Source organism: Microcebus murinus, chromosome 16, assembly GCF_040939455.1.
Source record: "Microcebus murinus isolate Inina chromosome 16, M.murinus_Inina_mat1.0, whole genome shotgun sequence".
NCBI classification, from domain to species: Eukaryota; Metazoa; Chordata; class Mammalia; order Primates; family Cheirogaleidae; genus Microcebus; species Microcebus murinus.
The window spans coordinates 11,727,106-11,998,390 of NC_134119.1; the positions used below are offsets into that span (position 1 = coordinate 11,727,106).

At 41.7% G+C, this 271,285-nt stretch overlaps 4 protein-coding genes, 2 non-coding genes and 1 pseudogene across 16 annotated transcripts; 2 read left to right on the forward strand and 5 right to left on the reverse strand.

Moving 5' to 3' along the window:
- Positions 1-22,614: 22,614 nt before the first annotated feature.
- LOC142861424 (U4 spliceosomal RNA) lies at positions 22,615-22,756 on the reverse strand. Its single transcript, XR_012912659.1, has one exon. It is a non-coding gene; the product is annotated as a U4 spliceosomal RNA (small nuclear RNA).
- Positions 22,757-31,214: 8,458 nt separating this feature from the next.
- On the forward strand, positions 31,215-90,686 carry STAU1 (staufen double-stranded RNA binding protein 1). 7 transcript variants are annotated; one of them, XM_012760339.3, is made up of 14 exons: positions 31,215-31,471; positions 42,672-42,743; positions 52,139-52,427; positions 62,469-62,607; positions 64,276-64,441; positions 74,636-74,734; positions 80,280-80,510; positions 81,702-81,845; positions 84,678-84,824; positions 85,985-86,060; positions 86,299-86,618; positions 87,506-87,628; positions 88,402-88,487; positions 89,357-90,686. In XM_012760339.3, exons 3-14 carry the CDS (start codon positions 52,223-52,225, stop codon positions 89,370-89,372), a joined length of 1,752 nt encoding a protein of 583 aa, XP_012615793.1. In that variant the 5' UTR covers positions 31,215-31,471; positions 42,672-42,743; positions 52,139-52,222; the 3' UTR covers positions 89,373-90,686. The 7 variants fall into 7 exon arrangements, with proteins under 7 accessions (XP_012615793.1, XP_012615794.1, XP_012615795.1 ...); XM_012760340.3 differs by having other exon boundaries at positions 31,216-31,471; positions 80,298-80,510; XM_012760341.3 differs by lacking the exon at positions 52,139-52,427 and having other exon boundaries at positions 31,216-31,471.
- LOC142861435 (uncharacterized) lies at positions 40,163-40,258 on the reverse strand (annotated as a pseudogene).
- Positions 90,687-95,228: 4,542 nt separating the features above from the next.
- Positions 95,229-146,295, reverse strand: CSE1L (chromosome segregation 1 like). The gene is given in 26 exon segments (XM_012760336.3): positions 95,229-95,887; positions 95,890-95,962; positions 97,374-97,605; positions 98,456-98,602; positions 100,252-100,333; positions 100,775-100,860; positions 100,959-101,056; positions 101,801-102,009; positions 102,153-102,303; positions 103,397-103,494; positions 105,154-105,257; positions 106,365-106,501; positions 112,300-112,361; positions 113,305-113,389; positions 115,021-115,223; positions 115,605-115,670; positions 116,871-117,000; positions 117,108-117,275; positions 119,695-119,787; positions 121,553-121,660; positions 122,489-122,579; positions 122,938-123,083; positions 123,155-123,256; positions 126,236-126,378; positions 129,342-129,437; positions 145,967-146,295. Coding segments are annotated over 26 exon segments (3,267 nt in total). The 5' UTR covers positions 146,256-146,295; the 3' UTR covers positions 95,229-95,819.
- On the reverse strand, positions 134,213-139,731 carry LOC105868925 (high affinity copper uptake protein 1). Its single transcript, XM_012760338.3, has one exon. It carries the CDS (start codon positions 137,126-137,128, stop codon positions 136,607-136,609), a length of 522 nt encoding a protein of 173 aa, XP_012615792.1. The 5' UTR covers positions 137,129-139,731; the 3' UTR covers positions 134,213-136,606.
- A 4,284-nt stretch (positions 146,296-150,579) lies between the features above and the next one.
- ARFGEF2 (ARF guanine nucleotide exchange factor 2) lies at positions 150,580-242,052 on the reverse strand. 5 transcript variants are annotated; one of them, XM_076010887.1, is made up of 40 exons: positions 241,755-242,052; positions 225,345-225,375; positions 224,601-224,724; positions 216,254-216,400; positions 215,100-215,279; positions 214,175-214,409; positions 209,628-209,696; positions 208,004-208,155; positions 205,513-205,643; positions 204,033-204,267; positions 203,357-203,456; positions 202,489-202,628; positions 200,190-200,298; positions 199,307-199,490; positions 197,493-197,604; positions 196,745-196,950; positions 194,869-194,953; positions 194,596-194,767; positions 193,810-193,961; positions 192,625-192,753; positions 191,038-191,196; positions 187,985-188,132; positions 186,675-186,774; positions 184,513-184,553; positions 184,241-184,410; positions 179,639-179,790; positions 174,975-175,147; positions 173,347-173,507; positions 172,076-172,206; positions 171,822-171,951; positions 168,944-169,079; positions 167,383-167,521; positions 167,227-167,281; positions 165,608-165,722; positions 162,532-162,662; positions 158,279-158,447; positions 157,121-157,259; positions 155,182-155,299; positions 154,496-154,642; positions 150,580-150,638 (listed from the first exon to the last, which is right to left on the reverse strand). In XM_076010887.1, exons 1-40 carry the CDS (start codon positions 241,873-241,875, stop codon positions 150,615-150,617), a joined length of 5,352 nt encoding a protein of 1,783 aa, XP_075867002.1. In that variant the 5' UTR covers positions 241,876-242,052; the 3' UTR covers positions 150,580-150,614. The 5 variants fall into 5 exon arrangements, with proteins under 5 accessions (XP_075867002.1, XP_075867003.1, XP_020137410.1 ...); XM_076010888.1 differs by lacking the exon at positions 150,580-150,638 and adding an exon at positions 150,767-153,473 and having other exon boundaries at positions 216,254-216,295; XM_020281821.2 differs by lacking the exon at positions 150,580-150,638 and adding an exon at positions 150,767-153,473 and having other exon boundaries at positions 208,004-208,152.
- On the forward strand, positions 220,981-221,120 carry LOC142861425 (U4 spliceosomal RNA). Its single transcript, XR_012912660.1, has one exon. It is a non-coding gene; the product is annotated as a U4 spliceosomal RNA (small nuclear RNA).
- Positions 242,053-271,285: the final 29,233 nt, after the last annotated feature.

Consider the following 271,285-nt stretch of genomic DNA (forward strand, 5'->3'; position numbering starts at 1 on the left):
GGCCAACTAATATATATATATATAAAAATCAGCCGGGCATGGTGGCGAATGCCTGTAGTCCCAGCTACTCGGGAGGCTGAGGCAGGAGGATCGCTTGAGCCCAGGAGTTTGAGGTTGCTGTGAGCTAGGCTGACGCCACGGCACTCACTCTAGCCTAGGCAACAAAGCGAGACTCTGTCTCAAAAAAAAAAAAAAAAAACTTCATTATGGCTGAATATGTTGCATCACATGTATATGCAATATTTTGTTTATCCACTCACCTGTTGATGGCCCCTTGGGTTGTTTCTACCTTTTGACTATTGCGAATAATGCTGCAATGAACATTGTCTTACAAAAATATATTTGAGTCTCTGTTTTCAATTCATGTTGGTATATACCTAGGAGTGAAATTGCTGGATCGTGGGACAACACTGTTTAGCTTTTTGAGGAATCACCAAACTATTTTCCACAGTGGCTGCACCATTTTGCCATTAATGTATGAAGAGCCAGGCACAGTGGTACAAGCCTGTAGTCCCAGACTAAGGTGGGAGGATCACTCGAGCCAAGGAGTTCAAGACAGCAGTTCACCATGATTGCACCTGTGAATAGCCGTTGGATTCCAGCCTGGGCAACATAGTGAAACTCTGTAAAACAAACAAAATACCCAAGTGATATTGCCTTGGTCTCCTGCCTAAACACTACAAATGCTCTTAGAATAAAAGCCCAATTCCTTCCTATGGGCAAAATGATTAGTCCCTGCACCCCTCCTCCAGCTTCACTTCCTACTACTCTCCCCCTTGTACCCCACACTCCAGCCACATTGTCCTCCTTCCTATTACTCACCAGGCCAATCTCACTCCCACCTTGGGGCCTTTGTACTGGCTGTTCCCTCTGCCTGGAATGCTGTTCCCTCTGCTCAGTGCATGACTGGCTCTTTCCCATCCTCAGGATTCCATTCAAATGACACCTCCTTGGAGTCTCCTTTTGTGACCACCCCATAAGCCAGCAGCATCTGCCTTGTGGTCCCTGTCTATCCCATCCCTCTTTTATTTCCCTCATAGCATTTAGCACTCATTGAAATTGTCATATTTATTTATTTGGTGAATTTATTTATAGTCTGTCTGACCAGATGTGAGCTCCAGAGGGGTGGGGGCCTAGCGCTGTGCCCCCAGTGCTTAGTGCTGTCCTTGGCACAGCATAGGCATTCAGTAAATCCAGATGAGTTCATGAATGTCCCTATGTGTTTTTGAATCATTTTCAGAAGTATGTCAAGCCTGTGTGTCAATGTTTGCTCCGCTCAAATAGACTTTACTTACTTATTTATTTTTTTTTTTAGAGACAGGGTCTCACTCTGTGACCCAGGCTCGAGTGCAGTGGCATGATCATAACTCACTGCAGCCTTAGACTCCTGGACTCCAGTCCTCCTGCCTCAGCCTCCCAAGTAGCTGGGACTACAGGTATGTGCCATCACACCTGGCTTGGGGACCTGCTCTTGCTCAGGCTGGTCGAGAACTCCTGGCCTCAAGCAGTCCTCCCACCTTGGCCTTCCAAAGTGCAAGGATTACAGGTGTGAGCCACTGCACCCAGCCTGAATATGTGTTATTGAACATACAGATACCTCCTCACCATCCCCACTGCCTCATTTCTCTCCCAATGGGGTGGTAACTGCATTGTGTGTCTTCCAGTCTTTTCCCCTCTCTACTTTCTTCTCCTTGTGGCAGCAGGGCAAATTTTTAAAAATATGAATCAGATCCAGCCACTCCTGCATTTAAACCCTGGTTTAAGAATCACAAAATCAAGGCCTGATGCTGAATCAGAGACATCATGACAATGTTACTTCCTGTAAATCAGGAATTTCTCCATCTTGACAATTTGGGACTGGTTGGGGCTGTCCTGTGCACTGTAGGATGTTTGGCAGCATCCCTGGCCTCTATGAACTAGATGCCAGTGGCACCCCCTCACCCATGATGACAGTGAAAATTGTCTCTGGACCTGCTGCATTAACTGGAGTCTGCACTCTCCAGCTATTCTAGGTCCTTCCATACTCTGGGACTTGCCATGTGCTTCGTACACATGAAGCACATGCTGCCTGCTGGCCCCGGAAGCATTTTAGTTTGTACATTAGGTTGTGTCGGTGGCTTCAACAAAAGAAATTTATTCTCTCCCAGTTCTGGAGACTGGACGTCTGAGATCAAGGTCTTGATCTCAAGGTTGGATCCTTCTGAGGCCTCCCCCTTGACTTGCAGATGGCGCCTTCTCCACGTGGCCTTCTCTCTGTGTGTGTCTGAGCCCCAGTGTCCTCTTCCCATCAGGACATCAGTCACATTGAATTAGGGCCACTCTGATCTCATTTAAGTTCACTTACCTCTTCAAAGGCTCTATCTCCAAATATGGTTCCATTCAGAGGTACTTGTAGTTGGGACTTCAACATATGACTTTTGGGGAGAAATGATTTAATCCGTGACAGTTTGCTACTCCTGCTCCCTTCCAATGCATCACCCTCACCACATACAAATAGAAGCTATACTGGGGTATAATTCACATACACTTCACCCATTTAAAGTGTACAATATAATGGATTTTGGTGTATTCACAGTTGTGCAACCATCACCACAATATATTTTAAAAACGTTCTCATCAACCCATAAAGAAACCCTGTGCCAATCAGTAATCACCGCTCCATTCCCCCCACTTCTGCTAAGCCCTGGGCAATCTTTTTTTTTTTTTCTTTTTTTTTTTGAGACAGTCTCACTCTGTTGCCTGGGCTAGAGTGTCGTGGCATCAGCCTGGCTCACAGCAACCTCAAACTTCTGGGTTTAAGCGATCCTTCTGCCTCAGCCTCCTAAGTAGCTGGGACTACAGGCATGCGCCACCATGCCCAGCTAAGTTTTTCTATATATTTTTAGTTGGCCAATTAATTTCTTTCTATTTTTAGTAGAGATGGGTCTCACTCTTGCTCAGGCTGTTTTTGAACTCCTGACCTTGAGCAATCAGCTGGCATTGGCCTCCCAGAGTGCTAGGATTACAGGCCTAAAAGCTTTACTTCTTAAGACATTAATCTTAATATGCAATGTAAATGAAAGTATGGAAAAATGGGTTCTTTCTTACCATTGTGGTGGGAATGTAAACTGGTAAAACATTTCTTAGGGGCAATTCAGCAAAATATAATAAAAATGTTAACATGGGCATGCTCTTTGACCCAGCAATTTTACTCCTAGGAATGCATACTTTTAAAAAATTGCGGGTCCAGTGAACACTATTTCTGGTGACAGGTACACCAAGAGCCCTGACTTAAGCATTATACAAACTATCTATGTAACAAAAACAGTTGTACCTCCTTAATTAATAATTTTTTTAAAATTATTAATTTTTTTTTTTTTTTTTTTTTTGAGACAGAGTCTCGCTTTGTTGTCCAGGCTAGAGTGAGTGCCATGGCGTCAGCCTAGCTCACAGCAACCTCAAACTCCTGGGCTCCAGCGATCCTTCTGCCTCAGCCTCCGGAGTAGCTGGGACTACAGGCATGCGCCACCATGCCCGGCTAATTTTTTATATATATATATCAGTTGGCCAATTAATTTCTTTCTATTTATAGTAGAGACGGGGTCTCGCTCTTGCTCAGGCTGGTTTTGAACTCCTGACCTTGAGCAATCCGCCCGCCTCGGCCTCCCAAGAGCTAGGATTACAGGCGTGAGCCACCGCGCCCGGCCTAAAATTATTAATTTTAACTAAAATTTTTTTAAATCAAAAATCAGATGGAAATAAAAGATTCCATTTGAGACAAATTCTTACACTCAGTCACAGAGAACATATTGCATGGAAACACTGTTTGAAATAATGAAAATTTATAAAACACTTAGAACAGTTCCTAGGACATTGTAAGAGCTATAAAAAAAACTTTGTTAAATAAATAAACCTAATGTCCATTAATAGGAGAATAAATAAATAAAATATGGTAAGTCTTAATCTGAATGCTTTTTAAAATGTTTTTATTTTAATTATTATGGGTACATAATAGTTATATATCTTTACAGGGTACATATGATGTTTTGATATAGGCATACAATGTGAATTAATCAAATCCGGGTAATTGGGGTATCCATCACCTCAGGCATTTATCATTTCTTTGTGTTAGGAACATTCCAATACCACTCTTTTAGTTATTTTAAAGTCTACTCTAACTTATTGTTGAGTACAATCACCTTGCTGTGCTATCAAATATTGTTCATTCTAACTCTCTACCTATATTCTTGCACCTATTATCCATCCCCACTTTATACCCTCCTCCTCCCACTACCCTTCCCAACTGTCATTCTGCTCTCTGTATCCATGAGATCAATTGTTTTTAATACTCAGCTCCTACATATGAGTGAGAACATGCGAGATTTGTCATTCTGTGCTTGGCTTATTTCACTTAACGTTCTCCACTTCCGTCCATCTTGCAAATAGCAGGATTTCATTCTTTTTTGTAATGTTAATAGCAGTTTAAATGATAGAACTAAAACTACAGATATGAACATGGATAGATCTCAAAAACATGATTATGAGTGGAAAAGAAGTTGCAGAAAGATATGTAAATAAGGGATATGGTCATGCATGTAGGCACTGTAGCATAATGGTTAAAAGGATGGGCTTTGGAGCTGGGCAGCCTTGGTTCAAATCCCACTTCTGCCCCTCACTGTGTGCCTTTGGGTAAGCTGGGAAAGCTTCTCTGTGCCAGTTTGCTCATTTATAAAATAAGGACACTGTCAGGAAGGATGTGCAACACTTTATTAGTAAGAGGGAAAACCTATGGGTAGGAAGGATACAAAATGGTATTGAGGAACATAAGTTTTGTTCTTTGATTCTTTCTGTAGTTTCATCTGATATTTTTCAAATTAATAAACTGTGCCAGTTATTAAGCTACTGTAAGCTTCACACTAACCCTTCCATATACCTCGCTTCCGGTGCGTGGGGCAGGACTGCAAACCCTGCTCGCTCTTTGCCATCGGCCTCCTTGTTAGGGTCTGCCAGCGGGGGGCGCGCGTGAGGAATGGGAGCTGGAGGACGGTCGCCCCCGTTCTGCTTCCGGTTCCTGTGTCACTCGAGCGCACTTCTTCCTGGAAGTGGCAATTCATTCCAGTTTGCAGGGTGTTTTGTTGGGTTTTGTTTGTTTGTTTGTTTGTTTTTGTTTTTCCTTTTAACATTCACAGAACTGGCATTTCTGTACCAGCAACAGCCGAGCAGCGCCTCCTCCTCAGAGGTTTGGGTCCCAGCCCCGGAGACCCCTCTGGGGCACCCACAGACGGCAGCGCTAGTTGGTTGGCGCCTCGTCGGAGGCCTGAGCTTCTGCGGCATCGGACCCCATCTCTAAACTTCTTAGTTTTAATAATTGCAGCCTCTTCCTTTTGTTCGCCGACCTCTTAGGCTGCTTCTTTCAATCGTTACTTCCGTAATACTGTCTATTTTGTCTTTTAACTTTTCAACACCAATTACAGTCGTTATAAATGAATTCCACAGGCCGGGCGCGGTGGCTCCCGCCTGTAATCCTAGCACTCTGGGAGGCGGAGGCGGGAGGATTGCTCGAGGTCAGGAGTTCAAAACCAGCCTGAGCAAGAGCGAGACCCCTTCTCTACTATAAATAGAAAGAAATTAATTGGCCAACTAATATATATAGAAAAAAATTAGCTGGGCATGGCGGCGCATGCCTGTAGTCCCAGCTACTCGGGAGGCTGAGGCAGGAGGATCGCTTGAACCCAGGAGTTTGAGGTTGCTGTGAGCTAGGCTGACGCCACGGCACTCACTCTAGCCTGGGCAACAAAGCGAGACTCTGTCTCAAAAAAAAAAAAGAATTCCACAGATTCTTTGATTTCTTCCCTTTATGAGGTAAAGCTTAACTCCTCTCTTGAGCAGAAGCTGTACTTAGTGACTGGCTTCTAAAGAATAGGACGGAGTTTGACTTCTGAGGGTAGATCATAAAAAGCTGGCCTTGCATTACTCTTTTTCTTGACTCACACGCTCTGGGAAAAGTTAGCTGTCATGTCTTGAGCACATTGGAACAACCTATGTGAAGTCCCGTGTGATGAGGAGTTGAGACTCTTCTGGACAACCAGTAGGAAACTGAGGCCTCTGCCAACAGCCATGTGAGGAGACACCTTGAAATGAGATGCCCCAGCCCCAGTCAAGCCTTCAGATGATGGCAGCCTCTGCTGACATATTCCCTGCAACCTCACCAGAGACCTTAAGCAGAACCTTGCATGCAGCTCCACCATTTCTAAATTCCTCACCCACTGAAACTAAGACAATAAATGTTGATTTTAAGCCTCTAAGCTTGGGGTAATTTGTTACATAGAAATAAATAGGGCCAGCTGGTCACAATGGCTAATACTTGTAATCCTAGCACTTTGGGAAGCTGAAGCAGGAGGATTGTTTGAGGCCAGGAGTTCATGACCAGCCTAAGCAAGAGCAAGACCCCATCTCTACAAAAAATAGAAAAATTAGCTGGGTGTGGTGGCATACACCTGTAGTCCCAGCTACGTGGGAGGCTGAGACGAGTATCGCTTCAGCTCAGGAGTTTGAGGTTGCAGTGAGCTTTGATGAGCTCACTGCACTCTATACCAGGTGACCGAGCAAGACACTGTCTTAAAAAGAGAGAGAAAGAAAGAAATAGAGGTAATTCGTCTGGTTAACAATTCTTCACACTATAAAAGCATTGTCACTCCAATTTGAGGGGGAAAATACAATATGAATAAAAGACATGGTAAAAAGATGTACCAAGAGCTAAGGCAATGTTTCAGCCTGGCCTGGTGGCTCATGCCTGTAATCCTAGCACTCCGGGAGGCCTAGTTGGGTGGATTGTTCGAGGTCAGGAGTTCGAAACCACCCTGAGCAAGAGTGAGACCCCGTCTCTACTAAAAAATAGAAAGAAAATTAATTGGCCAACTAAAATATATTGAAAAAATTAGCCGGGCATGGTGGCACATGCCTGTAGTCCCAGCTACTTGGTAGACTGAGGCAGGAGGATTGCTTGAGCCCAGGAGTTTGAGGTTGCTGTGAGCTAGGCTGACGCCACGGCACTCTAGCCCGGGCAACAGAGTGAGACTCTGTCTCATAAAAAAAAAAAGGAGCTAAGGCAATGTTTTAAGAAACATATCTTCTCTCAAGAGGGTCTTGTGCAATCCTCCTAAGGAAATAAAACTTCCCTGGAAATGTTGCTTCCTTTAGCAATCCTATCGTGGCTCTCCACCTACAGATAAGATCTCATCCTCCCCCTCATTGCCACGATGAACCGTTTGTACTTGTTATGACACAAGGCATGTTTTGCATTGATTTCTGTGTACTTGGCTCAATCCTGGGGCCACCAGGCTGTCTTCCAAGAGGACTGTGCTGCTCCTTGCACCACCCATGGTGCCCCGTGGGCTGCAGCCTCATTATCTATTTATTAGATGGATCAAATCCAGGGTATCTTCACATCTTAATTCCCCAAAATGATTTTCAATGAATAAGATTTGGGTAGATGTGAAAATATTGAAAGCCTTGCCCTGAAATGAGCAAGTTCCTCTGTGATCCTTGGAGGTCAAAGGTGTTGGGAGTTTCAGAGATTTGCTTCACTTGCCTATAAAATCCATCTTAACTCTCACTCCAGCCTACCTTCTTACCACCCCCATATGATTCTTTTTATTTTATTTTATTTTTTTTTTTTTTTAAGACTAGTCAAGTGCAGTAGTGAGGAGGGGGGAAAGTAGTATTTTATTTTTTTTTAAAAATATTTTAAACATTCAATTTTTCCTTTTTTCTTTTTCTTCTTCTTTTTTTTTTTGACAAACTTTAGATTTACTTTAAAGGTAAATCGTGTGTGAATCATATGATTTTTTTTATCTCCTCTCCAAGCCAAAGTCTAAATGAACAGATAGGGGAAAAAACAAGAAAAATTTTTTTCTTATTTTTCTCTTTGGGAGTTTGACATCAATCTCAGAACTTTCTTTATGTTTAGGAGAACTTTCTTCTCAATTCATTTTTTAATACTGAATTTTTTTTTTTTTTTGAGACAGAGTCTCACTTTGTTGCCTGGGCTAGAGTGCCATGGCATCAGCCTAGCTCACAGCAACCTCAAACTCCTGGGTTCAAGCGATCCTCCTGCCTCAGCCTCCCGAATAGCTGGGACTACAGGCATGCACCACCATGCCCGGCTAATTTTTTCTATATATATATTAGTTGGCCAATTAATTTCTTTCTATTTATAGTAGAGACGGGGTCTCACTGTTGCTCAGGCTGGTTTCAAACTCCTGACCTTGAGCAATCCACCCTCCTCGGCCTCCCAGAGTGCTAGGATTACAGGTGTGAGCCACCGCACCCAGCCTTAATTTTGAATATTTTTTAGAAATGAAGTCTCACTATGTTGCTCAGGCTAGCCTTGAACCCCCGGGCTCAAGAGATCCTCTCTCCTCAGCTTCCTGAATAGCTAGGGCTATAGGTACGCACCACTGCATCCACTTAAGTTCAAAATGGAGTTTTCAACTGATTTTACTCTCAGAGAGTCAAGGTGGATGTTACTCAATAATTAATGTTGAAGAATATTCTATTGAGTAGTGGCATCATGTCAAGATCAGTTTATTAACCTAATATTTTCATTGATTTCATGAATATTATTGAGATCGTACTTTGTTCCAAGCTCTCTTGTGGACACTGTGGATATCCCATCTCGTTTTCCCCTCTCCCCCTTCCAAGAGTCAATCATTCTCATGATCCGAAGTGTAGCGCAACTACAGGTGCTATTATATCCTCATTTTACAGGTGAAGAAACTGAGGCACAAGGAGATGAAAGAACTTGACCAGGGTCACACAGTTGGTGGGTCTCAGAACCAGAACAGACAGGTGATAAGTGAGATGAACAGAAGACAGATTGACAAGAGGGGTCTGCAGCATGTGGTCCTGGAAACCCTCTCTGAGAAGGTGACCATGTTCCAAAGCTGAGACCTGAAGGCAGAGAAAGAGGCAGCAGATGAAGATTTGTAGGAAAAGAGAACAGCATGTGCAAAAGCTCCAAAGTGGGAACAAACTTGGATGGAAAGGCCATTGTGCTAGCTGCCATCAGACCAGGAGATTCAGGCTTATTATAGAAGGAGCCTGCATCTCTAAGGTCTTTATGGAGCATCCACACAAGCCTTGGACTGCCGATCTTAGACTTCCTCAGATTTCATTTATGAGAAGCCAAATTATCTTCTATGTAGTTAAAACCACTGTTGTCGGCCAGGCGCGGTGGCTCACGCCTGTAATCCTAGCTCTCTGGGAGGCCGAGGTGGGCGGATTGCTCAAGGTCAGGAGTTCAAAACCAGCCTGAGGAAGAGCGAGACCCCGTCTCTACTATAAATAGAAAAAAATTAATTGGCCAACTGATATATATATATAAAATTAGCCGGGCATGGTGGCGCATGCCTGTAGTCCCAGCTACTCGGGAGGCTGAGGCAGGAGGATCGCTTGAGCCCAGGAGTTTGAGGTTGCTGTGAGCTAGGCTGACGCCATGGCACTCACTCTAGCCTGGACAACAAAGCGAGACTGTCTCAAAAAAAAAAACAAAAAAAAAAAAACACTGTTGTTTTGTCTTCTTGTCACATCCAACTGAATCTAATCCTAATTGATCCATTGTCCCTTGTGTTATGGACTGAATGTTTGTGCCTCTCTCAAAATTCACGTATTGAAATCTTAACCCCAATGTGATGTGTTAGGAGGTAGAGCCTTTGGGAGGTGATTGGGTCGTGAGACTGAACTTGATTAACAAATGTAGAGTCAGAGGAAAAGCAAGAGAACCGAGTTCATTCTCGGTACTGCATGGCATGATGTTGCTTATTCCTCATAACTCTCTGAGTTACCCCATTTGACAGAGGAGAGACCCAAAGCTTAGACAGTGTGTAGCTTACCTTTCTAACCACTAAAGGGGGTGGCAGGCATTTGACTCTAGGACTGCATGACCCTGAACATTCTCTCCGAGGCATGGCCACAAATCTTCTGATTCAAGCCTGAGGACAATTGATTATCAACTTGGACATTTTCTGTGTTCATTGGGCAAGCCTGTTCTGTCTTGGTTTTCAGTTTCTCATCCCCATTTTATTTCATCGTGTATACCTCACCTTTTGAAAACAGACTTCGTTGATATTTTTATATACTTTGGCTGTTGGGAGGATTAAATAAAATGGCATAGTGAGGCTGAATTTATTTCCTCGAACCCATTTACCTGCTTCCTGAACCAGAATCGTAGTTCGTCTTAACTACCCTTTAAATTTTCCAATGGAAGTTAATTAATGGGGTAAGTAGGCACGTTTTAAAATACAAGAGTATTCTTTGCAGCATTGATTATAATCACCTCCAATTAAAAGCAAATGAGGCCTGGCGCGGTGGCTCACGCCTGTAATCCTAGCACTCTAGGAGGCCGAGGTGGGTGGATTGCTCCAGGTCAGGAGTTTGAAACCAGCCTGAGCAAGAGCAAGACCCCGTCTCTACTATAAATAGAAAGAAATTAATTGGCCAACTAAAAATATATACCAAAAATAGCCAGGCATGGTGGTGCATGCCTGTAGTCCCAGCTACTCGGGAGGCTGAGGCAGTAGGATCACTTGAGCCCAGGAGTTTCAGGTTGCTATGAGCTAGGCTGATGCCAAAGCACTCACTCTAGCCTGGGCAACAAATTGAGACTCTGTCTCAAAAAAAAAAGCAGCAAATGAAACACTCAATGATAAAAGACTGGATACAATAAAATACTGTACATACCTTCAGCGACTGTGAGTGGCATTGTTAAAGTGTATTTATTGACTTGTAAATATGTTCTCAACATATTGTTAGATGAAAACAAAGCTACAGAACAATAAGTGTGGCATAGTGCCATTTTTCTCCAGCAATAAAATACTCATATAAAAGTCTGTTTGGATATGCCGTATAATGTTGACAGAACTTATGTCTGGTTATGGCATTAGAGGTAATATTTTTTTTCTTTAGTGCTACTTCTTAGTTTCTAATTTTGTTCTAATAAACACTCATTATTTGTGTAACAAAAATTTTCAAATAAAAGGAAAATTTATTTTCCCTTTTATATTTATCTACATTTTCTATATTTTTCCATAAGGAATAGGGCTTTCTCAGTTAAGAAAAGTTTAATATTGGCCAGGCACAGTGGTAACAAAGTTTGGTAACAAATTTTTTCATGGTAACCCCAGTACCTTAAATAATATACATGGTGGGTTCACAGTAAATATTTGCTTACCCACCACTAAAAAAAAAAAAAAAGATCTTTTTGCTGCAAAGGACATTATTAGACAAATTGGTGATACTTAAAAGGAATCTGAGGACTAGATGGGAGTAATGTATCATATTGATTTTTTTATTCTGATGGCTGTATCATGGAGAAGAATGTCCTTGTAGGAAATGCCCCCTGAAGTATTTGTAGGTGATGAGGTGTCAAGTCAACATTTACTCTCAACTGGTACAGAACAAAAAAATTATCTGAATCACACAACTTTTCTGTAAGTTTGGGATTTTTTTTTTTTTTTTTTTTTTTGAGACAGAGTCTCACTTTGTTGCCCAGGCTAGAATGAGTGCCATGGCATCAGCCTAGCTCACAGCAACCTCAAACTCCTGGGCTCAGGCGAACCTCCTGTCTCAGCCTCCCAAGTAGCTGGGACTACAGGCATGTGCCACCATGCCCGGCTAATTTTTTGTATATATATATATTTTAGTTGTCCAATTAATTTCTTTCTATTTTTTTAGTAGAGACGGGGTCTTGCTCAGGCTGGTTTCGAACTCCTGACCTCGAGCAATCCACCCGCCTCAGCCTTCCAGAGTGTTAGGATTGCAGGCGTGAGCCACCGCGCCTGGCCTGGGATTGTTTTAAAAAAAAATTCAGGCCGGGCATGGTGGCTCATGCCTGTAATCCTAGCACTCTGGGAGGCTGAGGCGGGCAGATCGCTCAAGATCAGGAGTTCGAAACCAGCCTGAGCAAGAGCGAGACCCCGTTTCTACTATAAATAGAAAGAAATTAACTGGCCAACTAAAAATATATACAAAAAAATTAGTCAGGCGTGGTGGCAGATGCCTGTAGTCCCAGCTTCTCAGGAGGCTGAGGCAGAAGGATCGCTTGAGCCCAGGAGTTTGAGGTTGCTGTGAGCTAGGCTGACGCCATGGCACTCTAGCCCAGGCAACAGAGTGAGACTCTGTCTCAAACAAAAAAAACAAATTCACACACTAATTTCCAATAAGATTTCATCCTTTCTCAATTAACTTACTTTAACATTAATCTTTTCTTCACTTTATAGTCTTCCTTATATCTCATTGAAGATGAATAATAGCTACCATTTATTTGGCACTAAATTATTTATACATGTGTGACAATAGATGTAAAGAATTCTGTAAGTTATTGCATCACTTAGGGTTCTTTGCAAAGAATTCAAGAATGAAAAGGAACTTGCTAGAAGGATATGAGATATAGCAGGCTCTGTTGGAGACAGCAACTCCACTTAATAAATGTATGATGATTCTGAGCAATGACATTACTCTGTGCCTCGGTTTTGGCATCTATAAAATGGAGAAAATTATAGTACATACCTCATAGGATTGTTGTGAAGTTTTGTTTTATTTATTTATTTATTTAGTCTTTTGAGATAAAGTCTCATTCTGTTGCCTACTCTGTTGCCCGGGCTAGAGTGCTGTGGCATTAGCCTACTTCAGAGCAACCTCAAAGTCCTGGGCTTAAGTGATCCTCCAGCCTCAGCCTCCGAAGTAGCTGAGACTACACGTGTGTACCACCACGCCCAGCTAATTTTTCTATTTTTAGTTGCTCAGCTAATTTTTGTCCTATTTTTAGTAGAGACGGGGTCTTGCTCTTGCTCAGGCTGATCTTGAACTCCTGAGCTCAAGCAATCTTCTGCCTTGGCCTCCCAGAGTGCTAGGATTACAGGCATGAGCCACTGTGCCTGGCCTGTTGTGAAATTTAAATTAATTAATGCATGCAAAGCACTTAAAATAGTGCTTTCTGCTCTTACTCTTAAAAAAATATGCCTGACACATAGTTAGTGCTCTATATGTGTTATTTATTTATTATCATTTGAAATTATCCAGAGAACCCAATCAGTGGCCAATGCAGGATTTGAACCCAAGTTCATCTGAAACCAAAACCTGAGCTCCTCACCATGACAACAACCCTTTATCACAACATTAACTGAGCCAGGATTCTCCCTCTTTTCTCCTAAGTGCTGACGAAAACTGAGGGATGTTCCTTCTCCCACCCACCAGCACTTACTTCCCTTTGTGTTCTCCTAGGGCTTATAAAACAAAAACTTGTCAAGCCAGCTGGTCCCTTTCAGAAGCCCAGTTCATGCCTACATCCTCCAAAAGCTTTTGCTTCACTGGTATACTTTGTTTGCTTTGGGTAATGCTATTCTTTTAAGTACAGAGGACATTTAATCTAAGTAATTTCGTCCCTGGTCTTTGATCTAGCCATGCAACAGCTGCGGCTGTGACGTAACATACTCGCTCCATACAACGTCTGTCTGCCTTGTCTGTGAGCATTAGTTTTCTTTCTGATATCTGATGGAAAATATGAGGTCAATATCTGAAAGAGTAATGCAATTCCCTGGAAGGTGTTGTATTAATCATGTTTTTTAAAAAAATTGTATTTTATGTTTTGACACCTTAAAAAGCTTGTTGGTCTAGGAGAGACTACTCTTTTCAGGGCTAGCCAATCCTTAGAGATGGCAGAGGGTCCAGCTGTCAAGTCTTTCATATGCAAACCAATCAATCCCAAGTCTGTAGCCCCAACTGCTCCCTTCCCTAGCTCTCACACACCAGACCCATATTTCCTCCGCCCTAAATCCTCCCAGGACCAGGTACCAGGCAACTGGAGGCCACCTCTATAGCAGGAAGCCCTCTAGAATTATGCAAACTACCAAACCTAAACTGTTGGCTTTGCCCTGCCTTGCCTTTCTCCATGTAACCCCAATAAAGAGTCTAGCTCAGGCTTTGCCCCTAACTCCTGTCTTTTGCTGTGTGACCCAAACCTGGTGCTTCCTTCGGGCATGCAGTGATCCCCTCTCTGGGACCTGTGAGTGTAATAAACTTCCTCCTGCCAAGTCTTGTTCTCATTTCCTCTTGTAGCTGCACCAACTTTTCCATACCATATCCAAACTTAGCACTCTCAGAACAGGTGTTATGAATTGATATATTTCTAAAAAATTGTTTCAGATATTTATTGGTTTTTTTTGTTTTGTTTTTTGTCTTGTTTTTGAGACAGAATCTCGCTTTGTTGCCCAGGCTAGAGTGAGTGCCATGGCGGCAGCCTAGCTCACAGCAACCTCAAACTTCTGGGCTCAAGCCATCCTCCTGCTTCAGCCTCCTAAGTAGCTGGGACTACAGGCATGCGTCACCATGCCCGGCTAATTTTTCCTACATATATTAGTTGGCCAATTAATTTCTTTCTATGTATAGTAGAGACAGGGTCTCACTCTTGCTCAGGCTGGTTTTGAACTCCTGACCCCAAGCAATCCGCCCACCTCATCTTCCCAGAGTGCTAGGATTACAGATATGAGCCACCGTGCCAGGCCAATTTCTTTCTATTTATAGTAGAGACAGGGTCTTGCTCTTGCTCAGGCTGGTTTCGAACTCCTGACCTGGAGCAATCCGGCCTCCCAGAGTGCTAGGATTACCGCCACCGCGCCCAGCCATCACATATTTATTGTTAAAATACCATTAACATATGTTGATTATACTTAAATAAAAATTCATAGTATAAAAAACACTGTTATAAGATTAAAGAGGAGGGGCATAGTGGCTCATGCCTGTAATCCTAGCACTCTGGGAGGCTGAGGCGAGTGGATTGCTCAAGATCAGGAGTTCGAGACTAGCCTTAGCAAGAGCAAGACCCCGTCTCTACTAAAAATAGAAAGAAATTAATTGGCTAACTAAAAATACATATAGAAAAAAAAATTAGCTGGGCATGGTGGCACATGCCTGTAGTCCCAGCTACTCGGGAGGCTGAGGCAGGAGGATTGCTTGAGCCCAGGAGTTTGAGGTTGCTGTGAGCTAGGCCAACGCCATGGCACTCTAGCCTGGGCAACAGAGTAAGACTCTGACTCAAAAAAAAAGATTAAAGAAATGTTGAGAAAGACAAAACATAACACCTATATCCTACCATTTCAACAAAACCATCACTTTCATTTTCTAGTTTTTCTTGTAACATTGTTCTGTATACATTCCTCTCTTTGTATAATTAAGAAGGACAAAAGATGTGGTGACTCCTGCCTGTAGTCTCAGCTATTTCAGAGGCTGAGGTAGGAGGATCACTTGAGCCCAGAAGTTCAAGAGTAATCTGGGCAACATAGCAAGACTCTGTTTCTAAAAAATATTTTTTAAATGGGAAAAGAACTTGAATAAACATTTCTCCAAAAGATAGTAACTATGTGTGGTGATGGACATGTTAATTAATTTGATTGTGGCAATAATTTTATAATGTGTACATATATTAGATCATAACATTGTATACCTTAAATATAATCAATTTTTATTTGTCAATTATACCTCAATAATGCTGGAAAAACAAACAAACAAAATTTCACCAAAGAAGATACATAAATGGCCAAAAAACACATAAAGAGATGCTCAACATCATTAGGCATTAGAGAAATACAAATCAAAACTATGAGCTACCACTTCACACCTGCTAGGGTAATTGTAATAAAAAAACAAAAATAACAATTGTTGGCAAAGATGTGAAAAACTGAAACCCTCTCGTACATTACCAGTGGGAATGTAAAATGGTTCAGCTATTATGAAAAATGATCTGGTAGTTCCTCAAAAAGGTAAACATAGAATTACCATATGAGCCAGTAATTCCACTCCTAGGTATAACCCAAAAGAACTCAGGCAACTCCCTATACATTAATGTTCACAGCAGCACTACTCACAATAGCCCAAAGGTGGAAACAACCCAAATGACCATTAATAGATGAATGGATAAACAAATTATAGAATATCCATGCAATTAAATATTCAGCCATAGAAAGGAATGAAGTACAGATACATGCTACAATGTGTATGAAACTCAAAAACATTGTGTTAAATGAAACAAGCTAGACACAGAAGGTTACATATTGACTGGTCCCATTCATATGAAATATTCAGAATAGATAAATCCATAGTAACAGAAAGGAGATTGGTGGTTGCCAGAGATTTGGGGTGGCGGGAATGAGCGGTAACTGCTTAATGGGTGCCAGGTTTCTTTTTGGAGTGATTAAAATGTTGTGGAACTAGATAGACATCATGGTCGGATAACATTGTGAATATACTAAATGTCACTGAACTGTTCACTGCAAAATGTTAATTTTATGTTATGTGAATTCACCTCAATAAATAAAAAGAAGAAAAAATTAAGGAGATGAGTTGCAGTATTAGGGATGATAGAAAATTCATTTTACCATTTTTTCAAGAAACAAGCCAATGTTTTTTGACCAAGCAAAGCAACATGTGACATACAAGCGTGTTCTCGCTGTTAACAATAATTCAAACACAATACAAAGTGTAAGTGCTAGGCCATGTGCATTGGCTCATGCCTATAATCCTAGCACTCTGGGAGACCGAGGTGTGAGGATCCCTTGAGCTCAGGAGTTCGAGACCAGCCTGAGCAAGACCTGTGTTTCTACTAAAAATAGAAAAAATTAGCTGGGCATGGTGGTTTACATCGGTAGTCCCAGCTACTCGAGAGGCTGAGGCAGGAGGATTGCTTGTGCCCAGGAGTTTGTGGTTGCTGTGAGCTAGGCTGATGCCACGGCACTCTAGCCCAGGCAACAGAGTGAGACTCTGTCTCAGGGGAAAAAAGAGTCTAAGTCCCAAATCCCTTTTCTGCCATGTAAATAAAAACCTATGTTAGGAAAACAGTTGTGTGCTTTTTGATAATTCTAGATTTTGAAAACCTAGGATGTAGAATGTTCCCTACCACTACCAAAAAGAAAGAGGAAGAGGCGGAGAAGGGGGAGAGAGAGAAGGGGAGGAAGAGAAAAGTATAAATATCCTTTAGCTAAGTATAATGTAGCTGAGAAACACATTCTCTTTGATATGAGAAAGACTCTGTTTCCGAAGGGCAATGATTTCTCACCTAGCATTCTATACCCAGCCAAATAATCCATGAAGTAAGTGGGAGGATAGAATAAAGACATCTCCAGATATGTAAGGTATCAATTTTTTCTCTTCTATGCCCCTTTCTCAGGAAGTGAGTGGAGCATGAGCGAGAAAACCATATAAAAGGAACTTGTGGAATCCAGAAAACAGGAGATCCAGCCCAGAAAAGAGGCAAAAGCAAGAGCCGGTGCCACAGCTGCCCAGCAGGTCTAGAGAGCAACCAACCCAATCAGAGCAGGAAAGCAGAGAAATCACAGGGTCGGGGATGTCTCCAAGAGAAAAAAGAGAAATGTGCAAGTTTCCTGATAGTTTTGAATCTATTGAGAGACTTCTATTTCTGTCAGAGATTTTATGGATCAACTGGTGATAAGTACATAGAAAACTAAGTGTAGCCAATTGGTTGAACAGATGGGACCCAAGAGGTGTAGGCAGAAAACAAGTTTATTCTTGGATGCAAAGTTTACTCTTTGCATGTTCAATTTGTCTCTTTGAAGCCAGTTCTTCCCCCACAGCCTGAATGAAGTCTAGGGCAAGTCTCATGGCTCCTTCAGTCATTCTCAGGTAATAAAATTCTCTCCGTCACTTAAAACAACTAAACGGTTCAGTAATTTAGAAGTCCACTCCCAGGCATTAAAATGAACCATGTGAAATTGCCATTTTTGTGAAACATCAATGATTGAATATTGGCAATTTCATTTGATTCACTCTAATAGGAGTCCAAACTTCTAAATTCATTTAAAGTAAAATTATCTCCCCTTCTGCCACTTAGGGCTGGGTTGGATTGGCCACATGATGTAAGAAAGGGAGGTCCGGTGGGCTTCTCTGTTTCCTCTCCACTCTTGAGTCTGGCTCCTCCGAGACTGAAGGGGGCGGTGGAGGCAGGGTGGGCAGTCTCAGACTCAGGCAGGTGCTTACAGGGGCTGTTCCACTCCCAGGGTGCTTTTGGCTTTCGTGAACTCTTCAGAGACACTCCTCCCCCAACCCTACTCTGCTTCTTAGGTGGCACCTTGTTTGACCAGAAGGCCCTTTGATTTGATGTGTCTTAGAACTTTTCATCTGACATCCCATCTTGATGTGATGGCCACTTACAATCCCATCTTCAGCCTCTTTGGACGGAGGTCACCTCTCACCTGTGGGCAAATATTTTAGACAAGATCCAAGCTGGCATTTCTCCAGAATGGCCCGATGTGGGCCTCAGCACATTGTCATGTACCCTTTTTTGAGACAGAGTCTCGCTTTGTTGCCCGGGCTAGAGCGAGTGCCATGGCGTCAGCCTAGCTCACAGCAACCTCAAACTCCTGGGCTCAAGCGATTCTGCTGCCTCAGCCTCCCGAGTAGCTGGGACTACAGGCATGCGCCACCATGCCTGGCTTATTTTTTTCTACATATGTTAGTTGGCCAATTAATTTCTTTCTATTTTTAGTAGAGATGGGGTCTCACTCAGGCTGGTTTCGAACTCCTGACCTTGAGTGATCCGCCCGCCTCGGCCTCCCAGAGTGCTAGAATTACAGGTGTGTGTCATGTACTCTTGAATACCGTTTGCCCTTCTTCTGCCACCACCAGAGTAGCTAGCCAGCCACAGTCCCTTTCCTTTATACCTCTCAGGCGTGAGTCAGACACCACTCATCTATGTCCCTAAGCTTTGGGAGACACATCTCAAGCTCTTCATAAGGTCTCACTGAAGTGCTTTTCCTTAGGCTTGAGGTGAAGGAAAAACATCCCTCTCCTCCCTTTTCCTTCAAGGGTCAGTGGGTGTAGTCACAGCTCATCAACAGCACTCTCCAAACATTGTCTTTAACCTCTGAAATTTCAATCTCAACCCTTTTGTGCTCTTGAATGGGTGAGGGACTGAGGGTAACAAACCCAGTTTGTTTTTTTTATAAATTTGTTTTTGTTTTTTATTTTTCAGAGAAAGGATCTCACTCTGTTGTCCAGGCTAGAGTGCAGGGGAATCATCATAGCTCCCTGCAACCTCTGATCCTCCTGCCTTGGCCTCCCAAAGTGAGGATTATAGGCGTGAGCCACTGCACCTGGCTGAAACTCAGTTTTTTAAAAAAAGTCTAATAGACTTTATTTCTTAGAGCAGTTTTAGATTCACAACAAAATTGAGAGGAAGGCACAGAGATTTCCTATATACCCCCTTCTCCCATTGCCAACATCCCTCACCAGAGTGATCCGTTTGTTACAATTGATGAATCTACACTGACATATCATTACCACCCAAAATCCATAGCTTCCTTTAGGGTTCACTCTTAGTGTTTCACATTTTATGGGTTTGAGCAAATGTACAACAACATTATACACCCTCTTAGTATTGCATGGGGTCATTTTACTGCCTTAAAAATCCTCTGAGCTCCGTTTATTCATCCCTTCCTCCCTCCTATCTCCTGGCACCCACTGATCTTTTAACTGCCTCAGTAGATTTGACTTTTCCAGAGTGTCATATAGTTGCAACATACAGTAATATGCGTTTAAGGTTCTTCCATGTCTTTTCATGGCTTGATAGCTCGGCTCTTTTTAACACTGAATAATATCGTCTGGGTGTACCAGGGCTCATTCATTCACTTACTCTAGGACATCTTAGTTGCTTCCAAGTTTTGGCAATTATGACTGCTATAACCAGTTTTTAATCACCGCTTTTACAAGTCTGACTAGATGATCTTTCTTTGGAATGGAGAAACATAAGTTGAAACTGAGACAGTTCCCTGTTAACATCCTGTTACACATCCAAGGCAATTAATAACTTTAGGCCAAGGGTTGGGGAATTATACAAGAAATGAAATGGGCCGGGCGTGGTGGCTCACACCTGTAATCCTAGTACTCTGGGAGGCCGAGGCGGCCAGATTACTCAAGGTCAGAAGTTCAAAACCAGCCTGAGCAAGAGTGAGACCCCGTCTCTACTATAAATAGAAAGAAATTAATTGGCCAACTAATATATATAGAAAAAATTAGCCAGGCATGGTGGTGCATGCCTGTAGTCCCAGCTACTTGGGAGGCTGAGGCAGCAGGATTGCTTGAGCCCAGGAGTTTGAGGTTGCTGTGAGCTAGGCTGATGCCACAGTACTCACTCTAGCCTGGGCAACAAAGTGAGACTCTGTCTCAAAAAAAAAAACCAAAAGAAATGAAATGCAACCATAATATTTAACATGGCTAAGAGGTGAATTCTACTTATATAGTCTTATATAAGTCTTAGACTATTTACATAGTCTACATATATATATATATATAGAATAATGTAAATATTCAATATCATTTGAACTAATGATTATGATATAAAGATATTGGAAGGGGCTGGGTGCGATGGCTCACATCTGTAATCCTAGCATTTTGGAAGGCCAAGGTGGGAGGATCACTTCAGGCCAGGAGTTCAAAATACATTGGCCAACATAGCAAGACCCTGTCTCTACAAAAAATAAAACTAAAAAAGTTAGCTGGGCGTCATGGCACACACCTGTAGTCCCAGCTACTCAGGAGGCTGAGGTAGGGAGGATTGCTTAAGCCCAAAAGTTTGCTGTTGCAATGAGCTATAATGATGTCTTTACAGGCAACAGAATAAGACCCTGTCTTAAGAAAGTAAAAAATAAAATAAAGACATTGGAAGGCTGGGATAAAGGATGTTTTGTGGTGTAGACGGTGGGAACAGGACTAGGAGAACTAAATTCTCATATTTCAAAGGAGGCAATCAACAGAAGAGATCACAAATGGAAATGGAAAAATCCAGAAACGTCTGTATAGGCATGTCACCTAGAAACATGAAGGAAGATGCTAGAAGGAAAAGTTGAAAGAAGGTGGGTGTTTTTTTTTTCTTTTTTTTTTGAGACGGAGTTTCACTGTGTTGCCCAGGCTAGAGTGCTGTAGAGTCAGCCTAGCTCACAGCAACCTCAAACTCCTGGGCTCAAGCAGTCCTCCTGCCTCAGCCTCCTGAGTTGCTGGGATTATAGGCACGTGCCACCATGCTTGGCTAACTTTTTTTCTATTTTTAGTTGTTTGGCTAATTTCTTTCTATTTATAGTAGAGACGGGGGTCTCACTCTTGCTCAGGCTGGTCTCGAACTCCTGAGCTCAAGCAATCCTCCTGCCTCGGGCTCCCAGAGTGCTAGGCTTACAGGCGTGAGCCACCGTGCCCAGCCGGTAGGTGTTGTTTTTCATGACAAACTTCTTTAAATTATTTGACTCCTTCAACTATGGACACATATTACTTTGATTAAGAAATTTAATTTTGAAAATTTTGTAATAAAACATAGAAATTATCTAGAGACCAGGTACTATTTGAATATGAAAAGAGCACTTGTGTTCATAATGAGAGACAATTTGCATGAAGCCAAAAGCTGTTTTGCATGACCAAAAAGGTTTCCTTCATTGTGGGGAGAATGACACCCTTTGGCCTTCTGCCTCTAGTATAATATGAAAATACACCCTCCTGTTTCCAAATGACCTTGAGATAAGTGATAGATTCTCCTACAGGATCATTTTAAATTTATGTCATGAGGGATTTGTTTTTCCCATTGGGTTACTGGGTATTAAATTTGTGAAATAACCAGGTCAGCTAAGCCAACAGGGGCTACCTTGTTGACCTAGAACTAACTCATACTCACTACTTCTCACCTCAATTACCCTGGAGCCCATAATATCCCTGTATAAAATCCTGTCAAGACTTTTTTATAGGACAGTGGGCAAGAGAAAAAGACCAGGAGAGAAAAAGAGAGAGAGGCCATTCATGTAACTTCCATAAAGGCAGGGGTTTCTTTATCTCATTCACCCCAGTATTCTTTGTGCCTGACACATAGTTAATGCTCAGTAATATCTAACTATCTACTGAGTGAATAAATGAAGGAGTGACAGTGACTCCCCACTTTCCCAAGGTCTATAAGCATTAGTATAAAGTTATTATAAATTGTATTGTATAATTCATAGATCTATGAAAAATCAACAGGTAAGATAGACCTTAGAAAAAGGTACCTCAGGGATACCTTGGGAAACAGCCAATTAATATGGACAATGTAAAATCTGGCTGGGCTGGGCGTGGTGGCTCACGCCTGTAATCCCAGCACTCTGGGATGCTGAGACTGAGGATCACTTGAGGCCAGGAGTTTGAGACCAGCCTGAGTCCTGAGCAAGAGGGAGACCTGTCTCTACTAAAAATAGAAAAAATTAGCTGGGTGTGGTAGCCAGCATCTGTAGTCTCAGCTACTTGGGAGGCTGAGGCAGGAGGATATCTTGAGCCCAGGAGTCAGACGTTGCAGTGAGCTGTGATTGTACCACTGCACTCAAGCCTGGGTGATGGAGCTAGACCCTGTCTGAAAACAAACAAAAAAGATTCATCCATGAACACAGGTCTTTATTATTGCTGACTAGCATTCCATTGCATGAATGTACCATAGTTTATTTATCCATTCATCTGTCGAAGGACACTTTGGCTGTCTCCAGGTTTTGGCTGTTATGAATAAAGCTACAATCAACATTAGTGTAAGGTTTTAGTGTGAATGTAATTTTTTTTTTAATTCAGTCTCTGTAGAGATTGTCAAAAATTGCCAATGTCCACTATATTTCAAGTCATCATGATGGGGTACTGGGAAAAGTTTTCAATTAGCAATAATCGCGCCTTGGATAAACCTCACTGGCTACGATATTGCCCACTGCGCAAAGCTGATGTAAGGTTTTAATTCACTTGTATCAATACCTAGGACTGAGCTTGCTGTGTTGTACGGCAAGTCTTTGTTTAACTTTTTACGAAACTGCCAAACTGTCTTACCGAGTGGCTGGACCACTTTGCATTCCCATTAGCAACAAGAGTGATGTTGTCAGTTTATTTTTATTTTTTATTTTAGCTATTCTAGTAAGTATGTAGTGGTATCTTAATGTGGGTGTATTTATGGGTGTGTGTTTTCTTAATTTTAATTTTTTTTGAAAAGTTAAAAATTCCTTAATTTTTTATTCCTGGTACCACTACCACAATTTACAGGGTAATATACCTGATGTGATGAAAAGAAAAAGACAAAGCTACAACAGATAAAAGACCTCAGAAATGTACATCTAATTAATACTACATTGCATTAATCAATAGATGCACTTTTTTGCAAACTGTGGCTATTACAGTCCTGAACAAGAAGGGTTCTCTGTTTAAGCTGCAGTAACTTTTCTGACTATGGGTCATTGTTCCTTCTATGGCAGGTTATTACAGTTTCCTCTAATGCATTTGGGACGACTGTCTCAAAGTAACCTGCAGCTTTCCTGACAACTCCTTGCTCTCTCTTCTGCTAAGAACTGTAGCCCTTTTCTGCTGTTTTTAGAGCCTTCTGCTACCATATCCACCACTTCCACCACCAGATCCATAAGCACCAGCATATATGGACTACCTGAGCTTCTTCCACCAAAACTGCCCCCTTTCATGGGTCCATGATTTTTGGTTGCTGTTGTGCACTGTAATTTCCAAAATCATTATAGTTCGCCCCTATCATAGTTACCACCTCCAAAATTTCCTCCTTCATTGTAACCGTCATATGCTCCTCCACTACCACCATATCCACCACTTTGGTTCCCATATCCTGCTCCCCCGCCACCATAGCCCCCTCTACTAAAATAACCAGGACCGCCACCATAGTTGCCACCATCACCTCCTCCACAGCTACCTCTGCAGCCACCCCCCCACCACAGCCTCCTCTTCCACCAAAGTTTCCACCACGGCCAAAATGACCTCCACCACCTCCAAAGTTTCCTCCAAGACCCATAAAGTTGCCAGATCCACCTCCGAGACCTCTTTGCGATCCAGCAGACTGCGTCTCTTGTTTAGAAAGGGGCCTTTTTCACTTCACAATTATGCCCATTAATAGCGGGTATTTCTTTTTTTTTCGTTTTGTTTTCTTTCTTTTTTTTTTCCCTCTTATTTAGCTCTCTTTTTATTTTTTGGAAAACCTATTTGAGGGAATAGTGTGGTATTTTCGAACAACAATTTTATCAACAGCATCATGATCATCAAAAGTTACAAAAGCAAATCCTCTCTTTTTCCCACTCTGCCCGTCCTCCATAACTTTTATGGTTTCAATCTTGCCCTACTGTTCAAAGTAGTCTCTCAAATTACATTCTTTGGTATCTTCTTTAATAGCACCAACAGAAATGTTCTTCACTGTTAGATGGGCACCCAGCTTTACAGAATCCCCGCTAGTAACAGCTCTTCGGTTCCACAACAGGCCCAGCCACCCTGTGTGGTCGAGTGCACGTTGCTGCATTCACCTCTTCCACACAGGAGTAAGTCACAGAACCAAAGCCCCTAGCCAGGGGTCCTCAAACTTTTTAAACAGGGGGCCAGTTCACTGTCGCTCAGACCGTTGGAGGGCCGCTGGAGAGTGCAACGCACATTCCACACATGCGCACTGTGGGCCCGGACAAGTCGGCTGCTAAGCAGGGCAGGCAGTGCAGCAAAACCACCTGGTGGCCGGATAAATGTCCTAGGCAGGCCGCATGTGGCCCGTGGGCCATAGTTTGAGGACGCCTGCGCCTAGACGTTTTGTTTGGGGGTCTGTCATTCCCACACAATCTGTGAGTGTGCCCCATTTTTCAAAATGTTTTCTTAAACTATCATCTGTAGTTTCAAAGCTCAGACAGCAAATAAACAGTTTTCTCAACTGCTCTGATTCCTTTGGATCATGGCCCTCCTTCCCACTGTGGCAGTGGTGGCTGCCAGCTAGGGGCGACCGGGTGGTGGTTTTACCCCCATTTTGAGACCGGATTCACCTCTTCCAACTTGAGTTCAATATGGCACCCAGAGGAAGAGTGGGTGTGTGTTTTATTTGCATTTCCCTAATGACATCTTTTTTTTTTTTTAGTGGTGGGGGCAGAGGGGGTCTTGGGGGGTGGGTCTCGCTATTGCTCAGGCTGGTCTCGAACTCCTGAGCTCAAATGATCTGACCGCCTTGGCCTTCCAGAGTGCTAGAATCATAGGCATGAGCCACCATGCCCAGCCAACATCTTTTCACATGCTTATTTGCCACCCTTATATCTTTATAAACTTCTTTGGTGAAGTGTCTTTTCAGATCTTTTGCCCATTTGATTTTCTTAGATTGTTTTCTTATTAAGTTTTAATTATTTTCTGTAATCTTAGCACTCTGGGAGGCCAAGGTGGGAGGATTGCTTGAGGTCAGGAATTTGAAACCAGCCTGAGCAACAGCGAGACTGTCTCTACTAAAAATAGAAAAAAAAATAGCCAGTTAACTAAAAACAGAAACAAAAAATTAGTGGGGAGTCGTGGCTCACGTCTGTAGTCTCAGTTACTTGGGAGGCTGAGGCAAGAGGATCGCTTGAGCCCAGGAGTTTGAGGTTGCTGTGAGCTAGGCTGACGCCATAGCACTCACTCTAGTCTGGGCAACAAAGCAAGACTCTGTCTCAAAAAAAAAAAAAGGTTTAAGTATTCTTGATATATTCCAGATACAAATCCTTTATCACATATGTGATTTGCACATCTATTTTCCAAGTCTGAGGCTTTTTCGTTTTTGTTTTGTTTTGTTTTGTTTTGTTTTTTTTGAGACAAAGTCTCACTCTGTTGCCCAGGCTAGAGTGCCATGGCGTCAGCCTAGCTCACAGCAACCTCAAGCTCCTGGGCTCAAGCAATCCTCCTGCCTCAGCCTCCTAAGTAGCTGGGACTACAGGCATGCATCACCATGCCCAGCTAATTTTTTCTATATATTTTTAGTTGGCCAATTAATTTCTATTTTTAGTAGAGACAGGGTCTCGTTCTTACTCAGGTTGGTTTTGAATTCCTGACCTTGAGTGATCCACCTGCCTCAGCCTTCCAGAGTGCTAGGATAACAAGTGTGAGCCACTGCACCCTGCCCTCCTAAAATTTTTAAACAGCCCTAGGGGAGCAGTATACCTCAAAGAAGCTTGAGAATCACTTATTTAGACCAGCAAGTATTCCCTGTGCAACACATGTCACAGGTAACCTTGATATACACCAATCAATCCTACAGGTGTTCCCTGTTTTTCAGGGATTCTAGCAGAAATCAGTGAGGCTGCTGTTTTTCAGCAGTCAGTGGAAATGTATCTTGTACTCACTGTATACCCACCACTGTGTTAGGGGCCAGGGACACCGTGGTGACGAGGAGAGTTTGAGTCCTTTCTCTCATGGAAGTTGACCGCTTAGTTTTAGTCAAACAGAGATACTCAGCAAATAATTGAGTAATTACAAGGGTGCAAAGTTCTGCTGAGAGGCTACAAGAGCAAAGCAGAGATAATTCCTCAGGTGTTAACATCCATTAACGTCCATAGCCAAGGCTTCAATTACTTCTCAAATGCTACTGACTCACATATTTGTGTCTCTAGCCCTGACTTTCCTCTGAGCTCCAGACCTGCCTCCTTGAAATTTCTACTTAAAAGTCTACAAGGCATGCCAGACTCAAAGTGTCTGGAAAAAAAGTCCTTATCTTCTAGAAATCTAGCAGTCATTCTTGCTACTTCTCTTACACTTCCCCCCTGCTGCCATCCAGGTCCATATCCTGTATGTTCTCCTAAGTAACCCTTAAATCCATTCATTTCTCTCGCACGTCCACCGTCACCCAAATCCAGGCCACTGTCCTCTCCCACCTGGACCACGCAGCAGGCACTTCACTGAGCCCCACTTGGACATCCCCTCACACCTAACAGGTACAATTTATCTTCTTCACAGAAGCCAGTCCTTTCTCCCCAGACTAGCTAGAGAATCTTTGCAAAACTTAAATCTGGCCATGTCACTTCCTGTTTAAAACTCTCCAGTGGCATCTCATTGCCCTTACAACAGAGACAGAACTCCTTAACAAGGTCTGTGAGCAAGGTGTTGCCTGGCCTTTGCTGATCTCCAGCTTAATCGTGAATCATGCTCCCATCTGCTGAGTGGCAGCCACGATGGCCTTTTCAGTTCTCTAACATGGGCTGTGGTGACTGTGTTTTCCAGAGATCACTTAACAGTGTCTACTCTCTTACATGCTGTTCTTGATCTTTGCCACTCCTCCATCAGGAGGTAGAGCTAATCCCCCTGCCCTTGGATCTGGACAAACCTGTGCCTTATTTGTAGCCAGTAATGTATAGTGGATGTGGTTCTATGTGACATCTAAGGCTAGGTCACATAAGGTGATGCAACTCTGTCTTGTTGGCTGGAATCTTAACTCTTGAAGCCTTTGGCTGCCATGTAAACAATTCGACAGCTCTGAGGCCACTATACTGCAGGAAGCTCAAGTTAGCCCAAGCCAAGAGACCACAGGGATGGGCCTCAGGCCACATAAAGAGAGAGATGCCCAGTTAGCCCCCTGATGCTCTGTCCCCCAGCGGCCCAGCTCCGTATTACAGACTCCAAGTTAAAGCCTATCAGGCAAACCCTTCCCCAATTCCTGACCCAGAGAATCCATGAGAGATAATAAAATGCTGTTCTTTTAAATCACTGGGAGTGATTTCTTTTGTAACAATGGTAACTGGAACCTGAGCCATGTGCTGTCCCACGTGCTGTCCCATAGGACTTTGTACTCCTTCTCCTTTGCCGGGAACACTTGCTGTATCCTTTCTGCCTAGTTTCCACCTTTGTAGTGGTCAGATCTTTGCTGAAGCTATAATGCTTCAAGATGTCCCTTCCCTCAACCCTGAAGCTAGGGTTTCACAATGCCATCTACCTTTCCTTCGTGTGCTTATCACTGTTGCAGTTGGAGGTTATTTGACCAGGGCCTGTCTTTCCCACGATTCATCATGCCCACATTTACACTGTGCATTTACATAGTAGGGCAGGCATTGCAAGCTCAAATGTCAACAGGAAGAGGAAAGTAACATAAATGAGGGGGGGGACAGGGTGGGGACTGTGGTGAAATGAAAAGAACATGCCCCACCTATAGGGTGCAACTGCTACCCAGCAGGCTGTGTGTAGCCAAATCTGCCTCCTTTTTAAAGGGATGATACAAAGCCAGATTATTATGTTAAATGTTAGAATGATAGTAACTACTGTAATTAAAATTAAAACAAAGAAGGAAAAAGGGAAAAAACAAACAATCACAACCTGAAGATTTAACATTCCTCATTTTGAGAACTACTCTGAACTTTCACTTTGTGTAACCAAGGACTCATATTTAACCAAGGCATAAGTTAGCCATGGGGCTGCCTGGGGTTCAGCAGTGGGTCACTTAGATTTGTTTTTCTCTATTTGTACGTAGAGACTGTCAGTCAAGTTCTCTTCCAAGGTCCTAAAGACCTATTTATTTTATTTTATTTTATTTCAGAGTATTACGGGGGTACAAAAGTTTTGGGTTACATAAATTGCTTTTGTACAGTTTGAGTCAAAGTTATAAGTGTGACCATCACCCAGATAGTGTACATTGGACCTGTTAGGTGTCAATTTACTCATCCTCTCCTCCCCCTCCCACCTGCTTGATTTCCAATGAGTTTTATTTCCATATGTGCACATAAGTGCTGTTTGGTTAGTTCCAATTTAATAGGGAGTACATGTGGTGTTTGTTTTTCCATTCTTGTGACACTTCACTTAAAATAATGGTCTCCACTTCCATACAGGCTAATACAAGAGGTTCACCATTTTTTTTATGACTGAGTGGTACTCCATGGTATACAGATGCCACATTTTATTAATCCATTCATGTATTGATGGGCACTTGGGTTGTTTCCACATCTTTGCAATTGTGAATTGTGCTGCTATAAATATTCAGGAGCTGGTGTCTTTTTTTTTTTTTTTTTTTTGGAGACAGACTCTCGCTTTGTTGCCCAGGCTAGATTGAATGCCATGGTGTCAGCCTAGCTCACAGCAACCTCAAACTCCTGGGCTCAAGCACTCCTTCTGCCTCAGCCTCCCAAGTAGCTGGGACTACAGGCATGTGCCACCATGCCCAGCTAATTTTTTTCTATATATATTAGTTGTCCAATTAATTTCTTTCTATTTATAGTAGAGATGGGGTCTCACTCTTGCTCCAGCTGGTTTTGAACTCCTGACCTTGAGCAATCTGCCCACCTCGGCCTCCCAGAGTGCTAGAATTACAGGTGTGAACCACCACTCCTGGCCTTGGTGTCTTTTTTATAAAACGTCATTTTTTCCTTTGGGTAAATACCCAGTAGTGGAATTGCTGGATCAAATGGTAGATCTACTTTTAGTTCTTTGAAGTATCTCCATACTACTTTCCATAGAGGCTGTACTACTTTGCAGTTCTACCAACAGTGTGGAAGTGTTCCTATCTCTCCACATTCATGGCAGCATTTGTTGTTTGGGGACTTTTTGATGAAAGATTCTCACTGGAGTTAGGTGATATCTCTTTGTGGTTTTGATTTGCATTTCTCTGATGATTAGAGATGTTGAGCATTTTTTCATGTTTGTTGACCGTTAGTCTATCTTCTTTTGAAAAGTTTCTGTTCATGTCTTTTGCGTACTTTTTAATGGGGTTGATTTTTTTCTTGCTGATTTGCTTTAGTTCTTTGTAGATTCTGGTTATTAGCCCTTTATTGGAGGTATGGCATGAATTATTTTCTCCCATTCTGTAGGTTGTCTATTCACTCTAATGATTGTTTCCTTGGTTGTCTGAAGGCCTCTTGACTCTTGCCAAGTAATTATGGAATTATTTTTCTTTCCACACATGGAAGCAAGAAACTGTGACCATTAAGCATGTTACAATAAATTCTGTGTTCCTCCTCAAAAGATAAATTATATGTATTTGTACTAAGGCATGGGAACATGCAAAGCTCATCAAAACCCTGTGAGAAGTTGATTTTTATCTAAAAATTCTTTCTTGTTAATGTTTCTACTAAAAAATAGAGAGGTTGCCTTCTCAATGTAGAAAGGAGAGGAGAAAAGTAGAGACTGGAAGTTAGAGGCCCACCACTTGGATCCCCAGGTAATACCAAAACCACCTTTTAAGAGATTGTCTGATTGTGCCCATGAACTGGCTTTGGATTTAGGGAAACTCCTCTGTGCCTGCTCCTCTATCGGAGTGGGCTATGGGATCCATCCACACTGCTCCAAAATTAGAAAGAAAACAAAATCACTTTCAGGAGAGGTTGGAGAGTATCTGAATGTTTCTTAGTACTGTCTTGTATAGGCACTAAAGGGATGGTGAAAGTCCTTTGTTTTCGGTGTCCTGAAATTGTCTTACTGCATTTTGCAAGAAGTAAAGCAAAGAGGCCTGGTCCGGAGAAAAGTGTCCTCTAAGGCTTGCACAAGGCTCCAAAGCATTGTTTGGAGGGGCCCCTTTAGCCACAGCATGTCATATTATGAGCTTATACAAAGTTTAACTATATTTCCTTGGCAAGAAAGATTGAGCAATCGTTAGATCAAGAGATACTGAAAGAGAGAGCGTGCATGGAACAGAGAAGAAATTATATCTAAATAGTGGGGAAGCCGTCCCAGAGTGAGCAAGAGAGAGGAGCCTTTTGTACCTGCAGTTACTGCACTCACTCTCAGTTTCTTGGTTCTCTCACAATGCGTGTACGATTTTTGCTGAGTATGGTTTTAGAGTTTCCACTCATTACTCTCTCCTCCCGCCAACCTCCCATATAACACAGCTACTAAAACCACCCAGTTTATCTTGAGCTGGGTGAAAGAAATAGCAATCTGGCACTTCTTGCCTTTCATCTCACTATAAAAGTTACCGATTTTATTTATTGTGTGTTTTACCCCCAGTAGAATGTAAGCTCCACAAGGGCAAAGATTTCTGTCTGTTCACCACTACATTCTTAGCTCTTCGAACAATACTTTGCACACAGTAGGCGTTTAATAAACATTTACAGAATGTTTATTTACTGAAGGAGGAAGGAACAATTGCGGGAAACAAAGAAAGGGCAGACAGGCGGGACAAGAAGGACATAGAGAAAGAAGGAAGAAGGAAGTGGGGTTGGAAAGAAGGCAGGCCGGCTCTCTCAGCCCCGCTTGGTCTAGCCGGCAGCGAGCAACTCCCAGCCGAACTACAACTCCCAGCAGGCTCGGGGGTTCAGGGCAGGCCGCGGCGGCTCAGGGGAAACCGGGCCCCCGCCCGCCAGGCTCCCGGCGTGCTTTGCGAGAGCAGGCTTCGCGGCCGCAGCGGCCGCCGGGACTTGTGGTCCGGGCTGCGGCTGGGGGGTGGGGCCGGGCATGGAGGCGGGCGGGGGCCGGGGGCGGGCGCCGGCCCCTCCCCCGTCACTTCCTGCCGGGCTGCGGGCGCCGGAGCGGCTCTTCAGCGTTTGCGCCGCCCGCCGCCGCGTCTCTCTCAGCTCCCCCTTCCTTTGAACCCCCGGCCCGGCGGCGCCCGCCTCTTCTGCGGCCACTCCGCCTCTTCCCTTCTTCTCTCCCTTCCTCCTCTCCCTTCTTCCTTCCTCCTTCCCCTCCTCGTCGCCGCCGCCCAGGACCGCCGGCCGGGGGACGAGCTCGGGGCAGCAGCCAGGTGAGGCGGCCGGGCCAGGCCGGGCCTGGCGGAGTCCTCGCGGGCGCCGCGGCGGTGGAGAGGTGGGCGGCGGGTGGGGCCTAGGCCTCGGCGGGCCCGCGCGCCCGGCCACCTTCCCCCGGGCCTCTCTCCCGCCCGCGGGGCCTTCCCGGAGGAGGTGGGTCCTTCTGCGCCCCCAGCCTCGGAGCGCCCTCCAGCTTGGACCCCGGGAGCTCCCATTTCCTCCACCCTTGCTGGGACCAGAAACAGGTGCCACGGCCGCTTTTCCTCACGCGTCGCGCGCGGGGATGCCGAAGTTATTCCCAGGGCTGGGGGGGCGGGTGTCCCCACTTCAAGTCCCCGAGATCCGGAACATCTAAATCTCGTCAGCTCGGGTCTGTAGCATAGTGGTTGCAAGCAGGTGTCCAACGCGGGTGCAAATCCCGGGTCTGCCCCTCTAGGCAAGTCACTTAAAACTCTTTGTGTCTCGGTTGGAAAAAGGGGCTAATACCCTCGCTGCCTGTTAAGGTTGTTAAGGTAAAGTGAAATGGGGCGTGTAAAGCGCTTATCGGAATGCCAGACCTACAGCGTGTCCCAATAAACCGCCTGCATAATTTATTAGCGTGATATGAAGGTATAATTTAATGGGTAGAGTGGACAGAAGTTGACCTACCTACCCGTTTGGGTTTCCTTAAAGGCAGAAATGTTCAGCGTGCCCGTCGCCAGCGCCAGAGCGTTGTTTTGGGTTAACCTCTGAAAGGGGCGTACGCTTATTTGGGACACTCCGTAGTAGGCAGTTTTTAAAAGATAGATGCTATTTCTTTCCATCTCCTCCGCTTATCATCTGCAGGGTATTCACCAGCTCCTGCAGTATGAGCAACCTGTCCGTTTTTTCTGCCATCATCCAACTTTTTGTTGTCATTCCATTTCTGGTAAAGTTGCTGGCAGACGCTTCCCTTGAGTTGAGCAAACCTTTCTGGAGCGCTTGCTGTGTGTGTGTGGCTCTGGAGGAGGGTGTATGAAGATGGAAAAATTTGTCCTTTCTTGCTCTATATCTCTAACTTCTAACTTTTTTTTCACTGCAGTTTTGCTTTTATTCCCTCCGTGTCTGTAGGCAGACTTTCCTTTTAAGCCCTTGCCCCACCTCTGGGTTGCAGTGTTGTTTGTGTTGAAGTTTTCTTCTGTTCTGGGGAAGAGGTGTGCTTCAATCTGTTCTGCCAGCGTTCTCTAACTGTGGGGACGTTTTTAAGGTCGCACTTCCCTTCTACTTGTAGCTTTAATTGTTTAGAGGATGGTGGAAAGACAGTTAAATCAGGTTTTTGGTTGATTTTGGCCTTCTAGGAATCATTGCTTACCAAATGTAAATTACATTGCTACTTGTTGAAGTAAAAACCAAAAATACAGTTGGAATGTAGAGGGAGCAGTTTCCATCATACCGGTGACAGGTGGGATTTTATTCAAGCATACTGAGTTTCTTTTTATTTTGTACTTAGTTGTATAGGTGTATTCTTCATTAAGGAAATGCAACTCATGGACGTTCAGATTTACAAGAGTAAGGAATGTGTGCTTGCTCTACTGGAATGAGCCTCCTGTGCCATAGGATTGTTTTAGGCAGTGAACTAAAAATATTTTGATTTACACCTATCTCTCAGTAACACATGATGCAAAGTGGCCTTCTTGTTTTTGACATTTTCCTAGAGTTTTATGGCAGAGTCTTACTGCCATTTCTAATTTAAAAATCTTTGTTTAAATGGCTTTTTAAAAACACCTAAACAAGCAACTATTCAAGCAATACAAAGCATGTCTTCTACTGCCATAACACAAATTGTAGTAGTGCTAGAGAAATGGTATTTTAATATTGTGATAAATAACCTAAATGTTATTTTTAAACTTTTTATTCTGGAAAATATACAAAAATTGAATAGTATAGAAAATCCCATTTATTGGTCACTCAACCTTGGCAATTATTAACTCATAGCAAAGGTCAGTCTTGTTTAAGGTTTATCCCCTCCCCAAACTGGATTATTTTGAAATAAATCCTAAACATCCTTATCACAATATTAGCAATTTTTACTTTTACCAAATTGCTGTTAATCTGTCACAAAATTTACTTGGAGTAGAATCATAGTTCTCATTTCTTTGGGCTTCTCATCTCTGTTTGTATGAGATAACTGTTAAGCAGAAAAAAAAAAATCAGCCGAATTAGCTGTTGATTCAGTGCTTTCTCCTCGTCAAAGTCCAATCAAAATACAAGTAGTCCCAGCTATTGAGGAGGCTGAGGCAGGAGGATGGCTTGAGTGCAGGAGTTCTAGTCCAGCCTGGAGTAATGTAGCCAGACCGCCCCCGCCCCTAAAAAAAATAAATTCACCCTTGCTTCTTTGAGTACAAAAGCAACAGTTCTTGAGCTATTGATGACTATAGTTGAAAAGCAATCAGAACTACAGTTTTCCCTAATCCTGTTTCAGTGGAGACCTACCTACCTATTAAGCTACTTCTAATACAGAATAGCTTTATGTCAAAGTTAAACTAGTTAGTAATTTGTAATAAAACTTTCAAAGTTTATTTACTGTAGTGTGAATATACTATTATCTTATGTTAAGAATTAAGCAAAGAAATAGAATTTTAAATCTGTAGCATTGTTTTTCTAAATATCCTCCATTTGCTTTATTTACAAATAAATTTAAGTATGAATGAAACCTTAATTTTTGTGAATAGTATGAAATCACAGCATAGGTATTTATATTTTTCTTGTCCAAAGAGAGAGCTCTACTAGAATGGAAGTTGACAGGAATATTATAAATGTTTGTCATTGTTACTTAATTTTCAAATTTCTGGTCATGAACAGTTTCTAGCTTTTAGACCTGTAACATTGTTATTTCAATTCTGTAGTTTTACTTTTGAGCGTGATCAGATAGAGTGGAAATGTTTTATGTTTTAGTTTTTACAACTTGGGAGATGGGGAAGGATATATCTCTTAAGCTTAATTTAGGAAAACCCCAGTTTAGTATCTAGGGAAGGATACAATATATATTTTAAAATGCTTACTGCTTCCCAGTAAGCTTAAAGTTAAACTTTTAAGCATTTGGAATTGTTACCATAAATATAGTTTCCTTAGAATAAGTTATATACCGTTTCTTTATAACGTTGATGAGAAAAAAGTCGCTTCCTTGCCAGGGCCACTGCCTGTGTGGAGTTTGCACATTTTTTTTTCCCCATGCGTGCGTGCGTTTTCTTTGGGTACTCTGGTTTCCTCCCACATCCCAAAGACGTGCATGTTAGGTTCATTGGCATGTCTAAATATCCCTGACTTTTTGAGTATAGGTGTGCGTGTGAGTGTGCCCTGGAATGGGATGGAGTCCTGTCCAGGGTAGGGTTCCCACTTTGTGCCCTGAGCTGCCCACATACGCTCTGGCCACTCCCGACCCCAAACTGGAATAAGTGGATAAATAGTTTTCTTATTTGTTTTTATTAATCTTTCTTAAATGTACATATACTTCAGGGTTTAATATTAGAAGTATTTTGTTCTTTAATGAGAAATTGGTGATGTTTTTCTGACCAGAAATACGGTATAGGAACTTAACTCTTGTTTATACGTCAATTAGCCTAGGGTAAAATTGCTTTCATTGTATGTCATTTCATCTAAAGTTGAAGTTGTATGTCATTTTACTTAAAGTCGAAGTTTCCAAGAAGCTATTGATGATGTTAAGTAAGGATTTACTGTATTTTGAGTTTAGAAATGAACATGACTCATGGAACTTTCCCTCTCAATTCTGAAGTCAAACCGTTAATATTCTGGGTGTTACCATTAAACACTGAGGCTACACTGTGCTGCTTCTTCCTGAGTGTCTCCCTGCTAACACAAGGTAGATAATTGAACATAGGAGGCACAAAGTGAGTCTCAATTTGTAATGCAACTTTGAGCTCTTTTAGCGGATGGAGTAAGAGTGAAATTCACAAGCATACAGAGGAAACTTTCATGAAAAAGTTATCTTTTTGTGGAATGCAAAAGTCAATTCAGAGTATGTTGCCTGGATTGGTCTTGAACTCCTGGGTTCAAGTGATCCTCCTTCCTCAGCCTCCCAAGTAGCTGGGACTACAGGCAGAGGCCTGTTGTTTTTATGAGCCTACAAACTGGATAATTTTATTTGATGTTATGCTTAGTGACACAGAATTAACTCAATTTGGGGAAATGTAAATTCCTACCCCTCTAATGAGAGCTTTTGGAGTTGCTTTCTTTTCTCTCAGAATGGGATTTTAGAGGCTTCAAAAATGTTTAAAGAATTTTATGACAGATTTGATTCACACTAGACCTACAACAGGTTGTTTTTTTTGTTTTTTGTTTTTTTTTTTTTTTTTTGAGACAGAGTCTCGCTTTGTTGCCCAGGCTAGAGTGAGTGCCTTGGCGTCAGCCTAGCTCACAGCAACCTCAACTCCTGGGCTCAAGTGATCCTCCTGCCTCAGCCTCCCGAGTAGCTGGGACTACAGGCATGCGCCACCATGCCTCGCTAATTTTTTCTATATATATTAGTTGGCCAATTAATTTCTTTCTATTTATAGTAGAGATGGGGTCTTACTCTTGCTCAGGCTGGTTTCAAACTCCTGACCTCGAGCTATCCACCCACCTCGGCCTCCCAGAGCGCTAGGATTACAGGCTTGAGCCACCACGCCCGGCCTGATGTAATTTTCTACATGAACATTTCTTTAAAACTTCATCAGAATCAAGGCTATAGGATTTATGCTGTTCCAAAAAATATAAATTGCAAGTTAGAGATTGAACTATAAGAGGACATGTTAGTTGCTGTGGTTTTTTCCCTCCAACATTTTATTATGAAAAATTTCAACCATGTAACAAAGTTTAGGAAATTCTGGTGTGTACCTTTATAAATACCACCTACTTTCTACCGTTAACATTTTACTATACAGTACTATGAAGCTTGAATAATGTTGACCAAATCTCTTGTTCTCACCTACTTAGGAGATAATAGGATTATAAATATATAGCTATGTTGATCTTATCAAATGCCACCGGATGGATGGCTTGGAATGTTTGTCTTGTTGACAACTTAATGCTCTGAACTAAAAAACCTTACTGCAAAGAAAATTATTTAATATTTTGAAAATAGTAAAATGTAAAATTATTGCATATAGCTTAATTTATTTTTAAGTATTTCCATTTTCATGCTAGTAAGTAAGATTGATGAAAAAATGATTTATGTGACCAGAGAAGTGGAAGTAGAAACAAACCTCTGTAGACTGTTAATTACTGTATATTTTCTGGGACCATGTATGTTCATTTGTTTGTTACAGGAGTATATTCAGAGGGCTCCCTCAGTATATTTACTGAAAGCAAAAGGGGAAAAAAATCTCTTCAAAAAAATATTTGCTTTCGATTAAAAAGTAGTCTTCTAAATATTAAATCTGTAACCCATCTGGCTTCTGTTTAATCTGGAATCTAATTTGGGAAAGACGTGTGATGGTTTTGTGGGTTTATAATAGTAATGGAAGCAAAACTGGCCATTTTGTTATGATAGGAGTTTCGTGTCATGTCTCCCAGACTACAAAGGCTAAGAAAATCTATTTAAGTTCCTTGGTCTTTTCTTCCTAAATGAAAATGATTGCTGAGGGCTGAACCTTCATTAGGTTGCCTCTATACTTGATGTAGCTAAAGAATTGATTGCCCAGTGAGTGGCTTGATTTTAGTCAGCGTGTTCTCTGATCCCATTTAAAATTTTTTACAAGAGGTGTGTGGCTATAATTTTATATTTATAGATGTTTATTTGGGGACAGGATTAGTGAATTTGTTGGATAATGTTTGCTACTATTTTTTGAACTCTTACTATGTTCCAGGTTAGAATTACAAGATGAGAGTTATTTGATGCAGAAACAGAATTTAAAAGGTCAGGTTGAATTTATCTAATAGTATAAAAGGTGCAGTTCATTGAGCTCTTTCTTTGTACCAAAGATTGAAGTAGACCCTTTATGTTGTATTTCTTTTTTTTTTTTTTTTTTTTTTTGAGACAGAGTCTCACTTTTTGCCGGGGCTAGAGTGCTGTGGCATCAGCCTAGCTCACAGCAACCTCAAACTCCTGGACTCAAACAATCCTGCTTCAGCCTTCGGAGTAGCTGGGACTACAGGCATGTGCCACCATGCCCGGCTAATTTTTTCTATATATTTTTATTTGGCCAATTGAACTCCTGACCTTGAGCGTATGTTGTATTTCTAATATTTGCAAACATCTTTGCAGAGGTAAGGGTCACAGTAGCTGAGGATACTGAGGCCCTTTGAGAGGCCAGATAACTGGCTCAGGGTCCTGAGCCACTTAGTAACATCGCTGGAGCATAGGCTGGTTTGCTCCCAAGTCAGTGCTCTTTCCATTGAACGGCACTTCTCTAATTATGCTTGGGTGCTTTTTGTTTAGGATAATTGATTCTGCTTGTCACCAGTGGCCTTCCTCCCTTCCCCCCTGCAGCTGGGATAAATTTTGCTCATTAGAACTTTAGCTCAATTTGAAAGAAAGTCTGGTTAAGTAATAGTCTTTTAGTTGGGCTTTTGAAATAGTTTGAGGATTTTCAGTTTACATTTGTTCCTTGTGGCAAATTAAGCTAAAACTTTTAAGCTGATTTGCAGGTTTGTGTGTAAGGTGGGGCTTAGAGGTAAATGGGGAGGGGGATGTTTTATTTACCTTTCTGTTGTATGAGGCTGCCACCTAAATTATTGTTGTAATCTGTCATGAATTTGTTTAAGATGGTATTAACTATAGTCAAAGTTGTTGCTAAGGAAATTAGTTTCTTTCAATTATAATGTTCTGCTTTATTGGAAATGAGTTAACTAAACTTTTAAATAACTTTATAGGGTAGGTGGTGATTACCCTCTTTGTTGCTTCCGAGCCATTTCTAACTAATGTTCCTGACTAACAGTGTTCGGAGTATTTTATTATTTTTTAGTTTTTTTAATTAAAAAAAATTTTTTTTGAGACAGGGACTCTTTGGCTGAAGTTTAGTGGCACTGTCATAGTTCACTGCAGCCTCTAACTCCTGGCTCAAGCAATCCTCCTAGTTCAGCTTCCCAAGTAGTTGCTATACTACACAGGCACATGCCACCACACCCGGCTAAGTTTTCTATTTTTAGTAGAGACAGGGTCTCGCCCTTGCTCAGGCTGGTCTCGAACTCCTGAGCTCAAGTGATCCTCTTGCCTTGGCTTCCCAGAGTGCTAGGATTACAGGTGTGAACCACCTTGCCCAGCGGTTTTTCATTTTCTTTGAACCCCAGGGATCTTCTTAATCAGAAGCTGCTTTGGTTTTCCACCAGGTAGTTGTCTCAAAGGCTAGTCTTAAAAGGCTGGACCAATAAAATTAAATCTGCCTTTGGATTTGTGGTTTTAGTGAGATGGTATATGAAGTTCTATTTTATATTTAACCTCAACTGAGGTGACCTTGTAGTCTGTACTGACATAGTGTGTCTTATTAATCATCAATATGTGTTGGAAATGTGTCTTTTTTGGGGATGAAATGAGCATAATGCTGCTTAAATTGTTAATATATTGGCTTCCCTCCGAAAATGAGCTTTATGATTTAACTAGATCTTGTCTGATTCTCTCTTGTCTTTGCTTTTTTGAAGTCCATGCCTTCTATAGATTAAAATTAAGTGAGGCATGAATTTTCTACCCTTGCAGATTCCACCCTGATACAAATAGGACCATTGTCTGTTGATGCCATTGTGATTTTATGCAGAATGCTAGGCAGTCCTTTCCTCTGTTAGAGAATAATTTATATGTAATTATAAGTCTAATTATGTTTGGAAGCCCATGTTCTTTGTTGCTCAGTTTAGTTGACCTGCTCTTTGAGGCTCCATGACCCTTTACTTAGATGGTAGTCAAATATAGTTAGGTAAATAAGTTTCCTTGTGGCTTGTAGTAATGATTAGGGTATGGCTACATCTAGATAGTAATTTCCCTGTTAGTCGAGAATTTATTTAAGCACTAAACTTAAAAAAAGGGGGCAGGTGGGGTGGTTTATACCTATAATCCTAGCACTGTGGGAGGCTGAGGCAGAAAGATCTCTTGAGCAAGAGCCAGACCCTATCTCTACTGAAAAATAGAAAAATTAGCCAGGTGTGGCTTGTGCCTATAATCCTAGCTACTTGGGAGGCTGAGGCAGGAGGATTGCTTGAGGCCAGGAGTTTGAGGTTACAGAGTGAGCTATGACGACACCACTGTGAGACACTGTCTCAAAAAAAAATGAAAAAAATTTAATAAAAAAATAAAGTAAAATCTCTCTCTCTCTTTTTTTTTTTTTTTTCATTAGGTCCTTTTCTCTCCCCTCACCCCCAACAGGGTCTTGCTGTGTTACCTGGGCTAGAATGCAGTGTGTCATCATAGTTCGTCGCAGCCTTGAATGCCTGGGCTCAGGCAATTAATCTTCTTGACTCAGCCTCCCAAGTAGCTGGGACTTGTAGGCCCAGGCCACCATGCCTGGCTAATTTTTTTTTTTGTAGAAGGGTCTAGATCTTGCTCAGACTGGCTTCCCTGGCCTCAAGCAATCTTCCTCCCTCCACCTCCCAAAGTGCTAGGATTATAGGTGTGAGCCACCTCACCTGGCCCCTTTTCTTTATTTCTTTTTTTTTTTATTAGCCCTGCCAAAACAAGGCCTCAAAAAAGTAGTTGAAAAACTCATTTTGACAAACCCAGAGCAGTATTACAAAAAAAAAAAAAAGAAAAAGAAAAAAGAAAAACTCAGAGCTGTTCCTTTCCACAGAAATCTTTAATAAAATGTGAAATATTTATGTGACCTGGAGAGAAACCAGAGTATGCATGAGGTCCTTTCTAAAATTTGCTACTTTTTTCCTTCTTAATAATAAAATAGTGTGTTTTGAATTTGTTTTATTAATGTCAGTTTATAATATCAGTTATGGTGTACTCTAATAATGTTTAACAGCTAACTTTGGTATGAAATTTAATAGTTTACAAGCCTTTCACCTACATTATTGGTTAATCTCCTAAGAATCATGTGATTACTGTTTTATCAATCATATGAAGTTGGTGGCCACCCCATTTTATATATTAAAAGGCTGAAACCTACACAAGAAACTTTCTCAAGGTTATTCAGCTAAGTGACAGAGTTGGAACCCAAACTCAGATTGCCAGTCAATGTTTTTTCCATCATACCTTAACAGCTGTGTGCTAGCTGGTTTGCCTTTATCCTAAATCAACAGTTCACAGCCAATGGGTCTTTTAGGTTTTTGTGTGTCTTTTTCAGTTATGAGGTGATATGTGTTATAAATGATTTATTACTAATTAAAATGCCACTGTGAATTATTTAAAGAATTTGTATTGGATATACAAATGTGAATTCCATGAGGACAGGGACTACGTCTCATTTGTGCACACCTCTCTCCCTAGTGTCTAGAATAGTGCCTGCTAATAGTAAGTGTTGAATAATTATTTATTGTGTGAATAAAGCAGTGAATTTAATTCACTCTCATTCTATTAATGCCTTCTTGAGTGGGGGAAAAAGGGAGTTTGGGTTAACCTACAGTCTTTATATCTGCCAATGCTTAATGTAAGTAAGTGCTATTAATATATAGATATACTGGTAATAATTGTGATGGCTTTTGGTTCTCATTTGAAATTGATCAGGGGATATCAAAAAACAGATTTGCTTATAGAAGTGTGTGGCTGTGTGTATGAATCTCAGCTGTCAATTGTGTAAAGGTATTTGAGATCAAAATAGTTGCAGATGTTTGTATTTCTCCTCTCTGGCTCTCCCTCTCTTTGCTAAGTGATTGGTGGCAGTTGTTTTTTACTATTGTCATGTCTGACTCACAGCTCCTTTTTCCATTTTAATTTTTTACTTCTGCTTTGGGCTAGAAAACTGGACACCCAAATTTAGAATAATTGTTTGACATAGATGAACTTGATTGAGCGAGGCCCCCATTGGTATTTTACCAAAGGGCATGGACTGTGTGTGAGATGGTTGTAAGACATTTGTTTGGGCTACTGAGAGGCCTTTTTCAGTTCTGATTCATGGTGAGGTATTGAAACAACTGGGTATCCAGATTGGAAAGTTGTTGGTATAGTATATACTATTTACAAAAACCTGAGCTGTTAAAATACTAGAGAACAAATTAGAGCTCATGATTTATTTCTGAGCACTGAGAAACTGAAATAAGCAAAAACACTTTATGTTGTACACATGTAAAAAGCATCTCAAGGTAAGGAATTCTGTTTGTTATTACTGACTACTGCCATTTAAAGGTGGGGGAGAACTCAAGATAAATCAGACTTGAGAGATTGGAAACTCAAAATGTGCCACCTAAAATTCAGTTTTAAAAAATAATTGTGATTTAGACTTACTAGAGATAATGTGCTTTTTCTCATATTTTGCAATTTAGTGTAACACGATGTACATAGAGTACTTTTTGGTAAAATTTTTTCTTTCTTTCTTTCTTTTTTTTTTTTGAGACAGAGTCTCGCTTTGTTGCCCAGGCTAGAGTGAGTGCTGTGGCATCAGCCTAGCTCACAGCAACCTCAAACTCCTGGGTTCAAGCAATCCTTCTGCCTCAGCCTCCCGAGTAGCTGGGACTACAGGCATGTGCCACCATGCCCGGCTAATTTTTTCTGTATATATTAGTTGGCCAATTAATTTCTTTCTATTTATAGTAGAGACAGGTCTCGCTCTTGCTCTGCTGGTTTTGAACTCCTGACCTCGAGCAATCCGCCCGCCTCAGCCTCCCAGAGTGCTAGGATTACAAGAGTGAGCCACCTCGCCTGGCCAAATTTTCCATGCAATTGCATTTACATCGTCAAGCCATGTAGTAAGGACATTTACGAATAAAATATTTAGCCAGAAGTTGTAGGCGGAAAGAAAAAACCCACAAGTTTGAAAATTAGGTTTGTGTGATTGGACAGTATATGATATCCAGTTCCTTTTATAAATTAATTAATTACGAGGTAGTCAACAGTTCTCTTACCAGGAAATAATTGAGACTGAAAAAGGAAAATTCTTCTGTCTCTTATAGATGTGTCTCTGCAAAGTATTCTTTATCCACTTCCCAGCCAATTGTGTCTTTTGTAGACTCTACAGTGTGCTGCATCAAGCCATGACATCATGCTTTTAGAAACTTTCCTACTTGTAAATTTTAGGTTTCCCTAAAACTTGAGCAATATGTCTTCATTTTCAGAAAAAAGGCCTACCCGAATTATTATTGTTTCTTATTTTCCAGGAGTTTCTTAACCACATAACCTCTCAGAATTGAACGAAAACAACATTGTTCCTGGAACGCCCTCTTTTTAAGGTACACTAAATTTTTGGCTTTATAATTTCAGGCTTGTTCATAATCAGAGACACTTTTGAATTGTTTAGTGACTTGTGTGGAAAATGATTTTTACTTTTGGCTGTAATATTAGAGAAACAGAAGAAATTGTATGCAGTTTGAATTTCTTTTTTACTCTTGATTTAATTTGAAAGAAAATGCAGGAGAAATTGTTGCCAATAATATAAAACCCTTTAGTTAGCATCACTATGTACTTTAAATGTAAAGACACGAAAACTACTGAAGTTGTCATTAAACATGTTCAATAAACATCATGGTCATAGAAACTTTTATGGTTTGCTTTCTTTCAAAAAAGCCTTTGATTTCTCAGATTGTTTATGTTAAATATGGTTTTCAAACTTATGGAACTAATTCAGCATTGTTTTTGTTATGAGATAAGGTTATGAATCAAGTTCCATTTACCACTGGTAGCTTGTGATCATCCAGATAGTTTTCTAAAGGTGTTCAGAATTTTGCAGTCCTTTCTTTGTTAGGCACTGCAGAATACACTACATGCGTTAGCACTGCTTTGTGTTTTTTAACAGGTTTCCTCTAACAGTGAAAGCATATTACCATACCATATGTCTAAAGTAATAATTTATTTTATTTATTTTAATTTTTTTTGAGACAGAATCTCGCTTTGTTGACCAGGCTAAGAGTGAGTGCCGTGGTGTCAGCCTAGCTCACGGCAACCTCAAACTCCTGGGCTCAAGAGATCCTGCTGTCTCAGCTTCCCAAGTAGCTGGGACTACAGGCATGCACCACCATGCCCCGCTAATTTTTTCTATATATATTAGTTCGCCAATTAATTTCTTTGTATTTATAGTAGAGACGGGGGTCTTGTTCTTGCTCAGGCTGGTTTCGAACTCCTGACCTCGAGCACTCTGCCCGCCTTGGCCTCCCAGAGTGCTAGGATTACAGGTGTGAGCCACCAAGCCCGGCCTGAAGTAATAATTGGTAGACAAGTTAACTTAATAATTTTGGAATGAGGAAACTGAAACATAAGGAAATTAGAGAAGTTGTACAAAGTTCAGTAATACACTTATTTGGATTTGTATAATGCTTTTTTCCCCCAAAGAGTTATATTATTATGCCTTAGGATTCCTTTAATGGTTTAACTGTGATTGCTACAGCTGAGGCTTGCTTAAATATCCTATTATGAAGTGCTTTGGGGAAACTGAGGCACAAGAGTGGATTGCCAAGAGTTGGACATATAATTATTACCTGATTTGAGAGTGGAATTGAAAGCCACAACTCAGAAATTTGATCTGATTTAACATTTTTGTTACTTGGCAGCATGGATGGTTTCTTAGAAACTGAGTCTTGGCACTGGTCTCTTTTGCATGAAGATGATGGTAAAGGCAGTCGTGTTTCTAAGTAAATGGCACATGGTTACAGATTTCAGTTTCCCTTTTCTGAAAGGAAAAGCCCGTTAACCATTATGTTGAACCAAGCCCCTTCTAAGTTAAGAATATGTTACACATTTCAGTCCAGAAATAGTACGCAAAGAAAAAAATACAAAAATAAAAAAAATGAATAAAATTAAAAAAAAAAAGAATATGTTACACAGTCCTACTCTTTTTTTTTTTTTTTTGAGACAGGGTCTCGCTTTGTTGCCCAGGCTAGAGTGAGTACCATGGCATCAGCCTAGCTAATAGCAACCTCAAACTCCTGGGCTCAAGCAGTCTTCCTGCCTCAGCCTCCGAGTAGCTGGGACTACAGGCATGCGCCACAATGCCTGGCTAATTTTTTCTATATATTTTTAGTCGGCTAATTAATTTCTTTCTATTTTTATAGTAGAGACAGGGTCTTGCTCTTGCTCAGGCTAGTTTTGAACCCTTGACCTCGAGCAATCCGCCTGCCTTGGCCTCCCACAGTGCTAGGGATTATAGGCGGTGAGCCACCGCACCCAGCCCATAGTCCTACTCTTAAAAGACTCTAGCAGATCATGAATATGTATTCATTATGATTGAGTTTTTTTGTTTTGTTTTGAGACAGAGTCTTGCTCTGTCACCCTTGGTAGAGTACAGTGGCATCATCATAGCTCACTGCAACCTCAAACTTCTGGACTCAAGTGATCCTCTTGCCTCAGCTTCCAGAGTAGCTGGGAATACAGTGAGGCACAATGCCCGGCTAATTTTTCTATTTTTAGTAGAGATGGGGTCTCGCTCTTGCTCAGACTGGTCTGAAACTCCAGAGCTCCAGCGATCTTCTCACCTTGGCCTCCCAGAGTGCTAGGATTACAGGCATGAGCCACTGTGCCCAGCCCCTCATTTTGGTTGGTTTAAAAACATTTTTATATATTTTTATAAGTTTAGATTAAAAAAAATGTTTTTATAAAAGTAGTATGTGTTTGAACTTATTTTTAAGAATTTCTCCTAGAGAAAGGGAGATAGGTTGATAAAGTTTTACAGCTAGAAAAGAAAATAACATTTGTTAGGCTGCAGAGGTAAATTTTTTTTCACTTTAGTGGGGTATGCTGGTTTTTCTAGGATGAACAATTAATAATGAGTTCTCTTTTAGAAAGTGTTTTTTAAATGGACCACCCAGTGGTTACTTTTGTGTAGAAAGAAAATTCTCTGTTGTCTATGGCATTACGCCAAGTGTGAGACAGGGCTACATTTAGTCACTAGTATTGGATGCAAAGATCTTGAACAGCTTGGATTGTTTCCAGGCATACTTTTGGTTAGTTTTACTGTCTTGCAAGTTAATGTGCCTCATCAGGGTTAATTCTCCTGTGTCTTTATCTTGAGCACAAAGTACATAGTGGTCTTTGAGGAGTATGGTCATATTTCCTTTATTTTTTATTTTATTTTTTAGAGACAGGGTCTTGCTCTGTTACCTAGGCTGGAGTGTAGTGGCACCATCAACACTGCAGCCTAGAACTCTTGGGTTCAAGAGATCCTCCTGCCTCTGCTTCACCCTTCATAGTAGGTAGGACTGTAGGCATGGGCACCACCAGGCCTGACTATTTTTTTCCCCCCAGACATGGGGTCTCTGTGTGTTGCTCAGGCTGGTCTGAAAATCCTGGACTCAAGTGATCCTCCCACCTTGGCCTCCCAAAATGCTGGGATTGCAGGTGTGACCTGTGCCCAGACATATTTTTTATTAAAGAAGCTTTTATTATTGTGTGATTTAGTCTAAATGGACCTGCTGTTGAACATTATTTGCTTGGTATTGACCTTAAAGCAGTTGCTTTGGAAATGATTGTGTTGGGTGATAGTGATTGATGTGCTTCTGTACTTGGGGCTGTCCTGCCCACAGGTGTTTGGATGTTTGGAGTCAATGGATTTCTGTTTTGGGGGGTTGTGAGGGGAAAACAATGGTGGGGTGTGAGTTTACTTACAGAAAACATACAACCACATTGCTACTAGAAAGATCTGTCAGGAAAGGATCTTGGATTTAAGGAATGATGTGGGTGTTTTAGGTAGTTCAAGGCTATTAAAAAGGACTACTTGGGCTAGGCGCGTTGGCTCATGCCTGTAATCCTAGCACTCTGGGAGGCCGAGGGTGGGGGCGGGGGGATTGCTCCAGGTCAGGAGTTCAAAACCAGCCTGAGCAAGAGCAAGACCCCGTCTCTATTAAAAATAGAAAGAAATTAATTGGCCAACTAAAAAAACATAGAAAAAATTAGCCGGGCATGGTGGCACATGCCTGTAGTCCAGCCACTTGGGAGGCTGAGGCAGTAGGATTGCTTGAGCCCAGGGGTTTGAGGTTGCTGTGAGCTAGGCTGACACCACGGCACTCACTCTAGCCTGGGCAACAAAGTGAGACTCTGTCTCAAAAAAAAAAGGACTACTTGGGAGGGTAAGGCAGGAGGATTGCTTGAGTGCAGGAGTTTGAGGTTGCTATGAGGTTTTTTTTTTTGTTTGTTTTTTTGTTTTTGAGACAGAGTCTCACTTCTGTTGCCTGTGCTAGAGTGCTGTGGCATCAGCTTAGCTCACAGCAACTTCAAACTCCTGGGCTCAAGCAATCCTTCTGCCTCAGCCTCCCAAGTAGCTGGGACTACAGGCATGTGCCACCATGCCCGGCTAATTTTTTCATATATATATTTTTAGTTGGCCAATTAATTTCTTTCTATTTATAGTAGAGACGATGTCTTGCTCTTGCTCAGGCTGGTTTCAAACTCCTGACCTTGAGCGATCCTTTTACCTGGGCCTCCCAGAGTACTAGGATTACAGGCGGGAGCCACCGTGCCCAGCCTGCTATGAGCTCTTATCGCAGAACTGTACTCCAGGCTGGGTGACAGAGTAAGAACCTGTCTCTTGAAAAAACAAAAGGACTTTGTTACAGGAAACATGGTTTATTCCTTAACTTTTTAAACTTTGTTATTGTTGACCAAATTTCTCTGGGAGTAGAGCCTCTCAAAAACTAGAGACCAAATTAATAAATTTGCAGTTGATTGCTTAAATATCTTGTCTTGTTTCTTTGAGGAAGAGTTTAACATATAGACTGTTTCCAGAATTTGACTTAAATCTACCATTAAATGGTAGATTTACCATTTATGGATTTACATGTAGTAGATACTTAGTAGATCTTAGTAGATACTTAGTAGACACATTTTTGTTGAATATTGAATGAATATATTCTAAAATTGGTATTGGTATTACTATTGCTTTATCATGGCAGGGAACTTGAGTATTTCTTTGTATCTGTGTATCCATGTTACATCAGATTTACTGAAGGACTTGCGAGGGGAGATAGTGAAAGTTTATGGCTGTCTTAAAAGGAAGCTTGTCCAGAATTGGGATGACTTCTTTCTTTTAATTTCTGTTTTTCCAAACACATATTATTTGGAAATATCACTTATTACAAAGGAGAATGATGTGTTGATTACACAAAAGTTTAGGTCATGTGTCAATCCACTTAAAAAATTGGTTATTAAAAGTGTTTCTATAACCGCTTAAGTAGTTATTTGATACTACTTAGTGGAAAGTGAGTAAGACTAAGCACTATTGTAGAGATTTTTGTAAACCATTTCTAGAAGGATCTGCCTTCTTGTATATTAAAGAAATTACTTAGACTCTGTGCTCAGTATAGTATAGTTTTGGTAGGTTTGCAGATGAGTAAGGAATATACACATTGTGCCTGACCACTTGTTAGCACTTCATGTATAATTTTTAAAAAAATGCTTTTGTAGAGTTCATGTGCCTAGATTCCTCATCCCCACAACCCATAAAAAGTACTTGACACTTGTAAAATGGTAGCTGCCAGTCAAGGTGAGATTCTTTTTCTTTTTTGAGATGGGGTCTTCCTTTATCACCCAGGCTGGTCTTGAATTCCTGGGCTCAAGCTATCTTTCCACCTCAGCCTCCCAAATAGCTGAGATTATGGCCACGAGCCACTACACCTGGTGACTATTTTTATGAAAACATTTTTGTGTTACCTTGCCAGTATTAGGACCTGGGGTGACTTGGAATTAAGGAAACTTTTTTTTTGAATTAAGGAAACTTTTAAAAGAAATGCCTATAACACCATCATTTTACCCCTCTTAGTGTTATAATGCCTATATATGCTCCATAAATTTAGGGCTTTAGAGTAAGATGAGTATGCTTTCTTGAGGTGATGTGTAACGCCCTCCAAGTAGGGAAAAAACCAGATTAAAGGCCTTATTTGTGTGGGAGGCAGGAAGTAAGGAGCCAGGGAAATGACAGCACAACCAGGCTTCATAGGCAAAGGGGTTTCCAGTGCCAGCAAGATCTAAAAAATATTTGTTTCAAACTCTTCAACTTAATTTTGCTGTGTATAAAATATTTTTTGTCTTTAAGAAGACTCTAATGAAGCATTTTTTGACCTCCTGAATTCTTAGTTTGCCTGGTGGAAAACAAGGACAAGTTTAAAGGAAAGGACTTAAGTTTGCATTTAGGATTTGATCTTTAGGACAGTACTGTTGAGCAACAGGTTCAAAATTAATACAGAAGTAGTTTTTCCAAAATTCCATTATTCCCCTGAAGGCTGCTGTGAACTATATAAGTATCAGTAGTGAAAAGTTTTGTTTTGAATTATGTGGGTAAACAGTGTATATATCCCCCCCCCCCCCCCACACACATACCGTTTACAACAGGCATGTGCCACCATGCCCAGCTAATTTTTTTCTATTCTTAGTTGTTTGGCTAATTTCTTTCTACTTATAGTAGAGACAGGGTCTCACTCTAGCTCAGGCTGGTCTTGAACTCCTGAGCTCAAGCAGTCCTCCCGCCTTGGCCTCCCAGAGTGCTAGGATTACAGGCGTGAGCCACCACACCCGGCCTAACTTCTATTTTTTGTAGAGATGGGGTCCCATCAATTTTTTTTAGAGCCTTTTGAGATAGAAAGGGGATTTTCTTTTCCTGTTTAAGCATATAAACTGCTGGGGTAAAAACAAACAAACAAAAAGAACATAAGCTACTTACTACATTAGTAAGATTTTATTTGGTGGATTAATATATGTATACTTGAAACAATGTTCCTGGTCTCTCTACCCATTAGATACCAGTAGGTTTCCCCCACACCCCAGCCCACTAGTTGTGGCAACCAAAAAACCTTTCCAGACCTTGGCATATGTCCCTTGGGGAAACAGAATTGCCCCTTGTTGAGAACCACTGCTTTAGATGCTTTGTTCAGGCTTAAAGAAGAGACATTAAAGTGTTAAATTAGCAAGTAACTAAAAATTTATGAGCAAATTCATACTGTTTTTCAAATTTTAATATGACATGTTGGAAATTTAAAGTTTATGAAGTACACAGTCTTATTTTGGAGAGTTTAAACATTTTTTTATTTGTAGTTTTGAACTGCTTTTTTCAACCAATTGTTAGAAAGACACAACTCCTTCAGGTGAACTTGAGGTTAACATGTTTGGGGGCAGTTCCTTTCTCAGTCTCTAGAAAACCTATGTATTTATGACTGTGACTGGAATTGCTGGCAGTGGGCCTGCTTTAGACAGCATTAACTAAAAAATATCCCTTTGAACCTCACCCTTTCTAAATTTAGGCGTTCATTCAGAGTCTCAGATTCTCAGAGCTGCCTAGGGGAGTTGGGGGTGTTTCTGGGATGGGGCTAGACTCCAGAACAGATGCTTTGCTTTTGGCTTATTTTTTTGCCTTGTGACCTATGGTTGATGTGAAGTTGTAAGTACACTATAAGTGATTTTTTGTTGTTGTAAAAAATACTCTCAAGATAGTTTTTTGAAAAAGCAGGGAAGGGAAAAGGAGTAAGTAAGCAAGGGGGAGAGAGAGAAGTATTTCTATTTTGGCAGCTGAAGGGAAAAAATAAAAAACCAGTGAAACAAGGTCATAGCTGACTTCTAAACTTGTGGTCTTGTTTCTTGACAGTGGCAAATTGTCTGCTAAGATCATTATTTAGATCTTCTATGGACCTCTTTTGTTATTTTGTTCTGATTCTGAAAGTAAATGCAGAACAACTGCATTCTTGGGGCAATTCGTTGAATAAGGTAATGCTTATGCCTCTGTTATCCAAAGTCATATTTCAGCTGAGTTTCTTGTGAGTTTTGCAGTCCTTTTTGTTTGCAGCAAGAGCGGATGTGCTGGGATTTTGCAAGTATCTTAATTGCTCTAGTCATTCCTCTCTTTCTAGAGGTCCAGCTTTAAAAATCATTTTGAGACTTTTTAAAAAATTAAAGCAACAAACAGTTCGTCTGCAAGAGAACTATTAATTAGTTGGTTTGCTGGTTTCTGCTTTGGTTGGCTATTTCCTGACCTGTCATTTCTGTTCTTTGTTATTGCTGGTTATTTTTAAGTACTTTTGACTCGTTTAAAACATTTTCAGCTTTTTCAAGGTTGGTCATGAAAATGAACATAACTTTCCTTATTTTTGACTTGTAAAGAGATTTAAGTGTATTTAGGAATAATCCCTTTGCTATCCTCTTAACTTAAAGGAGGAAATAAACAGTCTCCTGTGCTCCCCACCCCCAGCCACACCAGTAAAATTTCCAGTCTAATCTATTCCTCTCTCCTTCATCTTCTCCACTCTTTCAATAGTAAAAATACTATTGAATGGTCTTTGTTATTCAGATCACTTCTCAGGATCTGGGGGCCTTGATGTGGGTGTAACAAGTTTTCTTGTTTGGGATTTGTAATTAAATCAGAACATCTGAAACCTCTTAGGAAAACAAATACATCTCTTATAGTCATAGGGAAAAAGAAACAGCAGAAGTAAGAACCTTCTTCTTTCCTTCAGTCAACTTAAAAGCCCTAAAGCTGTCAGTCTTAAAGCCTTGGCCTCTAAGTGGGAGCAGTGTCACATTCACCTGTTAATGGTGTTAAGAACCTAGTTTGCTTTTAATTTCTCATAATTTTGAGATCAGGAGCCATTATCATATCTCATATACCATGAAAACCTTTCTAAACTTTTAAATTTGCATTGTTTTTTTTTTTTTTTTGAGACAGAGTCTCACTGTGTTGCCCAGGCTAGAGTGCCGTGGCGTCAGCCTCGCTCACAGCAACCTCAAATTCCTGGGCTCAAGCGTCCTCCTGCCTCAGCCTCCCAAGTAGCTGGGACTATATGCATGTGCCACCATGCCCGGCTAATTTTTTCTCTATATATTTTTAGTTGGCCAATTGATTTCTTTCTATTTTTAGTAGAGACGGAGTCTTGCTCTTGCTCAGGCTGGTTTCAAACTCCTGACCTTGAGCGATCCTCCGCCTTGGCCTCCCAGAGTGCTAGGATTACAGGAGTGAGCTACCACGCCTGGCCTAAATTTACATTCTTCAATGTAAGCTGTAGGTTATAATTCTTTTTTTTTTTTTTTTTTTTTTTTTTGAGACAGAGTCTCGCTTTGTTGCCTAGGCTAGAGTGAGTGCCGTGGCGTCAGCCTAGCTCACAGCAACCTCAAACTCCTGGGCTCAAGCAATCCTGCTGCCTCAGCCTCCCAAGTAGCTGGGACTACAGGCATGTGCCACCATGCTCGGCTAATATTTTTCTATATATATTAGTTGGCCAATTAGTTTCTTTCTATTTATAGTAGAGACGGGGTCTCGCTCTTGCTCAGGCTGGTTTTGAACTCCTGACCTCGAGCAATCCGCCCGCCTCGGCCTCCCAGAGAGCTAGGATTACAGGCGTGAGCCACCGCGCCCGGCCTATAATTCTTAATATTCAACAATAAATACTGTTATGCCATACTGATGCTCTGTAAAATGAACATGCAGAACATATAGGTATTGTATTAATAAGATCATTTTAAAAACACTGGGGGAAAGTCACAAGGCCAGGAAACTTACTATATACCAAAGAGAAACATTTCTAATAAATCAGCATAGCTATATGCTGAACTGGGCTATTTTCATAACTGAGTAGGTGACACCAGTTTTGACTGAACACTGGCAATTACATATCTCCTCTATAATTTACCTTTTTTATTTTCTTTCCCTTACAACTTTTAGGTAGAACTTTAGACTTCATAGCACTGAATTAACCTGCACTGAAAGCTGTTTACCTGCAGTTATTCACTTTTGTTGAAAGTGACCATGTCTCAAGTTCAAGTGCAAGTTCAGAACCCATCTGCTGCTCTCTCAGGGAGCCAAATACTGAACAAGAACCAGTCTCTTCTCTCACAGCCTTTGATGAGTATTCCTTCTACTACTAGCTCTCTGCCCTCTGAACATGCAGGTAGACCTATTCAAAACTCTGCTTTACCCTCTGCATCTATTACATCCACCAGTGCAGCTGCAGGTAAGCATGCAAATCCAAGTGTCTTCTGTTTCAAATGTTTTCTTAGCCTGTTTTCTGATCTGATAAGTAGGTTGCAGTTGTAGGGAGCTCTCACATTTATCTTCAAGAAGCAGAAGAAAGTACTACCATCCACACTTCTTTATCTCAGATGTAGAACACTGGTTATGTATGGGATTGACAGAGGCCTCAGTTGACAGACCATTTTAAGCTGTAAGAAAGAATTAAAAACTATTCAAACTGTAAAGCCTGGTCTATTGTAGAGTGGTGGCTGGCAGAAAGAATTGAACCATAAATATCACTTTGGTGAATATTCATTGTTGTATGGGAAAATTCTGCATTTAAAATTATTTCCCAGAACTGACAAAAGAGCTCTTGTATGTGCATAAGCCCCCTTTTTGTATGTCTGTAAGATTTTATCCCAAGCAGGGGAACAGCCAGATTTACTAGAAAGCAAAAGAGTGTATTGGCATTTATTAATTTTTATTTTGAACAAGTAATTTTAAGTCTGGGAGTTCCAGAGGTAGCTTAGAAATCATAGCGAGGACCAATTAGAAATTGAATAAAGAAGCAGAGATTTTTAAAAAGGAGATATGTTTAGAAGCATTCAAATTGGATTATTAAGAAAATGAAAACGAACTAAAGGTACTCACTGTTAGAAAAGACTTGAAACACTTGGAGGAACAAAACCTAAAAACAATCTTCTGCTTCCCATCCCCCTTCCCCCACTAAAGTGTCAAGACCAAATAAATAAGTGGGGTGCAGTATGGGTGTCTCCATACCAACATCAGCTTATAACAAAATCTTTTCAACTCCTTACTTAGGCCTGGCAATTTCCCTTACATTTCCTTCTTTGCCCTCTCATTTCCTTTGCTTAGTAAATCTCTTCTTGCAGTGTTTGCCTCTCCCATTCTCATCTGTGTAGCATCTTCCATGCTACTTCTGGAATTGCTTGCACTGGTTCACCAGGTAGCATTCTAGAGATCCACTTTCTCCCAAATTTGCCATGTGAAACTGTCTTAAAAGGATAAGACACAGGCTATTTAAGGGATTTATTGATTTTCTTTTAATATGTTCTTATATCCAAATCCTATTGACTATGTAAAACTCCCTTCCACTAAGGCTACTTTATTTTACTTATAGAACTGTCAGAAATAGTTAAAGTGTGAAGATGGCAGCCTCTGGAGAAAAGAATAGGGGATGCCCCACTATTGAGAAATTTGCTCTGTGGAGAATGACATTGTTTGAGAGATGGTATTGGCCTGTTGAATTTGGTAAAATAATGAACAGAGCACAGCTGGCAACTGTACTCTTTTGGGAACCAGCTTCTCTCAGCTTAGAAGACCTCCTTGTTATTCCCTTAGTTAGTTTTGATAGCAGTACTTTGTCTGAGTTCAGTTGTTGCTTGCCTGTTGTGGTGTAGTTATCCCCCTCACTTCTGTTCTTTCTCTCTCTCCTTTTTTATGAGACAGTCTCACTCTGTTGCCTGGGCTAGAGTGTCGTGGCATCAGCCTAGCTCACAGCAACCTCAAACTCCTGGGTTCAAGCAATCCTTCTGCCTCAGCCTCCTGAGTACCTGGGACTACAGGCATGTGCCACCATGCCTGGCTAATTTTTTCTATATATATTTTTAGTTGGCCAATTAATTTTTTCCTATATATAGTCGAGACTGGGGTCTCTTGCTCAGGCTGGTTTCAAACTCCTGACCTTGAGCAATCTGCCTGCCTCAGCCTCCCAGAATGCTAGGATTACAGGTGTGAGCCACTGCGCCCAGCCCAGGCTAATTTTTTAATATATATATTTTTAGTTGGCCAATTAATTTCTTTCTATTTTTATTTTATTTTATTTTAATTAATTAATTAATTAATTTTGAGACAGAGTCTTGCTTTGTTGACCAGGCTAGAGTGAGTGCCGTGGCGTCAGCCTAGCTCATAGCAACCTCAAACTCCTGGGCTCAAGCAATCCTGCTGTCTCAGCCTCCGGAGTAGCTGGGACTACAGGCATGCACCACCACCATGCCCGGCTAAGTTTTCCTATATATATATTAGTTGGCCAGTTAATTTCTTTGTATTTATAGTAGAGACGGGGGTCTTGCTCTTGCTCAGGCTGGTTTCGAACTCCTGACCTGGAGCAGTCCGCCTGCCTCAGCCTCCCACAGTGCTAGGATTATAGGCATGAGCCACCACACCTGCCCATAGTTTCTTTCTATTTTTAGTAGAGACAGTGTCTCGCTCTTGATCACTTGGTCAAGTTTGGAACTCCTGACCTTGAGTAATTCTCGTACCTAGGCCTCCCAGAGTGCTAGGATTACAGGCGTGAGCCACCATGCCTGGCTTGTTTTTCGGAGACAGAGTCTTGCTCTGTTCCTGGGGCTAGAATGCCGTGGTGTCAGCCTAGCTCACAGCAACCTCAAATTCCTGGGCTCAAGCAATCCTTTTGCCTCAGCCTCCCGAGTAGCTGGGACCACAGGCATGTGCCACTATGCCCAGCTAATTTTTTCTCTATATATATTATTAGTTCGTTAATTTCTATTTTTTTTTTTTTTTTTTAGATTTTTTAGAGACGGGGTCTGACTGTGCTCAGGCAGTGTTCAGGCTGGTGTCGAACCCCTGAAGCAGCAGCTATCCACCCGTCTCGGCCTCCCAGAAAGCTAGGATGACAGGCGTGAGCCACCGCGCCCGGCCTAATTTCTATTTTTTAAGTAGAGATGGGATCTCGCTCTTGCTAAGGCTGGTTTCGACCTCCTGACCTTGAGCAATCACCCGCCTCGGCCTCCCAGAGTGCTAGGATTACACCGTGCCTGGCCAGTTCTCTCTCCTTTGAAGACATACCCTCTCCTAGGTTACCTGGCCTCAACTGGTTCAGAAAAGACCTCAGTTGTATCTTCTTTAGATGTGTGGTTTGCAGTTTTGCATTACTGCTGTCTAAATCTTTTAGTTGGTTTTTCCTCTATTTTCATATCCCTGGGAGAATAGCAGTCTTATATACTGCTGGTTGACTTCAGTGGTCTTATGTTATTTTTCAGTTTCTTCTAACATGGCAGACCCCAAAGAGAAAACCTCACTGTGTCTTGTGAATGAGTTAGGCCATTTCAACAAGATTCAGCCTCAGTGTAAGTTTTTGTGTGAGTGAGATCCAGCTCATCATAAGGTAAATATTGTCCATACTGCTTGTGCATTTATAACCCACCAGGAATGTTTTGTATCATTTTATACTCTTGAAAATGGTGTTGTGATTCAAAGAATGTATTTTCAAACTACTGAGGTCATCCGAAAGAGTCGCAAAAGTATAGATTTTTGAAGAGTTGCTGCTTTTTTCATCTTTGCAGAATAGGTCAAAGAAAAGATATGGTTCTGTTTGGAATATTTGGCTTCTAAAATTTATAACTGTATGGTTGTTTGGGATTCTGGATAGAGACAGTTCTCCAGCCCCTTGATTGATTTCCCATGAATATTCCAGGGTCTGGGTCTCCTGCTGTCTGTAACCTACCTCTGGCTCCTTTCCTGCTTGTTTGCACATGGACCTTAGACTGGGTAGGAAGAGGAGGTGATGGGAAATCAGTTTTGTCCTTTGTTAGTAATCTAGGCAAAAGGTATGAAGATGCCAGGTAGAAATTAGTTTCAAAGTGGGTATTTTGCATTGTCTGTGATTTAATTTATCCTTAGTGTTCCTCTTAGAGAATGAAGGACTGACTATAACTTGACATTTTGCTGATTGTTATTCAAGAATTTAGTCTTTGAAGCTTGTTTGGTATCTGTAATAATGTACATCTTGGGACTTAATTCTTGCTTACCTAGTGTTATCTTTTGCAGCTGAAGTATAAGGGGATACAGAATGAGTAATAAGGACTTGGGCCTCCTGTTTAGAATCCTAGTCTTGCAGCAGCAATAATAGTATTAAGAATGAGTTATTTATCTCACTATGCCTCATTTTTCTTCACATGCAAACTTTAAGCCTTAGTGAATCAAGTTTCTCTTCATTTGACTAAAAATAACCTTAAGCACAGTCACGAATAGGGACCATAGCACAGCATGGTTAGGTGAGTGGTCTTTGGAGTCAGACAGGTCTGGGTTTGAATCTCAGCTTCTTACTTGCTTTGTGTAAGTAGTAACTTACAAGTTACTACTTTTTTTGAACCTCAGCATCCTCATCTGTAAAATGGAGACGAGCTGAATAAGTTCATTGTGAGAATTAAACGAAAGACTATATGGTTAAGTGTGGAGTGAGATGCCTGGCACTTAGTAAATGCTTAAGAAGTGCCAGCTGTTATTAAGCCATTATGCATTTAAAAAAAACAAATTTCGCACGCACATGAAACTAGTTTAAAAGTGTTAAAGCATAATTACATTTGAAAAGTTTTCTTTTTTTTTGGTTTTTTTTTGGGGGGGGGGAGACAGTCTCGCTCTGTTGCTGTGGCGTCAGCCTAGCTCACAGCAACCTCAAACTCATGGGCTCAAGCGATCCTCCTACCTCACCCTCCCGAGTAGCTGGGACTACAGGCATGCACCACCATGCCCGGCTAATTTTTTCTATATATTTTTAGTTGTCCAATTAATTTCTTTCTATTTTTAGTAGAGACAGGGTTTCGCTCTTGCTCAGGCTGGTTTCGAACTCCTGACCTTAAGCGATCCATTCGCCTCAGCCTCCCAGAGAGCTAGGATTTTTTTTTTGCAGACCTTAACTTTGGGATTCCCTTTATTAACTGTTTTTATTACATTTTGGCATATGTACTGTCACTTGAACTTTTAGTACTTTAGGTGGTTTGGCTGTGTGTTCATCTATAATCACATTTTCTTCCCCCCACAAGTTGATCAAGAACAGAATTTGTTCCCTCCTGGGTGACTTTTTAAAAATTAGAGGTGTGGTATACTTTTATTTCTATCAAAACCAAGATTCTGACTTTGCTACCAACAGAATGCATCAGAGTGGCAAACAGTGTCAGATGGGAAAAGCCCTGGAAAAAGGCAAGACCGTAGATAAGAGTGACTCTGTTTTGCTTTTTTCATATGTTCCCCTTCAGCATCTTTCCACGAAACAGTCACCAAAATGACCAAGGATTATACCGCATTGTGGGCTTCTGTGGTTTGACTTCCCTGCTCGCCTGAGTTTTGAGTTCATGCTGTCGGTACTTAAATGAATAACCTTGTGAACTGCAGAACTTACATGGAAGATCCCTGATGTTTCAAGGGGGATCAAGGATTCTTTAAAATTTCCCTTTTAGGCCGGGCGGGGTGGCTCACGCCTGTAATCCTAGCACTCTGGGAGGCCAAGGTGGGCGGATTGCTCAAGGTCAGGATTTCGAAACCAGCCTGAGCAAGAGCGAGACCCTGTCTCTACTATAAATAGAAAGAAATTAATTGGCCAACTAATATAGAAAAAAAAATTAGCTGGGCATGGTGGCGCATGCTTGTAGTCCCAGCTACTCAGGAGGCTGAGGCAGTAGGATTGCTTGAGCCCAGGAGTTTGAGGTCGCTGTGAGTGAGGCTGAAGCCATGGCACTCACGCTAGCCTGGACAACAAAGTGAGACTCTGTCTCAAAAAAAAAAAAAAAAAGAATGGAGATGTACACTGGGTTACCTTAAAAAGGAGGAAAGAAGCTGTTTGGATGCCTCCTTTGAGTTGAGTTCAGAAACACTTTGAGATCTTTGCTTGCTGTGGATCTGATTTTTCATCTGAATGTGGAGGCAATGTCTGAACAACATTTTAGAACCAAGCCGACATTCCCAAACTTGTCCTAAGGAGGTAATGTTTTTATTTTTATTTTTTTTGAAACAGAGTCTCACTTTGTTGCCCAGAATACAGTGAGTGCTGTGACGTCAGCCTTGCTTACACCAATCTCAAACTCCTGGGCTTAAGCAATCCTACTGCCTCAGCCTCCGGAGTAGCTGGGACTACAGGCACACACCACCATGCCCGGCTGATTTTTTTCTATATATATTAGTTGGCCAATTAATTTCTTTCTATTTATAGTAGAGACGGGGGCTTGCTCTTGCTCAGGCTGGTCTCGAACTCCTGAACTCAAACGATCCACCCACCTCGGCCTCCCAGAAGAGGAGGTTATGTTTTTAGACAAGAGTCTGTAAACACATAACAGCATCCAAACAAACATTGTCTTAATGTGTCTAAAATCAAGTTTGCAAAATATCTTTCATGAGAAGTAATTGGAAGAGTTTCCAGTGTTTGTCACTGGATACATAATCTTTTTTTTTTGTTTGTTTATAAAAACAACAAAGTAAAAAGGGGTGACAAGATAAATTACAAGATAGTGACTAGGCCTCTTAGGCCATGACTTTAAAAAGTGTTCAAGGTCCAATTGACTTACTACAATTGACATCAGGTTCCATGAATTGAGAGCTCACACATTGGATTTGTAGGTATTTACCGTACAGCTAACACTTGGAAATCTGCACTGGTAAATCAAATGAATTAGTATTTAAAAAGTTCGAGGCTGCAGTGAGCTATGATCACACCATTGCACTCTAGACTGGACAACCGAGCAAGACCTTATCTCAAAATAGCAAGAAAAAAAAAAGGTTAACATAAAGCTGTTGCCAAAGCTTTGGAAGAAACACAATCTCCTAAGCCCATAGCTCTCCCTTTTCGTAACAAGGGAAGGAATCCATGGATTATGCATGGGCCAAGATAGGTTCTTTTTTTTTTTTTTTTTGAGACAGAGTCTCACTTTGTTGCCCAGGCTAGAGTGAGTGCCGTGGCGTCAGCCTGGCTCACAGCAACCTCAAACTCCTGGGCTCAAGCGATCCTGCTGCCTCAGCCTCCCGAGTAGCTGGGACTACAGGCATGCGCCACCATGCCCGGCTAATTTTTTCTATATATATTAGTTGGCCAATTAATTTCTTTCTATTTATAGTAGAGACGGGGTCTTGCTCTTGCTCAGGTTAGTTTCGAACTCCTGAGCTCAAAGGATCCGCCCGCCTCAGCCTCCCAGAGAGCTAGGATTACAGGCGTGAGCCACCGCGCCCGGCTAAGATAGGTTCTTTTCAAAAGTGTGTCTAGGGGTATACATTCAGAATTTATATGAATAATTTCTTAACTGATGTCAAAAGCATAGGTTGTACACTATCAGTGGCAGATGTTTATCTTTTGTGAACCTTAATTTCACTCTGAAGCAGTGGTTCCCAGTCTACTGTCCCTCAACTCCTGGCAATCTGGAAAAGTGGTCATAGGAAGGGTGGGGTGTTACCAAATGTTTTCTAAGATTTCAGAAAGGCTTAATTGAAGTACATCTTTTTCCTTGATAAAGTTGTAGAGATTATCAGGAATATAAGTTTTAGGTGGAATCATGTCAAGTCAGTGTGGGTAATGTTGATTATACTTTGTTGGTTAGAAGTGCTGATTTTCAGTTATATGTCTCCTGATCATTAAAAAGAATGATGAAATGTAAATATTAATTACTGAAATATAAAAGTAGGTAATATCACTTCAAACAGAAGACCAAGGAAGGAGAATACTAATTAAGCAATGTGTCTGGTGAAGGGTTGGGGACTACGGACCTGAAGGCTATGTCAGGAGTGGCTGTTTTAGCAGGGGTCCCCCCGTCAGGTGCCTGAAGTCATTCCAGGCCTTGGTATGCAGAGTGAATCTGGAAAGGTCTTGGTCACACCTTTCTTTTTGCTTTTGAATTCTTTGTTGTATACTTCATATTTGTTGTCTACTGTAGACAAATTCTGTGGGTCAGAGGTTCTCTTAAAATGACTCAGGCTGGCTGAGTGTGGCTCACGCCTATAATCCTAGCACTTTGGGAGACTGAGGTGGGAAGATAGCTTCAGGCCAGGAGTTTGAGACCAGCCTGGGTGATAGCAAGACAAAAAAATTAAAAAAAATTAGCCAAGTGTGGTGCATACCTGTAGTTCCAGCTACGGTAGGCTGAGGCATGAGGATTGCTTGAGCCCAGGAGTTTGAGGTTGCAGTGAGCTGTGATCAATCATGCCACTGCACTCTACCCCAGGCAACAGAACCAGACCCTGTCTCAAAAAAACAAAGAACTAAAATTTCAGACTGTATTTAAAATGCAATTATGTGAATTATGCAAAAAATATAATTTTAATGCGAGCAAGAGAGAGACTGGTAACTCATGTGGCCCTCCGATTGTACAAACCCTAAAGATATTCTTATAAATTTGATTCATGCACTAAATTTAGTTGAACCAATTATAGTAACTCTGAACCAAGTTATTTTTATTTCTTTCTACATACATCGTAACAGGGCATTTTAAAGTGGATTTTTGTGTGCATTTAAGTTGAATTTTGCCATTGCTAGTATTGTTCTGTGTTTGATATCAAAGTGTTGTTGTTTTTTTTTTTTTTTTTTTTTTTTTTTTTTTTTTTTTAGAGATAGGGTTTTAATGTGTTGCCCAGGCTAGAGTGCAGTGGCAAAGTCATAGCTCACTGCAGCCTTGAACTCCTGGACTCAAGCAATACTGCTGCAGCCTCTTGAGTCGCTGGGACTACAGGCATGCGCCACTACACCTGGCTAATTAAAACATTTTTTTCTTTTTTGAGATAGAGTCTCACTCTGTTGCCACGGATAGAGTGCCATGGCATCAGCCTAGCTCACAGCAACCTCAAAATCCTGGGCTCAAGCAATCCTTCTGCCTCAGCCTCCTGAGTAGCTGGGACTACAGGCACGCACCACTGTGCCCGGCTCATTTTTTCTATTTTTTTAGCTTGGCTAATTTCTTTCTGTTTTTAGTAGACACGGGGTCTTGCTCTTGCTCAGGCTGGTTTTGAACTCCTGACCTTGATCGATCCTCCCGCCTTGGCCTCCCAGAGTGCTAGGATTACAGGGTTAGCCACCATGCCTGGCCCTAAATTTTTTTTTTTTTTAGATACAGGGTCCCGCTATGTTGCCCAGGCTGGTTTTGAACTCCTGGCGTCAAGTGATCCTCCTGCCTCAGCCTCTGAAAATATTTTTAAACATGATTGTGCACTGAAACTAATCTTTTGAGGCTAATTATCTTTTGCTTTTTTTTTCCCCTCCTAAATGAAATATCTCAGGAGAGGCTGATTTTTTGAAAGTCATTTGTAAAGATTTATAAATTAGATGAACCAAAAGAAAAAAAAATTGGAAAATGAATAGTGTGTATTTTCTAAAGTTGTTAAGCTGAGATAACCTCTTGCATATGAAAATGGAACTTATTTTCATAACAAGTATTACCACAGGCCAAATCTCATTATAAATGTCAAGAATGAAAATATCTGAATATTTTGTGTGCCTTATCTGATTTCTCCAAATAGAATTTGCATGCCTCTTCAGTGATTTTTACACCTTTCCTTATGTTACACATCCCATTGTATTATAATTCTTTGTGTTCTGTGTTCTTTGAAATTCTCTCAGGCAGGAATTGTGTCCCTCAAGCTCAGCACAATGTTTTGTATCCAGTTAGCACTGAATAAATGCATTGTGCAATAAGTGGTGTGTACCATATACTTCTGAGTGTAAGACAATAACCTAGGAAATAGGTTATATTGTTTAAGTATTCTCAAACAATTTGGGCCATCACATGGGATTTTTTAACTGTGAAAAATTTGATGTACATTGGAACTTATTTCCGACAACCGTTCTGAATGGCTTTCACTGGTAATATCTTAGGTTAAATTGTTGCTCCCTCTAATAGTCCTTACGGTAGATTTTGTGCTGTTGACTGTGTTTTAATATCGAGAAATCCGCGCCACAGCAGATTCTTGGATTTCCTGATCTGATGCCTAGCAGTGACGTACTCAGGTCCTTTTAATGTACTGCATCACAAGTTCAATTAACAGAAATCTTTTTATTTATTTATTTATTTATTTATTTATTTATTTATTTATTTATTTATTTATTTATTTATTTTTTAAGACTAGTCAAGTGCAGTTGTGAGGAGGGGGGAAAGTAGTAGAACAAGGAGTTCAATCTGTAACTGACTGTGAACAATCACGTGAGATAACTCACTACCTTCGGACCAGCCAACAGAAATCTTTTTGATTTTAGAGATCATCTTTCTCATATCAGAAAAAAGTAGTTCTTTATGTTGATTCTTTCTTGCAGAAAGCATAACCCCTACCGTAGAGCTAAATGCACTGTGCATGAAACTTGGAAAAAAACCAATGTATAAGCCTGTTGACCCCTACTCTCGGATGCAGTCCACCTATAACTACAACATGAGAGGAGGTGCTTATCCCCCGAGGTACGTGTGAGTTTTGGTTTTTTGTACAATAAAGATGAAAATATAGCTGATCTTTTATATAGAATAATACCTGTTGGTTGTGGAGCGAGTAATGATTTGGTCTTAATTGTGCTTGTGCCTTTGGAACTGTGTCTTGGTGCTCTTAACTACTGTCGCAATGTGTTTGAGCATATTCCTCACTTAGTAGTGTGGCTCGTGTTCCCAGGCAGCCTGATTAAAGATCACCCTTGTAACTGCTTTGTGCAACTGAATTGTATTTGAACATGACTCCTCAACATCATGATTCTCAGCATATGTAGATTTCCTGATTATTGTTTATTGGGTACTTTTTTTTTTTTTGAGACAGAGTCTCGATTTGTTGCCCAGGCTAGAGTGAGTGCCATGGCGTCAGCCTAGCTCACAGCAATCTCAAACTCCTGGGCTCAAGCGATCCTCCTGCCTCAGCCTCCCAAGTAGCTGGGATTACAGACATGCACCACCGTGCCCAGCTGATTTTTTGTATATATTTTTGGTTGGCCAGTTAATTTCTTTCTATTTATAGTAGAGGCGGGGTCTCGCTCTTGCTCAGGCTGGTTTCGAACTCCTGAACTCGAGCAATTCGCACGCCTCGGCCTCCCAGAGAGCTAGGACTACAGGTGTGAGCCACCGCGCCCGGCCTATTGGGTACTTTTTGACTTTTGAACTTGTGCTTTATAAATAGTCTTGGGTATAGTAAAATATTAATTTAAACCTGAAAATGCCATATGTTGACAACCTCCTGCTGGCGATAATAAGCCATTCATTCGTGGATAGATTGATGATTAAAATGGAAGTCTTCATTTCTCTGCTCTCCTTACGGGGGCCAGAGCCATTTTTAAAATATAAACACTGGGCCAGGTGCGGTGGCTCCTAGCACTCTGGGAGGCCAAGGAGGGCAGATCATTTGAGCTCAGGAGTTCGAGACCAGCCTGAGCAAGAGCGAGACCCTGCCTCTACTAAAAATAGAAAGAAATTAGCTGGACAACTAAAAATACGTAGAAGATATTAGCTGGGCATGGCGGCACATGCCTGTAGTCCCAGCTACTTGGGAGGCTGAGGCAGGAGGATCACTTGAGCCTAGGGATTTGAGGTTGCTGTGAGCAAGGCTGACGCCACGGCACTCTAGCCTGGGCAACAGAGCGAGACTGTCTCAAAAAAAGAAAAAAAAATATAAAAACTCTGAAATGTAAGAAACTGGGCTCTGCTAGGTTATATAGGTTGTTGGGATTTCTAGAAATGAGGGTCCTTTCGAAAAGACTTACGCTTTAAAATTCCCAGCCTCTTATTGGAGACATGCAAATACAAATCTAAGGTTTCAGAAGGTAGCAAATCAAGTTTCTGTCTCAGCCAAAGCCTGATCTGTTTTAGGTTTTGTCAGTATAGGTTAGCATTATAAATTGAACTCATAATTTATAAGCCACTGTATTTTGTGCAATATAAATTTGAATTGCTAAATACTATTTGCTTATACTGTGTAGCAATTCTAATCCAGTTTAAACTTTTATGAAATCTTTAGATATATTGATGAGTTGTTACTAGCAAGCAAACCCTAATGTGATTAGGACCATGATGAAGGAAATGCCTGGATTGCCAGGAAATGTATGGGTAACTTACCAGCCTATAATTTTCCTAACACCTTTTTCTTTTTAGGTACTTTTACCCATTTCCAGTTCCACCTTTACTTTATCAAGTCGAACTTTCTGTGGGAGGACAGCAATTTAATGGGAAAGGAAAGACAAGACAGGCTGCGAAACATGATGCTGCTGCTAAAGCGTTGAGGATCCTGCAGAATGAGCCCCCGCCTGAGAGGCTGGAGGTAAGGAGAGAACAGAGCTGAGGCTTCATGGCACTTCCAGTAGGGTGGGAGGAAGGACATCACCTCAAGTTATGTTTTCTAGAAAGGTGCATTGACAGTTGTCCGTAATTGCTATTATTTGATAGCCTACACAGGATTTTGTACTCTGTAACTACCTTGCTTTTCTCCCCTTTTTCCTTTTTAAATTTCTTAGCAAGAAAGTCAGATGCCTTCTTTTTCACTCTGTGGCATAGTTTTGAATGACATAATATGGTGTGAACATGTTAGAAAGGTTGTGATTCAGTTGAGCTGTGAAGAACATGTGTGGATGAATTCTTTAGTGCTAAAGGTTATGCTTATCAGAGTCTGCTGTGATTTATGGTACCAGGTCAGAGAATTTTCTGAAGCTGTTTTCTATGCTTGTTATCTATTGCTAGTTATCAAATGCTTGTTATCTATTGCTACATAACAAACCATCGCAAAACTTAGTGATGATTTAAACATCTTCAGTCATCTGTTTTGTTCCCGAATCTGCAATTAAGGCAGGGTTTGGCAGGTGTAGCTTATCTTCGTTTCACATGGCTTTGGCTGAGATGGCTCTGCGGGGGGCTGGAGGATCTCCTTTAAAGGTGGCTCACTCATGTGGCTGACATGTTGGTGTTGGCTGGCAGCTGAGAGCTCAGCTGGGGCTCTGGCCCAGGGACCTCCGTTCCTCTCTTGGTGGACCTATGTGAGGACTGCTTATACATGGTATGGTGGCTGGGTTCGAAGAGTGAGTGTTCTGGAAGATAGGAAATGGAAGAGGCTGCCAGTTTCTTCCTTTCTTCCTCCTTTCCTCCCTTACCCCCTTCCTTTTTATTTTATTATTATTTTTTGAGATGGGATCTTGCTTCATTGCCCAGGCTGGAGTGCAGTGGCACAGTCATAGCTCATTGAAACCTCAAACTCCTGGGCTCAGGGGATTCTCCTGCCTCAACCTCCCAAGTAGCTGAGACTACTAGTATGCACCATTACGCCTGGCTAATTTTTAAATTTTTTTGTAGAGACAGGGTCTTGCTGTGGTGCTCACGCTGGTCTTGAACTCCAGGACTCAAGCACTCCTCCCTTGGCCTCTCAAAATGCTAGGATTATAGGCATGAGCTGCTACGTCCGGCAGCTGCTGGTTTCTTAAGGCTTAGGCCCAGAAATCACAGCATTGCTTCTGTCATATTCTGTAGATGAAGCAGGAGCAGAGCCTAGATTCAAAGGAAAGATATATAGAACCCCATTATTTATTTATTTTATAAAATTGAGGTAAAAATTGCATAACGTAAATTCACCATTTTAACCATTTTAGGTGTACAATTCAGTGCCTTTTAGTACATTTCCAGTGTGGAGAACCCCACTTCTGGATCAGAGGAATGTGAAAGAATTTGGGGACATGTTTTTTTTATTTTTTACATTTTTCTTTTTTTTAATTTTGTTTCTTATTGGGACATGTTTTAAAAAACCACTGTGATAGGAAAAGGATTTTCATATTGTGTGACTAAATGGGAATATATCAATAATTCTTAGGAAATCAGTGACTCCATGCCATTGAGGGGGCCAAAGCATTAGTGAATCTCTTTGGTATGGAAGAGTCTTATCACAAATGTAGTCACCAAAGATCCAGAAAGAACCCATTGAAAACATTGAGATTTCATGATTCTGTTTAATCACAGTAAGAAATGCCACCTGAACGTATCCCTGGATAGCTTTGGCTATTCCTCCCAGGAAACAGTTTCACAGAGAACAAGATCTTGCACAGTGGGGGCGACGTGTGTGATGAGATGTGTGAACCTGAGTGGACCCTGGGTAGGGTGTTTGCTAAGGTCCGTTGTAACCAGCTGCCATCCAGGGCGACTCAGCTCTGGAGGGTATGCTGTGGCTTCATGACTGGCCGCACAGGAGGGATTTGTTTTTCTTTTGTTACGCTGTGTTTCCATTTTCTGGTGTAATCACATATTCTAACAAAGATGATCTGTTTCCAGAGCTCACTGAAAACCAAATAAAAGAGACTGGGTTGTAACTTAAAGTGGTGAGAGTTATTAAAACACAAAAGGTAGTATAATCTGAGTTATTTTGGAGTCTTTTTTTTTTAAACTTGATTTTGGCACTAATCTTATTGGAGTCACATGGTGTGTGGGTATTTCTCAGTTCCTTCTAGCCAGCAGTTGATAAATGATTGCTGAACACAGGTTTGTGGATTGTTTGCATCACAGTCACTTGAGAAGTTTTTTTAAAAAAAATTCCTAGGCCCAACCCATGTGATTCTAATGCAGTAGGTCTAGGGTAAGACCCAGCAATTTGGCTTTTGCTTTTGTTGTTATGGTTTTTTGTTTTTAATTTTTTTTAGAGACAGAGTCTCACTTTGTTGCCCAGGCTAGAGTGAGTGCCATGGCGTCAGCCTAGCTCACAGTAACCTCAGTCTCCTGGGCTCAAGTGATCCTACTGCCCTTAGCTTCCCGAGTAGCTGGGACTATAGGCATGCGCCACCATGCCCAGCTAATTTTTTGTATGTGTTTTTTTTTCTTTTTTTTTTTTTGTGAGACAGAGTCTCACTTTGTTGCCCAGGCTAGAGTGCCATGGCATCAGCCTCGCTCACAGCAACCTCAATCTCCTGGGCTTAAGCAATTCTGCTGCCTCAGCCTCCCAAGCAGCTGGGACTACAGGCATGCACCACCATGCCCGGCTAATTTTATATATGTATATTAGTTGGCCAATTAATTTCTTTTTTTTTTTTAATTTCTTTCTATTTATAGTAGAGATGGGGTCTCGCTCTTGATAAGGCTGGTTTCGAACTCATGGCCTTGAGCAATCCACCCGCCTCGGCCTCCCAGAGAGCTAGGATTACAGGCGTGAGCCACTGTGCCCGTCCTGTATGTATATTTTTAGTTGGCCAATTAATTTCTTTCTATTTTTAGTAGAGACAGGGTCTCGCTCTTGCTCAGGCTGGTTTCGAACTCCTGACCTCGAGCAATCCGCCTGCGTTGGCCTCCCAGAGTGCTAGGATTACAGGCGTGAGCCACCATGCCTGGCCTGGTGTTATTGTTCATGTGCTCTTGGAGTGATTGGTCACAGTTTAGGAACCACATATCTAAGTATTGTCAGTGCATGTGATTGTACCTTGGATTGATTCATCTCTAGAAGATAGCCAGTAAAGCTAGTACTTTCTGCATGCAGGGCAGGGATGGTCTGGTTCCTTCATGGCAGCCATTGTGCTGAGTCCCGAGGTAAAAACAGCCAGCACTGTCACTTCCCCGGCAGTCAGATGGAAGTCAGATGGAGGTGACAGACATTAATATTAATGTCATCAAATAGTGTAGTGAGCTGCTGGGATGGAAAAGTGGCAAGGGTTAGGAGGACATAAAATATCTAGGTTGGAGTAATAGTGGTGAGTTTAGAGAAGTCCTCCCGGAGAAGAGTCATTTTCGCTGAGACTAAGGGTGAGCAAAGAGCATGAACAGTGCATGCATTCCCAGAGAGAGGGAGGGCAGGTGCAAAGGCCCTGAGTGTGGAAAGGATATGGAATTTTTTTGGTTTTGTTTTTAAATCTAAGGGTTGTGCTAATAAAGGATGACTTTTATTCAGTGTCTCAGCTATTAGAAGCAAGACGGTCATAGCTGTAGTTAACTGTAATGGAGGAAACTAGGAGATAGCTTAAATGTCCATCACTAGGGAAATGGTTAAAAAAAAATGGATACACTTACCCGAGGGAGTATCGTACTGTGTGCATCTGTGTACCAGGGCATGAGAGGGGCCTTGATCTATTGAGCGGGGGATCAGGATGCAGAGCTGTTACTGTGTGCGTAGTGTGATCTTGTGGTGTTTACATAAACAGGAGAGCCAACTGTGTGTGGACGTATGTCTGTGTATGTGTTTGGCTGTACATAGTTTATATTTTGAAGGTTATATCAAACTTTAAAACCAGTTTTCTCCTAGTGGTAGTAGTAGAAGCCTATTATTCTATTTGAATTTTTTTTAATACCTTTTGTTACTTTTGTAAAGATAATACAACTCTTTCTGGTCTTGAGTTCTTATCTTCACTTGGGAGAGGTATGTATTTAAGTAGTACTAAAACTAAAATTGGAGACCCTAACCCTTATTGTACTCTCAGTATCAGTTGGACCCAGTTTTCTTTCTTTCTTTCTTTCTTTCTTTCTTTCTTTCTTTCTTTCTTTCTTTCTTTCTTTCTTTCTTTCTTTCTTTCTTTCTTTCTTTCTTTCTTTCTTTCTTTCTTTTCTTTCTGTCTGTCTGTCTGTCTGTCTGTCTTGTCTTTCTTGTCTTTCTGTCTGTCTGTCTTTCTTTCTTTCAGTCTCTCTGTCTCTCTGTCTCTCTCTCTGTCTCTCTGTCTGTCTCTCTGTCTGTCTCTCTCTCTGTCTGTCTGTCTCTCTCTCTCTCTCTCTGTCTCTGTCACTCACTCACTCACTCACTCACTCACTCACTCACTCACTCACTCACTCACTCACAGCCTTGCTTTGTTGCCCAGGCTAGAATGAGTGCCATGGCATCAGCCTAGCTCACAGCAACCTCAAACTCTGGGCTCAAGTGATCCTTCTGCCTCAGCCTACCGAGTAGCTGGGACTACAGGCATGCACCACCATGCCTGGCTAATTTTTTCTATATATTTTTAGTTGGCCAATTAATTTCTTTCTGTTTTTAGTAGAGACGAGGTCTCGCTCTTGCTCAGGCTAGTCTCGAACTCCTGAGCTCAAGCAATCCTCCTGCTTCGGGCTTCCAGAGTGTTAGGATTACAGGCATGAACCACCTTACCTGGCCCCTTTACCATTCTTACTGTCTTGTTCAGTGTATTGCATTGTCTTTCAAGAGGTTATAAAAGAAGACTGGAGGCCGGGCGCTGTGGCTCACGCCTGTAATCCTAGCTCTTGGGAGGCCGAGGCGGGCGGATTGCTCAAGGTCAGGAGTTCAAAACCAGCCTGAGCAAGAGTGAGACCCCGTCTCTACTATAAATAGAAAGAAATTAATTGGCCAACTGATATATATATAAAAAAATTAGCCGGGCATGGTGGCGCATGCCTGTAGTCCCAGCTACTCGGGAGGCTGAGGCAGGAGGATCGCTTGAGCCCAGGAGTTTGAGGTTGCTGTGAGCTAGGCTGACGCCACGGCACTCACTCTAACCTGGACAACAAAGTGAGACTCTGTCTCAAAAAAAAAAAAAAAAAAAAAAAAAAGAAGACTGGAGACACCATCTTTTGAGTCTTCTTTTTGCTTTCATTGAACCCAGAATTTTTCTTTTTTCCATTTGTAATGGCAAAGAGAAGAAAATTGACAGAGGAAGACATTTCCGATAATTAGACAAATCAGAGGATGAATGCAAAGATTCACACAGATGGCAGCATTCCAGACTATAACGATGATGGTGAGATTGAGTGTCTCAGTGAAATTTCAGACTGTGAGCTTTCAGGTGATAGCTTAGATGAATTTTCCCAAACTCAGGAATCAGCAAGTGAGCAATGTATCTTTATGGTGTATACAAAGGAAATGTGGTATTCTCATCTAGTCAGTCATTCAACAGAAAGGACTTTGTGGTACGACATTTTTTGACAGGAATCTGGACCATCCTGTTTGGATTTAAAAAAAAATGTATGTGTGAAACATTATTTCATATTTTATGTTTGGCCATCAACATTTATTTCTTACTACTTACTGTTCACAAATTAAATGGGCATATGCAAAAGAAGGTGTATATACAAAAGTGATTAGAAGGAAATAGATGATATAAAAATGAAAAAATCGGGCTGGGCGCGGTGGCTCACACCTGTGATTCTAGCACTCTGGCAGGCTAAGGCAGGCGGATCGCTCAAGGTTAGGATGTTCGAAACCAGCCTGAGCAAGAGCAAGACCCCATCTCTACTAAAAATAGAAAGAAATTAATTGGCTAACTAATATATATGGAAAAAAAAAATGAGCCGGGCATGGTGGCACATGCCTGTAGTCCCAGCTACTCGGGAGGCTGAGGCAGTAGGATCGCTTGAGCCCAGGAGTTTGAGGTTGCTGTGAGCGAGGCTGACGCCATGGCACTCTTGCCCGGGGAACAGAGTGAGAATTTGTCTCAAAAAATAAAAATAATTTAAAATATAGAGAAAAAATTAGCCAGGTATGGTGGCACATGCCTGTAGTCCCAGCTACTCGGGAGGCTGAGGCAGTAGGATTGCTTGAGCCCAGGAGATTGAGGTTGCTGTGAGCTAGGCTGACACCACGGCACTCACTCTAGCCTGGGCAACAAAGCGAGACAATGTCTCAAAAAAAAAAAAAAAATAGAAAAAATTAGTCAGGCATGGTGGTGTATGCCTGTAATTCCAGCTACTGGGGAGGGTGAGACAGAAGAATTGCTTGAGCCCAGGAGTTTGAGGTTGCTGTGAGCTAGGGTGACACCATGGCACTATAGCCCGGGCAACAGAGTGATACTCTGTCTCAATCAATGAATGAATGAATGAGAAAAAAGCATCAGATTGATCCTTCTATTGGTGTTTATAAATCTAAAAATGAAAGCATTTTGCCATTATGGAGCAAAGAAGATGGTTGTCTTCAACAAAATTTAGTCCATTTTAAAAGAAGCGTGTTTTGACAATAGCAGTATAAGAAGAATCAGAAGTCCTGATGAGCTAGATCCTGTTGTAGATGTCTTTGAAATCTGACATCACTGTATGTGTTCTGTACCCCAGGTTCAGGCAAATCAGGTGATAAGCAGTTAGTTGCATGTAGGGGACTGTGCCCATTTTGGGTATATGTGCCTTCCAAACTAGAAACGTGGAATAAAAATTTGGGTTTGCTATTTTAAAATTCTTATTAAAGTATAAAATGGCGTCGTCATCCTTTTATTCTGTAAATTATTCGTAAAATACCTTTAAATATAGAAAAATAAAAGGGTCTATTAGAGCCAGATGATAAATGGTGATGACTATTTTTCCTGGCATACTTGAGGGTTAAGCATGGTTCACAGCATTTTCTCTTTCTTTAATGTTGCCTAGATTTTATTGCCAAACTATTCACTGTGGGGATTGACTGGTTAACATTAACAGTAATTCACATTTTGAGAAAGTAACACTAAGGGCTTATAACATGTTTCAGAATTTTATTCCTTTTTAAGGCTGAATATTTTTTATTTTTTTATTATTAGTTTTATTTATTTATTTATTTATTTTTGAGACAGAGTCTCACTGTGTTTCCCAGCCTAGAGTGCCATGGCATCAACCTGGCCTACAGCAACCTCAAACTCCTGGGCTCAAGCGATCCTCCTGCCTCAGCCTCTCAAATAGCTGGGACTACAGGCATGCGCCCATGCCCAGCTAATTTTTTCTATATATTTTTAGTTGGCCAATTAATTTCTTTCTATTTTTAGTAGAGATGGGGTCTTGCTCTTGCTCAGGCTGGTTTCAAACTCCTGACCTTGAGAGATCCAACTGCCTCGGCCTCCCAGGGAGCTTGGATTACAGACGTGAGCCACTGTGCCCGGCCTGAATATTTTATTATATGAGTATTTCACATTTTGTTTGTCCATTCATCTGTTGGTGGACATTTTGTGTTGTTTTTACCTTTTGGCTATCGTGAATAATGGTACTGTGAACATTGGTGTGCAAATATCTGTTTGAGTCAGGTCTTAGAGTATATATGTAGAAGTGGAATTGCTGAATCATACACTAGTTCTATGTGTAACTTTTTGAGGAACTACCAACCTTTTCCACAGCAGCTGTAATATTACATTTTCATCTGCAACACAAGGCCTCGAATTTCCCAACATCCTCACTAACACTAATTTTCTGTTCGTTTGATAATGGCCATCCTTATGGATGTATAGTGGTATCTTATTATGGTTTTGATTTGCATTTCTCTACTGATTAATGATGTTGAACCACTTTCATGTGTTTGTTGGCTGTTTGTATATCTTTGGAGAAATGCTTATTTAAGTTCTTTGCTCCTTTTTGAATTGGGTTTTATTGTTGAGTTGAAGTTCTTTACATAGCCTAGGTATTATTCCCCTATGGATGATTTGTAGATCCCATTCTGTGGGTTGTCTTACTCTCTTGATAGTATCTTTTTATGTACAAAAGTTAAATTTTGATGAAGTACAATTATTTCTTTTGTTGCCTGTGCTTTTGGTGTCATTTCTAGGACATCATTGCCAAATATATTATCATGAAGCTTTTCCCCTGTGTTTTCTTCTGAGAGCTTTATACTTTTAGTGCTTACATTTAAGTCTTTGATCCATTTTTTAGTTAATTTTTGAATATGGTATGAAGTAAAGGTCCTACTTTATTATTTTGCATGTGGATATCTGGTTTTCTCAGCATCACTGTTTTTTTTTTTTTAATTTTAATTCTTTACTTTTTCATTTTCTTCTTCTTCTTCTTTTTTTTTTTTTTTGAGACAGAGTCTCACTTTGTTGCCTAGGCTAGAGTGAATGCCATGGCATCAGCCTAGCTCACAGCATCCTCAAACTCCTGGGCTCAAATGATCCTCCTGCCTTAGCCTCCCGAGTAGCTGGGACTACAGGCACGTACCACCCTGCCCAGCTAATTTTTTGTATGTATATTTTTAGTTGGTCAATTAATTTCTTTCTATTTTTAGTAGAGATGGGGTCTTGCTCTTGCTCAGGCTGGTTTCAAACTCCTGACCTTGAGCAGTCCGCCAGCCTTGGCCTCCCAGAGTGCTAGGATTACAGGCGTGAGCCACTGCACCAGCCTCAGCATCACTGTTGAGCAAACTTCTAAAAATACAGGGTTTTGTTTTTTTTTAGTTTACAATCTATTTAAAGAAGTTTCAAACCAAACCTCTGTGGAACCCCTGCCTTATAAGGCACCTTACTTGAAGATTTCTGGTTTTGTGGATTCACTCATAAAAAAAGTAGGTCCTTTTTCTCCTTAGGATTTAAAAAACAGCAATGCAAGTATGTTTAGGTTAATAAACCATCAGAAATGCTATGCAAATAGTTTCGACTCTGCTGATAGTAAAGTGTAACCAGTCTGGAAAGAAAACATAGGAGAGAAGGAATTACAAATAGCATCTGGAATAAAATGTCTTTGTCCAGGATTATACCTTTGATCATATTAATGTTTTTTAAACCTAGAGTTTTATTTTAATTACAGCTTATAATATTAGGCCATCGTAGGTGGGATATACCTGATATACCTAAGGAAATGCACAAGAGATAAAATCTTGGATAGTCCTGCACTTTGCCTGTTTAGCAGTTTCAGCCATGAGTTCTAATCTTGGAAACAGGACTTTACAAATTCTTTGGCAAAAGGGAAGCAATTATGTGAAGAAAAACACAGGAGTCTTGCTATGTCTTGGGAACTTTGCTATTACTGAGCTTATCTAGTTTCTCATAAGAGCACTACAACACTATATAAAATCCATGTTAGCACGCAGAGAGAAGATCCCTGCCTCTCTTTAATCCCATCCCTGATTGGAAGACTGTAAATGAACTTTGTTACATAGATAAAATCTCTGCCTTTGTTCAGGAGACTTTATTAGTTTGCATGTTGAATGTTTGCCAGTAGCAATAAGTAATTCATGGCAGTTTTGTAATTTCTGTTTCATCACATCTTTTTTATTTTTATTTTTTTTTAAGAGACAGGGTCTCACTTTGTTGCCCAGGCTAGAGTGCAGTGGCATGATCATAGCTCATTGCAGCCTCGAACTCCTAGGCTTGAGGGATCCTCCTACTTCAGCCTCCCATGTAGCTGGAAGTACAGGTGTGCTCCATTGCCCCCAGTTGTTGTATCCTTTTTAAAAGTGCTTTCCAGGGACTTTATGTCCAAATAAGAAACCTATATATTTCAGTTGGAGAGACTTATATTTGAACTTGCCATGTCCCACACAGATCTTGTCTGTATTTTGACTCTTCCAAAACATGGCTTATTAATACTGAGGAGTACTTTGGAAGTGACTGTTTCTAAGCAGCAGTGGCATCTTGCTGCACCACAACTAGGCGCATTCATACCCAAAAGTCTGTTAGGTTTGCATTGTTTATAGTGCATTATTGAGGCATAATCTGACTCAGGTTTGACCAGGATACTTGTTTTTAACTTTCAAATTCAATGCCATATGATATGCATGTGGCCTTGGTTAAATCCATAAAGCCAAGTGTCAGAGCTTTTAAGGTTTATCCCATTACAGCTAGGATGTTGATGATTTTGATAAGTGTTAACTACTAAACAGTTATTTTTCTTTTAGGTAAATGGAAGAGAATCAGAAGAAGAAAATCTCAATAAATCTGAAGTAAGTCAAGTGTTTGAGATTGCACTTAAACGGAACTTGCCTGTGAATTTTGAGGTAAGCTTATTTTTTTCCCCATTTACTTTTTGTCTGTATTTGTGGGGTACAAGTACAGTTTTGCTACATTGATATATTGCGTTGTGGTGAAGTCAGGGCCTTCTGTGCATACATCACTAAAGGAATGCACATTGTACCCAGCAAGCAACCTGTCATCATTCACCCCTTCGCATCTCCTCCACTCCTCCAAATCTCCATTGTTCCACATGCTGCTTCCATATGTATGCGTTGTGTTTTACTCCCACTTATATGTGAGAACATATGGTGTTTGTCTTTCTGCATCTGAGTTGTTTCACTTAAGATAATGGCCTTCAGTTCCATCCAGGGTGCTGCAAAGACATGATTTCATTCTTTTTTATACCCGAATGGTATTCCATTATGTGTATATACATTTTCTTTATCCATTTCTCCGCTGATGGACACTTAGGTTGACTGCATGTCTTTGCTATTGTCAATAGTACTGCAGGTAAGCGTATTTTAAATGTAGGACTTTGTTATTATGAAATCCTGTTAACATTCATCATAGGAATGATTTTTTTTCCCCCTAAGCAACATTGGAACACTTCATATAATATAAACTTCCAGATTTAAAACGCAAACTTTATATTTAGCAAAGCAGTATTTATTCTGCTCTTCTAGGAGTCCGTAGGGGCGTCCATGGATCTCTAGATAAGTCCAAGGATGGCCTGAGTTGGGCTATAAACCTCCTGAACTGGTCTAAAGAACGTGATATTTCTTATTTATTTATTTTTTTTTTGAGAGAGGCTTACTCTGTTATCCGGCTAGAGTGCCGTGGCGTCAGCCTAGCTCACAGCAACCTCAATCTCCTGGGCTCAAGCAATCCTCCTGCCTCAGCCTCCTGAGTAGCTGGGACTACAGGCATGTGCCACCATACCTGGCTAATTTTTTCTCTATATTTTTAATTATTTTTATTTTTTTGAGATAGATTCTCACTCTGTTCCCTGGGCAAGAGTGCCATGGCGTCAGCCTCGCTCACAGCAACCTCAAACTCCTGGGCTCAAGCAATCCTTTGTTTTGTTGTTTTTTTTGAGACAGAATCTTGCTTTGTTGCCCAGGCTAGAGTAAGTGTCATGGCGTCAGCCTAGCTCACAGCAACCTCAATCTCCTGGGCTCAAGCAATCCTTCTGCCTCAGCCTCCCAAGTAGCTGGGACTACAGGCATGTGCCACCATGGCTGGCAATTTTTTCTATATATATTAGTTGGCCAGTTAATTTATTTCTACAGTAGAGACGAGGTCTCGCTTTTGCTCAGGCTGGTTTCGAACTCCTGACCTTCAGCAATCCGCCCGTCTCAGACTTCCAGAGTGCTAGAATTACAGGTGTGAGCCACATGCCTGGCTGTCGCGCCCGCCTCGCCAGCAAGGAAGACGTGGCAACAGGAGTTCTTCTGACAGTGCTTTAATGGGGTTCCCTTTAGACTTACATGATGCGGAAGACCCAGCCCGGCAGCGTGCAGGCCGCTATATACCCCAGAAGTACAACCCCTAAGCTGCGATAGGCCGCTCAACTGTCGAGCCACCAAAGCATTAGTCCATATCAGGACCCTTTGTTTGCATTCTCGCGCCACAGGGCAACCGACAATTGTGCGTGCGCTGAACTTGTTAGCTGCTCTAGGCAAAGCTGGAAACAGGCGCCAACTTGTAAATGGCGTTGACACCGCGCCCCACACCTGGCCTTTTCTATATATTTTTAGCTGGACAATTAATTTATTTTTAGTAGAGACATGGACTCACTCTTGCTCCGGCGGGTTTCAAATTCCTGACCTCGAGCGATCCGCCTGCCTCGGCCTCCCAGAGTGCTGGGATTACAGGCGTCAGCCACCTCGCCCAGCCAGAATATGTTAATGTCCACATGTGTATTCTTCTGGAGCAGAGGAGTCCATCACTTTCATCTATCTCAAAAGCATCTTTTTTTTTTGAGACAGAGTCTCACTTTGTTGCCCAGGCTAGAGTGAGTGCCATGGCGGCAGCCTAGCTCACAGCAACCTCAAACTCCTGGGCTCAAGCAATCCTGCTGCCTCAGCCTCCCGAGTAGCTGGGACTACAGGCATGCGCCACCGTGCCCGGCTAATTTTTTCTATATGTATTAGTTGGCCAATTAATTTCTTTGTATTTATAGTAGAGATGAGGTCTCACTCTTGCTCAGGCTGGTTTCCAACTCCTGACCTCGAGCAATCCACCCGCCTCGGCCTCCCAGAGTGCTAGGATTACAGGCGTGAGCCACCACGCCCGACCTCAAAAGCATCTTTACCATCAAAATATTAAGACTCTCTTTAAATGGTCCCTATAAGCCTTGTCAGAATAATTTTGAAAAGGATAGAGGTTTTGTCATTGTCTAGCATCTGCCCCCCAGTTTACCTGTTTTATAAGTTCATGTGTTGTTGGAGATCGTGTGGTCTAAAAACAAAGTTAACGAGTTGTTAGTCAGAATGGAAAATAAGGTTGATTCGCTGTGGTGCTCAGGCAGGTCTTGAACTCACTGGCTTAAGTGATCCTCCCCTCTGGCCTTCCAAAGTGCTAGGATTACAGGCGTGAGCCACTACGCCCAGCCTGCCTATTTCTTTTTTTTAAAAAAGCCTATCTGAAGTTTATTATCCTGTAAAGTACTTTAATTTTGTAGCACTTTTTACAGTTATAGGTGACCCTCAAATTTTATGCCTGACTATCATAAAATAATATACCTTCTGGAACCTCCTATGTGCTAGCACCCTAAACTTACCCCACATCCAGTCCTTCATCCATCAGCTGAGTGATGATGATTTTTCACCTTCAACCTGTTGGTGCTTCCCTGCCTGCCATGGGTCAGAGGTAGGACGGGGGTTACCCATTGTTGATGGGGCTTGACTGTATGCAAGGATTGTCCCTTCATCCTCCAACACCCATCTCAATCCCTGAGACCCCGGGCAGGTAAGACCAGGTTTATATTGCTCCCTATGTGGAGAATAGAGCCCCCAGATGGATCTAGGACTACTCTCTTCTCACCTGGCCCTACATTCTTCCCTGCCTTTCCGTGTTGGTGGAGGCAGGGTGTGGTTGGGGAGACACGAATGGCACTGTGGGCTAGTTGTTGGGTGGGAAATAGATGGCAGCTGCATCCCAGAAGTCCTGAGATCTTCCTCAACACCTATTTCAGGAAAGGGAAGAAATACTCCTTTTCTCCCTTGCTGAGGTCTTAGTGTGGTGTGAACATGGAATTTTAAAGATCAAAGGAAGGTGTGCCAAGACTGTGGGATGGGAAATGCCTGGCTTTCCAGGTCACCTCAGGGTTCCAGAGGTAATTGCTTGGGCCAGAGCCCTGAAACTTGTCACCTGTTCACCCTAGTTGCTGCCCCGAGAGTCACAGAGCTTTCTAGAAATAGCGAGCTTTCAGAGATTGCTATTTTATGCTTTTTCTCTGGGATGTGGGGGCCAGACTGCTTGCTTCCCACCGTCACTCTTGTTAAGGTTTCAGTTTTGGCTTTCAAACCTGTGCTCAGGCATATGTAATATATAATAGGGAATTGTCAAGTAGTCACTTAAAAAACTGGAGGAGCACCCTCTGGTGGTAAGTATCTTTTAAAGTAATAATTTAAAACTGCAGTCCCTAACTCCTGGGCTGTGAACTGAGACTGGGACTGGGCCCCAGACCGCAGAGGTCTGCTGTGTCCATGTGCCCTCCCCCTGTGGAAAAATTGTCTTCCATGAAACTTAGGAATGGGGGACGCGCAGCAGGAGGTGAGCACTCGCCATCACTCACATCACTGCCTGAGCTTATCCTGCCCCCCCTACTGCCTCAGCCCCTGTGCCCCATCCATGGAAAAATTGTCTCCCATGAATCCAGTTCCTGGTGCCAAAAAGGTTGGCACCTTTTTAAAAAAGGTGCTGATTTAAAACATTAGTTTTTAGGTTGTGGCAGTGAGTTTGTTAATATGATTACTTTTATTCATATACCACAAAGTTCATATTAGCCTTTATTACTAGGTTGAGCAAGGGCTTTCTTTTCTGCTGCACTAGAAAGATTGCCTGCCATGTATTGGATACTCAGAAAATGTGTAAATGAACAGGATAGTTAGTTTTTGGTAGTAGCATCTGTCAAATTGTAAGCTGTGTTAGGTGTTTTAATAGAAGACAGCAATTTGTACAGTTTTTCAGAAAAAATGTATACAGCTTGACTTTTAATAAAACACAGTTTTAGTTAGAAAATGTGATGGTGCTGATTGATACAGCCTTGAGGAGGCAGTTGTGACATGATCAGACCAAGTGCAATCTAGGTCAGACTCTAGGTTTAGTTCGTGGAGTCCTGATGTGGGTAGACAGTGAAAATTGTTGGGGAGGTACCAAGGTGGGGCTGTGAATTTGAGGTGAGCCATCAGGGTGGCTGCCCTGTCCTTCCCAAGTCTAACCTAAGAATGTGGACAGCACTGTTCTGAGGAGAAGTATCTAGAATCTAGGCCATTGATATGTGGGGAAGGGGCTGGGTAAGTTCTTGAAAAGCAGTCTGCAGGGGCCTGTGCAGGCTGGGTCCTCCCTGCTGTAGGGCGGTCCAGGAGTTGTGCTGCGACATCTTGCCCACTCCCCAGCAATGCCAGCTGCCGCTTGGGTTTATTTATCTGGCCATTTTTTCAACTTATTATTTTCAGTAATTTCAAACCTGTGTAAAAGTTGTAAGAATAGGACAATGAATATAACGCTCACTTAGATTCACCAGAGTTTAACATTTTACCATATGTGCCTTTTCTTTCTCTGTAAATATACATATTATTTTCTGTTTTTCACTTTTGCTACATCATTCTATAGTAAGTGGCAGATATTATACCCTTTGGCTCCTCCTAATAGAAGTTGTTTTCCCATCTAGTGTCCAACACAGCACCACCTTGCACTCAGTTGATTGGTCTCTTCAGTCTCCTTTAATCTGTAACAGTTCCTCCACCTTTCTTGTGTTTCATGACATTGGCATGTTTAAAGACCAGTTATTTTGTGAAATGACCTTTTATTTCACTATGTCTGGCTGTTTACTCATGATTAAGTTCTGGTTACGCATTTGTTTGTGGCAGGATCACCATGGCAGTGATGTTGATCCTTCTCAGAGCATTACATCCTGTCACTTTATCTCAGTGTTGGTCTATACGAGACATGCTCCGCTGTAGGGAGGCTTCTTTTCCTTTGTAATTAACTCATAACCTGTGGGGAGATGTTTGAAGGTTGGGCCCTCACAGATTTCCCTAGTGGTTCCAGCAGTCACTGATGATTCTTGCTGGATCAGTTATCTTTATGGTGGATGTCTAAATGGTGATTTTCTGTATTTTCAAGTTGGCATTATACTGTAAAGAAAATCTTTCGTTTATCCCTTTATATTACAACAATTTGTATCAGGATAGAGGCATTGCCTTTTTTATTCAAGTGTTAATCCATTTAAAGAAATGTTGGTATGGAACAGTCAGGTTTCTTTCTTTTTTTTTTTAAACAGGGTTTCGTTCTGTCTCGTGTGATGTGTGCCAGCCACTGTGCCCCACAGCTCTTACTAAGTGTCTGTCCGCTTTCACTCAGTCTTTCCCTCTGACACAGGTGGCCCGGGAGAGCGGCCCACCCCACATGAAGAACTTTGTGACCAAGGTTTCAGTTGGGGAGTTCGTGGGGGAAGGTGAAGGGAAGAGCAAGAAGATTTCAAAGAAAAATGCAGCAATAGCTGTTCTTGAGGAGTTGAAGAAGTTGCCCCCTCTGCCCTCAGTTGAGCGAGTGAAACCTAGAATCAAAAAGAAAACAAAACCCACAGCCAAGGTGAGGTCTGTTCTGAACAAAGAGAGGGTATTTTTATTGCCTTTGATGGTTGGGGGTTTTAGATCGTTGGCTGCTATCCCCAGGGTGAAAGGGGATGGAACCAGTATGCCTATGTGCCAGGCCTTGCAGATCCTTTCCAGGTGCTACGAGAGCCACAGGTTAGGTGCTGTTAAGGACACGCATCAGTTCAGCAGAAGTGCCTGCAGACGCACGCACCTCTGTGTGAGGGGCGCTCATTGAAGCCCCATCACTGCAGGGTGGAGTGGGGTGAACCGAGAGGCCCATCTTTAGGGCACGTGGGTATATCACGGTGCTACCATCTCAATGGCTACCATGCTGTCCTGAAGGTGGAAGAAACCTGTGCCCCGGCCAGGGGCCCCCTGGGCGCAGGTGGGAGTGAGATGTTTTATCTGTGCCTTCTTTGGATTTTTGAGCTGCCCTAATGGACCTATCAAAACATAGATCGACCCCTTCCTCATCCCCAGAAGGGGGACAGGATTCCATTTGGGGACATTTATGAATTCGAGGATTTTTCTGTTTTGATTTTCAGTATACATAGTTTCATGCTATATCAAGATCCAAATTTTTCTTACATAAAAGTGAATAGACTATATACTCTTTTGTAGTTTCCTTTTTTCACTTAACGTAGCCTGGAAATCATTCCTGATCAGTGGACTGGGTGAGAATTCCTTGGCACAGAAGGTGGCCACCAGGAAGTAACCGTGGGATTCTTAGCTTTTTCCACGTGGTGTCACCTTGAGATTTTTTATTTATTTTTTAATGGCTTTTGGATTTTGAGTCATTGTTAAGAAAGTTGGGAACCCATCATCATAAAACAGACTTTTGGAGAATTTTAGGAATAGTGTTTTATATTTTTTCTGCCTATTTATTGTCGTATGTTAAAATTTGTTAAAAAGCAGGTGTTGCAACAATGCTTGCCTAGTCATAGTGAAATATTGATGGCTTGCTAAAACCTTAAAATCACCTCAGAACAATCATAGAAAATCGTAAAGCATATTTTAATTTTAAAAGGTTAAGTTAAAAAAAAGGTCTGATTCATTCTGAGCCATTAGATGAACATAAAGTCTGTCATCTCTTTCTGTTATCTCCTATCATATTCTGACCTCTGAATTGGTCAGGTCCTTTCTGTGAATAATGTGCAAAACAGTTTCTGCATTCTTTGTCCCTCAGCCGCAGACAAGCCCAGAATGTGGCCAAGGGATAAATCCAATTAGCAAACTGGCCCAGATCCAGCAGGCAAAAAAGGAGAAGGAGCCGGAGTACATGCTCCTCACAGAGCGAGGCCTCCCGCGCCGCAGGGAGTTCGTGATGCAGGTGGGTTTGCTTAGGATGTGGGTGGCCCTTCCTCTGACCACGTCTGGTCTTGGGAGCTGATCATGGTCTGAGGGCTGGCCGCCTTGTCAGCAAACATTATCATTATCAGGACCAGGTTGCTTGCACTAATCTGACAACTTAAAAACATGCACTTGTCAGTATACCATAGGGACTGCTGTGTGCCCAGGTGGAAATGTGGTAACAAAATTTTCAAGAGTGTTGGGGTGGTGTGGGATTATGGGTGAATTTCTTCATTACATTTTGGAGGTTTATGGTATTTTTATCTTTAAAAGATAAATTTTGGCTGGGGGCGTTGGCTCACACCTGTAATCCTAGCACTCTGGGAGGCCGAGGTGGACAGATCACTCAAGGTGAGGAGTTCAAAACCAGCCTGAGCAAGAGCAAAGACCCCATCTCTACTAAATATAGAAAGAAAGTATCTGGCCAACTAAAAATATGTAGAAAAAATTAGCCAGGCATGGTTGCGCATGCCTGTAGTCCCAGCTACTCAGCAGGCTGAGGCAGGATTGCTTGAGCCCAGGAGTTTGAGGTTGCTGTGAGCTAGGCTGACGCCACAACACTCTAGCCTGGGCAACAGAGTAAGACTCTGTCTCAGAAAAAACGCAAAAGATAAATTTTGGCTGAGTGCAGTGGCTCACATCTGTAATCCTTAGCACTCTGGGAGGCAAAGACTACAATATTGCTTGAGCTCAGGAGTTTGAGACCACCTGAGCAAGTCCCTGTTTCTACAAAAAAATAGAAAAATTAGCTGAGTGTGGCTCCGATAGTCCCAGCTACTTGGTAGGCTGAGGCAGGAGGGTCACCTAAGCCCAGGAGTCTGAGGTTGCAGTGAGCTACAATGATTCCATTGCACTCTAACTGGGGTGACAGAGCAAGACTGTCTTAAAAAAAAAAAAAAAATATATATATATATATATTTACATTCGCAAGTAATATCAAAGGATCTATTCCTACTTCTCCTAATACTTTTGTAGCATCTGGAATCAAGGATTGGTTTTTCTTAGATTGTGGTGACACTTCAGATTAGTATGGAGTGTTTTCCCTTGTACTTAGCTTATTAAATGAGCATTTCACATGGGCAGCTTGATTTAATTGTGACTTGAATTTGATAGTGTTTTCCAATGAAAAACAGAATATTAAACACTGCGTAGCAGTTTATAACCTATAAAGAATTGTCATTGGGCTGGGCGTGGTGGCTCACGCCTGTATTCCTAGCACTCTGGAAGACCGAGGCGGGTGGATCACTCAGGAATTCTAGACCAGTCTGAGCAAGAGTGAGACTCCGTCTCTACTAAGAATAGAAAGAAATTAATTGGCCAACTAAAAATACATAGAAAAAAGTTAGCTGGGCATGGTGGTGCATGCCTGTAGTCCCAGCTACTCGGAAGGCTGAGGCAAAATTGCTTGAGCCAAGGAATTCGAGGTTGCTGTGAGCTAGGCTGACACCACAGCACTCTAGCCCGGGCAACACAGTGAGACTCTGTCTCAAAAAAACAAACAAAAAAGAATTGTCATTTAACCTGGTGTGTTTCAACTACCCAGTCAGAAGGTAGGAAAAGTAATGATCCTTCCATTCTTCAAGAGGAAATTGTAGTTTGCTGAGAGAATCAATAATTTGCCTAAGATGAAATGCCTGGTAGGTGGCCAGGTTTGAATTCAGTCCCAACCTACTGTTGCAGGCCAGGGAAGGGTTTTCTTGACTCTCTCAGTCTTGTGACGTGGGGCTTTGGTTTTAGCAGCTTGGGACCTGTGATCAGAACCAGCTTAGGGGTTGGAAACAGTGGTGTGCTGAAATGTTTGACAGCCAGCTCTCAGTTGGAGGGTGGTGTGGTAGGAGAGATGTGCATGTGTATAGACCTAGATACAGACGCACGTACATACATACATATGCAAATGTTATTTTATTTCTAGGAGGGATATGAAGCACAAGTTACAAATATATAGTACTTTTTATCATAAATTTAATAGATCAGTGTGACAATCACCAAGTGTTATGAAGTCATACAACACATGCTTTATTACTATCTAGTTCAGCAAAGATGTTGCTAATGTCATTGTCGGATGCATAGTTTAGATTTGGGATTCAGTTCCAGTTTGAATGTTGATAATTTTGTTTATATTAACAAGTAAGATGAAAGAACAATGAAGACATATATAACTTCATTTGTAAACGATGAGAATGTCTACTCTGCTGAATTGGGCAATAATTTTCAAAGACTGGAAGAATGTTTCAGTGTTTTGTACTAGTTATTATCAAATGTAATGGCTGTATACTTCACATGCTTTTAAGCTTAATCTGCATTATTAACCTTTTATCCATCATTGCAATGGATTTATAGTTAGAAATTGATAAATAACTTGATCTTTGATATGCAGCATTTACAGATTTCTGTGGTGTAAGTACTCTTACCATGACTGATTTCAGTCAGAGCAACAGTCTGCACACGGGGTGGGAAGAGATGTGCAGTAGCACACCATCATGTCGTCCAGTAGAAATACAACAGATGTGCAGAACCGCCAGACCACAGATTATAAAATATAGTCAAACCATTACCTCTCTGTTAAAATAAGTTAATTATAAGCTTATATAATTTAATGTTTAGCAGTGGCTATGTTTAACAGCCAGCTCTCCGAATTCCTTAATATTTAATAATCAGCTCTCGCAGACTGGGGTGGGCCAACTCTAGGGCACTACTGTCGGGCCATCTAGCTTCTGACAATTCTGAATTCTATTGCTGACACATCAGTTCCTGCTTGGCCTTTACTCAGATGGGTTAAAGCACTGGTGTGTGTGTTGACTTCTTTATGCAGGTGAAGGTTGGGAACCATACCGCAGAAGGCGCGGGCACCAATAAGAAGGTGGCCAAACGCAACGCAGCCGAGAACATGCTGGAGATCCTTGGTTTCAAAGTCCCGCAGGCACAGCCCACCAAACCAGCACTCAAGTCAGAGGAGAAGGTGACTGCTTGGGGCTCTCATTGCAAGATGGATGGTCTTCTCCCTTCACCTGAGGGAGCTTTGGCACCTCCAGGGGCAAGCTTCAGGGCAGGGCTTCATCCTCCTGGCAGTAAAGTAGCCATGCCAACCAGTGTCTTACCCATTTGGACCATTATAGTGTGCTCAGAGGGGACTTGCATGTCCAGTGGCTTTAGGCATGGCTTTAGATTAAGTTATTATTGTTATAGTATATTTGTAGTCTGGGGATGTTTTGTTGATGGCGGCTTGCTCCATTTGTAGGATGATGGATAATTGGGCTTGAAATTGATGTGTGTGTTTCTGTCATTTGCACTCTTGAAATGATGCCTGCAGGAAAGATTCACAAGCCTTAGGCTTTATTAATTGTGGAGCAGGTTTTGGTTTTTCTGGGACGTATGAGATAGTGTGATACTAGAGTCAGGTAAATCCATAGTTAGGTTTGGCATTTTCCTTATGTGACATGAACACCTGATGAAAACAATCCTGTTGAAAAATTCACTTACGCACCGAGTGAAAATGGGACTTCAGCAAAATCTGTGGATGACTTTCTTGTCACTTGAGTGGTCCTGTTGGCATAAACTTGACACTGATTCATTCATGTCTGCCGGTTGTGCTGATAGTGAGAAACAACATCAGCCCTGGCATCAGCATGGATCCTCGACTTGGCTTTGGGTTCTTCATTCCAAAATCTTGTGGAGGATTCATCAGCATCACATTGTTACTTCTCAGAAAGGAGACCTTGTGCTTGACAAAATTCTTATCTGGTAACATTTTCCCTGTGTTACGTTGGAAATATTCTTGATTTATATGTTTAGCTTCAGTCTAAAAGCTTCTTCCCCATGTTGGTGGCTTTAGGAATCTAGCATGTCTGCTCCTCCTTGTTCAGCAGAGCACAGGCTCGTCATGCACAGGTTAACGCACTGTCAGATGCTTTTCATGCACAGGCTGGTGTGGGCGAAGGGCACACTGGGAGAAAGAGGCATGCGGTGCCAGGATGGTATACACACACCAGTGGTCACGTTTTCTGCTGATTGCTTCAATTGATGCTGGTTGGAGTTTATGTAGTTTTAGTTAACAGGAACTAATTTTTTAATGATTTGGTTTATGCTCATGGTATTTTTTTTTTCTTTTTCTTTTTTCAGACACCAGTAAAGAAACCAGGGGATGGAAGAAAAGTAACCTTTTTTGAACCTGGCTCTGGGGATGAAAATGGAACTAGTAAGTGTGATCTTAACATTGTCTTAATCTGCATGTGACTGGGATTTGCATGGTTCCCGATAACAGTAGGACTCAGTCATTGAATCCCAGCATGCAGAGTGTTTGCATCTGCGTCACTGTCCATGTTGCTGCTGCCACACATGCCCAAAAGAGGGCCAGTGGGTGGTTGGCACAAAGTTATGTCGTCTTTCCAGGCAGTGGACGTGGCTTCATGTTTATCTGCATGTGCCCTCCCCAGGTAATAAAGAGGATGAGTTCAGGATGCCTTATCTCAGCCATCAGCAGCTGCCTGCTGGAATTCTTCCCATGGTGCCTGAGGTCGCCCAGGCTGTAGGAGTCAGTCAAGGACATCACACCAAAGATTTCGCCAGGGTAGCACCAAATCCTGCCAAGGCCACGGTAACTGCCATGATAGCCCGAGAATTGTTGTATGGGGGCACCTCGCCCACAGCTGAGACCATTTTAAAGAATAACATCTCTTCAGGCCACGTACCCCATGGACCTCTCACAAGACCCTCTGAGCAACTGGACTACCTTTCCAGAGTCCAGGGATTCCAGGTAACTATTGGGCCTGAGCTGTGAGGGCTGTACATCAGTATAGTCATACCTGGGCTCCTCGCAGAAAGTGAGCTTTGGACCTTGTTTTTCAAATTCTTTGAATAGGGGGATGGGTGGGGGAATGGTGGTGGAAGGGTGGCCTTGGTGAGAGAAGGGAAGCATAGAAAGTATCACAAGCATAGATAGTAAGAGAAAATCCTTGTCCTTTGGTAATGAAATTTTTTTTTTTTTGAGACAGAGTCTCACTTTGTTGTCCAGGCTAGATTGAGTGCCGTGGTGTCAGCCTAGCTCACAGCAACCTCAAACTCCTGGGCTTGAGCGATCCTTCTGCCTCGGCCTCCCAAGTAGCTGGGACTACAGGCATGCGCCACCATGCCCGGCTAATTTTTTATATATATATATATCAGTTGGCCAATTAATTTATTTCTATTTATAGTAGAGACGAGGTCTCGCTCTTGTTCAGGCTGGTTTTGAACTCCTGACCTTGAGCAATCCGCCCGCCTCGGCCTCCCAGAGACCTAGGATTACAGGCGTGAGCCACTGCGCCCGGCCTGGTAATGAAATTTTAAAATCCAAGACAACTCTAAAATCAAAGCCTCTAACCACTAGTAGTGGTTGTAAATTTAGATTTCAAAGAGAACAGATGTTGACACTTCCTGCCTAGTAGAAGGACATGGCTGTTTCCAGCCCAGGGGTTCTGAGTAGACATCTAGGTTCCTGGAAGATTCTGGGCTGGGGTGCCTCAGCAGCAGTCCCCTCTGGCAGGGCAAGTTATGGGCCCGGCGTGTTCTCCTTGCTTTCCTGGCCTGGAGCTGCAGCCCTCCACCCTCAACCCTGCTTATGGTCACGTGCCCCTGCCCTGGCTTCAGTTCTTTTTTCCTCCTTAGGTTGAATACAAAGACTTCCCCAAAAACAACAAGAACGAATTTGTATCTCTTATCAATTGCTCCTCTCAGCCGCCTCTGATCAGCCATGGTATCGGCAAGGATGTGGAGTCCTGCCACGATATGGTAAGTACTCCCTCAGGCTGAGGGGTCAGTTAGTTGTGTGGTTATGTGGACTCTTCCCTTGTTCAGCTTGTTACTGGCCTTGTAGGAGGATTCCCCCATAGACCTTGAGAACTGTTGATTGATAGTCTATATTCCTAAAGATTTTTTCTTAGTTGATTGGATCAGTCTCTCACTTTGTTGATAGGAACTCATCAGCCTTAGTCCACCTTGCCTGTCCGTTTCCCATGCTGGCCTGAGGGGTGACTGGGATCCACCCAGAGGCTGTATTCACTTCATTTCCTATCAGAATAAGGAATTGCAGGTCCACATTCTGGCAGCTGTAGAAAGCCCCTTTCTTTGGTATTCTGTTCAGGATGAAATTATTATTGTGAGAAAACTGAGAAAAGGAATTGATAAAATTAATCTAAGTGATTAGTGATATTCACTTGATGGAATATAATGTATCCATCAAATTAATGTCTCTGCAGATGATGCAAAAGAAGGAAAATATGACAGTTTTTTTGTTTGAAAGTGGGATATAAAATTTGTATAGTCTGGTTACCACAAGGTTAAAAATACTAGAAGGAAATATAAGTGATTCATTCAATGGATTAAGTTATTTTTTTAAATTTGTATATTAAATTAAAAATTTAACCATTTTATTAAGTGGGACCAGAGTTTAAAAAGTTGCCACCTGTTTATTGGGCAATAGGAACTCTTCCCTGCCTGTCTAGTGTATCATGCTGTGGTCCAAGCAGTGCCTGTCGTTTGACTTTTCTTTCTTTCCCCACTAGGCTGCTCTGAACATTTTAAAGTTGCTGTCTGACTTGGACCAAGCAAATACAGAGATGCCAAGAACAGGAAACGGACCAGCGTCTGTGTGAGTGCGCTGCTGTGGCTTCTCCGTGCTAAATTCTGTCTGCTGACTCTGGGGGGCAACAATTGCCTGAGTCACTTTCTGGCCCTTTTCCCTGAAAGGTTTCTGCGTTCTCTAGGCAGAGAGCTCCACTTTTTTTAAAAATTTAATTTGAATAGGTCATACATTCACATGGTTCAAAACTCTGAATTAGGCCGGGCACGCCTGTAATCCTAGCTCTGTGAGAGGCCGAAGCGGGCGGATTGCTCAAGGCCAGGAGTTCGAAACCAGCCTGAGCAAGATCGAGACCCCGTTTCTACTATAAATAGAAAGAAATTAACTGGTCAACTAATATATATGCAAAAAATTAGCCGGGCATGGTGGCGCATGCCTGTAGTTCCAGCTACTCGGGAGGCTGAGGCAGTAGGATTGCTTGAGTCCAGGAGTTTGAGGTTGCTGTGAGGTAGGTTGACACCATGGCACTCACTCTAGGCTGGGCAACAAAGTGAGATTCTGTCTCAAAAAACAAACAAAAAACTCTGAATTATTTTACAAGGTGCACAGTGACAAATCTTGCCCTCACACAGTCCCCAGCCCCCTCCCATTTTTATTAGTTTCTTGTATATCTTTTCTGTATGTATTTTTAGTGCAAATATAGACATATATCTTTCCTTCCTTTCTTCCTTCTTGCCCCCCTCAAGATAACATGAACCATCTTTCTTGCTTTTTTCACTTAATACTGTATTCTGGGCAAATCTTACTTTAATCCAGTTATCATAAACTAGAGCCTGTACTGCTGGACTTGGTGTTTGCTAATTTCATTATATTTATAACATTAGCTTAATTTTCTCACATTTCAAAACTGTCGTCATTTTCATTTTTCTTCCCTAAAGGTGTGGGAGGTGCTGAACCTTTTCTGGCCAGGAACCATTATAAAATCCCAACATATATACTGAAAATACTGAAACTGCTTTGAAAATTTGGAATTTCTGATACCTCCAGTGGGCCGAGAGACACAGTGGGTAAAGAACGAGGGCAGCGGTGGTGAAGATGGAAAACACGTGGAGGCAGCCATGCTGGGCTGGACCGTGCTGGGGTTTATTGTGACGGCCACTCGGTGAGCAAGTGGTTCCACACAGGAGCAGCTGCACCAGGAAACCAGCACATCCATGCCCCAGGCACCTCAGTGCTTGGTCTTATCTTTTTATTTTGCTGTGTGAAAGAAGCAACAGAAAGCATGACCCGTTCTCAAACTGGCTCACTTATACTTTGGGACAAACCCTGGACAGCCACACCGGAGACAGGCCTTAGATTGGCCTCAGAGCTAAAAGCACCAGAGAAAATCAAATGCTTCTTACTTACTCAGTGTAACCTAACTTTTCTAGCGTGCTATGGTCCCACCACCTCCTGTAGTACCCACACCGAAACCACTGCTTTCTCTTCCAACAGTGATATGTATTCTTAGTTTCATTATTTTCTTTTGATTGATATGACACTATATAAAATTTTTCATTTGAGAGTTTCTCAATTGTATCTAGTTATATAGCACAGTTTGGAAACTTGTCTGAGACTGACTTTATCAGTAATCTAACCGGCAAAGATCATATCCATGTGTATGTGGTTATACATTTTTATTTTATTGGACTAACCCAGGACCATTTCAGTGATGCAAATTGTGTGCCCTCTGGTTTAGCTGAAACAGTCCTGGACTTCTCAGAACCTTGATGAAGTCTCCCATAGTTGTATAAATCGGATAATTTAGGAATTTTAAAATTTAGGTGGTCATTTGATTCCTTTTCTATTTTATTTTTGTTAATACAACAGGACTTAAATGAACTTTGATCTTTGTTTTAAAGATTATGAAAATTGTGTCTATACATATGGCTCTTGAGGACATAACTTTCACTACACTACAGGATATGATCTCCGTGTAGTCCATATAAACCTGCAGATTGATTTTCCTTGAGTGCTTGATACTGTTAATTACATCTCCATGTAGGGCTGAAAAGAATGACTTATGTTTCTCTATACAGCTGTGTTGCTTTGATGTTGTGTTGCTGTACACAGAAATGTGTGCACCGAGGTTCTGCATATGGTCCAGATGAAAAGCCTGGTAGCCTTGCGAGTTAAGTATGCTTCCATTCATTGTTTACGCTGGAATTTTGCTCCCCATGGAATGTAAGTAAAACTTAGTGTTTGTCACCAATAAATGATAATACTAAATTTTTTTGTTAATTTATTCTCAAATGCCACTACTGCTACATTGGTTCCTTCCCAACTTGGCCCCTACCCTTTTTTAAGAAAATTTGTAATGCTTGTGAGTCCATCTGGGCAAAAATCTAAAGATCTGAAATAACTTTATATCAAACTATTGATCAATAAACAACTACTAATGAAGTATTTGGTCCTGTTGAGCAGTAACTGAAAAAAATAAGGGAAGCCTGGCAAGCAGGTCAGCACAAGGAGCATTGCTGCCTGTGAGGGGAGTACGGGCACCTGAACCTGACATTGCTACCCAAAGAAGTGACCCTGAAGAGCCGAGAGACTGCGTATGCGTAATACTTCCCTTAGGGGCTCTAATGTCTTATGGAAACTGAGGAGGCTGTGTCTAGTCTGCCCAAAGGGCAGGCTGGTTGGTTTTTGTTTTTTAATTTGATAAGAACTGGAAGATCATGAAGGTGGTTTTTCACTATAAAGCTAGTCTACGGATTGGACTACCTGAATAACCAGAACTGATCAGAAAGTTATGGAAAATGCTAAAGGTGAAGGGGAATTCAACATTTCGAGGATGAAAGCAGGAAAAAAAGATGTCCTTGTGTCTTAAAGTAAATAAAAAGGGCTGGGCATGGTGGCTCATGCCTATAATACCAGCAGTTTGAAACCAGTCTGAGCTATGTAGCGAGACTTTGTCTCCACAAAAATTAGGAACATTAGTTGGGAGTTGGTGGCACATGCCTGTAAGTCCCAGGTACTTAGGCCCAGAAGTTTGAGGTTGCAGTGAGCTACAGTGACACCACTGCACTCTAGTCCTGGCAACACAGTGAAACTTGGTCTCAAAAATAAAGGGGAACCACAGATAAAGCACAGAAATCTGGTAATTCATGGAATAAAATGCCATCTACTTGGAGAGTGTGAAAGTGAAGACAGAACAGGGAACCAAAAATTTAGAGAGGTGGAGGGTAGGGAGAGACCTTCACCATCACTAGATTCTAGAGACAGTGACCATGATGATGAGGTAAGAGTTAAGATTTAGAGATAAAATGTAAAACGCTGTTACAGATGCTCCTCAACTTACAATGGGGTTATGTCCTGATTAACCCATAAGTTGAAAATATTTTAAGTCAAAAATGCATTTAATATACCTAATCTACTAAAACATTGCTTAGCCTGGCCTACTTACCTGTGCCCAGAATGCTTACATTAGTTTGCAGTTGGGCCAAATCATCTCATGTAATTAATTGAATAATACTATACTGAAAGTGAAAAATGGAATGGTTATACGGGACTTGAAGTTTGATTTCTACTGCATGAGTATCATTTTCACATCTTTGTAAAGTCAAGTAATTATAAGCCAAACCATTTTAAGCCTGAGAACCATACTTAGCAGGGAACAAGTTGTAGTGTAAGCTAGATCCTCATTTTTTTTATAGCAGGGAGTTAACAAGTGTCTTGATTACCCTGAAGACATCTGTTATCAAGAAAATGAATTTAATAGTGAAGAATTAAGGGAAACCCGTACAACAGAGGTTCCCAACCTTCTTGGCACCAGGGGCCAGTTTCATGGAAGATAATTTTTCCACAGACTGGGGGCATGGGGCTCAAGATAGTGATGTGCAGCCCATTTCCTAAGAGGCTAAGGACTGGTACTGGGCCCGCGGCCAGGGGGTTGAGAACCGCTGCCCTAGAAGAACTAAAGGTAGCACTAGTTGAAAGTGGTGCCCCCAACAATGAAAGTTGCCGTAGGGCAGACACTTATTGCAGTTATAAATCCAATTTACTATAAAAATTTCACCACATGCATGTGATAGTTTGATTAAATGTCTGATTATGCTTCACAAGTAAAGAAAAGAAATACCATTTTTTTTGCTGGGCACGGTAGCTCACACCTGTAATCCTAGCACTCTGGGAGACTGAGGCCGGAGAATTGCTTGCAGTCAGGAGTTCCAGACCAGCCTGAGCAAGAGTGAGACTCCCCCATCTCTACTAAAAATAGAAAAATAAGGTGGGCATGATGGCATACACCTGTAGTCCCAGCTACTTGGGAGGCTGAACTAGGATCGTTTTAGCCCAGGAGTTTGAAGTGGTTGTGAGCTGATGCCACAGCACTCTAACCTGGGCAACAGAGTGAGACTCATTTTCACCCATAAAAATGGCAAGAAAAGAAATAATGCCCAGTATGGGTAGAGGTGTCCTATAGAAAGGGACACAACCTTTGCACAAGATAATTGGTCCACTAGATTCCTTCAGGAAATAGAGATACAAAGGTTGACACACATATGTCCTCCCTAGAGTTGTCTACAAAATAAGAAAATGTGCAAGATGTCTAACAGTGTTTATATTCTGTATTATAATTTGGCAATGATATATCCAAAGGATAAGTCATACACATCTGCTGAAATTTACCGTAAATGCTATCTCAAAACCATAAAAGTGTATACACAGAATGATCTAAACTTTTAGGGGAAAAAAGAAAACTAACAAAAATGTTTAAAGTAGGTAAGAATATGAATGACTTTTAATTTTTAAATATTTTTCTGTACTTTCAAAGTTCCCCATAAAGAAAATACATTTAAAATAATAAATAAATTACGTTTAAAGACATGATCAAATACCATGGAAAGTCAGTGGACCCAATAAGAAGCTATTGAGAAACTTTGCAATGACATTCCGCCTGTTTGTAAAAATGCCCTGGGGTGTGGGATTTGCCTGGGCCAGGACTGTGACACACTGGGGCAGTGTTTGGCACTGCTCAATAACAAACACTGTCTCCCAGCCAGGCCCCCTCCCCCAACTTAAAGAAATAAACTTCCAGCAGCTTTTATTTATTTACTCTGTATGGGTTCTCTGCTTAAGTCTTCTACGTGTATTATCTCATTTCATCTTCAGGGCAGTTTTAAGAATATATTATGATACTCAATTTTCAGAAGAGGAAATAAAAGCAGAGAGGGTCAAGTCATTTGCAAATGGTCACAATCAGTGGCAGAGCCATAGCTGAAACCTGGCTCTTCATACTGGACAAAGAATGGACACTGAGCTAGTCACTACCACTCGTCAAAAGAAAAAAACCTAATTTCATCAACTTCAGTCTACCATGTCTTAACAAAATCTTCAAAAGCCAGCTATAAAAACTGTCTAGGATGATGGAATAAGAAGCTTTAATAGAAAGCATTTAAAAAAATTAACTTGAGAATATTGTCAACAAATTATGCCAGAGTAAAAGTGAAAGCACAGGTCTTCCTGTTCAGTAACTATTTTAAAAGGCACACGTGCTTGGCATTTACAAAGACAATCTACTAAATCTTTTGAACTGAAGGAGGAAAACATTCAGAATATGATTAGTCCTGATTGTGAGATGCGGAATCAAGCATCGTCTGGAACAGTATCTGCTGTGCATTACTTTAAATGTTCACCAGCGGCTTCACCAAGAGCAAAGCCAATACTTAAGCATGTTTAAACACCAAACATACAGAAACCATCAGCACCAATTCCCTGCTTTCCATTCCAGAATTTTCACCTACAAACTGTAGCTCTTAAAAACAGGTTCCGAGCCGGGCGCGGTGGCTCACGCCTGTAATCCTAGCACTCTGGGAGGCTGAGGTGGGCGGATTGCTCGAGGTCAGGAGTTCGAAACCAGCCTGAGCAAGAGCGAGACCCCGTCTCTACTATAAATAGAAATAAATTAATTGGCCAACTAATATATATACAAAAAATTAGCCGGGCATGGTGGCGCATGCCTGTAGTCCCAGCTACTCGGGAGGCTGAGGCAGGAGGATTGCTTGAGCCCAGGAGTTTGAGGTTGCTGTGAGCTAGGCTGACGCCACGGCACTCACTCTAGCCTGGGCAACAAGCGACACTCTGTCTCAAAAAAAAAAAACAGATTCCGAAAGTATCTCAATATCCTTCTGCCAAAGACCACTTACACCAAAGTAATAACGTAAAATTTAACATTTCTATTGTGTCAAAACCAACGAAAACAAAACTTAAAAGATTAGATGGTGTAAATACGCTTATTAATAGTGTTTTAACACAACAAAAACAAATGTAACAAAAAGCATTTGAGCTGTGTGCCTGAGATTTAAACAAAAAAGGACTTGAATAACTTCTGTGAGAAATCACTTAACCTGGGCAGGAAGAGATTCCAGTTTACACGACACAACAAACAATTCCAGCTTAAGTAAACTAATTCTTCATTTCCTAAAAACGAATGGTATAAAACTCCACAGGCCAGAAGGGAGCCAATGCAGCCTTTGGGGGGATACACCCACTGCTGTGGCTCCTCTTGGACCTCAAGGTTCTAAGGTGCCATGGTTTGGAAGGTTCCAAGTAACCTCTGATCTGCAGGGAAGAAAGACATTGTGAAAGAGCAAACATCCGTACTCTCAACAGTCCTGTGAAGCCAGGCAGAGCATTTCTCTCACAGAGGGAACCACTTATCCAAAACTGCCATCTAGGAACTGCTATAGAATGTTCTAGTAGATAAGCCCCAAATCTGTATGCATGTCCCCTTTTCCCTTGTAGAGAGAAAGAAAGACAGACTAATCTGAGTTTAAATGATTTAGAAATTAGGATTTTATGGAGTCCAGGAGGGGACAAGGGAGAAATTTAAAGCAATTCTTCATTTTAATAATAGTATATCAGAAGCACCGAAAACATGTCCTTCAGATTTTCTTAGATACATATTTTAGGGTTTTTATTGCTGATTACAGATTTAAAACTATGAAATATGCACTGCTTCGCAAATTACACAAGTAATTTTTTACTTATTCACATTTCCAATAAAAGCTTAAAGAAACAGACAAAAAATACAAAGGTCAAGAGAAGTATGAATGGCAACAGCTTTAAAACAGAAGGATTTAGTAACAGTAAGAAGTCTCCACAGCCAGTGACCATCAAAAATTTAAAATTATTCAAACCGTGCAAATGCTCGACTGAAATCAATGTCATACACTGAACTATTAATACTTGGCCCTTGAAGTTGCAAACCAGAAAAGTAACCCACTTATGTTTATGATCACACAAACCACCTAATTTGCTCAAGGTTCAGCTTAAAGCAACATTTAATATCCTTTATAAGATGGAATTTGTGAAAAGTTCAAAAGGAAAACTTGCTGTTTTAATCCAGCTGTTCTCAGAAGTCTACATGATTTCCTGGGAAACCATCCGGGCATAGCCAATTAGAGAAACGCAGTTCAAAGCAGTGTCACGCTGGCTGCCTGAAGGTACCCTTGGAGATACTGGAGCGCTTCTGCATTGAGGCTGGTGCTCACCATTGAGGGAACCTACAAGAAAAGGGAAACAGCTGGCTGTTGGAGATGCTAATGCAACAGCACAAACCCCATCTTCTATGGGACAGTTGCCACAACTCTGGGAGGAGCAGCCTCATCACTGTCCAAGGGATTCCCAAGAAACTTAACTGCCTTTATTACTTTTAAGTAGGTAGGTCTGGGTAGGGCTGGTGGCTCATGCCTGTAATCCTAACACTCTGGGAGGCCAAGGCGGGAGGACTGCTTGAGGCCAGGAGCGTTAGAGACCAGCCTGAGCAAAAGCAAGACCCTATCTCTATAAAAAAATAGAAAAACTAGCTGAGCACAGTAGCCCAAGTACACCTGTGGTCCCAGCTACTTGGGAGGCTGCGGTAGGAGAATGACTTGAGCTCAGGAGCTTTGATGATGCCACTGCACTCTATAGGGGGGCAATGAAGTGATAACCCGTCTCCCAAAAAAAGGGGGGGATCTAAAAATGTAGATCCATAAGGAATTATTGTTGTTAGTTGTGACAGTGGTATTATAGTTAGGTTAAAAAAAATCCTTATTGTTTAGCGATGGACAATGAAGTACTTATATGTGAAATGACATATGTAAGGGCTTACTCAGTACAAAGGATAAACAGGAGAAACAAATGAAACAAACCTGGCAAAATAGTGGTAATTATTGAAGCTGGGTACATGAGGGTTGATTATGCTGTTTCTATGTATGTTTGAAATTCTCCATAAAAAACAATGAAAAATATAAATTTTATCAGGTAATGTATGACTATGTAAAAGGTGCTGGCTAAATGCAACTATACAGCCATTTATTAGACTTACATACACCTTTTATATAATTATATATTTCAGAGTATGCTGCAGCTTAAAAAAAAAAAAATCCCAATAGGTTGGGCGTGGCAGCTCACAACTGTAATCCTAGCACTTTGGGAGCCAAGGTGGGAGGATTGCTTGAACCTAGAAGATTGAGACCAGCCTGTAGTACCAGTTATTTGAGAGGCTGAGAGGCAGAAGGATCACTTGAGTCCAGGAAGTTGAAGCTGTAATGAGCTGTGATTGCACCACTGCATCCCAGCCTAGACAATAGAGTGAGACCCTCTCTAAAACCAAACCAATAAAGGCTACCACATTTTAATAACAGAAGGATCATATCAATCTGGAAAATACGCTTATATTTGAAGTGATTTTCCCCTTATATCCTTACTCCCCAAATTCACTCACTTTAAAATATACTTCTAGTAAAAATAAAAGAAAAAAAAAGGGCTCACTGTTTTAATTAAAGAAAATAAATTATGTCTACAACTTAGCAGGAAGTAGTCTAATTATGCTGACCAATGAAAGAAAGCAGGCACCAGAACACCTACTGTCCTCCTGCCTTCCCAGTAAAGTCTCCATTGATCACAGAGGTCTTTGATAACGACACTTACCCTTCCTGGACAGGCAGTAGACAATTTGTGAAGTGACTGTGCCAGGTGAATTTTGGGGTTGTTCACCATTTGACCTACAGGATCATGCTCTTTTTTCCCAGCAAATGCCAACTGTGAGAAGGCAGTCTGGTACCCTGGTGTATCTTCTATGTCAATAAAATGCTCTTCATCAGGAATGGTATCATCTTCAGGTAACTCAAAAAGGCCAATAAGAGACTGTAATAAAGGAGTCCTGCATTGGAAGAAAGCAAGAGACATAAGATCAAGAAAATAGTTTCAGCTGGGCAGGGTGGCTGGCTCATGCATGTAGTCTCAGCTTCTCAGGAGACTGAGGTGGGAGAACTGCTTGACACCAGGAGTTCAAGACCAGCCTGGGCAACATTGTGAGACCCTGTCTGTAAAAAAATTTAAAAATTAGCCAGGCATGGTGGTGTGTACCTATAGTCCCAGCTAATCAGGAGGCTGAGGAAGGAGGACTACTTGAGGTCAGGAGGAGTTCGTGGTGATAGAATGAGACCCTGTCTCTTAACAAAAAAAAAAAAAAAAGAGAATACTTTGAAGATTTAAGCAAAAGCCCCAAATCCTCAGGGAAATAAAATTATAGACTCACAGTCTGAAGAGACCTTATGCCTATCCAGAAACTGCTCATCAATTCTTTTGGCTATAGCACCTTAAACTTGTCTTTCAGAAACTATTCTATCTCAAACTGGCTGTGTGACCCAAGACAAACCAAGGAGATTTAATACTAGGAATACTATCAGAAAATATAAGCCTCCAGTTGTCAGATCACTTTATGAAAGAGGCTGTCTGAGTGGAACCAAAATACGCCAGTTTAGTTGGGCTTCTGTCATAAAACAGAGATCACCTAGATCAGACTCTTAAAAGGATCTGTGAATCCCCCCTAAAAAGTTAAGAACCTGGAAATAAGATCTTTGTAAGCCTAGACAGATCCTGGACCTAACGGTTGCTAGTGGAGAAGCCAAGATCATTCTTTTGGCCCCCAGGAGAATAAGCTTAATTGGTTCTGCAGTTGTAAGGGAAGGAAGCTATAATTTCTAAAAACATTAGAATGGAATACTTACCATAGCTTGGTATACTCAGTATCCATCATTGGGGGACATTCTGTTAATAATTTGGTTATGCCAACTGCACAGATCTTTTTCTCTACATTTCCAGATACTTTCTGAATTTCAGGAATAATGATTTTTTCCAAAACCATTCCAAACATTCTATTAATCAAAGCAAGAGATCCAGTCAATATTAAATTACACTACCACTATAAACAGTGAAATATTTAAATGTTATTTATATTCATCGAGTCTTTAGGAATACAAAAATTTACTAAATAAAAAGATTGCTGTTGGCCAGGCATAGTGGCTCACTCCTATAATCCTAGAACTCTGGGAGGCCGAGGAGAAGAGATCCCTTGAACTCAGGAGCAAGACCTAGTCTCTATTAAAAATAGAAAAATTAGCCGGTCGTGGTGGTGCGCACCTGTAGTCCTAGCTACTCGGGAGGCTTAGGGTTAGGCAGGAGAATTCCTTGAGCCCAGTAGTTTGAGGTTGCTGTGAGCTAGGTTGATGCCATGGCACTCTAGCCTGGGTAACAGAGCAAGACTCTGTCTCAAAAACAAACAAACATTCCACAGACCCATTCAGTCTAAAAACAAACAAACAAACAAACAAACAAACAAACAAACAAACAAACAAAAGGCTGCTGTTTTTGGTCAGCCTAAGAGACCTAGAGATGAAAATGATTAAAAACCCCAACAAATCTCTACCGTGTGCCCAACTGCCATCATCTTTGGTGAATAAACACCTCTCATATTATTGTAAACCTATGCTGAAATAGAATGTTTTACAGCTTTTTTTGGTCTTGTATGCATTTTTAAAAAGTTACTCAAGAAATCCTTGAAAAATTAGAAATTAGGAAACAGAGATAAGCAAGAGCATGAAGGCAAAGAATCACTTATCATCCTACCATCCAGCAACAACTAGTTTTAAAACTTTTGGATAATAAACTTCCCAACTTCCTTTGCTTATGTATCTATAAGTATAAAGTAATGGCTGTTTAAAAAAATGATTTGGCCAATCATTTTGTGTTATTGCAAACATCCTAGAAGTCTTTCTCAATTAGAAATGATGCAAAATCCTCAGTTTGTATTTCAATAAATAAATTCTTTGAAGTGAAAACAGTAGATCAAAGACTATAGCTATTTTAATGCCCTGGATGGATAAAGAGTACCTATGTTTTGCTCTCTAGAAAGATAATGCCCCCACCTGCAATTTAGGCCCCCACCTGCAATGCATAAAACTGATTTCCTCACAATCCTGTATTGCCAGAAATCATATTTTTTGGTTTACTTTTCAGGTTAATTCATTTTTTAGTCAATCTACAATTTTTCAGAAATAATTCAGATACAGAGATCTAACTTTCCCAAAATAATCTTTTTGCCCTAGAGTTGTATTCTATCATTTCTTTATAATCCTTCCATTTCCTTGCAGATGGGAAATACCTACTAAATACACTCTTTGTATATATACATATCAGGTAAGCCAAAACAAATTTTTTGGTCCCAAACATTTATTTTAAAAATCATGCTGTTGGCTTTAATAAAGGCAGGCTCCTGGAGTTCCTCACCACCTAACATGACAAAGAACACTGGCTGTGGAGAGTGCCACACGGTGGAGTAACTTTGAGGATTAGGAAAATGATTACGGGATTTTTTTCTTTATGACCTAACACCTAAGAATATTTTCAAAATGATAGATACTATCCGTGCACCAAGAACCACAAAATTATAAGACACTGGTTTACACTAAAAAAGGCCAAATCATTTTCTTCATTTTAAAAATAAAATGTAATAATAAAAACTTACTTTGGTTGTATACCATCAAATATTTCTTGTAATGCTAGCGCACCGTATTTTATGCAATACAAATTAATAAAGACTAAGAAACCTGTGGAAAGAAGATGCAGAATGTTAATACAGAGGAGCCACTGCACTAAACTGATAATTTAGTGGCAGTCTGTCAAATATGACTTGTGCATAATCATTAAAACCTGATGACCAACTCTGGCATCAATACTTGCCTTCTAATACCACTTACCATATAAAATTTCTGTCTTTATAGTACAGACCTTTACATGCAGCCTGTTCTCTGATTTCTATTTCTTTATAGTATTTCTATTGAAAAATGTTTTGGTATCTAATATAAAGCAACCTTTGAAACACAATACAATTGAAACTAATTAAATGTTTGGAGAACATAAATAACTTAAAATATTGTCAATATAAAGTCTGAAACTGATAAAAGGTTTATCTGCAACCAGAAAGTATAATTGGTTTTAGCTAGTTTCCTTCATTATTTCTGTAGAACACTCAAATGATTTTTACTTACTCTTGATAAACTTTGTTGTTTTGGAATTCTGAAGTCTTTGGAATAGTAGAATGAAGATTTGTTTCCTATATTGGTCAACCGATTCACTAAAGAAGTGAATAAAAGCAACTATAAATTCAGCATTTTCCTGAGTACCCAACAAATTTTTTGATGAAATGCACAATGAGATTATAGTCATACTTACGGAGGCATATGCTCTATTATACTGTTGAGAAGATAAAAACCTTGGTGGTCATTTGCTTTAGATGCAATCAGCTTTTGAAAGACACCTAGCAACCCAGGCTATAACAAATTACATTAAATAATAAATTACATTAAATTACATTAAATAATAAGCAGTTAACACAGAGGACAGGATTAATTATTCTAGAAGTTAAACAGGAGATATATATCTTAAAAAGGAGTTCATGTTATAAGAATCTAATTATCTTTTTCTCGTAAGTTTTTACTTCTAAAACATAGGGGGAAAACCTCACCACAGTAAGTCATTAAAGTTCTCAAAATCAACTTGTTTGATCCCTTTAAAAAACATTTCCACTTAAAGGATATCTAATTTTTTTGAGAGAGTCTTGCTCTGTTGTCTGGGCTACAGTACAATGGCATCACCGTAGCTCACAGCAGCCTCAAACTCCTGGGGCTCAAGCGATCTTCCTGCCTCAGCCTCTAGAGTAGCTGGGACTACAGGCTCGTGCCAAGATGCCTGGCTAATTTTCTCTGTTTTTAGTAGAGATGGGCTCTCCCTCTTACTCAGGGTGGTCTAGAACTTCTGACCTCAAATGATCCTCCAGCCTGGGCCTCCGAGAGTGTTAGGATTACAGTGGAAGCTACCACACCTGGCCAAGATTACCTAATTCTAATAAAACATACCTTAAAATTTTCTAATTATTTCCCTTGTTATTAAATTAAGTATTTTTCCCTTTTTCTTCTCCCACCCCTTCTTGTAAATAAATTTTTTAAACCTGCCATCCCTAGTTTTTCCAAGCTACTTTAGCAAATTATAGTTATATCAAAAGAAATCTGACTCACAATTTTGTCAGCTGCAGCACTTGCTATTGTATTTGAACCGCGTTCTAAGAATGCCTGGAGAAGCCTCACTAGAGCAGGAATATTTCCTGTTCTTTCCCAAAGCACTGGCTGAAGGAGATGAGGAAATAAGGCCATATAGGAAGACGGGATATCATTTTTGTGTGTTTCCAGAAGCAAAGACATCACTTGAAAGACATATGGAATAAATTCTGTAGATAAAAATAAAAACAGAGCTGTCAGCTTCAGAAGGGAATGGCTCTGAGATGAAAGGCACATCTCTCTTAGGCAGGTTGCATTTTATAAGCACCTTAATTTCATCCCATTACAAATAAAATGATTTCCTCTAACCTACCTTGTACATCATTTTGTAAAATTTCAGTAAATGCCAAAAACAAAGCCTCCTCAAAATTTACAACAGCAGCAGGGTTAGCTTTGCAAGTTATTCTTATGGATAAACATATTGCTTCAAACATGTAGTGATTAAAATGAGGTTTGCTTGGGTTCTGGGGAAAAAAAAAACAAAACCCTAATTACTCAAACAATCCAAGTGACTATCATCTAAACCAAAACACATCTAACCTTTCTAAAACACCTTTAAAATAGATGCCACCTATTTTTAAAAAACATTAAGCAAAAAACACCAATTACACTAAACTAGTGCTTGTTTATTTGGATTTTCTTAAATGGCCAAAAGTCTTATAGCCCAATGTAGTCTAACACTGTTACTCAGAACTCAGGTGAAAAATGATCACTCTGTTCTCTAAAGTCCCTCCAATACTTCCTATGAATTTATCTTGTTTTCATAGATAGGAATAGCATCTAAAAAGGAATTCTGTCTGCCTTAAACTGATTTTCTAAGACTTATTTTGAAAAATGAAATGAAGAAAGAAGACACACAAAGGATTGTAATCATCATTTTTTAAGTCCAAATAGCCTCTTTTTTTTCTTTAAGAGACAGGGTCTTGCTCCATCACCCAGGCTGGAGTGCAGTGGCATGAACATAGCTCACTCACGACAACCTCCAACTTCCAGGCTCAAGTGATCCTCCTGCCTCAACCTCCAGAGTAGCCAGGACTACAGGCATGCATCACCATGCCCGTCTAATTTTGTGTGTGTGTGTGTGTGTGTGTGCAGACGTGGGGTCTCACTGTGTTTCCCAGGCTGGTCTTGAACTCCTGAGCTCAAATGACCCTCCTGCCTCGGCCTCCCAAGTGCTGGGATTAAAGGCATGAACCACTGTACTGGGCCCAAATAGCCTCTTTCATACTCATTTAGTGCAAAGCCTACTTTCCTTCATCTAAGATAATTCTGGATTATCTGTACTTTCTTAATTTTCTAACAATGAACATATGTTGCCTTTTGTAATAAGAATAAAAACACATTAAAGCTTCTGAGCCTACACTTAAAGGTGACTGCTGTTTTATATCTTCAATCTAACTTGAACCCATACTTTTACCAAAGAACATTAACTTAGGTTAATGGTCAGAAAGAATTCATCGACCTTCTCCAAAGCCTCACCCAGTGCCAGAGCTTGGAGGCCCAAACAGTTTGAAGCAAATTAAAAGGCAACCCCACTTTCAAAATTGGCTCTGTTACCTTACTGACAGCTAATAGTTTCTGTGTGAGCTGAGTGATTAGAGTAGCGATGTAGGGGATTATGGCTTCTTGTAGGAGGGAAAAACTTCTCATGATTGCTGTAAAATATAAAAAAGCAAAAGCAGAGTTCAGTTAAACTTCAGCAAAAAACAGTAATTGGGGGTAAAAACACCTAGTAATTCATCAACTAAAATTTTAAGACACTTAAGACAACCCTGATAGCTCTCTCCATTTAAAAATAATCTAAATTTCCTTTCATTTTAAAATTAGGACAGGAGTTAGCAACAAAGTTTAGCTTGGAAATATTATTTCTAGAAGGCCCAAAGCTTAAAAAACAAACAAACAAAAAAAAAAACAGTGAATAAAGAGGCAAACAAAGAGGAGGAATTAACAGTGAATTGACAGGAACAGAGCGGCCGTGTGTGAAACAGAATAGTTTAGGGTCTCTTTCACTTAGAAACCAGTGGCAGAAAATGGAAACATGATCTTAGCCTACGGGAAACTGAAATAGAAGGCCACCTACCCATCTCCTTCAAAAAGAGAGATTAGGAACCTAAGAAAATTCTAAATATACACATAAAGCCAGAGTCCATACTGCAAAAATACTGCTCGTTAATAGATGCCTAAAAATATATAGCATGGAAGACAAATATATTTGTAAGCTAAAATGTGTGATAGCTCTTTTCCCACAATATTTCTAAAATACATGTTCACTAAGCAGAGTATCTACCATATGCTAGGTATGATAGATAGAAAATTATCTACTCTTGCCTACTAAACTTTGCACATGTTTCTTTCACCTTAGCCAAAGACTAATTCACCCTTCAACAAACTGCTACCTATCTTTCACATCTCAGCTTAGACATCACTTCCTAGAGAAGGCCATTCCCTGCCCTGGGTTAAGAGGGTTAGAGGATGGATTAGCGCCCTTCGCATCTGAGCTGCCACAGAATCCTTTTGTTCACTCATACAACTGTATTTATCGACCAAGTATTATATACTGTGTACTCTTAAATATCCTAGGAACACATTAATGAAGACCACTGACCAGTCAGCTGCTCTTACAGAAATCAACATTAAGCAACAGTAAGTACATATCATTGTTGGGAGAATTAATATTGAAAACGTACACAAATACACATCTAGACACATACACACACACACACATATATCTCAGAATTCCTGACCCAGGTTGGAATGATCAGGGAGTTTATCTGAAAAGTATTTCTCATGACCTAGACACTGTGCTAGGCTTCTGGGATACAACAGTGGAAAAAGACTGAGATTGTCCCAAAGCTAGAGCCAGCACCAGGACACCCTCTAATGCAGCACCCAGCAGATGGTGGGTGGACAAGGACAGCTGCCTATGTCCTTGCTTGGCAGGATGTATAAAGACATGTTCTGTGTGGAGTCTACCATGTGTAGCCATGTTTCACCAAGACCTTCCTGAGCAGGTAGTCAATACAGTTGCATGGTCTGACCTCTGCCCTAAAGAAATTCAATCTCACAAAGGAAAAAGGGTTATTACTACGTTTTCTATAACAAGGGGTTCTATATCAAATTAAGGTAAAACCTTTCTGAAAACAGTTAATAGTAAACAAAATAATACTTTTCATTTTTAAAAATATCTAAACCTACCTATTTCTTGGCAAACATTAGCTGGTTCATAGACTACAAAACCTGAAGTATAACTCAGAATGCTTATCCTTGTAATCTGAATTAGACACTTAAGTCTGTATAGCAGGGAAACGGCCTACCTTTCATAATATATTCATTTTCTGAAGAGCCAGGAAGTGTGAGAGCTTTGAAAAGGTTTGTTAGCAGAATCTCAACAAACGGTGCGATTTCTGCAGCTGTAAAGCTATAGATGAAAAAACAGCTTTCAGTCACTACCAACTCTGGAGCTTAGTCACTGTGGACTCCCTTGGCAACTACTAAATCACACTTCTCAGCACAAAATTGAGCCATCTCCCACCACTAACAATTGATAGCTTAGGAAAACAATTTTGTACATATGCTCATGTTAAGCTCCTAAGAAGGCAAATCTGGGACCACACACAAGTGAACCAGAAAAAAATGCAGGTAAACTCAACATCTAAGGTTGCAACAGTCATACCTGGTTCATATCTATCACCATCAAGAACAGACCTTAGAGTCTCAAGGGTTCCAGTCATCTATTTTTCTTAGAGGTGTAGCAGATACAGAACTGCTCACTGCATGAATTCTGGGCCTGAAGACAGGTACTGCCTTGACTCACCTCAAAGGACGTCGTTTCAACCCTTAATTGGCCACTGAGAATATCTGTCTTTCAAGTTCTTGATGAAGTAAAGAACCTAGAACTGTTTTCCATCTCTTACCCAAAGCTCAGTTTCAAGAAATAACACTGTTGAAGAATGGCCTGAAAGACACGCAGACCGTCCATTCCTCTCCATCCTCGGATCAGGCCAGAGGAGCTACTTTCTTGGCCCCTAGAGAATTACTTTCACTAAGCTGTGTTATATCTCAGAACTAAGTGAGATTACAAAAACAGCCACATGAAAATAACTGTTACATGATTTTGCTGAGAACACTGCTACTACACACTATTCCCTTAATGAAGACTCACTGTTTTAATCTCATGGATATTGTGAAAATTCCCTAAGTCTCCCATTTGTCTAAGATTCTAGGAGATTCCAAATAAAATTTGAAGTTTAATATACAGGATCCTTTGACATACATTTCTATTTATTAAAAGTATGTCAGTTACTTTCCTTTGATCTAATTTATTCAATATTTAATTTTATTATCATAGTTTATCTATTTTGGTAAATCCTTTTGGAATGAGATGGTATATTTGAATAAAAAGTATATACTTGTTTTCCTAACAACTAATGAAATTATGAAAACACTCAGAGATATCTTTGATCCATATGGTACAGTCCCCACCCCTAGCTAAGAAAATATAAACTGCTCAGACTCAAATACTTACAGAGTGGCGTTGTTAGGCCCTCTCATAGTAAAGAGCCTTTCGAGAGCATGTGCTGCGTAAGTGTGAACAACAATACTTTCTGCTTGAAGATGATTAATCAAGAGAGGAATAGAGACTATAAGATGCTCTTTTGGTACCTGAAAAATATAATAATATACATGCTCTAAATCCAATAATGCCACATTGCAATAAAAGACAACTGTAAGAGAAAGGCTTGCTGATTTTAAAATGTTTGCTTTCTTCAGCTCTATTATAATGAACAAAGAGTGTCGTCAAAGAAAAACTTCTACTCCTACCTACCTTCTACCTTGAACCACATAATGGTTCAATTTTCATTCATTTTTCCAATTCTTTTTCTGAGCACAAAACTACGAGGGTAAAATCTTGCAGATAAAAGATCATACCATAAAGTAGTATCATGGAGTAGCAGATAAGATTTTATGACTCTTACAAGCTATCCTTTTTCACTAGCAGACATTTCTTATGATTTTCACTAAAAACGTCTAAAAGGCTAGGTGTGGTGTTCACGCCTGTAATCCCAACACTTTGGGAGCTGGAGGCAAGAAGATCATGTGAGGCCAGGAATTTGAGACCAGCTTAAGTAACACAGCAATACCCCATTCTATACAAAAAGAAAAATAATTAGGTGGGTGTGGTGGCACATATACATAGTCCTAACTACTTGAGAGGCTGAGTAGGGAGGACAGTTTAAGTCTAGGAGTTTGAGGTTGCAGTGAGCTATCATTGCACCACTGCACTCCAGCCTGGGTGCCAGAGCAAGACCCTGTCTCTAAAAAAAGAAAAAAAACACCCTCTAAATTTGGAACACCAATTAGTCTTTAAAATAGAAAAGCCTGACTGGGCTGCATAGTAACACTGGTAAATACCTGCCAAAGACATCAAAATTATAAATCAAGAAATTAAAGAATCATCCATAGGAAATAAACTGTGGCATATTCTTATAATGGAAAACTACACAGCTAATAAAAAATGAACTATAACTTCATCTAATAAAATAACTCTCAAAATGATGTTAAGCACAAAAAAAGCATGATATACATATTTATACCCATAGTATGATGGTACTTGTACAAACAGAAATTTAAAACCTACAGATTACTATAGAATTTTTGTAAAAACGTATGTATGTAATGAAAGCATAATAAAACACTTACATGAGTATAAAACACACTGAATTCATAATAGTAATAACTTCTTGGGAGAAAGGGAGTGGGCAGGAAGCACCAGGGTATCTCCAGTGTATATGTATGTATGTTTAAGTTAATATGGCTTGAAGTTAAGATTTGTGAGGTTTATTTTAGTATTCATTATATATTATTCTCTTTTCTTCTTCTTTTTTTGAGACAAGGTCTCACTATATTGCCCAGGCTTGTCAGAGACTCCTCAGTTTGGGCAATCCTCCTGCCTCAACCTCCCCCACAGCTGGGAGTATAAGAACATGCCAACATGCCCAGCTGATTTTTATTTTTCATTTTGTGAAAGAAGGGGGTGTTTTCTTGCTTGTGTGTTTAAAACATTTGGTAAGATGGCAGCACTGTTATTGGGCAGAGGTGTCAAAGGAATAAGATCCATCAAAACTGAATGTGTTTACCCTTTAAGCTAGCAATTCTATTTTTGAGAATATATCCCAAGATTATAATGGCAAAAATGTGAAGTAACATATATAAGGCTATTAAAGGCAATATTATTTAAAACAGTGAAAGACAGAAAACACCCAAAGTTTCTATGAGGAACAGTTTGTCTAAACCACGCAATAGCCACATAATGGAATACTGTGTGGCTATAAAATAAAAATGAGGACAATCTGTACGTATCACTATAGAATTATATTGAAGATTTATTAAGTGAAAAAAGCAAGCTACAGTAAAGACAAACATATAGACCAATGACAGAATAGAGAGCCCAGAAATAAACCCTGGCATATATAGCCCAATGATTTTTGACAAGGGTGCCAAGACTATCCAGTAGGGAAAGGACAGTCCTTTAAACAAAGGATGCTGAGAAAACTGGATATGCAGAAGCAAATTAGGAGTTGGACCTCTTAGCTAACACCATATACAAAAATTAGCTCAAAATGAATCAAAGACTCAAAGGATAAGATCTAAAATTATAAAACTATAGGAAAAAACATGACAGAAGCTTTGCAATATTGGATTTAGTAATGACTTCTTGCCTAAGACATCAATTTTCTGTTGCATAGCCAACAAAAGAAAAAGACAAATTAAACTTCATGAAAATTAAAAAATTTTGTTTATCAATAAAAAGATAAGCCATAGAATGGAAGAAAACATTTATAAATCATATATCTGATAAGGTATTGATATCTAGAATATACACAGAAATTCTAAACTCAACACACAAAAAAATAACCAATTCAAAAATGGGCAAGACTTGAATAGACATTTCTCCAAAGAAAATACATAAATGCTCAATGAGCACATGCAAAGATGCTTAACATCACTAATCATCTGAAATATGCAAATCCAAACTATGAGACCTGACACCTACTAGGATGGCTACTGTGAGAAAAAAAAAAAGGCATTGGTGAGGATGTAGAGAGACCAGAACCCTTGTGCACCATTGGTGGTAAAGTAAAATGATATAGTTGCTGTGATAAACATTAATGGCAGCTCCTCAAAAAATGAAAAATAGAATGACCATATGATGCAACAATTCCACTTCTAAGTGTATACTCAAAAGAATTGAAAGCAGAGTCTCACAGAGATTTGCCGAGCCATATACACAGCATTATCACAATAGCTAAAATGTGGAAGCAAACCCAAATGTCTATCCAAAGATGAATGAATGGATAAGCAAAATGTGATAAAGACAAACAACGGACTGTTGTTCAGTACTAAAAAGGAAATTCTGACACATGCAACAATATGGATGAACCTTGAGGACAATATTCTTTGTGAAATAAGCCAGTCATAAAAAGATGAATACTATAGGATTCCACTTACAGGAGATACTCAGAGAATAATCAAAATCACAACAACACAAAGTTGAATGGTGGTTGCCAGGGGCTGGGCAGAAAAGGAGTAAGGAATTATTGTTTAATGAACATGTAGTTTCATTTTTACAAGATGAAAAGAGTTCTAGAGATGGTGGTGACGGATGGATGATGTTATGAATATATTTAACGCTAATGAGCACTACACTTTAAAATGCTTATGATGGTAAACTTTTTATGTATTTTACCATAATTTCTTTAGAATGGGGAAAAAAAAGCAAGGTTCAAAACTGTACAGTATGTTCTCTTCTGCACAGAAGAGGAAAATATAAATACAGATAGTTATTAGTTCTATGGACAAAAATAGTAATGAAAAATAAACCCAAACTCAATTAAAAATCCAGGGAGAGAGAGCAAGTAGGGAGGAAGGGATAGCAATGAAAACCAGACCTTTCTGGATGTACCTTGGCTTTCTTAGTGTCTGACTCTGGAGGCATGTAAAACAATTTCTCTTATGCAACCCCAAGCCAAAATCCCTACAAACAAATGAAGCTGTTTATCAAAGTAGGGGCAAAAATGCACAGAGAATAATTTCATGGTACTTTAAGCACGGTATTTTTGACTTCACGTACCTAGTTGTATAATATCCTAAGGATATAAACACCACAAAGAAATCAAACTGCTTTATTCTGAAGCTTGAGTAAAAAAAAAGGAAAAAAGAAATCAAACTACATTCAGTAGTCTTTAGTAAGAATATAAGCATTGTGGTTTTGAAACTATTTACATACATCTTAGGACAAAGCAAATAAGTAATTATAGATAACAATTATAACATAAAGAAATAAAATAAAACCCTTATAATATTAAATTTGAATTGGGAACTATTTTTATTTCCTTCTAAATCGTATGAAAGTCCTGGTTCTTCCTTATGCGAAAAAGCCTAAACCAACAAGAACTCATTAAGAACATCCCTAGTACCCAGATGATAGTCTTTAAATAACATTTCACACCTTTAAGAGGTCATCATTTCAGGTGTAAGACAGGAATTGTACAAGATGAACCTGGAACATCTTGTCAGGTGTAAGAGGAGGGAAGCTAAAGAGGCTACCAAGTTTATGTCACCAGGACACAGGAACCTACATAAAGAGCCTATTGTCCAAAGATGAACAACTAATTAGAACATCAAAAAAACTCTCATTTGTCCTCTGGAGGTTGCTAAGGCACTAACTCATTACTCTGAAAATTGACAAAGGTGGAAAACCCCCAACATATATTTCCCCTGCTTTTCCTGTATAAACTGGTAATAAATGATCTAGGAGATAGCAGTGTTGGTTGTACAACATAATGAATATACGAAAAAGCACCAAAGCACACACTTTAAAATGGTGAATTTTATGAGAAGTGTATCTTGATTTAAAAAACACCAATCATGGAAAGTTGTTGTTTTTTTTTTTTTGATACAGTCTCGCTATGTTGCCTTGGGGTAGAGTGCAATGGCGTGATCATAGCTCACTGTGACCTTAAACTCCTGGGCTCAAGCGCTCCTCCTGTCTCAGCCTCCAGAATAGCTGGGACTGCAGGTGTGCACCACCACATCTGGCTAATTTTTTCTACTTTTGGTAGAGACAGGGTGGGTCTCACTCTTGTTTGGGCTGGTCTCAAACTCCCAACCTCAAGTGATCCTCTCTGCCTCAGCCTCCCAGAGTGCTAGGCTTACAGGCGTGAGTCACGGTGCAGCCTGGAGAGTTCTTCTTAGTGATATTAAGAGTGACCAGTGGATTCGATTAAGCAGAACTCTCCACTAATCACTTTTTTTTTTTGAGACAGAGTCTCACTTTGTTGCCCAGGCTAGAGTGAGTGCCGTGGCGTCAGCCTAGCTTACAGCGACCTCAGTCTCCTGGGCTCAAGTGATCCTCTTGCCTCAGCCTTCCAAGTAGCTGGGAATACAGGCATGTGCCACCATGCCTGGCTAATTTTTTGTATATATATTTTTAGTCGGTCAATTAATTTCTTTCTATTTTTAGTAGAGATGGGGTCTCCCTCTTGGTCAGGCTGGTTTTGAACTCCTGCCCTCGAGCGATCCTCCCGCCTCAGCCTCCCAGAGTGCTAGGATTACAGGCGTGAACCACAGCGCCCAGCCTCCATTAATCACTCTTAATATCACTAAGAGTGGACAACCAGACATTGTGTATGTCTTGATGAAATGAAACAACTATGATGCTTTCCTGCCCTCCTCCAAACAATCTAAATCTAATCAAGCCTCCAGATCTACTAATACAGAAATACAGGGACAAGATAAATTACAAGTGATTCTTGAACAACATGGGTTTCCACTGCATGGGTCCACTTGTACATTTTTTCCCCAAACAAAATGGGAACAGAAAACAGTATTCATGGGATGTGAAATCTACAAATATGAAGGACTGACTTTTTGTCTATGTGGTTTCTGTAGGGCCCACTTTTGGGAAATGAGAATGCATGGATTTTGGTATATGCAGGCGTCCTCAAACCATCCCCTCATATAATGAGGGAAGATATACACCATGAGGATGCAATCAGGCTAAAGTAGAATGTGAGAAACTCTCCAAGAGAAATGACTGGTTTCTCTAACAGACAGAAGAAAGGGGACGGAGGACTCCTTGTTGTAAATTAAGAGACTTGAAACATAATCAATAATAAGCCTTATATGGACACTGCTTCGATTCCATTTTTTAATAATACTATTATAAAAAGAAACTTTTAAGACACCTGAGGAAAATTAAACATGGTCTAAAATCATAAGTTATTAAGGAGTTATTGTTAATTTTGTTAGATGTTGATGTCAAGTATGATTACACAGAAGGGAGAAGCTGTATATAATAAAACTCTTGAATATCCTTCCCTCCTAATAATAAAAACAAATAAAAAATAAAAAACAAAACAAGAGATTAAGTGGTATATAGTAAATAAAAACCCACTTACTTGATTCCTAAAAATCATAATATATTTGATACCATCAGCTTTAAGGACAGGAAATTCATTCACTATTAAAAAATAAAAAGTCATAGTTACTTAAAGGGTAAGGACTGTTACTCCAAAACTAATGATGTTATCAGAGTTTTAAAAAACGATAACCAAAATGTCAAGTAATGGAAGCCTAGTTAATTATGCAATGATATATTACGTAGCTATTAATTCCAACAGGATTATAAATAATTTTATTTTTTCCCTTGCCTTTAAGTTTCATGGTAAATGAACATGTATTACTTAGATAACTGAATAAAAATGATTTGGACCATGCATCAATGATCACATCATCTACACTTCTAGAACTGAAGCTGTTCTAAATTAAAAACATGTCTATGCTTTTAATTATTCTAGTGGTAGGCAAATAAGTTAGTGAAAGGGACAGAACATTGGCTAATTGTTAATTCTTTAAGCTGAATGATGGTCATATCCAATGTAAGCTCATTTGCAATATTCTCTATACCTCTGGGTATATATAAATTTCCTATACAAAAAGTTTTCTTAAAAAAGGGAATATATCTGAACTAGATCAATACACACAAAACATCAGAAACTATCCTTACTATTTATCAGTTTCACGTACTTGGAAATGTTCAATTTTTAAGAGCTCATTTTTCAAATAGGAAAGAAAGGGAAGCCAAAGTATAATCCCTATTCATACACTAGCATAATAAAGCTGAGTTACAAGTTCAGTTTTACTCATATTTTCCTTTTAAACAAGCAATATTTTTTTAATCAAAGCTAACTTCACATTAGAGAAGATCTGGGGAAGCCATTTGAGATTTTATTAAATAAAAGGAATAACTGTAACAAGAATAGGAACCAGTTTTTTGAGTATCATGGTGATGTAGAGTCCTTAGTATGACTTGACACATTACTTATTTCATAGTCTAACAATGTAAATAAAAATTACAGATATAGTGCCATAGGTTATATAAAAGAAAAAATTTCACAACTCACCATTAGCTGATTTTAAATCAGGAAGGATGTGATTCACAAAGAACTCAGTCAGGTTGACAAGTTCATTTGCTTGTGTAATTCCATGCTGAAAAGCAAATTTGTAACAGTAAATTAAATAACACAAAATACTTGTATATATCTATCATATTCAAAATTTAAACAATTTTTAAGACCACAGTAAAGATGGAGACAACACTTCAAAACACAAACTTCTTATACATAAAACAGGACTATCTTAATAAACAATAAAGAAACTTCCCTAAATCAAACAATAGCTAAATTTAAGTTTAGTACATTTTATACACTGGATCTCAGCGAAGGTAACAAACATGGCATCTGTCAATTTTTTAGTCCATAAGAAACTCAAGTGCTTAATATAGCAACATACATTCTAATCAGAACTAACAGTTTATCTGACACAGTAGGCTCTATTATCAGAGATGCATTTTTTCATTTTGACTTCTGTGGTTACCAATGCCTATTTTAGAAACAAAACCACATTAAAAAGATTTACCAGGCCGGGAGTGGTGGCTCACGCCTGTAATCCTAGCACTCTGGGAGGCTGAGGCAGGCGGATTGCTCGAGATCAGGAATTCAAAACCAGCCTGAGCAAGAGTGAGACCCCGTCTCTACTATAAGTAAAAAGAAATTAATTGGCCAACTAATATATATAGAAAAAATTAGGCTGGGGGCGGATTGCTCAAGGTCAGGAGTTCAAAACCAGCCTGAGCAAGAGGGAGACCCTATCTCTACTATAAATAGAAAGAAATTAATTGGCCAACTAATATATATAGAAAAAATTAGCCGGGCATGGTGGCGCATGCCTGTAGTCCCAGCTACTCGGGAGGCTGAGGCAGGAGGATCGCTTGAGCTCTGGAGTTGGAGGTTGCTGTGAGCGAGGCTGACGCCATGGCACTCACTCTAGCCTGGGCAACAAAGCGAGACTCTGTCAAAAAGAGGAGAGGAGAGGAGAGGAGAGGAGAGGAGAGGAGAGGGGAGGGGAGGGGAGGGGAGGGAGGGGAGAGAGGAGAGAGGGGAGGGGAGAGAGGAGAGAGGGGAGGAGAGGAGAGGAGAGGAGAGAGAAAAGAAAAGAAAAGAGAAAAGAAAAAACAAAAGAGCCGGGCGCAGTGGCTCACGCCTGTAATCCTAGCACTCTGGGAGGCTGAGGCGGGCGGATTGCTCGAGGTCAGGAGTTCGAAACCAGCCTGAGCAAGAGCAAGACCCCGTCTCTACTATAAATAGAAAGAAATTAATTGGCCAACTAATGTATATATATATAAAATTAGCCGGGCATGGTGGCGCATGCCTGTAGTCCCAGCTACTCGGGAGGCTGAGGCAGAAGGATTGCTTGAGCCCAGGAGTTTGAGGTTGCTGTGAGCTAGGCTGACGCCACGGCACTCACTCTAGCCTGGGCAACAAGTGAGACTCTGTCTCAAAAAAAAAAAAAAGAAAAAACAAAAGAAAAAAGAAAAGAGACGAGACAAGAGAAAAGAGAAGAGAAGAGAAAAGAAAAAAGAAGAAAAGAAAAAAATTAGCCGGGCATGGTGGCACATGCCTGTAGTCCCAGCTTCTTGGGAGGCTGAGGCAGCAGGATTGAGCCCAGGAGTCTGAGGTTGCTGTGAGCTAGGCTGATGCCATGGCACTCACTCTAGCCTGGGCAACAAAGCGAAACTCTGTCTCAAAAAAAAAAAAAAAAAAAAAAAAAAAAGGATTTACCTTCTGTGTTTGGGCTTTTGATGCCAAAGATGTCACTAGGTAAATGGCTGCATCTTTGTGTTTCCAGTTGACAGATGGATTTTTTGCATATTCCTGCAGCATGGAGTTAACGTAACCAGAGAAGATTCCTGTCACAGGTCCCTCAAAAAACTTGCATAATCCTCGTACAAGATCACAAGCAGCCCTGCGTCTAGTATCAATATCTATAAAATGAAAAGCAAATGTATCATGAGAGAAAGAAACCACAACTGATTGCCATGTGATAGCTCAGCAACATAAATAATGAAAAAAATGCATTTCCCCCCACAAGAAACATGAAATGAGAATGAAACTAAAGGTCACAGAATTATGATAAATATTAATAAGTATATAAGAAAGAGAAGACAAATGATTCGATTGATACTTTTATGTAGGTCATATAAGAGCTGCTTTTTAACATGTACGACTTAAGGAAAATGGTTTTCAATGAATGTCAGCAGAAATGACACATTTCTAACTCCCACTCTTCTCCATATTACTAGAAAGAGAACAATCTTAAAATAGGCTTGTTGGGAGACAAATAGGTAGAAAACCAAGATACATACCAGATCCTTCCAAATCTCTTCTTATGTACTCCTCAGAATTATCTTCAAATGCTTCTTCATCTGCAGCTATAAAGAGAATTGATATTTCAGATAATCCCACAGAAAGACAAATCTATATTGTACTTAACAGCTGAGTATGCAGAAAACTATATGGAACTGCCTTGTATATTGCAAAGGCCACCCTGAAAGACTAGGTATTACATAATTCACACAGCTGTAAGACAGGCTCATTTGTCCCCAGAAATGGATTTCTCCTCTAGCTTTCAAAAGTAAGTGTTGGGGATCAATTCTGGAATGCTAACCTTTTATTCTTCCAGAAAAGAACATTAAAAAAGCAAACAACCTAACTATAATCACCATCATTTCATAAAAGTCATTTCAACAACAAAACACCTAGGGAAGACAGTAACAGAATAAAGGTCTTATAAATTTGTTTTGATGAAATCACAAAAAGAAATAAAACCTTGCCCATAACAAGGTCCTTAACATTGTCCTAACCTCCTCATTTTGTTCCAGACATAATTTGAGAAACACTGAACTAATAACTGCTTTGATATAAAACACAATCTCTTCACCTTCACTCCTTGCTATTCATAATAGTAAGAAGAGGGACAGACATTTTACATATAAATACACTTAGGACAATTCTAACCTTTTTATTATTATTATTTTCTTTACTATTAGCCTACATCATGCTTTGTACTTTAACCTTAAGCACAACCTAAAAGTGGGCTTCAATCCTGTATTTAAAAGTTATCTTTCTACTCTCAAGTCAACTGTTTAAAAACAGCTATTTGCCTTGGTGAAATACTAAATCAAACAAAACCAAATTATTTCCCTAAACTGAGATGCTGGCTAGTTTTATTTTCTTCTCAATATAACAGGATTTAAAAAAATCTTATTTAGTATTTCTATGAGAAAACCCCCCAAAACACAACTAAGCTCATTATAGCAACACTTATTTCACAGATGCCACGTTTTCTCGTTTTACATATTTTAAAATTTTTTATCTTTTTCTTTCCGTTTCTTTATTGAGCAGGTAGACAGATGCCACAGTTTCTGTCTTGGTTTAGAAAATAGGTAATAAATGACCCCAAAATTTGGTAATAAAAGAATTAGATTAACTATGTTTTAAAAAAGCAACAGAATTATATGCATCCAATTTGTAAAAAATAAAGCAACAGAAGACATTAAATTTATACTAATATACTTTTAAGAAACAGAGTTTTTACTCCCATGAAAAAGCTTTCACTTTGCCATAATTACCTCTAAATTCCATGTTAGGCACAATAACCTTTTCACAGATACTTGTCAGCGTGTTCTGGTCCTCAAACAGATTCTTATAATGAGGTCTCTCACAAACTGAAGCCAGAAATTGAATTGCATTACTTACCAACTGGAACAAAACACAAAAACAGTAAGATTTTTAAAAGCAAAACCGAACAGTTTATTTCTTGGGGTAGATGGAGAATGTCTTTTAATTATTTGTCTCCACCATCTTACCAAATCATATTTAACCTCTTGACCTGTTGTAACTAGTAAATTCCAGATGGCTGTGACAAAACGAGGCAGGTACCGTTGAAATTCTTCATCATATTTCTGTGCATAGAGTGCAGCATTATCACAAATCTGCGATTTTAAGAGCTCCAATAAGCCTGCTTCCTCTTCATCCTTACATAAAAGAAAAGAGAAAACTCAAACATACAACTCTAATGCTACCATCAATCAGGGGAGTAGCTGAATTTCTGAATTAGACTCTTCAAAATTTAAATTCAATACAGTTTTTTTTTTTTTTTAAACAACACCTATGACACTATGAATCTATTCACCAAATCTTTCTCATGTATTAATCATTGAGAACAGGCTTCAAAAGTTTTCAAGTTGAATGAAGCCTTTTCTTCTGGTTGCTAAATTACAAAATATTTCCATACCTATTAGATTAAAAATAGTATATTCCTACACAAACCTGAATCATGATGATTCATGATCATGAATTGTCTTGTGCTGTATTGTCAAGCACTTACTTGACAATACAGTCAACTAGATCATCTTGCTGCCTTTCAAAAGGGTTAGCATCCCTTTAATATATTAAGATGGGAAATTCCCCCACCCCCACAAAAGGTAATATTATATGATTCTCACAAATAGTGTTTTGGTTATACAATATTAAAACACAAATTTGTATCAAGAGTCAGCACACTGTGGTCTGCAGGCCAAATCCAGCCTGTTGCCTGTTTTTGTAAATGAAGTTTTATTAAAACACAGCCCATTCGTTTTTCCCTCATACAATTCATTTATACTGTTTCTAGTACTGTCTGTGGCTGCTTTCATACTGCAACTGCTGAGTAACAGACTGTATGGCCTGCAAATTGAAAGTATTCACTACCTGACCCTTTACAGGAAAAGTCTACCAATGCCAATCTAAACCATGATAGTGATTTATGCAGCAATCTCTATTTTATCTATATTAATCTCTATTATAGCAAACCAGAAAATGCCAAACCCCTCGAATTTAGGAGAGATAAAAAGAACCCCCTCACAGCTGCTTCCTCAAGGCATAAATATTAAAGAATGTGAGATGACACAAGGTAGTACATGGTTAACTGGGCAAACAGCTTCTATAATAATTCAATCTGAAAAATTTCCTTTAGAGTTAAATGTGAAGAAAAGCTTTGTTTTCTTAAGGAATGGTTTTTATCCAACTGGATGAAATTATTATAAGGGAGCCAAATCCTTTAAAATTCCCTTTGACACAGTCAAACTCTGAGACAAAAATCTGTCATACAACCATATTAATGATTCCCTTTCTATACCCCACTCACAAAATCTGATTTGAATCATCAATTCTAATTTTTATTTTATCTGGTGCTGAAGTACTTTTCATATTTCATTTTATAGCTTTTGTTTCTTGGGAAAGATCATAAATATATTAATAAAGGAGCAACCAGCCTGAGCAAGACCGAGACCCCGTCTCCACTATAGATAGAAAGAGATTAATTGGCCAACTACAAAAAAAAAAAAAAAAAAAAAAAAAAAAAAATATATATATATATATATATATATATATATATATATATAAATAAATCAGCCAGGCATGGTGCACATGCCTGTAGTCCCAGCTACTCATGAGGCTGAGGCAGGATTGCTTGAGCCCAGGAGTTTGCTGTGAGCTAGGCTAACGCCATAGCACTCTAGCCTGGGCAACAGAGTGAGACTCTCACTCAAAAAAACCCCAAAACAAAAAAAAAAACTTAAAAAAATAAAAATAAAAAAGGAGCAAATGAGTAGCACAGAATAAGCATTGTATGTTTAAAAGAACATACTGGCCAGGCGCAGTGGCTCATGCCTGTAATCCTAGTACTCTGGGAGGCCAAGGTGGGTGGACTGCTCGAGGTCAGGAGTTCGAAACCAGCCTGAGCAAGAGCAAGACTCCGTCTCTATTATAAATACAAATAAATTAATTGGCCAACTAATATATATATAGAAAAAATTAGCCGGGCATGGTGCCACATGCCTGTAGTGCCAGCTACTCGGGAGGCTGAGGCAGCAGGATTGCTGGAGCCCAGGAGCTTGAGGTTGCTGTGAGCTAGGCTGATGCCACAGCACTCTAGCGCAGGCAACAGAGTGAGACTCTGTTTCAAAACAAACAAACAAAAAAACCCCAACATACTATAAAACCAGACCAGAAACCTTTACGAATTATAAATAAGCGTTACCATTTTCCCTCTTTTCCAAGCTGTGGATGACCTTTAAATAAAAGAGGCTACCACTACAGAGGTTTAAGTTTTGTTAGTATCTTCAATGACAATTTTATTTCATAAGATAGTCACAATGTGAATACTTTAAAGCCTTACTTTAATGTAATTAAATCACCTTATCTGTATAGTGCAACATAAGCGAGGCCCACAATACGAGTACTTCTGTTTTGTACACAATAACCAAATTATTGAACATCAAACAGAATTAAATATTCCTTGCATTCTTGGAATTTTATATATTAGCAATGCAAGAGTAAATAGGTTTTCAAAGGGTACCCAAATAATTTTTAATGAAAGAAAAAGTCTACTTAGGCAACATTTTAAATACTTACATCAGTTTGTAGAAGCTTATTATCCAATGTCAAAAGTGTATGAAAATTATCCATCCAAGTTTCCATATTATCTTCAAAAAATTCAGGAAGATCCTAAAGAATAAACACTTTTGACTAAAATAAGTTCGCTACTTGCCACACATTCTGCACACGCCTATAGGGTTAAGCCCAAACTCAGCCTGAGCATTACCTATTCTGACAAGAATGCTCTGCTGCAGCTAGGTCTGGCAGCTTAATAAATCATTCAGACTTCTGCCTCTATTTGTCTGCTTTCATCCTAAATGATGTCACCTCTAGTTCCTGTCCCAGTCTAAATCTTCCTTCAAGGTTCAGATAAGCCTTTCGTTACAAAGCTCAGTGCTTACCAATACATCTCCTTTCCTTTTTAACCACTTTATTTATTATAAGATGACCACCAACACAGAATCAAACTTATCGGCTTACATAGGTACTGATTTCCTGTGGCAGAGTACTGCCTTCTTAATGAGGTAACCCCCCATTCTGTCCCCAAGGGTAAAGATTATGCTTCCTTTCTCTGGTCTCCCTTGTTTTGCATGACAAGTTATCAAGAGCTTCATTTTACCTGACTTCTCAGAAGTAGAATTCAAAAAAGGTATAAGCAAAAACAGTAGTATTCATTTAACTCAGAATTTCTCAAACTGATGTCTAGCTGCCAATGTGGGACATGTTATTTTGGGTTGTTCATCTTCTCCTACTTTAAACTTAAGAGAACCCAATTTCCTTTTGGGGAACACTCTCCCTATCACTGTGAGTGCAGTCACATTGTGAAGATAAGTACAGGTCCTGGCTATAAACAATGAAAAGGCCAGTTCCCTCTTGCATCTCACGGTAGCAATCTGTACCAATTAATACCCCTTTCTCAGTCCTGGAACTCGGAATCTTAAACTACTGATTCAAGAACAGTGTGCCCGTAGTCTCAGCTACTCGGGAGGCTGAGGCAGAAGAATTGCTTGAGCCCGGGAGTGTGAGGTTGCTTTGAGCTAAGCTGACACCATGACACTCTAGCTTGGGCAACAGAGTGAGACTCTGTCTCAAAAAAAAAAAAAAAAAAAACCCACAAAAAAACCCAGAAGGAATGATTGGGGGCCACTATCTCTATAGTAATAAGGTGACTAGGCATTCCTTGCTATAACCCTGAGGCTGTGTTTCCTCTGAAATGCCACTGTTCTTACACCTTTCAAAGGCTGGTACTTAAGTCTTCTGTTTCCCCCATGTTTCCAATAAAAGTCCTTTAGTAGCCTTTTATCTGGTTTAAAAAAAAAAAAAAAAAAAAAAAAAGTCCTTTAGTATAAGCTAGCTAGGGACCCCTAAACAAAACATGGTTCCCCAATGTTAAGGGGGAATTTTTATGTAAGTGAACAAAAAAGGAAGACCTCAGAAATCTGGTTTCTCAGTGCCTTCAATAATACAGTGTATAGGGTGACTCTCCAAACCTGTGAGTTACCATGTGAGGTTTCCCTACTTCACTGGCTACAAGAGAATGCTTTTTATCCATGAAACACCCATTAGCATCTCTAGAAACTACTGTAAAATTGAACAATGTGGATAAAGAACAGGGGGAAGCCAGATGTGGTGGTTCACGCCTATAGTCCCAGCTACTTGGGAGGCTGAGGTAGAAGGATCACTTGAGCCCAGAAGTTCAAGACCAGCCTGGGCAACAAAGTGAGACTCCATCTTAATACTTAAAAAAGAATTGGGGGGTGGAGAGGAGCAGGGATCTCAGAAAAAACTTTTCTTTCAGAAAAACAAATGCTAGCAAAGAAGTCTTTATCAAGTAGAAAACTATGCTTAACATCAAAGAATAAGAATCAAAAGAAAGAAATCAAATGAAACTTACCTGAAAGTTTAAACTATAGAACAATTTTGAGATCAGAATTAGGGAAGAAAAGAGAATCCTCAGGGCAGAGGCATCATTCGCATGGGTACTGCAGAGTTCAATGGTAGCCTTAGAAAGGAATTTAGCAACATGGTTTTAGTGTATTGTAAACCTAGTATGCTGATCTTAGAGAAATAGCCTTGTGCTATGCTGAAACTATTTATATTTCTTCTCCAAAATTTGGTTTTTAAATAGTAGTATATAGTCATTTAGGAGATTCTGAAAAATAAGTTAAAGTATATTTTTTAAACCGTCCAAAATAGCACTTCTAAAGTCTAATGTTAATATTCTGAATTATTGTATCTTTCTGGTCATCTGTGCATATATACAAATATATTACCCCAAACCATCTTTATATGTTCCAATTAAATAATTCCTTCGTCACTTGGCATTTAGGTTGTTTCCAATTGTTCATTACACTAACTGCAATAATAGGTTTATTTATAAAACTTTGTGCACACCTCTAATTTTCAAGAGTCTGAAATTGTAGGCGTGTATTACCACGGCAGCAGTGTGCTATGAGCACAGGTTTTAAAAGCCAAAAAGACTTGCACACAACTTAAGCTCTATTATTCGTAAGGAGCAATATACATTGAGGAATTTATTGTACTCTGAGCCTAATTTCCTTATTTTAATATGAGAACAATGCTTACCTTGAATAGAAAGTATAGTTAAATGAGAAAAAATACATAAAAAGTCTTGTACTTTGTATATACCTACCACATAAAAAAGATACTCAACAATGTTACACTGTGTAGGTTTGAAACTTTTCAAAAGAAATACTGCTTTAAACATTACCTATCAAATAAGCTTTCAAAGTATTCTCTTAAATTTATACAAATATTTAAGTAATTTAGAATACTAATTAAAAAACACCACCAAGATGTTATTCCATACCTTAAATAGATTAGTCAAAGGCAAAGCAAAGGCATCCAGAACAAGTTTAATTTCAGTCCATAACTCGTTTGACTTAAATTCATGACGGTATCTAGAAAATTAAGATGAAATAGAAATTTACAAATTTTTGTTTATTCACTTTAGGTCTTAAAGGGTCAATTCTGATAGATATCTACGACTAGATGGCTTTCTGAAATTCAAAGGGAATTCTTGGTTTTCTTTTTAAATGAATCAAGCGGTTTATGAAGACCAGGTATTTCACAGGTGATAGGGCAATATGAAATAAACACTCTACTTGACAAGAAACAAACACGATAATGAATTGAGGTTTATACTGTTATTCTAGGCTGATCATATTTAAAAAAGTGACAACAGGCACAAAGGTAACTTTACACAATCAAATAAAATTGAGAAAAGTAGTTTTAAAAGATGAACCTGTACATTAGTACCTTTTAAATAATGAATGTGCTGTACGCAGAACTCCATTAATAACATGGAAATCTCCACTCTGAAAGCGATTCACCATTTCTGTTAACAAGTCAGGCCATTTCTGAGGGAAATCTTCTCTTCCAATAATGCTAATGGCATCACTTAACTGGGGGAGGAAAGGATTAATTAGATGAGAGACTTACAAAGGAACCTACCTAAAGAGCAGGGCTACATTACCTGCTTCTGAATTTGCTCTGGGCTGCTAAGCATCAAGTGCACTATGTTGGCTTTAATGGCTACTCGATCAGCTTCACAAATTTTGTTTGGTTCATCTTCAACCTAAAAGCAAAACGTCAATGAGCAAGTAACATAAAATCCATATTCATGTCCACATGGTTTTCATGTTAAAACAGAACTATTTTTAATTCCCTGGTTTTCTAACAAAACTGTAGAGAAGGTGGAGCCTTCCCATAGTTTCACAGATCATAATCTGTTAAAGGGTCATAGATTCTGTTAACAATCTGATGAAAGCACGAACTCTTTCCCGAGAAAAATATACATTCCCTCTCAAATGCAAACATTTCACATACAAATTAACAAGCTCTCACTTCCTGATGCCAATTAAGAATTTCAGTTCTACATGTAAACTAATCAGAGTATGTGATTAAAAATCTTTTTTTTTTTTTAAACAGAGACAGGGTCTCAACTCTGTCACCTAGGCTAGAGAGCAGTGTGATTAAAATCTTTTCAGATGGATGGGCATGGTGGCTCACATCTATAATCCTAGCACTCTGGGAGGCTGAGGCAGGAGGATCACTTGAGCTCAGGAGTATGAGACCAGCCTGAGCAAGAGAGAGACCCTATCTCTACTAAAAATAGAAAAATTAGGAGGGCATGGTGGCACATGCCTGCAGTCCTAGTTACTTGGGAAGCTGATGCAGGAGGATCACTTGATCCCAGGAGTTTGAGGTTGTCGTGAGCTAGGCTAATGCCACGGCACTCTACTGAGGGCAACAGAGCTAGACTATGTCTCAAAAAAAAAAACAAAACAAAACAAAAACAAGATGGTGTTTGTACATCAGATCCACTCTTCCATCAACTGTAAGACCTTGCTCCATTAATTATTCCCTATTACGTCTGTATCCTAGATATTGTGTCTTAGAAAACAAACAAATCTCTACAGATGTATGCTACTTAATCCATATTCATCTTCAAAAGCTTCAATATAACTCTCACCTTAAAACTAAGGACTATTTAATGAAAACTTCTTTCTTTTTTTTTTTTTGAGACAGAGTCTTGCTTTGTTGCCCAGGCTAGAGTGAGTGCCATGGTGTCAGCCTAGCTCACAGCAACCTCAAACTTCTGGGTTTGAGCAATCCTCCTGCTTCAGCCTCCCCAATAGCTGGGACGACAGGCATGGGCCACCATGCCCGGCTAATTTTTTCTATATATATTAGTCGGCCAATTAATTTCTATTTATAGTAGAGATGGGGTCTCGCTCTTGCTCAGGCTGGTTTTGAACTCCTGACCTCGAGCAGTCCGCCCCCCTCAGCCTCCCAGAGTGCTAGGATTACAGGCGTGAGCCACCTCGCTCAGCCAATGAAAACTTCTTAATCATTACACACCTGGAATACATCACCCAAAGAGGTTCTGGAAGTCTCACTAGTTTTCCAAATCAAAACAGAGGGGGCCAGGCACTGTGGCTCACGCCTGTAATCCTAGCACTCTGGGAGGCTGAGGTGGGAGGATTGCTCAAGGCCTTGAGTTCGAAACTAGCTTGACCAAGAGTGAGACCCTGTCTCTACTGAAAATAAAAATAAATTAATTGGCCAACTAAAAATATATAGAAAAAATTAGCCAGGCATGGTGGCACATGCCGTAGTCTCAGCTACTCAGGAGGCTGAGGCAGCAGGATCACTTGAGCCCAGGAGATTGAGGCTGCTGTGAGCGAGGCTGACGCCACGGCACTCTAGCCCGGGCAACAGAGTGAGACTCTATATCTAAATAAATAAATAAATGAAAAATAAAAATAGAGGGAGACAGCTAGCCTACAAGTAGAGGGACAAACTTTTAGATATTGCTTCTAAGATTTACCAAGTCATTTGTTCACCACATGTGGTAACACCTGACTAATTATACAAGCTTAAAAATAATATTTATTGTTTTATAAACGTTCATGGAATGAGGAAAAAAACTAAGATTTTAAATAAAAATATTTTAGCAGGTTTAAGACTGACCTGCTTTTTAGAAAAACTGACCATTTCTGTCAACCTTAATACTTTGTGCTAAATCATTATTACTATGACTATAAAGCAATACTCATTTTCTCTCTATCATGAGCCAGGGCTTCTCAGCCTCAACATTATCGACATTTTGAATCATATAATTCTTTGCTGTGGGAAGCTGTCTTGTGCACTGTAGGATGTTTAGCAGCCATCTCTGGCCTCTATCCACTAGATGCTAATAGCAACCCCAACAGCTACGATGTCTCCAAATATTGCCAAATGTCCCCTGGTAGGCAAAACTGCCCCTACTTGAGAACTACTGTCCTAAGGTAAGGTAGGGAAAATGCCTGTTTCTTAATTGTTAATTTCTTAGCCATTAAACTTATAGCACAATAGGATTCATGTTAAATTAGATATTTCCATATCACATAAGACACAAGGCAAAATCCATCAGAAATTTCAGGGCCAGGTACGGTGGCTCACACTTGTAACCCTAGCACTCTGGGAGGCTGAGGCAGGATGATCACTTGAGGTTAGAAGTTTGAGACCAACATGAGCAAGAGACCCCATCTCTACTAAAAATAGAAAAAATTAGCTGGCACTTGTGGTGCCACACAAGTCTGTAGTCCCAGCTACTTGGGAGGCTGAGTCAGGAGGATAGCTTGAGACCACGAATTTAAGGTTGTAGTGAGCTATGATGATACCACTGTACTGTGGCTAGGATGACAGAGTAAGACTCTGTCTCAAACAACAACAACAACAAATCTAAATTACCTTGCATTCTACAAATTTTTTTATATATGTGACTTTTTTCAGCTTTAATTTTCTAAGTCCATGCCACAAGAGAAATTACTTCAATTATTCATTTAGACTGCTAAACTGCAATCGTAATGGAGATTAAAACCAAGCCACACTCTAGCTGTCTGAGTTATAAAGTTGAAGAAATTCATACAAATTCAAATGAAATAACAGATGCTTTGGAAAAGGGTCTTTAATTTTGGCTTTAATCTGTATTTGAATCTTTTTAGAGCACTGTTCATATAAATCTTATAAACATACAGGGCATTAAATTATATATTCACAAATTACTTACAATTCTCCAGTTCCGTTTAATATAGTTTTTGAATGTTACTGAGGCACACACTTTGATGACATTATCCTGGGACTTCTCCAATAATGTTAAAAGCAACAGTGGGTAATTCTGATTTCCTTCTACAGATTCAAGAAATTTCTCAGCTGTAAAAGAATTTTCATGTTAGAAAATTTATTAAAATCGATATTTACTGTTACATGAACTTTACGTAAGGTTTCATTTTTTTTTCAAACTGTGGAGAGCGGTAAAAGGGCTCATTTAGACTCCATAAATTTCCAATACAACTCTTATTTCTCTCCCAAGGTTTCAGTTTTCAAATCACTTTACCATCTATTAACTCACCTGATTCTCACAAACCTATAAAATGGCCTGACTGAAAGATTACCCCATTTAAAGGACATTGCCTCCCCAAGAGATTGACTTCATGGCAAAAGTTCTATTCTCTTGTCTTGTTTCAGAAAGGATTATTATTAGTACTCTTAGTAGTAATATTTATTTTATAGGATGATGATCAAATGAATGAATTTATGCTAATATATATTATTAACAATATGGGTCCCATTCTTTATGGACATATATGATTTCATTAAGTGGTCAATTACCCAGAAAGGTAGGTAACATTATTCTTATTTTAAAGTCAAGGCCATTGAGGTTAAATAACTTGTGCAAGATCACAAAGCTGGAAGCTTTCACCACTGAAAAAATTTTAGCTCAGTCCTTTTTCTACCTTATCAGCCCCCTAAGATTTCTTCTCAAACTAAAAATTTCTGAATACCAGCTATTAATTTATACAAAGGTTTTACCAACGTATTTTCAGTCCATATTACACTTTGGGATAAATTTCCTGGGTCTGCTGATCACATGGTGGTGGTGGTGGCACAGAATTTCTTTTAATGTTTCCTATCTTAAGCTTCAAAAGGCAACACTCATTTCAAGATTCCAGTATTTTTTTAAAAGGTATTTAATAATGTCATTTAAAACCTTCCCTCTTTCTGGATTGAGTCCCAAGAGTTTAACTATTAAATAACATTTTCGAACCCTCTCTGCTTTGTGTTTACCACGTCTTTCTTAAAGGATGAGGACTGTTGTACTGAAAAATGTTTTTCAGGAGAGGACATACTATGGTTTTGTATGAGTACAGAAACCTTTGGTTGTTTCCTCCTAGGTAGTGGTTAGCATTTCATACAGGGTTGTATCCATTATTTGGGGTTAAAGCCCATATAAATTGCCAGGTCTCTTTCCTAAATTGAAGTCAGCATCTGGAAAAATGATCTTGAGATTAATTAAGTCTATTTCTTTGTGTGTTCATTTCCTTCAATTTACAGAATATCTATATTGACATATGTCTGTATATTCAGAGCCTCAAAAGGTCTTCTGGGCCAAGCTGTGGCTCATGTCTGTAATCCCAACACTTTGGGAGGCCAAGGCTAGAAGATCACTTAACCTAGCAGTTAAGAAACCAGCCTGGGCAATATAGCAAGATCCTGTCTCTACAGAAAAAAAAAAAAAAGGTCTTCCAGTTCATCCGTACCACTGTCCCATCTCAATAATCAAGGAAGCACAGTCGTATCTGTTAAGCTGGGATCAAATATACATTTCCAGTCTAGTGCCAATCCTTGAGAAATGCTATGTTCATAACTCCTCCCAGAGATACCATTTCTATACTCTGCCCTGGATTCATAAAGCCAATAGAACCATCACCTTACTAAGACACATCATTAAAAATAATTTTTAACAGACCATGTTGGCAAAAGCTTTCAGAGAAAGTCTAAGAAGATTACAGCCAATATCTTTCCTTTATCCAGGAACACATCACATGAGCACTAATGAGAAAACCAATTTTCCCTCTCAGAAATCACAAAGACTTTTCTAGAATAGGATGGTTGCACTAACATGCTTATGATTCTATTTATTATATATAATGTGTAATTTAATACACGTACACATTCATTTGTGCCTTCATGGAACCCTTCCAAAATATTCTATATGAGCATGTACATTATGAAGTTCTGAAGCAGCAGTTTAAGAGCATTTCAGCATCAAGGATCAACTGACTGCTCACAAGACATATCTAGCCCCCAGAAGTAGTTTGTTTGGTTTGTACAGTCTCAAAACTTTTTGTAGTTGCTATAATTTAGATCCAAACAATATTCGCCCCTTAACCGGGGCATGTATTCACCTGATAGTACCAGTTCCTGCTTGGTCTGCCTCACTTACCTTTACATCTGACTCCTGTGAGCATCTGAGTTCAAAATATTAAGCTTATACTAAGTTTCTAACGGAAACTGGTCAAATTCAGGAGGGAAGGAAAGGAACTCTAGGTCTTAAAATATTAATTAAATCAAACACAACAGGGAGATTAAGAGACAGTATCTGATTACATAGGTTTTATTCATTTAATCACTTTTTAGGCAATTACTTTCATCTCTATACCGTAATTATTATATCTCCAAAGTAGGCAGATTTTAAGTGGGGATTTTCAGAAAGGTCAAGAGACGAAGCATTCTAAACATATTCCGACTTTTTTTCCCCTACCAATCCACAGGCCTAGTAACCCTACTTTTAATCCCTATAATCCCAGAAGTACTAAATAAAAGCCATTTTAATTAAAAAAACCCACACCATGTTATAGCAGCTTTAAGCAGCCAACCATACACTATAAACTATGCCTGAGAATCTAAGTATAAATCTCTCTTTTTTTTTTTTTTTTTGAGACAGAGTCTCACTTTTGTTGCCCAGGCTAGAGTGAGTGCCATGGCGTCAGCCTAGCTCACAGCAACCTCAAACTCCTGGGCTCAAGCGATCCTCCTGCCTCAGCCTCCCAAGTAGCTGGGACTACAGGCATGCGCCACCATGCCCAGCTAATTTTTTGTATATATATTTTTAGTTGGTCAATTAATTTCTTTCTATTTTTAGTAGAGACGGGGTCTCGCTCAGGATGGTTTCGAACTCCCAACCTCGAGCAATCCGCCCGCCTCGGCCTCCCAGAGTGCTAGGATTTAAATCTCTCTTTTTTTTAACTTTACAAACAAGCAGATTCCACAAAGGCTTCTCTCTCATCTGTCCTTTAAGAATTAATCAACCAGAAAACATTTATTCTGTTTACCTGGACGTCTGATGGCAGGATCAGGATCAAGTGTTTTCTTTAAATATTCTGTTAGTGTTTGTAAATTTGCATCGCTGAGCTCCATTGCTATAGAATCTAAAATAAAAAATAAGGTTTGGGTAATTGGTCACTTGTGGACACAGCAATTTACATTAACAAATCCTTTTACCAGCCTGAGCAACATAGTGAGACCCCATCTCTACAAAAAAATTAAAAAAAAAATTGGCCGGCTATGGTGGTGCAGGCTTATAGTCCCAACTACTTGGGAGACTGAGGCAGAAAGATAATTTGAGCCCAGGAGTTTGAGGTTGCAGTGAGCTATGATGACACCCTTGCCCTCATGTCTGGGCAACAGAGTAAGAACCCGTCTCAAACAAAAAAACCAAACCCAACTTTTCATAATTCTTTGCCCTCTGTGAAAATCATTCATTTGTTATGTTTTCAATATGGGGCTACAAGTCTGACTCTTAGCTGGAGAGTTCAGAAGATGGTTTTTTTTTTTTTTTGAAACAATGGTGAAATAATTTTGAGCTAAGGAATTAGAAAAACATCCCAAAATTTCAAAAAGACAGGCATAGAAAAACAAAGCTGAAGAATTGCTCAAAGTCACCCATAACTTTATCTAATTTAATGCTATGAGAAAGCTAATAAAGGCTGAGACAATCACATGAGGAACTTTAAAAAATAAAAGTCCTACAGTGACAATTAAAATTTTAAGCAGTAAAGATTCCATAAAAAGTTCTAAGATTAAAGAAATCAGAATAAATTCCTTCGTTTACAACATGTAATCAATCACAAATACTACAAACTACAAGCTGAGAATTTGCATTTAGGGAGATAATTCTGAAGTTCAGAAGATGACAGCTGTGATTATAATTAAAAGTTTTCTTACTTAAAGCTTAAACAAAACTAACTCAGAATTTGCTTATGACTGACCAAAAAAATTCACATCTGATTACAAATTTTAAGCTATAAACGGCCTATGTAGGTATAACTAGTAACACAGGCTAAGAAATACACAGGTGAAGAAATTTATTGTACAACATGGTGACTGTAATTACTAACAATGTATTGTTTACCAAAAAACTGCTGAGAATAGATTTTAAGTGTTTTCACCAGAAAAAAAGTATGTTAGGTTATATATATGTTAATTAGCCTGATTTTGCTATTCTACATATTTCAAAAGGTGTTGTACACCATAAGTGAAAGGTGGTCTTACTAATAACCTATCTAACAGAGGAAAATAAACTATCAAACAGAAAGTAAGAGAAATAAATTCATGACACAACTACCCTTTGTCTAATTAAAACGTGTGTGGCCTAACTTGTTATCTCTGAGTTCTTTCTCAGCCTTGAAAAAGTTCATGAGCTGATAGCAGGAGTGCAAGCTTCCCCTGCTTCCTCAAGGAGAGACAGTACCAAGTGCCTCCTGCTATCAATCCCCTGCATTAGAAACAGAAAAAGCCAACACAGCAGCTTCACAGGTTATCAGTCCCCTGAAACAGAGAAAAAAAAAATAAAATAACACATTTACTACCCTTTGAAAGAACCCAACATTTCCTTCCTCCCTGTGTGTCGTGGTCTCTCTCTCTCTCTCAAATAAACTTTTAGTTTTGTATATCCTAGTCACTCAGAATTCTTTCTCCCCTCCCCACAAACGGACTTCACACCCTGACCGTAGTATATACACTTTTGTCAATCAGAAAAAAATGCACAAAAATAGCACATACAGATTATAAGTGTTATATGTGCATGTGCAGTACTAGCAATAGACCAATAATCTTGGGAATGTTATCAATGGCGCTTTATGGTCTCCAAGTAGTTGGTTAGTTGATAGAATTAAATGCAAGACGAAAAAAATTTTGGGGGTGAGAGAGTGTTCTAAAATTTGACTGTGGTGATGGATGCACAACTATATAAATTTACTAAAATTCATCAAATGGTACACTTAAAATGAATTAATCTTATGGTATGTAAATTATACTTCCATAAAGCTATCTGAAAAACACTTCTAGTTAAAACCTATTGGGCAGTTTTTAGATGAACAGCTACATGTAGCTGGAAAACCTCTTCTGGGAAACCAAGCAAATTAATCTGAGGCTTCTTTTGTAAAGAAGAAAACTAGACATGGAGGGGTGCTGGCCCGTGTGCAGAGGCCTCACATGGTGGGTGTCAGCTCCTGTGCAGGGGCCTCATCTGGGGGGTATCTAGCCATGTGCAGAGGGCTCACGTGGGGGGCGTCGGGTCGTGTGCAGAGGGCTCACATGGGGATGTCGGGCCGTGTGCAGAGGGCTCATGTGGGGGGCAGCGGGCCATGTGCAGAGGGCTCATGTGTCAGGCCATGTGCAGAGGGCTCACGTGGGGGGCGTCAGGCCATGTGCAGAGGGCTCATGTGTCAGGCCATGTGCAGAGGGCTCACGTGGGGGGTGTCGGGCTGTGTGCAGAGGGCTCATGTGGGGGGTGTTGGCCCATGTGCAGAGAATGAGAAGCAGAGAAAGTGAACATTTAGTAAGGCATATAGTGAATATGGTTTTGGAAAGCCACACGCACAGTACCGTTATATTTGATAGTTTGAACTGTTCATTCTAAATTTCAGTTTTTTAAAAGCCCTTTTAGTGAATTGAATTGCATGTGTTTTTCTTTAAAATTTACAACTACATTTTTGAAATAATGTTTTTTGGCATTCTAGAGACCTTTAAAAATCTTTAAAAGAATGACAATAGAAATCAACTTGCAAATCAACTTACACCTTACAGATGTAAATTAGCACAAGGAGAATGTCAATGAAGAATAATAAAAGATATTAGGAACTAACCTTTAGGTTTGCTAGAAGAAATTCTATGTAACAGTTATTAAATGTGTCCCATGCATCCTCTCAAGGCACTCTGAGGTCTTCATTTTAAGAATGAGAAAACTTGAGATTGTAACTCACTCAAGGCTAGAACTAGTCAAAGTGCAAAGCTGTCAGTCACTCACTCACTGCTGCTATGGCCTCTACCTCCTGTAGCAACCCTGATGACCTCCCTTTCTTTGAAAAATAATTACTCCAAGTTCCCTGAACACACACACCATGCTCTCTGGCCTCTGCCCTACTTCTCTGACTGAACTGTCGTTTTTCTTTTCCTTCCGACAATTCACACACATGCTAACACACACATTCCCACGCATCTACACACTCCATCCATCCTTTTCTTGGTTTATCACAATGCAGGTGTCACCTCTTCTGGGGACCCTTTATTGATCCTCTATAACTCAAATAAGTACCCTCCACTTATTGCTCTTTATATGTGCCCGCTAACTTCTGAGATGTTGTTCTAAGATTTCTGCCACTAAGTTTTCTGACTTTTTCCATCCTCTTAGTTTTCTAAGTATCATAAGGGCAGCATTGGAATGGGGTCAATAAATCTGCTTCATAGACAGACACTCTGTCCCTTTCCTTACCCCATGCTTACCAGAAAATTACTGGTATCTAGCAGGGCTAAGAGTCAAGGACCAACATTTTCCATGGAATATGAAATCCATTCTGAAAACTCATTACCTCTCAAATCCAATCTCTCTTCTCCATTTCCTCAGCAATGGCTCTCATTAAGCCCAGCATTAGTTCTGACATGGTTTAATGTAACTGACCAGGGGTTCTACCTGTTACACAGCTTATCTTCCCTCCAACACACCCCCGCCAACCCTGCCCACAAAAATAAAAATAAAGAAGAAAAAACTAAGTGCATAATTTTTATAAAATGTAATACAGCTAAGTAGAAAAAACGTCAAGGATACCATAATTTAAATTATATAAAATAAAATTTACATATATTTAAATATATAGACAAAACTAAAAATACTCTAAAATGTAAACAGTGGTAACATGTAAGTGATGAATACAGCAGATTTTTATTCTCTTATTTTTCTAATATCCTACAATCACCCGTATGTATTACATTTACAGCCAGAAAGCATTAAAATTTTACTATATTTTAAAAATGTATGCTCAGCGTTTATGTATTAAGTCAAAAATTAAAAAAAGAGAAAAATAATTTTTTTTATTATATAAAAAGACATATATATATATATATATATAATGTCTCGCTGGGCACAGTGGCTCACACCGGTTAACACCAGCAACTCAGGAGGCTGAGGTAGCAGGACTGTTTGAGGTCTGGAGTTCCAGACCAGCCACAGGAACAACACAGGAAGACCTCATCTCTAATAAATAAAAATAGGTCAGGTACAGTGGCTCATGCCTATAATCCTAGCACTCTGGGAGGCCAAGGCTGAAGGACTGCTTGAGCTCAGGAGTTCAAGACCAGCCTGAGCAACAGCAAGGCCCCACCTCTACTAAAAAAAAAAAAAAAGAAAAAAACAGAAAGAAATTAGATGGACAACTAAAAACACTACACACACACAAATTAGCCAGGCATGGTGGCACATGCCTGTAGTCCCAGCTACTCAGGAGGCTGAGGCAGGAGGATTGCTTGAGCCCAGGAGTTGGAAGTTGCTGTGAGCTAGGCTGACGCCAGGGCACTCTAGCCCGGGCAACAGAGTGAGACTCTGTCTCAAAAATAAAATAAAATAAAATAAAAAATAAAAGTCTATGACAATAGGCAATCAAGTTCTTGCCCTCAAAGGAGCATCCACACTAGCTGGGAAGACAACACACAACTCAAATGACAAGTGCAGGCCTATAATCCCTTTCCTGCAGTCTTGAAACCCAAATGTCAATTAAACTGAAAAAAAAAAATAAAATAAAATTTTCTTTTTTACAAGTTTGTGGCAAACTCTTTGACAGGAAAATTTGGTCTTAACTGCTGGAAGCTATAAATATAGTTCTTATTTATGTCAGTATGTAAATTTTTTCACTAAAGCAATATATATATATTTTTATCACAAAATCAAAATATTTATTTTGTTCTTTTGCACATGACACTGTTAAAACATTCCTACTACAGCAATACTGCTCTCCAGGAACTTACAATCTAAAATAGTCAACATTAATTGTAGACCCAGTGATTAAGGCATTACATCAAACACAGTCTTTGTATCTTTAGATGTATCTTCTGAAGAAGCAGCTGGAGAGGGCAGGTTCAAAATTAAATGACATGAAAGTGTACCCCCTGCCCCTTCCTCCCAGCTCCTTATAAGGAACCCCTTGTAACTAGAACTCAAGACTAGTACCCATAGTCTGAAAGGGAATTCCAGACAACCCTATCACAGAAGTAGTGAAGAAACCTTAATTTCCAATCCCCTGGTGGACACACTGAGGATTCCCTATTTGTGGCCAAAGGGGCTGCTGAGTGTTCCTCCATCATAGACTGGAGACAGCACCTAAGATTCTACAACTCTGAGGAGGGTACTAGGTTTTCCTTTACCCAGCCTTATACAAGTTCCAGCAGGACCATTGCTTTTTTTTTTTTGAGAAAGAGTCTCACTCTGTTGTCCTGTGTAGAGTGCAGTGGTGTCATCACAGCTCACGGCAACCTCAAACTCCTGGGCTCAAGTGATCCTCCTACTTCTTGGTTCAAAGCCATACAAGTACACATTCCTTGCTCTCCAATATTTAACTGGCACCCATAGAGAAAGTACAAACTTCAACAGGGTAGTACTGTTTTGTGTCCTCTACCCTGAGGCACAATTAGATCTAGCACCAAGGAGGGCAGGATTTAACAGACCAGCAAAGGAAGACTCCCTTTACAGAGGTAGTTTGGATTGCCATGTAGACTAACAACTGAACAGAATAAAAATCCAATGTGATTCTTCATTGAGAAATGAGGTTTTGGCCACTTGTGATCTAATTAAGCCCCCCAGAGTAATAAAGATGGTCACGTGGAGGATAAGGGTCTGCCTGGGATGGGCATGTATGTGAGGAAAATCTGGCCATCAGCAAACCACACCCTCAGTCTCTCCAAAGAGAAAGCTGGAATTTTGCCCTTCTGGACCATGACTAGTGGATTTACACTGCAGATCAAAGGTCTCTCTCAACATTCAAACTACTTCCAAGAAACCACAGGTCTTTAAAAATAAGGACTAGTGATTTCATATAGGCTAGTGAAAATACTCTGGCTATAGCCCTTTGTGCATGTGCACGCGGGCACACATATACACAGCTGGAGCTGAATAAATGTGGAACGATTAAGTATTGAGTAGCAGCATTTACTAAGTGAGTTAAGCCCAAACATACCACCCACCAGTCAGCAATTCAAACGTCCATGCCCAATATCAGGTAATCCACCCCACCAGGTGATGCTTTCTTAGTTTAACGCACACATTCTCAAAGTGTGGTCCCCTGACCATCAGCAGGAGCATCACCTGGGAACTTAGAAACACCAGTTTTGGCACTCTGGGGTTGAGGCCCAGCAACTAGTGTTTTAACAAGTCCTCCAAGTGATTGTGATACATGCTAAAATTTGAAAATCACTGGCATAGAGGCAGACATGTGAAAACAATAATGAGAAAAAATAATTTAAACTCTTTTGCTTCTTTCAGTTGGGACAAACCAAGATACCAAGTCAAAGTAAAATGCCAATGGTTTTATTTTAAAATATCTATTTTCTCAAATTGATTTTTTTTTTTTTTTTGACTGGCAAGTTCATTCTAATCAAAATGTTAAGTGGGAACACAAGTTGATGAGTTAGCCATTCAAGAATACACTCTCTGCAAGCTCTAGGCCTGGATTTAGTCTCAAACCACTCTTCTGCACACTACAAAGATTTCAGTGCAACACATCACACCTAGAGAAAGGCACGATGTATCTCCCACTCATTAAGTCCAAGGACAGAACCTTATTTTCTAATGTTAAATTTGAGTTCTGGGTTTAGTTGGGCAAGAATTTCCCTCAGCTGCCATTAATCCTGGCTGAAATTAATCCCTTTCCATCACTCACACAGGGAAAAAACCCACCAAATTCACTTACTGTCTGTTTAAAAAAATTCAGAAGATTAAAAAGGAAGCAGATGATCAAGTCATTGAATAGAAAGCTACCTGGATTAGACAAGAACATATAACTTAGATCTAGAATGATGGGGGAGGAAAAGACATCTCATGGGTGGCTTCTCCTCAAGAGATATGGGAATCTCAGCTTATTAGAAAAAAGTTTGGGAGGTTACCACTTTAGCTCAGAGACTGTAAACTAAACTTCTGCTGAGCAGGGGCATGTGTATGTGTGTGTGTATAAAGAGACAGGAGCAAAAAGGGATGATTGGACCAGGAATCACATCTTCCAGTCTCGAACTGCTTCCCACTGTAATCGGTAAGGCCACGCCATGGAGTTAGACATTAATGGCAATGCTCTGTGATGTCCACTACCACTGCCTTCTTCCAGCTGAAGAGAAAGTATCCCGTACCAGCCCCTGCTGCTACAGCAATGCAGAGGTACCCGTTATACGTCATGAAGATGAGCATAAGGAAGTAGCTGATGACCACCTGGATGATATGCAGCACTGTTTGCAGGAGGTGGGGAAAGCTCAGCATCTGTTGCCCAACAGTTTTGTGGGTCTCCATAAGGATGGTTCCATTTGGTCCTGGGACAGGCATGGAATTGTACCGAATGCTGACTTGTGACTTACGAAGCAAGCTCTCTCGGGCTATCTTGAGTCCTTCATAGAACATTGCTAGTAAAAACACTGCCACAAAAGCTCCAGCCATTTCTCCAGCTGTATTGATCACCAAACCGGAAAACAAGAGTTCCACATTTTTAAAGCCAAAGTAGAAGGCCATAGGCATCATCATCATGTCGCTGTCTCCTCCACCATAGGAGTGTGAGGATGAAGTTGTCGGGTGATGGTGAGAATGATTCATTTTTCCAGGCAAAGTTGAGGGTCAGCAGAAGATTCTTCCCAGGTCGAATCCAGCCACTGGTGCCTCCCTCTCAGAATCTTAACCTCACCTTTTCACGACTCCTCAGAAGCCCCCTCCGCTTCTCTAAAGCAGTATTAATATGTTCAATTGCGGTACTACCCCAGGCCCCACTGGGCATGTTGAGTAATCCATAGTATGTGCATCTGAAAAAAACTCTGATTTCTGAAGGACATTTGTCCCCTGCAGTAGAAGTGCCAAATGAATCACACAGACAGCACCTTGACTGCTAAGAGGTTAAGAAGGGAGTCACGGGGGTATGTGGCCATCCAAGATTTTCCAGACACTGTGACTCTTGAACTGAACCTTGAACAATATGCAGATTTGGGCAGGCAAAGTAGGATGAGGACCCACCTCACAAGGGAAACAGTGTGAACACAGTAACAGATGGGAAGAGGACCAGGAGACTAAGAGCAGATCTCATAGGTCCCTCAAAACTTGGCTGAAGAGTTTCATGATCTAATGTATGACAGGAAGCCAATGAAGGTTTTTTGAAGTGGGTAAAAATTGAATGAAAGTGGAGTTTAGGAGCTTTGGGCTCCTAAACTAATGGTTTGCAGAATGGAGTTAAAGAAAAGAACAGAATTGTTAGGATACTTTTTCTTAAATGGGGGAGGGGTCGCATTTATGAACCAGGTACACAATGCCACATGTTTTATGTACTTCATATTATTTATTTCACACACCACTTTACATACAAGGAAGGGGATTCTGACAGGTCAACTATTAATAACTTGCCCCAAGTCACACATAGGCAATAAATAAATAAATAAATCAAGATCAGATTCAAATAGCTCTACCCTCTATTACTCATGACTACCCTTAGGTGGAAATAATGATAGAGGACTGAACTAGAGTGGAAGCACTCAGAACACAACAGAGAGCTAAGGAGAGGAAGTATCCAAGACTCTGAGATTTTGAACAATAACAATCCAAAAAATGGGGGATTGGGGAAACTCTTATCTCAATACTTAAAAACAAACAAACAAACAAACAAAAACCCCCGGAAAGATAGAAAAGGGCCATATCTAATGCTGTGCTTATGCAGTGTACTTTTCAACAGCCAGAAACCACCACTTGTATTTTCCTTACTGCATCCCTTTCTCTTAATTAGAAAACATGTTTATCACAAGGTAAGTGAATATTCTGATTGATTCAGTAGATTCCACCACCTACCTAATTCACCCTCTCTGATCCAGGACATCCCATGCGAATGAACATCAAGTCCCACTCAACCATACATATAATCTATTGAGAGGCTACCCTTTTCGGGTTTTTCATGTCAAAAGTTTGGAAAAAGCTGTACCCACTTAGGTGATTCAAAATATGAAGCACTTCAAAGGCTTCAGGAACTCATGAAGTTACCAGTTGATATCGTTTAATCCAGTGTTTCCCCTATTACTTGGAAAGCAGTGATGAGTTAATTCATTTTCCCATTCTATTTTTCTGTGTTGAAATGATGAATCTGTTATGAAATCATGAAAGTTTGCTGTTGCCAAGCAAAATCATTTACACCAGTGTATCTGAGCTAAAAAAAATTGGCCTTTCTTTGCCACATGTAAATTTATTCTACATTTGGAGATTCATGCAAGGCAGCATGTTAGAAACTAGGTGGTGGGGTAATATGTTTTACAGAGATTAATTGGATTTATTTTGCAGAATTCTTTTTTTTAGAGACAGTGTCTCATTATGTTGCCCAGGCTAGCGTGCAGTGGCATCATCAGAGCTCACTGCAACCTCAAACTCCTGGGCTCAAGTGATCCTCCTGCTTTAGTCTCCTGATTAGCTCAGAATACAAGTGCAAGCCTCCATGCCTGGCTTATTTTGTTCAGTTTTTAAATATACTTCTCAATATATGTGCATTTCACTAACTTTCTTCATTATGTTTTTCTGGCACGTGTATATTTTTCAACCCAAACTCCTTAAATCCCCCATAATCACTTGTATTAAAAACCCAAACTGTTCTGCACAGCCAAAGAAACTGTCACAAGAGCAAACAGACAACCTACAGAATGGGAGAAAGTATTCGCAAGCTACAAATCTGATAAAGGGCTGATAACTAGAATCTATTTAGAACTCAGAAAAATCAGCAAGGAAAAATCAAACAACCCTATCAAAAAGTGGGCTAAGGACATGAACAGAAACTTTCCAAAAGAAGACAGAATAATGGCCAACAAAGATATGAAAAAATGCTCAACATCTCTAATCATCAGGGAAATGCAAATCAAAACTACAATGAGAGCCGGGCGCGGTGGCTCACGCCTGTAATCCTAGCACTCTGGGAGGCTGAGGCGGGCAGATTGCTCGAGGTCAGGAGTTCGAAACCAGCCTGACCAAGAGCAAGACCCCGTCTCTACTATAAATAGAAAGAAATTAATTGGCCAACTAATATATATAGAAAATTAGCCGGGCATGGTGGCGCATGCCTGTAGTCCCAGCTACTCGGGAGGCTGAGGCAGAAGGATTGCTTGAGCCCAGGAGTTTGAGGTTGCTGTGAGCGAGGCTGACGCCACGGCACTCACTCTAGCCTGGTCAACAAGCGAGACTCTGTCTCAAAAAAAAAAAAAAAAAAAAAAACTACAATGAGATATCATCATTTATCTCCAGGGAGAATGGCCTTTATTAACAAGTCCCAAAACAATAAATGTTGGCATGGATGAGGAGAGATAAGACACTCCTACACTGCTGGTGGGACTGCAAACTAGTTCAACCTCTGTGGAAAGCAATATGGAGATACCTTAACGTGATACAAGTGGATCTACCATTTGATCCAGCAATCCCACTACTGAGCATTTACCCAAAAGAACGAAAGACAATTTATAAAAAAAACCCACCTGCACTCAAATGTTTATAGCAGCACAATTCACAATTGCAAAGATGTGGAAACAACCGAAGTTCCAATTAATACATGAGTGGATTAATAATATGTAGTATATACATAGCATGGAGTACTATTCAGCTATAAGAAACAATGGTGATATAGCACCTCTTGTATTTTCCTGGATAGAGCTGGAACCCATTCTACTAAGTATCCCAAGAATGGAAAAATAAGCACCACATTCACTCACCAGCAAATTGGTTTCACTGATCAACACCTAAGTGTACATAATAGGAATTACATTTATTGGGTGTTGGGCAGGTGGCTTATGAAGGGGAGGAGGGGATGGGTATATACATACATAATGAGTGCGATGCCCACCATCTGGGAGATGGACACACTTGAAGCTCTGAATCGAGGGGGGAGGAGGGCAAGGGCAATATACGTAACCTTAATAGTTGTACCCCCATAATATGCTGAAATAAAAAAATAAAATATTTTCTCAGCAAAACAAACAAAAAATCCAAACTCTGAACCATGGCCAAGAGTCTATTCAGTCAGGCACCTGTCAACCGCATCTTCTACCTCCTTGTCCTGGCTCTTGCTACATTGCAAAAGCCTTCTCTCTGTTCCTTGAACCAGCCTTGACAGTTTTCCCTACCTGTACTAACACCCTTCCTCTAACTTGTTAGTGGGTACCATTCAGCTTTTAGCCTGCTGTCAACTCCTCAAAAGGGTCTTCCAAGACTACCATCTACACCAAACCTATTTTTACTGTGTTACCAATTATCTTCACTTGAAGTCATCTTTTAGGTATTTATTGTCTCTTGCACACACTAGACTGCAAGCTCCAGAGGGAGCTCTGTCTTTTTATGTTTGCCCAGGACCCTGAACATTGCCTGGCAAATAGTAGATATTTGGTAAGCATTTGTTGCATGAACTAATGGATGAAAACAACACGTAAGCCACCCAGCTAAAACATGAGTTTCCAGTCAAGACTGGAGACTATCCTTTGAGGATCAATTATTAGCAGACCCAACATAACATAGCTACTCAGTCACATCTATTGAACAAATGACCAACTTAACTGCCATAATTAATTTCTAAATTCATTCAAAAGTGCTTCAAGAAAGAAGTGAATTTTGAGATTTGTCTCGTATTATTTTTCACACATGCCAGTGCTTATACTTTTGTTTCAGGGCTTTGCACGTACTGTTCCCTCTGCCTGGACAGCTCTACCCCTGAAAAGCCACATCACTCACTGCATACTTCATTCAGCATCTTTTCAAATGTCACCTCTTTTCAGAGATGGCTTCCTGGACTAAAAGAGCACCCACCTCAGTCACTCTCCATTCCTTCACTCTATTTTCCAAGTAAATTTTATCAGGCATATTGATTTCTTATTTACTGTGCTTCTTCCTCTTAGATCATAAGCTCCATGAGAGCAGGGACTTTGTGTTTTGTTCACTGCTATCTCCCTGGAACCTTACAACACTGATGAGCACCTACTACATATCTGTTGTACTATTTAAAAAAGCTAGATACCCTTGATTTTTCCCTCAAAAGCATTATCATTCTTCATATTTATTCTGGTGAACTGACTGTGACAAACAGAAAGAGGTGGAGACAACTATTCTAAAACCACAGAGAATGAAACCTAAAGACAAAGCTGAGGTGCTAGGGCAGGTCTGTTTTTAAGTTAAAAAGTGAGGGGTTATATAAATATGCATGCTATCATCCCTGAAAATTAAAATACTACACAGATTCTAGAATCTTAAATTAGTTAAGGAACTAAATATTTGTAAACAAATCTTTTTTATATCTCCTTAGTGATAAAGTCTATAAAACCAAATTGTGGCCATTCACAGTGACTCATGCCTATAATTCTAGCACTTTGGGAGGCTGAGGCAGGAGGGTCACTTGAGGCCAGGAGTTTGAGCCCAGCCTGGGAAACAGTGAGACTGCCCCATCTCTACAAAAACAAAAATTTTAAAAATAAGCTGGGCTGGGCGCAGTGGCTCACGCCTGTAATCCTAGCACTCTGGGAGGCTGAGGCAGGAGGACTGCTTAAGCTCAAGAGTTTGAGACCAGCCTGAGCAAGAGTGAGACCCCGTCTCTACTAAAAATAGAAAAAATTAGCCGGGCATGGTGGCGCGTGCCTGTAGTCCCAGCTAGTAGGAAGGCTAAGGCAGGAGGATTACTTGAGCCCAGGGTTTTAGGTTGCCGTGAGCTAGGCTGATGCCAAAGCACTCTAGCCCAGGCAACAGAGTGCGATTCTGTCCCCCCAAAAAAAAAAAAAAAAAAAGCCAGGTGTGATGGCATGCACCTGTAGTCCCAGCTACTCCTGGGCTGAGGCAGGGAGGATTGCTTGAGTCCAGGAGTTGCGAGATTGCAGAGAGCTATGATGATGCCACTGTACTCTATCCCAGGCAACAGAGTGAGACCCTGTCTCAAAAAAACAAAGAAAACCAAAACAACAACAACAAATTGTAAGCTTAGCCTTGATTTGAGAAAGTGTAACAAATCTGGGAATTTTAGAGAACACATCACAGGCATTCAAAATTATCAGCAAGATCAAGGTCTACTTGTTATCTTGTTTGACCACATGTGAAGGTGCTTTGACATTTTAGAATATTAGCAATATATTAACATAAAAAGTGTTATTGATATAAAAAAGACTCAAACTAGAAATGAAAAATTCATTTTGTTGCCTTTAACCACTTCCGTACGACACTCACCGGCTGGGAAACCTTGCCCACAGTCGGCACTCATAGTCCGCATGATAGTCTGTGCTGTGCATTGACGAGGAATCTGTTTTGCTCTTGTGTGATGAGGAAAGCTTTAAAGCACTGAAAGCTTGCTTTACTTTACAGGCAGCTTTACTTGTAATGTAAATCAGAATAGGTAACATATACATATGTTTTCATTATGTTATTTTTAAATGTTCACAATTTTATTTTGATAAATGAAAAATTAGAAAAGTCATATCACAGCTGTCGTAAAAGTCGCTGTATGCGTTCATCTGTGGCTGTTGACTATAGTAGATGCTCATACTGAAGTGGTTAAATGAGAGGATGACATTTTACTTTCTCCGTAGAACTACATTTGGGATAATTCTCTACCAAAACACAATAAAAAAAAAACATGTACCACAATACCTCAATTATAATAGACTTATCTAAATCCCAAGTTGTTGTTAAATAAAATGGTTGGACCTAAGTGTAGCCTCTTCCCACAGGCCCTCAGTTATAGATGAAGATTTTTTAGAATAAAAGCTTTGCTTTCCAAGGCCATCTCACAGACATCTGTAACATAAGCTGATCCAGGATGTCTGCCTTTTTCTTAGACACTTCCTCCACATTAGAGAACCATTCCTGAGGCCTTACATCTCAGGGAAAGAAATCCAATGAATGAAAACGATGTGGCACCCACACATTAAGAACCTACCCCATGCTAGATACAACCTAGGAAAAGAAACAAAGAAAGAACCTACCCCAACATCTCACACATCAAGAACATACCCCAACACCTCAAACCACCCTCTGCTTTCTAATGACAGCAATAAACTACTTAGAATCAAATCCAAACTCCTTACATTGCCCATGAAGTCCTATATGATCCAGTCCCTGGGTAATTTTCCCTTCTTCACACAGCAGTTTAGGAAACTGGATGTTTCTCAAATATCCCATTATTTCAAGCCTGTTCCTGTCTTTGAGCCTTTGCACTATTTCCTCTCCCTGAAATATTTCATCCCTTCACCCTTTCATGGCTGGTTTCTGCACAAATGTCACCTCCTCGGAGAAGTCTTCTTTGCCTGTCACATCATTCTGTCATTTGTCACTATGTGAAATTATCTAATTAATTTACTTGTGTTGTTTCTTTCACCCACTGGAATGCATGCTCCTTGAGGGAAGGAACCTTGTCCATTTTTGTTTCTTCACTGTATTTCCAGAGTTCACCTGGATGCTCAATGTTGTTAAATGAATAAAGAAACAAATTAGCTTCAAAACCAGAGCACTGCTCTCACATCCATCCAATCCTGTATAGAAAATGGTTTCCCTCTGTCTCAGACCTCAACTAGCAGAAATCAAAGTAACAAGAAGGCGAGAGAGAATTCCCTCACATTGATGGAAAGAAGTGAAAGATAAGGTGTTGCCAGCACAGTGGTTCATACCTGTAATATCCTAGCACTTCGGGAAGCTGAGGAGAATCATTTGAGGCCAGGAGTTCAAGACCAGCCTCAGCAACACAGCTAGACCCTGTCTCTATAAAAAATAATTAGCTGGGTGTGGTGGTGCACACCCGTGGTTCCAGCTACTCAGGAGGCTGAGGCAGGAGGATTGGGTGAGCCCAGGAACTTGAGATTACAAGTTACAGTGAGCTATGATGGGCCACTGCACTGTAGCCTGGGCAACAGAGAGCCAGTCTCTTAAAAAAAAAAAAAAAAAGAAAAAGACACAAAGGCAAAAGAGCCCAAGGTGGAATCCTCTTCTGTGCCTCCAAGCCAGAGTACTTGTGCATCTACCATCAGGCAAGCACATGTGTGTGGCACCTCTGATGGACCACCAGAGATACAGAAGTCAGGATGGACAAAATTATCAGCAAGATCAAGGTCTAATTGTTATCTTCTTTGACCACACGTGAAAGTGCTTTGACACTTTAGAATATTAGCCATATATAAACATAAAAAGTGTTACTTATATAAAATGAAAAATTCATTTTATTGCCTTTTAAATTAGGAGATGCCCTCAAAGAGCCTACATCCTAACGGCTAAGAAAGGCAATAAACAGTAAACAATGAGTAACTGTAGATGCTATGAAGTAAATCAAATTAGCTGATGTTGGTGAAGAGGGAAAAACGTCCTTAGCGAGGTTCAGTCAGGGGAGGCCTAAGGTGAGGAAAACTTGGAGGGAGCCAGCCTTGCAAGGATCTGATGTTAGTAATTTCCAAGCAAATAAAAGGCAAGTGCAAATGCTTTACAGTACAAATGAGACTGGAATATTTAAGGGGGAAAAAAAAAGGTCAGGAAAGTATAACTAAGGTGTTTAAGGAAGAGAAACATGTGGACAATGGTCAGCTCAGGTGGAACCTTTGTAAATCACGGTAAATCACTTAATGGATCCTCAAAGCCACTTTATGAGGTAGATTACATTATTAACCCCATTTTGCAGCTAAGGAAATAGAGGCTCGGAGAGATTAAGTGACCAATCCTAAATTACATTCTTAGAATGAACCCAGGTGATCTCACTCCAAAGCCCATGCTCTGAGACACCATAGCTTAGCATTTCCTCAAAAACGGGAACTCCCATGTTACTGGGCATTTATTATGTCCCAGATGCATGGACTAGAATTTAACCCTCATAATTCAGCAAAGTGAGATCAAGGTGCCCATTTTACAGTCAGGGAGACTGAAGCACAGAGAGGTTAGAGAAGTCTGAGTTCAGGGGCTTCACCAGTGTCCGGAGAAAGAGACGATCCCGAGGGAGCCGGCAGCTGCACACAGCCCGCAGCCCGGCTGGGACAGGCCCCACTGCCGCACACCCTGCTCACGCTGCGCGCGGCCCCGAGCGCCGAGAACGGACGCGTGAGCGCCACCAATGAGGAGCGGCCGTCCCAAGCGGCGAGACGGCGGCGCAGCCAATCAGCGCAGCGTTGGAAGGGAAGGGGCGGGTGCTCTCGCCGCTCGAGTTAGGCCGCGACTCTGCCGCCCTCGTCCATCACAGGCCTCAGGGCCGCCAGGCCTCGGCCGGAGACCTAGGACGCCACGGGGTGCGCCAAGGCCGGTTTGCGGAGGCGAAGACCTAGCCTGAGTGCACCACCCAAAGCACAGGCCCACACTCCGCCCTTTCCCACAAGCGCGGTCCTCGCTTCCTAGCGCTCGGAAGTGCCAGGAGCGCCTCATCCCTTACTCAGCGGGACCCCAAGAACAACCCTGCCAGGCCGTGAACGCCCCGTGCCTCACCTCGTGGGGGTACGGGAACGGAGGAGAGACTCCTAGCCACGGACTGTAGCCAGCACTGCCCGCTCCTCCCGTCGCTCCGCCTCACATTCAAACCCCGGCAAAATGGCGCGGCAGCGAGGCAGCGGCCGCAGCGCATGCGCGAGCGGAGCAGCGGCAGGGGGCGGGACCAGGACAGCCCTGGCCCCACCCAGGCTCCAAGGGCCAATCGGAACCCTGCTCTGTTTTTGCGCTGACGTAAGCGACAATGTCCTTTGGCTCGAACCATTCCCGGCGGCTTTGCAAGGCCCATTTTGCTGAGAGGAACTCAGATTCAGGCGAGTGGCTGCTGGTTGTTACTTATTTGGATGTCAGGGCTTGGCACATAGTAGGTCTTAAACTAACTATCCAAAGTCGCGCACACGGAGTCTCAGACGGAAGAGAACTTCCCGCTCCTAATGGAGCTTCTGTTTTAGAGGCAGACATGGAATAAACAAATGAGTAAGAATTTCACATCTTGGCAAGTGCATGAGAAGAGAATAAACAGGGTGACACGGCAAGCAGTAACTTGGAAGGTAAATGGAATGTCCCAGGGAGGCCTCGGGACCGGTGACAGTGGACCTGAATTTTAGCCAGGACACAGCTGAGTGAAAGGTCAGCCTGGTGAGCCGTCCAGGTGAGGATGGCAATGCTGGGCTTAGTGAAATAGATGGTGGCAGGAGAGGAAGTTAAGCCAGCTGAATATTCTCTTGGAAATGCACTCCCTCTCTAGCCCCTCCCTGCACCACCACTTACTCATGCTCTTGGGCTTTGCTGCAGCTCCTAACAGACCGTGTTGGAAATGAAAGAAAACAACTCAGCCACTTACTTGGAGGGGCAGGAAACTCTCATTCAGGTAGTTTCCTTTCTTTCCAAACCCTGATAAACAATCTAATGTGTGGGAAGACATGCCGAAAAGACACGTTATCTATGGTGTGCACAACAAGAGATAAATAATTTTAGGTTGTATTTGGATTCAGGAGGGTGTGGACACATCTGGTTGTGCTTGGAAAGAACAAGTCTTTTGGCCCAAGTCTCACTTTTAAGGCTCAACTGAGATGCACAAGAGTGGTTTTTTTTTTTTTTTTTTGAGACAGAATCTCACTTTGTTGCCCAGGCTAGAGTGAGTGCCATGGCATCAGCCAAGTTCACAGCAACTTCAATCTCCTGGGCTCAAGCAATCCTGCCTCAGCCTCCTGAGTAGCTGGGACTACAGGCATGCGCCATCATGCCCAGCTACTTTTTTGTATATATATTTTTAGTTGGTCAATTAATTTCTTTTTATTTTTGGTAGAGATGGGATCTTGCTCTGGCTGGTTTCAAACTCCTGACCTCGAGCGATGTGCCTACCTCGGCCTCCCAGAGTGTGTGAGCCACCACGCTCGGCCACACCAGTGTTAATAGCTAAAAATTGAGAAGCATCTGTTGGTTCTTACCATTTTTTTTAAAGTGGAGGCACTTTTCTTTTAAAATATATGTGCACATGATGTGAAAATCCACATAATACAAAACAGTAAAACACTTGATCTTTCACTAATTAGGTGAGCTTTAGGTGATATATTATTTATGTCTTCTATCCCTTAAAGTCTTTTTTTTTCCTTGGAGACAGTCTCCCTTTGTCATCCTGGGTAGAGTGCAGTGCAGTACAGTGGCCTCATCATAGCTCACTGCAACTTCAAACTCCTGGGCTCAAGCAATCCTCCTGCCTCAGCTTCCCCAGTAGCTGGGACCACAGGTGCACGCCACCACGCTCATCTAAGTTTTCTATTTTTTGTCTCGCTGTTGCTCAGGCTGGTGTTCAACTACTGAATTCAAGCCTCTGCCTCCCAGAGTGCTAGGATTATAGGCAACCACACCCAGCCTTAAAATTTTCTCTTCAGTCTGCCTTTAGTTTTTATTTTGAAGCTATGTTATTAAGTAAAGGTTTGTGTTATTTCTTCTTGATGAAGTCTTCCACTTGACAAAAAGAAGTATTTCATTGGCCCTTTCAAAGCTTTCCTCTTCCAATTCTGTCATTTATGTTGGTAATGTTGGGCCTGCTTTCTTTCGGTTAACAATTTCCTGGCATACCTTTTATCATCCTTTTATTGTCAGTCTTCTTTTATCTTTTGCTATTATATTAGTTAAGAATGTGGACTTGAGTCAGACTACCCAGGTTAAGATCCTGACATCATCTGTGTGAGGCTGGGCAAATACCTTATAATTCATTAGTTGCCTGATCTCTAAGATATTGATAGTAATAATAACTTGCCTTTTAGGATGGTTGTGAGGATTAAAGAGCCAATATATATATGAAGCCCATAAAATAGCACCTGGGATGTAGCAAGTGACCAAGAGCAAAGGCTGTTATAACCATTTTATGGCTGGATAGAAATGTATTTTTGTTGTCCTCCTTTCTCTCCCAGTCCTCTGTTGCCCTAGGTGGTACTGCCTTAGACCCGGGCTGTGCCCCAGCTTTAGATGGCTCCACTCCCACCCTCCTCCAGCTGCTCACTCTCCCAGGGGAACAGCCCATGGGCCCAGTGGGTGTGCTCACCCACAACTTGTGCCATCCCTTCAGACCACACTCCAGTTGCACAGGGCCCAAATTCCCCACCCATAGGCCCCTGGTCTGTGGAGAACCCTTGCCTGGGTCACTTCTTCAAAGGATGAGCTGCACAGCAGCTTATGAGCACCCCTAAGCTAGAAGGGTAAGTGGGGAGATGGGTGTGTGCAGGGGCTTTGGCCAGAGCTGGGTACTCATGTACACATGCAAGGCCTTGTGGTGCAGGTCGAAGCTTGAGGTGGTGAGAAGGTGCAGATAGTACGCCAATTCCTACCCCCCCAACTTTTCGATATTTACACTCATGGGATGTGAGCCTACATTTGTATTTCTCCCACAGGGCCTGCAAAGTGCTAAGTGGGCTCTATCCACAGGGGCCAGGTCCCCACATTTCCATCTTTCCATCTGCTCTCCAGCACATCAGAGCAGCCTTTCCCTCCTGTGAAGTTTCTCTGGGGTGAGACTGAAGGTGTATCGAGTTGCAATGGAAGAGTGGGATGGGAGCGGGAAGTGGCATGTGGCGGTGTGTGAGGCAGGCTCTAGAGCAGGCTGCAGGGCCACGGGGCTCCAGATCCTTAGGCAAGTTTGTTGACTTCTCTGAGCCCCAGGTACTCCTCTAAAAAAAGGAGGGATGATGCTTAAATTGTGTTCCAGTCTGTTGGCAGGGTGCAAACGCAGTATAATTTTAAAGTCACCTTTATAAATGCTTAAATAAGTGGCACCTTAAATATGCTGGTTCTGGCCCTTTCTCATTCATTTATCCCAGCATCCTCTCCTTCATAAAATGGGTAAGCAGAAGTGAATTTTTTTTTTTTTTTTTTTTGAGAAAACAGCTCCTTCTGTCACCTGGCTAGAGTGTAGTGGTATCATCACAGCTCACTGTAACCTAAAACTCCTGGGTTCAAGCAATTCTCCTGCCTCAGCCTCCCAAATAGCTGAGACTACAGGCACCTGCCACCATGCCTGGCTAATTTTTTCTACTTTTTGTAGAGATGGGGGTCTCGCTCTTTTTCAGGATGGTCTCGAAAATCCTGGCCTCAAGCAATCCTCCCACCTCAGCCTCCCAGAGTGCTAGGATTATAAGGCGTGAGCCACCATGCCTGGCCTGTTTTTTCTTTTCTTTAATAATAGGAAGGCCAAAGAAAGCTGGAAGTAACCTGCCACAAATTGACTTTTGGGCCCTCCACACCATGCTGAAGGATACTTGTTAGAGGAAGGATTTCACTTTAGTTCAGAGTTTCTCAACCTTAGCACCACTAACATTTGAGGCTGGGTAATTCCTTGTCATGACAGCTGTTTAGCAGCATCCCTGGCTTCTACCCACCAGATGCCAGTTGCTATTGCTGCTCCTGGAGACAAAACTGAGAACCACTGGTTGACAGCAGGTTGAAAAACACTGTTCTAGATACAACCCAGGCCTATCTACTCAGAAGAGATAAAGATTCTTTAGAAGCCTTTTCCAAAAGAAAGGGCTGTTTTTTTTTTGTTGTTGTTGTTGTTTACTGGGTGTACCTGAAATTTAGTACCATATAGTAATTCACTGGAGTAAAATTTAGCAGTATTGAGATGAGAATGTATTTAGCCAATTTCAGCAGTGTAATGTTTTAAGTATAATAATGGTTTACAACTTTAGAATATTTCAGAAAGAATGGATTCTGAATTCAGAGGTGGTAAACCCAAGCCAGGGTTTTCCTGTCCTCATAAATGAGCACCCCATGTGAACCTTTAGAATTTCCCCCCACTCAGTGCCCAGTTGGCCATCCTGCCAGTCTGCCCTCAATGCCATGACAATAGATTCCTGTCCTTTGGTGAACTAACCATTGGTCAAATTAATAAGATAAAGTGGGGCCAGGCATGGTGGCTCACGCCTGTAATCCTAGCACACTGGGAGGCCGAGGCGGGAGGATCGCCTGAGCTCAGGAGTTCAAGATCAGTCTGAGCAAGAACAAGACCCCATCTCTATGAAAAATAGAAAAATTAGCGGGTGTTTTGGCTCACCTATAGTCCCAACTACTTGGGAGGCTGAGGCAGGAGGATCGCTTGAGCCCAGGAGTTTGAGGTTGCAGTGAGCTAAGGTGACGCCACTGCACTCTAGTGAGGTGGCAGAGCAAGACTCTGTCTCAAAAAAAAAAAAAAAAAAAGTTAAAATGTATTCAAGAGATATATAATAATCTTCTCATGACTGGATTGCTTTTCCCCTTCATGGGGGGGAGGCATATAAAAATTAAGACTCACAATTAATGTTCTCTCATTAATAATTCTATTTAATACAGAGGCCAAATTTTACCACCAGTTGACAACTACAAGCTTATACTTGCCTTAAGAACAAACTCAAACTAACCCAATAGTATGGCTTGATATACATTTTTTTAATTACTACATTAAAAACAGCTATACTTTTTAAAACTTTATTGATTTACCACCTGATCAAAGCATGGGATATTTTAACAGTATTATACATAATATTTTTACATAGAAAAATTTACATAGCATTTCATATTATATAATTCTGCTTATTCTTTCAAAAATGTATACATCCATTGGGCAAGGAATGCTTTTCATTAAATTAATAATATTAAATGCACTTAATCATTGTGTATAGATTAAACCAAAGTAACTATGAACTAACTTTTAGGCATTTTATGGAGGTAAAACATACATTTTGCACATAAAACAAGTATTTTATGCAAATACGAAGATAAAATTTTTTAAAAATTAGAACACTGAGAAAAACTACACCTTTGATAAAGAGTGTTTTGTTTCTTTTTGTTTTTGGAGAGCAAAGACTTCCAGATGTATTCATCCTTTAAAATGTTCAGCTTTGGTTTCTTTGTTTCCCAAATTGCAAAGCTGCTAGTAACAAATCTCTAGGATTTCATGTAAGTTCAAGCTATGTCTACTTTAACACAAATATTAAAACAGAATTCAGAAAATATAGTAGTAAGGATCCAGCTTCTGTTGAAACCAATATCTATTTGCATCATAACAACAAACATTTGAATGAGATCATCATACTTTCACTTGTCAGCAGGTTCCTTTAATAACTATAAAGACTACTAAATGGATAGCCATAATCACAAAAGAACAAAAAAAGGGTTTTTTTTGCATTTTGTACAAAAGTCACCTGTCAGAGGAAAATGCTGTGTTTCCAGGTATTATACAATTTTCATAATGTATGTTCTTTGGTCGTATGTGAGGAGTACAGGGAAAAGGTGTATTTGACTCTAAAGATGCATATTAGAAATAAAATTTCCCATCCATGGTTTGTTGTTAAGATGCCAGAGCTGGTGATTTCCCTAACAGACAATGAAGAAAAAATTGCTCAAAGCAGCAGTATTACAACAAATAAAAACTTCTCTAGAGACCCTGAACATATAATCAACACTTAAAGCATTCTGAAAAAGAAATAAGGCCTTGGAAAATGCTTCACTCTCCTCCATAACTGTGTTAAATGAATGGTGTCCTGGCCCGATGCTGTGGAGTTGCACACACGCTCTTCACTAGTGTTTGGGTGGCACAAGCCACATTTACCATAAGAAAGAACAGATTTATTCACAAAAGAGAATTTAGGTGGAATGGCTTATTACTGGAAAATTTTCCTCTGTTCATCACTGTCCGCTGACAAGAAAAATTATCCTGAATGGTTTTACATCCAGTTTTTTAAAAGTCCATTGCTGGTACAATTAAAATGCCTCATTCGGAAAATTAAATCTTTGAAAAGACAAAATTAAGAAATTCAAGCCTGAACGTTTCAGCAAGTAATAAAATGTACTGATACATTCCCTACCCGGCAAGAAGCAAAAATTAAAGAGATGGCAGGAATACACTCAAAAAATCTTGCAGTCACATTCGATGAAGAAAATGCCATATGAGAACCTCAGAAGGAAAGGAAAAATCACTAATCAGGGATATAGCTGTATGCAAGATATACTTAATGAATGAACATGCATATTTTCCATTTATACCTTTAGTACAAAAATCAGTGGAGAAAGATGACTGACTTGTTAAGGTTGTGATAAACTATGATACTAGGGAAAGCAGGGTTCCTGGTGCAGTGTGAAGATGTAACGGATGCCAGGACAAGTTAAGTCCAATGTGCTAACATTTGCCATTCACAAATATTCTCCCATACTTCTTTCCTGCTAAATTATATAGCTCCTCCTACCCAATGCATGTAAATAATGTAAAAACCTAAACCTGCTCTCTTTTTCTTTGGTAGAGAAATTAAAATACTTTTTGGGAAAGAAAAAAGTAGACAAGAGTTCTGCTGGCTAAAACCAAATGTTTCTCAAGGCTGTTAAAAACAAAAACAAAACAAACTTAAGAAATTGGTCTCTTAGCAAGCAAAAGCACCAGAAATCCTTCTCTAGAAAGAAAAAATATTCGATCTTATGGATAGTTTCCCAAACTACTAACTTCTAAGGCACCAGAGTTGACATCAATACAACCCAATTTACAGGACTGAAGAGTGTAGGTAGAAGTCTGAATGTTGTTTCAATCACTCTGTGTATGTAACACTTCTTCTAATGCTCCGTGCTGCTCTGGGCAAGCAGTGTATGAGGGCAGAGGATGACATACATGTTCTCTTTCTCATGGACTCAGAATAAATTAAGGTTCCAAATATACTGCTTGTAGGCTTCGGGCTATACTTGCATACTGCCCACTTTTACACAAGCTGCATCAGAATTCAGTTCTACTGCAGTTTAGAGTATTGCACCATCATTAACATAATAAGGACCTCAGAATCTAACCCTGCCAAAGAATTCAGCTCCTAGGCTCAAATTAACAGACATGTTGGGCACACGTCATCTCCTGCCATTGTCACAGTTCAGCTGTGCTGGCCCCAGGACAGGGCTGGCTCCACCCAGGACATTTGGCTGAGGAGGTTCACAGGAGCAACTCTTCTCATGCACAGTTACTGTCCCTCCCTCGAGGGTCCTGTAATGGGGACTGTGCAAAGCAGCACTATTAACCATCAGTACACTCTTCTGAGGTAAAAATAAAAAGGTTTACTCAAAGATAAATGAACTCTGGTTAAATTACTACTTCATTTTTAGTACTACTTCATATATTAGATTTCAGAGTGTGTGAGATAAACAATGTATTCTGGAAATTTAATTTAATATCCATCCACAAATACTTCAAAGGAAGGCTAATCATCTTCATTAAATTGTTTATTCTTTCCTATAGATTTGTCCTCCCCAAGTTACTAAAATAGGGAGCGCCACAAGGCACTACATTTTTTTTAACCTTGCAAGCTCTTAATTCTAACTTAATTACTAAACTCTGCCTTCAATCAAATCTTCAATAATATCTTTTTGTAAAATACTTTAAAAATCACTCAGACATTAACAAACAAAGAAAACAACCCTTCCTTTCCCCAAACTCATCTAACTACAGCTGACTCGTAACTGACAAAAACACTCAAAATTCTCTAACACACTCAAACAACAACAAAAAACCCCAGCATATTTTAGATGGCAGTTAGCCGTTGTAAGAAATTTTATTAACATACTCTCTAATAATCACGAACCTATACAACTATGTTCAGGATTTTCAAGGAGAGTGACTTCTTCTGACAAAACATTTATAGCCAATCATGGGACTTTGCTAGTAAATGATGACATGTGCAATGACAGATTTGACAGTTTAATCAGTAAAATGGAATGACAGAGATGAAGAAAAAAGTAGATGAGAGTTCTGCTGGCCAAAACCAAACATTTCTCAAGGCTGTGTTAACTGGGTACGCAACAGTTTAATAAAATACCACAAGCCTTAGTTGAGGACTGTGATGGGACCAGCATAGAGGCCATCCTTATCCCGGCCATTCTGAGCTCCAAGGTGCCTACTCCTGTTTCTATGACCCTTCCCAAGATGTGCCAGTCAGAGATGGCATGGTGAACATTCTGCAGAGCTGCAGCAGCGGCCCAGAGGGGCCAGGGCTACCACACTGAAGACTGTGTTGCTGGTACCTGTGATGGCTCTTCTGGAATCCATATCTTATACACAACACCTATCCGGAGGAAGAACTTCCGCAGAACTGCTCGGAGCTCAGGGATCAAGTCAAACTGCATAATCTCACACAAGTAGGGGTAGTACATTGAAGCATGTGCTTTGAACTTGAGATGGGAGAGAAGCAGAGAGAGAAAATTAGACACGGAACTATTTTTTTGCACCAGTTTTTTAAGAGTGTTCATCTCACCCTGGAGCTTCTTTTTCTTGCTATTAGAAAGTTAATAAAAAAAACTTGCAAATTAAAACTTCTTTTAATTATATTTAACTTTTCATTATATTGGATAGTCTTGCTACCCAAAGTCAATAGCTCTTTCATTTTGTAAAGCAAGTTCCTAGGTCTAAACCTAGTGCTTCACAATCTTAACCCTCTCGTCCCGCATTGAAAATGACCATACTCTTCCTAATAGCAACACACCGGTTTAAACTTCAGCCTTTCTCAACTGAGGTGCTTCTAGAGAAAAAGCCCTAATATCCCAAGGCATCCACTGTTTATAATGAATTAACTTATCTCCAGTGCATCTAGAATGGTGCTAGTCATGAAATCATCCTTGGCAGAATTGAGAAAAGTTACTTTAAACTCTGAGTGAAAAGCCAACCCAAACCTTATGTCCTAGAGGAGACATCAGAGTTTACTTGTTTATACCTTTTCATCATTTATTTTGAGGGTTTTAGTTAGAAGTAACAACAGGAGACTTGTCCAGGCCTCCCGATGGCTTTCAGAATTCACCGTGATGAAATAGGCAAGAGCTTCACTGCACACACTAGAAGAATTAGAGAGGGGGAGGCACATCAAACAACTGATTAACATCTCACATGCAGGGGAGAACTACTTATTCTTGCAATGAGCATTTATTGAGCACCTGCTCTGGCTGTGCTATCTCGGGCAAATCAATGAGCCTCACTTTCTCTAGCTATAAAATGGGGATAAATAACTCTACCAAACTCAAGGGGTTGTTGTAAAGATTAAATGAAATAAGTATGATAAAGATAGCTCAGGCCTGGCATATGGCTAGGGCTGGACTTAATCAATGTCTGCACACAATTAGCACAAGAGCTTTTTATTCAGTTAAGTATATAACTGCTGTTCTTTCAGGAGTAGGAGGATGAAGCAGTGGGAGGCTTAAAAGGGAGGATTGCTTTAGGCTAGGAGTTCAAGACTAGCCTGGGTAACATTGTGGAGACCCTGTCTGTACCAAAAAAAAAAAAAAAAAAGAAAGAAAGAAAGAACCAACAAAATTAGCCGGGCATGGTGGCATGTGCCTGTATTCCCAGCTACTTGGGAAGCTGAGGCAGGAGGATTGCTTGAGCCCAAGGAGTCTGAGGCTGCAGTGAGCCATGATCGTGCCACTGCACTCCAGTCTAGGTGACAGAGTGAGACCTGTCCCTTAAACAAAAAAACAAAAAAAACTACTGTACTCGCCACATAATCAAATAATTGCTTTTTAAAAAACATGTTAGACCCAAAACTTGACATTTATGTATCTCCTTTAGAGAAACTTTATGTAATTCTCTGTTGGGTTTAAGTTAATTCTCTGTTGGGTTTAAGTTGAAATGAGCCACTGGTGTTCCCTTTAATTAATGTAACATAGTGAGATCCTGTCTGTAGGGAAAAAAACCAACAACAAAGAACACACAAAAGAACACTGCTTAAAATCACAATAGTTTTGCATCTTCCCCCTTTTTTGGTGAAATTTATTATAAGCATGTTCCCACGTGAAGGAAAATTATCTTTTAAAAATGTCATTTTTGATGGCTGTAAATATTCAATCATATATACCATAATTCAGGACATACCATAATTTAGTTATTCATTCCACAGTTGAGCTGTTCATAATTATTTCTCCTCATAAGTCTGCAAATGAATAGTCTATGTGGGAGTCCTGGTTCCTATTTCTAAAATATTTCCTGAAGTGGATTCCATAACAGTGGAATTACTGAGTCAAAGAAAACAAACACTAGGGCTCCTGAAAGAAAGATCTCCTTTCCAGAAAGGTCATGTCACTGTACACGCCAACTAGCCGTGCAGGAGAGTATGTATCTTACCACAGGGTTGCCAGCACTGTGGGATGCTGTTTTTAATCTTAAAGGAAGCTTAGACATCAGCATATTGCTGGATGCCCAGGAAGCGGGGTGGCCAAGACCTACTTTTCTGTCTGGAGCTTTCTCACTGTCTCCCTGCATTTCTGTGTAATTGAATCTATACGATTCTAATGCATTCTTCTTGGAAAGAAGGAAAGACGGGATGTTAGAACTGACAGGAACTCTAAAGAGGACCTTGTTCTAAGAGGAACAGTGACCTGCCCAAGGCCACAGGTCTTTAACCAGAGTCAGGACTTCACTCCAGCTTGCTGACTCTGAGGTCAGAGCACTTTTCACTGACCATGTTTCTGTGCCGTAAGGAGGGCTTATGCGTGAACAGATGAGGCCCTGCCCTCTTCAGGGCATTAAGAAAAGTGAAATGGAAGAATCACTAAATAAAAGGAAAACGAGGTGTTAGCATGTAGGCATTTTTCTCCTTTTTGCAGTATTATGATACATTTTGTATATGACAGATATGAAATTTAATTAGAAATCAATCTTACGTTAAAAGTCGCTGCTGTATTTCTTCCCAGGAATCCCTGCGGTTCTCATCGACATACATTCGAAACAGGATCCTCAAACAACAGGCCAGGCTGCTGGTTTCTTGTTTTAGAAGATTGGGTTTAGATTTGCCCTTAAAACCTACAGATCAGATAGTCATATAAATAGTACATATGTCTAGGATAATGCTGAGAAATTGTGTGGGAACTAATAATCTAGTTTAGGAAATATTGAAAAATCTCATGTTCTTAATACAACTCAATTGTAATGTCTGATGAAGGCAGTTGTGACTCTCCAAAAGTTATCCTCTGTATAAGATACACTTCATTCCTCAGTGACCCAAATTGTTCTCCATTTAGACTTTGCTCATAAAGCGGTGAAATGTAACAGGTCTTAAGAATTCTAGTATTTTAGGCTGGGCGTGGTGGCTCATGCCTGTAATCCTAGCACTCTGGGAGGCCGAGGCGGGCGGATTGCTTGAGGTCAGGAGTTCGAAACCAGCCTGAGCAAGAGCGAGACCCTGTCTCTACTAAAAATAGAAAGAAATTAATTGACCAACTAAAAATATATATACAAAAAATTAGCTGGGCATGATGGTGCATGCCTGTAGTCCCAGCTATTTGGGAGGCTGAGGCAGGAGGATCGCTTGAGCCTAGGAGTTTGAGGTTGCTGTGAGCTAGGCTGACGCCATGGCACTCACTCTAGCCAGGGCAACAAAATGAGACTTTGTCTCAAAAAAAATAAAGTTAAAAAAAAAAAAAAATTCTAGAATTTTCTTTTTTTTTCCCCCAGAGTTGCACTGAAGACCATAGGCGCTAGCTACAATGCCTGGCTAATTTTTTCTAATTTCAGTAGAGACGGGGTTTCGTTCTTGCTCAGGCTGGTCTCAAACTCCTGAGCTCAAGGGATCCTCCCACCTTGCCCTCCCAAAGTGCTAGGATTACAGGTGGAGCCACCCCACCAGGCCTTTCATCAAATTCTTAGTAAGAATCTACTATGTGTCATGCAGCATCCCTGGTACTGGGATAAAATCTATATAGCATTTCACTCTTTCTCCCTCAAGCATGAAAATATCTGGTAAATTATTCCAATTGCACTTAAAATCTCAGGAATTTTCCAAAGGCTTTCATGTTTTAGGATGGTGACCAATGTGGCCTTACCTGCCCGCCAGAGGACGGTCCGCTGCTCATAATTGGAGTTGAAGGCCTTTGAGAATGAATGGGACTCCTGCAAGCAGTCCAACAGCTTGAAGAGGTGTTGGGAAGACATGTACTTATACATGCCCTGATCCTCCGTCTCTATGTGGATATCTGCATCCAGTGTGTCTTGCTAGAGAACAGAGGAGAGCTAAGTGAAGAAGATAGAGTGCTTTTGGGCACTATGACTGCAGACAAAGGCAGTCACGACTTTCTAAAAGTGATCTCTATAAGATATACTTCATTCCTCAACACCAGGAACTATTTCCACTGAGACTCTGCTCTCTGGCTGGTGAAGGAACATACTGGGCTCCTGAAAAACAGCAGGCTCGACTGGCCAAAGTTTCAGTTTGTCAGTGCCACCTTCATCGCATAAACAGGAGCATGTGTGTGGCTCCAATTATTTCACTACAGGATTGAATTCTTCTCTTTTTATTTTATAAACTGAAAAATGAGAAAATCAAAATGCAACATATGTAATAAAAGATATGAGTTTCAAACATACTAACTGAAAGATAAAAATTGGTAAGCAAAGTCCAAGTGGCATTTGTAGCCTCCAATCAGGTAATTACTAAACTAAATAAGCTCAAAATGACTGTGGTTTGCAAACATGAGGGTGTGTGTGTGTGGGGGGGGGGACCCAATACTTCAAAACATATATGAAATGCCAGAAAATTTTATTGAACATGTTGCCTAAAATTTGAGACATAATTAGGGATTTTATATTTCTTGAGACTTCTAAAACTAGACCCATTCTCCTTATAAGCCAGAAGTTAAAAAAGGGAAGAATATGCAATACTTCCCAAATTGATCTACAGATTTAACACAATCCTTATCAAAACCCCAGGTGATTTCTTTGCAGAAATCAATGAGCTAATCCTAAAATTCATATGGAAATGCATGTGACAAAGAACAGATAAAATAATCTTGCATAAGAAGCACAAAGTTAGAGGACTTCCCAACTTCAAAACCTACTAAAAGGCTACAATAATAAGGAAAGCATGGTACTATCATATAGACAGACATATAACAATGGAATAGAGAATCCAGAAATAAACCCTTATATTTATGGTCAAGTCATTTCTAACAAAAGTGTTGGAAAACTGGAGAAAGAACAGAGTTTATGACAAATGGTGCTGGAACAAGTGAATATCACACGCAAAAGAAAGAAGTCGGGGCTGGGCGCGGTGGCTCATCCCTGTAATCCTAGCACTCTGGGAGGCCGAGGCGAGCGGATAGCTCGAGGTCAGGAGTTTGAAACCAGCCTGAGCAAGAGTGAAAACCCGTCTCTACTATAAATAGAAAGAAATTAATTAGCCAACTAATATATATAGAAAAAAAATATTAGCCAGGTATGGTGGCACATGCCTGTAGTCCCAGCTACTGGGGAGGCTGAGGCAGCCAGATTGCTTGAGCCAGGAGTCTGAGGTTGCTGTGAGCTAGGCTGACGCCATGGCACTCACTCTAGCCTGGGCAACAAAGCGAGACTCTGTCTCAAAAAAAAAAAAAGAAAGAAAAGAAAAGAAAAGAAAGAAGTCGGACTTCTACTCCCATCTTATACAAGAATGAACTACAAAAACAGATCAAAGACCTAAATGTAAGAGCTAAAATTATGAAACTCTTCAAAGAAAACATAGGCCTAAATCTTTGTGACTTTGAAACAGGCAATGTTTTCTTAGATTGGATACCAAAGCACAAGTGACTAAAGAAAACTAGGCAACTTGGACTTCATCAAAATTAAAAACTTTTGTGCTTCAAAAGACGCCATAAAGAGCGGAAAAGACAACACACAGAATGGGAGAAAACAGTTGCAAATCATATATCTGATAAGGGATTAGTATATCTAGAACATATTAATGTAGGAACTCTTATAACAATAAAAAGATAAATAACATAATTTTGAAATGGGTAAAGAATCTGAATAGACATTTCCAAATATATACAAATGACCAATAAGCACAAAGATGCCCAACATCGTTAGTCATCGGGGAAATGCAAATCAAAACCACTATGAGATACCACTTCACATCTACCAGAATGGTTATAATAATAATAATTTTTAAAAAGGGCAAAAACACCATTGGTGAGGATGTGGAGAAACTGGAACCTTTATACACTGCTAGTGGGAAACAGTCTGGCAGTTTCTCAAAGAGGCAAACCTAGTGTTACCACATGACCCACCAATTCCACTGCTAGATACATATCCAAGAAACACATGTCCACACAAATGTTCATAGCAGCACTATTCACGATAGCCAGACAGTGAAAATAACTCAAATGTCCATTAACTCATGAATGAATAAGCAAAATGTGGTATATCCATATAATGGAGTATTATTTAGCAATAAAGAAGAATGAATAACTTTATGGACACATGCTACAAGGTGGATGAACCTAGAAAACATTATGCTAAGTGAAAGCAGCCAGACACAAAGCTCACATATTGTATTATTCCTTTTATATGAAATGTTCAGAATAGGCAAATCCATAGAGACATAAGTAGATATTTGGGGGGAGGGAGAGCATGGGCAATATACATAACCTTAACACTTGTACCCCCATCATACGCTAAAAAAAAAAAAAAAAAAAAAAAAGTAGATAATTGGCTGCCAGGGCCCAAAAGGAGGGGTGAACAGGGAGTGATTGCTAATGACTGTAGCATTTCCTTTTGCAGTAATAAAAATATTCCCAAATGAGACAGTGGTGATGTTTGCACAACTTGGTAAATATACTAATATTGTTGATTTTTTTTTTTTTTTTTGGGACAGAGTCTCGCTTATTGCCCAGGCTATAGTGAGTGCCATGGCGTCAGCCTAGCTCACAGCAACCTCAAACTCCTGGGCTCAAGTAATCCTTCTGCCTCAGCCTCCCGAGTAGCTGGGACTACAGGCACGTGCCACCATGCCCAGCTAATTTTTATATATATATATTAGTTGGCCAATTAATTTCTTTCTATTTATAGTAGAGACAGGGTCTCGCTCTTGCTCAGGCTGGTTTCGAACTCCTGACCTCGAGCAATCCGCCCGCCTCGGCCTCCCAGAGTGCTAGGATTATAGGCGTGAGCCACCACGCCCGGCCCAAGATTGTTGATTTTTAAACTTAAAAATAAAAAAACCAAAAAAGACAGCTTATGGCTCACAGATGTATTTTGTTCAGCAGTAATAAAATTTACATTAATTTCCTATATTTAAAAGACAGATTTCCTATATGAAAAAAACCTTGATTCTGGCTCCTCTTGAAAAACTGGAATGCCGTTACAACTTAACCCACCTGGATGTCAACACACCGCAGAGCTGAGAGGTTGCTGCTGCTCTGGCTGGGCTAGAGTTCTGGTTTACCGCAGTCCCTACCCAGCCTGCCTCACTCGCCCACAGAATCTGTTGGCCCGAGAAGCACTGAAGTTTGCAATTCATGGTGTGGGATTACTGTCCAACTTCTGGACACTCAGTTCTGTTTTTGAGACTCTGTTACATATAGTTGCATATATTTAATACAAAACCAAAATGTGAAATTTCTGAAGGAAAAGCGTATGTCTTTTTTTTTTTTTTTTTTTTTTTTTTGAGACAGAGTTTCGCTTTGTTGTCCAGGCTAGAGTGAGTGCCGTGGCGTCAGCCTAGCTCACAGCAACCTCAAACTCCTGGGCTCAAGCGATCCTCCTGCCTCAGCCTCCCGAGTAGCTGGGACTACAGGCATGTGCCACCATGCCCGGCTAATTTTTTATATATATATCAGTTGGCCAATTAATTTCTTTCTATTTATAGTAGAGACGGGGTCTCACTCTTGCTCAGGCTGGTTTTGAACTCCTGACCTTGAGCAATCCGCCCGCCTCGGCCTCCCAAGAGCTAGGATTACAGGCGTGAGCCACAGCGCCCGGCCGCGTATGTCTTTATATACATATTTTCCCTCTCAGTTATGGCAAATAGTCCCTGTGAAAAGACTTTTTTCAAAGCACCAAGGTAGGAGGATGGCATCAGAGCAGTGGTATGTTGGTTAACCAGCTCTCTGGGGACAAAAAAATTGGAGCCCCGAGTTTTAGCGTTTGCTGATTTCTATGATGTAAATAACTTCTGTCGAGGCCAATTTCAAGGTACCAAACTGCTGTCACTGAGTGTGGGGCTGAGAAGAGGTCAACAGGCAGGCTCCAGAAAGCCAGTGTGAGCTGAACCCAGCATCCTGCTGCACTGGAGCAACCTCGCTCCTCGGCCTGCGGTTCCTACCTGGGCAGCAACCATGTGCTCTGCATCCTCCTTTTTGCTCGTCGCCGGGTAGAACACGATGTTGTCAATGGTCTGTATCAGTTCCAGCTGGACCACACACTTGATGAGGAGGCTGGCAAACAGTTTCTGATCTATATTAGATGATAAAGATTAACCCTAATAATGATTCACCCAATATTGTGTAAATATTCACCGAGCTCCTACTACGTGCGAGGCATGATTTCTGATAGCAATCAATAAAACCAGATTAAAAAAAATTCCTGCTCCTATGGTGTTGACAGGCGATAAATAAAATATTTAACTATAAGATACAATATGTCAAATAATGATGACGTAAGGTAGAGACAGGGACATGAAATGTCATGGTTGCTGGTGAGAAAAGGTGTCTATAAAAATGTGATACTTGAGTGAAGAGGGTGAGGCAATCGGCTGTGCAGGTTCTGTGTCTGCAAGCATGTTTCTCTGCCATCAGATGGGCCACTCCTATATATCAACTCTGGACTGAACCCTAACCACATGAGGGTTCACGTTCCTGCATTAGCCAGCCTCTCTGAGAAGGTGAGAATCTCAGTTTTCAGCAGGCACATGAGTGGCTCTTCTAAGTCTTAGTTTCAGGATCACTTTCTGTCTGTACTGACAGCAGTAGCTGCTTTCTGCATTTTCTCCTTCTGTATCCCTTAAGAGTAGTCTTTTGGGCCTTTTAGTGGTTAGCAACCTTTGACTAGTTAATAATTCTTGATATTGAATTTTTCCTATTCAAATTAGCACATTCTGCCTATTGACTAGACTCTGACTCCATCTATCTTTGTGTTCCTGGGGGTACAGGATGGTCTCATGTCAAACACTTCTTAAGTGTTGACTGATTTGATTATAGCCAAAGTAGAGATTCCTTTCCCAACTTATTATGATAGAAATGCTGAAAACAGTAAATAAAGGTTTCAGTGATAGTAATCAAGGAGGCCGAGTTGTCTTTAAGTTTTTCAAAGTGTTTGTGAAATTATATAAACATATAACAATTCTCTATGTAGAATTTTTTTTTTTTTTTGAGACAGAGTCTTGCTCTGTTGCCCTGAGTGGGGTGCCATGGCATGAGCCTAGCTCATAGCAACTTCAAAATCCTGGGCTCAAACCATCCTCCAGCCTCAGCCTCCCATAGCTAGGACTACAGGCACATGCCACCACACCTAACTAATTTTTTCTATTTTTTTTTGTAGAGACTGGTCTTGCTCTTGCTCAGGCTGGTCTCGAATTCCTGACCTCGAGCGATCCTCCTACGTTCTTCTCCCAGAGTGCTAGGATTATAGGCATGAGCCACCGCACCTGGCCAGAATGTTTTAATTTTTTAAAAAATATAGTAGAATTGCAGCAGAGGTACATTAACTTACACTAATTCGATCACAACATTTTGGACCAAAAATAAAAGGGAAGAAAGGAAACAATACTAAAAGTTCAAAGATTTTTCCTGGTTGAACTTATGCCCAGAAGGGAGGCTGAGCTGGGAGACGGGGAGGAGCAAGTTCTCCCAGGAGAACGGGAGGGCAGTCGAGTCCCAGGCACTTGTCAGAGTGCAGACATCTCGCTGTGCTGAGTGGTTCTCCTATTGAAAGAAATGTACGCTTGGCCTCCTCACTCAAGCTAACCACTTTATCTGGAGCTGATGAAGAAAAAGAGATCATTCTATCACTGGACACTGGAGAGAAACTGGCTGTGCAGCGGTTACTGAGAGACAGCGCATCAGTCCCGACATGGTGCCTCTTCAACGGATTTCAAGGGTGACTACTTTCATTCCTTCTAAAGAAAATGGTGACCACACACTGCTTTTGTGTAACGTGCTGCTTTAGAAGTTAACTTCAATGTTAACACCTATAGCCTGGTGTATTGAGGTTGGGGTGGGACTGCTATAAAGGCAAACAAAGGGGCACACAACTTTCAAAGGACCAGAATAACACTTTACAAGTTCTGATTCCTTAGTCTGCTAAAGCATGTCTGAATCCCAAGTCTGTCTACTACATATTGGCAAGTTATAGCATCTGTCTAACCCCGGTTCACTCAAATGTAAAACAGTCCCTCTTCACAGGCCAGCATTAATAGTAATATAAGGATTAAATGAGATCACATACACAAAACACACAGTACAGTGCCTGGCACATTACCACTGTTAAATCTATTTTTTAAAATTCTAGATAGTAAAACACACCATAGGCAACATTAAGAGACACGTAACATTAAAAGACACTTTTACTTTTTGGTAAAAGTAATCTGAAACTTATATCCAGAAAAGGGATTTTTAGTACATAAGGAACTCCTCTAAACCAGTAAAGGACCAACAACTGATACCAAATATGAAAAGCTTACAGAGTTCACAGATAAGCAGGTGGCTCTCAAACATATGAAAAACTGCTCAATTTCACTCATAATAAGAAAATTCCAAATTAAAATGACTCAAAAGTTACTAAATTTCATGTAGGTGCTCCCAAAGATCATGTAAACAGGCACAATCTTACCAGACAGCAATTTGGAGATATCTGTCAAAATAGGAAATGCACTTATTCACTGACCCCATGATTCTATTTCTAGGGACTTATTAAATAAACTCACAACTGACATGTGAATCAGGTTATTCAATGCAGTTTTGTTCCTAACAGCAAAAGATTAGAAATATAAATGTTCACTAGTATGGGGCCCAATTGAGCAAATAAAGTTACATTTACATACTGGGATGACAGACAATAGTATAAAAAGAAGTTTTAAAAGCTCCTTATTTACTGATTTTAAATGATCTCTAAGATATATTAAGTGAACAAAGAATAATGCATAGCATTCCATAGTTTGTATAAAAAGGAAAGGAGAAGTCATATGTACGTAAATGTGTATGCGTATGTATTTGCGTGCACATGGATAAAATGACTCTGGAAAGGTACATGAGAAGCTAGTAACACTGGCTGCCACAAGGAAGGGAACTGGTAGACTGAGGCCCAGGGGTAGAAGGAGGCTTATCATGTTTACCCTTCTGTGCCTTCTGAATATTTGAATCAGGTAAATGTGTTACTTAAAATAAATAAAAAAGTGGCCTTACTTGCATATGGTCTGCCCTTCCAGCTGTCATCTGTTGGGTTAGAGAGCTGGCTCTGGCCTCTCTCAGAGGCATTTTTATCTATGCTGCTTAAAGATTGGCGGTCCAGATCCACATCCTAAATGTAAACCAGAGAGAAATATAATGCTCACTTTTCTTCATTTTAAGTCAGTGCCTGGGCAGAGATGTGCCTGTTTTAACACAGCTGGCCCAGCCCAAATTCAAGTCCCTTGCTCAGCTCAAAGCGAAATTATACCTGTATGCTTAATGTAGCACTTCTTCAAGGCTGCACTGGAGAGATTTAGAATTTCAATTATTTCTCTCCCTATTAAAATTTCACATTTTCTTATTCCAACTCAAAGGACATCTCTCTATGTATTATGATTTAACAATAAATGTGACAAATTTTTAATGAGATCAAGTTAAACAATAAATAAGTAGTGCAGTAACTAGTTTTTTAAAAAGTTGATAGCAGAAGACAGAGCTAAGAAACAGAAAATGTTTAAATAACATGCTTCATTTTTAAGTTGCTATGTCTCAAATGCCTTTTAAAATATAATGGCCTTAGAGTTACTTGGGAATGAAAGTTAATAATTCAATTTTGCCCATGTAAACCAAAGTATTTTAAAGTGAGATTTGAATTAAAACCTCTTTAAGTAGTCTCACACAAAAAGTAAGAACCACCATTTCTTTGGTAGAGAAGAAAGCACTATTTTTTTTTTTTTTTTGAGACAGAGTCTCACTTTGTTGCCCAGGCTAGAGTGAGTGCCATGGCGTCAGCCTAGCTCACAGCAACCTCAAACTCCTAGGCTCAAGCAATCTTACTGCCTCAGCTTCCCGAATAGCTGGGTCTACAGGCATGTGCCACCATGCCCAGCTAATTTTTTCTATATATATTAGCTGGACAATTAATTTATTTCTATTTATAGTAGAGACGGGGTCTCACTCTTGCTCAGGTTGGTTTCGAACTTCTGGCCTTGAGCAATCTGCCTGCTTCGGCTTCCCAGAATGCTAGGATTATAGGCGTGAGCCACCGTGCCTGGCCAGCACTATTTATTTAGGGAGGGCAAGAAACAAGGACAGTCACATCACAGTGTTATTTATAGCAGTGAAACACTAGAACTGACCTGAGAGTCTAATAAGGGAGAATTAGGTAAAGAAATTATAATAACATGCAGCAACTAAAAAGGCTGTTCTCAAAGAATAGATAAGAATATGGAAAAATATTCACAATGGTGTTAATAAACTGTGTCAATTGATCTCAAGTTAACAAATATGTTAATGAGCATATTATTTTTAGAGACTATAACCTTTTTAACTCACCTCTCATCAAAAAAGTACAAATTGTATAGGCTCATTATACTTTTTTGAGACATGGTCTTGCTCTGTTGCCCAGTCTAGAGTGCAGTGCACTCTAGCTCACTACAACCTCAAACTCCTGGGCTCAAGTGATCCTCCTGCCTCAGTCTCCTGAGTAAGTACATCAGAGGTGTGCACCACCATGCCCAGTTGGTTTTTTTCTATTTTTGGTATAGACAGCGTCTCAATATGTTGCTCAGGCTATTAATCCTTTTACTAAGACATGAGAAGAAAGAAAATACAACCAAGAAGAAAAATCCTACCAAATGTTTTTCTGATGAATCTTCCTCCATTCCTACAGGTCTCCATGTCAGCAAACTTAAGGGAATGGAAGAAAAGGAAAATGTTCAATGTCAAAGGCAAGCAGGAACTTTACGATAACCACCAAATAAATAGTAATAACTGCAATTAACACTTACACGTGTGGGATAGTTGTTTTGAAAATATCCAACATACAGTTGCATGTTTCATCCCAAACATCAGGGCTGAATTTCTCTCCATTGGATATTACTAAGTTTTCTAAACAATTTGTACCTGATCGAGCCAATTGTTCATTATCTGCAAAATAAAGCAATACCTCTATCGTTAAACTTCTACTGTTTTGATGCCAACCAGGTCCCAAACAGTTTATATTGTGAGGTGGAGTTTGTAACAGGTGGATTTGTAGGTTTTTTTTTTTTTTTGAGACAGGGTCTTGCTTTCTTGCCCCGAATTGAGTCCAGTGCCATCATCATAGCTCTATTTTTTGTAGAGATAGGGTCTCTATGTCGAGACCCTGGTCTCGAACTCCTGGCTCAAGCAATCCTTTCACCTTGGCCTCTCAAAGTTCTAGGATTACAGGCATGTTCCAACCCCAGCCTGTTTGTGTGTGTGTGTGGGGGGTAGGCTTTTAATTAATGAAGCAATGCTACAGACAGTATTAAAATTTTTATAGTTTAAGTAGGCTATAAAGAGGTAAAATTATTTATCATAGTTTTATTGCTAGCTATACAACATCTTGCTACTCTAATTAACTGGATCATATATGAAAAATGGGAAAATAATATTAGACCATGTTTCTACTCAAACACTACATTTCCATTTTTTGGCATCTAAATATCAATTCTTTTGTCATTTATTTTAAAACTGAGTCACTTTTTTTTTTTTTTTTTTTTTTTTTTTTTGAGACAGAGTCTCACTTTGTTGTCCAGGCTAGAGTGAGTGCCGTGGCGTCAGCCTAGCTCACAGCAACCTCAATCTCCTGGGCTCGAGTGATCCTTCTGCCTCAGCCTCCCAAGTAGCTGGGACTACAGGCATGCGCCACCATGCCCGGCTAATTTTTTTATATATATATCAGTTGGCCAATTAATTTCTTTCTATTTATAGTAGAGACGGGGTCTCGCTCTTGCTCAGGCTGGTTTTGAACTCCTGACCTCGAGCAATCCGCCCGCCTCGGCCTCCCAAGAGCTAGGATTACAGGCGTGAGCCACAGCGCCCGGCCTAAAACTGAGTCACTTTTTGAATAATTTAACTAAATTTGCCCTAAGCAAAAATTATGTATGGAATCTAGGTCTGATGTGCTAGTTGGGTATTTTTTCTAATACACACTAATTATTCAAACAAAAAATTGTCCACTGATGAAACTGTTGATCTGAACTATAATAGTACATTTTAAAAAGCATTTTACTATAGAAAATTTCAAACTTATACAAAAGTAGAAAGAATAGCATAATGCACAAAGCTACATCTTCTTTTTTTTTTTTTTTTACTATACTTCAGAAATATGAAAATAACTACATCTTACCTTAAAGAAATACTTTATAAACTGACTTGGGGGGTGGAGATTGTTTTCTGTTCTAATTAAATTTAAAAATATACATTTTAACCAACTAAATTATATATTGTGCTCCTTCGTATTATGTCCATGCTTTTATATATTGAAAAAATTAACCTCTTATTAAGGACTATAAGAAAAATGATGCCTAGAGAGTTAAAGAATACCTTGTTTTACACACCACTGCAATTGTGCAAATACATCAGAAAGAAGAACTTCATTCAAAGCTTCATAAAACTGGGTAAATACATCACAAATAGCATAAAGTGCATGATTGCAGGTTGTTGTCATCCACTCAGATTTCTGGAAAAACAATAAAAAGATACTGCTTAAAGGCCATTCTCTGCATCGAGATGGGCATTCTCATACCCTATTAGCAAAACTGTTCTGTAAAGCAATTTGACAATATGTATCAACAGTCTCAATAAGGTTCATACTGGCTGACTCAGTAACAATACTTCCAAGAATTGACACTAAAAAAATAATCAAAGATTTGTGAACAAAGGTTTACGAATAAAGATGGCATTTTATAAACTGTAAATACAGATACAACGAAAAGTCCAGCAATATAGGCATTAAATTGAGTACAGACATATGACAGAATAGTAATTCAAAATGATATTTACAAAAAAAGAGTATGAGATTATGCTAAAATTCACACCTTAAACCAAAAATTAAATATTAAAAATGCCATCAGCCGGGCGTGGTGGCTCACGCCTGTAATCCTAGCACTCTGGGAGGTTGAGGCGGGAGGACTGCTCGAGGTCAGGAGTTCGAAACCACCCTGAGCGAGACCCTGTCTCTACTAAAAAATAGAAAGAAATTAATTGACCAACTAAAAATATATATACAAAAAATTAGCCAGGCATGGTGGCACATGCCTGTAGTCCCAGCTACTTGGGAGGCAGAGGCAGGAGGATCACTTGAGCCCAGGAGTTTGAGGTTGCTGTGAGCTAGGCTGACACCACGGCACTCACTCTAGCCTGGGCAACAAAGTGAGACTCTGTCTCAAAAAAAAAAAAAAGCCATGAAATGACCAGATGATATACAGAAATATATTTATAAAATCATGGAAAAGGGAAGAGTTGCTAAGCATGATTCCAAAATTAGAAGCCAGAAAGGAAATAAAGTGATTGATTTGGTAGCTAAAATTTTCCAAAAATAAAAGGAAATAAAAATAACAAAGTGAGCAAATGATCTGCAACTCATGTAAGGATATGCTATATTACCTACATGTTTAAAAACCCATAAATCAATAGGAAAAAGATGAATAACCCAACAGATGAGCTAAGGATATAAAAGGGAATTCATAACAGAAGAATGATTGATGCTATGACGGAAAATATGCAACCTCATTAGCAACTAAAAAAAAAAATTTAGTGTGATACTTTAGGCCTATCAAATTAGCACCAATTAAACAAATTAAAATATGAAGAGCCAGAATGAGTATGGAGAAATAGCAACTCTCACACACTGCCGATAGAAGTGTAAATGGCTACAGATTTATTTAGGGGTCAGCTTAGCAGTACGTATCGAAAGGCTTAGTAGTATAAGCCCTAAACCTGGCAGTTGGGCCACTTGCCCTAAAAAATAAAAAAACCCCAAAATAACACAAGTACAAGTGTAGCTATAAAAACTGGTCATTTCAGTGCCGTCCAGGAGAACTGGAAACAACCCAAATGTTGATGGACTATGGAACATCCACAACTAGGAATATTTTGCAGTCGTTAAAGTCATCATAGGAGAAAAGTTACAGTGTGGAAAAACACTCACATATAAGTTTAAAGAGCAGTGTACATATGTATGGTAGGAATTCATTTTTGTAGAAACAAAAAAAAAGGTGAATCACGAACACATGTGTACACACGTACACACACCACACACACACGCAAGTAGGACATGAAGGGATTAACAGTGGCTGCCTGTGGAAGACTGGGACTATGGGTCTATAAATTTTTCTTTACTTTTGTCTGTTTTCTGATTTTTTTATAATGAATGCTTTTTTTCTTTTTTTTTTTGAGAGAGTCTCACTCTGTTGCCTGGGCTAGAGTGGAGAGGCATGATCACAGTTCACTGCAAATTCAAACTCCTGGGCTCAAGCAATCCTCCTGCCTTAGCCTCCGAAGTAGCTGGGACTATAGGATGTGGCACCGCACCTGACTAATTTTTCTATTTTTAATAGAGATGGGGTCTCACTCTTGCTCAGGTTGGTCTTGGACTCCTTACCTCAAACGATCCCCCCATCTTGGCTTCCCAGAGTGCTAGGATTGTAGGCATGAGCCATGTGCCCAGCCTTGTATTTGTTTTATAACAAGGAAAACTTAATTATTTTTAAATTTAAAAAAGATTAGAAAACTCCATCTATACTAGGACATCAATCATATTTAAACCACCTAGAAGAAAGACTGAGGGAAACTTGCTAAAACATCAAGTTTTGGATGGTAAAATATGAATTTTTTTTGTATATGCCTAATATTCCATATTAAGCATGTTACTGTAATACTGGGGTGATAGAGGGAATGGTGGTCCAAAAACAAGGTAAAGAAGTTATTCTCTCATCTAAAAATTTCGAGATAGAATAGCCTTTCCCTACCCCTCAATCCCTAAGGGACAAATACCAAAAACACCTACAAGCATCAAATGTCCTTTAAATAAAAGGCCTAATATTCAACACTTTCTCCAAACATAACTTCATTAAAAACCCTAAAGGACCAGAGACGCTGCACTTTCTACTGACTGTTCAGAAGTTACTATGAACAAAACTGTGACCAGTGAGGGGCTCTGCTGAATTGGCAGGCACAACGCCTGAGGGTCAAGCAGCAGACCATGGTGATTTATTTTCTCTCATTCTTCTGAAGATGGGGGGAGTCTCCGAGGACCAGCTGATACTGGTGGTAGAGTGCCAGGAAGGGTGTTTCTATTTTTAAAACATACCTTAGTAGCTCCGTATTTAAGAACTTTGGGATGACTACAACCCCCAGAGGTAGATATAGGCCAGACTTTCCTCCCCATCATATCCAGGGCAGTGCCGTAGTCATCACCTACCTCTGACTGTTGCTCAGGAAGCTTCATATTGTCAAAAATCCGAAACACAATTCTGAACAGGTCCTGCCACCAGTGCTTTTCAAAGGTATGGCCGTAGCTTTTCATGATCTCAAACATGACTGTGAGTCCTCTGGAAGTAACAAAGTCAGACACAGAAGAGATAATGGGTAGGGGATAAGAACAGGGCCAGGTGAGCAAGCGACTGAGGCTCATTTTAGCCATGTAAGGGGCCACCACACTGGGGACATGGTTACCTTGTCCGTACATCTAACTTGCATCTATTAATGATGCAGGAGAGCTCAAATAAGATGGGGAACCAGCCTCGGACCCAGACTCTGTCTCCAGGAGCTACATTCATGTCATCACTTGTGTATTCTTGTAGCACCTATGATGAAAATCATACTTCAGATGTAGATTAAGCATGCAAAAAGAAAGAACTGAAAAGGGACTATATAAATTTTAAGGCCCCATGCATAATCCTCTCCTAAAAATCTCCATTAAGCAAGGGTACAGTCAGGACAGAAGACACAGAGACATTACGTGTCCCAAAAGGCTCATGAGCAAATTCTCAATATAAACCTTATGGATCTTTGTGGGTTTTAGAACAAATTGAGTGGGACAGGTCACAAAGGTCCTGGGTGTGGGAGGTGTTACATTAAAAACACTAAAGGTCAAATGGTGTTGGCAAATATCCAGGATGATTCATTACCTTAGGTCTTTCTGGAATGTTATTGTAATATATGCTATTTAGAATGACAGCAGCTACTCTTTTTATTTTTGGTGAGACAGAGTCTTGTTCTTTTGCCCAGGGTGGAGTACGGTGGTGTGAGCATAGCTTATCACAGTCCTCAACTCATGGACTTAAGTAATCCTCCTGCCTCAGCCTCCCAAGTAACTGGGACTACAGGTGTGCAGCACCATGCCGGATAATTTTTCTTATTTTTTGTAGAGAGAGTGTCTCGCTATGTTGCTCAGGTCTTGAACTCCTGGCCTCAAGTGATCCCACCTGTACCTCCTTGGGTGGTACAGGTGGTACAGTGCTGGGATTACAGGCATGAGCCATTGTGCCAGGCCCCAGCAGCTTTATTTACTGAGTGCTTGCTATGGGCCAGGAACTATTAAAGTGCTTTATATGGATTAACAATGTATGCCTCTTTTAGAAAGGTGAGCTATATCAATAAAATCCCAAACATTTTTAGGAGAAAACAAAAGGTGATTTTTAAATGTGATTTCTTGGGCACACCACAATGATATAATGTCATTTCCTAAATGGGTATTTGTTTTCTTGAGCTTTGCCAAAGTTCAGAAGCTACAATACTATTATCTTCTACAAAGACAATCTGTAGAATAATGTCAGTTCAGTATGACTAAAGTAAATAATTTCATATACACAAAATAATGAAAAGGTGTAACCCTTGCAATGGCAGCATTCTGAAATAAACACCGAGTTTGGTGCACACACATCTCTAAGAGTAGCTGGAAAGCTGTTTGTCGATGCCCGGAAGCGCAAGGAGGGGACACACACCCTAGGTCTCTCAGACACGTATTTCCCACAGAAGCGGATGAGCCGGATGGCTTCCATGCTCGTGTCAGGAAAAGCAGCGTTGCAGGCAAACTCCGACAAGCACTTCACAGCATCCTGGAAAGAATCGATGGCTGCAGGGAAATGGTGCTGGAAAATCGTAGCTGGGAAACACAAGGCACGTTTTTATAAGACCAGGATTTAGAGATAGGGCTGCAAACACACACACAGAACAGAGATAATTATCCTTGTGAAATCGAAGAAGAGCATGTTAGTATCTCTGGAAGATAGTTTTTCGTATTAAATTATTCTTAAATGATTGTGTTGAGTACAGACTGGGCTAAACTGGTTTCCTGAGCTCAAGCAATGATGTAAAAGGCCCAAATATCCATTCATTCAACAAACATTTATTGAGTGCCAACTATGTGCAAAGATGACCCACTGCCTTACAATTTCCACGGAGAACAAGTAAACATCTTGCTACATGGTCACAGGCAGGACCAGGGACTCCCAGTCAGTCCAGGGTAGAGGGACAATGCACTAACTCTGGGCTGGACTGCCTGGGAACGAGTCCTGGCTCCACCACTGCCAAGCTGGGTGACCTCAGGCAAGTTGTTTTATTTTACTTTTCTGTGCCTCAATTTCCTCTTTGGTAAAATAGAGGAAACAATGGCACAGTGAGCTCTTGTTACTCACAACAGTTATGTTTTATAAAGTCGCCGTGAACACTGCATTACTGAACACCGAATCACTGTTCCTAGAGGAAATATGGAATTAGGTTCATGCAAGTCTCTGGTCACAACATTCTCATCAATACATAATGTTGTTGTATGTGTGCTTCTGTTTAAAGACACCCACCGTATTTAATATACACAGCTGATTCATTAACACTGAACTCACAACTAATGGCACTGTAACTCACACCTAAAGGAAACTAAATGAACACATGTATTTTCACATCACAGTCTTTCAGCATTTAGGAATATTAGCCAACACTCAGAAATTCACTTGGGGGGCATTTTAAACAGCGAAATCTCCAACAAAAAAGCACAAACTGTGAAAAATACCGTGCTCAACTGACCAGAGAAAGTGCACTTGTTTATGATACGACCGCTGAAACAAGAAGGCACAGTGTCACCTATTCCAGCTCAGTTGGGAATGTGCACCTTGGGTGACTCAAGTATCTTGCTGCTCTGTGTATGCACATGCCAGCGAATGACCACAACAGCATCGTGAGTACTGGTTTTGGAGTTACGCATACATTTCAGTGAACAGATGATTCTCAAACGTGGAATCTGCCAACACTGAAGACTAACTGTATTCCCTTCATAGTCACTGAGAGTGGCCTTGAGATTGCAAATTTGAATTTAAAACTTCATCTGGCTTAGAATAACATTCACCTTTGTCTGCTGGACCCATACTGACTGATAATAGGAAAGGCCACTTAGAGAAGGCAAGGAAAAAGTCACAATAGTTGAAATGAAGACTAATACATGTCAAGTGCTTAGAACACTGCCTGGCACATTATTTTATCACAGCAGAGCCAAAGTAAGGAAAACAGACAGCAAGTAGTGACCACCCCTCTAGACTTGTAGGTGGGAGATTAGTAATAAGGGAACACAGCCACTTACTGACAATGTGGCCTGTGGTCTGGAAGGCCAGCTCCACAATGTTCCCGTCGTGATCAGAGGCAGCCTGGTGGAACACGGCAAAAATGTTCTTCCAGCCTGACCGGATGTTCGCAGCCTGGGAGTTCACCATCTGAGCAATGCAGCGGATCACCATGTCCCGGATGGTCGGAGACCTGAGGAAGAAATGGGATAGCCATATCATCTGTACTTTGGAGAGTCAGAAGAGAAATGAACACAGCTCATTTCTTAGAAGCAGCACTTAAAAAAACCATTTTCTGAAGCACACAGTAATCCACATTCATTAAGGCTCTGCCACCTTTCCTCTCATTCCCATTCTGAACCCAGCACTATGCCTAGAGCTAGATCCACTACCCTGCAATCACCAAACAATAAACTCGAGGTCGAAAAGCTGACCCTTTGGACAGCAGAACAAAAAGATGGAAAGAGCCTGGGTTTCCACTGACAATTTAGGCTATGGAACCAAAGCTGGGATGCTGCCTCTGACTTCTTGTTATGTAAATAATGCATAGCCTTGTGGTTGCTGTTGGTCAGTTTTTCTGGCCCAAAATATTTCAACTAATATATCTATAATTCTTCCACCCACAGATAACCATTACTAAATTCTTCCTGTGTATCCTCTTAGATTTTTGGGCAGGAATATAAATGTATGATCCACACATATATGTAGACTGGAGTATACATATATCATTTAAGATGCAATATTTTTAATTATTACAAAACAAAACTGGAAGACAGAATACATGGCATGTTTTCTGAAATAGCTGTATGGTAAAACATGGTGACAGCTGAATACATGCAATAGATTAGCACATGTCTCACAACTTATTAAGACACACAATTATGAGGAACTCTATTATCTCATAAATAGAAGAAGGTAAGCTGCACAAAGCTATTGTTTCTATAGTACTAGTTTTGAAAATCAGTACAGTGGTCTTGGGATTGCAGATTTGATTTTCAAATTTCATCTGTCTTAAAACAACATTCACGTTTGTCTTCTAAACCCATAACAACTGATAATAAGACAGGTCATTTAGAGAAGGCAAGGAGACTGTCTAAAGAGTTAAAAATTAGCTCAAAGTCCACAAAATAAACATGCCACGTGCAGATAACGGACTGACGACATACTTAGGTAACTGCGATACATAATAAAATTGAATTCAGGTTGCCTCCTTATGGGGAATTCAGCAACTTGTTGGCAAGAACTATATATATTTATTAAAATGGTTTTTGTCTGATTGTTAAAAGTAGTATGTAATGACAGAAGTTCTGAAAAATGCAGAGAAAGTATAATGAAAAAAATTCCTTTACATGTGGCATTTTATATGAAGAGATACATTTCACTAACTGTATTATACTCTTTGTCAAATTCTATAACCTGCATTTTTCTCCAAATTATTAAGCATGTCCCACATTATAAACATTGTGAACATTTTTTGTGTGTGTGACAAGGTCTTGCTGTGTTGCCTAGGTTAGAGTACAGTGACGCAATCGTATCTCCCTGCCACCTCAAACTCCTGAGCTGAAGTGTTCCTCCTGTTTTAGCGTCTCAAGCAGCTGGGACTACAGGTGTGTCCCACCACGCCCAGCTAATTTTGAAACTTTGTAGAGATGGGGTCTCATTATGTTGCTCAGGCTGGTCTTGAAGTCCTGGCCTTAAGCGATCCTGTCACCTTGGCCTCCCAAAGTTCTAGGATTACAGGTGTGAGCTGCCATGCACAACCATGATGAACATTTTTAAGAGCTGCACAATATTCCATGTTGTGGCTGTATCAACATTTACTTTAACATTAGTATATGTAAGTGGTTTCTGATTTTTAAAAACATTTATTTTTCAATCATCTTTCCCTGGATAAATTAAAAAATCAAGATGAATCTGATTTTTTTAAAAAAATTTTTTGTGTGACTCACAATGTTTTATTGTATTTCAAATGAACTCCTTTGGAGAGTTATAGAAACATGGAATTACTGAGTCAAAGGGCACAAAAATATTAAAGTTCTTGACACATCACCAAAATGCTTTTGGAAATGTTACAGCAAATTATAGTTCCGCTGACAGTGCCTGAGACTGGCAATGTGCGCTTCTAAACTCACTCCACCTATTTTCAAACTGGTGGGAAACCGCAGGATAGGCAGGGAAGGCCTTTGGCCAGGAGATGAGGGGTTCTGGTGGTACAAGGTGTGAGCATGTGGCTTAGCCACGGGAGGCCTCAGTCTCCTCAGGCACTCTCAGGGGTGTTCCCAAAGGCTAGAGAATATTTTTGTGCATTTGCTAAAAACGGAGGTGATGCCAGACTCTGGGCTTAATTTTGGTTCTCTTACAATAAGCAATAAGGCAGAGAACACAGACATGAGAAGAAAGACAAACATCCAGGAAACTGATGCTGCCCCTTCATTCACTACTCCTACAGCCCAGTCTCGCTTGAAGCCTGCCAGCTTATGAGCTTTTGTTTTCTCAAAAAAAAAAAAAAAAATCTGGAGTATATTTTATTTTATTTGATTATTATTATTATTTTTTTGAGACAGAGTCTTACTCTGTTGCCCAGGCTAGAGTGCCATGGCGTCAGCCTCGTTCACAGCAACCTCAAACTTCTGGGCTGAAGTGATCCTCCTGCCTCAGCCTCTTGAGTAGCTGGGACTACAGGCATGTGCCACCATGCCCAGTTAATTTTTTCTATATATTTTTAGTTGGCCAGTTAATTTCTTTCTATTTTTAGTAGAGACAGGGTCTCGCTCTTGCTCAGGCTGGTTCTGAACTCCTGACCTCGAGTGATCCTCTTACCTTGGCCTCCCAGAGTGCTAGGATTACAGGTGTGAGCCACCATGCCCGGCCTTGGAGTATACTTTTTAGGGGAGTAGAAAGACACAAGGGGTGACACCTAAAAGTCATCCTTGACACCTCTTCCTCTTTCGCTCCACAGCCAATTCATCAGCACACGTCTCAGGCTTCCCCTTCACAATGTCCACAGGGTCCAATCCACCACCACTGCTCGCATCATGGTCCAAGCCTGGACAACTGTCATGGCCTCCTAACTTATCCTATTGCTTCTCATTTTCCAAAGATAGATTCAGGGTGATCCTTTAAAATATGTCAGATCACTTCACTTCTTTGCTTAAAATCCTTCAACAGCTTCATCTCTCCCATATAGCAAACCAAAGTGCTTACAATGGCCATCATATCCTAAGTGACCTACATATCCTGCCACCACCAGGAGGGGCTTCATCTTCTACGACTACCTGCCTTGCTCACTCTGCCCAGCCACACTGGCTTTCTTTCTTTCTTTTTTTTTTTTTTGAGACAGAGTCTCACTTGTTGACCAGGCTAGAGTGAGTGCCGTGGCGTCAGCCTAGCTCACAGGAACCCCAAACTCCTGGGCTCAAGCAATCCTTCTGCCTCAGCCTCCCGAGTAGCTGGGACTACAGGCATGCGCCACCATGCCCGGCTAATTTTCTATATATATATTAGTTGGCCAATTAATTTCTTTCTATTTATAGTAGAGACGGGGTCTTGCTCTTGCTCAGGCTGGTTTCGAACTCCTGAGCTCGAGCAATCCGCCCGCCTCAGCCTCCCAGAGTGCTAGGATTACAGGCGTGAGCCACCGCGCCCGGCTCACACTGGCTTTCTAACTCCTGCCAAGCATGGCCTGTCACAGGCCTTTTGCTCTTGCTCCTCCTCATGTTCATAACTCTCCTGCCAAGGCAGCATACAGCCACTCTTGGCTTGTTCTTCACTTCGTTCAGGCCTCTGCCTAAGGGTCACCGTACCAAACACACCTTAGCTGACTGCATTTATAAAGGGGTGTTTCCATCCCTATCCCTCGACCTTGTTCTAATGTTCTTCAGAGTACATTATCATTACCTATGTACTAAATAAACATTTATCTATTCCACTGGAATATAAACAGGGATTTGTTTTTTTTTTTTTTTTTTCAAGACAGGGTCTCACTCTTGCTCAGGCTGGTCTTGAACTCCTGATCTTGAGCAATCCGCCCGCCTCGGCCTCCCAAGAGCTAGGATTACAGGCGTGAGCCACAGCGCCCGGCCGGGATTTGTTTTTTATTATGAAAAATTTCGAACATACAGAAAAGTAGAGAGGATAGTGTAATGAACTCCTGTATACCCATCACACCCAGCTGTAATTATTATCAATTCAAGGCCCAATGAAAACAGGGATTTTTAAATGTTTTCTTTATTGAGGTATTCTCTGCACTTAGAGTAGTACCTAGCAGACAGCAGGCCTCAATAAATACAGGCCAAGTGAATGAATGAACTGGATGGCTGCTCTGGAGAGATAGGTGTTCTAACCTCTTTATCACCTCCCTGAGGCAGAAATGCTGGGTCACGTAATTCTTGTCCTTGTTTGAGGATACTTCAGCAGTGGTTCTTTCTCTAAACTCCCTCAGCACCAGCCCCAATAAGGGTGCATGACATATTTTTATTAGTGGCAGGGTGTCATCCGTCCTCCTAGTTATACAGAGATCTTAGTGTGATTTACTTCAGACAACTGATGTCAATCACAGACTGTTCATTCTACTTGCTTCCATCAACAAGGGAAGAAAAAATTAATCATGTGGTTAGTATTAGGAGGGCTTTTTGGGCCCCCACAAGGGAATATGACTAAGGGTCTTCTAGAGCAAAGCACATACCTGTTTTTCTTCATAATATGCTCAAAGGGCCTCAGAAAGTCTTTCTGGAAACGGAAGTTGGCTAATTCACCCTTCTCAAGAAACTTCATGGAGAGTTGCCTTAATGAGTCAACAGCAAAGATAGCCACATCTTCATTGGGGTTACAGCCAACCTAAACGAGAACAGGAAGTGAGGTGAAACAGGAACAGTGTAACAATTACAGATGTGGGGTTCTGAACATCAAAGATGGATGGCCTATCTCCAAAACACACACTCTGGGAAAACAAGCCCAAGGAGAAAAGCAAGTGCTATTTCTTGGCTGTAATCTGCCCAATTTTATTTAAGTATAATGCTGAAAGATCAATGTTGAATATTTAATTAAAGGTGCTTTCAAAATGTGCCATTTTAATTTTTTTAAAATTATAAAACATACATAAGAAAATCTACCAACTTAACCATTTTTAAGTGTACACTTCAGTAGTACACATCCATAATATCGTGCAACCAATCTCCAGAGCTCTTTTCATCTTGCAGAACTGAAACACTATACCCACTAACCAACATTTCCCCAGGTGCTATTTAAAGCAAATGATTATAAAATAAATATCAACCTTGAAAAATTCTGCAGAAGTATTTCCACAGAGGCTTTTCAATTTCTTTAAAAATTGTGCTTGTCTGTGGTTTACCTATTTTAGGAAGTAAAGTTACAGGCATATATTTGGTTGCTGCTTTTTAGACTTTTCCCTCAAGAAGAATCCCTATAATCAGAGCAAGAGAATGTTTCCCACCGGTCCCCCCACCAAAGGATCTGGGAGCATCTTGCAGTGGCCTGCTCCAAGCGAGAAATTTCACTGACCTGTGGCCTGATCTGATAATGTTTTATTTTTGACAAAAGTAATGCAGCAATATCATTTGCAATAATGAGAAACTGGAAAGAGTAATAGGAGAATGGCTACATAATGGTGCATTCATGTACACAGAATACTACTTGGCAGTTAAAAAGAGAGAATAAACTCAGTCTTTAAAAAGGAAGGAAATTCTGATCCATGCCACAACATGAATGAACCTTGAAGGTTATTATTATGCCAAGTGAAATAAGAGGCACAAAAGGCAAATGCTATATGATTCTACTTATATGAGGTACCTAGAGTAGTCAAGTTCACAGAGACAGACAGTAGATGGTGGCTGCCAGTGGCTGGAGGCAGGAGGCAATTGGGAGTTATTGTTTAATGGGCATGGAGTTTCAGTTTTCCAAGATGAAAAAGTCCTGGAAATCTGCTGCACAACAGTGATAATATACTTAACACTACTGAACTGTTACACTTAAAAATGGTTAAAGATGGTAAAGTTTATGACTATTTTATCACAATTAAAAAAGAAGACATATACTATGCTAACATGGCTAAATCCTTAAGATTCCTTGCTAATAGAAGAAGTTACAAAATGCTATGTGTTATACTATTTTTATGTTTTTCAAAAAAGCAAGACAATATTATCTATATTTCTATGAGTTCATATGTATGTATACGCATAGAAAAATGTCTGGAAAGACATACACCAAACTGATAAAAATAATTAACTTTACACCAAACGGATAAAAATAATTAACTTTGGGGAGGGACATGTGTGTGGGAGGGTAAAGGTGTTTTTAGCTGTAATTTTTGTTTACAGGGGAGTAGGTTCATGTAATTAGAGACTAATAGAATATTCACCTCCTAAAAATTCAAGTAAAACAGATGCTTCAGAACACACATCATGCTTATTGTATGGCTTTGCTCACCCCAGGACACAGTACCTGTGCCCTAGTTTAGAAGAAAAGCATCATATGCGACTGTTCAAACACCCCTGCTAGCAGCCTGAGTGCTAAGTTACAACTGGACTCAGCCATCCACATTTCTTTAAAACCATGAGATTCTCACATGCCCCAGTTTATAAGGAGAAGCAGAACATCCTTCCAAGGTGGTGGAAAAAACTAAGAGTCCCAGAGTGAGCAACTGAGTTTTCCACAATTTGGTGCCTGACAGCACTGATTAGATGAAACAGACATATGTAATGAAGTTGACAACCACGAAACATCTAATTACTGCCTGCCAGCTTTTGTCCCAAGCTTGCTTGTAAGGGGCCAACAGATAACAAAGAACTGGCACGCAAGGAGTCTTGACAACAGAATTATGAGAGGGAAAAGTGACTTGAACAAACTAATGTTCCCTCCCAAAAGAAAAGTTCCTCTTAACACAAAATCTAGACTTCAAAGAATTGGGAAAATGCTTACCAAAACACTTTTGGATATTATTTCTGAGAGAACAAAGGATTCCACAGCTGTTAGCCAAAAGATCATGTGGAATAAATGAGCAACATTTGTTCTAGCTTAGCTGTCACGGGCTTGGGCAAGGATACAAGGTACAGTAATGGTAATGATTCACATTTTCTTTCTCAAGCAAGTTCATATCAAGTATTTTCACTGGTCCACTAAAGAATTTGTTCACCCAAAATATCAGGAAAGATGGTACAGAATTAGTTGATTACAGTGTTACCATCCACTTGACAAGTAGGCCCTCTGGGGCATCCACAGGCTCCTGTGCCTCTCTCTCCTCCCTGAGAGCTCAGGGCACCTCCACAGAGAGGCAATCATACTATCTCAAGAATCCTGACACACAGCACTGCTTCCTGTCAGCTACTTTATCACAAAATGAGGGTGAGCTGCATGTGGGCAGGGGCCTCATCTGTCTGCTGCTTGTCACAAGGCACTCAAGATACTTTGTTAAACAGATGGTATGCTGTGAGGTACCTTAATTTGAGTTGATAAAGAAACAAAGAACATTCTTTAGCTGATACACCAACTTAGGAGCAAGAGCTACACTTGACAACACTTGATTTCAGTGGAGTGCTACAAGCTGGCACCTGTGCCCAAGAGCTGATGGTGCATAGCTCTTCCTTGCTCCATGTTTAGTGACATTGCTCTTTTTTTCTGTTCATCTGAGGATGAGTTTAAGGTACAGTGACATCATATTACTAGTTTTAAATTGGTTGCGGTTAGTTTATTTACAACACAGAAATTGGCAGATGCTACAAATCATTTACCAGTTGATTGTTCTATACTCCAATGGTGACTACTTTTTATGATTTCTTCTATTTGATGGAGAGCCAGTCTCTGTTGGATTAACTGTTTTCTACTAACACAACTTTTAAGCATTACTACTATAACTTTACATCTCCAGGCCTGAGAAAATTTTCTTGAGATCACAAAACGAGTTTCGGTAGGAAACAGTATTATCGAGTTACTATGTTTCCCCAAAGAAGTGAATGAAATTACAGATACATACATATCTTTCTTTTGATTGCTTTTTTTCATAATATTTTTGTGGTAAAATACACATCTGATGTTTTATTTATTCAACATATGTGTGCACGTGTCTGTATGTATGTTATAAAACCTCTAGTGGAGGAAAAGAAGTTCAGTCTGATTTATTCACAGCATTCACAGTCAGTTTTAGAACACAGTAGTGTCTTTGGCTTGCTTCTGATTTAAAAACAAATGTTAATTTTTTCTTTTCTTTTTTTTGAGACAGAGTCTCGCTTTGTTGCCCAGGCTAGAGTGAGTGCCGAGGCGTCAGCCTAGCTCATAGCAACCTCAAACTCCTGGGCTCAAGTGATCCTACTGCCTCAGCCTCCCGAGTAGCTGGGACTACAGGCATGCACCACCATGCTTGGCTGATTTTTTCTATATATATTAGTTGGCCAATTAATTTCTTTCTATTTATAGTAGAGACGGGGTCTTGCTCTTGCTCAGGCTGGTTCTGAACTCCTGACCTTGAGCAATCCACCCGCCTCAGCCTCCCAGAGTGCTAGGATTACAGGCGTGAGCCACCGCGCCTAGCCAATTTTTTCTCAATAAAGATTTTAGAAGGGTGGTGGCAATAGGTACCAGGATGTAAGAAGTATATTTAACATTGAAACTATATGGAACATAACCTAATCTTGGGTCATTAAGAAGGTATTTCAGGAGTTTGCAATGCTTCCAAGTATCAGTAGTCCAGTGATATAATGATCTTTGTGGTGTTAGCCTACAAACTGAACATGGGATATTAAAGTATTTTCAATACCACTGGATTTTTAATTCATTTTACATGAATTCTACCAAGACATAAGTACAATATTACTCCTATCTGTTCTTGACTTCAGAGAGAAAATGAATTATAGGCACCTATAAAACAGGTCTATAAAACATTTTTTTTTGTTGTTAAGACAGGTCTCTCTGTGTTGCTCAGGTTAGAGTACAGTAGTGTGATCACAGCTCACTGTGACCTCAAACTACTGGGCTCAGGTGATCCTCCTGCCTCAGTCTCCCAAGAAGCCGGAACTACAGCCAGGTGCCACAACATCTGGTTATCTTTAAATTTTTTGTAGAGATAGTGTCTCACTATGTTGCCTCTTGTTCAAGCAATCCTGGCCTCAAGCAATCCTCCCTTCTTAGCCTCTTGAAGTCCTGGGATTATAGGTATGAGCCACTCTGCCTGGCCTAGGGCCAATTGGCCTCTTTATCACTTCTTTTGAAAATGTAATTGCCTAGTATTTTTCTTTTTTTTACATCAATGAAATCATTTTTAAATCTAAAGAGTTACCTTATTGAAGTGATCTCCAATCACATGCCATATTCGGGACCACTGCAGTCGGATCCGATTCATGTTATAATACGATATCTCCACAATCTTCTGCAAGCTGAACATGCGAGGATGGTGGGGGGAAGCCAGTTCATCCATGGACACAGCACACAGCCAGCGGACAAAGTCAACTACGGGCCAGACCCAACAACACGTGCGAAGCCTCGTTAGTAACGGTCAGACAGTCATAAGATGAGGCTTCTGTAACTGCCACAGGTGAGTCAAATACATACCTATTGCATTTCCATCCAATCTGGTAGATCCAGTAAAAATTCTAGGAAAATAATTAAATGTAAATTAAAATTATATAAGCACGTACTTTTAGAGAGAGTCTCACTCTGTCACCCAGGCTAGAGTACAGTGGTCCCATTATAGCTCACTACAATGTCAAACTCCTGAGCTGAAGTGATCTTCCCGCCAAGTACCTAGGACTATAGGCACATGCCACCATGCCCAGCTAATTTTTAAATTTTTTGTACAGACAGGGTCTCACTATGTTGCCCAGGCTGGTCTTGAACTCCTGACCTCAAGCAATCCTCCTGCCTTGACCTCCCAAAGCAGTGGGATTACAGGCATGAACCACATGCCCAGCCAAAAATATTTACAGTAATAAAATAATAATTATATTTAATATTTGGAAGGTAAAGTTTCTCAACATTTAGGTCTGGCAGCTCCACCAACGTGAATGACGAGGCATCACAAGCACAGAACTGGTCAATGAACTGAGCGGAGAGCAGAAAAGCCTACACTGAGAGTGTGAAAGTGACACATCACAAGTGGGACGAAGGAAGTGTCAAGATGTACTAGTGTGTGACGTGACATCGTTGGGAACTGGCAGAGTGAGGAAGCTCCAAAAAGCTGCTCCTCCATAAGCACAACAAGAACACTGGCAAAAAATTATCAAAATCAACTTTTTCTGAACTGAACTCTTGAAATTAACCAAAGGCTTACAAAAATCTGAGACATGTTTTTCCCCCCCAAGAAAAACAGTTAACTCTTGGTCTAAACAGTAAGTGCTGGGGTATTTTAAATTGGCCTATTTTCTTTTTTCCTTTCTTTTTATTTTTAAGGCTAGTCAAATGAAGCAGTGGGAGTGAAGAAAGAACAAAAAAAATCCATAATTGGTTTTGATATCTTGGCCTATTTTCATTATCCTCTGCCCATAGGAAGCTTTAAAAACCAACAGCTTCAAATCAACGGTAACTATGAAGCCAGCAGCCTCATAGCCACTGGAAGGGCTTGAAGAACGGCCTCAAAGTTCCCCCAAAACACCATTCTCAGAGAATTGACATTATTTGACTTAACTCAGATCTCACTCAGTGCAAACATCCTTTCACCACCAAGCTTTTATTGAAAGCAGCCAGCAGTTTAACATGGCAGCTACAAGAGATGCAATAACCAATCGGGCCAAACAAGTACTTGGTCAAAAACTTAAAAAGGAAAAGCTGGGAATGAGGCATCCATAGGGGGCTTAGAAAAGCTCCAACACACTCCTGGAACTTAGATAGCCAGGACACATGCAAGACTTTGTGCAGACCCAGGAAAGACACAAGAAGGCTAAGTCCTTATCTGTGGCTGACCCTCAGGCTGTATGGGAACAAGAAGTGAAGGCAAAGGAAGAGTTGTAAATTGCTTGCCTGAGTGCTGAAGGAGCACCCCCTCCCAAAATGTACACAGAGCCCCTCAGCAAGCAAAACCTGGGAGAGTTAACACAGGTCCCAGGCATTTAAAGAAATCTCTGACTATTGAAGCTAACCAAGCAGAGACTTCAGTAGCCACATGCAAAAAAAGAAAATAAACTTTACATAATTAGTTCAGGAGAGTCACTAAAGAAACAAATAGCAATGATGACAATAATAACAAACCCTGGGTGGGGCATAGGGGATCTGATATTCAAAGTTGCCACATTATTTTAAATATCCAGTTTTCAACACAAAATTTATGAGACATCCAAAGAAATGAGAAAGGATGGCTTATTCACAGGAAAAGAACCAGTCAACAGATACCGTCCCTAAGGAAGCCCAGATGTTGAATTTGCTAAACAGACAAAGTTTTTAGTTAGTTATTTTAAATAACTATGCTTCGGCCTTCCAAAGTGCTGAGATTACAGGCATGGGCCACCATGCCTAGTCAGAAACAAGGTAATTTAAAACATCAGCATAAGCAAAAACTCATTTTTGACATAATTTGTCACCATGTTAAAGTTATAATCTTTTTTGAAAGGTCACAATGCAATTCAAGGTCAAAATTTAAATGAATGTGAAGCTCAAGAAATCTGGAGCTGCTAATACTTACAATAATCAAACAAATTAGGAATCACTTACACACCTAGTAACTACAGATAGGACACCAAACCACTGTGTAGTCCAACCTCACTGGAGAATAAAATCATTACCTGTCCACAGCCACAACCACACTCTGCGAGCTGGTCTCACCAACCGACTCCTGGAAACTGGCCATCTGTCTTTTATCTACTCCACCGCTCACAAAATTACCTGAAACATGATGTACAAAAGCAACAGTACTTCAAAAACAGTCAAGTATTTCCAATAAAGTATCCTGTTGTAACAATATGAAGAGACAAGGGACATAAAAGAGAATAGTTTCACAGGCTAAAAAAAAAAACCCAAAACACCCACTGACAAATGATAAAATAAAATTAAACTTATATTTTGGCATCTGGCATACATCTTTATTATTATACAAGCCCTCATTTGTACCAACCATCTCCCTTTCCCTACATAGTATTAAAGGCCTACATTTAGGAAAACAAATTAGAATCAACCGATACTAATCCAGAGCTCCTAGAGCATGCCAAGGCTCACACCTGTTGAAGGCTCAGTGTACTTTACAGGATTTCACTCCTGTCATCCTAGAAAAGCACCCTAAGAAGTAGATGCTACTGCAACCCCTATTTTTCCGAGTCCATGCTTGTAACCATTATAGTATTCCAACCACTATACATGGGACCAGGAGCCTACTCTCTGCAACTGGATGGCCTGGGCTTGAATCCTACCTCTGTCACTTCCTTGCAGTGTGACCTTGCTCATATTTCTTCACCTTGTACTTCAGTTTTGTCAATTCAAAATGGGCAGGATGATAGTCTCTATCTCACTGGGTTGTTATGAGGATTAAATGAATTAAAATATCTAAATTGAGTGCTCAGAATGTGGCCTGGCACATTTGTTTGCCCTATTTACTATTATTATGTTATGTTGTTATTATGATTATGTTATGGCATGTTACTATTACAATGTTATTTATAATTGACAGAAGAGTCTCTCAATCCAATGTATAGCTATAAATATTTCTATCTGCATAAGAATAATCTTTAATAAAAATCCCCAAATGAACATGGAATTGTTGAATCTACTCTTTAAAATCTAGAGACATACACATACATCCCTCTAATATCAGGCACTAGAGCTATATAGCCTTTTCAAAGCAAATGGCTTCCCCCCAGTATAGTTACAGGTATAGAAATAAAAGTAATGCACCCTGCCAATTTTGGTAAAATAGACATTTTACTCAACAGTTTAATCACAAGAGAGCTGAAGTAGCATGTCCACTTGCATTCATAAACATACTGTCAGCTGGCACATAAGGAAGAGACAGTTTACATGACAGTCCTGACGAGACAAGAAGGGTTTCATCCCGGTTAACTTGCGAGTCCGTGATGGCCAGCCATGGGGCCTGGTATCTTACCAAGGCCGAGGCCCATGAACTCTTCTCCCGCCAATGTGTGGCCCTTCAGGCTCCCTTCTCTTTCTCGCCCAGACCCAGACAGGTAGCGGGTCTTCACGCCGGTTCCTATCAGCTGAGCAAGCTCCAGCTGGCTGATGCATTTCAAGATCTAATGGAAAGAAGGTGTGAAGAAATGAGTTTACACTTCACAGCCTGAGAAAGGGCACTGTAATCTCAAGTCAGTCATTAAAGTGTTCTTTGAAACAAACAACTTTTCAAGGGGAGAACAGAATCTAAGGGCCTTAGCATGGCTTTCTGAGAGGACGTATCCACTGGCCAAGCAGCATCAAGAGTCCTGGCAACATAGCCCTTCTTCAGGTGTGGGTCTTGAAGATAAACTGCGCAGTTTTTAACTATTAAAAAGGAGCAAATGAAAAGTTGGCACAATGGAGTTATGCCATAATTATGTTTATTTAGTTAAGTACTCAATAAAGAGAAAAGGGGACTCCACCCACATGCCACTCAGTAAGTGCACCATTTAGTCTGACCAGCCCCCTCCCCCCTCCCTGTCCACTCTCCTCCTGAACACAACACACCAGCCTCACTGGCCTCAATGTTGCTCCTTTAACTTGCCATCTCTGCTCCCACCAGGGCTGATGGGCACTAGCTACTCCTTATGTCTGAGATGCTGCTTCCCCTCGGCTCACTCCTTCAATTCTCGGCTTAGACGTGAGTGTGCCCCTCGGAGAGACTGTCCTTGACTATGAGAGATCACATGCCTCATCACCACCCTTGGCCCTACTTTTTGTTTCCTTAGCACTTACCATTTTTTGGCATTATACCATAGGTTGGTTTGTTCTCTGCCTTAAGTGTCAAGAGGGCATTAACTCCGTCTTAACCACTGTTAAATCTCCAGCACTCAAAATAGTTGGCAATTACTATTTGGTTAACTGAACAAATAAGAATATGCCCTAGAACGGCACACAGTGGGGGATGAGACTGTCCTCCCAGCCCAGGGGTGCTTCTGGTGCTGGAGGACACGCCTGCACACAAGCCCTCTCTCTCTCCTGGAGCTACCTGAACAAACAGAAATCAGTCTCAACTTCTACTGCAGGAAGCGTTGGCTATGTGAAACTTACTGAGGGACAGCACATAGATATGACCCCGGTAAACCCTTCCTAAGGAATTTCCGTGGGAACTTCTGACTAAATAAAGCTGAACGTTGCCTTCCACACTGACGTTACAATCCAGTCTCAGAGAACAGGACTCCATTACACCACTGAGCACCGCTGAGTATTTTTGCTTAGAAATTGCCGGCTTCTGACTGAGAAATGGATTTAATTCCTACAAACAGAATCATCACTTGATTTTCCACACAGCACAATACTATTAAGCTACTACTAGTAAACCATTAATGCCTTCGCTTTTCCAGAAGCTTGGGATAGCTGGGATCTCAAGAATGTTAAGTAATACTGCAAAGACCAAGGACTTATTGGTTCTAAGCTGATTTCTCAAATATTGTGACCACCACACAAAGGGGGCTGATTTCTTTTCTTTTCTTTCTTTTGAGACAGAGTCTCACTCTGTTGCCCAGGCTAGAGTGAGTGCTGTGGCGTCAGCCTAACTCACAGCAACCTCAAACTCCTGGGCTCAAGCAATCTTCCTGCCTCAGCCTCCCGAATAGCTGGGACTAGAGGCATGTGCCACTAGGCCCGGCTAATTTTTTCTATATATTTTTAGTTGGCCAATTAATTTCTTTCTATTTTTTTGTTTAGTAGAGACGGGTCTCACTCTTGCTCAGGCTGGTTTCAAACTACTGACCTTGAACGATCCTCCCATCTCAGCCTCCCAGAGTGCTAGGATTATAGGCATGAGCCACCATGCCCAGCCAGCAATTTTCTTTCTAGGTCAAATAGTCCCTTCCATTCTCCCCATGGCCTCATCTCTACTTTCACAGTTTTCTCTCTAAAGGAAATACATGTAGGTAGTGGAAAAATTAGAAATTAAAGAAAAAAAGACAACAAATAGCCTCTATAATTCTGTTACTCAGAATGTTAACACTTTGGTTTATCCTTTCAAACTCCTTTCTTTGGTCCCTGTTTAGCACCAGGGACGATGCCTGTGTTAAAACAACTTTTTAGTTATTGTATGTGACCATTTTCCCATAACAGTCTTTCATATCATCTTTATCTTTTTTTCTCTGAAGTCTCTTTTAATCCATAGGTCCCCCTTCCATTTATTATTTTTCTTGCAGTCAATGTAAAACCTGGTCCTCTGCTCTGTGGGTCTGTCACATCTAGAATTCGCAGGCTGCATCCTCATGGCATCATCTATCTGTCACAGCTTCTGTCTCTTACACTTTCTGTAAACTGACATTCGGGTTTGAGGTCTGGGGCAAGAACATTTCTTAGGTGGTATTACGCATTTGCAGCATGTATGTCTGCTTGTCTCTCTTGTTTCAACATCTTCATTTTAAATGGCCACATAACATTCTAAGGAATGTTGTCCCATACTTCAAAAAGAGCCAGCTCTCATTGTTGGGATAATGGGTATCTAGCTGTTTCTAACCCAATCTTTTCCCTAGAACAATTAAAACTGTGATGACCATCCTTTTAAAATATCTTAGTACACATATGTTTAACTATGTCCTCAGGTGAGAATCTTATAACACTGTTTAGTTAAGTCAAAACGTGAGCTCACTGGCACTCTCTCTAATGCTCATTGAGAATACTGACCATTTCTTTTAAAGATAGAATTGGGAGAGAGATCAGTCTCCTGGCTGGGTCCTAAGTCTATACACTGACTGTAGGAACTCCCAAGAGGTGCAGGAGGACTTAAGTGGCACTAAGATGGGAATAAAGTGGCCTCAAAAGGAGTGCACTCTGTTGGGGTGCACTGTGAGGTGGTTCATCTGAACTCCTTTTTACTGTCCCGGATAGGCTGATTTTCAGATACACGAGGTAAAGTGAGGTATTACTTCGAGAAAAATGAAACTGACCCAGAGAGATCAACACTGAATAAAGGAAATGCTAGGAGCCAGCCCAACTGAGAAAAGGCGATTCAAGGACACACACCTCATGCCAGGAATTCCCCAGGTAGTTGCCGTCGGTGTGAGCCACAGTAATAAGCGTCTTTATGGTGTCGATGTTCTTCTGCTTCATCTCGGTGATGCTGGAGCTGGCTGTGAGCAGGGAGAAGCGAGCGAGAGCCTGAACATAGGCATCTCGTTCCAGCTGCAAGGGAAGCCCAAGAGAGGACACTGTGATGCTACCTCTAGCGTGGTCATTTTCACATCTGTAGGGCTGGTGTACTGGGCTTCTCTGATACCTTTTTTTTTTTTTTTTTTTGAGACAGAGTCTCGTTTTGTTGCCTAGGCTAGAGTGAGCCATGGCATCAACCTAGCTCACAGCAACCTCAAACTCCTGGGCTCAAGCAATCCTTCTGCCTCAGCCTCCCGAGTAGCTGGGACTACAGGCATGCGCCACCATGCCCGGCTAATTTTTTTCTCTATATATTATTTGGCCAATTAATTTCTTTCTATTTATAGTAGAGACGGGGTGTCGCTCTTGCTCATGCTGATTTCAAACTCCTGACCTCGAGCAATCTGCCCACCTCAGCCTCCCAGAGTGCTAGGATTACAGGCGTGAGCCACCGGCCTCTCTGATACCTTTTTAAAAATCATGTCTTTTGAATCCTATCTGATACCTTTTGTATGCACATTGACAGGCTTTCTGCACATGAACATGCCAGCTGTCCATTTGTTGATATCCTCCTGCTATCAGAACATCCCAGTGAGGCTCCCTGCACACCACACCACATGTGTGAGAAGCGGCTCTCTCCTGTCCCGACCTCAATCATACCTATCTATCCCATATTCCATTCTCTCTTGAGTGCTAAGATTGCCAAATAAATTCTAGTATCTGCAACAGTCCTGCAAGGTAGGTGTATATTCTCAAGTTTACAAACGAGGAAATAAATGGTGTCTTGGAGAGAAGTTAGCTGGGCCAATGTCACATGGCTGGAAAAGTTGCAGAGCGGGGTTTTAAAACCCAGATCATCTAACTTCAAAGCCTGTGGCCTTGCTGCAAAACAAAATGTCTAACTGTAAAACGAATGGGAACAGAAGAGTTTCTTTAAATAAATGGGTGCAACTTCCTACTGACTTGGAAAGGGATGTATGGGATTGACAACCCCCTGATCTCATAACAGTATAAGAACTACAGTCCATTTATTTGCTTGAATTTTTCATGACTCAAAAGGTTTATAGATATATTCATATTGCGCTGAAGTGCCTTTTTCCCCAGAGAAGAATTGGAAAGACAGGAAGTAATAAAATCTGATCTTAAAAGGAAAATGATATTTTTAAGCACACATTTAAAGACAAAAAGTTGGGCAGATGGCTAGGAAGCCTGTTTTATTGAATCCAGTAAAGTAGCTTGGATCTCACCTACATTTAAAGGCGGCTTTATTCCAAATCTCTTAATTTTTTTTCCCCTAATGAGCTGCCAGCACAAAGCTATGGGTTTCTTCTCAGTGGGCATGAGTAAATAGTTTGCTAAGATTCTTGACTTACTGGAAATTTCTGATAGTTTCTAAGGTTCGTCAAATCTAAAAGAACACAACCCACTAGTCTCTCTGGAGTGTTGCTGACGTACACCCACCTGCATTCCAAAGATGCACGCGATTCGGATTGCACATCTGATGCCTTCTAAGCACAGAGAGGCCACTTCAGTGTCATCACAGTTCTGTAGTCCAATGCTGTAGGCTGCCAACAGTGGCGTCCACACCAGCTATCAAGGAAGGTAGGTTTCAGTAACATCCAGAGTTTTAGCATGGAAAGAGTACCTACAGGCCACAGTGTTAGTCACTGGCAAGTTCACTACTACTTTTATTTCCATCTATTCCATTCACAATATAAAACAGTTCCTCCTAAACTATAGTCACAGCTATCACTATAAATGTACTATTTACTAAACATACAGTTCAAAAGGAAGGATTGTTAAAATGTGGCTAGTCTGCCATAATTACATCTACCTATGCACATGGCAGACATCACTAGTAAATCCCAGAACATCCCATTCCCTACTGAATCTGCATCAGGCTTGAGAATGCTTCTTTACCCAGAGTACCAGGCAGTCATTATCAATCAGAGGTTGGCGTACAAAATAAAATCTATAAGTGACTTCTGTTCTGTAACAGTTTACTGAAAGGTTCTTAGTTCAAAGAATTTAGACTTTACTTTTCTTCCAACTTTCTTGTGAATTCCTTGGAAATTAAAGGTCATAAAAATCTAGAATTGATCACCTAACAGAATATTGACAGTTACTATAAAAACATCTTAAAAGAAAACTGCTGTGCTATGAATATAGAATTTGTGTATTTTCTAGATCTCCTAAAAACAGAGACCTCAGACTATTGTCTTTTTCTTCTATGTAATCTCATATAACAAAGTCGACCTAAGGCCACCGAGGTGAGATGTCCCAACAAAACTATACCTTTATCTTTTGCCTAAATAATTCATCAACCCCTCCAGTGGCTGTGTATGTGGCCTCATTTTAGAGATGAAGAGAGGGAGAGACTGAGTAACCTGACCAAGGTCACACAGCTACAAAGTAGCAAAGCCAGGATTCAAACGCAGATATTGTGACCACAGAGTCCAGCATCATCCAGCATCAACAAAGGATGCGCAGGAAGGACTCACTTTAGTTACTATTCAGACAGAAGCATTCAGATCTGGCCTTTCCTCTCCTCAATCTCTTTACCATTATAATCTCTCCAGCCAGCTTCCAGCTGGCCAACTCCAACATCCAGCTCAGCCACAGTCTGTAACGTCTCAGGATACTCACTTTGAACATTGGCCGGACATGGTCCAAGTGAGTGGCGCTTGTAAATGGGGCTTTGGCATGGCTCACAGCCTCCATGAGAGCTTTGGCTGTTTTAGCCATTTGCTCCATCTCCAAATTGTACAGTAGCCGCCGCTGCTTTTCACTAGCTACATCTATAAAGAAGAGCATAAAAGCAGCTAACACTCGCTGAGTATTTGTTATACATTGGGCACCATTTCAAAAGATGTACAATAATTTATTCCCAAATCCTCCCAACCATCCCATGAATCTGCTACAAATATATTATTACTATTTTACAGATGGGAAAAATGAGGCAGAGAGGCTAAGTAACTTGCCCAGGGTCATATAACTAATAAGCAGTAGAACTAGGACTTGGTCCAAGGCAGTATGGCTCTAGAGCCTGGGCTCTAAACCACTACACTCTGCTGCCTCTCAAACAAAGAAACTGAAAACTTCACAGGGGCCTTAGCTAATAGAAGTAAAAATAGAACAGAATCAAGAATAGAATCAAGGTTGGCACAGTCACAACTGGAATTAAAGCAAAGTTTTAAAGAACACATTTTTGGGGGTAATTTAGCTCTCAGAGTACATATTTTAATTCCCTCTTTTTTCTGATCACAAATCTAGCAAGATATTATGAAAGAACATAATCATAATAATTAATATAATTACATTTCCTATTCTGATATCTAGATATGCAAATTAAATCTATCACCAGAGTAGTTAAGTCATACATTTTGATACACTAAAAAATGAGAATAGAAATAATTTGCCATTAGACCTTACTCTGTTTAGTAGATTTGGTTGCAATCGTATGTTCTTTTGTTTCTTTCATTGCAATTTTCTTGCCTTCTATCTCTTCATAGATGCTTGAGAGATACTCTTCTGGTAGATCTTTACTGTCATTGATACCACGATTCATTTTAATATATTGCTCTTTTGTCATTTTGTTTTTTACCTGAAATTGAAAAAAATTAAAAACCATTTAAAAAATACCCAATTGCCCAAGTGAGCTACTTACTTAGCTACCACAATATACAAATCATTAAAATGTTTTACCTGAGGACTGTGCAAGTCTGTAGTGAGCATAATGATTGAATACGCGAGGACGTACGCAGTGTCAGCACTAGCAAACAGAGTTTGCCTGCAAGAAAGGATTCCAGATGTAAAGAGCATTCGTGGCGATGAGGTTTGGAAGGTACAATGCTAAAGGGGACACGCGTCACTAAAAGCAGGCCGGCGGCTCCACCTGATCTCAAGGGAGAGTTTTCATGCTCTCATCTTCACTGAGCAATAATTAACAACCCAGAGTATGGAAAATGCTAATGTTGTACTCGATTCTAGGCTTCTTTGAATGAAGTAGTTTCAAGTCAATATTTTAAAAAGACCCTTGAGGAGCATCAAGGGCCAAGACTAGGGTGAGGCAAGTGAGCACAAGATGTCAGGAGACCCTCGCTTTGGGCTGCTGCCCCTGCCCCTGCCCTGCCCTACTCTGAGAGTGATGCCTCTTTACATTTCACACACTCAGTGCCTCACCTGCTCCTGCTCCTGAGAGCATCCACTTTGTGGCTTGCACCCTGCTAGGCACTGGACAGAAGGACTAAAACTGCTGTTTAGTTATTAGTTATGTACAGTGTATACTATCCGTTATAACACTGCACAGAAATACAAAGGAAAATATTTTTGTTGTTCTAAACAATAAGCTGGTGAAGTCTGACTTTTTTGCCTTTGGCAAGAGGAGACAGACAAAAACATGTGAATGTATAACCTCGCATGTGAAGCTAAAGCTAGAAAACCTGGTCTGTCCAAATTGCCCCTAATGGGAAAGGGAAACATTTGAAGAACATAAGGAAAGGTTTGCATTTTAATATGTGATTTATTTGGGTTACATATTTAGTGACTAAGGAAAACAGAATGAGGCTTCCAGGTCCACACAGGAGGTATGTTTAAAGTAAATAACATCTAATTATGTCTTCACAGAGAATTCTAATGTCTATTTGGTTAAAAAGATTAGACACTGCCTTTGCCAATCCTGTCATCTCCCGGGAACAGCTTGCCATCTACTCAGTGGACTGGGACCAATTAATATAAAAACGAAGTTGACTTGAGAAGAAAACTGTTATCAAAATGTTTCCACTGAACAATTTCCACATCATGTTCACAGTATATTCAGACATTCTTAATTCCACATTAAGTGGAAAAAGCATGAGCTTTCAAGTTAGACAAATCCATACTCAATCCTGGCTTTGCTACTGATTAATTCTGGATAGGTGGCTCAATCTTCCAGAGTCTCAGTTTCCTAACCTGTAAAATGGGGATACTACTCCCAAGCTTACCATTAAATTAAGTGAAATGCAAGTAACTTATGAAATGCATGGCCTACACACAAACAGCATTTGATAAAGGTTTGTTCCTTTTTCTTCTTTCAATTTCTACAAAAACACAAACCACCCATCAAAAACGACCCCAAAATAAAATCACATCCTTTGGTGGTTTTCATTAGTTTTACAGCCATTTCTGTAACCTGATCATCAGTTATGTAATCAAAGAAAAACCAAAATCCTTGAGATCTACCCCACATATTAAATCAGGGAGCTGTTCTTGATTAGGGAAGAAGTGCCCGATTTCCTCCTCTAAACTCATACAACTACTCTTTTACAGCAGTTAATAGCATAGGCTTTAGCTGTATGATCTTGGGCAAGGTACTTAACCTCTCTGGTCCTCAATCTCCTTGTCTGTAGAATGGCGGGGCAGGGTGGGGGACACACAAACAGGTTGCTGTGAGGTCTTACGTGAGATAATCCCTTACTTAGTACAGTGTCTGGCACATAGCGAACAGAAACTTTAGTTGCTTGGGACAGATTGAGAAAGATTAAACCTCAACCAAATTAAGCTTAGTGTTCTGATGTGGAAGGGACTTAAACATGGTGCTCACCCTTGGTTGCACTCTATGTATCTTGCAGCAAACTTTTCCATTAACCGGTCAATCTTCTGGGCTTCCCCAGGTAGGCGGAAACCTTCTAGGAATGTCCGCAGGGCTGAAACAAATTCCTTTTCACAGAAGTCAAGTTGGTCCACGTAGGCATACATCACCTCCTTGTTGAACCTTGTGCTGTCTCCCAGAAAATCACCTACTTGGGTCTGAAACATACACATTGATTCACATCCAGAAACTGTCAAATATGAACCCACAGCAAAAGTCACTTGCCAAACAGTAGAGTCAGAACAACTTGGCCCTTAATGCCCAGAACATGCTGGACTACTCAAACAGCTAGGGAACTCCTGAGCTGCCCAAGCACCCAAGCATTCCAGATTCAGCCTATCCTGCCATGGATGAAGGAAGATGAGGACACGTAAGAGACTTAAAAATGGAAAGAATGACAGGAATCACTCAGGAACAAGGTTAGCTGCAGCTGCACAGCCAGAGAACACTTTCTAATGGTCAAGGACATTTTGAGCTCTGACACTGTTCCACCAAATATGTAACCACCTGCCGGAAGGCTTGTTTTATTCCTTTGAAAGAGCTTTTGCAGCCCTGGCCAAAGGGATAAACAGGACTGCTGTAACCAGGGGGTGGACAATAGACAATGTACTCAGGGCCAGCTGATCCTGAGGCTAAAGCTGGTAAGTGCTCAGAATCACCTGACAGAACTCACATGCAAGAGCTAAACCCCCAGTCTTACAGAATCGAGGCGCTCCTCCTGGTGCAGGAATTGGGCAATGTCTTCCACTGATGTTCCCAGCATGCCCTGCTCCTGCAGATACTGGATCCCCCTCTTGGGTTTCTTGTTGAACCTGTTTCAAGAAGAGATGGGACACGGGGTGCTTATTTCAAAATCTGGAGGATTGAAAAAGCTAGTATTTGAATTTATAGTAGAACACTATGAACAAGCCATCCCATATAAGCTGGTAAGGTCCTATGTGTCCTGGCAGCTTTTCCAAATCCCACCTTCAATTTCTAACCCAGCAGAGTCCGCTGGTTGTTACCCTGTATCCATTCTTCCCTTCTCTAAAACTTATAGAATCCTAGGCATTTAGATGAGCTCACAGCCATTGTAATGAAAACTACATTTCCCTGCCTCCCTTAAATAAAGTCCAGCCACATGACAGAGTTCTAGCCAGTGTAATAAGAGCAGAAGTGATGTGGGTACTTCTGGAGGGATCCTTAGACAAAGCTGACTTAGGTGGGAGGTATACTCTTTTGACCCTTTCCCCCTTCTTTTCCAGAATACATGTGGGATGGCTGGTAGTCTAGCAGTCATCTTAGGCTATGAAGCAACCCTGAAGACGAAAATAATGTGCTAAGATGGTAAAGCAGTCAGATAAAAGGAGCCTAGATCCCCCAAGAGCCACATGACGGCCTTAGACTGTCCACTTTTGGATTTCCTTGAGAGAGAAATACATGGTTTAAGCACTGTTATTGTGTATTTTTTGTTAAAGGAAGACAAAGCTAACTGATGTAGAGATTCAACTTATATTTACCAGGCCTGCATGAGCAAGTGACATTCATGGATAAGGACAAACCGACAAGGACCACGAAAGACACACACAGGCGCAAGGACAGAGATTAACTCTGCTTAGATAGTGTGGTTACAGAAGGCCTCTCTGAGGAAGAGACGCTTTACCAACTCTGAGGGATGAAAAGAGCCCAGAGTATTCCAGACAGAGAGCACCATGGCAAAAAGAGTTGGAGGTGTTCAAAGCACTGAAAACACACTGTGTGACTTGGGGTACTAGGAGGATGAGCTCAGTGAGGGAGGCCAGAGGCTGGGTCAGGCTGTGGTGGAGAACAGGAAACCTGGAAGGATTTTGGGCAGGAAAGTGATAAGACTTGATTTATGTTTTAAAAAGATTACTTTAGCTGCTGTGGGAGAACACAATGGGGAGAGGTGAGGTAGTGAGAGTAGGCATGAAATTAATACTTCTTTCAACTAATAAGAATAATAACATCAACTTTGAATTTACTGAGTTAACCATTCACAAGTTGGGCAGGATATGAGATTGTGTATGCATTTATGTGTGTAAAAGACTGGAAAGAGACAAAGATTTACCAATGACCTATAATGATGCTATGGCTATATGGGAGAACGTCCTTATTTTTCAAAGATGTATGGCTGAAGTATCATGATAGCTACAAATTACTGTCAAATGGTTCACAAAAATACATACATAGGTAAAACGAATATGGCAAATATTAATTTTTCTGTATGTTGAAACTTTTCATAATGTGTAATTGGGAAAAAAATGTTAACAATGGTGATTTCCTCAGGTAGTAATTTTATGAGTGATTTTTATATTCTTGCTTTATACTTTCCTATATTTTCTAAATGGGTTTAATTATTTTCATCGGAAAAGGGAAAAATAAAGGCTGCGTTAACCACACAAACAGTGCTTTTGTAACGGCATTTCCCCTCAGGAGCCAATGCCAGGTTCCCAGAGAAGATGTGGCTTTGTCAGAGGCCCCAGGAGACCCCACTAGAGCAGCGACCACACTCACAACTCGATGCCATGTTCAATGATTTCCTTTTGTTGCTTGATGACCTCAAACTGCTCCGGGTCATCCTGAACAGTTGTTTGGGTCCCTGAGGACACTGTGGACTCCATAGATGTCACGCTGCTCCGTCTCGCCATGTCAATGCCTTTCCCATCTCCCATTTCCTGATCCATGAGCCTTTCCTGACCTGCAGTGACATAAAAGCAAAGGAAACCAAAAAGGCTGAAGGGACAGAGACACGGCTGAGTAGGTCTGGCTTCATGGTTCCCTTTGCCAGACCTCCAACAGCAACAAGTTTGTACTAGAAGAACCATAAGCATGAAACCCTAGTATTTAAAACTCCTTTTTTAAAAATAGTCTTAAAAAAACCTTACTTCTTTATTCATGGCACTTGATGATCTAATTCTAAAATTCACATGAAAGAGTAAAAAAAGGCAAAAAGCGCAAGATACTTAAAAAATAATGGACCAGTAGACTTGCCCTACAAGGTACCAAAATATATACAACTCCAATAATTTGAAAAGTGTGGTACTGGTGTAAAAAAAAAAAAAAATCAATAGAACAGAAAATCCAGAAACAGACTTAGACACACAAGAGAATGTGGTGTATCATAAAGGTGATGCGTCCAGTCGGCGAGGGAAGGAGAGACTACTAAAAAAGTTGGAACAATCAGCTCCCCATTTGGAACAGTAGAGTTAGAGCATAACTTCACACAATTCCCTGCAAAATCCAGATTTAACCTACTAAAAGCAGAACTTTTAAATACTACAGGTATTTAACAAACTAAAATGTTTTCTTCGATTCTAAGGCAACTACACCAAGACAACTTTTCCTGGCACTTGTAAGAAGCCTATTATGAACGGAGGTGACAGCCACATTCTCTCACCGAGGCTGGCCTGGTGGTTGGGATTCACATACAGGTCTTTGCTCCATTCCACCATGCACTTGAGAATGGACACAAGGCACTCCAGGCCTTTCTTCCTCAGGCTGAGCTCCTAAAGGACAAAGTGACACAGAATAGAGACTTAGCAGAAAAGAGAGTACACATCTTAGGGAATCCTGTGAGGATATAAGATAATCACTGATAGTCAGTGCTATTAAGGATGAAACACACTCAAGGAAAAGTTAACAGGTGACATAGGCATTAGGGACACATTACAAGAACTGTGAACATCTCTACAGGTATTCATTCCAAACATTCCAGCAGCAAAAATATGGGATGTGTGCTTTCTTTCTTTCTTTTTTCTTTCGGCATATTATGGGTTGTTTTTTTTTTGTTTTTTTTTTGAGAGAGTCTCACTGTGGTGCCCAGGCTGATATGCCGTGGCATCAGCCTAGCTCACAGCAACCTCAGACTCCTGAGCTCAAGTGATCCTCCTGAGTACCTGGGACTATAGGCATACGCCACCATGCCCAGCTAATTTTTGCTATATATTTTTAGTTGGCCAATTAATTTCTTCCTATTTTTAGTAGAGACGGGGTCTCGCTCTTGTTCAGGCTGGTCTCAAACTCCTGACCTCGAGTGATCCTCCTGCCTCGGCCTCCCAGAGTGCTAGGATTACAGGCGTGAGCCACCGTGCCTGGCCAGGGACGTGTGCTTTCTTAAAATGAACAGTGTTAGTTGGAATTTTTAAAAGATGTTTTCACTCATTGCTTGTGTAATTAAAAAAACTTTCAGATGGGTGCAGTGGCTCATGCCTATAATCCTAGCATTTTGGGAGGCCAGGACGGGAGGACTGCTTGAGGAAAGAATTCGAGACCAGTCTGAGCAACATAGTGAAACCCCATCTCTACAAAAAATGAAAAAATTAGCCAGAGTGGTGGCACATGCCTGTAATCCCAGATACCTAGGAGGCTGAGACAGGAGGATCGCTTGAGTCCAAGAGTTTGAGGTTGCACTGAGCTGTGACGAGGTCACTGCATTCTATCCCAGGCAACAGAGCAAGACTGTCTCCAAATAACTAACTAACTAAATAAAACTTTGAAGAAATTTTTATTTATTCTTACTTTTACCACTTGGTTTAAAAAAAATTTATTTTTTAAAATAACAGAGTCTTAACCAATGACCCTGAACAAAAAGAGAAAAAACATTGAATTATGTAGTAAATGAGAGATTCTGGATACAACTTATCCCCTTAACACACAAATGCATTCTATTTTAAGGCTCGCCCTGTAAATAAATAATAATAATGAATTTTTAAAATAAATAGCATTTCTTAAATAAGAAATTGAACATGAGCTACAGATAATCTAGATTCAAAATAGCATCTTACACAACACAGATTTGTGATTCTAATTGTAATTATGTCCTTTTTCTAGGTAAAATGCCCATACACCAAAATTTTACACATAATTCTCCAGGGCTCATAGACCCTCTGACCAGTTCACTCAGAGACCTTAAGTTAAGGATCCTATTTTCTTTGTAGGCACTCCAATAATAAGACAATCTGCTAATAACACGCAATCTCCTTTGCCTATACTGGCGACTGGTATCACACTATCACTGGAAAGGTGACTGAGAATGAACTCCCTTCCCACAAGTCTCCCCTCAAATGTCACTTTGTCAAGGATACTATTAAGAAGTACAACACCCCCATCTCCAGCACTTCCCTGCTGACCCTTCTATATTCTTCCCAGCAGCACTCATCATCACCTGACAATTTACTTTTTTTTTTTTTTGAGACAAAGTCTCACTGTGTTGCCTGGGCTAGAGTGCCGTGGCGTCAGCCTAGCTCAAAGCAACCTCCAATTCCTGGGCTCAAGCAATTCTACTGCCTCAGCCTCCTGAGTAGCTGGGACTACAGGCATGCACCACCATGCCCGGCTAATTTTTTTCTATATATTTTTAGTTGGCCAATTAATTTCTTTTTATTTTTAGTAGAGACAGGGTCTCGCTCTTACTCAGGCTGGTCTTGAACTTCTGACCTTGAGCAATCCTCCCCGCCTCAGCCTCCCAGAGTCCTAGGATTACATGCATGAGCCACTGCGCCCAGTCGACAATTTGCTTCATTATCATTTCATGATGCAGAAACTGTGAGCGTGTGCAAGCACATATGCATGCACTGTGTTTTGTTCACTGCTGCATCTTAGCTTCAAGGATGGTGCCTGGCACATGGTGGCACTCTGTAAATGTTCACTGAAATGAACAAACTTTAAATGTAACTGAGTGTCCTCAGTGTTTTTACCTGCAGAGGAGTCATTCCCAGCTCATGTCCACTTCTTCCCTGAGCGATTTTGGATAAATCATTTACAAGGCGCTCAAAAATGTTAGCAGCATTTAAATCACAGTCGTAGTTGACATAGATATCCACAACACACTGGGCATCTTGGAAAACAGCATACAAGTATTAGAAATTTTGATCAAAGACAGCAGTTATGTTTTCTTATTAAATAAGATGTGTTTGCCTAAAAATCTCCCCAGTGAACTACTGCCTCAAGCAGCCACATCTTACTCAGGAAATGTATGTTGGAAGCTGGAGGGGTATGGGTGTTTTTAGGCCTGCCCCTGCACTAACTGAAATTTCCAGCAGTTCATTCTACCTCTCCAAGGCTCACTTTTCTCATCAAAAAAGAGCTAACAACTGCCTGATCCACCTCTTAAAGCTGTGTCACTCTTATGAAATTACGTTTCATGACAGACAAGTGGGATGCTTAGTTTGAAGCCACACAATTAATTGTATGGTGTAAAGTAAGTCCAAATTTACCTTAGCACCCAGTCAAGGATTTGCAGCACCAAAACCTTGGGCCCTGTGATTAACAAACAGTGCTTAGCTTGTAGGTAGGGTGACCAAATGTCCCAGTTTGCTAGGATTAGGAGGTTTCTGGAATATGAGACTTTTAACGCCAAAGCCAGAAAGACCCACGCAAATCAGTCTGCTCTCACAAAAGAGAAGTGGGGAATGACTAGTCATTAGGTTAGAATTGGCCTTTTAGGGCATGATTTTCCTAATACTTTGCTAAAACTCTGAAAAGAGTTAAGGGTCTCAACAAATTAGAGCATCTGTACGGTTTCTGAGCAAGTCCAATGGATGAGTGCCCTCAGGGTGAAAATACCTGCACAGATCCTTGTCAGAGTCTGAATGACCATCCACCTGTGCTCAAAAGAACTTGTTGATGTTTCTAAAATGTTCAGGAATATCTCTTTGAAAAAGACCTATACGACATGAAGACAAAGGAGGACATCCATTAACACTTTCAGTTAGAGCTCAAAGATTCCCAAGTCTTTAGCAGCCAGGCTGATCCTATGATAAACGAAGCAGCCTGGGCAGAAGGAGCAGAGCTGTGCACACGGCCTGCTGAACAGCACCAGGCCTCAGTACAGGGACAGCCGGCAGGGCAGGGCCCATTAGAGGAGCAGCTGCTGCTGGGCTCCCACTTCACACGTGAAAATGCAGGACTCGTGTTCTGATTATTTGAGAGAAATCAGAAATCTGGACTTTCATGTAAAATAGGATTTCTCAATTTGGCAACTAATTCAAATTATTTCAAACAATTTACAGACCAAAGAAATACATGAAGGGAAGCTGAGCCCAGCACACAGACCACATACTTTAAACCTTTGGTTCAAATGAAAGGCACACAAGATTTGGGGGCAATCACTTTTTACAAAGTTCTTACTTGCTGGGGCAGCAAGTAGACCGTGTAACTGTAGTTCTAGTGAATATGCCACCAATGATTAACTCATCTGGTATGAATGTCATGAAATTAAAAAAAAAATTGGAGTCCATACCTCTATCTGCATTTTCAAGTGCATTTTAAAGTTTGAAAGAAGAGTAAGAAAAATGGCGAGAGAGAGCTCAAAGACATCAGGCACTGAAGAGACGCCGTTTTTGGACAAGGCCACACAGAGATATTGCTTGATTGCGTTGATGAACATCTCGTGAGTCCTGAATACTGGGCCAGCATTTTGCAACACGGAGAGGAGGAGCTGCAGGGAAACCACCTTGGAACGTAGCTCATGGGATCTGGCAAAGACAATGAAAACAACGTGTGCTAAAAGAGAAAATGTAAAACAGTATGTCCCTTGAGAAGGCCTTGCTCCTCTACCAGTGAACAGAATTTTCTGAGAAGCCAATGAATTAAAAATTAGCCACAGCACCTCAATGTCAGGAGAATGAGGGCAGATGGCATGAGGTGGATCCTCTTGGATCCTGCCAGCCCTTGGAGAATAAGAGCTGCCAATTCCTATTCTGTCTCTCCCCACCACAAAGTAGAGACATATAGCAGGAGCAAAATAAGTGTCAATGGACACTGGGAGCAGGCTCTGCAACTGCACCGATGAGATCAATGACTTCACATCATTCATGTGAGGCCGAGACATTGTCCCTCTCCATCTTTATACACTGTGAAGATGGTACTCTTTATTCACCTGCCTCACAACACTCTCGTCCCACACCCCATGTTCAAGGATGGTAAGAAATGGAAATTTTTCATGAACCATTTTCCTAATGGTTATCATAACATTAGCAAGATTCTCATTAGGAGAAATGAGAATTATTATTAATGACTAACAATAATGACAGTAACAATAGTGACTATAAAGTACAAGGCCTTGTGCTCAGGACAACCTGTATCATTTCATTTAATCAATCCTGTAAGGTGATTTTTCCATATTCCCATTTCTTAGTATTACCTAACTCATACAGCCAGGGAGCAGCTCTGAAGAAGAGGAGCCAACATGTGAATGCAGCTCTCTCTGGCCCTGAAGCCTCTGCTTTCTTCACTCCACAACGCTGTCATACTGGCAGTAGTTTATTTACTACCAAGAAATGTTTGGCTTCCCTATGTTGAATCTGGGCCTTAAATCTGTCTTCACGAAGCAGAGGTTTCCAAACAGAACAGGGAACTGAGCATTGCAGTCATCCTGACCCTCCCCACTCCATGTCATGTGATTTAATCCACTAGTTAGTAAAAAGAGGGTACGTGTTCAAAATACTGATTGTTTTCAACATATGAACCAAAAAACCCACAAAACTGGGCAAAATCTTGGTCGGTAGGCAGAGAGAGACAATTCAATATGAAAGTACGAAAGGACTGTGGGGATGGCATCAGTTTGAAAAGTTGCAAAGTCATACAAAATAAATTCCTGCACTTATACCAACAAAGGGACATGGCACTTGGATTTCTAGGAACAAGGGGAATATGAAACATAGTACCATATGGTCCCAGATCACTGGGTTGAAGACAGCCAAGAACTGCCGTCTGCTTACTTTGGATCTGGGGGGCCTTCACCAAGGGGTTTCATGGACAGCTTGCACAGGGAGCGAAACACGAGGAAGGCATCCTTCTGCAGAATGTGAGAAAACCTAGCGGCCACTTGATGTCCTTGGGTGTCTGATTCCTAAGATTAAAAACAAATAAAAGAAAAACAAAATGGGCAAAACAAAAGGACAACATTTTTAAAAAATAAGAAATGTAATTATTTCATGGAAATGTAAATGCTTGCATTTATTCAATGGGGAGGTGAGGGTTGTGGTGAAGGAGTGAATATGGCAAAATAGGAGCTATGGGGGAGTCACTACAGCAATTCTAAAACTTTGTTCCCTGTCCTTCAAAAAGTTGGTATGGATGGTTTAAAATGATAAATGATCAAAAGTTAAACCATAACAATACTAAAACAAATACAGGTAATTACCCGAGCTAATTATATTAGCTTGGGTAAGAAAGGTATTGCTAAGAACACTTTTGTAGGATAAATGAAAAAAAAAAAAAATGACAGACATTATAAAATAAACTTCTTTACCTAAAACAGTAAATCCAATTTAAAAATAAAAAATAAATATTTGTAACATATAACAAAGATACATACAAAATTCCTCAACATACAAAAATTCCTATGATTCATTAAGTAAATATAAAAACCTTTCCTCCAAATGAAAAACAGGCAAGAACATGGATAAGCAATTCATGAAGAAATACAAATGACAAATAAACCTAAATGACCTTATCATTGACCATTAAGGCAGGATCAGACTAGCAAAGATTTGAATAAATGCTATTGCCTGGTATTAATGAGGGAACGGGAAGAGGAGCATTGAGAGCCTGAGGTGGGCAGGGATTCACGTAATGCCTCCCACAAGCTAATTTTGTGTTAAGATCAAAAGTCTTAAAACTCTCAAGTTTTACGCAATAATACCAGTTGCAGGAATTTATCCCTAATCAAGAATTAAGGATGTGCATGAGATTTATTTACAAAGATATTCATTATAGAACTGTTTCCTGTGAGAAAACTGGGATAATTTAAAACCCCAATAGGGAACTGGTTAATAGATTATGGTAATTCATATGAAATTTTACATGGCCATTAAAAAGTTGTTAGATCTATACGTACTATGGAAAGATGTATGGAAAGACATCCATGATTTAGTGCTGAGTGAACAGAGCAAACTGCAGCCTAGTATATAAATCATAAGTGTGTCCCTGTAAGTGTATTCCTAATGGGGAACTGGCTCTTAGGGTGCGGGTGAAAAAGCTTTATTCCTTTGATGTATAAAGCGCAGATACAGAAACAGCAGATAGATATCCAGTTTATCAGTGGCATTAGTATTTTAGGGGGGGTGATAATTGGGAAAAAAACATCTAAACCGATTCCTTGGAGAGGAGATCAATAATGAAAAAGGCTGAAAAACAGGTGAAAAGATGCAGAGAGTGGAGTCCGGGGGGAAATTCCAGTTTTAAATGTTTATATGTACAATTTTCAAGAGAACAATAAAGTTATTTCTAAAAAATAATGTGGCAGACATATCTATGGGCCTGAAAGGATGTTCATAATATACATTAAGTTTAAAAAGCAGGCTGCAACACAGCACATATATTGTGTCATTCCTTTTAAGTAGAATAATATGTGAAAGAGAGAAAAATCTAGAAAGGGTATAAGATGTTAATGAGGGTTATTTCTGGGTTATGGGATCATGGATGACTTTCCCAATTCAGAGAAAAAAATAGTGGACTATATATTTTCTTATTTTTCTGTAATGAATGTATACTAATTTGAGAGAGAAAAAATGGCAGGAAATTAAAGTTTTTAAAAGTCTAGACACAGCTTCAAACTGGGTTTCGTGTGGAATCGTGGAGTGAGAAGTTTCTCTGTGCTGCGTAGGGATTAACAATGGACACCCAGAAGGACGTTCAGCCACTAAAACAGCAGCCAATGATATATATCTGTGGAGAATGTCACACAGAAAATGAAATAAAATCAAGGGATCCAATCAGATGCAGAGAGTGTGGATATAGAATAATGTACAAGAAGAGGACTAAAAGATTGGTGGTTTCTTTTTTTTTTTTTTTTTGAGACAGAGTCTTGCTTTGTTGCCCAGGCTAGAGTGAGTGCCGTGGCGTCAGCCTAGCTCACAGCAACCTCAAACTCCTGGGCTCAAGCAATCCGGCTGCCTCAGCCTCCCGAGTAGCTGGGACTTATAGGTATGTGCCACCATGCCGGGCTAATTTTTTTTTCTATATATATTAGTTGGCTAATTAATTTCTTTCTATTTATAGTAGAGACGGGGTCTCGCTCTTGCTCAGGCTGGTTTCGAACTCCTGACCTCGAGCAATCTGCCCGCCTCGGCCTCCCAGAGTGCTAGGATTACAGGCGTGAGCCACTGTGCCCAGCCTACTTACTTCTTTTGATAAAAGATTTAGTTCTGCCATCTTCTAAAAAAGCAAAAATGGTAATGAGTCTGGATAGGACGATCATCAACATACCAGATTATCCGCTGATGACAAGGACTGCCTGTCGTCTGCTATCCCGTTGGTCTGTGAGTTTTCATCCACTCCTGGGGGAACAGCACATTCCTGGCACTCCAGTTCGCCTAGAACCCTCTCAGGTTCTATCAGACCATGCTTTTCCACTGCTTCTTGAAACACAAGTGCAAAGCCAAGTTAGTGCTGTACTTATTCTAAAAGTCTGGCTGACACCAGAAGGAAGCTATTCACCATCTCCCGGCTATTGCCTTTGCCCCTTTTTCCTATGTCACTGGCCTATGACTGACAGAGTACTGGAAGAGGCTTGGCCAAAGTGGAGCTTAAGCTTTATGAGTGTCTTGTTATCCAGCTCCGCTGCCAGGGCCACAGCAATGCACAACTCTCTCTAGGGGGGCTTCATTCATTCTGCAATCCATATCAATGGTGCCTCCAGAATGGCGCAGTGCAGTAGCCCTGCCCACCCCCATTCACTTCTGAAAAAGATTAGAAGCAGCTAAACAGGAAAAGCACAGATTTTTAAAAAGGGCTATTAAGTTAGGAATTAGAGAACAGCCAGTTATAAGAGAAAACCTTAGTCACAGAGAAAAATGTAAACCTGAGCTTCCTGGCAGCCATGTGAAAAAGGGAAAGAATTAAACAAAGAATTAAATAGATTTCATCATTTAATGAAGGAATGCATATCTGATGATCAGCAGAATAAGGAAATTCCTTTAGAAGAAATTTATCATGTGTATCTTTATATACAAGGGATACTGAACAACTTATTAGCACAATCTTCAATAATAGCTCTACAAAGCATATATTCATTCCACAAATACTTATCAAGTGCCTATTATGTGCCAAGCTCTGTGGTAGGGGCTGGAGGATACAGCAGTGAACAAGGCAAACATTCATTATCTGATGACTACTTGTACAGACCCCAGAAACAAGCCTAAAGGTATGAAATAAAATTGTTCCATTTTTAAAGACATTTCTATAAGAAGTTAAGTAAATAATAGAACCTATATACAGCTTTGTGGTACTTTAACTTAACAAAAAGACAGGGCTTGGAAAAGTGGCTTTTAAATCATGACCTCAGTTAAGACATTAATTTTAAAAATCATGTCCCAATATAGACATGTTCACATAAATAACTGAAACACATTTCATGAAATAATACCTAACACTATATGCGATGTAGTCAGATCATTTGTACTCTATTTCATTTTTTTAAAATGCTGATTGCAATCCTCTAAATTTCTGATTTTTCAGCCAATTAATGATTTATTGGCACTGGAACCAAGTGTTCAACACATAGCCACCAACCTGAGATTTTAGGCAAAAACGAAGGAAAAATAGTCATTCTGAGCTATGTAAGTTTAATTCCACTGAAACCAAACCATGAAACTGAGGAAATTATGAATGAAGTTTAACAAAATGACTATAGCAACCCAAATGAGAATAAAATCAATCACTAAAAATAAGTAATTTTTGAAGCCCATCTGAAATGGGCAGGCATGGGCAGACTCAGTTTCCATGCGTTCACTGGGCAGCGAAGAGGGAACGCCACCACTAAAAAATTTGGCTGAGGACCTTCTTGGAGGAATGAGTTAGAAGGAAAGGCTGGGTCGTCCTTGGTTCTTACCTTTAACGGCAGATGTGACTACATCCTCTAAGATGTCCTTCACCACCTCCTGGGCGCCTTCCTCAGTCCCTACACACATCCAAATACACAAACGCACACGTGTTTTTCCAAGGAAGAAAAGGAAAGGGGAGAAGGAGATTATGGCAATGTTCCTCTAGAGTCGTGTTTCAGAAGGCAAACAAAGGGTGCAAATAAGTACTACCCACAGCCAAATGATTGTGTCAATGGAAGACAACCTCCTTGAAATCTGGAAAGCCTTAGGCAGCATCTGCTCTGCTTTCGAGTTTCCCTTTGTGGAACACTAAAACCCCACTGACTCTACTCTCTCCCTTCCTAAGTCCCAGTCACTTGGCCCAGGGCTCCCACCACCCCAACTTGGTGGCAGGAGCTGGATGTTATCCAGCTATGGTTCCCGGCAGAACAAAAGATGGAGCTTTCCCTTGTGCCTTTGCTCTGGTATGAACAAGCCTTGGTGACATGCCTTCTTCATGCTTCTCTTTCCCTGCACCGTAAATCCCAAATTTAGCGTGAGATTTCCAATGTGATAGTTGAGGATTCATCAAATTTTATGAAATTATTCTGTCAAATGTTAATTGTTTAAGTGGAAGAGGTTCAGTTCCTTTTATACATATATTTTTAGAATACTAGTTCTGGGAAAGAGTTTATAAAGTAAATAGCTCTTGACTAGACTCTCAGAGGTCCATATTACTGATTTATAAAATACCACATTGACCAGAAAGGCCATCACCTTAAATAAACAAAACCCAAATAACCCTTTTAACTTTGCATTAATGAGGATTTTCAACCCAGCCGCTATTTTTATGAGTGAGAGCACTGCTAAGTATCTTCACTTCCACAGAGCACTTAACACACTGTAACTATATAACGGCTCTAGTCAATTTATGTGGGAAATGCTGATGTTACATGATTTCCTTAGAGGCCAAAAAAGAACTTGAAATTAGAAAACTCCAACCATGGTCACAATCTTCTAAACTCACGCCTTCATCCAAAAATGATGATTTAAGACTAGATCAGTGTTACCCAAACTTTAGTCATTCTCATACCTTCATAATGTTTGCCATATTGATGTTCCACTTATATTATTATATATTTTAGATATTACATATATAGTTGTGCACTGTACAACAATGTTTTGGTCAACAATGAACTGCATATACACTGGTGGTCCCATAAGGTCACAATGAAGATGAAAACTTCCCACTGACTGGTAGGTTTTCATGGAGCAGTGTATCACTCACATGTTTATGGTCATGCTGGTGTAAGCAAACTTATTGTGCTGCCAGACTATATAAAAGCACAGCACAAGGCCGGGCGCTGTGGCTCACGCCTGTAATCCTAGCTCTTGGGAGGCCGAGGCGGGCGGATTGCTCAAGGTCAGGAGTTCAAAACCAGCCTGAGCAAGAGCGAGACCCCGTCTCTACTATAAATAGAAAGAAATTAATTGGCCAACTGATATATATATAAAAAAAAAAAATTAGCCGGGCATGGTGGCGCATGCCTGTAGTCCCAGCTACCCGGGAGGCTGAGGCAGAAGGATCACTCCAGCCCAGGAGTTTGAGGTTGCTGTGAGCTAGGCTGACGCCACGGCACTCACTCTAGCCTGGGCAACAAAGCGAGACTCTGTCTCAAAAAAAAAAAAAATAAAATAAAAGCACAGCACAGACAATTACGTACAGTACACAATATCTGCTAGTGGTAGTAAACAACTATGTTACTGGTTTATGTATTTACTATATTAAACTTTTAACTGTTATTTTTGAGTGTGCTCCTTCTACTTATTATAAAAAAAGTTGACCAGGTGGTATTGGTTCATGCCTGCAATCCCAGCACTTTGGGAGGCCAAGGCAGGAGGATTGCTTGAGGCTAGGAGTTCGAGACCAGCCTGTGTAACATAGTGAGACCCTCTCTCTACAAAACATTTAAAAATTAGCCAGGCATGGTGCCATGTAGTCTTATCTACTGAGAAGGCTGAGACAGGAAGATCACTTGATCCCAGGAGTTCGAGGGTACAGTGAGCTATGATTAAGCCATTGTACTCCAGCCTGGGGCGACAAAACTCCCGGCCTCAGGTGATCATCTTGCCTTAGCCTCTTGAGCAGCAGGGACTATGGGCATAAGCTACCTCGCCAGCCCATTTGCTCTCTCTCTTTTTTTTTTTTTTTTTTGGGACAGAGTCTCACTCTGTTGCCTGGGCTAGAGTGCTGTGGCGTCAGCCTACCTTACAGCAACCTCAAACTCCTGGGCTCAAGTGATCCTCCTGCCTCAGCCTCCTGAGTAGCTGAGACTACAGGCATGCACCACCATGCCCGGCTAATTTTTTCTATATATTTTTAGTTGACCAATTAATTTCTTTCTATATTTAGTAAAGATGGGGTCTCGCTCTTGCTCAGGCTGGTTTCGAACTCGTGACCTTGAGCGATCCTCCTGCCTCGGCCTCCGAGTGCTAGGATTGCAGATGTGAGCCACTGTGCCTGGCCCCATTTGCTCTTCTTAAAGGTGATGGTACACCTCCATTCTGATCCACTGTTTGTAGGTTTGGGGTTTGCTTCTTGCAGGCAATCTGATTTCCATGTTCCTGGGAAAGCCTCATGGGGTGTACCAAGTACTCGCAATGAAATCCACAGCAATATACTAACGGCAAGTTATTTTCTCTGTGTTAGAGCAGAACTTCAAGTTACTGTGTTTTTGAAAAAGTATATTCCAGAAATCATGTTTTTCTCCATTCATCCAAAAAACGTATTTACTAAATGTCTGCTGTGTGTGCCAAGCACTGTTCCGGGTGTTGGGAGTATAGTGGTAAATAGGGCAGCCTAGGCCTCAGATGGGAACGAGTGAACATAAATCTTTTAGTAATTTCATGTATTGATAAGTGCTATGAAGAAAATAAAAGAGGATGATGGGACAGATGTGATGGGAACTTCAGAGAGTGATCAGGGAAGCCACTCTCAGTCTGAACTGAGAGACCTGAAGATAAAGGGGGTTGGGGGTGGGGAAGGGACAGTAAGTGCAAAGGCACCGAGGCAGGAACAAACATGGCCCTTCAATCACCAAAAACACCTATGTACTGTGCAGCAAACAAGGGGGAAAGAGGTATAAGAAGGGGACAGAAAAGTGAGCAGGGGCCAGATCACACAGGGTCTTGCAAACCATGGGAGTAGGGTGAGATGGATTTCACTTGGAATGGAACGGATGGGGAATTATCAAAGGCATTTGAGCAGGGGCGGGTCATGATCTCATTCATACTTTTCAGAGATTACTTTGGCCACTGTACAAAAAGGGGACTAGAGTGGAAGCATGTTAACGCAGCTCCGAGAGACTTGGGTTTTGTATCTGCCCAGCTATGCTTACTACAGTGTGTCTAAATATTAGTATTTATTGACTGACCACAGCTTGATAATGGTTACAGTAAAAGCCTGGCGCTTGACCCGAGGAGTTGCGAAGGTAAAGATAATGACAGATACAGAGGGTGGGCTGGGAGTTCCTGAACACTGCCCCTATAAAATATGACAGCAGGAGTAGATGGCAACGCCACACTCACCCGGAAACAAATACCACTCTTGGTGGCAACTTTCTCTGTGGTGCTTTCCTTGAGTAAACGGATACAAAACAACATTCCAGCAATAACACTTGGTCTGTTCCCATGCAGGCCAAGCAGCCTGGTAAATTATAAAGGAATAAAAGCTGCTGAAATATGTGCATTCTAGTAAGGACCATACTATAACAGAAATCATTATCAGCAATGTGGCTGAAGATACAGGATCAACTATAAAGACAGGTCAGATATTTTCTGTAGAACAACTAGCTTGAGTGAAAAATTATCTGACAGAATCACTTGGGAAAGATAAATTTCCGAAAAAATAAGAAACCGGTTCATACAAATTTTCCAGGGAGAGATGCAAATACTCAGAAATAATCTTTTGACCACTCAAGATTTCTTGCCTAATAGTGCATTTAAGACTATCAGGTGGGGAATATTCTTTCATTTAAAAAAGCCAACAAAAACAAGTGATGTACTTGGCCACCAGAAAGAAAACAAAACTCTATGTCCATCTAACTACCCACTCACCCACCTTCTGGCTCCTACCACAAATGTGGCTCCTAACTGCCCGGCACAGGGCAAGGCAAGGCAAGGTATGGAAATCAGTGTGTAATGACAATTGAGGCCCTTATCCTCCTCTGGATGACATTAAATGACTAATTACCCAATCAATTAACTATTGGGAGATAAACGCCCCAAACTGAACCCACTGCACTGAGGCTGACATGAAGCAGCAGCAGCTAGATACAACCCAGGAACGATTTAGAGAAAACTGCACAGCTGACAACAGGACATTAGACCTCACGCCTCGCTGGTTTGTTCCCTAAGAGAAAAGCAAAGGGGAAGTCAAGGGGAAGACCCAGAAATAGACAAGCTGCTCTCAGGGGTTTCCTCCAGATGTTACTAAACATCTCCCGCATCTGCCCCCCACACACGATGATTCCCTCTCACACTGGGACAGGCTCAGCTGTACCGCGCCAGGCCATACCTGACAGTGACGGGCCTCTTGCTCTGGGCGCATCTCCATTTTCTGAGCTCACTTTTCCAGAATCATTCTTGGCATGTTCACCGTTGGTTAAATCTGTTTTTTCAGGAGTTGTCGGTTTGCTTTGTGCCTGGCTCTGCTTCAAATGACTGAACTTTGGGGATACTGCTGCAGCTTGGATCACAGGGGACTGGGGTTTCGACTGGACTGGTTTTTCCAATTCTCTGGCCTCCTGCAACTAAAAGGCAATAAAAAAGGCATCTAAGTGGTCCCGGTATTTTGGTAAGAACAAAAATTACGCCAGCCTATTGCTCTAAAAATTTGCAGCCAGAAGGATCAAAAGTTTAAAACAAAGTAAGTTCCTTTGACAAACTCAAAGCAAATTCTGCATGCAAACTTCAAAATCCATGTAAGATTCTCTCTCCGATTTTTTTTTTTTTTTTTGAGACAGAGTCTCACTTTGTTGTCCAGGCTAGAGTGAGTGCCGTGGCGTCAGCCTAGCTCACAGCAACCTCAAACTCCTGGGCTCGAGTGATCCTTCTGCCTCAGCCTCCCGAGTAGCTGGGACTACAGGCATGTGCCACTATGCCCGGCTAATTTTTTATATATATATATCAGTTGGCCAATTAATTTCTTTCTGTTTATAGTAGAGACGGGGTCTCGCTCTTGCTCAGGCTGGTTTTGAACTCCTGACCTTGAGCAATCCGCCCGCCTCGGCCTCCCAAGAGCTAGGATTACAGGCGTGAGCCACAGCGCCCGGCCTCTCTCTCCGATTTTTAAATCAAAAACAAAAGCACGGTACAAAGAAGTCACAGGAGGAAGGGGTAAACTTTAAAATCTAGTCACTCTTCACAGGTACCGAGGTCACACATGAAAGAGGACAGTGGTGATGTCATGCCCCCAGTGGCTGATAAATGCTGCCACTCACCACTTGGTTTTCCATGCGGGTGAAAATGACGTTGAGCATCTGAGTGAGGGTAGCCTTGGCAGTGGTTTGATTGATGAGGTTTTTGCTGGCCAGATAGATGTTGTAACATGTCCTCACTGTCTGCAGGACAGTCCCTTCGTGAATTTCAATGTGTGGTGAAGTCACTGCAGTCAGAAGAGCCTAAAACAGAAATTACAAACCTTTGCCACCAAGAACGCCCACCACCCTCCTGCCCTCTGATGGCCAAATGTTTCCAGAAAGTTTGGCTTTGTTTTTCTTTTGTGTTTTTTTAAAATAAAGATGGCTCTTCAAACTAAATAGGATGATTAGCACCAAGAGCCAACTCCCTATAGTGAGTTTAAAACAAGTAACAACTTCATAAAATCCTAATTATTTGAAACAATTAAGTTGTATTGAAGTAGGTTTTCTACTGGCTCACTTTTTAAAAAGCCAAACTTTGGAATGTTAATACTGACTGAAAAACCTAGAATGAAAAATAGATGCTTCTCTCAAGAGGAAAAATTCTCCACTTGATCTTGCCCACATTAATCACAAAATACTTGTTTCCATGGCTGGTCAGCTTCCCAATTCCATGGTGGGTTTACAGGAGAGCTTTCAGAAAGGTACAGCTAACATGGAGCCTTCTCCTCCTAAAGCTAATATAGTCAGGACTTAAGATCTAGAACTTTGGCTACACCCATCCTGATCCTGTTCTCAGACAAGCAGATGGCACCATCCCATGCCAAACCATTTCTGGCAGCAGAAATGGAACAGGGAAGTGAAACAGGGGAACAACGGGGCAGAGGCAAGTTGGTGATAAGAGTATCAATGAAGACATGCTGAGAAATCCCAGACTGGGGATCCAGAATTTCAAGCGGAAAGACCAGAGGATTTCAAGCCAATTTAATTCGCAAGCAATTTGTGTTGTTATTAGTGAACTATTTACTTTGAAAACACACCTGGTTCCACTCTTCTTGTCTCAGTCCACGATAATAAATTCTGACACCTAACAAAAGATCTAAGTGATGCTTAAATTTTTCTGTTCCAGCTTAGTACCAGCTGAGACAACTAACGTGATAAATTAGAAATCCAAATTCCCAAAGGAGACTTGCTTTCTAATTTAAAAGCCAAACCAGGCAAACAAGCAGAAATACCTTAATTATTTGTAACTGAACCCCTTCATCGGTCTGCGGGCCCTGAAAACAATTGCAAATGGTTTCAACAATCCTGTCGATCAGCCGCTTCCCTGGGGCTCCACTGTCAGGGGCGTTGCCGGTGATGTGCCCATAAGCGATGAGTTTCTAAACAGATAAACAATAGAGATTACAGTTTCTGCCTGGCTGGGACTGAGGCCACCATGGCAGCTCACAGTGCAAAAGACAGTCAGTGACCAGGGCCTGTACCTTCCAGTCCCTACAGATCCTCCTGCTCCCCACAAGCTGGGCAGGCTCAACCACTGTGAGCGCAGCCTTCGTCCTGTCTCCTGACAGCAGAAGGTCCCTGCAGTGGTGATACCATGTCCGATGAAGAAGGCAAGGTACACAGCACTCCCCAGTACAGAACCATTTGTGCAAAATACTGCGGGATTAAAAGTTGTTCATACCAGACACAGGAACCAGATCAGTGTCTGTCTAGAGCTGGGAGGTAGGGAGACATGGGGAGTGACTGTTAATGAGGATATAAAAATGGTCTGAAAATTAGATTGTGATGGTTGAACTCTCCCAATAAACTAAAATTCACCGAATTGTACACTTTAAACAAATTGTATGTATGTTAATTATATCTCAAAAAGCTGTAAAATTTATTTATATACATGCATATACATTTTCTTTCTTTAAACAGAAAGATACCTAAGAAACAAACGATAACAAGTTTTGCTTGAGGGGAGGAGAACTCAGCAACCATGGGCAGGGGCAAGATTAGACACTTTGTAGTAAATTTTTTCATTCTTTTTCAACATTGAATCAGTCAGCATATTTTTTATTCCAAAAATTAAAAAGCAGTAACGGGATCCTGTACCTATGCCATCAAACTGTGTGTCGCCCAAGTGGCTACTTAGGCCATGTCCCCTCCGTCAGGTTAGAAATTGGTTTGGACAGGGACGCCTTTTCAGAGGCCACCCGCCTGTGTCACCTCACCCAAGACCTGGATTTCAGTGTGGAGAATCTGAGAGCTAGAAGGGACCTTAAAGGGTAGTGGCAGGATGAGTCCTAAGCCTGGCTGAAGTTCAGAATCACCTGGGGGAGCTCATCAGAAACACAGATTCCTGGACCTCAACCCTGACCTACTGAACCAGAACTTGCAGGGCAGAGCCCAGGAATCAGCATTTTTCTCCAAGCTATCCAGGTTATTTTGACAGTCAACCAGATAAAAGAACAACTCGAACCACTAATCTGGCTTGTGCACACAAGAACTCTAAGGCACTCTCTGCTTCCAGTGACTTGGGAGACTCCTAAAAATGCATTTCTGTTCCTTATCATTTTCAGCTTCTGGCTGGTCCCATTCTTGCCTCTACCCACACAACGTGGACTCATACTCCTGAGGTTATCTCCAGAGCCACCACCACTGTGGACGAGGACTGGCCACCCCTGCAGCGGCCCGATGCTGTTTGTCAATGGCTTTTCCTTTCTGTTGGCTACAAAAGTGTTGCCATTCAATAAGCAGAAAGAAAAATGGAGTGAGAGAGTGGCTGAGAATAGAAATGCCATACTGCTGGATCGGGTGACTGAATGAGCAGGAGAGAGGTGTGAACACACTATACTGCTCAAGTCCAACCCTGGCAGCTCCAGATGGGGGGTGCAGAGTGTGAACGGCAAGTCCAGATGCTCTATGCCTCACCCCTCTCCTGGCTGCTTTAGATGCACCCTTCCTACGAGGGCACCAGCCACCTGGAGAATGAGCTCTGGTTTCTGACACTGCTTGCTCTTTCCTAATAGACTCAAGTCTGTTTTGAGCACTGGGTTGTGAGAGGGATGGTCTAGGAACTCTTAAAATGTGAATGTTGAAAAGCATTCTCTGTAGAAGCCAATACTGATGCAAAGCAAAAATGGAGATGAATTATTAGATATTTAATTAAAGTATGAAAAAGGATGGCAAGTATTCTCCCCTCTATAGACTCCTTGAAGGACACATTACCCTTCACAGTGAAAGGGTGTTAAGCATGATTTCCCTCCCTTGTCTGTGCAGTGAGACAGGGCCAGAAGAAAGCAGAGTTCCTGTGTCCTCAGAGTCTTTTTGGTTCTGCTTTCTCATCCTTCTCTGTGCAAGACTCTGTTCTGGCTAGTAGAGATACAATAATAAGGTAGATGTGATCGTTTTTCTCCAGGAAGACGCACCAAAGCCAAAAGTCCTGACTGGGACCTGTAGGTGTTTTGTAGACACGCTCCTAACTTGTTCTACTCTCCCTCAGGTAGATGCCTATTCCTTGCAGATACAGTGAGGGGGTGGGAAGGACACAGGAGGGAGGTCTTTAGGTAGCTGGCCCACTGGTGCAAGTGTCCAAAGGGGATTGCACAGGGACATTCTGGCATAGAGGGGAAGATGAGGAAAATATAATACACTGTAGCATGCCTTCATTGGACCCAAAGCACAAGGGAACATGCTATGTGGTCATTTTCTTGGTGCACAATTGGACACAGTAAACAGAAGTTGGAGTTAGCAAGCTCTATTCCAACTTGATTCACCCATATGGATGAATATATTTGGTACAAATTACTCCAACTCACTTGTCTACTCTTCTAAAGTTAGTTCCATTTCTTTTGCCCCAGTGATAAAGATCCAAAGAGTCACCTGTGACCCACAGAAATTGAGGCACACGTCCAAGAAATTTGCAAAGTGATGTTCCCTGTAATTCTGTGTGTAAATGCCTCTCTACAGGAGAGGGATAAATAAAATGGCGTAACATATATCAGTCAAAAGAAATGTGCTAGATCTGCATGTAGCAATATATCTATTAATACATTTTTAAAAAACTTTTTATATTGAGACAGGGTCTCACTCTGTTGCTCCAGGCTGGAGTGCAGTGGCATGATCATAATTTGCTACAGCCTCAAAACACTCTGGAAGCTCAAGCAATCCTCCTACCCTAGCCTCCTGAGTAGCTAAGACTACAGGGGGCATTCCACCAAGGCTAGCTAATTTTTTTGTAGAAACAAGGTCTTACTATGTTGCTCAGGCTGGTCTCAAACTCCCAGCCTCAAGTGATCCTCCTAACCTTAAGTGATCCTCCTGCCTTGGCCTCCCAAATGCTGGAGTAGAGGTATGAGTCACTGCATCCGAGCTAGAGCTTCAAAACACTGTAAAAAGCTGCAGATAAATTTGTGTAAGTGATACTATTTGAAAAAGAAAAGAAAAGAGAAGAAAGAAAATGACACACTTAAACAGGCAACTGGGTTTGGGGATGGTATCCCAAGGGACGTCAGCCTTATCTGTAAAGTTTTAAAAACTTTTTAACAGAGAACATAGTCATGCACAACATGTGTAATTACTAATTAATTTTTAAATGTGCATTAAAAAATGTAAAGTTTTCTGGAAGTAAGAGCTAAAAGATACCTGTGGTATAAATAGGATAGCTTAGACCAATGGTTTCCTATGGCCTCCACTGGGAGGTAAGAAGAAAATATTGGAATTATATTTCTGAATTTTATTTCTGAATTATATTTCTATTTTTTATCTTGTCCTTTTAAAAGTTCTATTTTTGTACATTTTAGAACGCATATATTTTTAAGGCTAGGAAATACATAAACTTTAATAACACTGGTACATATATATAATTTTAAATTGAAGAAATATGAATATATTTTAAGAATATACTAAAAAGTTTTTTTTATTATTGATAGATGACCAGAAAAACTTAGAGACCACTTACTAGCTTAGATAAGACTGACCCTGGCCTTGGGTAAGTTGGTAGTCAGAAGGAAAGGAATGCAGAGAATCTTTAAAGCAGCAGGGGGTCTCCAGGCTTCTCCCCACAGGGAGAGGCAATCTGAGCCAACTGTGCTCATGGCAACCAAACCCAGAGGCATTTTTGCCACCCCTATCACCTTCCAAGCTCAAGGAATGACAGGGCACAATGTGGATGTGTCTGCAGCTGGCTTCAATTCTGCCAAAACCAGTTTTACCCCTAGATGTTGGCCTTCCATTTCCAAGACAGAAGTTACTGCACCCATATTGGCAAAAGCCAAATGGGCTTGGCAAGTGCAGCCACCAAGGGGAAGTGCATTTTTTCCATTTAGTAATCCAGGAAGCACCCAGCCACTTTCAATGAGATAAAAAGAATGACCCTTCTTGCATTTTGTATACTAGTGTAAAAAATCCTGACGTACCTATTAAATTCCAGAGAATGTCCACTTTAAAAAGAGAGATAACCATATACCATAAGCCTCAGGACTCACAGTGAGCAAGCATGTCAACATTTCCATTTGAAAGCATACTTACATATACAAGAAGGTCCAGAAACAGACTATTTCTCTTATTAGAGAGGCTAGAGCTACAGGCTGATAGTTAAGAGCAGGGGTCAGCCAGCCACCTTTGTCCATAAAGGACCACATACTAAATATTTAGGCTTTGTGGGGCATATGGTCTCCACTGCTGCTATACTCAACCCAGCATAGTAACTGGAAAGTAGCCACAGATCATAAACAAATGCACATGGCTATTGCTATGGATTGAGAGTTTGCGTTGCCCCCAACCCCCAATGTGATGGTGTTAGGAGGTTGGGCCTTTGGGAGATAAAATTAAGTTTAGATGAAGTCACAAGGTGGGGGTCCCCATGATGGGATGAATGCCCTATACAAAGAGACAAGAGAGCTAGCCTCCCTCTCCAACACATGAGGAACAGTGAGAACATAGCCATATGCAAGCCAGGGAGGCCTTCACCAAGAACAGAACCAATGAGGTTTATCATAGCCAATGAGGTTTATCCGAGGCACGATTATTGCTAATTGAAAACTTTTCCCAATAACCGCCATGATGACTTGCAATATAGTCAGCATTGGCAATTTTTGACAGTCCCTATGGGGACTGAATTAAAAAAAAAAAAAAAAAAAAAAGAACAGAACCAACCAGTACTTTGTTCTTGGACTCCCCAAGCCTCCAAAACTGTAAGAAATAAATGTCTGTTATTTAACCCACCCAATCTATGGTATTCTGTTACAGAAAATGAAGATAGCTATGTTCCAATAAAACTTTATTTATGGCCAGGCACGGTGGCTCATGCCTGTAATCCTAGCACTCTGGGAGGCTGAGGTGGGAGGATAACTCAAGATCAGGAGTTCGAAACCACCCTGAGCAAGAGTGAGACCCCGTCTCTACTAAAAATAGAAATTAATTGGCCAACTAAAACTATATAGAAAAAATAAGCTGGGCATGGTGGTGCATGCCTGTAGTCTCAGCTACTTGGGAGGTTGAGGCAGAAGGATTGCTTGAGCCCAGAAGTTTGAAGTTGCTGTGAGCTAGGCTGATGCCACCACACTCTAGCTTGGGCAACAGAGTGAGACTCTGTCTCAAAAACAAAACAAAACAAAAAAAAGCACCAAAAAACTGTATTTACAAAAGCAGATAGCAGACCAGATTTGGCTAATGGGCCAAAGCTGATGACTCCAGTTAATAACGTAGACATGGGTGAATAAGTGCTAGCTACCCATCCAATTTCATCACTTCCTGGTAAGGGCCCTTGGACTGGGCTGGTCACGCCTCAGTTTCCTTGATTCCAAAATGAGAACAAGAGCAAGTACCTCAAGAGCATTGTTGAGAAGATTAAACACGGTAAGCTGGATGAAGCACTTAGGGCCCACCTCAGGCTAAGAGCTCAATTCATGTGGACCATTGTTCTTAGTACACCAATAATGTCAACTGCCAGCACTGGCTTCCAAACTAAACATGGACATGGGGAGAAAACAACTAAAATTAAACTTATGCCAAATTTCCTCAGAAACATTCACGGCAAAATATTTTAGGATAGAAGTAGGACTGGAGGCTGCCATTTAAGAATTCTTGGCTCATTATATGTTTCGCATAGGACAATCTGTACAGAATTATATTGAATGACAAAATGGTTTTTCATTTGGAAGAGTAGCTTCTGTGAAGAAACTGTCATCAATTCTCATATCTCTATATCAAAGAAGACAGATTAATACAGCAAACATTAGACTAGATGCCAAAAATGTGGCATGACCAATGCCACTTTGCAGCCCTGTGCCTCAGTAGACATAACCAATCAATCACAGCACTCTTTGTCAAGAAATATTTTCCACATCGCTCCCTAAGCAATCATAATATAGAATCTATTCACCACTCCTGTTCTAGAGAGTACTGGTAAAATATGGATCTATTCAATGTATTTTTAAAATTTATTAAACTTTTCTCACGGATGTGGGTTGCCCACTGATGTCAAGAATAAATGTTCTTGAGCCAGCTTGTGGTGGCTTACTCCTGTAATCCTAGCACTCTGGGAGGCCAAGGCGGGAGTATCACTTGAGCCCAGAAGTTCGAGATCAGCCTGAGCAAGAGTGAGATCCTGTCCCTGCTAAAAATAGAAAAATTATCCAGGCACAGTGGCATGCACCTGTAGTCCCAGCTACTCAGGAGGCTGAGGCAAGAGGATTGCTTGAACCCAGGAGTTGGAGGTTGTAGTGAGTTATGATGATGCCACTGAACTCTAGCCAGGGAGACAGAGCGAGACTTTGTCTCAAAAAATAAAAAGTAAAAAAAGAATAAATGTTCTTGGAGGTAATCAGAAACCTCAGGAGTAGGCCCTGAGAAAAAGTACAAGAATGCTGGACTAGGAATTAAGAAACCCAAGTTGTAGTCCTGTTTCTGTCTCACTACCTACATATTTCCGGACAAATCATCTTAACTTCTCTACTCTTGCTTCTTCCTCAGAAGATAATTTATAACAAAGTTATTTGCGGCTCTAAATACAGCTGGTCCACATTATTTGCGAATTCTATATTTGCAAATGTACCTACTCACTAAAACTTTTTTATTTATAAGTCCCAAATCAATACTTGTGGAGCTTTTGTGGTCATTTTTGGACATATACAGAGCAGTGAAAATTCTGAATCACTTGATGTTCATGTTCCTATCTGAGGTCAAACAAGGAGACACTCTGCTTTATTTCAGTTCTACTGCAAACCAGTGTCTTTTTAGCAGTGTGTTTTTCGCATTTTTGTCTTTTTTTTGTTGGTGATCTTGCAGTTTAAAATGCCCCCCAAGTGTGTGCTGAAGTGTTTTCTAGTGTTCCTAAGAGCAAGAGGTAGTGATACACCTTAAGGAGAAATTATATGTGTTGGATAAGCTTTGTTCAGGCATGTGCCACAATGCTGTTGGCTGAATTCAATGCTAACGCATCAGCAATACATATTAGATAAAGGGTCTTTAAACAGAACTACACCAAGACTAGAGGCTCAAGAGAAACTGAACTCTCTATTTCCTCTAGGAACAAAAGTTCAGTGTTTGTTAGTTCAGTGTTCACCATGACTTTACATAACATGACTACTACAAACAATGAGATTCCACTATATCTACTTCTCCACTTAATATTATGAATTTTAATGCCATCAAAAAAGAGGCTGCATAAAAGTGCTTTATGTGCCCATATGTGTCAAGAACTCCAATTACCCCATTGGCTTACTTTCCTTCTAAAAAAAAACCAAAAAACAAAAAAAACAATACTCCAATTAATGCTGAAGGTTTCCTTAGGAAAACATACATAAGTGAGATCAACAAATAAAATATTCCTAGGGAAACAAATTCTTGTTTTATCTAAGGAGCTCAGATCCCTCTCTCTTCCCTCCCTCATGAGATCTCTGAAAAGGATAAGTTGAATTGGCCAGGTATGGTGGCATGTGCCTGCAATCCCAGCTACTCGGAATAACTAAGGCAGAAGGATGGCTTGAGCCCAAGAGTTCAAGTCCAGCCTGGGAAACATAGCAAGACCCCATCTCTACAATGGAAAAAAAGAGTAAGTTGAACTGCTCCTACCGTGTTTCTGCGAAAATAAGACCTGCCCATAAAATAAGCCCCAGCAGGATTTCTAAGCATTTGCATAATATAAGCTCTACCCCGAAAATAAGACCTAGTGATGGGCATGGCTACGCACCGTATCTGCACAACCCATGCATTTCATCACGGAGTGGTAAAGAACATGAGCCGCCCTTCTCATCTGCCCCATCATGACAGTTAGTATCTCAGAGGTGACCGGAAAGGTGTAGGCAGCCCCACCAACAAGGTCTGCTCCCCCTGTCAGGTCCTGGCCATCCTGTGCATGCCGCAAGCTGAGGCTTTGAGGGGAAAATAACACATCCCCTGAAAATAAGCCCTAGGGTGTCTTCTTGAGGAAAAATAAACATAAGGCCCTGTCTTGTTTTCGGGGAAACACAGTATCTCCATTACCTCCGAGAATACTCTGAGTATCAGGGCAATCACTAGCATAGCTCTGTGTAAGGGCTGCCTATGGCTTGGGGAGAAGCCCCTTTATACCACCACTTTTAAACATGGTACCTGCAAGCAGTCGAGGGATGTGCTGACCACTCGTGGAGACTTGGATTGGCAAGCTAGCTCGAATGGAAGGAAATACTTGTCAGCTTCAATGAAGTTTGCCTTTGGTGGTGCAGCTGCGCCGAGCCTAGGAAAAAAGCAAGAGAGGGCTGAGAGGGGAAATGCAAAAAAAAAAAATCTCTCTTTTCCTACACCTTACTCTAACTTCCCATTTGACTTGCAAACATTTAATCAAAAGTGCCTGCAAACTATATCTCAAAGCCAGACATTAAAAACATACACATTAGAAAAAACCACTGAAGTGCTGCGACATGCAGAAAGCAAGGTCTCTGGTTATTGTGCTGAATAGCATCTTGGACCAAATCCTGGTGGCAGCCATGCCAGAGCTGTATTTCTGAAATGTGACTGGCTTCCTTACTGTGACGATCAGGAGCAGCCACTTATGGAGTGAGCTGTCGTCATGCCTAAGGAAGCACATCGTGCCACAGACTTTGCTGCTTCTGTCAAGAAAAGGTATGACAGCATTAACTTGATCTTTACCCTTTCCTCCAACAAGGCAAGTACTGAGGCAGTAACCTGTTATCATAGTTAGCCTAGCCTCGGTGCAAACACACACAGAATTCCATTATGTGCCCAGAGAGTGTGAGGATTGGAAAAATGAGAACACATGCAGAGAAGGGCATTTCCATGGCCACTACCTAGTCCCTTCATGCCATACCCCAGGAAGGAGTAAGTGCTATAGCTTACCTCTGCTTTTCTATTTCTGCTTTGATCTCATCTGGTGGGGAAGAAGGAAAAGCACGTTAGGAGCATGCAACATTTACGTAAAAGAAAACTTTACTGAAAAGATATTTGGAAACCACTGAAAAGAAATGTCTGTGAGATGTTTAAATACAAAAATGCTGATATCAAATGAAAGAAGTAATTATAACAGCAATCACCAATAATAGCTAACACTTCCATGGTAGTGACTATGTGCTAGGCATTATTCTAAGTACTTGCTTTAACTCATTTAATCCTTATACCAATCCTATGAGGCATGTACTATTATCATCTCCATCTTAGTTAAAGCAGGGTTTTTCAGTCTTGGCACTACTGACACTTGAGGCTGGGTAATTCTGTTATGAGGCTGTCCTGTGCGTTGTAGAATGGTTAGCACCATCCCTGGCCTCCACCCACTGGATGCCAGTAGCACCCCCAACCCCCTCCCCACCATGGTCCTGAAAACCAAAAATGTCTCTAGACATTGCCCAAGTGTCCCCTGAGCAAAACTGTCTCTGATGAGAACCAATGATTTTGACGACAAAACCAAGGCACAGGAAGGTTAAGTAGCTCGCCTGCTATTACACATCAATAAATGGGGAACCAGAATTTGAACCCAGGCCTTTCAGCTCTATAGCCCACATGCTACTTATTTCCCTACTCTGCTGAATGGATGTCAGTGATCACCAGTTAACACAGTATCATGGTAATATAAACATCTCAACTGTGTAAATATATGCATAGAAGACTACAAACAAATATAACAAAATATGGAACCAAATAAAATGTTGAAAGATGTACAAGTAATGCGATGATGATTTTTTTAGTGAAAGTTTTAAAACAATTGTGGTAAAATAAAATGTACATAACCTATAATCTATCATTTTAACCATTTTTAAGTGACAGTTCAGTGGCATTAAGTATATTTATGCTGTTGTGCTAAGGCACATGTAATGTTTATAAATTAAAATTCATTTCAAAATCTTCACCATGAAGGATACAACAACTACACAGTCAGGGTTATTGTGTCATTACTCAGAAATCATAATCTCAGAAATACTCTTACTTCCAGAAGAGCAAGGTTTTGTGGCACTAAACCAACAGAACACCCTGTCTAAATACACAGCGTTTCCCCCCAAACCACTGAGTCAAACATATTCCTACATTTTAGGCCCACAGGCACCACGTATTATCCAAACAGGCAAAGGAAGGTTTGTCCTGAATGCCAAGTATTCAGATAATCTCCAATAGGCCAGCCTCCTTTATGCAATCTCTTGAGATCCAATGGTTTAGATACAGCATTAGTTATCCTAGCAACCCCAAGACACAGTTCTGGAGGTTACAAATTTCCTTTTCTTGGTCAACTCTATGCTACACTGAACTTCAGAAGGTGAAAACCAAGTAACTGACTCTCTAGAGGTAGCAATTTCTAAGCTTCAGGCTGGTCTTTCAATGTCTGCTTATTGCGCACAGAAGAAAACAGGAGAGAAACACCCACATGACTAACACCAAGCATTACACGCTCAGGGACGGTAAGGTCTCTGACACACAGAGTCTGTTACAGACAGCTACGTGGCATGGATCCTGTGCCTCAGGGATAAGAATCCACTAAGGGAAGAGCTCTGGCTTCCCCTAGCAAAGGCCCACCAGGCTGTGGAAGTAGCTCAGGAGATCCAGCCTGTGAGGCTGGTGGCCAAGCTGCCAGCTTTCAGAATCTACACCCATAACATCAAGGCTCTGCTTGAGTGGCAAGATCTTGTCATTCTGTGACGTGCCAAAGGGGCACTGCTGCCCAAACTTAAATGTAAGGTTTTCTTCCAATCATGGTTACCTTGATAGAGGAAGTGTATCTGAACCAAACAGGCCTTCGCTAGAGCCAGTAGTGGCCTCCAATCTCTAAAACAATCTGTTTTGGAATGCCACTGGCGCAAAATCACCGATGAATCAACCACCAGGACATTTACTCACTGAGGCACAGTGGGTAATAAAACCAAACACAGAGGTTACATCAATTACAAAGGCCTATGGAGACCAGGCGGGAAACATCAAGGAGAAACATGGCGGGTGTAAAGACCTTAGGGACAGGGAGGACTCCCTCTTTACCCAACAGGGTAAAGAGTACAGCAGCTCCTCAGCCCCAGCTGGCTAGAACCTCTAGAGATCCTAAGCCCAGAGGTGTCAGTTGTTTGATTTTTCCAGAGGTCAAAATCCAGATTTTAAGTGAAAGCTCCAATTGCAATTCAAAAGCAACTTCAACTATTTTAAAAAATATTACAGCTCTGCTGGGCGCAGTGGCTCACGCCTATAATCCTAGCACTCTGGGAGGCCAAGGCAGGAGGATTGTAAGAGCTCAGGAGTTCGAAACCAGCCTGAGCAAGAGCGAGACCTCGTCTCTACTAAAAAGTAGAAAGAAATTAGCTGGACAACTAAAAATATATAGAAAAAATTAGCCGGGTATGGTGGCACATGCCAGTAGTCCCAGCTACTCGGGAGGCTGAGGCAGAAGGATGGCTTGAGCCCAGGAGTTTGAGGTTGTTGTGAGCCAGGCTTATGCCGTGGTACTCTAGCCCTGGGCAACAGAGTGAGACTCTGTCTCAAAAAAAAAAAAAAAAAAACAAGAAAATAATATTAAGGGTTCTTATATAGCAAATACCTAGTAGTAGAGGCATATCATGATATTTTGTCTCAAAAAATGTATATATATTACGGCTCAAATAAGACTAGTGTGCAGGCTGCCCTGGCCCTGAGACTACCAGCATGCAACCTTTGCTTTAAGGGACAGAGAGAACCAAGGAGAGAGTGCTTCACTAGCTGCAGAAAAGTAACTGCAAGGGATAAAAGTGGTTTTAAGGACTATAGGCCAGGAATGGATACTCATGTTTATAATCTCACAGCTTTGGAGGTCGAGGTGGGAGGACTGCTTGAGCCCAGGAGTTTGAGACTAGCCTGGGCAACACAGAGAGACCCCGTCTCCACAAAAAAAAAAAAATCAAATAAATGAGCCAAGTGTGGTGGCATGCACCTGTAGTCCTAGCCACACAGGCAGCTGATGCAGAAGGATTGCCTGAGCCCAGGTGTTCGAGGCTGTGGTGAGCTATCATGGTGTCACTGCACTCCAGCCTGCGTGACAGAGACCCTGTCTCTCAAAAAAATAAAAATAAAAACAAAAGACCATGACCAGTATATGAGGATAAAATATGAAGTTTGTAGAAGCTAAATGTTTCTCAGCCAAAGAGCAAAGAGCAACTAAGCAGCCAGAGGATCAGAGTTCAAGGCCAAACTCCAACATAAATCTTACAGATAAAGAAACAAGACCCTAATCCTCCCTTCTGGCCAGCTCTGGCACAACCACAGCAAAGGCACACCCTGGTTTTCAAATGGGGTGGAGAAGGGCCAGTGTGACCAGCAGCAGCAGTGGCGCAGGGTACAGTGACCAAAGAGTGCAGTCCCCCACTGTGAGCAGGAAAGGGGACCTGCACCACTGCTCCCTAGAAGAACAGCTGCAGAGGTCCAGGAAACTGCAGTCGCAAATCTTGTGTTCACAGATTTTCCTTAGTTTTCTTAATTCATCCTAAAATGTTCCTACAAGAAATTAGGAATTGTTGCCCTTTCTAAACTACTCTTTGCTGAGGAAAAAACAATCTTCAAAGTCCCCTCTACTAGGCACAGTAGGGGCCCAGATGATACAGCCCCTTTGTTAACAGATGGGAGGAAGCCCCCAGATACGCCGGGACAGGGTGGCCAGATCTGACCTTCCTTTGGACGGACCGCTCTGGCTGCTGCTTTGAGAATAAAGAGAAGGGTGATGGAAATCAATCAGGAGAATACTGCTAACAATCCAGGCCGGCAACAATGGGGACTTGGACCAGGGCAGAAGCTGCGCGGGTGGAGAGAAGGACCAGGCTGAAGCACACAATGCTGTTTTTACAGGCTGGACATGGTGAAGTGGTAGGAGTTTCATACAGCCTCACCTAATAGTTGGGTTCTAGATAGATTTAGATAATGCAATTTTTTTTTCATTAAAAGGAGGGAACAAAAGTAACAGAATAAATGTGTGGCAGGGGGCCTCCCAGATAGCATGGCACAGCCTGGTGTGGTGGAAAGAAAAGAAAGGTATGAGGTTCAGATAGAGCTGGGTTCAAGGCCTGGCATGGACATCTATTAGCTGAACGGTGCCAAGTGCGTTACTAAACTTCCCTGAATCTACACTAAATAATGAAGATGATAAAAGGCAGCCCCATACATTCCAGAGACTGTAACTAGGCACTTGGATGCAGATAATTTTTTTTTTTGAGACAAAGTCTCATTCTGTTGCCTAGGCTGGTGTGCACTGGCCCGATTATAGCTCACTGTAACCTTCAACTCCTGGGCTCAAGTCATCCTCCTGCCTCAGCCTCTTAAGTAGCTAGGACTACAGGTGCATGACACCATGCCTGCCTGATTTTTAAACATTTTTGTAGAGACACTATGTTGCCCAGGCTGGTCTCAAACTCCTGGGGGCTCAAGCAGTTCTGATGAACTGTGTGACATGGTTTCAAAAGTGTCTGGTATGTCTGTAACTTTCAGTGGTATTAACACATTAACTGCCATTTTATTTGTATTTAACTCATGCTAGTTTTGACCCTGGGGCCGTGTGAAGCATATGTAACTCACACCTCGTTTCAGCCTCCCAAAGTGCTGGGACTATAGGCATAAGCCACCATGCCTGGCCAGATAATTCCTTTGATGACCCCCCCCAAAAAAAAAGGTCTTGTTAGATTAATGATAGTGACTGGCACATGGCAGGTAGTCAATGAATGTCAGTTCTCTTGCTCTTAAAAACAGGAGTCAGTAATAATATTAGCAGCAGCTGACACTCACTGATTGCTTACTAGTGGCAAGTACTCAATCCTCTCCACAACCCGGGGAGGCAAGAACACTCTAATCATCCATAATTGTTTTACAGGTGAGGAATCTGAGCACAGAAAGGTTACATCACCTGCCCACACCAGCAGCCAGGAAGTGCTACTATGCAGCTGAGATTCAGGGCCAGGCAGTGTGCTCTAGACCCAGCACTCCAGAACCACTCAAAGAGGAGGAGAGGGAGGAGGATGCTGCAGGGAGAGAGAGGGGCATGTGGTGGGGCACGCCTGCCCCGCTTTATTGCTCCATATCTGTACAGGCAATAAATGAACAGGCTGGAACAGAGGGAGCCGGGTGGGGCGGCTGTAGCTGAAAAGCAGCCACACTGCCTTCCCTGGAAATCCTGAGTGTGGCCTCTCGGGTCACTCCCACTCATCAGCACATGAGGTGGAGAATGACACCAGCTCATTCTCCCTTCCATTCCCAAGGTGAGTCCAGCAATGACCATCACCAACCTCCAACCCAACACTGCCCAACCATCCCCCAGTGGTCAGTACCCAATATCCCAAAGGAGCCCTTCAGACCTCGGCCTGTCCACAGACATCTATCCGTCATACCCATCTCTCCCCCGCAAACCAGCACTCCCCTGCTTCCTTCAGGTCCCCTCCAATCACCTCCTCCTCCACTCGGAGCCAGCCTGCCGCAGCTGGTTACACTGAATCTCATCCCGTGTGGAACTGTGGCATATCCCGCTCCTTCCTGATCTCTGTCCACACCTTCTGTCCTTTCAGCTGACCTACTCAACTGCTCCCAGCAGGACCTTTCTTTGGCTTGTCAGAACTTGACTTGGCCAACCTGTTAGCTTTCCCTTTTCTTCATTTTCCAAGGTAGATCCCATTAGCAAGACTGTTATCAGAATGACAGGCAACCAACAGCCTTGACCCTCTCCAACCTTTAGTCTTAATTTCTGGCAAATCCCCAAACTTAGATTGTGCTGCCATCCCCTTCTGACCTGTCTCCACCTAATCAGACTCTGACAACAGGGCAGGTTGGTAGATCTATAAAGCCATAATTACAAATGGCAAGTGGAACCCTCATCCTGCCAGCTAACCCATCTTCCCTCACTCCCGTACCCTTCTCTGCTCTCCTCAAACAGCCCACCTGCCTCCTGGTCACCACCCTTCTGTCACTGTCCTCTTTACTCACAGCATATGGAGCAGCCTTCCACTTCACCCAGAAACTAGAAGTGGCCACAAGGAGACTCCTTCAACTTCCGGTCAGCAAACCTACAACCTGATCTCCTTCTGCACCCGGCCTCGACTCTCTCCTGCTACGAGGGGGTTGGTGTCCAACCCCTCCACCTCCACAGTCTCCCACCCTACCCACCTTCTCAGGTACCCTGTACTATCTAGAATCTGATCACTTCTGACCACGCTAGGCCACCACCCCACCCCAGGCCCGACCACTGTCCTCCCTTGCTTGACCCAGCACAACTCTGACTGGTCTCACTGTGCAGAGGGATTCCCTCAAAATGGAAATCAGATGACACCTTTCCTTTGCTCAGAACTCTCCAGCATCTTTCCATCTCACCCTGGGTAAATTAAACACTTGACCTTGGCCTCCAAGCCTCTGTATGATCTGGCCCTTCGCTCTCACCTTCTGCCACCCTGCCCTGGCCTACCTGTTGTTCCAACACACCAAATGCACTTCTGTCTCAGGGCCTTTGCACTTGCTATTCCTGCTGCCAGGGGTGCCCGCCCTCCCCCAGACATCTGTGTGGCTCTTGCCCTCATGTCCCTCAGGTTGCTGTTCCGGTGTCACCTCTTCAGACAGGCCTTCCCTCACCACTTAAAACTGCCACCCCCGCCCCACTTGTCAACCTGTACCTCCTTACCCGCCTTGTGTTTCCACTTTACTTTCATTCGTTTTTCTAGTTTTCCTTCATAGTACTTATCACCCTTGACATTTTACGAGTCAGTTCCCATATGCTGTCTTCCCCAGCAGAGCTCTGTGACAGCGGAGACGCTGGCGGCGCTGCTCACTGCTGAACTCCCCGGCACCTAGACTTCTACCACAGAGTAGTCGTCACTATTTGTTGAAAAAATGAAACATGACCTTTTTCTTTCTTGCATTAATCTCCCCCTCAACTGGCTCCCTTCCCAGTGACATTTAAACAAGTTCAAGTCTCTTCTACCTTAAAAAAAAAACACAACAAAAACTTCCACAATCCACATCTCCCTCCTCCTCTTCACACACAGCCCAATTCTGGGAAGGAGTTGTCCGCGCTCACTGTCTGTTTCCTCACCTCCCACTCCTGCCTCGACCCACGCCAGTCTGGCTTTCTTTCACCTGCCTCACGCCACCACCGCAGCTCCGGCTACAGCCACCAGTGACCCATGTGTCTCTAAATCTGACGGGCATTTTCCTAGTCTTCATTGGACTCAACCTCCCTGCAGCACTGGACCTTACCGACCATCTCCCCCCCTTGAAATTTTCTCTACTTCTGGCTTAACAACCACATACTTTCCTCACCTCCATTCAGCTTTTTGCCCATCTCTGCTGTATTTCCTCTGCAGACTCGGCCTCCTTTGCCCAGCCAGGCCTAGGATCCCCGCCACTCCCTCTCTGTATATCGTCCCACTAGGCCTTCATTTTTCCAGCTAGACCCTGATGACTCCAAATTTCTATCTCCAGCCCGGGCCTCTCTTATGAACATCAAGCTCACATATCCAGCCACTTCCTGTCCAACTGGATACTCAAGGCAGATCAAACGCCACACATTCAAGTCCCAACTCAGATCAGCCTCCTCCCTGCCTCCTGTCCCCTCCATGTGGTTCTCTTCCCATATGCCCATCTTAAAGAACAGCACCGTTATCCATCCAGTTGGGCCAGTCGGAAATCGGAGAGTCAGGCTAATCAATCCACTTTTTCTCATGTTCTTACCCACTCCAGGTTTTGTTGGCTTCACCTTCTAACTAGGTTTTACTCTATTTCTGTTGTCACCACTCTAGTCCAGGCCACCAACATCTCTCACCTGCACGAGGGTGACTGCCTGCTATAGTTTGAATGTCCCTGCCAAAACGCATGTTACAATATAATTGCCACTTTGATGGTATTAAGAGGTGGGACCTTTAAGAGGTAATTAGGTTATGAGGGCTTGACCCTCAAGAATAGATTTTTTTGGGTGGGGTAGGGGTGTCCCTGGGCTAGAGTGCAGTGACATCATCATAGCTCACTGCAACTCCAAACTCCGGGCTCAAGCAAGCCTCCTGCCTCAGCCTCCCAAGTAGCTTGAGCTACAGGCACCTACTGCAATGCCCAGTTAATTTTTCTATGTTTAGTAGAGACGGGATCTTACTCTTGCTCAGGCTGGCCTCGAACTCCTGAGTTCAAGCAATCCTCCTGCCTCAGCCTTTCAAAGTGCTAGGATTATAGGCATGAGCTATTGTGCCCAGCCTTCAAGAATTAATGCCATATCACAGGCTCCTGATAAAAGGATGAGTTCAGCCCCATTTCCTCTGTCTCTCACACTTGTGCCATGGGATGCCTTCTGCCATGGGACAACCCTTGCCACATGCTGGTGCCATGATCTTGGACTTTCCAGCCTCCAGAACTGTGAGCCACATAAACTTCTTTTTTTTTTTTTTTTTTTGAGACAGAGTCTCGCTTTGTTGCCCAGGCTAGAGTGAGTGCCGTGGCGTCAGCCTAGCTCACAGCAACCTCAAACTCCTGGGCTCGAGTGATCCTTCTGCCTCAGCCTCCCGAGTAGCTGGGACTACAGGCATGAGCCACCATGCCCGGCTAATTTTTTTTTTTTATATATATATATTAGTTGGCCAATTAATTTCTTTCTATTTATAGTAGAGACGGGGTCTCACTCTTGCTCAGGCTGGTTTTGAACTCCTGACCTTGAGCAATCCGCCCGCCTCGGCCTCCCAAGAGCTAGGATTACAGGCGTGAGCCACAGCGCCCGGCCTCACATAAACTTCTTTCCTTCATAAATGACCCAGGCTGTGGCAACCTGTTACAGCAACATGAAACTGACTAAGATGCTACTTCTTCACTGGTCCCTGGCCAATCCCTCTGGTCTTCCTCTAGGATGTTCTGAACATAGTGGCCCAAATGATCTTTCCAAAAATACACACCTGGTCATCCTGTCACCTTCTTCCCTCTTTAAAACTCTTCAGTGTCATCCCACTGCTTTTGATCTAAAAAAAAAAATCAAGCTCCTCACTAAGACCTCCTGGTCCTAAATGTTGGGGTCCTGGCCTACCTCTCTCACCTCATCCCCAAACACTCTTCCCCTCATTTACCATGTTCCAACCACCTAGTGGCCTCTTTCAGTTTCTTCAACAGTAGCCCTCCTCTCTGCCACAGGGCCTTTGCTCAGGCTGTTCCCTCTGCTGAAATGCCTCCCACTCCAACCTGTTTAATTCTACCCCTCATTTAGCCCTCAAGACTCCCTGAAGTCTTCCCTCACACCTTTGTTCAATGCCCGTGCAGGACCAGGTTTCCCTCCTTTAGGACTTCTCAGACTGTTAGTATGACAGAGGACACAATCATATGAACAATGCCCATCTCCCCCTTTAGATTGCAAACTCCATCAGAACAGGGTCCCTGTTCGTTTTGTTCCTTTTGCATCATGTGTGACACCCATATAACTATCTTCTAAATGAACACCAGCCTGGTTTAGTCAACAGACAAAAGGACTACCTTCGGAACAACAAACATGCACTGACTACTCCGTAGGACAGAGGGAAAATTTAAGAATTTTATATCCTAGCACAAAAAGGCTATTCTCCCACAAAAGCTATAACACCTATTAAAATACTAAGCTAAAAAACTTATTTACACCCAAGACAGTAAACAAAAACAAGTCTCCCACAGCAAGGTTCCAGGAATGAATCAGTAAGAGTACAACTATTTTTTCTAAGATAATCTTGCTGGAAAGAAAGTCAAGTATTTTCCTGGCAGGGCCCCTAAGCCTGGTAAAAATGGCGAGAACTAAACACAGCTCTGAGCTATTTATATAGGACACTCCATGTTCTTGCTGATTAAGTACACATTTTCACAAGTTCGCTCTTTTCCATGAAGAATGGTCTTACTGTTTTCCCTAGCACTTTCAGAGTATCCCCTGAGATTTTCAAGTACAGGACAGAGCTCTAAATTCATTCATCCAACCACTGTTTCACCCGCACTGACATGTCAGAGACTTGCAAAAAGGTCCATAAACCAACTAATAGGGGAGGCAGAGAAAGGCAACTATTCAGTTCCTTCTACTTTAAAGATGGTAATGGGCCGGGCGCAGTGGCTGACGCCTGTAATCCTAGCACTCTGGGAGGCCGAGGCGGGTAGATTGCTCGAGGTCAGGAGTTCGAAACTAGCCTGAGCAAGAGTGAGACCCCGTCTCTACTACAAACAGAAAGAAATTAATTGGCCAATTAATATATATATTATATATAACATATATATATTATATATAAATATATATAATATATATTATATATAATATATATTATATATAATTAATATATATAAAATATATATATATATACACACACACACACACACACACAAAAATTAGCTGGGCATGGTGGCGCATGCCTGTAGTCCCAGCTACTCGAGAGGCAGAGGCAGGAGGATCGCTTGGGGCCAGGAGTTTGAGGTTGCTGTGAGCTAGGCTGATGCCACAGCACTCACTCTAGCCTGGGCAACAAAGTGAGACTCTGTCTCAAAAAATAAATAAATAAAATAAATAAAGATGGTAACACCAATGCCTCTAAATTTTAGCAGGTCATCTGTTAGCTGCCAGGTACTGTGCCAGTTACCTACCACATTAGTTCCCTTCACCTTTACAATCATCCTGCGACACAGGTATTACCACCTTTATCATCTCTGGAAACTGAGGATCAAAGAAGGATCACAGGACTATCAATAAGCAAAGTTTCAAACTCAACTCTTGATAAATTTTCCACCAACCCTATAAATATAAACACTTTTCAATAATCAACAATTCTATTTTTAGATGCCGCGTTTTTCAACAGCCGACATCCTCCTGAAGAATCAAGCTTTTCAACCAAAAGAAATCTGCCAGGGTCTGGAGTCCTGTTATTACCCAAATCAAGTTACCATATATCATACGAGTATATATAAATGTTGAATGTTTTATGCACATATTAATACAACTAAGATTTATCAATGTATGTCCTTAACTGGATCCCTTCCCAATGACTTTAAACAAGTTAAAGTCTTTTTGACCTTTAAACAAATAAACATCTCCCATGATCCACATCTTCCTCCTCCTCTTTACAACACAAGCAAACTTTGGGAAGAAGTTGTCCATGCTCAGTGTCTTGTTTCTTCACCACCTACTCATGCCTCAACCCACGCCAGTCTGGCTTTCACATCCATTATGCCACTAAAACAGCTCAAGCGGAGGTCACCAATGACCCACATGTCTCTAATCCCATATATTAAACGGTCAGAGTAGCGAATCTAAGAATGGATTTTTAGGATAGAATGTTAGGATACACAACTGTATTAACTCCCTCAAGAAGAGAAAAAAGAAAAAAAAATAATATAACAAAGAAGCAATAAAGTAAAAAAGAAAAAAAAAAGATGTTAGGATGTTAGGATGGAACGGGTACTGAGCAGTTTGCCCACCTGGCTATGCAGATGTGGGCAAGCTGCTCTCTTAGCCTTGGCTTCCCATGGCCTGCTGTACCCAAAGACAGACTTCACTTACAAGTCACAACTCCAGAATAAGAGGGAGTTTACTGCTGATGAAGAGCTATCATAAATCAGAAAAACTTAATAACTCAAATGAAGCTGAAGTGAAACCAGTCTTTCTCTTTATCAGTCCCCAAATTAAACTGAGGACATATATAATAGTAAAAAGCTGAAGAAAAAAGCTCTGATCTTTTTTATTAGCGGTTGTCAAATATATCTCAAAATATGGTCTTTTTACAGAAACTTCACTGCAGTATAATGACTGTTTTAAAGACTACATTGAGTATTTTATATTCAAGAACTTTCATATGGAGAGGCAATAAAGCATGGTAGCAACCGTTAAGATCTTGGACTCTGGAGCTTGACTGTCTGTGTTCTGGCTCTATCACTTACTGGCCAACTCAACTTCTCTGGGTCTCAGTGGGCATAAGAAGGAGAACTAAACTACATGTGAACCACATGGCACTGTGCCTGGAACTCAGAAATGCCTGGTACATGGCAGGTATCATACAGATATAACACATGTGATTTAAAAAGTCACTCAATTTCATATAAAAAAGTTTACTGTTCTTTTTATATTTTCTTGATAATGACCGAGAATAATGACAGCTAGCAATTATAGAGCACTTAGCCATTACTTAGTACTTTTGTGTGTATTAAATTACTAAGAATCTGCATCTCTTAATATATGTATGATATATGAAAAGAGGATTGGTAGAACAATTCAGTTAAATTGTAGAAAAATTTTTCTGTATCCTATTTCATTTATTTTTTGGAGACAGGGTCTTCTGGTCACCCAGGCTGGATTGTAGTGGCACAAGCATAACTCACTGTAACCTAGATATCCTGGCCTCAAGCAATCCTGCCACCTCAGCCTCCCAAGTAGCTAGGATTACATGTCCGGCTAATTTTTAAAAATTTTTGTGGAGACAGAGCTTCACTATGTTACTCAGGCTGGTCTCAAACTCTTTGCCTCGAGTAACCCTCTCACCTCTGCCTCCCGCCTTAGCCTCCAAAAGTGCTGGCATTACAGGTGTGAGCCACCATACCCAATTTTAAAACACTTGGATTATCTTATCGAGCCTTATCGAAATTTATTAGCCTAAATTTCATATAGTTTAAAAGTAGAAATACAATTTTTTAAAAGAGGTAGGGTCTCTGTCACAGGTTAGAGTGCAGTGGTATGATCATAGCTCACTGCACCCTTCAACTCCTGGGTTTAGGCAACCCTCCTGCCTCAGCCTCCCAAGTAGCTGGGACTTCAGGCGTGAGCCACCACACCTGGCCAGAAATATAAAGAGACATCATGGGAGAAGATGAGTCTTAAATGAGACTATAAAAGGGAGGTTGTAAGAAAATAATTACATTCTCCAACTGAGGGCCGAAAGGCTGAGTATTATTAATGTATTTAATTCATTTAACAAGGTAAAAAGCAACAATGTCCTTGGCGTGATGAATACTCTGAAAGGTTCTCTTGATTTCTCCCGACAAACACTAGAAGCACACTATACCCTAACTAGGCAGTCCCTATCTATACATTTGGTATTTAGTGTTGATGAATGACTGTGATTACTCCAAACCTGTTCCATCATGATTACCACTGTGTTACAAGGGACAATCCCTGTCTTGACTGAGTTTGGCAAGTTAACACTCCAATAAACACAGCCTTTCAGTCATGTAATTACATTCTTACCACATCTACAAGCCAAATAGAGCGGTAAGTTATTACTGAGTGAGGAACCAACTAAGGTTAAGAACATCAAATCAGAGCAGTTATATTAATAGTATCTGTGGTTTGTCACAGCTTACAGTAATAAAAATAAATAATAGCCACAAGCATTTACTGAGAACCTACTACTCCCCAAGTTCTTTGTACAAGTCAACTAACTTACCCTTTATAATAACCCTATAAGAAAGGTATAAGGTTAAGTAACCTGCCCAAGTGGAAGGTACCAAGTACCAAGTGGAAGCCAGGGGATTTGAACCCAAGAAGTCTTGAGTCACACAAGACATGCTCCTAACTCTTAGCATCTATACAATTCAGCCCCTGTAGCCCTGATCCCCACCCCCAATATGCTACAAGTGGTGGAATCATATCACAAAAGCTGTTTCCTGTAAGTGTTCTCTCTCACTCAAGCATTTCAACTTTGAGCAGTCATTTACATTTCCTCTTATCACAATTAACGACAATCTACACATGGTAATCTCTGAGACACCAACCACATAGCACTACTTACACACGGGCTCAGTTCAGCTATCTTTCCAAATTTCTCTTCCTCAATGAGATTACTGGACACAAGACTGGGCCCTGAGGTGCATAGTGAAATATCACCAGATACTTTGCTATGTTTTCTGTTTCTAAGTTAAAGCAGTCACTTCTGTTTAACAGCAATGACACACAATTACTTTCTTAAAAAAGATAGCTAATTAACACTATGCATAGATTCCCTCATGATGGTTCCTATTATGCTACTGGAGTGATAGCTCATAATAAGCCACCACTCCAATTTGCTATTCATATAGTCTGTAGTCAAATTACTTCTCATCTAGGCCATTTCTTAAAATTCACTACTTAAACACTGAAAACATGCATTCCGCAACTTGGGTTGCACAAATCTGAACTTCTGAACAAAGACACAATCCAAAAGTATCTAATAAAAAGCTCTCAATGTTATAGCCCTTTCTGGTCCAGATGAAAGCAAATATTTTTCTTTTTTTCCTCAAAAGTGAAACAGGGTCCGGCTTTGTTGCCCAGGCCTGAGGGCAGTGGCATGATCAAGCTCACCGTAACCTCCAACTCCTGAGCTCAAGTGATCCTCCTGTCTTAGCTTCCCAAGTAGCTGGGACTACAGCACGTGCCACCACACCCAGCTAATTTTTCTATTTTTTGTAGAGACAGGGTCTTGCTATGTTGCTCAAGCTGGTTTTGAACTCCTGAGCTCAAGCAATCTCCTGCCTCAGCCTCCTAAAGTGCTAGGATTCAGGTGTAAGCCACTGCTCCTGGCCCAGATGAAAATTTTATAAGTAGGTCCTAACATTGTGATATACAGTTTAGTGAAAATTTTGTGTTAAGAAGTTTTCTGAAGGGAAAATGAAAAGTTTTCTTCCAAATAACTATTCTGAAACTTCCACAACAATATTCTTAAAGTGATACTGAAGAGATAGAGTCTGGGCAAATTGCAATATTGGGTTATAAATACCAGGCTCTTGCCTAACTAATAGACTGCTTTGTAGTGATGATTCCTCATTCCTGGTAATAGCCAACAGTTAGCCTTGGTTATTGAAATAGAGAAGCTTTAAAAATCTAAATCTCAGTGAATTCCTTCCATTGATCCTGAATTTCACAGGATGAGGAACAAGTGTTTCCAGATTGTCTGGGCAAAACAAACTGTATCAATAGTTGACCCCTGAGAAAGTCTCAGACCCTTTTGAGAATCTGATGACAATCATGGACCTTCTTCCTGGGGAAGTGCAAAGTTCTCAAGCCAATTTCTATGTCCCAAGAGAAGAACACTGCTCTATACCTTGCACCAAAGGAAGGGAGACAGGTGATGGCAATCTCAAATTCTGTGACATAAAATCAACCTTTCCATTTACTCAATTTGTTAGGGAAAACTTTTTACAGATTTCAAACCAAAGACGTTGTAATAGTGAATTAGCTTAAAGACAGCTCTGGCCAAATGTACTGATCCTACCCACCCAGATCCTACTCACCCAGTACTTGCTTCCAAAATTTCATGTGGTGGATACCTCTTGCTTTTCAGTACTGGGCTCAAATGTCACCTCCTCAGAAAGGATTACTTTCCTGACCACCCTATCTAAAGCCGTCCCCAGGCCCTCTTTATTACATCTTACTCTTTTATTTTCACAACAGTATGTACTAATATTCCAAAATACCTCATTTATTTTCTTATTTTGTCTCTTCTATTAGAATATAAGCTCCATAGGGGCAAGGTCCTTGTCTGTCTTGTTCTTCACTGTATTCTCAGTAACTGGTACACCGTGGGCATGTGATAAATATTTGACAGATTAAAACTAAAAGATGGGATATTGATTTTGGCATCAACTACCAAGCCTTTAGTTATGAGTTAAACTTCTCTCTCTCTTTGCATAATTTGAGGGTCCATTCAATCAGCAAGTATTTATTGAATACCTATTTGTGCACTAGGCACTGTCACAGGTACAACGGATACAGCAGTAAATAAATCAGACAACTTTCTTTGCTCTACAGACCCTATGTTTTAGTACATACTTTAGTGAACTACCCAGAATAAGCAGATGTCTTATTGCACTTTACAAAGCCTGGGAGACAGATCACTGTCTACATTCCTTCCTTGCGGAAGGAATGGGAGAGCTATGAGAGATCCCCAAATGGAAGTAAAACATTCTCCAATCGGGCACTTCCAAAGCAAGCCTGAAGAGTTTCCCTAAACCAGTTGGGCGGCACTTCCCACCTGCTCTGCTCACCTGGGGGAACCCCAAACAGTAGAGCCCAAGTAAAGAAAAAACTTAGGGCAAGGGCTACGGTTTCCGAGGACAAGGAGGTGGTGAGGGGAGGAACCAGGAAACAGGACAAGGAGTCGTGGCAAGAGCCCTGAGCTAGAAGGCTGGAAAACCAGCCCTGGCTGTCACCAACTTGCTAGGTGACCTTGGGCCAGTCCCGAGTAGCCCGGGCATCAGTTCCCCCGGGGATATGATAAGGAGACCAGAGTAGGGGATTCGGGTTCGGGGGGAAGCGGAGGCCAGGAGGCCAGGCGGAGGCCAGGTAGGATAACGGCCGGCGAGGGGAGGCCAGCGCGGGCCGGGAGGGGGCGGCTCACCCACCGAGCGCCACCTGGCAGGCCCTGCGCAGCTGGGAGTGCTGGGGCCGCTTCACCTCCTTGTCGGCTAGGATCTTCTCCAGGGCCCGGGACACGAACATGCTCTTGGTCTGGCTTTCCTGCATGGCCCCGGCCCGGTGGGGGCTGGCAGCCCCGCGGGCGGGCGGCGCGAGCGAGCGGGCGAACGAGGCCGCGGGCCCGGCGTCCGGGCCGGCACCGGCCGCGTCTGTCCGCGCCGCCCAGTCAGGAAGCGACGCCGCGGCCCCACGGCGCCGCCATGTTGGAGCGCGTCACGTGACCACGTGACTGGGGGCCGCTGCGGGCGCCGAGCGTCCGTCGACCCCGTGACCCTGGCGGGGCGGGCCCAGGGCTGGGGGCGGGGCCAGATGGGAGAGCGGAAGAGCGAGGGAGGAAGGAGGGGAGACGGTGGCGGGGTCCGCGGTAGTAGGTGCAGGGAAGAGGGGACGTGGGGACGAAAGGAAGGAGGTGAAAGGGAGGAGAGGTGGTGCCGGCGGTGAGGGAGAGGGGGAAGAGGAAGAGAGAGAACTGGGGGAGAGAATTGGTGAGTGAGAGAGATGATAAGGGGCTGGAGGAGGTGAGAGGAGGAAGACTGGAGGAAAGGAGTTGTGAAGAAATGAGAGAGGTGATAGGGACGGAGGGGAGGCTAGGAGGAAAGAGAGGGAGCCAGGGGAGTAAAAGAACAGGCGGAGGCGTGGAGGTAAGAGGAAAAGTGAGATGGGAGGAGAGGTGGAGATGGGGAGAGGGGAGAGAGGAGGTAGGAAGAGGGCGGTCAGGAGAAGAGCAGAGAAGAGGGAAGCAGGAGAGAAGAGGAGGAGCGGGAGGGAAGAGGGAGAAAGCTAGGGGAAGAGGGAAAGCGAAAGGAGATAGAAAACAAATGGTGTGGGAAGGAGGTGAAGGGGAGGAAGTGAGGAAGGATAGAAAGAACATGCTGGGAGATGGAGAGAAGAGGAAATGGAAGGGGTCGGGAGTGGAGGGAGGGGGAGGTGACAGACAAAGAGTGAGAGGAAGAATGTGTATTCTTGGACATTTTGCACCAGCAGGATTACACCATCCCTATTGGCAAGACGCGCTGATCCACACAACCGTCCTGTCACCGCAGTGGCACCAGCTCCTGGCCCTCCAGTTTAGTCAGCTGTTTATTGAGTGCCACGTCGGTGCTTCTGCAGTTTATCCAGTCTCTTATAAACCTGTGGATCCTCTTAGTGCAGTGAGCAGGACAGGGGGCTTTGAGGGTATATGATCAAAGAAGAAATCGAAATGGCAAGTGTCGCCCAGCCTGCAAGTGAGTGTAAAAAAACAGATGTCTGGAACCAGGGCAGCTTCCACTCCATACCGCAAAAATGATAATATCATAGCAGCCATTAGCGATGTCCCCTGGATCCCTCCTGCCTCCCCCAGGGCAGACATGGTGCTGCTGAGGCTCCTGCAAGGACAATTGTGAAGAAACTTGGAAATACTCAGGCCAAATACTCAGGCCTGGGCTCAAACATCTCCATGGGGAGGCCTCCTTTCTCTCCCCAGTTGATGTTTCTCATAGCATTTTCTGACAAGAGGTTGCAGTGGGGCAGGCTATATCCCCAGGGCCTGGTCCAGAGCTAGGTAGAATGTTTCATGGCCATAAATTCTGTTATTCCACTGCTGGTGATGCCGCTTTGAAGCTCCTCCCAGCAAGAAGTAGAGTCTCTTTCTCCACCTGGTGAACCCAGACCAGCCCTGTGACTGGTTTTGACCAATAGAACATGGCAATAGTGAGGCTGCACAAGTAGCAGAGCCTCAGCATCCAGAGGCCTGGCCCCGTCCTTCCTTTGTGCTCCTGGAATGCTGCATGATACTCAGAAGTAGACCCACAAAAAATAAAAGGCACATGGAGAGAGAGCCAGTCATTCCGGCTGTCACAGCTGTGCCCAGTCCCCAGCCAACCCTTCAGCTGAATACAGACAGCAGTAGTAGTGACTCAGGTAATATCTGCAGAAGAACTGTCCAGCCAACCCATAGAATAGTGGAAAACAACAAACTGTTACTTTGAGCTACTACATTTTGGGGTAGCTTGTTACACAGCGATAGATCACTGAGATACCCTTCAATCCTTATATGTTGAATGAATGAAGAAGTGAGTGAATGAATGAGGGTGTGAAATTCTCGGAAAAGTACAGTGCAATCTGCTGAGTAACAAGTTTTGAGAGACCCCCTCCTCACAGCAAGGCCAGACCATGTCGCTCCCTCGCAGAAGACCTAACAGTGGCCCCCACCATTGCCCTTGGCACTGAGTCTTGGGTTTGCACTGTGGCTAACAAGGTGTAATAGGGCCCCTGCCAATTTCTCTGACCTCATCTCTCTCCATTCCTCCTTCTCAGAACTCTGGCCACTGTGGATTCATTTTTGTTCCCAAGGGCTTCTGTCCCTCTCAATCAGTGCTTCTCAATGAAGGAAGTAGCACCTCCAGTGTCATTTTGAAATTTTGGGGCGGGGTGTATTTTTATTGTCATAATAGGAGCAGGAATGGTGGACATCCTATAAAAAGCTGGACAATCCCCTGACAAAGAATTCCACATGGCTCGACACTCCTGGAGATAAAAAAAAAAAAACTATTGAAAATGATCTGAGCCCAGAACCTAAATCCGCTTTACATATAAACATTTTTCACCATTTTAATATCACCAAAATTTTCAGAAATGTACCTATCATTGTAATTCAAGGGAAAAATGTATTTTTTCTGGAACTTTACCAAATATCTTTCACAGTTTCAAATCTGCGTTGCCATCATTTACCCAGCCATGATATCTGATTTGCTACAGGGCACCCCTGGTCAGTCTGTGACTGTATCTGTGAAAATCCAAGGGATTCTAATTTTAGGTTCCAGCACCTGACTGCTTCATTGTGTCTTCTAGCATGTAATCGTACCTGTGCATATATTTATTGAAATAAAAGTTGCAAATTATATATTATATCCCTTTTGTTTCATCTTTGTAGTTTTATTAAAATTATTATGTAGGAAGGTTTTACTATATATGAATTTCATTTTAGAATAGTTAACAGAGGACTCATAGTTATAAAAAGGGGTGTGTGGTGTCTGTCGTGGGTGGAAAGGACTTTTGGCTGGCCCTTCCCGCCACTCCGCTTTTAGCTCAATGTCATCTTCACAGTCCCCAGCCCCCAGTCTTATCACCCGTGCCCCCAACACTTGCTTCTACATTATTTTGATTTATTTCTTAATTGCACTAAACTGAATTTGAAATGGTGGTATTTATCTGTCTTATTACTTACCTATTGCTGCATAATAAGTCACCTGAATATTTAGTGGCTTAAAAATCATTATCTCAGTTTTTGTGGGTCAGGAATTTATGAGCAGAATGGGTGGTTCTGGATCATAATCTCTCATGAGATTGCAGTCAAGCTGTCAGCTGGGGCTGCAGTCATCCGAAGGCTTGACTGTGGCTGGAGGACCAACTTCCAAAGTCTCACTCACATGGCTGTTGGCAGGAAGCCTCAGTTCCACAGACCTCCTGGAGTGTGCTCATAATGTGGCAGGTTGCTTTTCCCAGAGTGAGTGATCCAAGAGAAAATGAGAGAGATAGACAGACAGAAACTGTAGGAAGCAGAAGTGATTTTTATGACCTAGTCTCCAAAGTGGCTCACCATGCAGACTGACCGGGGTGCTGTTTTGGTGACTCAAACACCACAGTAGGTATAAATGTTGGTGATGTGATATTAGAATGGTGAACGATATTTGGTAAAGTTGCAGACAAAACAGTTTTCCCTCGGTTTACACATAGTTGCATGAGAAGTGAGTGACTAAGTCTGGCCCACACTCAAGGGGAGAATTATTAGCCTCCCTCTTTAAAAGGAAAGGTATAGTTTCACAATGTGTTTGCCTGGTTACCATCTTGTCTTCCCCAGGTAGATTGTGCATTCCATGAGAGCTGAGACATTGTCTTGCTCACAGCCCTATGCCCAGAACACATAGTAGGTGCTCAATAACTGTGGAATGAATGAATAGAGGTGGCTCTAGTGGGGCCTACAGGATTTAATATTCAATCAGCAGTTGTTTGCGGGACAATTTGTATGTTTCTATTGTAGCCACAATAATGGTTTCCAAAGATGCCACAGCTCCAGGCAACACATCAGTCTGCAAGCAAGATGCAGAGACAGTATCAGTGTTTTTTCTCCTCTTCTTCCTTAAAAGTAGAAACTCCAGTTTTTAGCTGGGGACATGACCACCTGGAATATGGACCACATTTCCAGCCTCAGTCGTAGGTCACTGTGGCCATGCGACTAAGTCCCAGCTGCCTGGATGCTGTTTCTGCTTTTCCTCGGTTCTGCCGACTGGAATGCAGCTTTTGTGGCTGGAGCTCCAGCAGCCGGCAGTGAATGCCCTGGGGAGAGCCCGGCAGGGAGACCAGACGGCTCGGCTCGGGGTGTGCTCTGTCAGCCTCTCTGAGGGATCAAAAGGTACCGGGTGTCCAAGAGCATGACACATGTTCCCCACGTGTAGTTTTTAGATAAGCCAGAGGGAGGAGGGCCCTCCTGGGAGCAAGGGACAGCACGCAGTGCACGAAGGTGTGGAGGCTTGGTTGGCTAGGAAGCCAGTTGGGACTGTAGGTCCTCCTTGGACAGAAAATGGAGCAGGGAAAGGAGGGCACCAAGGGTCAGGGGAGTGCCCAGTGTGTGCTCAAGGCAAAAGGGGCTTGGGGGTAAGTTTGAAAAAGAAAATTGGAGAAAATTGGGAGTTGGGTCAATGTGATTAGATATTGTTGGGGTCCCTCTTCTGCTGTGGCCACAGTCTCATAGTTTGCCCTGGCTCTTCCATGTGGAATACTTAGTTGAACACAGCAGAGACAGACCAAAGCGGAGATTTCCAGTAGCCTACCCTTCATCATTCTTTCTTTCCTCTCCAGCTACATAACCCTGATTTTTAGTTGGAGACCTAACTGCTAAGCCTAAGACTATCCATCCCTACCTTCCTTGCACGTAAGTGTGGTCTCGTGATTAAGTTCTAGCTGTGAGATATAAGCAAAAGATACGGTGGGACTTCTAGGAGGTCTCCTAAAAAGGGAGGGGCATGTTCCTTTTTACCCTTTCCTCCTCCCTCCCGGCCAGAATGTGAACACAATGGCTGGAGCCTGGGCAGTCACTTTACACCATGAGGCAATGTGCTAAGTGGAGCCAGAGCACCAAGACACAAGGATGCTGGGCATCTGAAGACCTTTTGGCACCCGCACTGCTGACCGCTGTATGTCCTTCACAAAGAGAAAATTGACTATCTTAAATCACATTTGGGGTTTTTATGTTATATGCAACCAAACCTAACTGATATACTAACCCTTGCTAACTTAAGCAGAAAAAGGGCTTTACTAGAATGATGAGCGACTTTTATCAGAAAAGTGCAGAATGAGTTTCAGAAAATAGGTGGAAAATGAGGGATGTGAAGGGATCAGAAATTACACCAAAGAAGATTCTGGAAAGGATGCTGCTGCTGTCTTGGCTGAATACTGGGTCCCCACTTTTGGCCTTGCCTCAGTGGCTGCCACTAGGAAAAAGATGCTAGTTAGGTGCCACCACCACCCATTTCAGAATAAGTCTGAACCTCCTGCTCTTTTGCCTTGCTCACTCCAGATTCCAAGTCCTCAGCCAAAGCACCTGATGGGCTGAGTGAAGGTCATGAGCCTGCATCCCAGCCGCTGCTGTGGCAGGTGCTCAAGGCTTCTGCTCAGTGCCCTGCCCTCTTCCCTGAATGGGCTGTGGAATCATGAGGTCAGGCCCTCCACGGGCTTTCTACCCACAGAGGTGGCCCTACTCCCTGTTTTGATTGCCTACTGCTCTATAACTATCTACTCCAAAACTTAGAGGCTTAAAACAACAACATGTATTATTGCTCACCATGCTCTCGTTTGGCTGGGATGGGCTGGGCGGCTCTTCTGCTGAGTGTGGTGTTGGCTAGAGCTGAGGTCATCAGTGGGGCTCACTATGCTGGAATGTCTGACATGGTTTGGTCACGTCTGGCACCTTGAATGGGGGGGCACCTGGGCCTCTCCCTGTGTAGATATGGGGCCCCTCCTTATGTGGCCTCACTGCGTGGTCTCTTCCAGCAGGGTGGCCAGACTTTTACATAGTGGCTCAGGGTTCCCCAAATGCCAAATGGAAGCTTCCAGACCTTCTTGAGGCTTTGACTTGGAGTGACACAGCATCCCTTCCACTGCATTCTATTGGTTAAATTGAGTCACTAGAGCAGCCCAGAACAGTTAAGGACATGAAATACTAAGAGACTAAGGTGGTGACAGGGGGTCATCCGGAGCAGCTATCACATTGCTGTTTCCAAAACTCCTGCAGGTTTCCTGGGGCTGATCGTTAAGTGAAGAAATGCCTTCTCCTACCTCAAAAGATGAAGTATGGTGGAATGGTAGAGTGCAGATTCTGGACACAAAGGGTCTGGGTTCAAATTCCGACTTCGCCCACTTGCTGGCTGTGTCACTCCGGGTGAGTTGCTCAACCTCGCCTGTCTCAATTTCCTTACCAGTAAACTGGAGGTGGTAACGGTGCCTGCCTCATGGATTTATTTATTTATTTATTTAGGATAATATGAGTTAATGTATATAAAGCACCTAGAATTTTATCTGGCACATAGTAGGTGGTTGTGTTTGTTCTCACTAAAAGGCCAGTGCATTACTTTATCAGCAGGTGCCCACTAGGTGAAGCACTCACTGAAGTCCAGGAGCGAACACCAAGGAGGAGAAGCAGAGTCCAGGATCTTGGGGTTTATTATTATGGGGAAGTGAAAATAAAACAAAGATGAAACAACACAAGAGATAAAATACCGTGGATCTAGGCAGATCCACAGACACAGGAAGCAGGAACCGTGGTTGTCAGGCATGGGGGGAGGGGAATGAGGACTGGCGGCCGGCAGGTACTAGGTTTCATCTGGGGGTTGATGAAAATGCTCCAAAATTAGATTGTGCAAATTAGATTGCACGACTCTGTGAATATACTAACAACCATTGAATTGTACACTTTAAATGGGTGAATTGTATGATATGTGAATTCTATCTCGATAAAGCTGTTTTAAAAAAGAAAATACAATGAACAAATAACTATGCAGAAACACTGCTTCCCACAGGCCAGGGGCTATGCTAAATGCTTTGCTTAAATTAACACATTTAATCCTCACAACTACCCCAATATTACCCCCATTTTACAGAAAAGGCAACTGAGGGTTCTGGTCCAAGGTTACACAGCTGGTTCACATGGGAGTTGGGATTTGAATCCAGGCTTTCAGGCTCCAACAGCTGAGCCTGGAATGTCTGCACTACTGCATGCTGTATTTTATTTTAAGATGTGGCAATTTAGTGGATGACTGATCTCAAATGAGTAGGCAAGTAGGAAACGCAGAGAAGGAAACACAGAGAAGGAGTGTGAGCTGGGTGTTGAAGGATGCTTTGGCCTGAGGCAGGCAGAGAGGGTGGAGGCACGTTTCCTTCTATTCAATCACCATCTAGTTCTTGAGCTCTATTCCAGACATCAGGGACGCCGAAGGAGGCAAAACACCCAAGTCCTTACCCTCAGCAAGCGTAGTGTCTAGTTTGGGAAGCAGACCGTAAACACATAAATAAATGTGAAGGGTAGTTATAAACTTATTATACCATATTTTGGGGATTTTGGGATTTTTTTGAGATAGGACCTTGCTCTGACCCCCTGGGCTAGAGTGCAGTGGTATCATCATAGCTCACTGCAACCTCAAACTCCTGGGCTCAAGTGATCCTCCTGCCTCAGCCTCCCAAGTTGCTGGGACTACAGGTGCTTGCCACCACACCCAGTTAATTTTTCTCCTTTTGGTAAAGACAGGGTCTTGCTCTTGCTCAGGCTGGTCTTGAACTCCTGGCCTCAAGTGATCCTCCTACCTCGGCCTCCCAAAGTGCTAGGATTACAGGTGTGAACCACTGCGCCTGGCCATATTTTGAGCTTATTAGAAATTAGTTGTTGTGGCCATTTTAAAATACGTCCAAAAATTCGTCAACATGCCTCCCATTGAAAAGTGAGGTCTCTGTCCACTCCCTTTGAAACTGGTTGGGTTTTTTTTTTTTTTTTTTTTTTTTTTTGAGACAGAGTCTCGCTTTCTTGCCTAGGCTAGAGTGAGTGCCATGGCGTCAGCCTAGCTCACAGCAACCTCAAACTCCTGGGCTCAAGTGATCCTCCTGCCTCAGCCTCCCGAGTAGCTGGGACTACAGGCACAAGCCACCATGCCCGGCTGATTTTTTTTATATATATATATATTAGTTGGCCAATTAATTTCTTTCTATTTTTATGGTAGAGACGGGGTCTCGCTCAGGTTGGTTTTGAACTCCTGACCTTGAGCAATCCGCCCGCCTCGGCCTCCCAGAGTGCTAGGATTACAGGCGTGAGCCACCGCGCCCGGCCGAAACTGGTTGGGTTTTTGAGATTATTACCAACTAACAGAATATAGCAGAAGTGACACTATGTGATTTCAGAGGCTAGGTTATAACTTCCGCCATGCTCATGGGAACACCTGTGCCAGAATCCCTAGTTGCCATGTCACCAGGCAAACTGCCCCGAGTCCACCATGCTGTAAGGAAGCCCAGAGCAGTCTGCACAGAGAGACCACATGGAGAGAGGAACATTCCCAGTGACTCCTGCCCCAGTGTCCCTACTCCGGTCACGTTCTGACTACAACCACCTGGGACATCTCCAGCCAGAACTGCCAGTCAAGCCCTTTCCCAATTCCTGACCCACAGAAACAGTGAGAAGAAATGATTTTTGTCGTTTGACACCACTAAGTTTTGGGGTGATTTGTTACTCAGCAATAGTAACCAGAACAATTATTTAATTAAAAAATAGTTTGACGACAAAATGAAAGCTCAGCCTGCTAGATGGATCTAAGAGAGAAACTACTCAAATGACCCCTAAGGAAGTCATTTGTCATTTTCTAGCTGAGAGGGGGTGGTGGCTTGGACCAGGGATGAAGCTACCAGGAAAGGTTTAGACAGTTAAGTGATCAGGCCTCAGGGGACTGCCTGAGAGTGAGGATGAGGGAGAGTAGGGTGTCTAACTAAAGCCACCCTGGGTTTCTTACCTGGGGAACCAGACCCGTGGCGGGGCCATTTACCAAGGCAGGGAACACAAGAAAAGCTGGTTTCAGGAGGAGGAGGATGTTATAGACGCCGCCTCCAAGATCACAGCTCCCAATGAACATTCCTCTTAAGCAATGCCAGCCTCTCTAACACCTGTTAGCACGCCCTACTTTCCTCTTTTCATAAAAGGGGAAGGAAGACGTTGGCAACCCCGTCCCCAACGTCCTCCATCTGAAGCAATTTCCATCCCGGCCACCAGAGGGCGGCGGTGTCCAGGCTGTGCAGCCGGCCTCACCACCTGGCCCTGTTTTACTCTGGGGGGAAAAAAAGACCGGTTGGGGGGGAAGGTTTGGGCTTCATCGCCTCGCCTCAGAATCGTTTTCGTGAGCTACGCTGGCACCAGAACGGACTCTGATCGCCATGCCATGTGTGAGAAAAGGTGCAGCTTGCTGGATCCCTTGGCGCAAACGAGAAAACAAGAGTCTCCTTCACCTGGCTCTTCCACGTGCACCTGAGCCGCGTCGCCGCCGGAGTCCAGGGCACTGTCGCGCGCTTCTGTGCTGGGCCAGCCTCGGGGACACCGGCGACGTGCGGTACCGACACGCTTCCACGCCGCCTTGATTTCCCCACGACCCCCGTCCCTGGGGACCTCTGCTCTTCCCTCTCCTGCGGCCGTGCTTCCAGAACGTGCTCCCCCCGCGGCACCTGGACACCTGAGAGCACCTGGAGGTGATTGCAGCCTCTTGCTTCCCGCCCCGCCCCCCGCATCCTCCCAGGGGACTCGGAGCTGGGGTTGGGGGGCCGCGTCTCAGAGCCTGGAGTCACCTGCCGCGCACACCTCTTCCTTTTGTTCCTTCGTGATGGCGCTGGGACCCCGTGGGTTCCTGGGCTGCTAACCCTGCTGCGGCAGGCAGCGAAGGGCCCACTCCCTAGCTGGAGCCTGCCTCAGGTGACCGTTCCGGGAGCGCTCAGGGCCCAGGGGGAGAGGGGACAACCTGCCCACTGTTGCCATCAGTGCCCTGGAAGAGATTAGCTGGCAACAGCATCTCTCTGTCCCTAAAGGTACCAAGACTCCAGGAACTGCAGATTCTCTCTGGTCTGGTACAAACGATGTCCCAGACTTGTGGGCATGTGGGCGTCATCTCAGCCTGCTGCCATCTTTGCCCCCCACCTGGTCTTCTCCTATCCAGAACTAACCTGTCTCCGGGTTCTCTGGTTGCTTGTGCCTCGATTAAAGCAGCTATTTTTATCTTTCTCAGAGCCTGAAAAACTCCTTAGGCCAAGAACACCTTTTTACACATTCCAGAATTCCTTAGGGCTGGAATATCCAACACACACACACACACACACACACACACACACACGGCCTGGCCAAACTGTAGACTGTGAGGAGGTTGTTTGTTTACCAATTCACTGTACTTTGGGGAAAATGCAGCAATTTAGTGAAATTTTCATGAAATTAAACTTAAACAACTGTTGTTTATTCTAATAGTTTGGTTTCCTCCCCTTTTTGATGGGTAGTGGTGTTGCTGTTGGTTAAAATATTCTTTCTTTGTGAAGTAATGGTAAAAATATTTCTTTAATTTTATCTTACCCTGAAGTCTTTACTTGGCAGTATGAACAGCACACCATCTCACGTTGGTCACCCAGTCATTTATTTTGTTTTTAAGGATCTTCACTGGCCTTGAGTAGTCCAAAAGGCTGGAATCATTGCCGCATGATGCAGCCATTCCACTCCTGGGTGTGTGCCCGAGGAAACTGTATACAAAATACATAAGTAAAATCTCATAAATGAATGTCTATAGCAGCGTCATTCATGATGGTCAAACAGTGGAAACAGCCCACACGTCCATGGATGGGTGGAAGGCTAAACAAAATGTGGTCCATCCGTATGAGGGAATATTATCTGGCTGTAAAAAGGAATAAAGTACTGGCACACGCTACAACACAGATGAACCTTGAAACCATTGTGCTAAGTGAAAGAAGCAAGACATAAAAGGCCACATACTGCATGGAACCCCAGAGTGGGTAAAACTACAGAAACAAAAAGCAGGATATGGTCACCCAGAGGCTGGGGCGGGGAGAATGGGACGTGATTGCTCGTGGGTACAAGGGTCCTTTCAGGGTGGTGAAAATGTTCCAAAATTAATTGCAGTAATGGTTATACAACGCTGTGAATATACTAGCAACTATTGAATCGTACGCTTTTAAAGGGTGAATTTTAATATATGTGTATTATATATCAATTTTTAAAAACATCAAATTTTTGCAAATGGGTTCCTATGTGTTTGATCAAGTTATTTAATTTTTCCTGGTTATTTCACCACCAAGCTGGCCTCGCTGTCCTGGTCCCCTTGGTGACTGTAATCCTGACCACGGCTGTCGTGTCTGCAGGGCATGTGAAGCCCACTGTGGTTCCCTGCCGTGGCCTCTGACCAGGGGGTTGTGAGTTCCTGGGACCTGTCACTGAGGGGGCAGGAGGTTCCCCGTTTTGGAAACACTCTGGGGCTTCTTCTAGACCTTGAGCTTCCTGGGGGTGAAGTCAGTGTGTTCTTCACCGTGTTGTCCCCAGTACTGCACGTAGTCAGGCATTCATTCATTCATTCAATTCGAGAAACATTACCGAGCACCTACTGTGTGCTAGGGGGTGGCGCTGTGTGCGGGAAGCTGCGGTAAACACGCTGCTTTCCTGGAACTGACAGACTAGTCGCTATGAGCATCTGAGGATAGGGATGTTGCCAAACACCCCGCAACCCACGGGACAGCCCCCACGACAAAGGGTTACTGCGTTCCTCCCAAAATATCAATAGTGCTGAGGTGGAGAAACCCTGTGGGAACTATGGCTATGGGTTTTGTTGAACAAAAACTGCAGCCTTGGGCAAAATTCTGTAAAGAGGACTTGCCCTAGGCATGGTGGCCTCTGTCCTCCACTGTCTCTTCCCCATTCCTCAAGGTTGGATGCATCTGGGAAGGTACAGCGCTCATTACCCCAAAGCTTTTCACAGCCCCTTGCCCCGTGCCTTTTCCTCTTTGTAGAGGCTGGCCTCCCCTTCTCAGAAGTGCCTGAAGCTGGCAATGGCCACAGAGTCTGGCCAATGAGCTGGAGGCAGAGTTGCCTGGGTGGGGCTCACAGGAAAGCTTCTGGAAGGTTCATATTAACCTGGCTGCCTCCTGGACTTCCAGCCCTTCAGAGCTTTGCTTTCTCTGGCCACAGTGATTGGGAATGGACACGTTACCCAAGTTGGTCTAATGAGACTCAAACCTAGTAGGAACAATTGGGAAAGAGAAGCTATGCTGGTTGTTATGCTCGGAGAATTAGTCTGGAGCTGCCGGGGACCATCAATTATCCGGGAGCTGCCGGTGAGTGAAGTTAACCCCGGGGAAAATAGAATCAAGAGATGAGAAGAGTGAGTCCTAATGATATTGAGCTCCTGGATCCAGCCATTCCGGAAGCTATCCTAGCCCCAGATTTTTTGCAAGTCTATTAGCCACCAACGTCCTTTTGGTTTGTGTTACTGCAGGTGAGAGAGATGTGTCGGTTACTGTTTCGGGTGCTAGGACTGCTCGTGAGCAAATCCTCATGTCTTCCCTACATTCAGGGCAGGCAGACAGTGAGACAAGAGGGTAAATGTTCAGCGTGTCAGATGGTGACAAGTGCTACAGGGAAAAATAAAGCAGGGAAAGGGGTGGGAAGCGTTGGGGCAATGTTGAGTAGGATGGCAGGGAAAGCCTTGCTGAGAAGTGACGCTGAGGGAAATCTGAAGAAGGGAGTCGGTGTGGGAAGGACATTCCCAGCAGAGGAAACAGAAAAGCCAACGGTGCCGCACTGAGAGTGTGATGGGAGTTTTGGAGAAATAGCCAGGAGGCTGGAGTGGCTGTGGCAGAGGGACCAGGTGGAGGGAGGGAGGAGGAGAAGTTCCAGAGGCGGGGGGGGGGGGGGGGGGGGGGGAGGGGGGAGGGGGGTCCAGCTGGACCCTGCAGGCCGTGGTGGGTGCATTGGCTGTTCTCTGAGAGAGTTGGAACCCTGGAGGGCTCTGAGCAGAGAAAACCCTGACCTGACCTCGGGTGCTAACAGCATCCTTCCGGGGGTGAAGGTGAGTAGACATGGGGCAGGGGAGGGGCGGGGTGGAGAGACCAGGGAGGGGTGATGGTCACAGTCCAGGTGAGATGTCTCAGTGACCTGGCCCGGCGGTGGGATAGCAGGCGAGGGGGTGAGGAGTGGTTGGACCTCGGTCACATCTTGAAGGCAGAGCAATGGAATTTGCTGGGGGATTGGACATAGGGTGTGAGGGAAAGAGAGGAATCCAGGAACACGCCATGGTCTGGGCCTGCTCGAGGGGAAGGAGGGAGGCACCATTTCCTGAGATGCAGGAAGCCCGTGGGAAAAGCAGGTTGTTGGGGTGACCCAGGCTTGGGTCAGGTGGAAGTGTCAAGTGGGCAGCTGGAAAGACAAGGGGAGTTCAGTTAAGAGGCTGAGAAATAAACGTGGTGTCACCAGTGTACAGAGGGTGTCAACGTTACAGCCTGAATGAGATCCCGGGGAGTGGGTGTGGGCAGGACAGAGAAGGGGCCTGGGCTGAGAACCCCTGGGGCGTTTCTCATCTGGCAGGCAGGGAGGGGAGGAACAGCTGAAAAATGGCAGAGGGGACAGGAGGAAACCAAAGCCATGCGGTGTAGCCTGGCAGCTACTAAAGAAGCTTGTTTCAGGCAGGAAGGAGTTAAATTTGTCACCCGAGTCACCAATTCCACTCCTACCCGTGCCCACGTGGGGATCCTCTGGCACATGGCAGCGCTGTTCATGGCAGCGCTGTTCACGCCAGCCCCAAAGTGGAAAACAACTCAAACGCCCATCAGCAGATAAACAAAAGGTGGTCTGTCCTTACCACGGAATGTGATTTAGGCCTAAAAAGGAACAAAACACTGACACTGTGGCAACCTGGGTGAGCCTTGAGCACCTTATATACCAAGATGCCATCTCATTTATCTTTGCAACAACGCTGCAAGGCCCGTGCAGCTATTCCCTGCCCTTTACGGAGGGAAGACGCAGGCTCACAGAGGTTAGGTGAAGTCCCAGAGTTACACAACCAGGGAGTGCTTAGGTGGGGTTCGAACCCAGGGCTGTGTGATTCCAGAGGCTGCAGTCAGCACCATCTTGCAAGGTCCCTTCCGATCTCTCTAGAACACTTCTAGAAGACGGAGAACCAACAAAGGAGACCCACCCCATCTCCATGGCTGGCCACCAGACCAAAAACAAGAGCCAAATCCCAGCACAGCCTGGCGGGGGCATGTTCCGGGGTGGGTTCCATTTGCTATTTTCTCGTTGCCGTTTCTCACAGGGATAGTCACACCTGTCCTACCTACCTCACATAGTTGCTATGAGGCTTGCATGAGATGCTAGGTACCTGACGGCATCTTGCAAATCGTGAGATGCAGTGCCCACGGGAGGGGACAGCTGAGCACGCAAGTGCTGGGCCGTGGAGCCAGCCAGCTTGCGTTCCTGGCCCAGCTCTGACATCTCAACAGATCGACTGGTTGGCTTTTTGGCTACTGCCTTTCTGTGCCTCAGTTTCCTCATCTGTCAAATGGGGAGAATAGTAGTACTGACTTCATGGCATTGTGGTGAAAGTTAAGTGAATTTATGTTTGTAAAACCTCGGAAGAGTGCCAGACGCGTGGACAGTGCTGTATAAATGTGTGCTCCTGCTTCTGTCTGTGGCTTACCTGTGAGGCTGAGCCCCTTTGCTCCTTTGGGAACTGGTTGTGTCTGGGTCTAGCTTCTGTGGCTTCCCTGGAAAGTGCCACAGATCGGGTCTCTTCTGGGCACACATGGAGTCACAGAGTTTGGGAAGTGCTTCTGGGCGGCTGGCCCCAGCTGAGCAGTGGCTCGGGGGCGCTGGGCGCACTGGCGGTGGGTTCTGGGCGTTGCACAGCCTGGGAAGGTGCATGGGGCTGGGTGAGGCTGCTGTTCTCAGCTTGGGCTGCGCCAGAGGCCGGCTGCCGGGGGTGGGGGGGGGGGTGGGAGGAAGTGAGAGGCCCAGTCTCTGGATGACCAGTGTCCGGGACACATCTGAGCATCACCATGCCACTGGCCTTACCACGGAGGCTCTGGGAATTTCTTCCACTCTTTTTTTAAATTAATAACCTTTAAGAGCAGTTTTAAGTTCATAGCAAAATTGTGTAGACAGTACAAAAATGTCCCACATACCCCTGTCCTTCCACTTGCAGGACTTCCCCCACCACCAACATCTTGCACCACAGTGGCATATTTATTACAATTGATAAACCTGCGTTGACATGTCATTATCACCCAAACTCTTGGTGTCGTAGAGTGTATGGGTTTTGACAAATGTATAATGGCATGTATCTACTGTCTTAGCATCACACAGAATAATCCCACTGCCTTAAAATCATCTGTGTTCTACCTCTCCCTCCCTCCTTCTTCCCTAACCCCTGGAAAGTACGAATCTTTTCACTGGCTCCATAGTTTTGCCTTTTGCAGAATGTCATATGCTGGGAATCAGACAGTATGTGGCTTTGCAGAGTGAAAGACTTCTTTCACTTAGTCATATGCATTTACGTTTCCTCTGTGGCTTTTCATGGGCTTGATATCTCCTTTTCTTTAAGTGATGAATAATATTTAATTGGATGGACTGTAGTTTATTTATCCATTCACCTACTCAAGGACTTCTTGGTTGCTTCCAAGTTTTCAGCAATTATGAATAAAGCTGCTATAAACATCGTATACAGGTTTTTGTGTGGACATAAGTTTTCAGTGCATTTGAGTAAATACCAAAGAGCGTGATTGCTGAATCATATGGTAAGAATATGTTTAGCTTTGTGAGGAACTGCCAATCTGTCTTCCAACGTGGTAGTGCTGTTTTGCATTCCCACCAGCAATGAATTGAAGTTCCTGTTGCTCTACCTCCTTGTCAGCATTTGGTATTGTCACCTTCCACTCTTAAACCAAAGCTGTACTACACTCATATTTTCTTCACCAGTTCATTCATTTATTCAGTGGCATGTATTTATTCAAGAAGAATTTATTAAGCACCTGCAATGTGTCACACTCACTATTTTAGGAAACAAGACAATGTCCCTACCAGGGCTGTTAGATCCAAATGACATATGGTAGAGGTGATGATGACAATGATGATAGGATGGTGGTGATGATGATGATGATTGTGGCTAATATTAGACTCCTTATTATGCTGTTCATTAACTCATTTACTCCTGAAACATGCCTGAAGGAGGTACTGCTATAATTATTTCCATTTTATAGATCAGATAACAAAAGCAGAGAGAGGTTAAGTAATTTGCCTGAGGTCACGCAGCTGGGTATAAGGGACCTGGGAGCCCACAGATGATCTGGCTTCTTATAGTGTGGCCATTGTCCAGGTGTAAAACCCAGGATCACTGCATTTTACATGTGTTGTTCCAGGATAATTGTTTTCTTTTTCTTTTTTCTTTTTTGAGACAGTCTCACTCTGTTGCCCGGGCGAAAGTGCCGTGGTGTCAGCCTAGCTCACAGCAACCTCAAACTCCTGGGCTCAAATGATCCTTCTGCCTCAGCCTCCTGACTAGCTGGGACTACAGGCATGTGCCACCATGCCCAGCTAATTTATTCTATATATTTGTAGTTGTCCAGCTAATTTCTTTCTATTTATAGTAGAGACGGGGTCTTGCTCTTGCTCAGTGTGGCCTGGAACTCCTGACCTCGAGCGATCCTCCCACCTCGGCCTCCCAGAGTGCTAGGATTACAGGTGTGAGCCACCACACCCAGCCCAGCATAATTGTTAATAGCTACCCCTAGCTATTATCAATCTCAAAAGTGTGCTGGTTTGGCTGAGAAATTATTCAGTCACTGTACATGTTAACCACATAAAGTCTTTGTGCAGGGTAAAACTTCAGAGCAGGGGTTCGCAAAATCCCAGAATCCAAAGTTACTTTAGAAAAGAAAAATTAGTGTCCTTTTAGGCTAACTTTTGAAAATGCTGCATACTGAAGTTGGCTTGTGGAAATTCATGATATTTGTGAACATAGCAAAGTTCTGAGAAGCTGCACAGTTGAAAAAGCAAAAGCAAAATAAAGTCACTTAATATGATTAAATTTAGTGTTTCCTAAAGCTATTTGATCAGAGAAATCCTTATTCATGATCCAAAGGATATCCCTACTCCTGTGGAAAATAGTTTAGAAAACACTGCTTTTAAAATTTTATGGATAAACTTAAGGCAAGCAGAAGGAAAGATGTAAATATCAGAACAGAAATGAATGAAATAGAGACCAGAAAAACAATGGAGAAAATCAATGAAGCCAAAGGTTGGCTCTTTGAAAAGACCAACAAAATTGACAAATCTTTAGCTAGACTGACCAAGAAACAAAGAGAGAAGACTCAAATTATTAAAACCAGGAATGAAAAATGGGCCATCACAATGGACCATACACAAATAAACAGGTTTGTCAAGGAATGCTATGGCAAAAAAATTACATGAAATGGAAAAATTCCAGGAAAGATACAAACTAAAAAAAAACTGACTCAAGAAGAAATAGAAGATCTAAATAGACCTCTAACAAGCCAGGGGATTGAATCAACTTAAAACATTTTTCACAAAGAAAAGCCCAGGCTCAGACGGCTCACCTGGTGAATTCTAGCAGACATTGTAGGAAGAATTAACACCAATTCTTCACACACTCTTCCAAAAATTGGAAGAGGAAGGAACATTTCACAACTCATTCTGTGAGTCCAGTATTACACTGATACCAAAGCCAAACAAAGATTTCACGAGAATAGAAAACCATAGACCCATATCCCTATGGATACAGATGGAAACATCCTCAATAAAATACTAGAAAATTGAATCCAGAAACATATAAAAAGGATTGCACACCAGGAATCTATCCCAGGAATACAAAATGGACTTAATCCATCCAAAAATCAACTGGTGGAATAAACCATATCGATAGAATAAAGGATTAAAACCATATAATTATCTAAACAGGTACAGAGAAAGCATTCAACAAAATCCAGTGCCTTTTCATGATCAAAAACACTAAACAAACTAGGAATAGAAGAGAACTTCCTCAACCTGATAAAGGGCATTAAAAAAGTCCCATGGCAGGCCAGGCATGTGGCTCACACCTGTAATCCCAGCACTCTGGGAGGCTGAGGTGGGAGGATCACTTGAGCAAGAGAGAGACTGCGTCTCTATTAAAAATAGAAAAATTAGGCCGGGCGCAGTGGCTCACGCCTGTAATCCTAGCACTCTGGGAAGCTGAGGTCGGCAGATTGCTCAAGGTCAGGAGTTCGAAACCAGCCTGAGCAAGAGCGAGATCCCGTCTCTACTATAAATAGGAAGAAATTAATTGGCCAACTAATATATATAGAAAAAATTAGCCAGGCAGGGTGGTGCATGCCTATAGTCCCAGCTACTCAGGTGGCTGAGGCAGAAGGATTGCTTGAGCCCAGGAGTTTGAGGTTGCTGTGAGCTAGGCTGACGCCATGGCACTCACTCTAGCCTGGGCAACAGAGTGAGATTCTGTCTCAAAAAAAAAAAAAAAAAAAAGAAAGAAAGAAAAGAAAAATTAGCCAGGTGCAGTGGCATGCTCTTGTAGTCCCAGCTACCCGGAAGGCTGAGGGATAGCTTGAACCCAGGAGTTTGAGGTTGTTGTGAACTATGATGACACCACTGCACTCTAGCTGGGGCAACAGAACGAGAATCTGTCTCAAAAAACCAACCAAACAAACAAACAAACAAAAAAACCCATAGCTAACATGATACTTAATGGTGAAAGAGTGAATACTTTCCCTCTGAAATCAGGACTCAGACAAGGATGTCTGCTCTCACTGCATCTATTAAATATTGTACTGGACATTCTAGCTAGGGCAACCAGGTTTAAAAAAAGGAATCCAGATTGGAAAGGAAGAAATAAAACTCTTCTATTAGCAAATGACACGACTCTGTATATTATGAATGGTAAGGAATCTGCTAAAAACTTATTAGAATCAATAAACAAGTTCAGCAAAGTTGCAGGATATAAGATCAATATGCAAAAATCTACTGTATCTCCGAAATATCAGCGAGAAATCTGAAAATAAAATTATACAAACAATTCCATTTACAATAGCATCAAAAAGAATAAAATACTTAGAAATAAATTAACAGAAGTAGTATAAAATTTATACTCTGAAAACCATAAAATATTGTTGAAAGAAATTTAAAAAGACCTAAATAAAAGGAAAGCCATTGCATTTTCATGTACTGGAAGACTTAGTATTGTTGATATGGCCATACTCCCCAAATTGATCTACAAATTCAAAGCAATCCCTATAAAAATCCCAACTGGCTTCTTTTCAATTGTCTGATCCTAAAATGCATGTGGGAATGCAAGCAACTTTGAATAACCAAGACAACTTTGAAAAAGAACGAAGTTGGAGGACTCACAATTCCTGATTTCAAAACCTACTACAGAGCTACAATAATCAAGACAATGTGGTACTGGCATAAGGACAGACACGTAGAGAGAACAGAAATAAACTCTTACATTTATAGTCAGTTGATTTATTACAAAGGCACCAAAACAATTTGATGTGAAAATATACTGTTTTTAATACATGCTTCTGCAACAACTGGATATTCACATGCATGAGCTATGATGCCACTGTGCTCATAGCCTGGGCAACACAGTGAGACCTTATCTCAAAAAAAAAAAAAAAAAAAAAAGGAAAAGGATGAATTGTATGGTACGTGTAATAAATTGTATCTCAATAAAGCTGTTAAAAATAAGTTATGAAGGCTGGGCGCGGTGGCTCACGCCTGTAATCCTAGCACTCTGGGAGGCCAAGGCGGGTGGATTGCTCAAGGTCAGGAGTTCGAAACCAGCCTGAGCAAGAGCGAGACCCCGTCTCTACTATAAATAGAAAGAAATAAATTGGCCAACTAATATATAGAGAAAAAATTAGCCGGGCATAGTGGCGCATGCCTATAGTCCCAGCTACTTGGGAGGCTGAGGCAGAAGGATTGCTTGAGCCCAGGAGTTTGAGGTTGCTGTGAGCTAGGCTGACGCCACGGCACTCACTGTAGCCTGGGCAACAAAGCGAGACTCTGTCTCAAAAAAAAAAAAAAAAAGGTTATGAAGTAAGGAAAAGTAGATAAAAAGGCCAAAAATATGAGGGAGTAGTTATGATAGAAACCACCTGTCAATTGAACTTAAAAGCAAGTTTATTAAAGAGAACATTTTAAAAAGCAATTGTAGGAAAGGATTTATTGGTGAGTTTAAATCTTTTTTTTTTAAATTTGGAATAATGGTAAATATACACCAAAGTAAAGGGAAATGTATAACAAACTCCCATGTCTCCAGCACCCTGGTCAACAATTTATCAACTCATGGCCCATCTGGTTTTAGCTTATTCCCATCCAACTCCCTGACGCCAAATTTTTGAAGCAAATCCCAGAATCATGTTGTTTCATTATTGCAGAAATATGGAGGATGTTGTCCACCATGGCCCATGTCTTCCTCATGAAGACCTGTGGGTAGACTTTCTTTTTAATCTCCGTATTGGGAAAAGATAAGTGTTTTTCCCCCTAGCAATGGGTTTGCTTTCTTTGCTTAGAATACACTTTATATTTAGTCATGGATTCCCTTTCTGCTATCATCACTAGGATTCTCAGAGCCGAGTTGGCAGCCAGACACCTTAACGAGTCTTATTGTAGGCAGTTTGTGAACCAGCTGAACCCTGGCTTTATGTCATTTTCTTACCTGTATCGAGATTACTACTGGCCCACCCGCTATCCATTCTCCCTTCTTTCCTAGTCACCAAGGCCTGATTTTATTTCGGGTGGCATTGAGCACAGCTAAAAGATTACATTTCTCCGCCTCCTTTAATGTTAGGACTAAATTCTGGCCAATGATATGTAAGTTGCAGTTTTGGAATTTTGCACTTTCAAGATGCTCCTTAAAGAAATGTGGGGTTACAAGGTTTTCTTCCTCTCCTCTTCTTGCTGCATGAACCATGGCTACAATAGCCGGAGCTACTGAGTCATCTTGAAGCATGAGGTAGCTTTGAGGATGGAAGCCACATTCTAAGGACAATAAAGCCGGATGCTAGGAGCCTGTATCCTCAATTTTGTGGAGCTACCACGCCAGCCCTGTACTTCCTTTTTCCAGATTTCATTTATGTAAGAGAAAAATAAACATTGGTGGTGTTTATTAGCTGCTGTTATTTCTGATCTCTCTTACCAGCAGCTGAACACAATACGAATCAGATATACTACTCCTTATTTCTCCTTCTCCCTGATTTCCCTCGTGTATTGATTTCAATTGTGTATATCTTTTTATAAACCACTTCCAATCCTTTATGGACTTAGAGTCAAAATAAATAATTTATTAAAACAGCATTACACAATCGAGCACATGGATTCTTATTTCAAAGAGCAACAACAAAAAACATTTGCAGACAAAAAGTTAAACTGTGTCTTGTGATTCGCAAAAGTGAAGTTTGAATCAGGAAGGAAATCCGTTGCTCATTACCAGAAAGATGGGCACCACATGGAAATTCAATTTCCAGCAGAGCGAGTTTTTAACATTTGAAAAGCTGAACAAAAATAGACCATATGTCCAACCGTGGAGCAAGGATTAGTATTAGGCCAGCCATAGTGTGCTAAAACAAAGGAATATCAGATTGCCACTATGAAGGACAAATAAGACCACAATGTGGGAATAAGGTTGGGGGCTTTACAGGTATCAGGCAGGGAACGAGATAGGACTTGGCCTTGTGCCCATGCCTGCTTCGTGACCACTGTGAAAAATTGCGTCTCTGGTATCTTTAGGATCAAAAGAGGTGACACAGCTATCAGGGATTGATGATTGGGGGTGGGGTGAGTTCTTATTTCACAGGGCTGTTGATAATTTAGTGTTTCCATTTAATGCAGGCGTATTGAAGAGGTGACAGACATACCCAGAGGTGATATTAAAAATATGTAGCATGGACAAGGCCTGAGTCATAGACAGGGACAGGAGCCCCTGGTGGGCCTGGTGTTAACCCTTTAGGTGCTTAATTGTAGGATAAGCTGGGGAGTTCCAAGAGAAGCCTGGGGGGCACCCGGAGAGCCAGGAAGCACAAGATTCGGAATGGTGCTATTTATCAGCTATTATGGATGTATTTCAGTATTGAAAGAACCTGTATGGCCACACTGGTACCAAGTGAATATGAGCCCTGATTATACGTAAGTTTAAACATTTTCTTCTTAAGTAAAAATTTTAAAAGTGAAAACAGATTTAATGTGTGTGTGGGGAAGATGAATCATAAAATATTAATAATAATGACTTCCTTTTTTTGGAGCACTTATTGTATTATACTAAGCACTTTATAATTCACCATCTCATTTAACCCTTTCAATAGCAGCCCTTCAAAGTGGTCTTCTGGTTACAAGTGACTGAAACCCAACTCGCATTGGCTTGAGCAAAGAAGGAAGCTACGAATATACGTAACTGAAAAGCCATGTGGGATTCAGGCATGGCTGAATCCAGGGGCTCCCCTCCGCCCCCCGCCCCCCGCCCTGTCCCTTTCTCCTTCCTTCTCTCTCTCTCTCTCTATCTCTCTTTCTTTCGACATGAGGTCTTGCTCTGTGGCCCAGGCTGGCCTGAAACTCCTGGGCTCAAATGGTCCTCCTGCCTCATCCTCCCGAGCGAACAGCTGGGACTACAGGCGTGCCCCACTGCACCTGTCTTGTTTTACCTTTTCTTAAAAATCTTTTTATTAATATCCCCAGAGCACAACTCTCCTCTTCCTGCCTCCCTGCTCTGCTTTCCCTGGCATCGGTCCCACCCACAGGTGGGTTTCATCTCCATGTGGTGGCTCTGGAGGTTCAAGGCTTACGTTGTCCTTCTAACAGTATCAGCATAAAGAGAGCTTTTTATTTCTATTAATTCCAATGAGAGGTCAGCATTGAATCTCACAGGATTGACTTGGGTCACGTTGCTGGTCCCCAACCCAACGCTGCCAGTGGATGTTGCAGGATGCTCTGATCCATTTCTGGATCTGGGGCGGGGCAGCACTTCCTGAAACACATGGTGGGTCTTAGGGATGGTGCCATTGAGTTGCCAGAAATAGAGGACTGCTGGGCAAGCAAAATATCAGAGGTCTACTATGTGTCCCCATTTTATCAGCAAAGAAACTGAGGCTACTGCAAGTGTGATTGTTTGTGGACCCCCAAGGAGACCAGCCTGGCTACGCAGAGCGAGCAAGGGGGAGGTGGGTGGGAGATGAGACCAGTGAGCCATCGGGGTCGGGCTGGGGGTGCAGATTGTGCAGGGCCTTGGGGGACCTGTTGTAGGTCCTGGGTGATGTAGGGACCTCGGTGTTTGCTCTGACTGGGATGGAGGGTTCAGAGCAGAGACATAAAATGATTCGGTGTAGATTTGAAAAAGGCTCACTCTAGCTGCTCTGCTGTTCAAATGTAAAATATGACATTGCTGTCGCTAATCTTTCATATTTATTCATGCAACAAATATGAAATGGACACGGGGACCAGGCCTGGCCAATCAGCCCATTCCATTTCCCCGCCAGCGATGGTATCAGGGATGGGCAGGTGACCCACACCGACCCAGCTAGCGCCAGTCCAAGCGCTTCTGCTGAAGCTCTTGGGAGAAAAGAAACTCTTTCTACCGGTGTTGCTAAGATATCTTTCCACCAAGAGCCACCACATAGTAACAGTCTAGATTACAGACACCTTTTGAGCTAGGACAGTCTTTTACCTTTTCTGTCCCTCCTAAGATCATTTAGCCCATTGTGGAGCTATTTGGGGAGGGCTCCCTAAACAGTGCTCAACAGTTTGCTTGAACATGTGATTTCCAACAAGAAAATGTTAAAAATGCAGGGTGCCGGGGAAACCGCCTGCCTCCCAAAGTCCAAGAGTCATTCACAACAATCCCCCACCGCACGGCCCCTGGCTGGCAATTAACCAGGAAGTAAAAGGAGAGAAAACAAGAAAAGCTCTATTCCCTTTCTTTGGTTCCAAGGAGGAGTTTGCTTGATAAGATAATCACTTGGCCACCTCCTGCCATCTTTTATGTCGCATTGGGTTTCATCCGTGTCCTCCAAAGGGCGGATCCCATGGCCAGATCTGTCTCCAGAGGACTCTGGTTGGCTTTCCTCCTGCCCACCTGAGGCCAGGTGGATGAGAAAAACAGTTTTCCAACCTCTCTTAACAGCAGGCTTGGGCTGGAGCCTGCTGGGGAAAGGGCTTCCTGACCCCAGGACTGGGGATAGGGTTACAGGATCTGTCACCCCCATCTGCCACCCTACCTCCCCAAAAGGTGTGTCTTTGTGTGGAGGGGGAGGGGGAAGGGCCCGAGTGACGGTTGCTAGTCCCCAGGGTGAAAGAGCACAGGAGGTGAGCCTGCCGGGTGATTACCAACCCTCTGATCCCTCTGCTCGCAACTTCCCGTGTGGTGTCTGGCGTGGGAGTCGCCGCACAGCCCATCCCAGGTGAACTGCCCGCACTCCCTCGTGCCCTCTCCTCCAGGGGCCTGAGCTCAGACCCTCCCCAGACTGCCACATTCCCAACACCTGCCTTTGCCTTTGCTGGGCCCGCCACCTGCCCTTCCTCCCAGCCGTGTTGAAGAAAGCCTAGTCATTCAGCTCACCTGTCACCTCCTGACCCAGTCACCTTCCAAAACCAGTCCCTCCCTGACCTCTCCCCCTACCCTGCACCACAAACACATCAGACTTCTCTCTTGCGCTTTGTTCAAGCTCCACGTAAAGGACGTCTCGAACTGTGCTAGTTGAAGTACCCTTTTGAAACCTCAAATTTGGAGCTGCAGATCCGAACCGAGTCAGCCCTATGCAGAGCCTACCTGCCCCAGCCCGCGTCAGGGCCACTCACCGCCCTGACCTTGCCCTCCTAGATGCTCAGGGAGCCAATCCTCCACGGTGACAGTCGTGGAAATGTGCCAGAGTCCCCTAGCACCAGCCTGTGGTCGTGCCGTGCCTCACCCCCCCCCCACGGACCCTCCCGAGCAGCTCAGCACCAGCCCATGCCAGCCCATGGCCTCCTGCCGCCCTCCCCGCCCTGAGCCCCCATGCACGTCCTACCCGATGATGCTGACGCATGTGTCATTTGTGATGAGAATATGTTCTTTCTCCTTTCTCTAAGTCTCGCCCATTTTCTGGAATGTGGCTGAGGCCTGAGTCCTCCCGAGAGCCCAAGCAGGGACCCCGGATGCCGGCTGAGCTCCCCGGCTGCGGCCAGCTTTTACACGGACCAATGAGAAAGCTTCCTGCCGGGGCCCAACCCGCGCATCCTGCCATGTTAATAGACCGCCTCAAGACAGGCTCCCGGCCTCTTTGGTTTAATTGTAAGAGACGTGAGGGTGAGGGTCGTTCCTCCACTACATCGTGTCTCCCAAAGCCCCTAACACCACCCCCCAGCCCCCATAACACACACATGTCCCCACCCACCCCCTACACACGCGCGCACACACACACGTGCACACACACACGCACAAACGCACAATTCTCCTCTGTTATCCCATAGGACAAATGTAGGAGGCTGACAACAACGAGTTTGATGGCATTGAAAGAAATTTTTGAAAGTCCTGTGTTCGAATTCTGGTTCAGAGAGTTAAGAAGTGGGTGGTCTGGAGGAAGCATCATCTTAACCCCAGATTCCTCATTTATAAAATGGAGACCCCAAAAGGCTAGTCGTAGAGTCCATACATAAATAGTCAAATGACTAAATACTTGTATTTGATATTTGTCAGGTGAAAATGCATGTAGAACGATCTCGTGGTATAAAATAAAACTCTGTGAGAGTGTGTGTGTGTGTGTGAGTGTGTGTGTGTGTGTGAGTGTGTGTGTGTGTGAGTGTGTGTGTGAGTGTGTGAGTGTGAGAGTGTGTGTGAGTGTGTGTGTGAGTGTGTGTGTGTGAGAGTGTGTGTGTGTGAGTGTGTGTGAGTGTGAGAGTGTGTGTGTGTGAGTGTGTGTGTGTGAGTGTGTGTGAGTGTGAGAGTGTGTGTGAGTGTGTGTGTGAGTGTGTGTGAGAGTGTGTGTGTGAGTGTGTGTGTGAGTGTGTGTGTGAGTGTGAGAGTGTGTGAGTGTGTGTGAGTGTGTGTGAGAGTGTGTGTGAGTGTGTGTGAGAGTGTGTGTGAGAGTGTGTGTGTGAGTGTGTGTGTGAGTGTGTGTGAGAGTGTGTGTGTGTGAGAGTGTGTGTGTGAGAGTGTGTGTGAGTGTGTGTGAGTGTGTGTGAGAGTGTGAGTGTGTGTGAGAGTGTGTGTGTGAGAGTGTGTGTGAGAGTGTGTGTGTGAGTGTGAGAGTGTGAGTGTGTGTGAGTGTGTGTGTGTGAGTGTGTGTGAGAGTGTGTGTGTGAGTGTGTGTGTGAGTGTGTGTGAGTGTGTGTGTGAGTGTGTGTGAGTGTGTGTGAGTGTGTGTGAGAGTGTGTGTGTGAGAGTGTGTGTGTGAGTGTGTGTGTGAGAGTGTGTGTGAGTGTGTGTGAGAGTGTGTGTGTGAGTGTGTGTGAGTGTGTGTGTGAGTGTGTGTGTGTGAGTGTGAGTGTGTGAGTGTGTGTGAGTGTGTGTGTGAGTGTGTGTGAGTGTGTGTGAGAGTGTGTGTGAGTGTGTGTGTGAGTGTGTGTGAGTGTGTGTGAGTGTGTGTGAGTGTGTGTGTGTGAGTGTGTGAGTGTGTGTGTGAGAGTGTGTGTGTGAGAGTGTGTGTGTGAGTGTGTGTGTGTGTGTGAGTGTGAGAGTGTGTGAGTGTGTGTGTGTGTGTGTGAGTGTGCACGCGTGCGAAAGCCTGGGAGAAGCTTGCAGAACTTGTCCCAAATGAACAAAGGGGTTACTTCTGGGGTGGGAGGAAGAGGGTGGGATGGGGAGGATGGTAAAGTATTTTCCTCTCTTGTTATGCTTTTATACTGTCTTGTTTAAATTTTTAACAGTACTGCATTCATGTTTTACTCTTTGCGGTGGATTAGATCGTCACGGAGCAAACATTTACCCTCTCTTCTTCCTCTTCCCTGGAAGGAATGTACTTCTCCATCTCTTGTCTTTGGCCTTGGCCATGAACTTGCTTTGGCCAGTGAGAGATTAGTGAACGTGTCATAGCCAAAGGCTTGCAATGCACTGGTGGAGTTGGGCTAGTGCCCTTGTGCCCCCTGAATGTCATCGTGCTGAGAACGCGCCCTGGGTAGCCCATGAGTCCCCGAAAATGAGAGACCCATAGGGCAGATCTGAACTGGACCCACTGCCCAGAGGCCCAGCAGAGATCGTGAGACCAACAGCATCTCTCCAGAAAATCCACAGACGCATGAGCCAGAAATAAATGAGGGTTTGTTACGTATCCAAAGCTGACTGATACACAGTGTTATTTTTAAAAGAGAAAAAAATTAACTAGGAAAAAAAAATCAGAAAACAGAGTGCCAAGCAAATCACTGTTCAATAAACTCTGGTTCTCCTTCCATCCCCACACTGTCAATGCACTGATAAGGAAAGCTCTCTAGGATATATGATTAAATAAAAAGGCAAGGTGTAAAACAATGTGTTTATTGTGCTCTCTTTTATGTGAAAGGACAAAACCAAAAGAAGGTGTGTTTATGTTACCATTTGTTTGTATAATTATAAAGAGTTCACAAGAAATCAAGAATTGTGGTGACCCATGAGGGTGGGGAACCAGACCAGGAGGGAGACTTTTTCTCTTCACCTTTGCAAAATGTTTTGAATTTTGAATTTTGAAAAGAGAAGTTTAAAAACATCAGGGTTTTCATGTATAGGTGATCTAGCATTCCTGCAGATAAGAGTGGGCTGGAGCCGGTCGTGGCTAGTGACTGTCTCCTAGAAGGGGTTTGAGCTCTCCAGTTTGCCATCGTCCCCACTGCTCCCTCTTGTCTCTCTGACCCCGAGCCCCAGGGTCTGTTGTCATTTGTCATTTTGCTCGCTGTTATTTTAGGTGAGAGCTAAGAGGAAACCGGAATACTTCCTACCCTTGTGTCTCTATCAGAAGTGGCAAGCTCACTGCACAACGGTGTGAGTGTACTTAATACTACTGAGCGACACACTTAAAAATGGTTAAGATGGTAAATTGTAGGTCATGTGTATTTTGCCACACTTGTTTTTAAAAGGTGGCAGGCTCTGCGCCTGTGGGCAGATGCAAAGACGGCAGGCTCCCTGAACCAAAGAAAGTTCTAGAATGAATTCTCATCAGCTCAGCGTGGCTCAGGTGCCTGCTCTGTGGCCGGTGGGGACGGAATCTGCTTCTCTCACAGGCATCCCCTGGAGCGGTGGTTTCGAGGTCTCTCCTGCCTCTGTGATTCCTGGGCTGCTTCTGCCCCTAACATGTGGAATGGCCATGGACATACGGCCCCTTCTCTCGGGGCCTTGATTTCCCCACCTGTTAAATGAGAGGCTTGAAGGGGATCGTCCCGGAGGCCCTTCCACTCTAAGAGCCTCCCACTTGATTTCTCCTTGAGCGATTCCCCTGTGGCTGTCTCCAAAGACAGATGAGGTGGGCTCGGAGCTGGGCTGGGGAGCAGAGGCCCTGCCCTTCTTGTTGGGGCTGTGTGGGCTGTAGTGGGAGGTTCCCTTTTCTTTCTTCCTTACTTTCCTTTTTAAAAAATTCAACCAGAAAGTTATTTTAAACCTTAAGTGGGGAGCTGCTAAAAGCCACACGCCTCAGATCTCATGTGCATGCTACAACCTCTTGCAGAGAAAGAGCGAGCGAGCGGGGTTCTTAATTCTTGCTGTTAGCGCACCTCCCTGCCCCCACCTCAGGGGCAGGGCAACTCGCTCCATCCATCCTTCGCCAGTGTTAGAGGCAAGGACCCTCAAAGACCCTCAACTCCCCTATGACTCGTCCTACGCACGGGCTTCGCCCTGGAAAATTCCAGCTATAGCTCCGAGAAGAATGCATTCCATGACATGCTGACCACGGAATGCTCCAGGGAGTGCTGACTGCAATTGTTCCCGACCACCTGCCAGGTTGGGGTTGAGTAATCAGTCACAAACAGCTTCGATACCGATAAGACGCTGATTGGGGCTGATTAGCCCAAACCCAAGACTCATCGTCACCCCACTCTATTTTTCTGTTTCTACCTCCTTGTTTCTGTATGCTTATAAAACCTACAAAGAATCCAAGTAAAGCAGGCCTTGACAACCCTTTGCTTGGTCTCGTTCCTTTCTCTCGCCCATCTCTTTCAGGCACGGTCCCCCTTGACCCCACGAGTAACAGAAGGTCCCGCGGGCCGGGACAAGTGGCGCCCAACGTGGGGCACGAGGTACGGACTTTTGTCGGATGCACGCGGTTTACAGACAGTTCTCCGGAGAATCCCTGAAGAGACCTCCTTTCTGCCGCTCACAGAATCGACGGTCTGGTGAGTAGATTTTTACATTGTCATCCCATCGAGATGGGCCATTCTTTGTCTAAAGAGGCCGTTTTTATCAAGGATCTCAAG

Coding starts and splice junctions, on each gene's coding strand:
- ARFGEF2 (XM_012760332.2), bottom strand. CDS start 241,875: ATGCAGGAAAGCCAGACCAAGAGCATGTTCGTGTCCCGGGCCCTGGAG. Junction 202,629..203,356: donor TCTGACAAGGATCTGTGCAG/GTATTTTCACCC, acceptor CTGTTTTCCAAG/ATGCCCAGTGTGTTGTGGAT. Junction 171,952..172,075: donor AAGTTAGATGTACGGACAAG/GTAACCATGTCC, acceptor TGTTACTTCCAG/AGGACTCACAGTCATGTTTG.
- LOC105868925 (XM_012760338.3), bottom strand. CDS start 137,128: ATGAATCATTCTCACCATCACCCGACAACTTCATCCTCACACTCCTAT.
- STAU1 (XM_012760339.3), top strand. CDS start 52,223: ATGTCTCAAGTTCAAGTGCAAGTTCAGAACCCATCTGCTGCTCTCTCA. Junction 62,608..64,275: donor GGAGGTGCTTATCCCCCGAG/GTACGTGTGAGT, acceptor TTTTCTTTTTAG/GTACTTTTACCCATTTCCAG. Junction 74,735..80,279: donor ACTTGCCTGTGAATTTTGAG/GTAAGCTTATTT, acceptor GCTTTCACTCAG/TCTTTCCCTCTGACACAGGT.